General features: G+C 41.6%; 18 protein-coding genes and 1 long non-coding RNA gene across 27 annotated transcripts; 3 read left to right on the top strand and 16 right to left on the bottom strand.

The window, feature by feature from the left end:
• Positions 1–12,946: 12,946 nt before the first annotated feature.
• LOC114450999 (uncharacterized) lies at positions 12,947–14,081 on the top strand. 3 transcript variants are annotated; one of them, XM_028429498.1, is made up of 5 exons: positions 12,947–13,035; positions 13,144–13,479; positions 13,547–13,693; positions 13,772–13,806; positions 13,905–14,081. In XM_028429498.1, the coding sequence occupies exons 1-5, from the start codon at positions 12,990–12,992 to the stop codon at positions 14,046–14,048; spliced, it is 708 nt and encodes a 235-aa protein (XP_028285299.1). In that variant the 5' UTR covers positions 12,947–12,989; the 3' UTR covers positions 14,049–14,081. The 3 variants fall into 3 exon arrangements, with proteins under 3 accessions (XP_028285299.1, XP_028285298.1, XP_028285297.1); XM_028429497.1 differs by having other exon boundaries at positions 13,553–13,806; XM_028429496.1 differs by having other exon boundaries at positions 13,547–13,806.
• Positions 14,082–19,939: 5,858 nt separating this feature from the next.
• On the bottom strand, positions 19,940–20,342 carry LOC114451003 (uncharacterized). The gene is made up of 3 exons (XR_003672150.1): positions 20,329–20,342; positions 20,177–20,208; positions 19,940–19,988 (listed from the first exon to the last, which is right to left on the bottom strand). It is a non-coding gene; the product is annotated as an uncharacterized LOC114451003 (long non-coding RNA).
• A 4,270-nt stretch (positions 20,343–24,612) lies between these two features.
• On the bottom strand, positions 24,613–26,028 carry LOC114450995 (uncharacterized). Its single transcript, XM_028429492.1, has 6 exons — positions 25,979–26,028; positions 25,479–25,823; positions 25,312–25,353; positions 25,078–25,188; positions 24,960–24,994; positions 24,613–24,774 (listed from the first exon to the last, which is right to left on the bottom strand). Exons 1-6 carry the CDS (start codon positions 26,019–26,021, stop codon positions 24,652–24,654), a joined length of 699 nt encoding a protein of 232 aa, XP_028285293.1. The 5' UTR covers positions 26,022–26,028; the 3' UTR covers positions 24,613–24,651.
• A 1,375-nt stretch (positions 26,029–27,403) lies between these two features.
• On the bottom strand, positions 27,404–28,999 carry LOC114451173 (uncharacterized). The gene is made up of 6 exons (XM_028429748.1): positions 28,957–28,999; positions 28,457–28,801; positions 28,290–28,331; positions 28,056–28,166; positions 27,935–27,966; positions 27,404–27,520 (listed from the first exon to the last, which is right to left on the bottom strand). Exons 1-6 carry the CDS (start codon positions 28,997–28,999, stop codon positions 27,404–27,406), a joined length of 690 nt encoding a protein of 229 aa, XP_028285549.1.
• Positions 29,000–33,256: 4,257 nt separating this feature from the next.
• Positions 33,257–35,094, top strand: LOC114450695 (uncharacterized). Of its 2 annotated transcripts, XM_028428984.1 has the most exons (4): positions 33,257–33,316; positions 33,579–33,640; positions 33,740–34,093; positions 34,452–35,094. In XM_028428984.1, exons 1-4 carry the CDS (start codon positions 33,276–33,278, stop codon positions 34,898–34,900), a joined length of 906 nt encoding a protein of 301 aa, XP_028284785.1. In that variant the 5' UTR covers positions 33,257–33,275; the 3' UTR covers positions 34,901–35,094. The 2 variants fall into 2 exon arrangements, with proteins under 2 accessions (XP_028284785.1, XP_028284784.1); XM_028428983.1 differs by lacking the exon at positions 33,257–33,316 and having other exon boundaries at positions 33,333–33,640.
• Positions 35,095–36,503: 1,409 nt separating this feature from the next.
• Positions 36,504–38,212, bottom strand: LOC114451172 (uncharacterized). Its single transcript, XM_028429747.1, has 5 exons — positions 38,106–38,212; positions 37,339–38,037; positions 36,852–36,968; positions 36,715–36,758; positions 36,504–36,620 (listed from the first exon to the last, which is right to left on the bottom strand). Exons 1-5 carry the CDS (start codon positions 38,158–38,160, stop codon positions 36,504–36,506), a joined length of 1,032 nt encoding a protein of 343 aa, XP_028285548.1. The 5' UTR covers positions 38,161–38,212.
• Positions 38,213–43,356: 5,144 nt separating this feature from the next.
• LOC114450933 (uncharacterized) lies at positions 43,357–44,806 on the bottom strand. The gene is made up of 5 exons (XM_028429393.1): positions 44,742–44,806; positions 43,932–44,639; positions 43,745–43,852; positions 43,622–43,665; positions 43,357–43,545 (listed from the first exon to the last, which is right to left on the bottom strand). Exons 1-5 carry the CDS (start codon positions 44,797–44,799, stop codon positions 43,477–43,479), a joined length of 987 nt encoding a protein of 328 aa, XP_028285194.1. The 5' UTR covers positions 44,800–44,806; the 3' UTR covers positions 43,357–43,476.
• A 4,333-nt stretch (positions 44,807–49,139) lies between these two features.
• On the bottom strand, positions 49,140–53,503 carry LOC114451171 (uncharacterized). The gene is made up of 9 exons (XM_028429746.1): positions 53,444–53,503; positions 52,631–53,332; positions 52,410–52,538; positions 52,296–52,339; positions 50,296–50,440; positions 49,661–50,191; positions 49,468–49,590; positions 49,346–49,389; positions 49,140–49,259 (listed from the first exon to the last, which is right to left on the bottom strand). Exons 1-9 carry the CDS (start codon positions 53,496–53,498, stop codon positions 49,140–49,142), a joined length of 1,893 nt encoding a protein of 630 aa, XP_028285547.1. The 5' UTR covers positions 53,499–53,503.
• Positions 53,504–58,485: 4,982 nt separating this feature from the next.
• LOC114450881 (uncharacterized) lies at positions 58,486–60,111 on the bottom strand. Its single transcript, XM_028429304.1, has 5 exons — positions 60,060–60,111; positions 59,307–59,978; positions 59,110–59,229; positions 58,719–58,762; positions 58,486–58,605 (listed from the first exon to the last, which is right to left on the bottom strand). The coding sequence occupies exons 1-5, from the start codon at positions 60,061–60,063 to the stop codon at positions 58,486–58,488; spliced, it is 960 nt and encodes a 319-aa protein (XP_028285105.1). The 5' UTR covers positions 60,064–60,111.
• Positions 60,112–62,562: 2,451 nt separating this feature from the next.
• Positions 62,563–64,157, bottom strand: LOC114451169 (uncharacterized). Its single transcript, XM_028429745.1, has 5 exons — positions 64,110–64,157; positions 63,068–63,760; positions 62,862–62,990; positions 62,749–62,792; positions 62,563–62,673 (listed from the first exon to the last, which is right to left on the bottom strand). Exons 1-5 carry the CDS (start codon positions 64,150–64,152, stop codon positions 62,563–62,565), a joined length of 1,020 nt encoding a protein of 339 aa, XP_028285546.1. The 5' UTR covers positions 64,153–64,157.
• A 16,272-nt stretch (positions 64,158–80,429) lies between these two features.
• Positions 80,430–83,398, top strand: LOC114450646 (prostaglandin D2 receptor 2-like). Of its 3 annotated transcripts, XR_003672111.1 has the most exons (3): positions 80,430–80,488; positions 81,421–82,760; positions 83,387–83,398. XR_003672111.1 is itself a non-coding variant. In XM_028428879.1 (2 exons), the coding sequence occupies exon 2, from the start codon at positions 81,490–81,492 to the stop codon at positions 82,612–82,614; it is 1,125 nt and encodes a 374-aa protein (XP_028284680.1). In that variant the 5' UTR covers positions 80,430–80,488; positions 81,421–81,489; the 3' UTR covers positions 82,615–83,231. The 3 variants fall into 3 exon arrangements, 2 of the variants coding, with proteins under 2 accessions (XP_028284680.1, XP_028284681.1); XM_028428879.1 differs by lacking the exon at positions 83,387–83,398 and having other exon boundaries at positions 81,421–83,231; XM_028428880.1 differs by lacking the exon at positions 83,387–83,398 and having other exon boundaries at positions 80,431–80,492; positions 81,421–83,231.
• Positions 83,399–83,496: 98 nt separating this feature from the next.
• Positions 83,497–85,854, bottom strand: LOC114450647 (probable G-protein coupled receptor 132). 2 transcript variants are annotated; one of them, XM_028428883.1, is made up of 4 exons: positions 85,212–85,854; positions 84,306–85,114; positions 84,067–84,213; positions 83,497–83,932 (listed from the first exon to the last, which is right to left on the bottom strand). In XM_028428883.1, exons 2-4 carry the CDS (start codon positions 84,884–84,886, stop codon positions 83,851–83,853), a joined length of 810 nt encoding a protein of 269 aa, XP_028284684.1. In that variant the 5' UTR covers positions 84,887–85,114; positions 85,212–85,854; the 3' UTR covers positions 83,497–83,850. The 2 variants fall into 2 exon arrangements, with proteins under 2 accessions (XP_028284684.1, XP_028284683.1); XM_028428882.1 differs by having other exon boundaries at positions 83,497–84,213; positions 85,212–85,852.
• Positions 85,855–87,113: 1,259 nt separating this feature from the next.
• Positions 87,114–89,370, bottom strand: ugt5g1 (UDP glucuronosyltransferase 5 family, polypeptide G1). The gene is made up of 2 exons (XM_028428878.1): positions 89,234–89,370; positions 87,114–88,739 (listed from the first exon to the last, which is right to left on the bottom strand). The coding sequence occupies exons 1-2, from the start codon at positions 89,240–89,242 to the stop codon at positions 87,147–87,149; spliced, it is 1,602 nt and encodes a 533-aa protein (XP_028284679.1). The 5' UTR covers positions 89,243–89,370; the 3' UTR covers positions 87,114–87,146.
• A 1,505-nt stretch (positions 89,371–90,875) lies between these two features.
• Positions 90,876–93,482, bottom strand: LOC114450649 (cornifelin homolog A-like). The gene is made up of 4 exons (XM_028428885.1): positions 93,330–93,482; positions 92,994–93,113; positions 92,600–92,754; positions 90,876–91,771 (listed from the first exon to the last, which is right to left on the bottom strand). The coding sequence occupies exons 2-4, from the start codon at positions 93,097–93,099 to the stop codon at positions 91,658–91,660; spliced, it is 375 nt and encodes a 124-aa protein (XP_028284686.1). The 5' UTR covers positions 93,100–93,113; positions 93,330–93,482; the 3' UTR covers positions 90,876–91,657.
• Positions 93,483–94,004: 522 nt separating this feature from the next.
• Positions 94,005–99,451, bottom strand: LOC114450648 (placenta-specific gene 8 protein-like). Its single transcript, XM_028428884.1, has 4 exons — positions 99,374–99,451; positions 98,744–98,862; positions 98,502–98,656; positions 94,005–95,218 (listed from the first exon to the last, which is right to left on the bottom strand). Exons 2-4 carry the CDS (start codon positions 98,853–98,855, stop codon positions 95,051–95,053), a joined length of 435 nt encoding a protein of 144 aa, XP_028284685.1. The 5' UTR covers positions 98,856–98,862; positions 99,374–99,451; the 3' UTR covers positions 94,005–95,050.
• An 8,535-nt stretch (positions 99,452–107,986) lies between these two features.
• Positions 107,987–111,738, bottom strand: cldn7a (claudin 7a). Its single transcript, XM_028429369.1, has 4 exons — positions 111,229–111,738; positions 109,777–109,941; positions 108,999–109,083; positions 107,987–108,914 (listed from the first exon to the last, which is right to left on the bottom strand). The coding sequence occupies exons 1-4, from the start codon at positions 111,449–111,451 to the stop codon at positions 108,746–108,748; spliced, it is 642 nt and encodes a 213-aa protein (XP_028285170.1). The 5' UTR covers positions 111,452–111,738; the 3' UTR covers positions 107,987–108,745.
• A 2,749-nt stretch (positions 111,739–114,487) lies between these two features.
• Positions 114,488–121,037, bottom strand: chrnb1l (cholinergic receptor, nicotinic, beta 1 (muscle) like). Its single transcript, XM_028429442.1, has 10 exons — positions 120,341–121,037; positions 120,130–120,174; positions 119,775–119,884; positions 119,569–119,677; positions 119,332–119,479; positions 119,065–119,250; positions 118,328–118,551; positions 118,082–118,257; positions 114,845–114,983; positions 114,488–114,685 (listed from the first exon to the last, which is right to left on the bottom strand). Exons 1-10 carry the CDS (start codon positions 120,506–120,508, stop codon positions 114,545–114,547), a joined length of 1,446 nt encoding a protein of 481 aa, XP_028285243.1. The 5' UTR covers positions 120,509–121,037; the 3' UTR covers positions 114,488–114,544.
• Positions 121,038–122,050: 1,013 nt separating this feature from the next.
• On the bottom strand, positions 122,051–138,271 carry chrnb1 (cholinergic receptor, nicotinic, beta 1 (muscle)). 2 transcript variants are annotated; one of them, XM_028429441.1, is made up of 11 exons: positions 138,029–138,271; positions 135,419–135,552; positions 134,062–134,106; positions 133,829–133,938; positions 132,000–132,108; positions 131,776–131,920; positions 131,454–131,639; positions 130,891–131,114; positions 128,279–128,454; positions 125,133–125,280; positions 122,051–123,740 (listed from the first exon to the last, which is right to left on the bottom strand). In XM_028429441.1, exons 1-11 carry the CDS (start codon positions 138,087–138,089, stop codon positions 123,729–123,731), a joined length of 1,350 nt encoding a protein of 449 aa, XP_028285242.1. In that variant the 5' UTR covers positions 138,090–138,271; the 3' UTR covers positions 122,051–123,728. The 2 variants fall into 2 exon arrangements, with proteins under 2 accessions (XP_028285242.1, XP_028285241.1); XM_028429440.1 differs by lacking the exon at positions 122,051–123,740 and adding an exon at positions 124,264–125,003.
• An 8,249-nt stretch (positions 138,272–146,520) lies between these two features.
• fgf11a (fibroblast growth factor 11a) lies at positions 146,521–211,412 on the bottom strand. Of its 2 annotated transcripts, none has more exons than XM_028429225.1 (5): positions 211,220–211,412; positions 175,297–175,407; positions 165,723–165,826; positions 147,577–147,775; positions 146,521–147,041 (listed from the first exon to the last, which is right to left on the bottom strand). In XM_028429225.1, the coding sequence occupies exons 1-5, from the start codon at positions 211,410–211,412 to the stop codon at positions 146,899–146,901; spliced, it is 750 nt and encodes a 249-aa protein (XP_028285026.1). In that variant the 3' UTR covers positions 146,521–146,898. The 2 variants fall into 2 exon arrangements, with proteins under 2 accessions (XP_028285026.1, XP_028285027.1); XM_028429226.1 differs by lacking the exon at positions 211,220–211,412 and adding an exon at positions 180,594–180,617 and having other exon boundaries at positions 175,297–175,405.
• Between the last annotated feature and the right edge of the window lie 18,714 nt (positions 211,413–230,126).

The raw sequence follows: 230,126 nt of genomic DNA, 5'->3' as shown, positions 1-230,126 counted from the left end.
AACAGATGCCAGCTCTGTGGACAGGCTGTGGCAAGGCAAACAGCATGAAAGATATAGCGTCAAAGTGCATAAAGGCTCTCAATGCCACAAATGCGGTGGCATGCCTCATGCTAGACAGGAGTGCCCTGCTAATGATGCTAAATGCAGGTCCTGCGGGAACCGGGGTCAATACCAGCATGTGTGCCGCACAGCCAGAGCGGTACATGAAATACAGGAAGAGGGGGAAAGTTTCTTTCTTGGCTCAATGACTTCGGATGATAACACATGGACTGTCAAACTTGAGATAATGAACAAAGCTATCACTTTCAAACTGGACACTGGAGCAGATGTTACCGCTGTATCACAGTCAGACTTTGACAGCATTTTTTTGAACGCCAAGCAGCCTGTGCTCAAAAAGCCAAAAAAAACTCAAAGGAATCCGTCCTGAACCCAACAGAAAGTGTCAGGTTTCACAAGTCTTGTGCTAAAGAAAGGTGCCAAGCAAGCTATTGAAAATGTTTATGTGGTCAAAAATCTAAGCAAGCCCTTGCTCGGATTGCCAGCCATCATAGCCCTGCTGCACCGCGTTGATAGCATAGACATGGACACTCTGAAGTCAAGCTACCCCAGCCTATGCAGCGGCCTGGGAGTAGTCCAGAAGCCTTATGGCATTAAGCTCAAACAAGGGGCTGTGCCTGTTTCCTTGAAGACTCCCAGAAGGAGGATTTACTGCTGGTAGACAAGGTCAGAGAGGGGCTCCGACGTATGGAAGCTTTAGGTGTCATCAGCCGCATGGAGGAGCCTACCGACTGGTGTGCCGGTATTGTGGTTGTACCCAAGAAAGACAACAAGGTGAGGCTGTGTGGACTTAACTGGCCTGAATCAGTATATTTGTCATGAAAAATATATTCTGCCATTACTGGAGCAAAGCCTTGGAAACCTGGGTGGTGCCAAATTGGATGCAAATATGGGCTTCTGGCAGATTCCCCTCACACAAGAGTCAGGAAAGTACACCACGTTCATCACGCCCTTTGGTCATTTCCACTTTAACCGCCTGCCTTTTGGCATTGCCTCAGCCTCTGAGCATTTCCAGTGTAGGATGGCAGAGGTTCTCAAGTGTGATCTGCCACATTGATGATGTGTTAGTGTGGGGAAAGGATCAAGAGCAACATGACAACAGACTTCATACCCTGCTGAGAAGGCTGGAAAACACAGGCATTACACTTAATGTGGACAAGTGTGAGCTGTCCAAGCGCAAGGTGGTCTTTTTAGGCCATATTCTCACATCTGAGGGCATACACCCTGACCCAAGAAAGACTGAGGCCATCACAGACATGAAGGAGCCCACCAATGTGAGCGAGTTGAGAAGTTTTTTGGGAATAGTGAATCATTTAGGGAGATTCATTCCACAGTTAGCAGACAAGGATAAGCCACTGCATGACCTTCTGTCAAAGAAGAATTCCTGGGTCTGGGATGTGGAACAAGCAACTGCATTCAAAGTGTTGAAGGAGGCACTGTCTTCACCTCCTACACTGGCCATGTATGACCCAAACAAGGACACCAAAGTGTCAGCAGATGCATCATCATATGGCTTGGGAAGCATTCTTCTTCAGAGATGGGGGGAAGAATGGAGGCCTGTGGCATATGCATCACGGTCGCTCACCACTACAGAGCAGCGCTATGCACAGGTGGAGAAGGAGGCTTTAGGGCTCACCTGGGCCTGTGAAAGATTTATAATAATAATAATCAAAGTGTTTTTATTGGTTTTTTATCCTTGCACAACAAAACATCACTTTCACAAAGAAAGATAAACAGTACAATAACCACAACTGCAGAAATAATTTCAATCAAAAACAAAACAATAACGAGACATACAACACAAAGACATCACCCCCTGCCAGCCATGTATTCCAGACCATGTAATGATGCTAATTCCGACAATAATGGGTGGGGGTGGGGGGGGGTGCTGCTGCCAATATGTAGTTATGTTGGAGCAGATGACTCCTGTGCAAAATAATTGATAAAAGGCTGCCATACCTTACCAAATCCTTCAGTATTGCCCTGCAGAGTAAACCTAAGATGTTCCAATTTGAGGTGTGCCATTATTTCCTCCCTCCACCATTTGTGAGATGGTGGCGTAGCTTTTACCCAATTCAGTAAAATCAATCTTTTGGCTACCAGTGAAGAGAACGCTATCACTTTCCTCTGAGAGATTGTTAATCGTGTTTCATCTGGTGTCACACCAAAAAAGCACTGGGCTTTACGTCTATACTGTAAACGGATGATAGGGTCCTAAAAACTTTGGCCCAGAACTCTGTCAGCTGGGGGCAGTACCAAAACATGTGGCCTGTGGTAGCTGGCCCTTGTTTACATCTTGGGCATGATGGATCCACCCCATGATAAATTCTTGCCAGTTTATCTCTTGTTAAATGGAGTCTGTGTACCACTTTAAATTGTATTAACCCCTGCCTAATACATATAGAGGACGTGTGTATTAAATCTATTGCCCATCTCCAGTCAGCCTCTGATATGTCCAGCTCTAAATCCTCCTCCCATTTCCTTTTTATACTATCAAGAGACGGGGAAGCCACTTTCTGGATATTCCCATATAGCAAAGAAACTGTCCCTTTAAGAGATGGATCTATGTCCAGTAGCTCATCTAACCACCCACTCTGAGGCAGTCGGAGAGATGGGGAGAATGTTTTTTTTACAAAATCTCTCACCTGGAAATATCTAAAATAATTGAGCTTTGAGGAGATTCCATACTCCTTCTCCAGCTGAGCCGCAGACATGAATATCCCATCTTTAAAAAGATTTTTCACACATGCAACCCCAGCTCTAAACCAGTCCCTAAATGCTACTCCTCCAAGGGCTGGGGAAAACAGGTGATTTCCATAAACAGGAGCAGATAGGAGAGCGTCTCTCTTTCTAAAATGTGTTCTACATTGGACCCAGATTTTAATAGAGTGTTGCACAACAGGGTTGTTTGTATAGAGGTGTTTGCTTAAGGGTAGAGGGGCACAAACCAGAGAACGCAAGGACACTGGGCTCGACGCATATCTTTCCATATGCACCCATATAGGTGTTTCATCATCATCCATCTGTGAGATCCAATACAGCAATTTATGTATATTTGCAGCCCAATAATAGTGCAAAAAATTTGGTAAGGCCAAGCCTCCTTCCCCCTTCTGTCTCTCCAGGAATTCCCTTCTTATCCGGGGCACTGTTTTATTCCAGATAAAGGTGGATGTATATTTATTTAATTCTTTAAAAAATGATGTAGGAATAAAAATTGGTATTGCCTGAAACAAAAAGAGGAACTGTGGCATTATAGTCATTTTAACAGAATTTATCCTTCCAGCCAATGATAGGGGGAGAGAAGACCATCTTTCCATATCCAGTTTTGCCTTATCCAATGTTGCTTTGAAGTTATGAGTAAATAGGTCTTTATACCTACTTGTTACATTAACCCCCAAATAGGTACATTTATCTTTACATATTGTAAAAGGGTAAGCCTGGAATGATAATTTCCTTGCCTGCTTATTGATTGGAAAAAGAACACTCCAGGTTGATTTTATACCCAGACACTCTACCAAAATCATCAATAATATCAAGGGCCACCGGAATGCTCATGACAGGATTTGACACGAAGAGGAGGAGGTCATCGGCATATAAAGAAACTTATGGTTGTGTGCCCCTCTATGTATCCCCCTCAGTCCAGCAGCATTCCTCAGCATTATAGCAAGGGGCTCAATGGCGATATCAAAAAGCATTGGTGACAGAGGGCAACCTTGCCTTGTTCCTCGAAATAGAGGAAAAGCCTCAGATATTATATTGTTTGTCCTTACCATAGCCTGGGGGCACTCATAGATTATCTTAATCCACAAACAAAATTTGGGACCGAATCCAAATTTTTCAAGGGTAGTGAAGAGATAGAAATACTCTATTCTATCGAAAGCTTTGTGGGCATCCAGGGAAATCACAAGTTCAGGCTCATTATTCTCCTCAGCATTATACATGACGTTGAACAGACGACGAAGATTACCTGAAAGTTGTCTGCCAGTAACAAACCCTGTCTGATCAGGATGTATTATCTTAGTTAAAATAGGTTCAATCCTAGCAGCCAACACTCTGGTCAATATCTTATAATCACAGCCAAGTAAGCTCACTGGGCGGTATTCACACTTAAGCGGATCTTTGTTTTTCTTAAGAAGTACAGAGATCATAGCCTCCAACATTGTTTGAGGCAAAACTTTTTTATCAAAGACCTCCTCATATACTCTGCGGAGCAGGGGTACTAATTTGGGAGCAAATGTTTTATAAAACTCACTGGGGAACCCATCAGGGCCGGGTGCTTTACCTGATTTCATCTTCTGAATTGCATTCTCTATCTCTTTTATCATCACTGGTCCCTCTAATCTATTCCTATCTGTCCCCTCCAACAATGGCATTTCCAGATTTTTGAAAAATGTCTCAACTCGCTCCCTGTCGTGTATTTCTGAAGTATACAGGTTCTCATAAAAAGATTTAAATTGAGTATTAATGCCCTTCTGATCTATAATTTTGTTCCCCTCATTGTCCCCTATTTCTGTTATCATGCCTGCAACTGCCAACTGCTTCAGCTGATGGCTCATGAGCTTACCCGCACGTTCGCCATGTTCATAAAAATCCTGTTTCAGCCTAAGATAGAGCGCCTCCTCACGTCGACTCATCAAAACGTCATATTCCGTTTGGAGCAAAATCCGTTTTCTGTGCAACTCCTCAGAGGGAGTCATAGAGTGTGCCATATCCACTTCTTTCATTGCCTGTATTAATTCTGTGGTACGTTTCATTGTTCGTTTTCTTTCACCAGCATTATATGAGATTATTTGTCCTCGAATATACGCTTTTAAGGATTCCCACTACTAAAGATGCCACTACTAATCCCAGGAGTATCATTGAGCTCTAAAAAAAAGGCTATTTGAGAGTTTACAAAATGTATAAAATTACCATCCGCCAACAGCCTAGTATTTAAACGCCACATTCGCCGTGGTGCCAAATTTCCTGGAAAGTGTAGCTTCAATATAACTGGGCTGTGATGAGATATTACTATACCAGAGTATTCTATGTCAGTTACTGTAGGGATCAATTTTTTATCCAACAAAAAGTAGTCAATCCTAGTATATGACTGATGCGGCGGGGAGTAAAAAGAATACTGTCTGGAGGTCGGGTACATAAATCTCCATGGATCAAATCTACCATATGTTTTGCAAAAAGAATTTATGCACTGCGCTGATTTACTCAATACACCCGATACTGAGCTAGAGCGATCCAAAGCTGAATCCAGGACACAGTTAAAGTCTCCTCCTAGGATTAAATTATGTGTGTCTAGATTGGGTAGTAATAAAAATAGATCTTTAAAGAATTGAACATTGTCCCAATTGGATGCATATACATTTGCCAACACTACTGGCATATTAAACAGCTTTCCTATAACAATAATATACCGACCATGTTTATCTCTTAAATAAATTGCACATTCCTGTGTATAAGAATGGCCACCCCCCGACTCTTACTATTGAAATTGGAATGATAGATCTGATTAAATCCCCCTCTGCAGAGCCTGAGGTGGTCCTTGTTCATTAAATGTGTCTCTTGCAAATAGACTATCTCAGCTCCCAAATCTCTCAGATGTGAAAATACCTTACTCCATTTTGCTGGCTTATTGATCGCCCTTACGTTCCAGCACATGAATTTTGTATCCATTCTGTTCGCAGCCATGTTCCACGTCATGTCGGAGGTCGGCAGCCCGCTGTCACCCCTGTGCCCCTGTCTTTCCCACTACGTGGGCCATACCTTAAAGATGTGGCAGCAAAGAAAAACAAGTTAAAAGGAGGGAGTATAGAAAGACAAACACAAACACAGCCAACACATAACACATAATATATATGAACATTAACCCATATACAGTGCTCTTTAGCGAGCTCTCTCATGGCCAACCGGTCCACCACCGCCTACACACAAAGCCTACCGTGTGTGGCTCCGTGCATAACTCTCTCAAAAGTATAACACCACCCCTTTAAAGAGGAAACTTTTTTCAACAGTCCCTAATAAAATAAAATAAAAGACAGTATAACAGTGATAACTGTATCAGTGTACAGAGTACACCTTAAATATAACGAAAACATCAATATAAGTATAAGGAAGGGCTGCAGTAAGTCCTATAGAAATGGGGATTATAAAAACACATCCCCAGAGACTTTTCTTTCCGTTCCGACGTACGGTTTTCGCGTAAATCGCGAAAAACCAGTGGTCGAACGACATAGACGGTGAATGGGGAGAGAGAGAAAAAAAGCCAAAAATCCCAAAACCGGGGTCTCTTTGAGTCCATATAGCTCCGGCATACTGTCACCTACAGACATGATTTTCAGTTTAGAGGAATCAGCACAAGTAGACCTACATCTTTTCTATATACATGTGTGCTTGGATTTTGTTTAGTTTAGGAGCTGTGGCAGTTTACGTTTTGTCGCGGTTTTGGAACATTTTTCTCTCTCTCCGCTAGAGTGGGATGATGTCACGCACTCTAGATTTTCTAACTTTTCCAAAAACAGAAAAAAAGGCAAACTACTTCAATTTGTGGCCACAGTGGGTGCTCCACATACATAAATTTGCTATCAAAACGTAGGGATTTTTGTCCTGGTCAAGCTGGTGCACCTCTCTTTGCCATGTGACCCACGGTTTTTGGTCAGGTGACCCTCAAGCGAAGCGAGCGCCACTCCCTCCTCCCATCCGCTCCCATGTTAAACTTGGCCAAGATTTCAGATGAAAATCCTGATGGGCAAGGCATTTCTAACCTGCTGCCATGGACACATACGTTGATCAAAACACATGAATTTTTAAATGGCATTAGTAGACAAGTGTCTGGCGCTCACGGTGAAAGAATTTTTCCTCTCGGACTTTTCGTTGTCTAATGAGAAGCATTTGTTTGGGAGGCTGTTTCTAGCTACCTCTGAGTTTTCTGAGCTCTCTCCCTCTGCAACAGAAGGGAGGGGGCTGGAGGGGCCGACGGGGCCGTTTCCATGGTAACCTCCACAGGTGCTCTAACTGACTTGGAGGCTTCTCTGATGACATCATCTAACATGGCTGCTCCCATTGACAATGCATTGGGCTCATTCAAACCAATGTAACTAGACTGTGTTGATCCATACAGAGACAGATACACACACCTCTGCAACAAGGCTAGCGCGCATGTGTCGACGTTGATGCCACAAATCGCGCCAAGAGCGCCGGTTCGAATCCCGCTAGGTGCGTTAATATTTGCCACTAAAATTACGCGAAACATATCGGTCATTGTACGACATTTTACCGAGGTGACGTTATAATTAAAAACAAAGCGAAACGAGATTGATACACACTGTTTGCATGTTAGAAATTACACGTCATTTGCTGTAATTGTCTAATTGCACATACATGCATTGAATGGGATAAATGCAATCTGCTCGCTGTTTAGCTAATATGGAAAGAGCTTGAGAGGAACAGGATTGCATACAATAATTTTATCCTTAGTAACAAGCTGTAATGTGTTTATCTGCATTTTTCTTAAAATCATTTTTTGTATACTGACCTTGTCTGCAATATAAGGCTCATCAATGGCTCCAGACTCTTGATTAACCCCCACAAACCCAAATATATAAGAACGATGGAAAAAAACCTTTTAGATGTTATTACCATTTCAGTAACTTTTTGGGGGGAATATTGCTCACATTGAGCACATGTAAAGGACCAGTAGGAGTTTATTTGCAGTCTTTACTGCTCATAAAGCCTCTTAATATTAGTCTAAATTCGGATAAACATCATTTTTTATAAAAGTATTTTATGGAATTAAATGGTATTTACAAACACTGAAATCAGATTGTATTTACAAATCCTGTAAAAACCAACTTTTGTAATGTTTATAGCCTCATTTAATTGTGATAAAGGCAGATTCACAGTTTTAAGAATCCACACATTCCAGAGGTCAAACAATACTGTCTGGCAGACCTATTGTTCAATCTACTATCATTCTATGAAGCTGTACATGCCCAACTACCTGAACATTATTATTAACTGAATTACACAGAGGGGGAAACTGATACCAAAACAATGTGTTTATTTACACTATATACACACTGATATACACTGCAGAAAAGATGCTGCGCTGGTGGCAGGATGCTGCAGTGAAGCAGATGCCGGGCTGGCCTCAAGATTCAGAGAAGAGATGGGGGGTCTGTCTCCCCCAAACACCAGCTGCCTTTTAAACCTGGTCATGCTGCTGTATTGGCTGGCAGGGAAAAGCCGTGCAGGATGTCCCCTGCAGCCATGGTCAAGAGAGCTTCTCTCCGAGGTGTGGATGGCTGCTGCAATTGAAGCCTTTGGAGACTCAATGACTTGCTGAAGCACCTCGCTCTCCCGAGCCCAACTCTGCTTGTAAAAAACAGTAGTTTTACAGAAGCAATATATTCCACAAATACAGCTGACATGGTACACATACTTCATGATTTACTCACCGTCATGCCAGCATTGCTGTGTTCACCTCAGGCAGCTGGATGGTGGTCTCAGCCATCACACAGGCTTTGTTGACAACACACTGGTGTATGCTGATGAAGAGTCTCAGTCATCCAGGTCACAATCAGCAAGGCAAGGACTTGTAGAGTTTTCTTGTATGGAGTCGAACAGGTCTGGCTGCCCTTGGGACCCGATGAAACACCTGGAAAATTAAGGCAGTGTGAAATATAGCAATAAAAGATAAGTGTACATGCTAGTTTGAAAAATAATGACCAGATATTAGAGTAGCTGTCTTATAATTCACAATTATAAAGCCTGCAGTGAGTGGAGGTGCTGTGGCAGATGTACCAGTGAGTGGAGGAGCATCCAGCAAGGGGACAGTGACGTCCTCAAACTCCTCTGGCTCCAGCAAAGCGTAGCCCTCATCCTCAGCCACGCTGGTGTCTGTCTCCATGGCATCCAGTGTGCACTTGTAGTCTTCCAGTGCCCTGCCTGTCTGGTCATATAGATACTCCACCCCATAAGCTCTCCTGAAAATCATACACACAAACAAACACAACAAATCATATGTCATGTACTAATATATGCACTTAACCTAAATACAAATGATTTTTTCCAGACATTAGGAAACTGTACCAGTGTATTTCCTTGGTGGTGTGTAGTCCACCAGCTTCAGGATCCATGTCTGTCAGTAAATAGTCCTAAAAGAACAACAATAGAAGAACAAGGAGGAGAAGCATAATGTTTATCAGAACACTAAGAGCGAGTTCCTCACTTTAACACAAAACAATAATTTAATTATAACAACTACATGATCATAGGATATTGAAAACCAATACAGTGATGCTATGACACAGTAATACTACACTACACTGCAGTAATAAAAGTCCATTGAAAGTTACGCTAACTGACGACAAAGAGAGAGCTAACTAAAGCTAACAATAACAAGAGGCTTGTCTGTAGCTGATTAGCCGAGAACTTAGCCGCCGAAGCTAACGCTGTAAATGGAAATGTTTGCTAAAACACACTAAATGTAGCGTTCTCCCAGTCAAATGCTTTATAGGTGTAAACAACACAGAGGCCGGTCTATGATCACTCCGGCCGCCCGTGTGTCGAGCAAGCCACCTCCTCCTACAGCCAACCACGAGGCCGAGTGCTACCACGAATTTACCACGAATTGACCAATGACAGAGCTGCCCTCTACCACGATTCGCCAGCTCCCGCCCCTGGCAACGAGCCGGCCAATCACAGCTCGGACCACTGCTCGAGGCGGATGTGGCCCGGTCACGACGCTGTTGCTATGGCTTCGTCATTCCCTTTTACCGAGCTACGTCGCCGTGGACGGCTATCAGGATAATTTACCCCAGTAACCGTCTGCAAGATTAATTTCTACCGGAGATTCCGACGTGTCGGTGAGTGTCATTGTGTACATGCTGGTATGTGATTGTAAAGCGCTACGTTTGTGTAGCAATGTATGTATGAACGTACCTAGCCGGTGCTCTACTGGCTAGGATAAATTCAAAGTTACCGACGGCTCAGATGGAGTAATTGATCATAGACTGGCCTCTGGGGGGGGGGGGGGCTGAGGGAGCCGTTTCCATGGTAACCTTCACAGATGCTCTAACTGACTTGGAGGCTTCTCTGATGACATCAGCAAAGATGGCCGCTCCCATTAACAATGCATTGGGCTCATTCAAACCAATGTAACTACACTGTATTGATCCATACACAGGCAGACACATACATACATACACAACCATACAGGAACATACATAACTACACACACTGATTTTCAAAATAAAAGCCTCCAACTCCTTACAGACCTTACTAGGCCTGTTAAACTACATACAAGCCACCCAGAAATATGCAGACACACACTATACACACTTGCCAACACACAGACACACAAACAGGGATTTTCAAAATAAAAGACCCTGCACAATAACAGGATATGGCTGACGTGTAGATTTTCAAAATAAAACACTTAAACATGTTTTAACATGCATTAGGGAGTGTCCCCAACCCACCCCCGCACACACACACACTTACACAGACACACACTGATTTTCAAAATAAAAGCCTCTAATTCATTACACAACTAACTAGCGCTAGCCACCCCTACAAATTATACATCAAATCGACCGGCTCGGTCAGGACTACTACCCTCTGAGGTTGGTAGCGATCGGACAAACGGTATCCGAAAAAATCCCGAAAAACTGCGATCAACCCTCCCCACAGGCATCAAATCACTGTCAAAACTTTGAAGGCAGGCCGTTTGGGCATGCTTTCACACAGAACCTTCATACACAAAATGTAAAATGTAGATAAACATCAGACCTCTGACATATTGAGGCACCATGTCTGCACCACCTACCATATTTACAGGCAAGCCGCTTAAGCTGACCTAACCCTCCGCATAGGAAATAATGGGAAACTGGTGAGATCCCTGACAAAACCCAGCCAAATTTGGAAGCCTATCAGTCTGGCATGCCTCTACACAGAATATTCATTCAATATGTAAAATGTAGATAAACATTAGACCTCTGACATATTGAGTCCTCATGTTCATGTCTTTTACCCAACTTCATAAAATGCCAGCCAAAGTTTCATCCACATCTTTAGGATTCCTCCATTCAGAATGAATGGAGAAGCTTAGGGCCTATTACACCTTATATAAAACCAATCAGAAACACTGTAAAACCATGAAATGTCATCAGTGGCCTTACTGACATGTGGCAGTGATGGTGGTGTCTTCCAAAAGCATTTATAGGGGGCGAACCGGCAGCAGAGTGTGGGCGAGCACGCATTGGCCCACTCAAAATTTCTTGTGAAATTTTCTATTCCATTGTAGAAGTGTTTAATGGACTCACAAAGGTGATGACTGTGAGCCTGGCCGTCATGACAATTTTCCTTGTCATGGTCATCATTTGTCAGGCTGTTCACATCAAGAAGCTTCACAAAGGTATTTATTATTCAAAAGAAAGAAAAAAAAGGAAAAAAATCCATCAACAGCAATTATTTTATTTTATTTTATTTTTTTATTTTTATTATGTTGAAATGATCTGTTATCTGTGTCATTTGCAGCCGCTCACGTTGATGAGCAGAATCTACCAACTGTAAGGATGACATGGAGAAATGTGTATGTTGTATATTTAGATTCACACACACTCAGACATGTGTCTGCTTCTCCTCACAGAGGCAAGGCTCAGACGACTTAAACTATGCTGCAGTGTCTTTCCACCTGAACACCCAAAGAGACCGCAGGCCTGCCTCAGATGCAGAAGTGGACACAAATGTTATTTATTCATCTACCAGATAGACTCAGGAAGCCGCTGCTGCAGATCAAAGAGGAACTGATGCTGTGTTAGTGTGTTAGTGTTAGTATCTGTATGATGATGAAAACATGAAAAATAAAAAATCTTAGTCTTGCTGTCACTATTCAACACAATAAATCCGTCAGTCTCTGCACACAGTGTGAAAAGAAGCTGCATTACAACACTGTGCACTGCAAAACAATGCAAAGCCACAGCTCTGTGCTATATATATATATATATATTGTGTGATGAATGTAAACATCAAGATAGGCATCAAAACCATCATAGGTTTGTTGCAGTGTGCATAACGATGATATTCACTGTGATAACAGCTTTCCTTCTCAGGAGCCACTGTGAGTATCATCAGTAAATAACCCTACAGTATCTATTGCATTAATGTTAGCTTGATATATGTTGTTGTTTCAGGCTGCTGTCACTGTATGGAGATCCAGGCGGGTGAAGTTTCACACTAATCTGCTCTAACTTCTCCAACCAGATCTATTCTATCTGCCACATACTCAGTGCTTCTGAGCTCACTTCATCCTGCTGTTACAGTTACAGTTTACACTCCTATTTTTAAGCTTTCTTAACAAAGATTGCAGCTGATCTTTTCTGCTGATGAAAATGTGAGGCTGAGGTCAGACCCAGATGCAGGAGAAGGACTATGTAGGATAACAAAAAGCAATGTTTTTTTTAATTAAGACAAAAATATTAACACAGAAATGCAAAGAAGTAAAACGGAACCAAACACACACATAAGACTCAAAAACTGAACTGACACATACGTAGCACAGATGTGACAATGAAAGGAAGTGGAACAAACTGAGACAACCAAAATAAAACTCAACTGAGAAGCCAAGAAGCTTGATGGAAACTGTATTCTTACATTAAATATTGAAAGGGAAATTCAGCACAAATATAAAATATACAGCAGCTGCCCGGCTCCTAATCCTAAAGCACAAGCAGAATGCGTGTTACATGCAGTGGTGGTATTCTGTCATTCAGCCATGCAACTCCATGTAACTGGGCCTCCACTATACTGCAGTGTCAGTCAGAAATGAATTCCCCACTCAGACAATTCTTGTAAATGCCCTGTTTTTTATTTCGAAGACTTCCTGTTTGTAAGTAGAACAGCCAACGCTCCTGTGCAGAGGTGTCATTGCAGTGTCACACATGATGAGGACCTCCACCTTGATGACAGCTTTACTACTCAGCCTCAGTAAGTTCTGAAATTAAATTATAATACTATTTACACACGATTATTATATCTAAATATCAAAACGGCACTATCAGCTGATAAAAGCTTCTGATCCATGATGTGTTTCAGGCTGCATCTCTGTGTCAGGCTCTCAGACCGTGGCGGGCCAGCCTGGTGAAGATGTTACACTTGTGTGCTCTAACATCTCTAGAATCATAACACACACATTCTGGTCCAGACTAAGTAACACAAACAACATTAGCTGCATCTCTTCTATGTACGGCTCCAATGATGACGCTGCACTCTGTGACAGGGTTCAACATGGAAAGTTCCACATGAGCTCCAACGTCTCTTTTATCTTCCTTCAAATCAGACAAGTGGATGTTACTGACTCTGGGCTCTACCTCTGTGGATTTTACATGCACGGACACACAATGATGGATGTCATACATTTGAGTGTTGAAGGTAGGAGTGAGGTCTTTCTATAGGTAGTGTTCTGTCTTTTCCCATGTGAATTTAATCTTATTCAAAGCTACAGATGGGCCTCATGACGTTGGATGTACACTGGTGCATGACGGACAACCACGGCTGATGAGTGTGATCCTCGGTGGTGTAGCTGCTATCTTTCTAATCATCATCATCGTTGTTCTGGCTGGTAAAAATGTTAGACTTCACAAAGGTACTTCTCAAAGCAGCTGTGTCTGTCTTCATCATGTCAACTCTTCATGTTTTACAGTTATTTTATTTTCTCTTCCAGCCTTGTATGAAAAACAGCATCCACATAAACATAAGGTGAATCTATCTGTTAGCTTTTATACTCCAAAATTGTACCACACATTGACTGTTTACAGTCATACGTGTCATGTGTGAAAAGTGATTTTTATTTACAGAATCTGGATTCTGATGACCTAAAGGTCCCAGCAGTGAGTGGATACTCAGCAGTAAGAAGCAGGAGGCCTGCGTCAGACAGAGAGGTGGAGACTCATGTTGTGTATAACAGTAGAAGCTGCAGCTGGAGCTACAGCTCAGAGTGAAAGTGGACTTGTAATAAAGAGTGTGTACTCCTGTGTTGGCTGTCATTTTGTGTGAAAGATGTGACTGAGGTTTGATGGAGGAGGACGTCTGTGTGCAAACTGGCCTGCTTGTTGTTTGCTGATCACTCTTTCAGCTAATATTACAATCTAATAGAATCACTAATATTATCACAACTCTATCCCAGACTTTGTCACCTTATTATTAGTCGATATTTAACACCAGTGATCTGCTAAACCCTCTGATGGCATTCTTCCTTTACAATTGTGGCAACATTTTAGGAAAAGTAGGAGGTAAACAGCATCAAAATAAGGATGGATTCAGAATATACTCAAAAACAGAACTCCAGTGCAGACAAAGGGTCAAAAGGCCAGTGTATGATTTTGTGGCTAGATGTGGAGTGCATGTCAGTCACAAAGTAGCGACAAAAATGGTTTCCAGTGTAAAATAAACCTGAAACGTAAAATTGAAACTGAACAATACTGCCATCTGGTGACTAGACATGAAGTGTGCTGCTTTGGCTTGTGTGTGGTGGGCAGGTTTAAAGCACCTCAGTGCACCTCCTTCAACAAAAATCATTGTTAAAAAGTGAGCTTAAAAAATTCTCACTGTTATTCCTCAATAGACACTTTATAATTATTACAGAAAACATCTGTATTGTTCAGTGTGGATTACTCGGCGCCATGCAGGACACATCAACCATCTCAGCTTGCCGTCACATAAAACCATGCAAACCAAACAAAGCTGCTTATCTGAGAGTACATTTGGCAGATTGCACCGAGCTGTGGCTTTACTGTGATTAGCTCAGCGTGTGCAGATGCTTTTATAGGTTAACACTCAGAGGCTGACAGTTTCATTGCTTGAACGGCTTTTAACACTTCTAAGGCTATGTTTTCACTGAGATAAAAAAAAATAGGAGAAGTAATAAATAAGCAGGCAAGAACATTGTACATAGTTTGTATAATGGTAAAAGGAGATGGTAGGCTCTTTATACACAGGTCACTAACACAGCATCAGTTCCTCTTTGATCTGCAGCAGCGGCTTCCTGAGTCTATCGGGTAGATGAATAAATACCATTTGGGTCCACTTCTGCATCTGAGGCAGGCCTGCGGTCTGTTTGGGTGTTAAGAAGGAAAGACACTGCAGCAAGTCGCCTGAGCCCTGCCTCAATACAAACAGTTTTGTCTGCTCTGCATGACTAAAGCACAATGGAACTGTACCAAGAGCTAGCTGCCTGCTAGCAAGAGATGTGCTAACACTCCTCACAAAACTATGGATGAAAACCTAAAGATAAAATAATGTATTAAATTTGTGGGGCATAATGATGACTCGCTGCTGGTGTCACAGTGAGACAGATGCTGATGGAGCATGTGATAAAATGGAGATGTGAAGTCAAAGTGTGACTTGCAATGAGAAGTGGTGACAAGACTGTAAAAGCAACATGATGCACAGTCATTACATTTGTACATTTAGATGCAGGACAGAAAGAGAGAAACCAACAGACTCAAACAGAAACCCTGAGCTGCAGTGTCACTTACTGAGCTGTATATTCAATATGAGTGTCCGCTCCTCCCTCTGATGCAGGCTGGCTGCTCCTTTTTACTGCTGAGTACAACAACAAATGGTGACGGCACTAAATATAACAATTCAAAAATAAAGCATTTGCGCTCTGTAAAAAAAATTATAGCAAAACATTTCTGCACTCCTCAGCACAAGCAGGGAGCCATGATTGACTCACATTTCATTATTATTGTCACGACCTGGTGTTTTAGTTCTGGTTTTGTTTCCTTGTTTTGGGTTTTTAGTTTAATCTGTGTTTAGTTCTTGTCTAGTCTTGCCTTGTGTTTCCTGTTTTACTTTGATAGTCCTGTCCTCCCTGTGTATTGTCTTGTGTTTTACTTCCTGTGTTTTCCCTCCTTGTGTGATTACCTGCCCTGCCCTAATGTGTGCCACCTGTGCCTCGTTGTCTTCCCTGGTCCCTTTGTATATAGTCTGTGTCTTCCCCTCTGTCTTTGCTAGTTCGTCTCGTCCGGTGTGGGGTTTGTTTCTGATCTTGTCTTGTCCATGCCATGCCTTGATCCTCACCTACCATGACATGTACTTCTGCCTGACCTCGGGGTGCTCCAGGTTGTTGCTTTGTTCTTGTTAAGTTTTGTTCCTGCCTTTTTACGCCCTGTTCCTGTTTAGCTAGTTTTATCATGCTAAGTTTGATTTTTGGTTTTTGTATTGTTTTGCCCTCCTGGCTTTAAATAAATGACTGTTTTGAATTTTTAACCACTCTGACAAACCTTGACAATTATCACATTATAATAAAAAACTAAAAACCAAATAAAACCAAACCAAATAAATTCGTTTTTACATTTTTTTTTCTTTATTTTTTTGTTGAGTTTGCATATTCTCTATTTGCATAGATCTCTTTGGAAGCCTTAATTTCCTGAATCAGTTGGTTGTTGTCCTGATTCATGATGTCTATCTGAATCTTGTCACAGTTGTATTTGCAGTCCTCCTCATCAATCAGCCTTTTTAAGACTTCACTGTGTTGTTTGAGGTCCTGATGTTTTTCTATTACAGCTTTCTGTTCAGCTTGTAGTTTTTTTTATATCTGTCCCTCTGATCTGAAGCATTTTGTTCATGACCTGGAATTGTTCGGTCAGATTTCGTTTTCAACTCTCAAGCTCTCAATGTCTGTAGTGATGTCCTCACAGATGAGCTAGTAGTTTTTCTCTTTCTCTTTTTCTTTTTCAGACCCTTTAGCTCTTTCTGCAGGGCCCTATTATGGAGCATATTGGCATCTCTGGACACCTTCATGGTCTCGGCCATCTTCTGCAAACCTCGATTCTTTTGAAGGCTTTGGTGAATCTGCTGAATCTCCTGCCTCAGAGCTGCGTTCTCCTGGTCGATGGGGTCACTTTCTGGCTTTATGTCTTGGCCAGTCTCATGTTTATGCCTCTCCTTGAGGTGTTTTTTCAAGGTTTGGTTCTCCTGGCTATGTTTTTCAGAGGCATGTGACATCGACATGCAAGAAGTCTGCAAATCAGCTTTTGATTTGAGCTCTTCTTGCAGTCTTTGGAGTCCCTCTATTCAACTCTGTTATCTTTAATTACAGCCTCACTTTCAGCTCCCTACAACGGTCCCTACAATGGTCCCTACAGTTTTTAGTTGTTCCTTCATAAGACTGTTTCCACAACTAAGGACCTCCACCACCTCTAACGTCAACGTTTGGACCACCAGACCTCACGTTTCTGACCTTTTTGCTTAATTCATCAACAGGTTCCAGCATGGCCACTTTATCTAGGACGGAATCAAGCTGTTTATTGATGACGTTCTCTTTATTCACTGACAACAAGACAACACTTTAACCATCCTGTTGTTTGCATTTGCACAGTAAGATAAGCACCACCAGACCTCTCTTGGGACAATCATTGACAGCAGCTCCAGTAACTATTGCATACCAGCTGTGTAAAGCCTGTGTTCAAAGCACCGCAGCCATGTCCAGTTGTTAATCTTCACAGCCTTCTTGATGTTAGCCCCACTGTCCCTTGTGGTGGCCACATGCCTGTGCTCTGCAAGCCGCCAGGCATCAAGTGCTCCTCGCAAGCCTGCAGCAGTGTGCTAATCTGGGAAGTAGCTTGTTTGCAGCTAAGGTGGTGCAGCAAATTGCTTGTGTTACCACCTCCGGTGAAAACTTTAGCTCGACAGCATGTGTAGTAAATGGTTGTTTGGTCCAGGTCCAACCTTTTAAACCCCAAGTACCTTCAGACACTGCAAACGTTCTTCTGGGTCATCATCTTCTACTTCATCTGGTACAAATTCTAGTTCAAAACCTCCCCTGTCCATTTTCACCATGCTCAGCAACTCTACTAACACTGCTCTGTTCCATGCATGTGTAGTGGCACAGCAATGAAACAATTTGCCACTGTGCTTAGTTCTAGACATTTTAGGCTGTGTTGCTGGTATATGTATTTGTTGCTGCTCAGCAATTCAGCAATTGTGATTCTCTTATACTGTGATAGAGTAGGTAGTTTGAAAAAAGTGTGTCCCCTTTGTTTTATTTTGTCACACTTAAATGTTTTAGATCAAACAAATTTAAATACTAGAGAAAAATAAAAGTAAACACAAAATGTAGTTTTTAAATGAGGTGTTTATCATTAAGGCGTAAAAAAAAAATCCAAAAAAAAAGGGATTGTCCTTTAAAGGCTTGTCTTAGTTTTGCCAAAAAACATCTTGATGATCCCCTAGACTTTTGGGAAAATACTCCCAAAAGGGGGTTTAGCTGTTCCTCCAAAAGAACTGATAAAGCTGCTTCGTAGTGATGTGTCGGTCGCAAACATTTCGTTCAGTATGAACTCATCTTTTGTATGACTCTGGAGCAACGAGTCATGTCAGTGATTGTTCTCTCGCCACACGGCAGGCAGCGCATAAGCTCAGTCGGCAGGACAGGAAACCGAAATGATTAGTTCAGACTCATTCGTCCTCAGGTCCTCCTCCTTTTGTCACATGACAGCCAGGCCACTCAGGCTGTGTAAGAAGCAGTTCTTCTTCTCATTCTCATTCATTTGTCAGATGACAGACTGCTCTGGCTACACAAATTTGTTTGTTCTTGTTCATTTGTGGCGTGACAGGCTCCACAAGCTGCACAGATTTGTTCTTGTTCACAGCTCAGGCTGTGTGGGAGCAGTACACTCTCTCATTCATTTGTCACGTGACAGCTACCTAGTCGTTGCCGCGCTGTTAAACAACAGCAGGGAGGATGCAGGACAGAAGTCACTGTATAGTGGTGTGTATTTGCTCTATGTTTTCACGTGCTTTAAATTGCTTGTAGTAGTTGTGTATTATACTTTGTCATCTGAAGCAAACCATGTTGTCTTCAGTATTTTGTGTTTGAGAGCCGCTGGCTTTTTTACAACGCCGACAAGAGGGATACAGCGCCACCTGCTGTAAAAATCAAAATGAACGAAATGACTTAAAAAGATCCATTCAGTTTGGTGTTCGAGAGTAAAATGAGTCAGTAAAAAGAGTCGAACTTACCAACACTACTCCTGAAGGAGAAACAAAGTCAAGTTGCCTTGCTTCAACCCCTTTGAACAAAACCAACCTGGATGACTGAGAATCTTCATGAACACTTGTGTAGACTGACGAGACAAAAGTTGAACTTTTTGGAAGGTGTGTATCCCATTACATTTGGCATAAAAGTAACACAGCATCTTAGAGAAGGCACATCATAACTACAGTAAAATGTGGTGGTGGTAGATGGTCTGGGGCTGTTTTGCTGCCTCAGGACCTGGAAGACTTGCTGTGGTAAATGGGACCATGAATTCTGCTGTTTACCAAAACATCCTGAAGGAGAATGTCTGTTGCATCACCTTAAAAAAGTGGTTCATGATAGAAAACCCTCCAATGTGGCTGAATTACAACAATTCTGCAAAAATAATACGACCAAATTTCCTTCACAGTGCTGTAAGGACTCATTGCTATTATTGCAAATGCTTGATTGCAATATCATCATGAATACCATGTAGGTTTAGTGACAAACGTGACAAATGTACAAAAAAAGAGAAAGAAATCACAAAAAGGGGGAAAACACTTTTTTCACACCACTATACATGTGAATTTATTTATTCATTTTTTTTTACAGATGTAGACTTTTATTTTACTTGTGAAGGACAAAAACACTGTAAGACTACAACACAAGACAATCTGGATAAAACAAAGACTTTAAAAAAACAATAAGCAAATGCAGAGATTTAAAAAATTGTAATTGTTATTCATTCCACACCCTAGTTACACATAGTCTACAGATTGTACTAATACAGCTGTATACAACATAATACAGTCACGATCTATCTGTTAACAGCATAAATCACATGTGTTTCTGGTTCTCTTCTTTTACGTTGTGTTTGAAATGTCAACGCAGCTTTATTCAGATCATCAGAGCCATGATTCTGTGAAAACAGCATTTATAGTCACAACAGGGGCAGATAGTTATACACAATGTGATATGATAAAATATGATTGATATTTATGATATAATAAGAACAAATGTATAACACGACATGCATGCATTTAGAGAAAAGCTAATTTCAATCCTATAAATAAACACAATATATATGCATGTCATAGTTGGTTTTACCTGACTTGGCTCTGTATTCTGTTCTTTATCAGCTAAGTAACAGAAACGAGACATGTGGTCAGTTTAATGCAGTTTTGCATTATTGACACAACTATAAGAGAAATACTATGGAAAAGTACCTGTCTGAAGTTTTCTGTTTTGAACAACCAGACCTATGATGACGATTACAAGGAAAATGGTGACAGCCCCCAGGGTCAGCTTCACTGTGTTCTCTGCGTCTGCTACGAGATCATAAAATCGATAAAAGTGGCTGAAATGTTTAAGCTTTGAATATGTGATTATTTGGACAGTGAAAGAATTCTTACATTTATATTTGTTGTTCATGTCACTGTGAGGGTCCTCACTGCCTTTAAAGGAACATTTAATTCTTAATCATATTAAATACAGCATACATGATGTTTAAGACGGCGATATTAACTAACAGAAATCAGGCTCAAAGTAATGCCTGTTCAGTTATCTTACCTTCAACATTTAAATGTGTCACACTAACATGTAGAACTCCACTTGTGTAAAATCCACAGAAATACAGCCCTGAGTCTGATAAATCCACTTGTTTGATTGTGAGAAAGATGGTGGTCATGTTGGAGCTCATTTGAAAGCTGTCATTTTTAAATGCATCACAATATGAGGGATTGCTGCTAAATCCAGTCATAACAGAGACACAGCTGACCATGTTAATGTTGACCAGTCTGAGCCAGAATAGGATCACTGCATTGTTGGGAATGTTGGGGCAATGCAGTGTGACGTCTTTACCAGGCAGGACCTCCACAGTGTTAAACCCTGAACCTGAGACAGTGATCCCGACTGTAACACACATTAGACATGACAGGAAAGATACGTGTGTAAAACACCTTTGTAAACACACAATGGCTAAATTGTGCTAAAAATACCGTACATTTATACATAAGTGATGTGAAGAATAGATGAAAGCCTGTACTTACAAAGGATGCAGAAACGTAAAGCTGATTTTAAGGCAGAGTTCATCATTGTGTGTATGACTGAAAGTCTGCAGTGTCCGTAAATAATGTGTGACCCAGGAAGGAGGCTCTCAGTTTAAGAGGCGGAGTGTTTCTGCTGCCAAACCAGTTGTTAAACAGACTACATACAGTGTTAACTCACTGCACTGAATATTTAATATTCAGATGATATGATACAAATAAAATATATATAACACAGAGACATAATAATAAGAAAATCTTAATTTCATTTCTAATTTCATTTTTTCCACAAATAAAAGAATCGGCTTTATAAATAACCTGTCGTCTTCATGTTGTCTGCTGTCACATGTACATTATTATCTACTGTTGTAGTATCAGAATATACTCTGGCATCAAGTTATTAATACCCTGTATGCCTTAAGAGGTGACCTGTGAGGTCATCTGCATTTATGCCCCACCCAAAATCGAGACAACCTCTATGTATTTCATCACAATGCTGCCATCTGTAATCTGAAATATTTGATATTCTTTTTGATACATGTTCTGTAACCTGGAGGACTCGTGGTCCAAACAGTGTTAGTCTTGTTCTTACTGATAGCAATAGCAATACATATTGCTAAAAGTAGTGACCATCGGATGGACACTACATTTCAAGATGCATTGTGGGATACATTGAGGGCCCTATATGGGGTCTATAATTTCTCACTAAGATTTCGGACAGCACTACAAAATGGTGGAGGGACTATATAGGGCCCTATATAGTGATTGGGGAGTGATTTCGAACACAGCCGGTGTCAGAGGGGGCTGATGTGTAATTTCCTTCAGTAGCATCATTGATTTTAAAGTATGTAATCCCTGATGTGTGTGGTTATAGGTGAAACCCGGTCTTCCTGTGGTTTAGATTTCACTGTTGCTTTGTTGCTGGCTGGTGAGTTTCTACACTCCAAGACAATTATATATATATAGCCATTTATGCTATTTTCTAAACCCAACCTAAACTCAAAAATACAAACTACAATCAAGGAAGTTCCTAACTAGAAATCAACCAAACGAAGAACAAAAACCAGGGAGGATGGGTGACAAACAAGACAATCCAGCACAGACAAAGGGGACACAAGACTTAAATAGACAAGATAACAAGTGTCGTGACCTTCCCTGGTCACCCCGGATTGTCAGATTCCGTCTCCTGTATTCAGAACATTGAGTGAAAGAAAATACCCTGGGTTTTGTAGTTTCGCCTTTTGCAAAAGGGAGAACACAGTGAACACAGGCCTTTCAGTCTGCTTCACTCCCGTCCATAAGTGTTCTGCCCCTTCCCTGGACACAGGCTTGTTTTATTGAAAGTTGAGGTACATTTGCATAATAGATAAACAGTTCTTCAAGACCCTCGTTGGTATTCCCATATTGGGACATGTTGCCCTTTTATCTCCACCTACTAATTATCATAATTGGTCTAACATATTTATGACTATGAAACACTTCGTCCCTTCTATGTTGGTTGATTTATCTTAGGTCCGTGGCTCCTAGTGCTTCGGCCTTCACCGCATCAAAGAGTTCCTCCCTAACTCTCTGTAAGAGTTATAGATGTGTTTTTCTCTAAGTGTAAGCTTATATAATCAAGTACATATGTGGTCTATATCATGTCATTGCGTAAATAACCTTGTATACTTCACACAAGACACAGGTGAAACACATTAGGGCGGGGCAAACAATGACAGGTGAAAGGTGGGAACACAGGGGAAGTAAAAGCACAAGGGAGACAGGACTTTCAAAGTAAAACAGGAAACATGACCAAACCAAAGAAACATAAAGCAGGTCAACTCAGTCAGGGTTAGGGTTTTTTTGTAGAGGGAAGGGGGAGAAAGTGGGGCACAGCAGGGAGACAGTTCAGCTTCCTGACAGCCTGGTGGGTGAAGCTGTCCCTCAGTCTGCTGGTCCTGGCCAGGAGGCTTCGCAGTCTCTTTCCTGATGGCAGCAGACTGAAGAAGCAGTGTTAAGGGTGGGTGGGGTCTCCTGTGATGTGGGGGGCCTTTCGGGTGTTGTAGAGGTCTTGGAGGGAGGGGAGAGGGACGCCAACACAGGGACCTCAAACAAATCCAGAAAAACCCAAATGATACATAATATCAATGCAACCAGGGAATTAAATCAGAAAACAACGTAATACTCAAGAAACAAATATGACTCAAAATACCAAACCATGACACATCCATCCAAGAATCCAGGTACTTTGGTAGAAAAGTAATGCTGCTCTATCCAGGTCCCAGTCCAGATTCTGCAAATAAAAGCCAAGAGAGGTCTCAAAGGTCAGAGGTCATAAACCATAAAGTGATTGATTGAAGTTAAACAACAATAATTAAAACGTTCGGTTCATCAACAACAAAATCTTATCTGGTAATTGTCTCTGTAGTACATTGTGACTGAGTTTTGAAATGGCCACTTATTAAACTTATTGTTATGAAGTGCCAGGAAACAGAGCGGTAAAGCTGTTCTCATGAAGCTCACCATCACGTATCTGAACTGACTGAGCTCAGTGGTAAAGGTTTCAGCAAAGAGGACACATTTCTACCACTCACTTACCACACTGGCATACATATTATCTACATGTAGCAGCAGCATGACAGCATTGGCGGTACCTTGCCATGTGTTTGGAATAATGGGGGCAAATGTGTGAAGACAGCATAGATATGTTCTGTCCTATGAGGATTTCAGGCTGTGCAGCTATTGAAACCTGCATAAAAGTGAAAAGTGTTTGAAAAAGGGGGCTGCTGTGAGATGGTGTCAAAGGGCCACTGCTTTTGTTGCATGCATTTTTATTGCAGAGCTAAAGGCTAGTCTCTCTGTGGCTTTCGTTTTTGTTGTCAGCACAGTGGAAAATAACAAGGGGGAGTGGCTAAAGACTTGTTGCACCTGCATATGCATGCAGGCGCAAGATTAGCCCTTTGTTTTTTTATACGCATGTTCACTGGCAGTCTAGAGAAAACTAAGCAAGCAAAATGTCACTATATCTACTGAAACAAGAAACAATCTGATCATGGATACATAAGAGTGTAAGCAGCAGTTTTAATGTAGTGTTACACTTTGTACTGAAAACAACTTATGTGATGTTTGTAGTCAGCGCTAAAGTCTTCCTGTGGTTATTTCAGACTCATACAATGTTTATCACCTCTTGTAAGACTAGAATATTCCATGTTGTTCATTTATCTTGGTATCTAGTCAGATGTTAGTAGGTCAGTTGTCACTGCTTTTTTTTTTTTTTTACACTTTATCAAGCTCCAGTGACTGTAGAGACTGCCAGACCCACACTGCTCTCTCTTCCTGTGAGGTGATTTATCTCACACCTCCCTTCCCCCAACAGATCATTTGGCTCCCCACTATAACTACATGGCAGCTAAACTGGCAGTTACACTCAGCATACTTTGTGGCTCCTCCTCATCACAGTTGTTTTATGATGTGGATCAACGTCCGATAAATCAAGAAATGAAAGACGCACTTTAGAACTTTATTGAGGCAAATATTTATATATCATTTGCAGAGCTACTACAAAGCAAATCTATCTTCTGGGGCATAGATGACATGAGTTTGCACTTCTCTCTTCAGTGCACAGCTTCTGCCTTTTATTGTTTTCAGTGCTGCAGAGTTCAGGTCAAAAAGGTCCTCATCCTGCAAATGAAACCAGAAACCTTAGAATCTGCATTTAAACTTTTGACAAACTGATCATAGAATCGTGTACAGCAGCTGAGAGCTACTGATATCAGCATCATTAAAATCAACCTCCTCTGCCTGTAATCTTCTGATTTGTAAACTGACTCCACCCTCTCATTCTCCACACTATGCAAGACACTCACCTTGTGTCTTACAGGATTCAGTCCTTTATTTGCAGCTAAGTAACAAAATAAAAGATTAGTTAAATAACAGTAAACTCAACTTAAACTGTATATGTAACAAATTACATGTGAACTGTACCTTCATGAAGCTGCTTGTTTTTAACAGCCAAACCAATAACAGCCATCATGAAGAAAACAGTTAGACCGCCTAAGGTTACAGTCATCAGGTTTGTGTTTCCATCTGGTTTCTCTGCAGTGCACAATATTATTGTTCACTTTGTTCACAAATTTAGAAAGACTCTTATGTTTATTCAGGAAATCGACCTCTTTATCCATTTTTTGAAAAAAAAAAGGAAAAGAAATACTTTCTTACCTTGATTATTTTCCTTGGTTTCACAGTTGGAGCCACTGGTGCCTGTAATCAATGTGCATAATATAATTTTATGTATTCTGATCTCCTGTTTGCCTTTAATTGTGAGACGACACAGAAATGATAAGAACATTAAACTGGAAGTGTTATTGCCTCCACCACAATCTTACCTTGAATGTTTAACTCAATTACTTTTGCAATAACTGTATGTGCTGTTATGTAAAATCCACAGAAGTACAGCCCAGAGTCCGATAAATCTACCCGGTTGATGCTTAGAAAAACAGTGGAGTTGTTGGAACTCATTTCATATTTTCCAAGGTGAACTCCATCACAGAATGCAGCAGTGTCTTGATAGCCGTACATAGAAGAGATACAGCTGCCCTTGGTTCTGTTGACCATTCTGAACCACTCTGTCTGTGTTGGACCTTTGGAGATGTTGCGGCACCGCAGTGTGACATTTTCACCATGCAGGACCTCCACAGACTGAGACTCAGATCCTGAGACAGAGATCAAGCCTGAATTCAGGGGAGACCATAGTATTAGCCATGACTGCAGAATATGGCAACATCATCAGTAATTTCTTTGTCGTGTGCTTGCTGATTATCAAATTTTGAAGTCTTGCTTGTTTACATTACTCGATGCTGGGAATAAATTAGATGCCAGTACTTACCAAGGCTACCGAGGAACAAAGCGGTTATCAAGATGAAGCCCATGGTTCCTTTTTCATCTCACTGCCAGGATAGAAGGTGGCACTCAGCTCATATAAAGGGAGTTAGAGGGGCGGGGTGTGTTTTTCATGCTACAAGTTTTTAAGCTCTAACAAATATTTAACTACATGAATGTTACCTAAAGCTTAGTGCTTGTGATGGATGGTTCTTCTTGGCATGATGACCATGTCAGGTGCTTAGTTGATCACTTTGCTGAACCATGAGCATAGTCTTCAATGATTTAGTACAGCCAGCTTTCCATAGGTGATCACTGATTCTGAGTTGTCACAGCAACTGCTGACAGTAAGTTCTTATGACTCTGACCGTGGAGTTTCTGTCTGTTAATATACAAGTAGTAGACTGTGTACACTATTTTCTTACTTGTAAAGTGCGTCCACTTTGAAATGGTAGTGTTGGTTTTCTGTTGAACTGCAAATCCCTTGAGGTTTTGTGATACTATGCAGGGCTATAGACTAACTTTTAGCACTGGATATTTTTGTTTTGCTCCATTTAGAAATTAGGTCGCACACTAGAGCCCTGCCATGCTTTGCCGTTAAGGTAACCCAATAAACATATGTATGGATTACATATGAAAACATTGTAGTGGCTTGTTGATAAGACATTGTGAGGATGGATGAACTTCACAATTGTATTGTCTAGTGATTTTGTTTTTGAACTTGGTCCTTTCCTCCTCTCTGTGTAGTCGGCAGCAACCATGGAATTATAGGTAGAATGCCTTGATTTGCACATTTTTCCACATTTTTCGTTGATTATTTTAAATACACAGTCTGGGTCATTATACAACTACGTGTTGCTATTGTCAGCATAAAGCCACTTTCAGTATGTAGTCAAGAGTAAGTACTCCTGTAGACACATGGCATCAGGTATTTCAGTTCGTGTCTATACTCTCATAGAAATTACCTCAGGATGCCAGTATATTCAAGAATTGCTTTATTTATGAATGTCTAAACACATTAGCTTGTCTATACTGACAGGTGTGGTGCTTTATACTTTCCATCAGAGGTGTGACCGCAAGGCTTTTACTTCAGTTGTGCTCAGACCACACTCTGCTTTCTTCCTGTCTAACCAGTGATCTTTATCTTATTTTTCTCACAGCAAACTGTTTAACTCCACCCATAAGAAAGTTTGACAATCCTCCATGCTTGTTCAGACTCCTCCTCTATCACACTTCAAGCTTGTCCTATTTGCTCTTAGACAGTTAGCAGACCAGAGAAATAGACACTGTGACCACACTCAAAAAACAAAGATGATTAGAAGGACTGCAGAGTCTGAATGCAGAGGTGTTAGGCACATTTTATTTTCACTCCCACACCAAACAGATCAGCAGGTTGATATGATAAAGCTGCAGTTCCAGGTGCTTCCTGAATCTATCTGGTGGCAGCATACACAACGTTTGGCTCCAGCTCTCTTTTGGGCCTGTGGCTCCTTTTTGCTTTTGCCTGGAAACTCAGAGCTGCATAGTTCAGATCATCTGACCTCAAATTCTGTAAAATAGCAAATCAGGATGATTACTCACAAACTGTATCGCACAGCTTGTAGCTCAGTTTACCAAAAATAAATATAAAAAAAAAAAATTAATTCTAGTTTTGGTTCTCTGGTCCTGTTTAACAATACAAACCAGGAGGAACAAAGATGAGATTTAGTGACAAAAGAATGAGAGAATAAATGCTGATATTAACATAGCGGCACAGCAACACTTGAAACAATAACTAGTGCATGACCCAATGGATCGGTTCAGTGTCTTAAAATCATGACTACAAACTAATGTCTTTCTCACATTAAGTTGGTTAACAATATTGAACAGACTAACTTATTTAAAAAGGCTAACATCATTTTGATGACAATCAGTAAAGTTAAAAAAGTTGTTCATCATGACATACACTATATGAAATGCTCACCTTGCTTTGTTCTGGCTGCTGTTCATTTATGGCTAAAGGCAAATAGAAACACATAGTGAATTGTTACTTTAGTCTTTGCCCACTAACAGAGACTGTGTAACAGATCAAAAGCCTGCTGTACCTTTCTTAAGTTTCTGGAGTTTTACAGCCAAACCAATAACAGCCATCATGAAGAAAACAGTTAGACCGCCTAAGGTTACAGTCATCAGGTTTGTGTTTCCATCTGGTTTCTCTGCAGTGCACAAAATTATTGTTCATTTTGTTCACAAATTTAGAAAGACTCTTATGTTTATTCAGGAAATCGACCTCTTTATCCATTTTTTGAAAAAAAAAAGGAAAAGAAATACTTTCTTACCTTGATTATTTTCCTTGGTTTCACAGTTGGAGCCACTGGTGCCTGTAATCAATGTGCATAATATAATTTTATGTATTCTGATCTCCTGTTTGCCTTTAATTGTGAGATGACACAGAAATGATAAGAACATTAAACTGGAAGTGTTATTGCCTCCACCACAATCTTACCTTGAATGTTTAACTCAATTACTTTTGCAATAACTGTATGTGCTGTCATGTAAAATCCACAGAAGTACAGCCCAGAGTCCGATAAATCTACCCGGTTGATGCTTAGAAAAACAGTGGAGTTGTTGGAACTCATTTCATATTTTCCAAGGTGAAGTCCATCACAGAATGCAGCAGTGTCTTGATAGCCGTACATGGAAGAGATACAGCTGCCCTTGGTTCTGTTGATCATTCTGAACCACTCTGTCTGTGTTGGACCTTTGGAGATGTTGCGGCACCACAATGTGACATTTTCACCATGCAGGACCTCCACAGACTGAGACTCAGATCCTGAGACAGAGATCAAGCCTGAATTCAGGGGAGACCATAGTATTAGCCATGACTGCAGAATATGGCAACATCATCAGTCATTTCTTTGTCGTGTGCTTGCTGATTATCAAATTTTGAAGTCTTGCTTGTTTACATTACTCGATGCTGGGAATAAATTAGATGCCAGTACTTACCAAGGCTGCTGAGGAACAAAGTGGTTATCAAGATGAAGCCCATGGTTCCTTTTTCATCTCACTGCCAGGATAGAAGGTGGCACTCAGCTCATATAAAGGGAGTTAGAGGGGCGGGGTGTGTTTTTCATGCTACAAGTTTTTAAGCTCTAACAAATATTTAACTACATGAATGTTAACTAAAGCTTAGTGCTTTAAACTTGCTACTTCACAGTTGACACTTCATGTAGGGGGATGGATGGTTCTTCTTGGCATGATGACTATGTCAGGTGCTTAGTTGATCACTTTGCTGAACCATGAGCATAGTCTTCAATGATCTAGTACAGCCAGCTTTCCATAGGTGATCACTGATTCTGAGTTGTCACAGCAACTGCTGACAGTAAGTTCTTATGACTCTGATCGTGGAGTTTCTGTCTGTTAATATACAAGTAGTAGACTGTGTACACTATTTTCTTACTTGTAAAGAGCGTCCACTTTGAAATGGTAGTGTTGGTTTTCTGTTGAACTGCAAATCCCTTGAGGTTTTGTGCTACTATGCAGGGCTATAGACTAACTTTTAGCACTGGATATTTTTGTTTTGCTCCATTGAGAAATTAGGTCACACACTAGAGCCCTGCCATGCTTTGCCATTAAGGTAACCCAATAAACATATGTATGGATTACATATGAAAACATTGTAGTGGCTTGTTGATAAGACATTGTGAGGATGGATGAACTTCACAATTGTATTGTCTAGTGATTTTGTTTTTAAATTTGGTTGGTCCTTTCCTCCTCTCTGTGTAGTCAGCAGCAACCATGGAAGTATGGGTAGAATGCCTTGATTTGCACATTTTTTCACATTTTTCGTTGATTATTTTAAATATACAGTCTGGGTCATTATACAACTACGTGTTGCTATTGTCAGCAGAAAGCCACTTTCTGTCACGACCTGGTGTTTATTTATGGTTTTGTTTTCCTTGTTTTGGGTTTTTAGTTTTATCTGTGTTTAGTTATTGTTGTTTTCCTGTTGTTATAGTGTTTTGTTTAGTTGTGTCTTGTGCTTCCTGTTTTACTTTGGTAGTCCTGTCCCCCCTGTGCATTGTCTGGAGTTTTGCTTCCTGTTTTTTCCCTCCTTGTGTGATCACCTGCCCTGCCCTAATGTGTGCCACCTGTGCCTCGTTGTCTTCCCTGGTCCCTTTGTATATAGTCTGTGTCTTCCCCTTTGTCTTTGCTAGTTCATCTCGTTTGGTGTAGTGTTTGTTTTGTTTCATGTCTCGTCCATGCCATGCCATGCCATGCCATGCCTAGATCCTCGCCTACCTCATGTACTTCTGCCTGACCTCAGCGTGCTCCAGGTAGAGGCCTCGTTCATGCCTTGTCTTTTGCTCTTGCCTTTTGTGCCATGTGCCTGTTTTTCTGGATCTGGTTTTGCCATGCTAAGTGTAATTTTTTTAGTTAGTTGTTTTGTACTTTACTTTTTGACCACGACAAGTGTGATTTTTAGTTTTGTATTGTTTTGCCCTCCTGGCTTTAAATAAAAGACTGTTTTGGACTTATAACCGCACCTGTGTCCGCTCCTCATCCACAAACCCTGACGAACCTTGACACTTTCAGTATGTAATCAAGAGTAAGTACTCCTATAGACACATGGCATCAGGTATTTCAGTTCGTGTCTATACTCTCATGGAAATCCCCTCAGGATGCCAGTATATTCAAGAATTGCTTTATTTATGAATGTCTAAACACATTAGCTTGTCTAAACTGACAGTTGTGGTGCTTTATACTTTCCATCAGAGGTGTGACCGCAAGGCTTTTACTTCAGTTGTGCTCAGACCACACTCTGCTTTCTTCCTGTCTAACCAGTGATGTTTATCTTATTCTTCTCAATGCAGACTGTTTAACTCCACCCATCAGAAAGTTCGACAATCCTCAGTGCCTGTTCAGACTCTTCCTCTATCACACTTCAAGCTTGTCCTATTTACTCTTAGACAGTTAGCAGACCAGAAAAATAGACACTGTGACCACACTCAAAAAACACAGATGATTAGAAGGACTGCACAGAGTCTGAATGCAGAGCTGTTTTATTTTATAAAAGTTCACATTTTATTTTCACTCCCACACCATATAGATCACCAGGTTGATATGATAAAGCTGCAGTTCCAGGTGCTTCCTGAATCTATCTGGTGGCAGCATATACAACGTTTGGCTCCAGCTCTCTTTTGGGCCTGTGGCTCCTTTTTGCTTTTGCCTGGAAACTCAGAGCTGCATAGTTCAGATCATCTGACCTCAAATTCTGTAAAATAGCAAATCAGGATGATTACTCACAAACTGTATCGCACAGCTGGTAGCTCAGTTTACCAAAAATAAATATAAATGTGTGCCTACTCCCAAAAAGGATCATGAAAACTGGATTTAATTATAGGTTTGGTTCGCTCGTTCTGTTTAACAATACAAACCAGGAGGAACAAAGATGAGATTTAGTGACAAAAGCATGAGAGAATAAAAGTTGATATTAACATAGCGGCACAGCAACACTTGAAACAATAACTAGTGCATGACTCAATGGATCATGATCAGTGTCTTAAAATCATGACTACAAACTAATGTCTTTCTCACATTAAGTTGGTTAACAATATTGAACAGACTAAATCATTTAACAAGGCTAACATTATTTTGATGACAATCAGTAAAGTTAAAAAAAGTTGTTTATCATGACATACAGTACAGTATATGAAATGCTCACCTTGCTTCGTTCTGGCTGCTGTTCATTTATGGCTGTTTAAGGCAAATAGAAATGCATAGTTAGTGAATTGTTACTTTACTCTTTGCCCATCAACAGAGGCTGTGTAACAGATCAAAAGCCTGCTGTACCTTTCTTAAGTTTCTGGAGTTTTACAGCCAGAACAATGACTGTAGTAGTGAGCAACACACTCAAACCACCCAGAATCATGCTGATTAAAGTTGGGGTTGATATTCCTTCAGCTTGTTCTGTTGACCACTCTGAACCAGTCTGTCTGTGTTGGACCTTTGGAGATGTTGCGGCACCACAGTGTGACATTTTCACCATGCAGGACCTCCACAGACTGAGACCCAGATCCTGAGACAGAGATCAAGCCTGAAACAAACAGCAGAGATGTTATATTTACTTCTGAGCTGATAATATCATCAAAATGGATAAATAGTGTTTATAGCTGAGAATAAATCACTATTATGAAGCAATTTTCCTCTGGGATTAAAGTATTTCTGATTCTGATACACTCACCATGGCTGCAGAAGAGTAAAATAGTTATTGCCGTGAAGCTCCTCATCCTGCATATAGCCCTGTAACAGTACGGGCTCTTCTTATATTATGTAGGGGGTTTCATTAGAAAGGGGCGTGGTACTGAACAGTTCATGCTAGAAGGCTTAACCTTTCCACAAGCTAATATCTCTACAACATGCAGTGTGAGACAAAACCTGCTTCAAGCAATTTTAGTCACACATATTTATACAGCCATCATGAAAGTTGTTCTTGCCTAATTCAACAGCGAGTAAACTATAACTATAAAAGAAAACTACAACTGTGTTGACACACTGGAATCCAAGAACCACCATCTCCCCCAGGCTTCTTGATTGGACTTTTGTGAACCAATGAAGCTGTTACACATCCTGATGTCAGACTGGGTTGGTGTCTGTGTGTCTACAGCGAGAAACTGACCGCCATAACTGTAGTCAGTTTTTGCATTACTAATTAGTCTGAACCAATTTGTGAGCTTGATCTTGTCTAGTTTGAGATGTGATTTGCAAAGTGAAAAATGAAAGTGTAGTGAAGAGTGAAAAATGCTAGTGAGAATGGAGCACGATAAGCATGAACATTAACCAGCAACCAGTAACTGACTGTAAGTTTGTTTGGTAAAGTACACCTACTATTTTAAACATATAAACAGTTCTAGGAATAAGGATCAGGCTATTATTGATGTGTATCCAACAACACTGGGTTGTTACACAGACATAGAACTTGTTCTATCTAATCATTTGTATGGCCAGCCATAGTGTATCATAGGCAGCCCTGTAAGTGCCCACAGCCTGTGTAACCAGCCATTCAGCAGCACTGACTCCCTGTACTGTGAAGTTACCACATCCTATGATCAAAATGTCATCTACACCCATATATGACTCACCACATATTTCAAGTTGTCCCCTGCAGGAGACGCTCCAGATCTCTGTTTACCAAAAAAGTCCTCTTATAAAGAAGAGCAAAAACTAAAAATGTACCAGCTCAAAAAAACATACTGACTATTTATAACTGGCCAAGACACTTCTCAGTAAACTGCAGTGCTTTGAGAATTTTTTTCACCTCCTTTATGCTTGTGTTGTCTACTGTTGGTGGTTTTATTTCACGCTGGTAGGTGAATGATTCATAATGCAGGCATTTGATACAACATGCAGAAACACAAGCTTGCATATCTCACATCTAGCTCGTTTATTTTGGAGTGTCATCATCTGCCTGACATTTTTAAAGCATGTGGAAGCTAGAATATCCTTCTTTTAAATTTACTCTGTTGCTGCCCTTTTGTTTCATTTCCTACTTGACAGCCATGACGGATGTTTACTGTCACACAGTGTCTATGCAACCAATCAAATCTAACCCCGTTTTTGAAGCTTAGGTCTGCTTATTTGCTCAAGACCTCTGAGACGATGCTCCTGTGTACAATTCTCTGTGGAGTGTGTAAGTCTTTAAATATTAAATATCAGGTTTTAATTTAAATGTGAATATGAGATTAGTTCTCATTAACATTATGTTTGTTTTTTTTTTTTACTCTGTCAGCTATGGTTCTGTCAGGAACAGTTGAACAGGACACTGGAGTGAAATCTGCCGCTGTTGGACAAAATGTGACTTTACATTGCTTCTACAAAAGCCAAGTTGCGATGCACTTCTCCTGGTACCGACAAGCAATTGGTGGGAGGCCTGAGGTTTTGTCTTCTCTTTACAAACATGAGAAACCATCTGAAGTCTACCACTGGCTGGAGAAGAACCCCCGTTTTTCTGTAATGAGGATGGAAGGGTTGAATCATTTACATATCTCTGACGTCCAGGTCTCAGATTCAGCTACATATTATTGTGGAAGCTCACACTCCAACATGGTGGAATTTGGAGAAGGAGTCTTTCTGAGTGTTGAAGGTTTGTGCTTCTGTTTTTCCCTATTGTGATTGACCTGTGGTTGTCATCCCTTTGCTTGGATTGTAAGTTTATCAAAGAGGTTTTGGATGGATGTAGTAATGCTTTTTAGGTTTTTGTCTATTTATACAGGAAATTGAATACGTAGAAATTCCCAGATTAAAGGATTTTTATGTAACAATTTTAAACAGGCACAAGTATTAATCACTTTTTTATTGACTGTGTGAAAGGTCAGGGTCAGGAAACGGACAATCCCTGACCCAGCTTGGCTTGCATTCATGGTATTATCACTAAAAAAGTACAGTGAGTGGAAATTCTTTACATAATCAAAGTCATTTCACTAAGTGTCAATTCTCTTCAGGAACTGACCGCAAGGAAATTGTCCAGGAGCCAGTGTCTAAAACCATCCAGCCTGGTGGCTCTGCTACTGTCAACTGCACTGTACACACTGGCAGCTGTGCTGGAGAACATCGTGTCTACTGGTTCAGACATGGATCTGACCAAGGATTCCTTCACACACACACTGAGCAGTGTAACCCAGTCTCTGCACCCAAATCTTCCTCACAGAGCTGTGTCTACCATTTGCAGAAGAAAAACCTGAGCTCTTATGATGCTGGAACTTACTACTGTGCCGTAGCTTCCTGTGGGGAGATAGTGTTTGGACGCGGTAGCAAAGTGGTCGTCAGCAATGATGCTGACAACAAAGGGGCTAAGATAAGAATCTTAGTCTGGCTCTCCATTATTAGAGCTGGGATGCTGCTGGTTTTTGTGACAATTTGTCTCTTTGTGTTTGTGAGTAAGACCTGCTGATGTTCATGCTGCAGAAATGTGTGTTGTGTTTGCAATATAATAGATGCATTGATAATCTCTCCTTTACAGTACTGCTTAGTTTCGGGGTGTAAGAGGAAATTGTAATTAACCTAACGTCAAAGAAGAATCTAGTTGAGTCAGTAGAAGGCCTGAGATGTGTTTTGTCTGATGACTTAACACGAAGCGGGTAACTGTGTGCCATTGACTCAGAAATGACCTAAGGTGATACAGTATTCATAAAAAATAATTAAATTATAAAAATAAAGGTTTTAAGCTTGTATTATTGTGTCTTTTTCCCTAGCATGATTCTAGAATGTTAATACAACATATTAGTGTGCCATGGCAATGTACCTAAGAGTAGCAGTGAATCAAGCACTTAATCAGTTTGCTTACAGTACGCAGATCGACATTAGTTCGTCACATCAGAGGATCCAAACATTTGGACAGATACCAATTACCAACACCTAACAAACAGAACAAGTGGACACTCCAAACAGCACAGAAAAGAATGCACAATATGAATGAACACAGCAGATTAAGGGGTGAAAATCCTCTTCAACCATTGCATTTAAACTAAGGCTGTAAACGAGAGGCCATCTTTCGGGGCCAAGCTAAAGGAGACAATGGATTTACAAGAGTGAAGTTGTGTGCCTGTGAAGAGGAACCACCCATCTGCACTACATCCAGCTGCCCCTGAATCAGCCTCACAGCAACCTGGCAACAACGTCACTATTCCACTAAAAGCACATACAAAAACCATTGCTTTTGCTGATCCATGCAGATATTTCAATGTCAAAGATATTATTTAGACGTGTTAATAATTTCTGTAAAGAAAGATGAGGAGGTATGGGATTGCAGTAACGTAAGCTGCACATATGGCTTCCTGGTTGGGGCATTAGTTATCACCATGGTACCCAAAGAAACGGTGAAGATTAATTTGATCACAATATTTTTTTCTCATTAGATGGCTGCACATTTCACACTGCAGCACCCAATTCATCATCATCTCCATCAGCTGCTCTCCACCCACACTCTTGAAGCTTTCATAAGAGCTAGCTACAACTGTCTTTCTGTGCTTCAGCTTTTAGAAGTATACAGTATACATAGGATGTATTACATGCCTTACATACCATGATCTTGGCTTACATCATGGCATTAACCATACTCTCACAGAATAATACTTTATTCACATGACTGGTCGCACGTAGAACAGATCTCACCTTACTGAAAAACAACTAACATCCTGCTTTAAAACCACAGTGTCTCTGTACTCTTTACTGCAAATAGGTCATAAAAGACTCTGGCTGCTCTAGTTTGTGGCAAGCATCTACAGTAAACAGTCATTTATTATTGCAAACGTGTGTGATTACAGAATATAGACTGGGCCAACATAGGTACATATAAATGTCTGGAAGTTTTAATTCTGGCCACATGTCACTGAACCACTGGTTCTTGGTAGGTTTTGAGGGTTGCTGGCCAGTCCAGCTGTCCAACCTTTAATTTAGAGAGACAATCTTCTGTTTTCCCTACTGAAGGCAGTCTGTGACATCAAAAAAACACTGAAAGGGAAAGGTTTCAGTGTAAGACCTTTATTGCAAGAAGGCTACTGTCTCACACTGCTATACACACATTCAGTCTGTGATGTCGTCTTTCTTCTTGATCTGTTGGCCTTTAAGTCTAGTACAGTAGCATAATGAAGGTTCTCTCCATTCTGACACACCTGGTGAAAGATAACATACAGCACAAGTGACATGTGTGGAACATGACCGAATATTTCCTGCTATGACACTTGCCAGACTAAATGTTAGACTTACTACTGTATTGGGAGTGGATTCAGTTGGAAATGTTCCAGTGGAGTCTGAGTGTGAGACACAGAATTAAATTTCGTTATTCATATGTAACAGGCTCTTTGTACTCGACATCAGCTTCAAAGAGTAGCAGTTACCTGTACCTTGGCCAGATCGCTTGTTCAGTTTGAACACTAAGAAAGCCAGTACAACAATCAGGATGGTGGTGAATGCCAAAGCTCCACTCAAGAAGTACACCAAGACAAGAGATTTCACCCCATCTGCAGGAAACATGAAGATGTTACTGCGTTTTATTTTTTTCATTCATAGTTTTGCAACTTCATTGCCAACTAGTATGTTTAAATGGATACTGGTTGTTTTAATTGTTGGTCAATAGATATGAAGCATGACTGTAACGTTTGTGGAGTAAATGTGAGGTTTTAGTCAGTTGTAGAAAAAGCAGAAAATATTCTTCTGTAACTGCAGTCACTGGAAACACAGTATATTTCTCAACATTTGTTTCCATCACAAAAGACCAGTATTGAAAACAATTAGAATGAAACAGCACTCAGATCTTCATGTAAAGTACAACTATGCACAATATTGAATCTTTACAGTATGTAACTTTTAGACTTCTTCAAGATTACTTACCCCTCACTTCATCATCGTTGAGCTCTTTCTCTCCTCCAAACAGTATGTGTCCACATGAGGCTACAGCACAGTAGGCATCATAATTTGACAGGTTCACATTCTTCGGTGGCAGATTGTACAAACAGTTGTTTGTTTGTGTTTTTGGTTTCCTCTCACACTGGTCATTCCTGCCTCCATGGGTGTAAATGAGTCCTGGATGAGATGTTACCGAGTGTCTGAACCAGTAAACACTGTGTTCTCCATCACAGCTCCCAGAGTGTACTGTACAGTTCAGCGTCACAGAGTCTCCTGCCTGGAGGCTTTCAGATGCTGGCTGATGAACCAATTTAATGCTCCCTGAGCCCTTAACACTAATTGTAATGCCTTCACAAAATTTGAAGTCATATAAATTGCTGCTAATGCAGTAGTAGGTGGCAGAGTCTGACACTCTCAGATCTGCTATCCTCAGGTTTTCTTGATTTCCACTCTCCAGTGAAAAACGTGGATTTTTGAAGTCGTCCTGAAAGCTGCCGTTGTTATTATGCCTGTAGAACGTAGACAGCAACACTGGTCTTTTTCCCACCATTTGTTTGTACCAGAAAAACATCACTGCATCATTGTCACAGTAGCATGGCAAAGTTGTAGATTCTCCAATATCATGTGATTGAAAGCGTGACAGTTGTTTCATAGTTTTCATAGTTGTCCTCTGGGCTGTGGAGACTAAGAAAAAAAAACAAAGTAATGTAATGCTGTCAGAATGTACATGTGAAGTAAACAAAAACACTTACCCATATTTGCCTCAAAGAGACATGTGAGAAACAAGGCAAAGATCGTTGGTGTCATCGTGCTTCTGATGCTGTGATGACTGACTGAATGTCTGTATGTTCTACACTCTGCACAGAGAGGACTGTGTTTGATTGGCCAATCAGTCTGAATGTCCTATTTTAGAGGCAGTGAACACTTGTTCAGTACCACCTCCTTGACAATTGGTACTTTATCATCATCAACATGAGGGTGGGTGCTTTAGAACAAGTTTATATCCTCAAGATTGCTAAGCAACACTTATAAGAGTATTCATTTCAGTCAGACCAGTGTTTTTTGTGTTTTTTACCTTGACTCTACATGTTTCGACTGCTTCCTGCAGTCTTCCTCAGAAGTCTGACTTCTGAGGAAGACTGCAGGAAGCAGTCGAAACATGTAGCCATGCCACTCTCTGTCTCCCACTGCTCCTCAGATCATCTCCCTTTCTTCTTCACTGAATCTGTCAAGAATGCATTCAAAATAGTCAGTCAGAGCATCTTTGCTCTACAAACTGACTTCAGTGTGAACAGCTGAAAGAAGAACAGAGAGGGTGATAAGAGAGTTTCTGTGGAGTAGCAGTTCTTGGCAGAGCAGAAATGTCTTGACACTCACAGGAGAAATCAAAAAATGATGCCCATTCAAAATAAAGCATTTTTTCCAATAATAAATTATAAAATCGCATCCATAATTAAGCCTTAAAGGAAAACTAAGATTATTAAATGACATCCACTGCAATCCAAGATTAAGAATATTTTATTCATCCCCGTAGTGAAATTATATATCACCCTGCCAGCTTTCATCCTAGCTACAGCTCCTAAATTCAATTCCTAAAGAAAAAACATGGTTAATTTCAGTCAACAATTTGCTCCTTCACATCCAGCCCCTAAAGGTTTTTGGTTTACAGCCCCAATTCCAAAACAAGTTGAGACACTGTGTAAAAGGTAAACATAAACAGAATGTAATAAACATAAACCCATGCTGTATTCGCACACGAACATATCAGATGTTGAAACTGAGACATTTTACCATTTCCTGGAAAATATGAGCTCATTTTGAATTTGATGGCAGCAACACATCTCAGAAATGTTGGGACAGGCAAAGAAAGAGGCTGGAAATTAATAAGCACAAATCAAAAGCAGTAGGTGAGTAACATGATTGGATATAAAAGGAGTATTTCAGAGAGGAAGAGAATCTCAGATGTAAAGATGTGCAGAGGTCCAAAAATAACGTAAGTAAAAATGTTCCTCTGCATAAAATCGTTGGATTTTGAAGATTCCACCATCAACAATACATAATATCACCAAAAGATTCAGAGAATTAGAACCTTGACCTTGTCTGGGAACAAGGTCAAAGGTCAAAGGTCAGGCCCTGAGGCATCGCTGCATTAAAAACAGGCATGATTCTCTACTGGACATCACTGCATGGGCTCAGGAAGACTTCCAGAAATCACTGTCTGTGAACACAGTTCACCATGAAAAGAAGAAGCCATATGTGAACATGATAAAGAAACAGCAGCACAATCTCTGGACCAAAGCTCATCTAAAATGATTTGAGGTCAGTAGGACAATGCTAAACCACATACTGCAGCCATGTTTTTTTATCTTAATCTCCCAATATAATCCATTTTTTTAGCAGATTCCCTTGTCCATGGCCTCCTTTTGCTGATCAGGCCCATTCTTATTGTTGGGGTTCTTCCAGATTTACTGCTGAACATCCTGGAGTCCTTAATACTCTGAAAGCAGTCTTTTGACTTGTGTGGTGGTTATTCCTTGTTCTTTGTTTTGTCCTGTATGATAACCATTTCGATGGCAGAGCAGAAAGGTCTTGACGCTCACAGAAAAAAAAAATCCACAAAATAATGTCCGTTCTAAATAAAGAACTATTTATTTATTTCCAGTGATATATTATAAAAAAGCATCCACAGTAAATTCTTAAAGATAAACTGAGGATGACTAACAAAACAACAGGAGAGGCCTAGGTCAGCTGGTAGTTAGAGGAAGTGAGGTCAACAAACCACATCCTCTGCCCACTTGCTGGCTTCAATCCTATTTTACAAAGCATGCTTCTTAAAAAAGAACTCTTAGAGTTATTTCAGCAGTGTCTATATTTATAGTTCGAACCATCCTGTGCTGTTAGTTACTTGATTCTCGTTCTACAGGAGCTGATGTCAGTTGTGGGGTTTGGCAGCATCCACACATGTTCATGTGTTACTGTTGATGTGACAGCTGCCCCTGCCAGATTATATAAAATATCATATAAAATAAATACCTGGTACCACATTGTATGATTGATGATTGTATGATTTATTGCAGAATGAATATTGCTAACATGAATAATATTTAGATATATTTACAACAGACAAAAGGTTAGCCTGTGAGACTCTGGCCCTTTTCTTTCTAGTTATTGTCCCTGTCAAATAAACAGTAATGGTTAAAAACAATGGAAAAAGTCATACATTTAATGCTGCAATAATAACAAAAAACGTCTTGTAATGCCAAAAAAAACTCAGGTGGGCTGCTTCACACTGATGTACACACGTTCAGTCCATGCACTTTTTGCTCTCCTGAACTTGAATGGTTCATCTTTGATCCGTACTGATGACGACATACACAGATCCACATTATGCCATGACAGTATTACGAATGTTCACCTAAACATCAAACAAATACCTGTGCACTGGGTGTGGATGGCAGCTGTTTCTCTTACCAATCATGCTGAGTAAGAAATTATGCAGCTCTCAGACCTCTGGCAGCAGCTGTCTTCATATTCAGAGGAGTAGATCATTTCAGGAGCAGAGTGATGAGAGCTTTTCAGCCACATGTGCCATGTGTGTGTTTTAAAGGTTTTTACAGACAACACACAAACAATGGAAAAAATCTTTATTGATAAACTGATCAAACACAGGAGAAACCCTTCCAAAACAGTAACATAACTTTATAATCACACCACTATCACATCATCGTTTGTGGCACATGATCGCATTTTACAGTTAAGCTACTGACAGCTAAATTATGTGTAAAGATAAGGCTTTTAGTTCAAAATGGTGGATGGTTTAGAGTTGTATCCATTCAGAATAACGTTTTATTGTACTTTTTATTAAGTTTTTTGTCAAATATTCTGACTTGCTGATATTTCAATAAAGCCAGATCAATGAATATATTTATCTTTTTCTCTGTAGACAAACAGCCTCCCCCAACTCTGAACTCCAATTTTGGACAGAACATCACAGATCAATTTGCTATCACAAGCCCCACTTATGGAATCTCAGTTAGTAAGCAGCTCAAAGTAAGAATAGACAGAAGAGACCAGACATCATATGTACACAGTGTCACATATAAGGTGAAATGACAGAGGCAGACAGTACTCCTGTTATATTCTAATGCTTCACACTGGTAAAATACAGCTCCTCTTACTATGTAGAGGAGCAGAGACATGTTAGGTCTCCAGTTTCAGCAACTTTGGAACAACTTCTGACACAAAGAGCCAGACTGCATTGTTGAGGCTTCTGATTGGCTTGCATGGCTTTCTCCTTTTTTCTACACTGTCACCCACAGGCTTGGCATAGTCGTGATCGCTCTGGGGAGCGTATTTATGCGGGTAATGTAAAAGGAAACTTTTTCAAACGATGATGTGTGCACAATGTTATTTTGGAAAACGGAGGTAAGGAAATATTTGTTTTTCAAACTGTGTAAACGGGGTCTGAAAAGCAGGCGGCAGAAGGAGGAGCAATTGACAACAGGTGAGACCAATCAACCTCGGCTTCACCAACCCCACAGCACCTGGTGGAGATTGAAGGCGGGACAGGAAGGCAGAAAAACCCCTGAGGGCGATGATGTCTCTCACCGCACCACGATCTCACTATTTGGCATTATTGGAATGTCTACTTATTCACTACTGAGTGTGCTGCTCCTCTGTTTCTGAGCCGTTGGTTGTATTTGGTGGCTAAACTAACCTTCTGAGGCTTGTAGCATTGAATCAGCACCGTGGGGGCAGCTGGACTTCTTTGACATCTGTGAGGTCACAAGGTCACACATAGTCCATCTTATCAGGCCTCAAATGATGTGCAGTTATGCAGATCAATCGCTGCTAGTGAGAAACTACAACAGCTTATAATGGCAGCAGCAAGAAGCAGTCTGATTGGCTGAGTAGCAAATAATCTGTGTCATTCAGGTTCAGTTAAAACTCTGAGTAAGTTCCCTGATGCTGTTTAATGTCCTTTCATTTAGTCAATCAGGCATGTTTCAGCACAGATTGACTGAGTGAATAATACTGAAATGACATGTTCTTTGAAGGTAAGTTGGCTTGCAGGATTACATTTATGTGAAGGAGAATTTGGGGCTGCGGTTGATTTTATTTTATTTATTGTCATTTTATTTATAGCATTCAAAACAGTCACATAAACACACACCTCTCACATTGTATTTGGTCCCTTTTATTTCCAGCAAGAATAAAAGCAACATTTTTTTCTGTTATATAATGTTTCATTAATTGATACAAATCACCTGTAACCATACACACACCTACAGAGGAGATATATGTATATTTACTTTGTTGCCCCTTCTTAATGAAACAGGCCTCAGGTTAGCTATATCCTCCCCACACACACTTTCTCTCTTCTCCCTAACTCTTCTCCAGTAAACACACAACCATGTTACAGTCAGCCCCCCCCCCCCAAACTTCCATACCAGAGATTCTTGGTTGTTTCTATTTTACCTCAGCTATAAGCTGCATACACGTATTCCCCGTAACTATTGTTTACTGCTTACATTTGCACTTTGTTTATAGAATCTGTTTACATTGTCCATGGATGTTTTGGATAGTCATAACATTTATGGAATGGTAACCTGTACATACTTTATATTTTGTATCTGTTTTTTATTGTATATTAAACGTTAAGCTGCTCACTTGTGCCTTAAATTGCCCCTCGGGGACAAATAAAGTTTCTTGAATCTGAATCGGAATTAAAAACACAGTGGCTGATCTGTCGTACCTTAGATTGACCTTCCTGGAGTCACAGAGCCTTCTTACTGTGTCACTGTGTGTTGTTTTACTAAGTTCAGAGAATACATTGTTCTTTCTCTCTCTAAAACATGTGTGGTTTGTTGCTTCACACATGTACATGTTTAGAGTGTGCAGAAAACCACACACACACACAGATCAGCTATTGCCTGCACCCACATGGGCAACAAGTGTGAGGCACAGTTTATACTGAGATAGGTAAGCTACATACACAGAGTGGAAACATAGGACACCATGAGCTTGTTTAATATGTTCATTTGGAAGCAACCATTTACAGTCACTATGTTTATACACTCAAGAAAATAAAGTATGAGTTAAAGATAAGAAAAACATCCAGCTCTACCGCGTTAAACTAAAATACACACATTCGCTCCAGCTATCATCCATCTGTCTTTTTGATCTGTTGATCTGTGGGGAATAAATAAAGAGCAAATCAAACATGTATTCTGTTACAGAACGTATGTTAAATCCAAGCAGATATTACCTCCGTTTTTTTTGTGGAGGGCTCTGACAGTCTTGTGTGATGCTCTGGAAAGCAAAAGGAAATCCACTCCTCAATATAACACATTCAGTGCATGTGTAGTACACACAAGGCAACACTGATTACCTGTATGCAGATGGCTGTTCATCTTGTTGATCACACACACTAAGTAAACTGACAGCATGGTGCTGAAAGCAATAGCTCCAGACAAGATGTCCTCCCAGAAAGTATCAACTGTAGAGTCAGACAGCAGGAGACGTTGCAGTGTGTTAACTGTGAGCGCAAAATAAAACACACATATGTTGCTACTCACCCTGAATGTCCAGTTTGGTCCCGTTTCCAAACACTATGTGTCCACATGAGGCAACAGCACAGTAGAAGATCCCATTATGTAAAGGATTCAGATTCCTCAGTGGCAGGCTGTACACACAGGTGTGAGTTTGTGTGTCCACTTTCCTCTCACACTGATCAATCCTGCCTCCATGGGTGTAAATGAGTCCTGGACGAGACTCCTCAGAGTGTCTGAACCAGTAAACACTGTGTTCTCCATCACAGGTCCCAGAGTGTACTGTACAGTTCAGAGTCACAGAACCTCCTGGCTGGAAGCTCTCAGACACTGACTGACTGACTGAAGGTTTCAGGTTCAAACCTGAACCCTTTATGCTGACTGTAACACCCTCTCTGAATTCAAAGCTTACTGAAAAGCTACTTGCACAGTAATAAGAAGCTGAGTCTGAAAACTGCAAATCCGAAATCATCAAGTGATTTTTCCCATTTCCAGTGTCCAGTGAGAAGCGTGGATTGTTCTTGTATTCATCAAGAAAAGTAGCATTTTTATCATAAACGTAGAACTTAGAAATGATCTTCGGTTTCTGTCCCAAAGTTTGCTTATACCAGAAATATGTTGCTACCAGCTGAGTGTCATAGAAACATCGCAAAGTTACACTTTCACCAACATTAGCTGATATAAAACCACTCTTCTGAGTGAGATGAACAGATGTGGACTGACATGTCTTCTGAGCTGAAGAGAGAGAAGAGAAAGCAAAGACAGTCAGTTTAATCTGACACTACACAAAGTAAGTTTAAGAAACTGAAAACTATTATGTTGAAAAACACAGCTCACCTAGTTTCCCCAAGAACAGACACGTCACATAGAAAACAAACTTTGGAGAAGTCATCATGTTTAAATCGGTGACCTGACTGTAAAGAGTCCTGCTCTACATCTTCACTGTCTCTTAAAAGACAAGACTGTGTTTGATTGGCCAATGTCCTGTTACAGAAACATGATCACATGTTCACAGCCACCTCTGGGTTCGAGAGGCAGACACCGCCTCCACCTTTAACACCATACCTAAAACCTTTCTGGTTTGTAAAGCGTGTATTTAGCCTCAAACAGTGTGTAGGTCTGATAGGTAACTCTTGTCTTTAAATTTACTATTACTATTGCTACACTGCTATAGGCATACGCTGTCAGGGGGCACAACATGTTCCACCTCTTTTCCCCCACCTCCTCTCCTCTTCTACCTCTCCCCATTTTTTGTCACTGTGTCCAGTCTTCTTTGTTTGTCTCTCTCTCTCTCTGTGTCTTTTTGCACATCTCTCTCCATCCAGATCAGCATACTGAACAGCATCCAGCCATCTGACAAACCCAGTGTCTACAGTCAACACCTGCCTATGTCTTCTTTTTATGTAGTGCTAGTGTAATTAACTTGAATAACATCAGCTAAACATCAAATAAACATAATACATAGTTTACAGAATTTCTATTATAACAATCTAGACAATTTTCAAAATGAGAAAACGAACAATTAAAAGCGTTTGGTAACTTGGCATCTAATACAACTTTAATGGTGATATGTCGCCTGGCTTCATTTGCCTGCGTATTAACACAGGCCATTGACTTAAGTTCTTGCCAAGCTGCTCTGATATTACTCCCTCCTAATTGCATTTCAATTTTATTCTTATAGTGTGCTTTAGCATTCGCTATTTCCCTCCTTACTTCCCTGGAGAGGGCCTTCTTTCAAGGGGATTCCCTGTAAAGTAGGTCCTTTTCTTTTTGTTGATAGTGGCTTTAAGCTCCTTCGTTACTCATGGTTTGTTGTTTGAATAAACAACAACTTGTTGTGACATCCTCGATCAACTTCATCGCTGTTGTTGCTTTGGCACGCGGATGAATACAAACCAGCGTTAAAAATAGTTGTGGAAATTCATGGGGCAAATAGTGAGGGCGGAGTGAGACAGACAGCAGTTTGATGTCTGGAATACATAACTTCTCCCGAATCACAACGGTGTTACAGTACCTCTGATTGACTAAGAGACACACTCCTCCTCCTCGGTTTTTCCCTGTGATCTCTGGGGACCGGACTGGTCTAACCGAAGTGGGCTGCCGAACCCACTTATAACCAGGTTCTCATCTTGGTTCGCTTCACCGAGCCATGTCTTAGTGAATGCTAGCAGACATGTTTCCCAATCTTCAGGTTTAAATTTGACCCATGCTTCCAGCTCATCCACCTTGTTCCTGATGGACTGCACGTTTAAACTAAGGACTGTAGTCAGTGGAGGCAGCTGACGCCGGTTGTCCAGGCTGTGGCGTCTCCGACGTATCCCTCCTCTCCTTCCTCTTTTCCTCCTGGTAGTCCGGTGATCAGGCACGTCATACTTGAAACCCTAAAAATCCAGACTCTTCATCATAGACACCCACACAGAGAACTTATACAGCGGCCATCTGTGGTCTTCTCATCTATTCACTAACAGAATAGACGAGCTGCTGCCCCAACCCGAGCAAACACATAGCATAAAACATAGAGAAGCTCTAAAAAATGTAATGAATTTCACCAAGAACAATTGAAGCAGGTCCAGGTCTACTGTTTTGCACAGTAGTACACACTTTCACTCCAGGTCTGGTCCCTCTGCTTTCTTGATCTGTTGGTCAGGTTTAAACCTACAGCAGCATAACAGAGGTTTTCTGCAGGCCAGGCATCCATGTAAAATTTAAATTTATGGTTAGTGTCAAAAGTAAGGTTACCTGGAGTCTGGCAGCTGTTCCTCTTCTTCATCATACATACTGTGAAAGCCAGTAACACAATCGAGGAGAATGTGAACGCAAAGATGCCCCTCCAGACATAAGCTAGCATGTCGAAGTCATCTGCAGAGAGGCACACATCAGAAATGACTCTCATCAGGTTTGACCAGAAATTAGCTTTAATATCCCCCCTGCCCTCTTTCCAGGAACTGTACACCCAACATCATCAGAGGCCCCACTCATACTGGGCATGGACTGTTTGAACTGGTTCAGGTCAAGGTTCAGAACAACACTCACACAGACTAACAGGCACCGTAACAGCTTCTTTTCAAGTGCAGTAAGCATATAGTACATTAGCACTACTGTTATATTCCTTACCTTGATCACAGCGACTTTGCACTTCGATTATATACAGTAATTGCAGCTCCAGCCCAAACATTACATTCTTGTAAACCTTGTATTTGTTGTAACCTTGTTAACTGTCTGGAATACCAGAGTGTCAACAATTGCTGAGGGAAATTTTTTGTATGTGATGTAAGCTGATTCTGATTCTGATATCACTCACTCTCTATGTCCAGTTTGGTCCATTTGTAGAAACTGTCCACATGAGGCGGATCCACAGTAGTAGGTCCCAGTGTGTGCTGTACAGTTCAGAGTCACAGAGCCTCCTCCCTGAGCGCTCTCAGATGCTGATTGATGGACCAAAGCTTGGATGTGCCAACTTGACCCCTTTACACTGACAATGACACTCTCTAAAACTCTAAAGAAGAAAAAAGAAGCTGAATCTGAAATGTGTAGGTCAGTCATTGTGAGGTGAGCTTTGTTGTGTCCTCCGTCCAGAGTGAAACGTGAATTGTTTTTGAACTCATTGTAAAAGATGCCAGTTGCTCCAGATTTACTAAAGCTTGAGATAAGCCGTGGTTTCTGTCCCAGAGTTTGCTTGTACCAGGAAGTCCTCACAGAGGACTCACCCTCAAAGAAACACTGCAACTTCAACTTGTCGCCAACATCAGCTGACATAAATCTTATGTCTTACTGTGTAGAGGACGCTCTCAGATCAGTTGTCTGATCTGAAGTGGAATGAAAGACAGTTAAATTAATGAGTGTATAATAAGTGAGCATACATGAAGATTAGTCCACATCAGAATAAAGCAGCTTACCTGTTTTTCCCAAGAGCAGACATGACAGACACTGGAGATGCCATTGTGTTCAAACTGCTGCGTGACTGAAAGAATATTGATACTGTCTCCACTTCTTCAGGGATGGGACAGCATTTGATTGGCCAACCAGAGGTGACACATGATTACACGTGCAGTGCAGGCTACAGAGACATGTTTGGTATGTGACAAGAATACAGTGACAGGAGGAACTAGTGCCCATGCATATTATATATTAGACTGTTTATCCAGTAAGCTTTTTATTATTTTTTTTTCCAATACTTTAAGATTAGAAATTAACTCTTTTGAGACTGACAAGTGTTAGCTACATATATTAAATGTACACTTTTTAAGGTTTACTGCAGGAGTTCTTTGATTTACTGGTTATTTATATGAAAGTGCAGACACACTTCCTGCTGTAACCACCAAAACCACCACATTGACACAAAGGACACAAAAAGATCATGTGATCAGCAGTCACCCACCGATAAGCAGTTCCAGCCTTCATGTGTCTCTGCAGCAGTGACTGAAGCTCCTGTCGCTTTGCCCTATCAGTGAAGCTTTTTTCAAAGTGGTTTATACAGCACATGCCACACTGTTTTATATGTTATAGGTCATATGACAGGGGTTGTTAATGAGGTGGACACAAATGCAGACTAAAGTCGGTTAAGATGGCAAAAACAGAGTCCTTTAATACAATCCAGGCCTCAGTACACAGGTAGGCAGTCAGCATAGAAAAGGTACAAAAGGGTGAGGCAAAAAACAGTAGTCAACCACACGCTGGGTCATACACTATTACACAAACAACGAGAAGAGTGGAGGGAAGACACACATTATATACAGAGGGAAGGGAGAGACAATGAGACACAGGTGAGACACTCATTAGACCTAATGAGACACTCATGTAATCATCGGGAGGAGGAGGGAGCACACACTGCTGTAATAACCCCCCAGAATGTGATGGTGTGCATATCATAGAACCACGTTCTGGCTGCCAGCTTTGGGTGTGTGTGTGTGTGTGTGTGTGTGTGTCAGCACAACCCTGCACACTATCCTCCCATTAGTGTCTTCATCACTCCCCACTATGAGATTGACCATGTGTAGGAGGCAGCTTAAAGAACATGTATACACATAGCTTCATATTTGAATCATCTTTATTGATTTTTGACAGTATAAAACTTAAAATGATGAATGAAAAAAGATAGTCAGAAACAATTTTGATCTTCTCCATCATTTCCGGAAGTTACACAGACTTTTTTCACATGAGTAAAACACAGCATAAAACATAGCGAAGCTGATGTAATGAATTCCACCTCCAAGAACAATTGAAGCAGGTCCAGGTCTATTGTTTTGCACAGTAGTACACACTTTCACTCCAGGTCTGGTCCCTCTGCTTTCTCGATCTGTTGGTCAGGTTGACACCTACAGCAGCATAATAGAGCCGTTCTGCAGGCCAGGCATCCTTGTAAAAACATATTTATGATTATTATATGAGTATATGGGCCAATAAAACACAGATATTTGTAGGTAAAACAGACATTTCTTTACCTTGGTTTCTGCAGTGTGCAGGTTGGATGATCTTGTTTGAGGCTCTGCTAGTGCAGTTAGAAAAAGCTGTTATATTAAAAAAAAAAAACATAGTTGGTGCATACAAAGTGTCAAAAGGTTACCTGGAGTGTGGCAGCTGTTCCTCTTCTTCATCATACATACTGTGAAAGCCAGTAACACACTGAGACAAAAGAATGTGAATACAAAGGCGCCCCTCCAGACATAAGATACCATGTCGACCTCATCTGCAGGGAAGCACAAATCAGAAATGACTTTCATCAGGTTTGACCTGAAATTAGCTTTAATAGCACTCACCTATGTCCAGCTTGGTCTCATTCCCAAACTGTATGTGTCCACATGAGGTGACGGTACAGTAGTAGGTACCAGTGTGTACTGTACAGTTCAGAGTCACTGAACCTCCTGGCTGGATGCTCTCAGATATTGACTGATGGACTGAGACTTGGATGTTCACACTTGACTCTTCCACACTGACTGTAACACTCTCTGAGAACGTTAGTGAGTATAAGTAGGAGCTCACACAGTGGTAGGTCCCTGAATCTGAATGGCGCAAATCTGTGATCTTTAAATGGTTTCCCCCATTTTCATTTAACAGTGTAAAGCGTGGATTGTTTTTGAATTCACCATGAAAGGTGCCATTTGTTTCATATATGAAAAAAGTGGAGATGAGCCTTGGTTTCTGTCCAACTGACTGTTTGTACCAGTAAAGCCTGGGAGCAACATCACCGTCATAGTAACATTGTAAAGTCAAGCTCTCGGTTGTTTTAGCTGATACAAAAGCACCATCATGATGAACAGGTGAGGAGGCTTCCCGAGGAGCTGTCTGAACTGATGTGAAAACAGAGACAAGTTGGATTTTAAGTACCGTAAGACACATTTGTGATTGATACACTAGAAGTTGCAAGTTTGAGTGAAAAAAAGACACAACTTACCCATATTGAAGAAGAGCAGACATGTGAGATAAAAAATCAACATTTGAAGGCCCATCTTCGAGCAAACTTTTCCACTCTTAACAGACCAGACTGACCTGAAGTGATGCTGCACTGTGCTGCATGTCCTACTTACATAGATCACTTGCTCATGTTCACAGAAGGAGGTGGGTCAGTTGTGGAAGACCTCAGATTTTCGCTTGACACAAATTGAAAAGCACGTGAGCACAATTATTTCTTAACGGAAATAATGCAGTGAAAGCAGCACAATATGGTACCAGAGGACAGGAAGAACCTTCTGACACACAAAGTCTTCAAAGTCCATGTGTCATTTCCCAATGTAATAATAAATATCAGTTTCTAAATGTAAGGATTTAGGTAGATTATTATTATAGACTATTTGTATGTAAGATTCAAGATGAATGACTTCTTGGTAAGAATATAGATTAATACTAAGAAGAGGGACACATCCTGCTTAAAACCACAAAGACAACACCACAAAGAGAGCACAGAGCCTCATATTTGCACATTACCAAACATCTTTGCTAAGAGATTTTATCTTTTGACCACAAGAAAGCTGTTTTTCCATCTACATCTTCAAAGATATTCTGCTTTATACTTTCATTTGTGGTTTTGATCCTATCAAGTTAACACACAACACCTGATAGGTTTAATTCCTTGATTTTCCTACTTTATTTCATTGATGGTGTTTTAATAATTTACTTCCTCTTGTGGTTCCCTCCTTGTTGACTACCTGCCACACCCTGATTGTGTTCACCTGTGCCTTGTTACCTCTTGTCTCTTGTCTTGTGCTCATGTTGGTCTGTGTCAGTCTGTACTGCGTTGCTCCTGTGATGTCACCCTGTGTCAGGCCCCTGTGTGTCCTCCGAGGTTATTGCCTTCTGTTCAGTTGAACTTTTACTGTTTCTTGTGCTGTGTGATGTTTTTTGTTTTTTGTTGGCTTTATTTTTAAATAAAGCTGGCTTTTTGTTGGATTTTTACAGTGTGGTCTGCATTTGGGTCCTTAAATGAAAGCGAAGGTAAAGAAAGTTGCCATCATGACAAAACCAGCATAATGGAGTTTCTCTGTAAAAAAAAAGTGTTAGTTAAATACAACATGAAACAGGAAGTCAAAAGAGCAGCTAATTCAGTCACTCAGAAATAGCTCCACATAGGTGGGTCACAGCTAAAATCCAACCACTGAGTCTTAATTTCCTGAGATTCTGGAATCAGTCATGACTCTTGTTCACTCTTACAACCAACAATAAAACCTGGGTGTGCTTTCCAGTTGCAGTTTATAGTTAACAGACCTTGCTGTGATGAGTGAGTAACAATAATTTACTAATGGATTGGCAACTAGGCTATCAAATGCCATAAAAGTGTAATACACTTTTTATATCCTGCCATCAAGACTATAATGAACTAATAGAGATGTAACAGACATTTATAGATGGTATGCTAAAGACCCACACATGAGACATGAGTGTCAAAATGAACAGAAATCACAGAAGAATTAAACATATATGTTCATAGAAAAAAACATGTAATGTGTCAAAAGAACAGGTAGACATACAGATGTCGTGCTGGAGACATGCAGACACGAGACCACCCTTAGCGACCTGTAGCGTCTAGCTTTTGACTGCAAACCATAGTCGAAGCTATAAAATGATACACACACATAGTGCCACAGTATGACATATTAATAATGATTTATGAATTATGGTTTCTGCCATCAAATACAAAGCAGTGTGTTTCTATGCACACTCCACGACAAAAACTATTTTTCACTGGCACATATCAAACTCTACTGTCTGATACCAGAATACACACATTGATTTGAGGAGTCATCCCTTTGTCTTCCTGATCGATTGAGCTTTTGTATTCCTACAGCAGCATAATGGAGGCTGTCTGCATCTTGGTAACCCTGATAAAACAAAAATACAGCAGTAAATAACAAAATACATCAATATATTAACAATAATAATAATAACAATAACAATAACCTCTGTATTAGTTGTGGAGGTATCAGGGGATTTTGCTTGTGAGCCTGGTGTGAAACAGAAAACTTAATAAGACATCTTCAGTGAATACAAGTTTGACAAAGCAGTACTATTTACCTGTACACTGACAGGGGTTTCTCTCCTTTATCTTACACACTAGGACAGCCATCACAACACACAGGATGGTGGTGAATGCCCAAATTCCACTTAAAACATAGACAAGAAAGTCGAGAGACTTCACCCCATCTGCAAAGAAGCAGAGTTCAAATACATCTTTCAGCAGCTATTTTTGTCATTGTGCAAATTTTCATGGTCTAGTTGTACTGTTGTACTGTTACCTGCTAATGACAGCTCAGTTCCATCTGATCCATCCATCAACACAATGTGTCCACATGAGGCAATGGCACAGTAGTAGGTCTCATCATAAGACAGATTCAGACTCCTCAGTGGCAGGCTGTACATACAGGAGTGTGTCTGTGTGTGTGTCTCACACTGGTCATTCCTGCCTCCATGGGTGTAAATGAGTCCTGGCCGAGACTCCTCAGAGGGTCTGAACCAGTAAACACTGTGTTCTCCATCACAGGTCCCAGTGTGTATTGTACAGTTCAGAGTCACAGAGTCTCCTGGCTGGAAGCTCTCAGATTCTGACTGATGAACTCTGATATTTAGACCTGAACCCTTTACATTCACTGTAATACCATCTCCAAATTCAAACTTGTATGCATAACAGCCTATACAGTAGTATGTAGCTGAGTCTGAGATCTGTAAATGCGAGATTAACAAGTGGTTCTTGCCATTTTTGCTTTCTAGTGAGAACCTTGGATTGTCCTTGAATTCACCCTTAAAAGTGCTGTCTTTATGTTTGTAGAAAGTAGAGAGGAGCTTTGGTTTCTGTCCCGGAGTTTGTTTGAACCAGTAGAACATGGATGCAACGCTGTCTTTATAGAAACACCTCAAAGTCACATTGTCGCCAACATTAGCTGATATAACGCCGCTCTCTTGATGCACACGTAATGACAAGTTATTGTCAAGTGCCACTGCTGAAAAGAAAAGAGATTAAGAGGCTCTGATTATTGTAATAGTTGCACGAATGAAGTTACTGTCAACCATGGGTATGTATTAATAAGAATGTAAATGGATTCAGGTCTTACCCGCTCTCCTCCAGAACAGATAGATTAGATATAAGACAAAGCTCAGAGATGTCATTGTGGTCAAAGAGACGCAATGAATGATGAGACCCTCCATAGGTTCTCTTCTCTTAGAGAGAGGACTGTGTTTGATTGGCTAACAAGAAGTGACACTGACTGTCTTATTTTGGAAACACATGTAAAGTGCCGCCTCCATTTTAAGTCTTAGGTCTTGTAAAAAACATGTGGCCAGAGGTAGTTGAGCCATCATTTAGTGTTTTTTAGAGTTTGGAATACAAACACAATTACACAGAAACACGTGTGTTCTCAGGTCAGAGTAAAGATTGGAAGCAGAATCGGGTCTTATGTGTCTTGATGCTTCAAAGCTGCTATGTGCTGATTTGGACCCCCAAGTTTTATTTACCGGTAACCTCTGTTTGGCCACGTGCAGTATTTGATGTGCTGCTCGTCTGCTCTTAAAAAGCTGCCTGCTCTGTATGGAGAGACATTTTTCACTTTGTTCAACTGTCTTTGAAACATTTGCCACATTTCAGGTAATAAGTTGGTCTTCCTGTGTTAAAGCTTCCACTAATTTTAAACTAGCCCTGCTTCATGTCACCTACTCAACAGCAGATGATGCTGGAAAGTACCCACAACAAAAGAATGATTGCATCATGCTCCCTCGACTTTACGGCCTCATTTTCTGGGACATTGGGGGAAAAAATGCCAAAAAGCACTAAAAGCGCTTCACCAATATTTTTTGCTTTATGACCACCTGCAAGCTTCCCATTGTCTCTGTACTTCCTACTGTACACAGCAAAAGTGTGGACCAAGTGGCAAAAACATCATAGCAAAACATGTTTACAGTCTGGTATAAAAGATAATTTTAGTGTTTAGTAGTAAACTTTAATTACACAAAGTGATTTATAATTAAGTGCCTTTGAATGACAAGTGGGTGAGTGGCAGCAGCTTCTCCAGTGTTGTTACCACCAATTGGAGGATGGGTCTTATTCCCATTCATTGATGTAATCTGTTAAGAGCAGGGCATTAAAGTGTGTGGCTGCAGTGCATGAAAACACTGCAGACTTCCTGTTTAAAACCATAAAGAAGTTAGGGCCATAGAGAAACACATTAGAGCATCACTTTGCTGTCAACCACACAGGCTAAAAAAAGATTCCCACCTATCTGGTCCAAAGTGACTAGAGGTTGCATGTTAAGGCTGTACATCTGTCTGTCTTTCTTTTAAACTCTAAATCTCAAGAAAGCTTTAAGTCCAAACTTGGATATAATATATACCTGATGTACTTCCCATTTCTATTTGTCTACATGAGGCAATAACACTTTATCATTAACATTTAGGCTCTGCTTTGGCAGAGTGTGTTTATTCCTCCCACACTGATCATCACAGTGGGCTCCATCACAGTGGGCTCCTTATGTTACTGTAAAAACACCTAAGAGTCATCATCATGTTCCACACTTCTGGTGGTGTAGTGTTAGTATTAAGCAGAATTAACTTCTAACACGGCTTCCTCTTCTTACTTCTAACACTTACGTTATATAACACTAACTGCCATGTTTGTTGTCATTATGGTGGTTAGTATAAAGCATGTGTTTTTTACAACCTGATCTCACAGAAATACGTGACATACACACGGATTGTTAACACTGAATTACGTGGCACCGACACGAAAAGTAGTGAAATTACATGCAGGCACCACGGAAAACTGTCTCCATAGAAAGTCAATGTGGGGCATTTTCGTAGGGACACCACTACGTGTGGACACCACGGACATGAGCACCAATAGAAATGAATGAGCCGATTTGATTACAGTCATGTTGCTCTGACAATTCATGCATTTCTCTAAGCAATTTGGCCCTTAATAAACCTTTTTAGGAAACGATCACTATTATATTATTATTTAACAAAAACGAACCAGCCCAACACGACCATCTATGTCGACATACGCATTTATTTGATCGATAAAAGTTGTTTTCTAAACAGTGCTTGATATAATTGTGTGCGACAGCATTTCCTTATGAAATGATGGGAAATGGGGCGTATAGAAGTAACGTGGAGACATTTGTTAAGGTGAGCATGTGGTTATTTCATTTTTGAGAACGACTGGATTGAAAGACAATGTAAGCTAACGTCGGTTAGCAGTTGCTCTGGACGGAAGCGTCATCACGTTGCCATAATAATGCAACTTGCGGGCCCACTCGTGGTTACGTAAATTGCCTGCGACAGCGCATGCATTTCACTAAGCGATTTCACCTAAATAAACGTTTATTTTTTTCTTGGTTCCCTCGTTTAATGTATACTTCATCTCCAAAATCTTCCACATATTTATCCGTGTCAATCTTTTGCGTGGTGCACGTTTGTTCATATTGTTTTCTAAGTAGTTGTGTATTAATATTTAAATTGCACTTCATATTGGTAGTAATCATGACGGTAAACATATTAATATTATGAAGTATAATATTTAGATAATATTATAATACAATAGTATTTATATCTGCAAAGTTTGGAAGAAGACCACCGGTATAAACCATATGGTTTCCACGGCAACGGACGTCACGTGTCGCCTCATGAAGCTGTCATTCATTTGACGGCTACTTGCCAACTATTTGCTAGGCTATATGCTACATGCTAACGTTAACTGTCACATCAAGACAGCAGATTGACGTCACCGTCAGCTAAATGACGGCTGTTTGCATGGTGCTATCTCCACCACCAAAATCTGTTCAACTTGTAGTTACTGTCAGTGAGTTGTCAATAAAATGCAAATAGCTGCACACTAGGAGCACATTTCTGCTTTAACACATGAACTTTGAAGACAAAGTGTTCACTGCCCATGTTCACAGCTGTCACAGTGACTTTAATGTGTATGGCTAATCATTTACACCCCACCATGTTTGTTATAATCTTTTCACAGTGGAAAGACGAGGCCTCCGTCTCTGCAGCCAGCCTGATTTCAGTCCAAGGCATCTACTCTGCAACTTAAGATCTACAGCCACGTCAAAATACTTCAGATGATCTAAGAAAATACAACAGTTACACAAAGAAATCCAACCAGTGTCATGTGATTATAGTTGTTTCATCTAAGCATGGTATGTCATGTCAATTTATAGCCTTACTTTTAGTTTACATTGTTTACTTGACCTTATCTCATTTACCTTATTTTTATCTTAGTTATCTTATTTCATGTTAAATGTTTTATGTATGCACCAATCACTAAGGCAAATTCGTAGTAATGTGAATCCTCTTCACTTAAATGGCAATAAAACACGATTCTGATTCTGATGTTAAAAGCTCAAGCTACTGTGTGTGCTAGCAGCAGTTCAGACTAATCAGTTCCTTTTGAGGAACTACTGGCTACATGGGCCTTTTTAGGAGTCACTTATATAAGTAACCTATAACTTAAGTTACATGCAAATGGTTTTAGTGATTGGTGCATGCATAAAATTAGAAAACAACAATTAGAAAACAACTTTTATCGATCAAATAAACGTGCATGTCGATGTAGATGGTCGTGTTGGGCCGGTTCGTTTCTGTTAAATAATAATATAATAGTGATCGTGTCAGGGTTGTGTTTCAGTGCGGACACAGATGCAGAGAGCAGAGCAGGTAAAGCTAACAGTCTTTTATTTTACGCCCGCAGGGCAAAAACCAAAAACACCAACAAACAAATGATCACACGAAGCGAGGAAAAAACGAAGTTCTTAGCATAGATACACAATAGTAAAAATAACCAAAGAAAGGCTTAGTCACCAGGAGAGCTCTGAAGTCAAGGCTGGCGAGACGAACTAGCACCGAGTGCAGGGAGGACAGAGACTAAATACAAAGGAATCAGGGTGGACAATTGGACACAGGTGGGACACATGAGGGAGGAGCAGGTAATCACCAGGAGGAGCAGGGAGAACACAAGGAAGGGGAAGTCAAGACGCCTGAAACGAGAGGAAACAGGAAATGCCAAAATAAAACAGGAAATAACACAAGCAAAACACAAAACAAAAGCCCTGGCTCAAACCTGAAACCCTGACAGATCGTTTCCTAAAAAGGTTTATTAAGGGCCAAATCGCTTAGAGAAATGCGTGAATTGTCAGAACGACATGACTGTAATCAAATCGGCTCATTCATTTCTATTGGTGCTCATGTCCGTGGTGTCCACACGTAAAACCGCGGTGTCCCTACGAAAATGCCCCGCATTGACTTTCTGTGGAGATAGTTTTCCGTGGTGCCCGCACGTAATTTCACTACTTTTCATGTCGGTGCCAAGTAATTCAGTGTTAACAATCCGTGTGTATGTCACATTTCTGTGAGATCAGGTTGTTTTTTTTAATAAAAACTGCTTTTCAGGTAGAATTTTTCATTTTTTCTGACATGAACTAGCCCAGATTAACATGAGTTTACTGGCACTGTTTACTTCTGTGCTGTACTGCACAACACTGTGTTACCTAAATAAATTCAGCTCCACCCCAGGACAGGCAGAGCAGCCACCCACTGGCATTTTAACATAATGACAATTTGTATTTAACCTAGGAAATATACTCATTCAATTTTATAAACCAAATTAAGGAGAAATACACAAAATGATTGTCATTATGGTATCTACAGTAGCACTCTCAATGTATATGCACAACTCAGTGCATCATTTGATTATTGTTCAGATAATGTCTGTGCTTTTTACTCAGGTACTTAGAATATTGTGAGCATCGGTTGCACTGCTTTGCACTGTGGCTGCAATGCAGGGACTTCCTGTCTGAGACCACAGAGTGCAGAGGGTCTCAGAGAAGTACTTCCCTGAGTATATAGTTTCTGAAAGCTAGACGTTAGACTGTGAACAACACAGGGGTTAAAAAAAACACCTTAAGAAACTCTTAAGAAAATCTTGATGTATGTATGTATAATTTGTTCTATCTATGTGGTGTTTAACACTATAAATGGCAGCTATGACACCTCTGATAACTTCATTCACATCACACTAGCCAACTTTAACTGCAGCTGAATGTTTATTTTTAGCTTTACAGTCAATACATTGAAGAGAAATCAGGAACAAATGAGACAACTACTGTCGTACCCTAGAGTAAACACATTCAAGCTGAGTGTCATCTCTCTGCCTTCTTGATTTGGAGACCCTGATCACACTTAGAGCAGCATAATGAAGACTGTTTGCATCTTGGGAACCCTGGTTATAGAATACAAAATAATGAATCACCACATTAAGTTTAATTGCATTTATCTCTTTGAGAAAGTGTGTGTGCTGTGTCTGTATAAAACAAGTGACAGTGTAACACTTACCTCTGCATTTGGACCTGAGGCAGCTGAAGATCTGTGATGAGGATCTGGTTATGACAGAAGCAACAATACAATCAAATACCACATGCTGGAGGTGGCAGTGATCTTGTTGGATCTTTGTATCATCAGTCATTCTCATTTTTACATGGCTATGTGGATGGTTGAATGTTGAATGTGGATGGTTGATCAGCAGGTCATTATAAAGTTAGAATAGAATAGAATATACTTTATTAATCCCTTTGGGAAGGTCCCTCAGGGAAATTTAGGAGAAGTTAAACCCTTCTGGGTGATGACCGACATTGTGACAAACACAGAACTGTCTCTGCTGGCCTTAAGTATGACACAGAGTGGGACACAGACTGTCCCTGTAAAGAATGGGAGTTTAGCAGGTTACCTGTGCAGCTGTTTGGCGTGTACATTTTATATGATGTGTAACCCAGGATGATCACCAGTACGATGCTAAAAGCCAGAGCTCCACATAAGATGTACAGCAGGGCAACAGAGTGTGCCGCTTCTGCACAGAGCAAGAAGACATTATGTTAGACAGTGTCCACTAATTTAGGAAGCACTCTGTCCAACAGTGTTACTCACCTTCAAAGTGCAGTGTGGTCCCATTTCCAAACACTATATGTCCACAGGAGGCAACAGCACAGTAGTAGGTCCCAGCATGAGAAATTCTCAGGTCCTTCATTGGCAGGCTGTACACACACTTGTGTGTTGCTGTGTTTGTCTCACACTGGTCATTTCTGCCTCCATGGGTGTAAATGAATCCTGGACGAGACTCCTCAGAGCGTCTGAACCAGTAAACACTGTGTTCTCCATCACAGGTCCCAGTGTGTGCTGTACATTTCAGAGTCACAGAGCCTCCTGGCTGGATGCTCTCAGATGCTGACTGATGGACTAGGAGGTCCAAACCTGAACCCTTTATGTGTACAGTAATGCCCTCCAAAAATTCATACACATATGAAAAACCTGCTATGCAGAAATAAGTAGCAGAGTCTGAGATTTGCACATTTAAGATCTTCAGGTGATTTTTTCCAGCACCAGTTTCCAGTTCAAAGCGTCGATTGTTATTAAATCCGTCACTAAAAGTACCATTGCTGTCATGCTTATAGAACGTAGACACCTGCTGTGGCTTCTGGTCCAGTGTTTGCTTGTACCAGTAAAATATTACTGCTACAGTACCTTGATAGGAGCAGTTTAAAGTCACATTTTCACCAACATGTACTGACACAAGACTTAAATATGGTGATGATTTCAGAGCTGTTGGAACACAAGCAAATGCAGAATGACCTTTACAGCATGGCTGACATTTATATAAATCTATATAAAGACACAACTTACCCATTGTTCCAAGCAGCAGACATGTCACACAGAAAGTGACCGTTGTGGGAGTCATGTTGTTGAATTTGCTGTGGCTCATCTTAGCATTGTCTGTTTTTTATGAGACAAGGCTATGTTCCACCAGCCAATCAGGAGTGACTGATCACATGTTCCGTGTCCCTTGTAGTGTTGTCTATGAAAAGGCTGGCAAGAAAAAAAACAGCACAACTGAAGCAAGTAATGAGGAAGTGTAACCAAGACCTTCAAAGTTTGTTGTTTTTGTATGGAATGTGTTGTCAAGTAGAGGGATGAGGTAGCAGGTTACACATATAATATATTGACTGAGAGGTTTAACCCTGACCTCTGACTCCCAATAGTACTACATTTATAAGTCTTACAAATCAGGTTCAGTGTATGGATGGAACAGAGAATTTAGTGCCTTATTTGATCAGAGGAAAGTGCTTTTGGAAAAAGAAATGTAAAACCTTTGCTGAAAAGCAGTCTTTAGCCTCTATGTGAAGGCTCTGATTTAAGTTAGTTAAAGCCTCATTTCATACTAGTCTATTTATTTCAAGTGGCAACCTCAGGGGCTCAGACTTGAACCCAATGCAGGAGTCGTAAAATGTGCAGTTCATGCCGCAGCCAAGCAAAACGAGTCAATTCCCATAGACACCCATGCTAAAATGTCCAAGCAGAAACAAACATGTTTACAGCCTGGTTTAAAAATGATTCTGGTCTCATGAACTGTAGTGCTTACTGCTCGCCACACTGCCTGAGCGGCCTGGCTGTCACGTGACAAAAGAACGAGGACCAGAGCACAAACAAATCGTGAACTCCTTTCTGTTTTCTGTCCTGCCGTCTGAGCTTAAGCTGGATCCATACTCCACGAGAACAGAGAACTCGCTCCTCGCTCCTTGCTGCCGACCTTACACCCACAAAATGACATCATTTTTCTCTCGGAGTGCCTGTTCTGCAGCTCTCGTGGACACATGGCCCGGGCAGAACTTTTTTCTCTCAGTGCGAGAACAATTCTGTGATTGGTCGGAATTTAATGGGCGTGATGAATGTGGTGATGCGCAAGAGCTTCTTCAGGTGCGCAGAACACACAGAGACTTGGAAGGAGGAAGTACAATGACGATAGACAGTTTTGATGAGCATTATCAGCTCGTTAGGCCAGGTAACCACGACTGTGCACACAATTTGCAATACAATTGCATTGTCAGCCTTTTGTGTGTGACGTGTGCTGCGGGGGCGGGCCGTATGCACACACACTTCTCGCGGAGTATAATGCCTCCGTGCCAAGACAAACTTTTTTTTTTACTCTTACCACCCGGGGAGTGAGGAGCGAGTTCTCTGTTCTTGTGGAGTATGGAACAAGCTTTATGCAGCTGCCTGCATAAAGGGAAGGTACTGCATGAAAATGAATGAATCGCTCAAAGAGATGACTTATTACTTCCGAGTCATATAAAAGATTAGTTCATATTGAACAAATTCTTCATGAATGACACATCCCTATCACGTAGCAATCTCAGCTGCAGTCACAGCAGAGAGGAGACCCACACCACTCTGCGGCCAATCATGTGCAAAGCTGCCGCTGGTCCCGTCCTGCTTTGCACATGATTGGCCGATACAAACCGAACCGAACCATGATACAAACCGAACCAATTTTGTGAACCATTCCACCCCTAATAATTAAAGGCGGGGCCTCTCACGAGTCTCAAAACAGCACAGAAACAAATGAGTGATGTCACAGAAGCTTTGTCCATAGATTTATCCTGTCAATGGTTTATTTCTGTTAAGTTAGCATTCTTTGCCCAATAACTTTTTTCACTTTTGGAGCCAGTCACAAGTAGCCATTCAAGGAACTGGACCTTTTGGCATTTGTGCATTTGAACTAGAGGTTGCTTTGTCATTTCTTCATCCCCAAAACCCCTGCTAGATATGCATCTGTGTTATATGCAAATGTCCTATAAAACCGTGAGACAACAGACATTTCTAAAAAGCATAGCTTCCTGTCTTGTTTTGGGTGTATACGTTTTAGGGAACTGAAACTGAACAATCATGGATCTAACCAAGCAGACCGAAAGCAAAGAGGCAGAGGCTACAAATCTGATGAAGCAGAAGGTCTGTGGCTTTCCTATGCACTAATGACTGTTGTTCTGTTGCCTGCTTCTTCTTGTGTGACCCTTTAAGACCGGGCTTTCTTATGTGCAAACTGCTGTGGCCTGGAGGCTGCAGGCCACTCTTCCTGTGTTTTAAACCATGCTAGAACTGTTTCCATCAATGGAAACTTACATTCATTAGTTCACACCCTCTTCACCTCAAGAGTGAAATGTAAAAACAAAGAGCAAACTGTGGACTGAGAGGTGCAAACCTGCAAAGGTATTAATAGATCACAGGGGTTTTTCATGAGCCAGCTTAGCTTGTATCTGTTCACTATTACACAGATGCACTTTCAGACACCAACACTGCAAACAAAACACATTTATTTTCTTTCACAATTATCTTTACATTGCCATATGAATCACTGCTTTCTGCACTTTACAGTAGAGTAGACACAAACACCGTCAGTGTGTCGTTCACCGCTCCTTCTCAGGTCCAGAGCAGCATAATGAAGACTGTCTGCATCTGATCTCTGCTAAAGACATCATCATTAGAAATTATGTTAAAATATCTTTGGAAATATATTGGTGTTTATTTTGTTGCCTACCGGTGCACCTGAGGCTGCAGGACATTCCAGATGAGAAGCAGTTCCTGCAGATGAAACAATATGAATAAGCATGCAGTCAAACAGGAAGATGATATTGATTTTGGAAAGCTCACCTTTGCAGGCAGAGCACAGACTTTTCTTCAGCTTGTACAGGATGAAAGCCAGGACAAGGAGCACTATAGTAGAAACTGCCATTGCTACAGCCAAGCAGTACACCAGCAGGGGAGACATTTCACTAGAACCTGACATTACAAAAAACAGATTGGTTTTATATATTAATATTTGTCAGTAAGATCAAATATCTGCTGTCATCACCTACCAACAAGCTGCACCTCTGTTCCATCTCCAATTACGACCTCCCCACAGGAGGCCACAGCACAGTAGTAGGTCCCAGCATCAGAGGAGCGCACAGCATTTAATGTGAGGTTTAAGGAACAGTTTGTCCTCCCATTTGGGAGGCTTGTACACTGTCCCTCACTGGGATACAGGACTGCAGGCTGCGAGGCACCGTGTCTGATCCAGTACAGGCTGCGCTCACCCGCACATGGTTCAGCATACACGGTACAGCTCAGCTTCATAGAGTCTCCCTGCTGAAGTGGCTCCAGCACTGGCTGATGGACAACAGTGTGGATGTTAGACTGTGATGATTTGACATGAAGGAAGACTCCTTGTCCAAACTCAATGCCGTTGAAAACTGAAATCCCACAGTAATACATCGCTGAATCTGACAGGCTAATGCCTGTGATCATGAGATTGTTGACTCCATGCTCAGTTTGTACAACAACGTCAAACCTTTCTTTGTACTCGTCATAGATGTCAGCCTCCGTGTTGTGCTTCAACAGAGTTGATATGGTGTGAGGTTTGCTGTCCAGGCTTTGCTGGTACCAAGAAAAATAAGTTACATCATCGTCTAAACAGGAGCACTGTAAAGTCACAGTGTCCCCAACTGTGGCTGTCTTCACTCCAGTATCCTGAATGATCCCTGAGCTCTTATCAACAGCTAACACCGCACCTGCATAGAAAAATCATAGAATTATTTTAATCTCATTAAAAACCATGCACACAGATACGAGCACTTTAAAAAGTGTTTGAGTTCAGAATTCTGAATTCAAAGATCAATTCTGGCACAAATTTCTCCGCTTTGAGATCCAATATTTATCTCAGACTTCTAACTTCAAACTCAGAATTCTGACTTTCTTTAGGCTAAAGAAATGTTTTTCTCACAATTATTTTTTTTTGCCCAGAATTTATAATTCTGAAGAAAAAAGTCAGAATTCTGAAAAAAATACCCAAATGGAAATTTGGGTATTTTTTACAGCCAACCTAATGCACTTACATAGGAAGGAGCGTCAAATACTTACACGTTTTATTGATAAGTGCAAGTAAAAGGTAAAGTAGCATCATCTCTGCAGATCTGCAGTCTGCATCTTGTGTGTTGACGGATGCACCAATTCTTATAGGAAACGAAGACTCTTTGTGATTGGCTAAGCTGAGAGGGTTCTGACTGATGATTTGCCCTTGTGCATGACATCAGCCTGATCAAGTTACTGGAGGTGTAATTGTCATTTGGGTGACGTTGCTGTAGACTAGAGAGCAGTTCTTAAGGTGGGACAAATACACCATGAACAGGAAAGTTTCCATTTTTAAATGCTGCCATAGAATTTAGTGCATGTCTGTTCTAGAGAGTATGCAGTGTAGTCAGAAGTGTGTCTCTGAAAAAAGCATGTTGTATTTTGCAGGCATGACACAAGGATATTATGGTTTTTACCAAAAAATGTGCATGGATCAAGCAGAATCAAGTCCATGACATTAGCCACATGTTCTAAAGAGCAGTTTTAAGATGAGTCTGGGAGGCTCCAGCTGTCCCATGTTGGCTCTGCCAAAGTCTATCTAACTCAGTATGTCAAAATATGGGAAAAGCAGTAAAGTGAGACAGGAGCTGAGGTTTGCTGTGCAGTCCCATATGCAGGCAGCTTGTGATATAAGACAGCACTAACCTGTAAAACATGCTGCATTACTGCCAGCTACATAAATATTGAGCGCAAAATGGTACCAATGCTAATGTAGTTGTAGTGGCCATTGGTTGTGCACTACATTTGATGATGCATTGACCACAACACCAGGTTTAATGATTCTCACTACACATTCTCACAGCACTACAAAATGGCAAACACACAATGTTAGGGATATTTGTGGGACTGACTCACTGTTGAAGCTGCCCTCAAGTGGCCATTTGAGGAACTACACTTCCATGTTGTTTTTTTTTTATTTCAGAATCCCTTTATTTAATCCACAGGGGAAATTCTTTTTCATTACAGACAAGGATAAAAATCAAAGATGAAATATATAATAAATATCTAAATGCCTAGTTAGTTTAAATCCCTGAGTTGTATCTAAAAAAAGAACATATTTACTACTGTATAAAAACCTTTACATAGTAAAGAGCACAACATGAATATACCATTATGAATGTACAGTGTCTGAGTGACTGTTATACGTAGTTCTGAGTCTGTTTATGTCCCTCACCCTCAGACTGCTGTCCTCAGATCCAAGTCAATTTCTCAGATTACGCTCAGATATACTATATGGTAGAATCATATTTTGGGCTCATTGCATGACTGAACACATTAAGACTCCACTAGGTCACATCTTTGTTGAAGCCACAGTCTTGTTAGTGTTAGTCCTATGTCAGAAATGGTTGTCAGAATGTCGGCATGATCGATGTATCCCCAAGTGGAAGTATTGAATTTCCTTTTAGTAAATGACTTAGATGCTTTCATTTAATGTTGCTCTTTGTAGCATGTCCTTTTCAGCTTCACCCTTCACACATTTCTATTGCAGTTTTACCCTGCAGAAGCAGACTACCGCCTGTGACTCACTCTTTGATCTTTGTGATGTGAATGCACATACTTTAACCAAGCTGTGGTAAAACTCAGATGCTTGTTGACTGAGAGTGAGACGAGGCTTCACTGACCAACAGTCTTGTCACCTAAACCTCTACTTCCTGAGTCGAGCAGAGTGACAGTAGGCTGGTTTGATGTTGGCTGATTCTCAAAAGAGTCAGAGCTAGAATGGAAACTCGATCTTGCTGTTCTTCTTTTACATGAAGTGTCCGACCGAATGGCCAACAGTTTGTTTAAAGCCCTAACAACACACTGACAAAAGTACAACATATAACAAAAGATGATATTGTGAAAATTATTTTTCACATATTGTTTCATCCTTTGTGTGCTTTGTTTACTTCCTTATATTATAGTATTGTAGCCAGTGATGCCAACAGACTGAACAAAATGATCAGGATTTTAACCACATCCCCATCTACAAAACACTCCCTATATTCACTCAGTATGTGACCTGTCAGACCAGCCAGCAGAGGGGGTGATGGTAGTGGGGAACAGGTCAGTGAATTAAACCTGTTCTGGTACTGATACTGATACTGCGTTCCTGGTCGCTGCTGACTCTCCTGTCGGCTGTTTGAAAACTGCAATGCACTGCAGTGGACAGCTTTGTCACATGGTGTAAGCAGAACCATGTGCTGCTCAATGTGCCAAAGACAAAGGAGCTGGTTGTGGACCTGAGTAGGACCAAGACACATGTGGCTCCAGTTTCCACAGGTGGGCAGAGTGTGGACATTGTGGAGGATTACAAATACATGGGAGTGGATTTGGACAATAAACTTGACTGGACTAAGAACACTGAAGCCCTCTACAAGAAGGGCCAGAGCTGCCTATATTTTCTGAGGAGGCTCTGGTCCTTTAACATCTGTCAGACTATGCTGAGAATTTTTATGAGTCTGTGGTTGCCAGTGCCGTTTTGTTTGCTGTTGTGTGCTGGGGCACTCAATAAGCTCATCAGAAGGGCCGGTGATGTTGTGGGGGTGGAGCTGGACTCCTTGACAGCAGTGTCAGACAGAAGGAGCGCCACAGGAGGTCATTTTTTCCTGTGGCCATCAAACTGTACAACTCCTCCCTCAAGAGATCAGACAATCTTATCTAACACATTGATAAAATTGATCAAATTGATTATATCCATATTGGATGTTATTATATTACTGTTATGTTTTACTGCTTACAATATACCAGTTGTATTATATGACCACCATTTTTGACTTGTATTCTTATTTTCATCTGCATCAGTGCTGTTTTGTTCCTATGAGGGAAAAAGTGTGACTTTGGGTCTGTTGTGTCTTCAGCTTGTTAATAGACATTTAATTCTAAGAGCATATGTGGGAGTAAGAGGTGAAAGAGCAGTGGTGTTATTGTAGAGCGACTGGAACAAACAACCAAAAAAAAATACAACCACATAGACATCCTGTGTGGAGGGGGTGGGGGGGGTGCTGTGAGGTGACAAAACCACTGAGGTTGAATTCAGCTAGCTTGACCAGAGCTGGAAGTTTGTGTTTTTTGTTTTTGCACACTGCTGTCATGATGGTGCTATTTAGACACATTTATGTCAGCTGACCACATCAATACAGGTGAACGCCGCCCTCTGTGGGTGGGTAGCTGCGTTTCATGAACAAACAGCACTTTTCTTTAAAATGTTCAGATAAGCTGCTCGTCTCTGTGGTGTCTTGAAATAACATATCTCTGTGTGGTGGCAAAGGCCACATCTGAGTGTTGTGTAATCTGATTATTTTCAAAGTTTCATCATGTGATATCGACTGAAGGTGGGCTGCTGCTCCCTGCTGACCAGCAGCGTAACTGCATGAATGTTGTTGGTAAATTTAAAGGGCCACTTTACCAAGTTTACAAATAAAGTTCAGTTATTATTATTATTTGACAAAAATACAGCTACATGGATAATACAATGCACATAAATGATGCATTGCATTAAGGGCAATGTATGGTCAAATATCTTTGGAACATAATCCACTGAAATGTGCAACAGTTGTCACTGTGGCTCTCCCATCTCTTATGTTATGTTAGATCTGCTGCCACGTCTGTCAGCATGCACTGTGACTCTGACAAAATCTCTCCTCCACAGACAGACACTGATGAAATTAAATCACCTTTGATGAAAATATAGTTAAAAAAAAAAAAAAAAAAAAAAAAAAAAAAGCTGTTCAGTACATGTAAAATTAGGACAGGACTATTTTTTTCAGAATAACAAAAATTCAGTGCATTTAGTTCTATAAGAGTGGTGTTGCTTTTTAGGTGGAGGTAGACACAGCAAACATCACTGATAATAACTCACTGCATTATATGAAGAAATATCTGATCTGTAGTCTTTACTAGAAAAGGGTCATCACATTTGAATGCAGCATGTTTAGCATTAAAGATTATTGAAGGCCATTAACACAATTTTCATGATAAAATTACTTGTGCTTTGCCTCTTTTTGAAGTCCAGGGCTGCATACTGCACAGTGGTAACCTCCTCATTCTACAGGACAGAAGGGAGCCAATTGATGGCATTTGTATACATAGACACACGTTGAGAGTGCTTCATGTCACTTCATGCTTCCCGGAGCCTCCCACCGAGCTTCAAAACGGCTCTTCAGAAACAAATGGGTGTCGTCATTAGCGTTAGCATACAACAGAAATAACACGTTTGTGTTGAAATGATTGCGATTATAAGAATATAGCTTATGGATATTTAATGTAATTTTTAACATGATGATCATGGTACAGGAGAAATAACAGTCAGGGCTAAATGCTACAGATTAATGAAGAAAAGCCAGAAGCCCCGCACTTTGAGTGTAAGGTTATCCTGCAAGTTCCGTGCAGGCTGGTTGTTTGTGCATGTGACAAGTTCTTGTCTGTGAAATCAAGTTTTGTAAATAAAAGATCGCCTGCTCCCCTAAACTCCACTCGTGCTCCCCCTCTTTGTCCATATTTGGAGTTGCAAGTTCCATGCAGGCTTGTTAGCGTATATGTATTGACTAGGGATGCACCGAACACTTTTTTCAACAAAACAACTCGGCCGAAACAGGAAGTGATTGTGATGACGCTCCAGCATGTCTGCAGTGTCTTTTCTTGCTCCATTTGAGCAGCTAACCAGCTAACGCGTTTCACTAATTGGATTCTCTTGGAGACAGAGAAGCGCCCTCGCTGTCTGTGTTCAGTCAGATCCTGCAGAGTGCCTCAAAAAATCATAGACAGGCTATTCTGTTCTGATTTACTATATATGTGACATCAGATTTATTTTTCTGCTGACATTTTTTTAATTTTAAATAAGATGCACACATAATGTACACATGAGTGGGGTCAAGCTAAGTTATTTCATGTGCATTTTTTGAATGTGCTAAATAAATATTTTCAATTCCTTTATTCTTTGAAACATCAATATTAAGTTGTGCATTTGCAATGCCTCGATTTTAGTAAGGTTAGTACACACTTATAGCCTGTGCCGTCCTCGGTATATGTCCGCTATACTTTTGACAGGCCAGTTAAAATTGTTTCCTTTTTCCAAGACTCTTAAGACGACTTCTTGTCTAACAGGTTTATTGGAGTAGGAAAGTGTAAAACTGAAACAGATAAATACAACTGATTAACGCTATGATTTTTAACACTCAATATGCATTTTCTAAGACTGAATAAAATAATATTTAAACGTTGTTTGTCTAATAAACCTTAACCTATAATATTAACAGAATAATACATCACATCGCACACCCACACAGCCACATCTCATCTGTATCTACGCACAGTATAGAATTACTCGATCAAAATATAAACACAAGCACAAAACAACACATCACACACACACATCACAGTCACATACTCACGATGCTGCATCAGGCGTGAGACATAAACTATTAACACTGTAACTAACTCCGCGGCTCCAACTAAAGCCGAGAGCACAGCCATCCACACAACCGCTCTGTCTCCATAGCAACACGACACTCCAGCCAAACAGCTGGGACTCCCAAGCAACCACGTCACTGAACGCAGCATCTACTTGCAAATAAATCATACAAACAAATTCGCTTTTACATCAAAACATAGCCATAAGTGCAATGGTACTAATAATTGGCATAATACGGTTTGTTCCGGTGTTTCGGTTTTCGGCCTTTGATTCCTCATTTTCGGTTTTCGGTTTCGGCCAAGAATTTTCGTTTTGGTGCATCCTTAGTATTGACTCATGTAAAAATATATTAAATATATTATATATTGGATACATTGTAAACAAACTGATTAGTGTCAGTAAAGGAACTCTTTGAAGAAGTTTAAAACCTACTAAAACATGTGTTTTAAAATCATTAAACTGTATATATTTTAACATATATTTCTACTTTCAGCTTGTGCTGAAGGACTGCTGTCCTGTGGAGCTGCAGAACTACAAGTGTTCCTGCACATCAGGTGATGCTATGGCATGCAATACCATGTGCAACCATGTGGCAGCCCTTTTGTACCAGACTGCTCATTACTGTCAACAGAAGATCAGTACTGTTCTTCCAACACACAGCTGCACAGACACTGAGCAGAAATGGCACAAGCCAAGAACCATGGTAACTATTTACTATTATTTACCCTGTTCATCCCAGCCAAGACGTCATGTGGGCTTGTACTGCTTGTGTTCCACTATCTTTTGATTTTAGTTATGAATATTTGAATAGATTGGTTTGGTAAATTGGTAAATATTGCAGGGTGTTAAACCTGTGGGAGTGGGAGAGAGCATCAGGTTAGTATTGTTAGATAAAATAACGTCAGTAAGGGAATAAAACAATAATCTGCTAAATGAAAGGCTAAATGTTTTATCATCTTACATTGTATGCATTTTATCTGTCAATAGATCAAAAAAAATGTCCAAACTGGATTTATTTTTATTCACAGAAGCACAGAGACTTTGCATATGATTTATATATATATATATATTTATTTATATATATTTGCATATGATATGATATGGCCCTTTGTAAAGGTTGCCTCATAATCACCTTTTTACATGGCTGTTAGAAATGAGAGAAAAGAGATTATTATTTCTGATCATGTATGAATGTCATGTATGTATATTTGTCACCGGCCAATCTACGCTGATGAGATGCTCGCCTCTGGTGTGATCGAGCCATCCTCATCTGCTTGGGCATCTCCGGTGGTCTTAGTCCCAAAGAAGGATGGGTCGCTCCGCTTCTGTGTGGACTATAGGGGGCTTAATGCAAAGACGCACCATGGCGCTTACCCAATGCCACCTGTGCATGAAATTCTGGAGTCTATGCAGGGGGCCAAGTACTTCAGCACCTTGGATCTCCAGAGTGGCTATTGGCAGGTAGCTATGGGAGAAAACAGCAAAAAGAAGACAGCCATGATCACCCATCAAGGACTGTTCCAGTTTAAGGTGATGCCATTCGGTCTGCACAACGCTGGCGCCACCTTTCAGCGTCTGATGGAAAGGGTCTTGGGCAAACATCTGTTTTGTGTACATCGACGACATCATCGTTTTCTCTGAGACACAGCAGCAGCATCTGCAGGACCTCGACGCAGTGTTTCAGAAGCTCCACCAAGCCAGACTAACACTGAATGTAAAAAAATGCCATCTCTTCAGGCCTGAACTCACGTTCCTTGGGCACGTCGTGACTGCCAAGGGGTGGAGGTGGACCCAGCCAAGGTCAGTGCCATCACAGCCTATCCAGTTCCCACTGACATCAAAAGCCTGCAGAGATTCTTGGGGATGGTTGGCTGGTACCATAAGTTCCTGCTAGCAGACATAGCAGCTCCACTCAACAACCTCAAAAAGAAGGGCGTGTCATGGGCGTGGTCGGTGGAGTGTGAGGAGGCCTTCCAGTATCTAAAAACCTTGCTCCAATCATCGCCTGTGCTCGTTCAGCCAAAACTAAACCTGGGGTTTCAGGTCCACTGTGATGCCAGTGACATAGGCTTAGGAGCAGTCCTGAAACAGTCTGTGGATGGTGTGGATTGGGTCATAGCCTATGCATCAAGAGCCCTCCAGGGACCTGAACTCCGGTACTCAACATCAGAAAAGGAATGCCTCACAGTCGTCTGGGCTGTGGAAAAGTGGAGACATTACCTGGTCAAAGGTGACACCTTTGATGTCTTCACAGACCATAGTGCCCTGGCTTGGGCATTCAACTGTCCCAAAGCATCATCCCGGCTGACCAGATGGACGCTGCGGCTTCAGGCATTCTCCTTCCGAGTCCATTATAAAAAAGGCTACGCCAACATAGTGCCTGATGCCTTATCCCGTGCACCTATGCCTGTCGTATCGCCAGAAAGTGGAAGCGTGGCGGTAGCCGTGGCTAAAACACCTTGGTCCAATCTTCCTACTTCTTTGCAGGATATTGAAGTGGCCCAGACGAATGATGTCCTCTGTCAGGAGCTGGTCCAGTCTGTCTCTGACCCTACACTCACCACCCAAAAACTCACCACGGCTTATCACCCGCAGTGTAAAGGTTGCCTCATAATCACCTTTTTACATGGCTGTTAGAAATGAGAGAAAAGAGATTATTATTTCTGATCATGTATGAATGTCATGTATGTATATTTGTCACTGGCCAATCTATGCTGCGGAGGGGTGGGATCCCTGTGCGGAACATTTAAATGTGTCACGGAGGGGACACAGGGGACACACGGAAGACACAGGTGGACGAGAGGACCTTTTCCCTGGCAGGATTTACCGCGATCTAAGTGGAATCTACGGACATTGTGGATGTACTAAAGACAGTGGATTACCCCAGGACTAAAAAGGATTTTACCTGAACGACTGGAGTTTGGTGAGATCGCGTTTTATTCCTTTTTAATGGAGCGACGTCTCACCGAGGAACTGCTGCTCTAGTCCTCACGGAGGGACACGGGTTCATTTGGACCGTTCTCTGGCCCTCGTGGCCCTCTGCTGAGGGCTGTTAGGTCCCTGTATGGCCGGAGCAGGAGTTTGGTTCGCATTGCCGGCAGTAAGTCAGACCTGTTCCCAGTGCATGTTGGACTCCGGCAGGGCTGCCCTTTGTCACCGGTTCTGTTCATAATTTTTATGGACAGAATTTCTAGGCGCAGCGAGGGACCAGAGGGGATCTGGTTCGGGAACCATAGGATTTCATCTCTGCTTTTTGCAGATGATGTTGTCCTGTTGGCTTCATCGAGCCGGGACCTCCAGTGTGCACTGGGGCGGTTTGCAGCCGAGTGTGAAGCGGCTGGGAGCGGCTGGCCATGGTTCTCGACCGGAAAAAGGTAGTTTGTCCTCTCTGGGTGGGAGGAGAGCTCCTGCCCCAAGTGGAGGAGTTTGTGTATCTCGGGGTCTCGTTCACGAGTGAGGGAAAAATGGAACGGGAGATTGACAGCCGGATCGGTGCAGCTTCCGCAGTAATGCGGTCGCTGTACCGGTCTGTTGTGGTGAAGAAGGAGCTGAGCCGGAAGGCGAAGCTCTCGATTTACTGGTCAATCTGGCCTGGGAACGCCTCGGGATTCCCCCAGAGGAGCTGGAGGAAGTGTCTGGTGAGAGGGAAGTCTGGGTGTCCCTGCTTAGACTGCTGCCCCCGCGACCCGGCCCCGGATAAGCGGTGGAAGATGGATGGATGGATGGATATTTGGGAACTGATTGGGTTGCACTAAACTCTGGGGGTTACAGGGGAGAACCTTTGGGGAAAAAGACCTACCCTGGCGGTTTTTTATTAATAGATAAACCAGCAGCAGCAGAATAAGACCCGCCCGTGAGAATAGTGCGTTGTGGCGTTTTCCTGATTTTAAAAAATTGGTGAACTGTTACACCTTTGCTTAAGATGGAAGCCTGAAATCTGTGAGGCCGAGCTGGTGAGGAAAATCCTGGACCATTGCAATCCTCGGATCGCTGGGTGTCTTAGAGGCACAGTCACCACCGTAGATCAACTGGTGAAGGTGGCCACCCTGGTGAAGAAGGATTGTATGTCCACAAAAGAGTACTGGGGAAAAGTAGATCAGCAGAAGGCAAAAGAGAAGGGGATAAAGAGGCCTCAGGAGAGGAGTTCTGCTAAAAAAAACCTGCTGATGTGGTGACCATTGTCCAGCAGGAGAAAAAGCTGCCACTGTCCTTGCTACAGGTCCCCATCACAGTGAGAGGGAGACAGCACTGTGCTGTCATTGACACAGGAAGTACCTACTTCCTCGTGCGTCAATGGTCAAGTCAATGGCTGGAGGTAGCACGAGAGGGGGAACACCTTAAGGCCTGCCAGAACCAAAACTTTGCCCTGGCGGATGGAAAAACACATTGCGCTGTGCGAAGGGTCCAGCTGCTCTATGACTGGCATGGAATGATGTATTCAATTGAAATGTATGTTATGGCTGATGATAACCTGGCTTTCCCTATCATTCTTCAGGGCTCTAGAGTGCACATGCGACCTAATTTCTCAAAGGTGCAACCAAAAAATATCAGAGGTCGCACTGGTACGACCAGCTGTAAGAGGGAGATACGTTCTCCGCGACTCTCAAAAGTCTCCAGCAACAGACACACATCGGGCCCATATTGTGGTCTAAATCAGAGACGGTGAAGGGCGGGACCTCCGTGTGTGTGTCTTTGAAAACGTGTCTGCTGCGGTCAGCTGAGACCGAACATTCAGAGAAGAACGCGGACAAGAGCTGATGCTGTGTGATAAAGCTTGTTCCATACTCCACGAGAACAGAGAGATATGAACAAAGTTATTTTCGGCCCGGACTTTTTAAAACGTGTGTGCAGAACTCATACGACCTTCTCACTGCAGCGCGCACACACACAGACAGACAGGTATTAAAGACGTTTCGCTGCAGAAACTGCAGTTTAAGTGAACATACAGCGGAGGAGCAGGATTTGTTGCTACTATGCAGGTTTTGCTAATTTGCTGTTGACCTGAATGACGGATGATAACGAGCTGGTCATGTTCAGGGAAGGGGCGTGACGTGCTCGTAGCATTATAACAGAACAGCAGTGTTATCTGACCTGTGAGGTTCATCCATGAAGGCTGAGTCACTGACTGACAGCAGTCAACTGGTTTAAGGAGTTATAGTACATGGTTACATGATGAACGCCCATTTAAACAGTATTGTTATTATCCTGCTATAGTAGAGCATTGTCTGCCAGTATGATGTCTGCATACAGCTAAAACTGTAACAGAATGAAAAGTCTGTCAGCTGGAGCTCAGCTTTAGAAAGAGAGGAGACAGAGAGGAAGAGAGGAAGAGGTGAGGAAGATGAGAGAAGAGATACTGTAGCTGCATTAGAAATGTGTTGAAGAAAACAAAATATATATCTCAATCACAACTATTAAATAAATAAAGGTGTATATGATTTTAATCATTTTTAATTCCCATTGCCAAATAGATAAGTGAGGAGCAACAGCCAGAAAATACAGAGAGAAAGCAAACAGGGAACTGAAGAGTGCTGTAACTTTGAATCTTCATTATGGATTTCTGACAGGCAGACCTGTTGGCTGGTTTGTCCATAATTTGAATGAGTACTATCGGTACATGTATTTATTTGTATTTACCTGTGTTCATTAAACAAGGTCCAAAGTCAGTTTAGGATGATATGTTATTATTAAGCCCGTTCATATTTCCTAGAGATCAATTTTTGGACCTCAGTATTTCTAAAACTTTGGCTACAGCCCTGCGAGGCCGTCAGGTAAACAGTAGATGTAGCTGCAGATGATGAGAGAAGATGAAAAGAACTTCTGCGTTAGGATAGGTGTCAAGTTAAGGCCTGATCGATAAAATATATGGACAGCAATTAAAAAACAAACTGCTGTGTGATGTGTGATGCGGTGCACCTAACTTTTGTGCCGGTGCACCCAAGAAAAAAAGGTTAGGCGCACCGGTGCAACCAGTGCAAAAAGTTAGTCTAGAGCCCTGTTCTTGGTTTGAACTTTATGAGTAAAACCTCCACCATTCTCAACAAGACATATGGTGTGAAAGGGCCCAGGGGTTATACCTTCAATCCTTTTCTGTCTCAGCCTGGTGAGGTAATGATGACACCACCCTCACTACATCCACCAACCAGAGGTAGCTGGGCTGCTCCGTGCATGGCCTAGTGTCTGTTCAGGAAAACTGGGTAAGACCACAGTGGAAGAACATAGGATCTTTACCACCAGTCTGCTGTAAGACCTATAGAGTGTCCCCTCATAAAAGAAAAATCATAGCAGATCATGTGGCAAAAATATTAGAGGAATCATTGAACCCTTACAGTCTGCCTGGGGAGCGCTGGTCGTCCTGGTCACCAAGCCTGATGGGTCCATAAGGTTCTGTGTGAACTATCGCCGGCTAAATGCGAAAACCCATCCTGACGCATACCCCATGCCACTCATTCATGACCTACTAGAATCAATGCATGGAGCTGCTGTGTTTAGCACCCTTGATCTAAAGTCTGTGGATGAAGGCAGTAAGCCCAAAACTGCTGTCATCACCCCTGATGGCCTGTTTCAGTTCACCTTTATGCCCTTTGGGCTGAAAAACACTGGAGCGACTTTTCAGAGGCTCATTGAGAGGGGCCTGGGGGAGCTGAGAGGCAAAATCTGCTTTGTTTATATTGATGATTTTATTGTGTTCTCCCCAACACCTGAGCAGCACCAGAAGGACCTAAATGCAGTGCTACACAAGCTCCACCTGGCCAACCTGACCCTCAACCTGAAGAAATGTCACTTCTTCCAGGAACTGAAATTCCTGGGCCAAATTATCTCGGGAAAAGGAGTTAAGGTTGACCCAGAGAAGACGCTGGCAGTGACAGCCTATCCCCCACCTACCAACATCAAGTCCCTGCAGTGTTTCCTAGGGATGGTTGGGTGGTATCACAAATTCATTGATCATTTTGCAGATCTGGCAGCACCCCTGAACAGCCTGACGCGTAAAGGGATAGAATGGGCGTGGTCGAAAGAGTGCCAGGAAGGTTTCGAGCATCTGAAAGAATCACTGGTGAAGGCTCCTGTCCTCATGTAACCAGATTATTTATTGCCTTTTGAGGTCCACACTGACGCCAGCGATGTGGGACTGGGGGCTGTGCTGGTTCAGACTACTGGGGGTAGGGAGAAAGCGATTGCTTTTGCTTCTAGAGTTCTGAGAGCAGCAGAACATAATTATTCCACCTTTAAGAGAGTGTGAAGAAGAGTGCCTTGCAGTGGTTTGGGCTGTTGAAAAATGGAGGCATTATTTAGAAGGGGTTAAATTCACTATATTCACTGACCGTGACCTGGGCCTTTAATTGCCCAAAAACCTCCTCTAGGCTCACCCGGTGGATTCAGGAAAGGACTTCCTAACATAGTGCCTGACGCCCTGTCCAGATCAGCAGTTTTATCTCCCTCCTGCTTGGCCTGTGTTGCAGTGAGGACCAGCTGCAGCTCAGCAGACCTGCCGACCTCTCTCTCAGAAATAAGGGAGGCCCAGGAGAAAGAACCTGAGGTTGTCAGCAAAGGAGATGCATCCCTCAGTAGGCCTGACAGGGTGGGATTCGCTACTATACAAGGACTTATTTACTGGAGGTCACCTGTGAGAGATGGTGGTGATAAGTACCAACTGGTGGTGCCCAAGATCCTCATAAAATCCTTCTTGATGTATTTCCATGATCCTCCACTCAGTGAACAACTATGGAGGTTGAAGACCTTGCTCAGAGTCCTTGAGGTGGCCTGGTGGCCCAAAGGGAGGAGGGATGTCTGGGACTGTGTCAAGCACTGCTGTACCTGCCAGGCCTATAAGGCTGTGTTACGTCCACTGGGGTGTCCGTTTGTTTGCTTTGTTTCAGACCCAATCAACAGGGACCTTCTACTGATCAGCTGCACCTGGTCATCTGCTGATGGTATAAGGGAGCCCTTCCTCCACTCTCACTCTCTCCCAGCAGGAGCAGAGCCACACCACACCACCTTGTTCATTTTGTTAGTCCTGTTGTAAATTAATTTGTAACTAAATGTAAAACTTCTTTAAATCCACTTGCTATGCTACACTAACAAATTATTAGAACAAAATATGTTTACATCTGGTTACTTTTTAACCTCTGTGCCACCATGACTTTGACCCCAAAAACCACATTTCTGTTTCACCTTATCCCCAATGAGACCATCAGCTGGAATGTCAGATTTTAGAGACTTCACAGAACAGATCAGATTAAACAGATTAGAAACAGATTACTCAAAGCCTCCAAAAAAGTTGCAAAACAGGTAACTTAGTTTACCATGAATCTGTGCTGATCTGTCTGCTTGTGTTGATCAGCACACAAGCAGTTCAAATTAAGTGACTGAAACACAAAGGAAGGGATCAATATAGAAGGAAACTCGCTCCCTGTCTCTCACTCCTGGCTTGTCCTATATGCCATAATGTCTGCTGCATGGTGTGCTTGCAGCTAAATCTCAGCCCTCACCTGGCAACAAGAAGTTCTATTTTCTGATTGGCTGATAGGTCACTAATTGCTACAGCTGTGAGTGCGCAGTGCTGTCGGTTGTCTGGTTAACTAGCGGCTATAACTTGTTAGAGGTGTGTGCAGTCAGACGTCACACTGGATGCTCATGGCTCAGTTCACTTCGTCAGTCCTCCTGGAAAACTACACCTACATCATGGATCATGTGACCGACCAATTGATTGATTTTGTTATACAGTGCTCTTACGTTGGCGAGGAAGAGACTGGGAAGAGCCGGTTGGTGTGGGTTAGCATGTAACCTAGCGCGCATGCCACTCCTTTTACCTCTCTTCTGTTTACGTTGCCTCCTCCATCTCCTAGGCCATAGAGGGGGGATGGCGAGAGCTGTGGTGGTCTGTTGCATCCCTGGTGGTATAAAATGCAGCTCAGGAGTTACAAAAAGTTGGCAGTTTTTTCCAATGTCAACTCGAAGCATTAGTTCAGTACAGCAGGACTGAACTAATGCTTCGGGTGACTGTAACAACAACAAAAACACAAACAAAACATACAAAAGCCAAGAGCCCTGAGCCGCTGCACGCACACGCGCTGCCATCTTAGATAGTTTGATGATAATGGCATTGCTGTGCTGACAAAAAGTTATTAAGTAATTTAAGAGAATCTGACTCCATAATTATGTACAGCATTGTGTGTGACAAGTTAAGGGATAGATGTTACCTGGAGATGTGCTGGGTTTGGCTTGGTGAGCTACTCTGGGTTTGACTCTTGGACTTTCAGGCTTCCACCTCTGACTGGCGTGGACGAAAATGTGGCAAAAAAGAAAAAGTACCATCAAAAGTTGCTGCTACAGTTGTGTGTCTATCAATGTGTTTATACACTTTGATGAACAGGGTAAATAATAGTAAATAGTTACCAAGGTTCTTGGCTTGTGCCATTTCTGCTCAGTTTCTGTGCAGCTGTGTGTTGGAGGAACAGTCCTGATCTTCTGTTGACAGTAATGAGCAGTCTGGTACAAAAGGGCTGCCACATGGTTGCACAGGGCATTGCATGCCATAGCATCACCTGCTGTGCAGGAACACTTGTAGTTCTGCAGCTCCACCGAACAGCAGTCCTTCAGCACAAGCTGAAAATAGAAATATATTTTAAAATATATACAGTTTAATGATTTTAAAACCTAATTAATAAATCTAATTCTCTTCAGATGAGACTGAACATGCAGCTTTGGGGTATGTATAGTGCCCCCTGAGCCACCAGGGGGCACTATACATTTAAATAGTCTGCATACAGCAAGAAACGACTGAATATTAAAGTAAAGTCTAAGCTGGACTGTGAACTATTTCCTGCTGGGACTGTGGTATGTGTGTTCAAGGCTGAACTTAAGGTCAGCCATGCAAAGTTTGGAAACTGAAACTGATGATTCTTGACATTGCCTCATTTAGCCTACCCTTTATCATAAGGTTCAGCAGCTGAGACGTGTGAATGCAATGTGAGAAAATGACTTGCAGATTTCATGACTGTGTCATTTCTCTGTGTCTGTGTCAGTTTGAGTAGAATGCAGAAACACACAGCACAGCACACCCTCCACTCCTGCAGTGTTTACTCTCCACACCTAAACACAATAACACAAAAAAGCAGAAGTGCCCGTCTTGAATTTAAAAACACTGTGTGAACAAATTCACTGTAACATCTTTAGTATTAAGTCAAAATAAGGACAGCAAACACACTATAATAAGTACAATAGGCCGGCTTTAGAACAGCTTACACTGGCCAGCAGATGTCACTGTAATCCTTGAACACAACACAGTCACTACCTGAGGATGGTTTACACCCCAAGAAAGAAGCAGGCAGTATAGCAGTAGCTATCATTTCTTGGCACTTGTACCATAAGACTGATGGGAGTAAATCTTCTTAAGTGTGAACACGTGGCAGCCACACTTGTGCTCCTGTGTTGTAACTTCTGCTTTATTTGCTCAGCTGTGTTTTTGGATGAAGCAGTTTTAAGATGTTTTGCATATTCTACTTAAGGTGTCGAAATAGTTTAATGTTTTCTTCCGCTAAAATGCATCAGCAGATTAACAGTAATACATTGAGTCAAAAGTTCTTTTTACACACACACACACACGCACTATAATAACATACATAATAAATGTTTTTCTTTTATTGCTGTGTTTACCTTGATTCACATAGTAACCTCTGGCTGCCTGTAACAGAAACTCTACATATGGTGCTTATATTGCAGAGGCAAAAAACAAACAAATAAATAAATAAATATAATTTGTGTTAGTACAGTACATAAAACAATACATGACAACCTTCATTACCTCACTTGTTTTGGCAGAAAGTAGCAAACCATGCAGATTTTTACTATTGATTTTTTTCAGTCCCTTGTTTTGCAGAGAAGACTTTGGGTTCCTTTTGAGGTTTGATACTTCCTATTACTAGACACTCTTGAGACTAGTGTTGTGTGCTGGCACATGCACGTAACAGAGATCTCATCAGACCTACCAGAGAACGTAAGTAAGTCATTTTTATTGCACAGAAAACAGCTGCATGGCTGCATTGAGGGTGAATTAAGTTAGAGTTAAGTTTAACTGTCAGTCATGAGTTAGATGATACACAAATTTAAAATAATTGTTTTGATTAATAATTCTACCAACCTAAGGTACATTTATATATATGTATATGAGTTTGTATAAGCAACAAGAGTGAAATGCACTGTTTTATAAGTCTGATTATTATGTTTGTTTGAAGGGGTTTTTATCACTGTGTATTTAAATGTCACATCTATGATTGTTTTGTTACTTATGTGCAATTATGTGAGCACTTACTACACTCCTCACATGAGTTGTAGAGATAGGTAGATAGATAAGACAGCAGCACATTGTGCTACATTATCAGATCACATTGGTTAGTTGCAAAGTGACCCTGAAAAGAAGTGTGTAGAGGATGTGGCTAATATGACAGATAAGCGGCAGCATGACTGCAACAGTGATGAACACTTTCAGACAGAATGTAGCAATTCAGCTATGGAATCTCTATCTATATGCTGTCTGCTCAAATATGTGATTTGAAAGCTATTGGTCAGTTGCAGTTGTTTTCTAATATATATAGTTTTATGACCTCATTGTAGACTGTAGTAACAATAGACACACAATCTGTGACATCAACCTGCAGAGAGCTGTTTGTATGGTCAGGGTGGTGGCTCTTGTCTTGAGAAGTGGATAATTATACACTTGCATTTGTAAGGGTTTTTCCACCTTGTAATAGCTTATTTTATCACATGCATATTACTGATCTGTCCATAAACACTGCATAAACCATATTTTTTTTGACCCAGAGCTGACAAAAAGACACCCTTTGTATTTGCAGTTTAAGAGAAGCTTTTAAACTGCTTAAACTAATCTGCCTGTTTTGCATGTTTTTTTTTTTTTTATCTCTGTTTTAGATCGCTGTCTGAGGCAAAAGTCTAACTTCCCAGCCAGTCACTGCAACATCTCAGCCTTTTCCTTCCAAGATGTTGACCTGTCGATCTGATCAAGGAGGAAATTTCACCTCTAACACATCTAACTTTACAGCCAAGCTAAGTTCTTTGAATATTTTTACCATCACCCTCCATGGCATGGTCTCTACCATCGGCATTGTGGAGAACCTCCTCATCCTCGGGGTTGTGGGCTTCCATGTCCGTCGCTCTGTCATCAGCATCTGGATCCTCAACCTGGCAGCCTCTGACCTGCTGGCCACCGCCTCCTTGCCCTTCTTCACCCTCTACATGGCCCGCGGCGACACTTGGACTTTAGGCACAACCTTCTGTCGCATCCATTCCTCCATCTTCTTTCTCAACATGTTTGTCAGCGGCTTTCTGTTGGCTGCCATTTCTCTGGATCGCTGCATGGTGGTGCTGAAACCTGTCTGGGCCCAGAACTACAGGAACACCCAACTAGTTGGGAGGATATGTGGGGGGATTTGGGCTTTGGCTGTGATCTGCACTATACCCTTTTACATATTCCGTGACACCATCCCCTTCAAGGGCAGGATTCTATGTTACTACAATTACGCCCGATTCCTCCCAAGTGGGTGTGACCTGAAATCTTTATGTAAGCAGCGTAAGGAGGGTTTGGCACTCATGAAGCTCTTCCTAGCCTTCCTGATCCCTCTCCTAATCATCATCTTCAGCTATGTGTCCGTGAACTCCAGCCTGGCGCGCAGAGGCTGCCGACGGCCCTTCCGCTTTGTCCGGCTCGTAGTGGCCGTCATAGTGACCTTTGTGCTCTGCTGGGCTCCGTACCACTTGTTCATTGTCATAGAAATGATGGCTCCCAGTACACATTCAGTGCAGGCATTTACAACCAAAGCCCTCCCAATTTCTGCAACCATTGGCTTCCTGAACAGTGTCCTCAACCCCATTCTGTACGTGTTCAGCTGCCCTGACCTCTGCAGTAAGATCCGACATTCTCTCGGTGCTGTGATGGAGAGCGTTCTGGCTGAAGATCTGGTGGATTCGGCGCGGCGCCGCAGCACTGCTCGCAGCTCCATCAGCAACTCAGAGTTTTTGATGAAGCGGAAAAATTCTGCTATAACTTCGACTTTGAAACCAGAGGAGCAGGATGAAAGTTGTCCAACCGTGCTCGAGAACATGTAAGAAATCCTGTAATATTGACAATGTTAAAGTCCATTCACTGATATTTCAAAATTTCTCAATGTGATATACCGTTTGTAATCATGACAATAACCTTAGTCTGAGGTAAACAGGGTCAAAATAAAATTCTGCTTATTTATGCATAATCAGTCACTTAATTACAGTTCATAGACTGAAACTTCCTCCTTTCCAGAAGATGACAGTCAGATTTACTGGAAGTGTTCATTATGCCACATTCTGATCCATTCCTCATCAATATTTCTTACTCATTATCTTTATCATTGCTAGGCTTCAAGCGTTTGTGCCTTCAGAAAAGAATGTCCTCAAGGAAGTGCTTGTGTAGTGTATTTCACTGCTGTTACTGCTATGTTTTATACATTATATAATCATATAAGCTTTATGTGGGCTGTGCTAAACTAACAAAAATATTCTTGTATTGATTAAATAATTAAAGCATACACGTTCTTTTTAGTCGACTTGAGCTATAGCTTGCAGATGCAAGCGCTGCCATGCACAAGATGCTATCAGCAGGTGGAAGTGCTGACAGTGTAGATTTTTGCAGATACGTTCTTGCTCCTTTGGCACATTTTTTTGCTTGAATGAATGTTTTCAACATGCTTATATATATATATATATATATATATATATACATACATATATATGTATGTATATGTGTATATATATATATATATATATATATACATATATATATTTGTATTATCACATTTTAATAGTATACAATGACATTTTCCGAACAATAAAAAAGGATGAAAAGAAAGTAAAGCATTCCTACAGCATGACACGTTCTTTTGAAGTGTTAAACCACAGACATGCCCGTTTCCTTAATCATTCACACCAAGTCTATTTTTGAAATAACTGACGAGAAAAAATGTGATTGTGAACGCCTTTTAATTGTAAACAGAAAAAGATGACTTTCTAAGTGGAATTCTTATGTAAGCAGATGATAGGATCATTTTTTGTGTCTGTAAACGGATTTTCTGTGCAGCTGTGACAACAAACCCTACACATGTAGTGTAGGCTTTGTGTGAAGAACATTAAAAAAAAGGAATTTAAAGAGCTCTTTCAACACTCTGATGTCTGTGCAAACACCTACCACATTACTGTCCACTGGGTGTCACAATTTGACTAAATACTAAAAGTCAGATGTGCAACAAAAGTTATATTGGCAAAAGCTGATTATGTCTTATTTCACTCTCCCTTTCTGTGTCGTGGTGTCCTCTAATGCTGAGGGTCATGTTCTTGCGCGTGTTTTTCCCTCTTCCCAAACAGGGCAGAGACCTCTGCAGCTCCAGGCGAGCGTCTGGGCACAGGAAAATGTAGAAAAGGGGATCCAGTAAGGTGTTGAGACTGGTCAGGCCATAGCACAGGCGATAGACAAGGAAAATAGAACGCTCCAATCCACATGGCTCATTTGTCTGCAGCAGTGACACAAACCTGTATCCACCTACAAGGTGGTAGGGTCCAAAGACTGCAAAGAAGTTGACTGTGATAACGATGAGGATTCCTACGATTTTGTGCCGTTCGTGGTCAGAGAGGGAAGGGGAACGTCGGAGAGTCACACCGATGTGGGCTGAAGTGTAGCTGAGGAATAAAGACAAGAAATCAGCCTGTTAATACCCCTAAAGACAAGAAACACATACCTTAGAAATACTTGCAGAGGTCCTAGAGCTCACCCCAGAATGGCACATGGCAGCAGAAAGCCGAGAACCACTGTGGTGATCTTAAAGTGAGCATATCTTGGACTGACAGGATACTGCTCCAAACACAGCAGTCTGTCTGAGTCAAACACAGACGGCAGCAGCCCACTCAGGCAGAACAGGAAGGTAAGTGTCCACACTGCCACCCCTGACACTGCTGCCACCCGGACCGTCCTGACCCTTCGGCTGCCCAGTGGATACACAATGGCAAGGCAGCGGTCCATGGCTATCAGGCACAGGAACATGACGCTGGCGTAAACATTTACGTAGAACACGTAGCCAACAAGCTCACAGGTAAGCTGGCCATAGGGCCAGCGGTGTCCCCCTTGGAGGTAAAGAATCCACAGTGGAAGGGTGAGCAGCTGGAGAAGGTCAGACAGCAACAGATTGAGGATGTAGACCAGCTGGCAGCCTCCCCCGCCTGAGCGACCCAGGTGGTACAATCCCCAGAGAGACAGCAGGTTGCTGGGGAGACCCAGAGAGAAGATGACGCCATAGATACAGGTAAGGCCAAATGTGTCTTTGTCCAGGGGGAGGTTACAGCTGTCATTAGACATGTCTCTGTTGGTCAGGCACCTGACATGGGACACTAGAGTTGACCTTAATCAGACGCTGACTCACAAAACAATGAGTCACTCACTCTCAGTTTGATGCATCTAGTTGCCATTTGTCCACTATGTGATATTCATAAATCCACTCTGCTGAGGAAAAGGTCAGGCTCCGTTTTAACGCTTTCAGCTGTCCAGTTGTTAAAGCATCTGGGATCCATCAATGAAAACAAACACCTGCAAAACAGACAGCATGCACATGTGGTTCAGCAACAACAAGTGCACGAAGAACTAAACCATCATAATACCACCATAATACAAAGTGCTCTCTCACCCCCTCAAAGCCTCATGCTGCCTACTCTGCATCTGGCTGACCTGTGCTCAAGAAATGTTGGGAACACGTTGTCTCGACCAAGCCTCGTCCATTCTGTGATCGTTTCCTCCACAGGAAACCCACTTCTTCAGCTTTAAAGGCAACATCCTGAGGCAGGAGAACGCCTTTCTGCCACAGAACAAAAACATACACTCTCTCTTTTTCTGTGCCTCCCTCCTTCTTACTCCAGCAGTAGTCACAATGATTAAGGATGGACAGGGTCATGTGAGGGAAGGAACTGATATACAGCATCCACTAACGGCGGCTGGCAGCGATCCATTAAACACATTAAGGATTCTGCTATAAAGTTTTCAGCTGAATAGCATTTCAACTATAAATACTGCATTTAGTTATAAAGTCCCGCTGATGGGAAACCTCACAGACTCTGATGTTTAAGAAATGGTTTTAGGGTTAGAGTGAAATACATGTTTCAATTTGTGTGTGTGAGAGTTAGAGTGGCTTGTTGTTCCACATTGATTGAGATTAGATAATTAATTGTGGTGATTAAGGCCAGGGAAAGGAAGAAGCACGTCACATGTGGTGACGAATCAAGACATAAAACACTGTAGAACAAGACACAGTCCTTAATTAGGTCTGTGAAAGTGTTAACTTTAACTTTGGGGAACTTTTCTCAGGCACCACATGGTGAAAAAAAAACTCTTACACAATTGAAATTGTTTGCGTGAAGAATGGGTATATTGAGACAATAGGTGTTGGCCAATATTTTTACCACATGGTTTCAAAGGGAGGAGGGTCTAATTGCTCACAGAGCTTCCTTTGATATGTCAAATCGATGATTTATCAAATAATCCAAGAGTAATAAATAATAATAAACTGAAAGGTCTCCAGACACTATAATGCCTCCCGGGACTCTCCAGAGCTCTGCATAAAGGTCGCTGTGCCTCTGTGTAAACTTTTGCTAAGTGTGGTTAGAGGAGACATATCAGTTGTATTCTGCCTGGACAGCAAATCAGCTGAGGGTGGGGGGAGGGAGGGAATGTAGCTGGAGAAGGTCTCAGTACAGAGTCAACACGATAAGTTGTTCCTGCAATCCGCAGGAAGTTCACGGCTTCTGCCAGAATTGAATCTGATGATGTCTGAGAGTTATGTATATTGTGTTTCTCATAGAAAGATGATTTTGAAGCTGTGAGACATGAAACAAGCCTCGTCAGGCTGGGCATTAGCACAGAATTCTTCTGATCACACAGGAAGCTGAAACTGGTAGTCTCATCCTGCTTTGACTCACAAAGTCACCACACTTCTGAGCGAAACGCAAATTAGGTTGTTCCTATTAACCTGTCAGAGTGCTACAGGGACAGAAACTATATTTTAGCTATAATGCTACAGTATAATACACTTTGAGGAAATTGTGAAAGCAACAAACATGAAGTAACTGGTGCTACTGTTGCAGGACATTTTGCATCATCACATGGGGCCTCTGTGGAGGCTGTGTGTATTCATGCTTTATGTAGCCAAAATGTAGTTGTAGATAAACCCTCCATGATATCAGCCATACTTCTTCTTCTTTTTCTTCTTCTTCTTCTTATCTTTCCTATAAGCCAGGACCCTAAATGTGTCAGTCACTCGACACATGTTTAGATTGCGCCATAAACCAGTAAAAACATTTCTGAGAACTCCCACATGTGTTTGTGGTTTTCAGCAGCAAGGTGACAAAAGTCTCTGAGGACATTTTGTCTTCAGTCTGTGTGAACACACTAGTAGGGCCAAGCATGTATAGACTGTTTCTTCACAACAGAGTGCACAACAATTTCCATGATGATTAAGACCTTTATTTTACCAAAGGTGTGACATAAGGTAGATGTGAATCTATCTATCTATCTATCTATCTATCTATCTATCTATCTATCTATCTATCTATCTGATGCAAAGTTAATCTCAGTCTGCTTTTGTCTTTCTCTTGGACCTCCTGCAGCAGAGTTTCCTACAGACCCAAATTACCACCCCAACATAGATACCAATTAGAGCCACAATAAAAGCAGCCACATCCAGGCAGAAGTATGAATACCAAGGCAGCCTGAACCCTGCTGCCTGCAGGTGGGGAGCTCCTTTGTTCCTGATGACATACTCAATCCAAAAGATGGCAGTGTCCATTGGAGACATTTGTATGTCTCGGTGTAGCTTGGAGAGATGCTGTATGTTATTATGATAAGAAGGAGTCTCAAGGATGTCCTTTAAGGCCTCCAGAAAACCCTCTGTGGTCAGTGATACAGCTTCCACCACCCGAGCCGCACCGCGTGCCTTTAGCCGGAGTGCATTGTCAAACTGGTCAAAGAGGAGGGGTAGGCCAAGGACAGGGACGCCATGGTAAATGGCTTCATACATGCTGTTGGTGCCTCCATGGGCAACAAAAGCGCGAGTCTTGGGGTGTCCCAGGAGATCGTTCTGAGGCAGCCATTTCACCAGCATTGTATTGTTTCCCAGCGTTGAAGGCTTTTCACCCACAAATCGCCAAATCACCTTCTGAGGGAGCTGAGCGAAAGCTGCCGCAATGGCCTCTGTGGCCTCACGAGGAAGTGCAGACACAAACGTCCCCAGAGACATGACCACCACCCCATGCTCCCCAGAGCTCTGCATGAATGCTTCCAGCTCAGCAGTGAGGGGTTGGGCTTTCTTGCATTGGAAGCCCCCTATGTAGACAACGTTAGGCATGGTGGGCCGAGGGAACTCAAAGATAAAATCTGCTCTCAGTAGCCAGATATCAGCTGCATGCTCCAAAGACAGCAGGTCAGTTCCAGGAGGGAAGTGCCGCCGCAGCAGGTCTGAGTAAGCAGGGTTAATGATAAAGTGCTGTTCAACAACACTATGGAAGTAGTGTAACATATTCTTGATCCTTTCCATGAAATCCATCTGATCACTAAGTTCACTTCCAGACACAGGGACATAGGAGACAGGAGAGGGAGCTATGGTGAAATGGCCCTCACCGGTGTTAATCCAGCGCACATTGAAAACCATTGGCAGCTTCAGGTAACTACCCAGCAGAACTCCTAATGTCAGAGCAGGGTCTGTCAGCATCAAATCAAACTTTGCATCCTGTAACTTCTTCATAAAAACTGCATCATCCAACATTTGAGCAGCTGATCTGGCCAGGATCTCGTGGCCCCTTGCCAGCAAGGATGTGATTAAGTGCTGTTGGCAGAAGGTGCGTGTAAAGGAAAAAGACCTGCGGCACTCCATCACCTCTTGTAGCATTTTATTGTAGTAGTCCTTATCCGTATCATCCTCCAACATTTTCACATCAATGTATGTGTAGATGCTGGAGTTGCTGGGGATGTACCAGCTCTTTGCAGAGCGCAACACGGTCATCTCGTGGCCTCTGGAGTGCAGCTCTCGGAGGATCACCTCCATGTTGAGCCAGTGGCTGCCATCCACGGGTACCACCAGGATCCTGCTGCTGCTACTGTAAGTGGGCCCCAGGAGCAGCAATGAGAGCACAGTCAGAAAGATAGGCATGGAGAGGCTGGAAATTTCCTGGAAAGAAACAAGATAAGAGAAATATTATCTGTTTTTATGTATGCCTGGACAGAGGACAGAAAGGACAGAGGACAGAAATGCATGCTCACTTTTGACTGCTATGTAGAGAAAATGTTTACTAAAGACCTCTGTGACAACACAATCACCATAGTCATCATTAATGTGTTACAAAACAACAAAAACATGGCGGACGTCAAACCACCTTTGACCTGATGGAAAGAGTTCATTCTGATGCACTTTAACTTGTTCTTGGTCTTCTATCTGTTATTTCAATACAGTGCAGATTATAGCTTTTACTTGTACAGTAACTTCCTCTGATAATTAGCTGCTGTTTGCTGTGAACATATAACAATCAGAAGCCTTTGGTGAACTTATTTTAGAAATGTTTACATATTTTGTTTATTACACTTATATGGATCTATTATGACATAAAAGTTGCATTATCAATGGTTAGTCATTGTCATAGATAAATGTATTATCAAATGCCTCACCTGCTTCATGCTGTATTAAGATCCAGAAGCTTGGCACTAGGTCCTGGTCTTGACCAAGCGAGACCTGTTTCTGTCATGGAAAATATGCTCATGTAATGTTAGACCTGGCTCCCACATTTCCTCACAACTTTTACACACCACACTTTTGACCTGACCAGTCAAAGTCCACTATGTGGATTAGAGGTAATTCACTAAGGCCTGCACTTTGTGTTAAAGAGCAAAGGTTTCTTCCGGCTAGGTTTTGGTAGTAGTATTTGCCAAATATTCACATTTCTGTGTGTGTGTATTTTGTGTGTGCTTCATTTAAGTTACCTTCATCTTTGTATTTTTTTTATCATTTGGAAATTGTGAGACGGCAGTGGCACGGAACGAGAGAAGAAGGAAGCAGCAAGGTCACAGAGGGGAGGGAAAATAACGCGAGCATTGGTGATTACAATAACAGCACAAGTTACTGTTTAAGAGCCATATCAGTGAAACACAGCCTTCCCCTCCTCTCCTCTGTCTCTGTGGACTTACATAAACCTGAACTAGGGGTCAGGAGTCAGCTCGAGGTAACTCTAACAGCTCGCATGCAGCTGATGACGCTGCAAAGAACATTTAACCTGGGGGAAGAGTGAATGTTTGGTTAAAGTAAACACAAACACAAAGAATAAACACATTTATGTTATGGAAGCTTTAAACGAGCACATGTTTCTTAGGGCATCCTGCAACAGCTTTTCATATTTAAATAAGAGTGCTGTCATCTGGGGGCAGGACATACAGTAGGACCTATGTCTGAAGCTTTTTACACACTCCTAACAGAATCCAGTGCTTCCTTTGAGATAACACATCTTTAAATGCTGCTCTTTATATCTTTCAGACATGTTGATCCCTCTATTGGAATGAATGTGTGTGCATGTTGTGACCTCCTACCAGGTCAGAACATGCTCTGCAGATAGGATAACATTCCTGGATTAAAAAAAGTTGAATAAAAAAAATCTTTTGTATCCGACTCTAAAAGTAGACCCAAATATGCATTATATGTTTCAGACTGCAGGATGAGGCAGGACCGATTTGGAAGATGAGATCTTATATTCTGGTGAGAATGTGCGTTATCATGCTGTAGTTTCAATGATGTCATAGGCCTTAAAAATAAAATGCACATTCTTTATCTGAGGAGCAGCTAAAAACTCTGAAATCTGAAAGGTGACAGCTATAGGCTATACATAGCTGATGAGGGTATGTAGGAACAGTCAGCCTGAATGAAGACATGCAAAATCGAAACAGCCATGAAAAAAAATGGAGTGAGACCTCTGTCAGCACATCCAGCAGGGGGGAGAAGAAACACTCAGGTGTTTGCAGCCTGGAACAGAGTTCAGATGGGTTTGCACTGATAACAGGTCTTATCTCAGAAGGCAGCCACAGGTCATTTCTTGCACAATGGCTTGAAAACAACAGCCAGAATTTTCTAATAAAATTAAAAAAAATGCTATAATTTCCCACCTAATCTAACAAGATGTATTCATATATGATCCCTAATATGGAAATCAAACTCAGATGTCAGACAGAAGTTGTAATAAACATCCAAAGCAGCCACACATGTATGGCTCCATTCATTAGAATAGGCCGCAGTCCAAGAGGGAGACCAGGGCTGCTCGGCTGCCTTCTGACCACATACGTTGCTATGGCGATTACTCAAATAAGGAAGGGCCTGAAAATAAAAAACAACCAACACTATTTTTCTCCTGGGAGTCTTTCCACATTCATTGCACCTTTTCAAAGCTGACCTCCGAGCAAAACATGCGAACAAAGCTCCCGAGGAGCTTGCCGCCTCAGGACCCCTTTCCTTCCTCCCATTGTTCTGCGTCATGATACAGCTCATTTAAATCCTCATGACAGTGTTCTCAGCATTCAGTCAGACGCCTGGTGGGAACTGTCACTTGGTGACAACTGTTTGCTATGAATCAGAGCACATTTATGCAGGCATCGCACACAAGTGTGAAGTTAGTGTTGATAAAGTGTCTCGGATAGGGGCAGCTGTTGAAATTTCTTGTACACATGTTATAAAATAAAGCTGCTAACAGATTCCGTTTGCATGCTGTGATGTTTCCACTCACCTCAAACACAGTTTTATTGCATATAAATACAGTTATATTAGATTTAATGAATAATAATGCACTTATTTGGCCTTATAGGTAAAAAAGGAAATAACATGTAATGTCTTGAATGGCTTGTTCACTAGTTATTAATATGTGTAATGCTTATCTCTTGTTCCTGTCAGAAAGCGATGCTACAATGATTTTTAATCAGCTGTTCAGTGACATTCCTGGGCAGCAGACGTGCTTTAAATCAGTCAAAATAGCCCTTTATTATTCCACATAGCATGACAGCGCTGATGATGAGGGTGGCGTCTGAACATCCGGCGGCGGTGCCGCTTTGGTTGCGTCAACCAGCCACAAAGGTGATGGGACTGGTCCTGGTTTTGATCTCTCTTGCTATCTGACACCAGGTGCAGGGCCCGCAGAAGTAGGTGTACACACAGTCTTTGCAGATGCTTCCCTGTGGAAACACAGTCATTCAGTTTTATTTTGATATCAGCATGTGTATGTGGGCTAAACACACACAAAATGGTTACTGAATATTTTCCCAACTGCCAGCAGTTTTCCTATCTGTTTGTTTTTCGGCTGTTTAAACGAATGTACAGGACGTTGATTATGTTGCACCAGTCACTTTAACCTTGACCTTTCAATGCTTCATCATTCACAATGCAGAGTGACAGGTGGAAATGAAGACAAATATTCATCATCAAAACAAGAGTCACTCTTTGCAGGACTCATGTCCACATACGACCTGTTACACAGGAACCAGTGAAGAGGTCCTACGCTACTGACCCAGATTATTTGTCTTTCAAAGAATAAAGCAAGTGACATTCTCCACTGTGTATGTATGAATGCCTCCTCCAAGTGCACCTCTAGTGGATCCATGTTGTCGTTGGGTGTCCACATGTGAACTTATACATCCAGCAATTCAGCAACAGCCACACAAATGTATAATTTAAAGCTCTAGCCTCCATTAATAAGAGACACTTACAACAAATACAAAGCTATAACAGTTCCATAACATTGGCTATTAATCACTGTCAGAGTCTATCTAAACAATCTGGAACAAAGGCGTGCAGTGCTCTGTAACCCTCTTTAATGACGGGGCCACATGAATTGCTGGATGTTGTCTGGGAACAGTCTGTGACGAAAGCCTTGACAGGTTAGAGAACGATCAGAAATCAGATAACAGTAAAGGCAACAGAGACTTTTATGCAGGTTAACTAAGTACTGACGCAAATGGGAAGCATTTCATTTACACACACACACATTGGTTAAGCGTGTGTACCTCAATGCCATATCGCTGGCGGATTGACACCCTGAGGGCCAGGGTGATGGGGGGGATGCATCCGAAACTCTCCAGCAGAGGTAAACACAGACACTCCCCGGCCTTGCGTGCTGTCATACATGCGAAGCAGGGAAAGCACCAAAAGGCAAAGCAACCTGGGAAGAGACAATGAAAGTTCCAGCTGGGGTCAATGAAGTCATGTCAAATGTCATTTGTTGCTGAAAGGCATACCCACATAACTGTTGTGCATTGTAAACAAGTCAAACTTGATGTCTGAGGATTTCACACTACGCCCAAAACACATGGGCTGTCACACACACTGACCTGCAGCCTGCTGTGTGGTGGCATTCCTGAGCTCCGTTTTCTCATCCAAAGTCTGTTCACTTTTACTTACATTGTGGCAGGTCTTGGCAGCAATCGCAGATGCCTGAGCTCCATTCGTTAGATGTGGTGGTCATAATGAAGGGGCGCGGCGATTGGCTCACAACCTTTTCAGACATGGCTTCAGCTTCGGCTGACAAAATAAACAAGAGTTTCTGGTCACAGTTAAGACAGAACGAGAGCTATGACAGAGACAGGAGTGGATGGTGGAAGACTGATCGATTGAATGGAATAAACCTAAAACCTAAGGCAATCCTCAGATAACAAATTAGGCTAATAAAATAAAGATAAAGGTAAATCCTGATTCTTTTGGCCAGCTGCACAGCTGCTCTCAGAAATGTCAACTTACCTTGTTGTTACCTGTAGAGATCAGAGTTCGATCCGGCCTGACACCTGAGAGTCGGATGTTGGAGCTCAGCTCGGCCTCTTATACGCCTTCTACGAGAGTGGTAAACGTGACAGGGCAGCAGAGAAGGCATGCCAGCAACTGGTTCCTCCAGTCTGGATCTCGGAAGATCAGACATCGCTCTATCTGTCTTTCATGCGTCCCTTTCAGACGTCAATGTGCCTAAAAAGTGACCTCATTATTTCAATTGGCACTTGTCAGTTCTCAGAACAAAGGACTGACACGTGACTCTGAGCATCAGGTTCACTGAGATGTTGTTGGTTCTACCATTTCCTTCAATTCACATCAGCCTATTGTTTTCAGATTAGCAATATTTAATATTTTATTAGAGTTCAGCACATAATATTTGGACCACAACCCCACTCAAAATGCTCAAGCAGCTCAATAGATAGAAGAAGGAAGTGGAATAATAACACACAGTAAAATGGAGAAAACAGTATTTATCATTAGTAATCATGAAGTTTACAGAAGTAACTGATGAACATGTTGACACATTTTTTATTTCTTTTGATCCTAATGGAAAATTGCATTAACCCATTCTTTCAATTGGTGAATATCAGAGTTCAATCTGGTGTTGTAGTGACATTCTTTAATGTTCAGCTTGTGTGGATGATTGTTATCTGTAACCAGCAGTGACAGTTTTGCTGGATTATTGCTTTTGTGGTCATTTTTCAGTCTATTTTTGAACCTGGGACATTCCAGAGCCAGGAGTGCGCCCATGTTATGTCACTCAGATGAATAAAAACATGCTAAGACATAGGGCCAAAATCATATTGCTATGAAAAGGGGGCCAAAAAGGTTAGTGTATTTTGTGGCCATTCAATTTCAGTTTCCAAAGCAAAAACAGAAATTGACTCGTTACCCGGTTTTCATTTTAATACAGAAAAACAAGAAATGGCATATATGTTAACGGCGCCATTTTTCATTCCTGATCTTGCCGTAGGTCCTCTTTAAATGACTAGACTGCTTGGCAGGGGGCTAGACCGTAGAAGAAGAAGGAATCATAACTGAGACCACAGAAGAAGAAGGAATCATGACGTTACCCTTCCATGTAGAGCCATGGCAGACAGTTATATTTTATTCGAAGGTCCATAGAGGCTGGCAGTCAGAGCGGAAGGCAAGACTGTCACTAAAATAGAAAGAATTTTCCAAGTCCAAATTTTTGTCATATTAAAATGAAAACGGGAAATTAGTCAATTTCCGTTTTTCGTTTTTTTTTACTTCACAAATGGAAATAGAATGGCCACAAAATACACACACTTAGTTTAAAACCTCAGGTTGGATCATGCTTAGAAATTATAAAATAAATCTGAAGAAAAGATGAAACTAACTTCTGTAACACAATCTTTGCTCGTCATGAGGATATTTGATCCTCTGTTATTCAATGCAAATCATGGTATTCACTGAAATAATATAACTTTATAACCTAATAGGTTTCTAAAAAAGACCTTTGCTCTAATATTAAATTGTTTTTTTTTTATCACAGTTCTTTCACTTCATCTGGGGACAAAGTGAACTTTCCTCTGCAGGGGATTCATTGTGTCCCTGCTGAATTCTCTGAGGTAACAGGGAGCGGCTGCAGCCCAGAGGAAGTGTGATTAAATCAGCACATGTACCCTGGAGGACGGGACTGCAGAAAAGAAAGTCAAACATGGGTGGTGTGTCTAGATCAAGTGCGCCCCCTGCAGGCTGGTCAGAAAAGTGTATCTGGCCGAGGAGGAGGATGAGGATGAGGTGTGGGATGCTGCTCTTCTCTTCAGTTCTCTGGAGATCTGGAGCCAAGATAAAGGGTAGCAGCAGCATCCATACAGGCAGTCGCTCCACACACTCCCCTGTAAGACACACACACACACACACAGGCCTGAGAACAGGTAGGAGGCTAGAACAAGAGGTGAATATTTGCATTCAGGTAGACAAGGCATGGTTTAGACTCATACGTTTTGCATTATATCTGTCTATATTTAATATACCAATACAAAAAAATGAGTGAACTTCTACCTTCATATTGTCTTGATCATAATGCATTCGTGCACTTTACCTTGTGGATTTTCATAAAATATGAACTCACACCACCCTGCCGCAGTGTTAGTAGGAGGTGTCGTATCTCTCCACCCACAAACATCTTTGCAGTATTGAACGCATTTCTGATCGAGCTGTGTTTAAAGTGCATCACCATCATGAGTAAATATTTTACAGTCTGTACACCTGTCTGTCTTTATAGAGACAGACCTGGGATCTGTGCACTGCCTCATTCCAGGACTGCTGATCTGTATGTGACATGTTATTTTCTGCATGTAAGGTAAACAAAAACAGAAATAAAGATAAAATCATGGATTGATATGTAGAGATGAAGTAGGCATTGCAGCCTTTGAGCCTAGATTGAGGTGAAATCGGTGAACCATGTTGGTCTAGTATGTGATGACCGACATACTGTATAGTGAACACAACAAGTTGTAAGCTGTGCATGCTTTTTTTGTCCACCAACTCTCCACATATGAATCATCAGGACATTTCCCTTCATGCAATTCATGCACAGCTGGAGAAATGCACTCTGTATTCAAGAACTGAAATATCGACCTCATGTTTCGTTACCCTGGTGAGCATGTGTGACCCCAGAAGAACAGAGAAAACATCTTCAGATGCATGATTCACTGAGATATGTGAAATTTTAAAGGGAATATCAAGTGACTGATCTAGTCCAATATCCTAACATACATCCTGTAATAAACCCAAGCTGCCAATATTTGTTTGGAAACATGATGATCCAGAACTTTTAGCTTAGGACACAAAATGACTGTTATTCTCATGATACAGCCTGTTGCAGCTTTGTCTTCTTCCAACCGTGAGAGAATATTTGCCTCGTTTCACAAACAACCTACGCGTTGGGACTTGTTTTCATAAGATCTTCTGGCATCCTTCTTCCTTCGTGCTCTGTGGTACTGACAACGATCCTCTGCCCACTCCACCTCCAGAGAAGCCAACATTACCAACAACCTCCTCCTCTCCGATGGCAGAGCTCCAGCCTGTTCCCTGCCTGGCCTGCAGCCACTCCCCACCTCCTGCCTTATCTTTGCTTTCTCTTCACTGTCCCAGAAACGAGCGGCCGGGCTTATCCAACATCAGACTCACACCTTGGCCTTGATGTGTGCTGTTTGCATGTGAAATATCTGCTTTATATTAGCAGAGCACTGATTGGTGACAGAGGCCTTATTTCACAGGATCTGTGGTCACACATGCAGGTGGATGAGCACTCAGTGTGGACAAACAAGCATAGCAGTTGGTGGGCAGCCTGAGGACTTTGCTCTTTATTCATTAGGTTATTTAAAGCAGGCTCGCTTGTTTGCATTGCTAAAGTAATAACAGGTGTCTTTGGGAACACCTACTGATGATGCAGCTTCAGTGTCTTCCCCCTGAGTGTCGTTACTGTGTTTCATCGCTGACACGTCTCCAGCTTCTCAGCAGTCATCATAATTATTCGAAGCCCAGTGAAATTGAGCTGGGGACACAGCGCCGTGCAATAGAGAGTAATCAGTTGAATTGTTCGAGCCAATGTTTATCACAGCACCACAGCTGCAGGGGCCGCTCCACTTAACGGAATGAATTTAATCACCAGCGGTTAAACTCGCACAGATAACTTCACATAAAAATGGTTTCAGTCACTTAACTTCTTCTGATGACGCTGATTGAAGTGTCCCCTTCTTCGTGTCCAGCTATTGTAACCCACATAACATAGACAGCATCTCACTTCCTGTCAACACTTTATTGTGGTGGGGTGTGTTCCCTTTAAGTTCCGGGGCACAACCCCGCACTTTCTCTTGCTCCATGGCTGCTGCTGTTCCTGTAGTTGGCGTGCTCCGGTTAGCATTCTGTTGCTAACCTGTAGCTGTTAATACCGGTCTTTATTTTAATAGACCGTGCTATTTTTGTTACCTTTATGGCCGAATGTTAGGCATAGTGTTAAAGTATTGACTGAATACATTATTATTGGTTGTTTTGTTTGTTTTGTATTGTTTATATATATCATATGGTACTTCTGAATTGACCCATTGACATGCACAAACAAATTGTTTGTTTGCCTAAACATTTAAATGTTATTTGAAACTGTGATTAGCTTATTGCTAATTTAATTTGATTTATTATAAAGTGCACTATCATTAGTTTTACCTTTAACGTTACCCAAAGCTTGAAACTTGAATGATTGATTTATGTATATGTTAAATGTTATCATTAAGATAACCTGAGTGTTATATGCTGTATGACCAATAGCATTAATGGTATTATTTATTTATTATTATGTATTGTTATTTATGAATGTATATTTACTTTCTTAATAGAAAATCATTTAATTCATACTGAATTTTAATTTGTGTTTGACCTTGTTTAGGTTGAGTTCAAGATGGCGAGCTGCCCGATGACCGCTGCGACGCGGTAGGATTATAAAACCTTTTTTGTTGCCCTCCTACTACGAACCTATTTGAGTTTTCCCCATTTTTTTTTCTTGAACTCAAACCTTTTTTTTTGAACCATTGAATAAACTATTCTTTCCTGAATGAACTGAAATATGGACAGAACTGCAGAGTGACCTTCTGTCATCAAAGTTTTGATTGTTTATTGTGCATATTATTACTGAATACCTGTTTTTATATATATATATATATATATATATATATTACATAGTAATATATACATTTATTATAATTCATAACTTGCTATTACTGTCCTATTGCATATCTGCTTATTACATAATAATAATATATTTATTTGAGCTCTATTTTTTTGTTTGGTGTCTTATTCACACACTCAGGCTCCATAGCCGAACCTACTTTTGTTGCTTTATTACATCTATGGCCGCAGTCAGGCCCCTCGCTCCATAGTGCGTTACACTATGCAGTGATTTCTGATCAGAAAATGGTGGAGAAGCTTGTTGAAGAGCTTGTTTTGGTAGTTTTGTTACCTAAATTTAACCTGTCTGTTCAAGACTTAGGGCAAAGAGGGACATAAATAAACCAGCAGTCTTAAAATCTAAGCTTAAAATGGATATTTTAGTTGTGAATATGTCCACACATCGTCACCCCAAACTGTGGCTGTTAATGTATATTCCTAATGCTTCAGTACCTTTATGCCGTATCTCTCTCTGACGGACGCCCTCATGGCGAGAGAGGCTGGCGGCACACAACCAATGCAGTCCAGCAGAGGGAGGCATGGACATGCACCCACCGCACTGGTCACCTTACAGGTGAACACCGGCAGGCAGCACAGGGCAAAACAACCTGCACAGATATGCATGTAGATGTGTAGTCACAACAACAGCAACATTTTCCACTGACTGTCAGCAAATCATGTAGCATCACACTCACAGTCTCCTACGTCTTTGTAGCACTCACACAGGCCCGTGCTCCATTCGCTTTCCTCCTTAAAGCTGCTGCTTCTGCTGCTGCGAGGCTGAACCTGGACCACATGTCTGGACATAGCCGAGCTGTGAATACCACCACCAGAGAAGACAGGGTTGATTTAAATATGGGAAACAGAAATGTTATCTTATCTGACTGTGAGGCTGATTTCAAAATTCCTCTCTGGTCCTTTCCGTCTTATCTAACCTCCACCATAAGAGCCAGGGTTCTGATCAGGGACTGATTGTAAAAACAGGCTGTGTGATGACCTGAATTAGTGTGTGGAAACTGAACACACGGAGCATCTTCAAAATCAAAAAAGATGGATTTGCATTTCCCACCCTGAATAATGTTTCTATACATTTACAGCAGATATAGATAGAAGGAAGATTCACAGATGTGACCCATAGTTCTGTGGCTGGGTCACTGAGCCCTCCCTCAGAAAGGATTGAACACTGCTGTCCTCTGAACTGAGTTATTCTTTAGCTGTGTTTGTCTGAGGATGGAGGGATTCCACGGCTCAGAGCCTCCTGATCAATGATTTACATCGTTCTAATTAAAAATCTCTAACCAGCCAGGAGGGAATACAAGACTTACCCGTCTAAAAATTATCCAGACTCCAACTCCTGGGATCAGCCCTGTTGATCTGCTGGATTTGACTTTAACTCTCATTCTGTCTTCCTACCTTTACTTCAGTGTGTGTGTGTTGCCTGACCAGTGTTTTGGTGTAAATATGAAACTGTCAAACAGGATGGGTAAACAGCCACCATGACTAGCAGTATCTTCATTTGTTATCATTTGTTCATTATCCTATATTGATGTTTATAGATATAGACAACAACCTGACCCCCATGATCCATAGTGTTATAATTTGTTCACTTTTTATACTTGCATCATAAGTAAGTATTCCCAGAGGTCAATCCAACATAAACAGAGCCTCCTCTCCGTGATATCTGATCCTTCATTGTCCTGGTTAAAAGACAGCAGAGCGGGCTCATCTACAGAGGACCAGTTAAGTGAATCCTGTATCAGAGACAAGTCCTGTGTTTTCTATCAGGGCTGTAGCTGACACGGCCGATTGTGTAGGAGATAACCATGTTTGGCATTCATGCTGTGAAGACAAAACAGGCTGGTTTCACATTTACTAAAAAACTTTGGAATTGTTTATGCAGAGAGACGATGAGAGAGAGATATATACAAGCAGATAAGAAGGGAGAAAGAATGGAGGAGGAGAAGCGTTTTATCCCAAGATACAACATAAAAAACAGATTTTTGTGGTAAATGTTTCACTTTCATTTATTTTTTACTAGTTTAGTTGGAGCTAATACTTAATGTAACATATCTGTAGGACAGCCAAACTGCTTCCATTATTCATTATTTTAATCATACACTGCTATATATGTTGTTTGTAGAAGTGTGTGTAGGTGAACGGTGGGTTGTTACTATTATCAGTCATCCTATGTTTCTGGTCTTTGTGCTAAGCTAAGCTAACTTAGTGTGTTAAAGGGGTTTGTTGTGTATGACAGTATGCTGAAGTAATGTCAACAAACGCTACAAGTTTTACAAGGTCAACATCCCTACTAGACACATGAAACAGCAAAGACACACACACACAATTAAAAAAGTCTACTAAGTTCAATAACACAAAAAAGCTAATGAAATGACAAGCAATGGTATAGGCTTATAATAAGAAAATAGCTGATGTTAGTGGTGAACGGTTCTCATTCTCAAAAATGAAACCTTTACATCAAGAAATGCATGATTATATTTTGTAATGGCTATGATATTAACAAATGTAGTTATATAATGGGAGTTAATGGGACCTAATTGGGAAATACTATTTAAATCTGATGCTACACAAAAACTAATAATGCATCATGTCAAGGTAACAAACACACAACACTGGTCTGATTAAAAAGAATACTTTTAGGAAATAAATGCATTAAAGTCAGTATTTTGGCTAATCTTTGACATATCCAAGACTGATTAAAAAAAAACAAACATACAACATTTGTTTTATGGAAAATAACTCATTTTTCTTAAAAACTATTAGCATCATGCAATTAAACAGGTATTTAAAGGGTTAAAATCCTGATAATTATTCAATATTTGATTGTTTTTATCAGGACTGACTATCAAAAGATTTAACCTTAAAAAGCAGAAATATTAAATTAATATAAAAATATTAATGTGTACTGTTTTTATAGCAGTTTTTAGAAGCAGACATTTTTGTCCTTAATGCAGAAAGAGTGGTACATTTTAAAACTGTTACTACACAAAAACTAATGCACCAAGTCAATAGTTTGGATAATCTTTGACACGATCTATGACAGATTTAAAAACATAATGCCTCAGCCATCCAACGTTTTATGGGAAATTTTTGTTTCATAAAAACAACAACTATGATGTCGAGAGGGAGTCTTTGTTACCAAAAAAAGAAAAAGAAAAATTGTGCCATATACACCAACACAGACAAAATGGTGGCCAGGTAAAGAGGAAATAAATACCCAAATGGTACACACACACACACTTTCCTGTATGTAAAATGTTTTGTAATATTCGAAATAAACAGACACAAAACTCCATTTAATAAAAAAACATGTCTTTATATACAAAGTTGAATTCACATCAGTATTACAAAGAATAATATTATAAGATGGTGCATAATATTTCACATTCCTGCTATAGTATGTCATGCTGTGCCTTTAGGTGATACAGTATGTACAACATCCTTCACTCTGCAGCTCTCCTCGGGATCCTGTTTATCACAGGGGGATCGCTACAGGCAAGGTTGGTTGGCAGAACTCTGCAATGACGGGGGTGCACTCATTACCAATACAGAATCACTGTATCGCTTTCCAGCTACATTTAAATATATTTACTTACCACGTAGTTGTCTTTTGCAAAGGCAGTGGAACAGGTCCATTCTCTCTTTTTTAGTTTGGGTTTTCAGTGGGCGCAGACACCTCAGTCTACCGTTACGGGCTTCTGCTATGTGGACAGAGGTAAAGTGAAATCTCTGGAAGTACCCTGTTTACAATGGCAGGTCACTCAAAAAATTACTTAAACACTTAAACTGTCACTGATGCACTTTTTGTAACCTAAGGGTCACTCACGTTTGCATCTGCATTTGTGGATTTCCCTGGCCATTTTCCCATCATGTTTTTGGAGTATCGATTCTGCAATGTGGACAGACATGGTCACGTAAGCATACAATTAAAAAGGCTGTCCTGCAAAAGATGTATAAAAAGTTCAAACAGCATGTCTGAGTTTACCTGCGCTGGGCCAAAGGTTGTTGATCAGAATGATGAGCATGAGCGTCGCACCTACGATCTTGTTCATAATGGCGGCTTGTTCCTTCTGTTCGCTTGGAATTATTGTTTGGGAGAGGAGGAACTCATTTATATACCTGCTCAAAGAGTCTATGTGCACATGTGCGTGCACAGTTTGATCATCCAGATCGGTCCTGGCATGTCTAAGGAGGGGGGGTAGTTTTTCAACTGTGCATGAATTCATCCTTAAAATGAGATGAAGATGGAGATAGCTCCCTCTCGCACTCAGACATGCATATGAATGTGAAGATCTCAGCTGAACTTTTACCCAAGAAGCATGTTCTGATTTTTATTGCACTATTAATGAACCCACAGCCCTATCACATGTCCTCAGGCCACCCTTCAACACATGTCTTTAATAAGGAGACAGGAAAGCTGGCTTCTTATCAATACAAGGGAGAATTCAACTATTTATTATTAACAGGCATGGCATGTTACCAAATTAACAGAGCCGTTTTGAGGCTCTAGGACTCTCTGACCGCCACCAACGCAACCACCTGTCACTCAACAACGCCCATAATTATGCATAATTTTAAGTCTATAATATAATTAAAACAAGTGAGTTATAGAAGTATTCACCCCCTGTACAATTGACCTTTGTATTTGAGACCAGAATGGTTATTTGTACCAGGCTGTAAACATGTTTATTTCTGCTGTGAAGTTGGCTGTTTTAACATGGGAGTCTATGGGAAATGACTCGCTTCTGGAGCCAGCCCCTAGTGGTTGCAGCGTGAACTACAAGTTTTGACACTTCCACATGGGCTTCAAGTCTGAGCCCCGTGGTTGCCGTGTGGTTTAGACCCATTTTCGAATCTAGCTATTGCATACACGCTCAACGTGGCTCTATCCGACGTCTTTGCTGACATCTGTCGCATCATAAAATTCAGACCCCGTTCAGACTGGGGGTCACGTGGTTTCTTTCGTAGACTCTGTCTGGTCACGTAGACTTGGTATTGAGCTTTGCAGCTTCACCAGTGTTCAACTCGGATAATAACCTGATGGAGGCAATAATTTTCTTTAGCTGTATTCGGCAATATTTATTAGAGACTAAAAACGCCTCTCATCAATCATGGTGGGACAAAAACTCTCAGGTGCTTTCTTCTGCCACTCTGTCTGTGACAGATAAAATGGGCGTGATCCAAAACAAAATGCACTGAAACTATATCTAGTTTAAAGACTTGTACCTCACTGTGGTTGAAACAAAACACAGTGAACAGTAAAAACAACAGCACCATTACATCACAACTAAGTACACATAAACAAAAGTATGTCTCCTATCACTTGGCAACCAGACAGAGGTGAACAGGGTTCAGATCACAGGGCAGGACACAGCACAGACTTAAATACACAAGGGTAACGAGACACAGGTGAGTACAATTAGGGCAGGGCAGGTAAGCAAAGCACACAACAAACTTTCAAAATAAAACAGGAAATAACCAAAAACCAACCATGAAAATACACAAATGCCAAAATAACCAGGAAACAAGGAAAACAAGAATACAGGATGATGACACAGACACTGCTGATGGAGAAGGTTGCATCTTGGGGGAGTACTTTTAGTCGGGTCTGTGTCCCATCCTCTAACATGGAGGAGGCAGGGTTTATGACTTATCATAGTACAGCCAGCCACCAGGGGGAGATCAAGATGTTTTGTCCTCTGGGTTTTTAGGAGGTGTCATGTTGTCCATCTCTATTTACAGTCAATGCACACATAAATGTTATTATTCAGTCAGTGTTAGCTGATCTGGTTTCTATGAAATGTTATTTTTACTCCCATTATTATCACATCCTGTAGCCTCCCTTTTCCTCAGTGAAGCTCCATCATGTAACATGTCTTTGAAGTGATGTTTATCTGCGCAGCCACATTATAACTGATTAACAGAGCGGTTTAAAAAGTTAAGGATCTACAAAGAAATCAGTGGTGCAGTTGTTCCTCTCAGGACTGCACTGTGAGCCTGGGATATTATTGTCAATACCACCATGTCATGATGCTGCTCAGACATCAGAACTGGTACTGATGAAATCCTGCTATTGGGTAAGAAAGTCACAGGACAGTTCGGTTTGACGTTTGTTTAGGGGAAATGACGTAAGGTTTCTTCTTCTTTGTCATCTGTGTTCAGGTCTCCAGTAAATTGTGCTGACTGACATTTAAGCTTTACATGTGCTATGTAGGGGGGCGGGCGAGGGGGGGGGGGGGTTATTGACCGGGGACTGTCATTGGCTGGTGTCTGAGTCACTCGCTCATTACAGGAGGTGCGTAATTACGCACTGCGCTCTCTCAAAACTTTGGCACGCCTCCACTGTATAATCCGAAGTGTCAGCACTGTGGTTTATATCAACACGCCGCTATGGGTCAAGGCACAATACGAGGAAATCCCCACGGCCGAGAAAACTACGATAGGCCCCTTTAAATCGACGCTTCCTCGGTGTTGTGCCAAGAGAGAGAGAGAGAGAGAGAGAGAGAGAGAGAAAGAGAGAGAGAGAAAGAGAGAGAGAGCTCAGATAAACAACAACACGGTTCTCAGGAGGCGCTTTTACCGGATTCAGCTCTTCACTGCGGCCTCAGTAAAGGAAGAGGTGAGCTCACATTTACCGTGTATACACGTATTCGTAAAGGACTGTGTAAAGAGCGGCCAGTCAGTGTTGTGTTAGCGGACGGAAAAGCACTTTATAACCGTGAGTAACAGTTATAGTGACACGTTAATGTGCTGCTGGCTCACCAGACATTTGCTGCACCTGTTCAGAAGTAACAGGGCTGAAAACATTGCTTCTTTCCGTATAAACAACAAGAGAAGTGTCAGCGCGCACACGCCACAAGCCGTGCGCTCTATGACGCAGGAGAGCTATTTTTGACGAACGTGTTTACTTTCATTGACAGGAGGACCGAGCCGCTGTTGTTCGCAGCGTTTTGTCGTCTTGTTTTCCATACATTCATTGTTGAATACCATTGCGGAAGTGAGTAGCTGGTGGACACACGACACAAAGCTTGCTCTGTGCTGACATCTAGCGGCGAGCGGAGAAAAGACGCCTCTCAGCCATGTACGGAGCTTCAGGTATCCCAGAGCTCATCCCGCCCAGCGGGCCGCCCCGTCAGCCCGGCCCGGCCGGACAGTTCAACCCGGGACACCCGCAGGTCAACGGCCACGGCGGAGGACCCAACCCTCAGAGACTCGGACAGAGGGCGCCCAAGCTGGGACAGATCGGCAGGTCCAAGAAAGGTAAGGTACCTGATGTCACCACCCAATACAAACAGCAACTACACCTGCACCACCAACATCACAACACACTGTAACAGACCCACAATTATAATCACTGTTATTATATAAGAATCACAAAGACAAACAGCAGTTTGTGGTGCATTTAAATAAATGTTTCTAATCCATTCAAATCCTTTGAAGAACTCATCAGACAGCAATAACACCAAAGTGCTGACTCGCAGAAAGACCTCTGCTGGATGACAGTTTAAAAGCATGGCATTTCTGAATTAGGAAATATTTAAAGCAACATTTTTGGGTGTGCACTTTGTGTTTTTAGACCAGAGTTACATAAGGAAATCAACACCACTCTCATGTGTCTGATGCCAGCTGAGCAAAGATAGAAACAAGGAACAGTGAGCCTCTGCACTAAAGCATAGAGATCACTGATTTACACCTAATTCAGATCATTTGTGTCAAAAGCAGTGTGGAAAAGTGACACACTGTGGGTTTACTTAGGGTTGCATTGTGACTAGGTTACTACTTCCACAGTTAAAAATATAACATGTGATGTTATTATTTCCTAAATATAAACCATTAATTTAATATGCTGGTTCCTCCTTAAGTTAATGTGTGACGGAGACAGAGTGATCATAATAATAACACTGTTACATGTGCTGTTTCCAGTCATTATCCTACACTAAGCTAAGCAGCTGCTGGCTGTGTCTTCATATTAACACACAGAAACGAGTCAGTCTTGTACGTCCATGCCCCCTGACCTCTGCCCGTCTCTCCTCAGTGGACCTGGAGGACGAAGACTTGGACGACATCATGAACAACAACGGGCAGTGCCCTGTATCACTCGCTCCCATCTCCTAAAACTTCACCAAGATGTGCCAAAATAATTTTTAAAAAAGCGCCAAACCCTCCCTGTCTTCATCAGTGATCTTGGCCTCGGTCCGTTCAAGTGTCCTACTGAAGCTTCCGACGGCTCGTCGAGGCTCACGCTGAAGCCTGTAGGCCCAGATTGTACATAGTGTTTATTTAACTTCTGGTCAGACTGTGAATGAATGATACTGCATCGCTCTCTACTCTATACCTCGGTAGGTAGGTAGAATGTCAGGACTGGAGGTTTTGGAGGAATATTTTCGAGCTTCTTATAATAAGGGCTACATTTCTTAAAGTTGCACTGAGCAGACAGTTAGATGACGATTGGCCTCTCCTTTGCTCTCTCTCTCCCTCTCTCCCCCGGCCTCTGAGGGTCACTGATCGTCTGCATGAGGGGAAGCCTGTTAATGTGTATCACACGGGTGAAGCTTCAGTTGTGCAATCACTCTCACACTGATTCAAGCTGTGTACTGATATCCAGCAATGAAAGCTCGCTATCTACAGGAAGAAAATGACTACTGCTAATTATTTATTGAGAAACGTTGTCGTGTTGATCTTGCTTCTTCATGTTTTTTACTCATTTCTGAACGGATATTGCTTCAACTGAGATTTTCTTATGTTTCCAAATAACTGGTGCACTTTGTTGGGAATGCCCGTTATGTGCAGTGACATGTTGCAGAATTCTATGCATGAAATCTGTTAAAGCATCAAAACACGTAACTGGTAACCTGTTATTTAAGGGCTATGTAGTAGTTTTTTTTCTTCTTTTTCTTTTTTTAAAGCACCACACCGTTTGCTGTGTCGGTCATGGTTGGAGCTGATGTTTTTCCCTGAGCTCAGTGTTGGCTGGAGCTGCTGACTCACACAGATTTTATTGTTAATTATCACAGGTTGGCTGCATGACTGTGGGGAAATGTGCAGATCCAATAGATATGCCAAATGATGCTACATGAGATTGATAATTAAATTAGATTCTGATCGGCACACTGGTCTGTAATGATGTTCTTATATTTATTTCTAAAGCACTAATGTCTGACTACACCCAAAAATGACATCATCTTAAGGTTCACTTTGCAGACTTTGTAATCACAGACTGAGATGATGAAAACGGATTAGCTGAGACAATCTTACACTGTTTTTAGTGGCTATAATCGTCTATAAGGCTCGTGCTGATGTCATGTTACTTTGTTGGCTGTAACGGTGTCTGTTTTTTTTGTTTTGTTTTTGTTTTTTTGTTTCACAGACGCACAGCAGCTCATTCTCTGACTCAGATTGATGTTTGGGTTGTGGTGACCTTTTGCATGGAATTGATCGAGTTTTCATAATGCATATCAAGAAATAAAATATCAATCTTTGTGGACTTTCTGTGGTTCATGTGCATATTTTATCATCACCCAAGTGAGTCTATCTATATCCATCTATGTGTTGATTTCTTATATGATTTTTCATGTCATCTGTTGGCACATTTAAAGCTGTATCAGAAATACATCATAAAGTTACATTAAAAGTATTAAACATTCCCTTTAGTTTCAGTTTTTGATTTTTTAAGTTTAACTAAAAAAAAACTGGATAAGAAAGTTACCCAGTATCTGTGTTACATGGGCTTACACACTGCCCAGGCCTACAGAATATATAGAAAAAACTTTAATATGAGAGCAGAGTCTGACTGATTCTTTAACGACATATATTCACTAATCTTAATTTAGCCAGTACTAACTAGATGCATAATTCAACAATTATTATATAATACAAAGTCATGCTAAAACACTCCACTTTAGGCAGCCTTCTATGACCGTCTGGCAGTTAACAATGTTGCAGTATCTTTATTAAAACTGTGTTGGACATGTTAAAAAAAAGAAAAAAGTATTTCCCATTACTCCACTATATTCTGTGTATAAAATATCACATTAACAAAACAGGACACACTTATAAATCATCTTAATAAAAATATGACTTCTGAAAAAGCTACAAAACAAAGGGCTACTCATCATCATCAGCACATCTACACAGGAGGATTCCATATGTGAGCTGGTTTGTAACAGGCTGCTGTGAATAGCTGCTGCATTGTAGTAAAAAGCTTGTGTGACCTTACACGGTGAGCCCTGTGTGTGAAGTCACACCCTGCCTGTCTATTTTAGTTCATATAAGAACACTGTATTGTTGCCTGAGCTGCAGCAAACTAGAATTGATTACTTTCAATTACATGGCAAATGCTAATAAACGCTGGTTCTAACGTGTAGGTGCAAATATTGGCACTAATCCACCGTTCAGGCCACATGTCAACAGGTTACACCCTGAGGGCTTCTCTAAGTAGGCAGGGGATGCAATTATAATGTATTTGTGAAGACCACTTGTAAACAATTGTGGAATGTGTTGAAGGGGTGAGAGACATCCTTCATGAAACAATTGAGAGTGCTACATGATAATCAGGAGGTCATCAAAGGCCTGTCTGAACAAAAAAAAGTCCCATTTCAGTGATCCTTGCCTCTGCCTGTGATTCACAACTGCCCTTCAGTCTTAAGTTTTTACTCCTCACTCATCTTCCTGCTGAGGCCTCACACATACTCCTTAGTGCTGCTTTGAGGACCGGAGCGGGAACTGGCCGCTGATGGGTACTTGGATACCTGCTTCTTCCTTGGACAGGAAGCGGCCAGCATGGCTCCACCCAGGACATCGAGTAGGGAACCACCCCATGCGATAAAGATGGCCGCACCAAACTCAAACCTCAAAAGAGAGAACGAAGAAAACTTTACAATTTACAATTGTATCTCCAACCCCCCCCCAACAAGTCACTTCTAGGTATCTCACTTGGTGTTGACAGGAGTGTAGGGATTGTAGAATGCCCGGATGACATTGTGAGCGAACCAGGAACACGCTACAATGGCACACAGCCCTGAGAGGAGAGAGAGAGAGAGAGCGTCGACAACAAAGATCAGTCATCAAAACCCAAGAGGGAGCAGGCATGCTTTTATCTATTGACTCCAGCACAATTAGCTTCAGGGGCTGTTAAGAGTCAGCGCCAGGAGAAGTGGACTCATTCAGTGTGGTGACCTGTGGAGCAGCACTGGAGAGTGGGAGGAAAGCCTTTTGGGCTGAGGATCAAACCTCCTCCTACCCACTGTGTGATGTACAGGAGATCTAAGAAGTCACATGACATAACTCCACTGTATTATTTATCACCACAGAACCCCGCCTGTATAGTGAGGTTTCTGTTTTAGTCTGGTCATCCCCTCCTTGGTTTGGATGGATCTGATCATGGTTACTGACACCACAATACTGTTCTTTGTTGGTAGTGCTTGTAGTAAAAGAGTGGACAGTTGTTGTGAGTGTATAAGTGGGTTCACAGCATGCAGTTAACTATGAGCAGCCACATGTGTATTCATGATCCAAACACTTAACTCTCTGGACATTCACTCTCAAAGGTCAGAACCAACTGAAGGTGTACAAAGCCTTGACCGCAGGTAGCATTTAGCTCATTGTCATATTGGATTAGAAACGCCTCCCCTGATTGGACAAAACTTCCTTCTTTAGCACCTAAAAAGCTCTTTGGTATCTGTCTCAAATGCCACGACCTTTGCATCCTCACCTCCCACTAGCAGGATGATGCCTCCTGTCATGGCGATGCGGGACTTGCGTAGCTTGTCATTTCCTCCACAGGTGGTGCACTTCATCCCCATGCAGGCCACACCCAGACCTGCGACGGACACGATGATGCCAACTATCATCAAGGCGCGAGTGGCCTGGAGCGAACCTGAGACGGAAGGAACAATGATGAAGAGGATGATCAGTGTTTGTGGGAGGAGGTGAATAGATCACCATTCATCCTGCAGGAATGTGGGAGTACAGTTATTAAAGGTACAGCACACATAGTTAATCATGTGTGCAAAGTGCACAGCAGGAGATGATACAGAGAAGACAGGCTCCGACCTATCAGAGAGGCAGTGTGTGTGTGTGTGTGTGTGTGTGTGTGTGTGTCCAGAGGCTGTGAATTACATTCACATTAGCCTGTCAGGACACTTTAATGTGAGCTTTTCCTGGAAGGGAAACCATGGGAGACACACACAAACAGAAACACATTCACGCCCTTTCATTTTCACTGAATCCCTCCACTCTGTGGAAACAGGGTCTTCATCTGTCAACGCCCCCCTCTCCCTCCCTCCACCCTATAAATCTATCACAGGGTGACCCCCCTCTTTGTTTCTCCCCCACTGTCCACCTAGAACCAGTCTGTGCCAGTCTAGGCCATCCCTGCCCTGCCCAAACAAACAAAACACTCCATCAGGGAGGGAGGGAGGGATGGAGAGGATATAAAACTGAATATTAAACAGCGAGTAACAGGAAACAATAACAGTACAGTACAATACAGAACAGTATCCTGACTTAGATCACACTGTTCTCATTACTGCTAATGAGGACGTGCCAGACTCTTTAATGAGGGGCCTCTGGGGCCCCAGAGAGTCTGAAGATTCAGCCCTGCTAATTTTTTTAAGGCAACTTAAAGGGCGTTCATGTAGCTAGGTGCTCTTGGGAGTAAATTGTGACTGGTCACCATGGTAACCGAGTAATTGATGGCGAAGCTTGTTTCAGAATCAAACCAGATACTGAAAATGATATTCTGGTGGATTAAATTATTTTAATGTAGGAATCTGTGTCATAAATCAGCAGAAATATCAATAAGAGACCATTTCTTTACACTCAAGTCTACCTGGCTGTTTCTGAGAGTCTGGAGACCTCTAACAGGTGTTTTTCACAATGATCACATTTACTTTGACTCAGCACCTTGTATCAAGTGAAACACAACCACACTGCCCGTCAGCAGCACTTTCTGTTCACACTTCATTATGGAGTCATGTGTGGTTTAACAAGTCATGCAGTGAGTGCTGGCTGTGGATGGCAGCAGGGTGGGAAGGTCTAACTAGAATGTGATAATGTATGGCTGAGGATTGGTGACAGAGGACTGATGTGTGATGAGCAGGTGTGTGTGTGTGTGCATGCAGGTGTGTGTGAGTGTCATGAATGAAGTTGAGCAGTAACTTACTGTCCAGCTGCAGGATGGAGTCGTAGATCTTACACTGGAGCTGCCCGGTGCTCTGGAAGGCGCAGGACATCCACAGCCCCTGGTACATGGCCACAGCGGTGATGATGTTGTCCCCGATGTACGCGGACATCTTCCACTGTGGCAGGATGGTCCCGACGATCAGCCCCACGATGCCTATCAACGAGAGGAAGAACCCAAGCAGTTGGATCCCGGAGTTCGCCATCGCTATTTTTTTTTTTTTAATCCCGCAAATCTAAATTAAAATGATCCCGTGTCCAAACAGGCTGTTAAAGATCCCGCAGATCTGTAATAAAAGCCGCAGGTAGCGTCCGTGTCTCTGCAGAGCTGTGGACCGGGGGTCTGAAGTCGGGGATGGGCATCAAGGATGTGGGTGATGGTGTGAAGTGGGTGTGTAATTATCATGTCTGCTGATGCGTGGAGTCACAGTGCTCACACTTTTGCTGGGAAGTAAGAGGCAGCTCTTCCACAGAGCAACAGGTTGTCTCACTTTTTCCTCCAACCGAGTGGTCAGTTCTGCTTCACATTCTTATCAAGTTACTGCCAAAATAAAACAAAATAAAATAAAACTGCTTACATAGTATATATATATATATATATATATATATATATATATATATATATAGAGAGAGAGAGAGAGAGAGAGAGAGAGAGAGAGAGAGATTTGTGAACGTCTCCTTCACTACATTTTCTGACCTTGTTTGTCTGAATTCACACAGATTCATGAGGTCCCCCTGTATGGAGCTACTGTAAAGAGAAAGAAAAGCTGCAGTAAATCAGGCAGTAACCAGACCAGAGCCTAAAAAGGGCAACAAAAACCAACTTTAAATCTGATAAATCATAATTCCTTTGGATGTCTACACAAGTTACACTGAATAATAAGTGATGATGGACTATGCAAAGTAAGTATTAAGTGACAAGTGTGTTGTTTGTTTCTTGTGTCATTAATAAGAGGGACTAGAAATCCAGGGATTTGTTACATGAGATATGTGTTGTTCACAGAAAAAGTGAAAAAAAGAAAGAGGGAGTGAGACATGGGATAGAGCGTATGAGCAGTTTCTCAGTCTTCTAGAAGTCTTCACTGACTCACAAAGAACCTGTCACTGTGAACATATTTCATATCCTGAAAAGTGATAAATAATAATGACAGCCAGGAAGTGACAGGTAGAGACAGTGATGACACACTGATGACATCCTATTTTGATTTATCTCTTTATTATATTATCAAACATACCTGTGGTCACTTGCTTTATAATGTATTTATTCTAATAAAACACCAGCTGTAGCCACTTCCTGCTGTGAATGGGTAAAAACTTAGAGACAATTGCGAGCATTGTCCATGTCAGAGGTCAGGCATTGGCACTGCAGTGTGTATGACTTCACACTGAGGCTAAACAATAGTGCTGCAGCACAGGCAGAGGAAGTAATAAGCCATAAGCCTGGAGGAAGTTCCACCGACTCACTGCTGGGTCAATGGAAAGTGCTCACCTGCTGCTGGATTACTTATTTAAGATGTAATGAGGTTCTGCCAGATCACACTCACAGTCCTGTGAGCCACCTCTGCCTGGCTCTGAACTCTCATTCTCTCACGTCCTCACCCTTTTCACTTTTTAACCTCCTCTCCTCTCACCATTACTCCTGTCCTCTTTACTGTATTCAGAGGACAGGCCTCGTCTCTGAGGCCAACAAATGCTCTATTGTTGCTGAGAGGAGTGACCCTGCAGCTCGAGGAATCTGTCTTTGATATAGAGGTTGATGATGAGGAGGAGGAGGAGGAAGGTGGTTTGGAGTTGAAAAGTTGACCAGTAAAGTTGAGCGCAAAGCTGTGATGAAGAAGATGATGATGAGCAGGAAGAAGATCAGGGCCCAGTCTCAGGCCTGTGAGTGTGGTTGCTACCGGTAACCTGATTTATAGGATGTATTCTTGGCTACGTTTCCACCCAGCTCCTGAACACAAAAAGAACATTGCTTTCCCCTCCCCACTCTGCTTGCTCTCGTCTCTCCACTTTCTTTTTTTTTAAAGCGTAAACACACATTTGTCTTGCTGGTTTAACTGTTGCTCTACGCTCTATAGGAGGTGAAAAAGAAAAACAGCTAAATCAGCCCAAAGAAGGGCACCAACAACATTCTCTGAGGGGGACCACTCCCTCCCCTCTCTGCTCTCTGAGGCCTCCTCTGGGTCTGAAGTGAGCAAGTTGAGTGCAAATCCAGTGATTGAAGTCCTTTAAGTGCCCTTGGAAGTCACTGAGGCATTAGCAATAAAACACACTGGGCCAACGGCTTTTCCCTGAAAAGCTCCGAGTGCACAAATGAGGGGGATGGCGCCTGTCTCTCCATGTCCCCTGTCTTCTCCACCTTCAGTCTTCTTACACAACAAGCCTTGGCTTTTGTGCAGCAGCAGGACAGGACCAATAGATTGCATTCTTGGTCTTGTGTACTCATTCTTCTCAGTCTACCCTCTGAAGCATCGAGAGAGAGAGAGAGAGAGACTCTTGGCAAGTGCTGCTCCTGGGTTGAAACTAACTGGAAATCAGCTCGGGCAAAACATTTTTGTTGCTTTATGTCTCATTTTGCATTGGCTTTGTGGTCATACTGTGCTTTAAATTTATTGAGATACCAGAACTGCCTAATGTGAAGTAAACTGAACAAACCGAGGCATTGAGTGTGTCTTTGTCACCATGGTTATTCACTTTATATACAAGTGATTTTGGCTTAACAATTTACATTGAAAAAAAAAGTTTTAGTGGAACTATTCAGTGAGTGCCTGTTAAAAATAAATTGATGTATTGGCCATAAAATGTGACAGAAATTGGAAATTTGCATAAAAAAAGAGGTATAAAATGTTAAGGTTACATCTGTCTCACTTCTCTTAGCAGTGATCTTATTTTTGATTTAACATTACTGCCCTCTACTGGACACAATTTAATACTACAGTCACTAACTGACCACTGTTCAGCAGTCAGTGATGCAGCAGTTTCCTGCATGTTCTACTAAGCAAGACACATTTCACGAAAAACTGCCAATTTCAACAACATGTATTTCAAGTTTTTAGACTCACGCAAAGAAATGTGTTTGAAATATTTAACATTATTACACAAGGTGTTGCATTAATATACATGTAAGGTCTGTGCATGCTTCTACTCTGTATCCACAGACATTGCGCTGGCCGCGCTCATATGGAATAGTTATTCATGGAAAGTCAGATCTGGTGATCTTACAAAGCACCAAGAGGAAGTGTACAAGTACAGGGACAAACACACATTGTATGGAGCTCCAGCTGTGTGTATTGTATGTTGCTCTAGGGGAAGGGGTTGTCAGGTGTGTGATTGAAACTGGCATCCAAGAACATGGCAAGAGTTCCCAGGGTGGTGATGATGACAAACAACCACAGAAAGAGACGGTCCACCACCAAGGCGATGAACTGCCAGTCTCCTGTCATCTGGAGGGAACGAACACAGACACAGACACACACATTCTGTAAGCACTTAGTCAGCAGTGCACTGTATGTATGCAATGACACGTGAACATCGCCGGGGCATGTTTGGAACACTCTGTGCTCAGGAACAGGACTGAATAACAAGCTGCCTGACACACTCACCGTGTCGTCTGTGTCCTGCTTCTTCAGCTGCTCGGCCATGTATGTCACGGCGGCGATGGCTGACTTCAGGTTGGGAGGGAGGATCAGACAGTAGTTGTCAGTGTTGGGGAGCCGCTGGAGCTGCACTGTGCTCTCACACCTGAAAGACAAGAGGGAGGGTGCAGGCTTAAAAAAAAAAGTTCTGTCCGTTCTGTCGTCAACAGTCCAAGCAGCTTTACATCCTGTGTGCTACATGTCCTTTATATAACTTAGTGTGACTGTAGTAGCAGGCAGTGTAAACAAATGCTGGACATATACAATATGGATTTTAACACCATCCATGATGATTTCATTAATCTGACCATGTATGTTTGTAGCCTGTGAGCCAATGAGTGACATCCAGTAGAAATAGTAGAGGTTAAGTGTATTGGTTGGTTGGGAACGAGTGATAACAAAGTAGTGAATAGTATGACGACATCATATTAGAGTTTCCGTTTGGATTTAAGTGGCTGATGAAGAAGGAGATTATTTGTGTATTTGCACATTATTGTAGCAGCACGTATGCAGTTTGAGGAGTCCAGCTCCAAACCACACAGTATCACACTTACAGTGAGGAATGCTGTTTCCAAAGAAAACACATTCTAAACATCTTTGTGGTCAAGTCTGTCAGTGAGTCACATGTCCTCTCTGTTTCAAAAATTAAACAAATGCTCCACAAGCTGAGATTAATGTTGCTTATGCCATATGTCACTAGCGCAGCATTGTTCACCTCTACTGAAAACAAAGCAGTGGTGACATTATCTATCAGGTGTAGGACACACAGCGTGGTGTCAGTGTTGTCTCTTCATAACCTTCAGAATGTCCCTGACAAGCTTTCTGCAGCTTCACTGAGTGACAGCAGCACACTCCTGACAACACAGTGACATCGAGACTGAGCTGGGTCAATATTTAGGTGATGCAGTGACCTCTGACCTCCTTCATTCTTCTTCACACACAGCTGCTCCATAATGCAAAACACAGGGGCGGAGACAGACAGCATGCCTGCATGCTTTATGAGTGACTGTGGAACAAAATACCACATCATCATGTGCACATTATAAATACAATATTGGCAGATTAAACCAGATTAAACTGTAGAAACCACAGTGCTTCCAGGTTCTGTGATCACTTGAGACTACAGTGGTGATGACTGGCATCAGGGAGTCATTTTACCTTATTTGGAACCCTCATTAGAAGAAGAAGAAGCTTAGTGGTTGTCAGGGTGATAGTAATGACCATCTGTGCTGTGGACAACGTTCTAAAGGTCCAAGTAGCCAACCATGTGATGATAGTCTCAAGGAGAAATTGTTGACAGTATTGTCAGGTCTAATGTCATCAACACTGCTACACTGGTGCCAGTATATATAAATATAAATATATATATATATATATATATATATATATATATATATATGCATGCCAAGCATACACCCTTCATCTTAATGTCATAACTTTGAATATTTAACAGATTCATCTCTGCAGCCATGCTGACAGTTGCTTTACCCACCTTCTGGTGGAGCCTGGCTAGGCACTGCAGTGCACCTGTCACATTGACACCTTCACTACACCTCTACATACAGTCTGTGTGTGTAAATGTACAGTTGTGCAGAAAGTCTGGCACCAGGAAAAGGAAGGCGTCACAGAAGGAGCGAGGCAAGTTATCAGTGTCCCAGCGTGACAACAGATGGACTACTGGACAGTAAAAACAAGTCTCTCTGTGTATGTATGTGTGTGTGGTCACAGCTCAGTGCAGAGCTATGTGCTGCTCTACATGCTGCATACCACACATTCTGCAGCTTCTATTCATTACCACAGATAAATGGAGCCTTTCTCACTATGAAACACACACACACACGCTGTAAATATATACTTGTACATGATGACATTGAACATAGAATAGAACTGAATGCTCACATATACAAGCACAAGAGACAGTAAATAGCATATATTTATTGTGGTGGACACATCCACAACCTAAAAGCCTCCTGTGCCCCGATCACTTAGCACCAGCCTTCTCTTCTACTCTATTCCACACTATTCTCCACCCTCCCTCCTCCTCCTCTCTGTGAGATTACACCCTAATGCCCAACCTAAACAGAGGCTTAGAGGCTGGCGACTGTGGACCCGGGTGTGGGGTTTAGCTGGAGCTGAATCTGATGCCTTTGGAACGGGATAAGAGATGCCCAGCACCAGGCCTGGTTCAAGGGGGGACTGTGGAGCTGTTTATGAAGCCAGGGCTGGGTGGCAAGCTGGAGTGAAGCTGGCTAATGTACAGAACCAGGCTTTATACTTTTAGTCACATTTATCCTAACGTTGACAGCCATGAATATTGTTGTACTAAGTAGGTAATACAATGAAGGAAAACAAATGCACATTCTTTTGTTATGAACTGATTATTATTATTATTATATAAATATTTTATGTCAGTAGGTGCAAGTTGCAAACAAAGTGTAATTATGGAGCTGATGAAGAACTGTGCAAAAAGAAAAGTAAAGGAATCAATGAATAATGCTTTGGTGACCATAAATATTTGCCTAACTTGGCAGAATTTTGATAGCTTTTGCTTTTAAAATCCATTAGTAAAAACTACTTCTGATCATCTAAATGATCACATGTAAATTGTAATAAAAAATAGCTAATATCCTTGGACTAACTCTGAAACTCTGAAAAAGGAATTTAGGAAAACATAATAATAATCCATCAAGCTCACTGCATGGGCCTTCACTTTCACCAGAACCTGGACATTTCCATTTGGATCATTGAGCTGAATCTGAATCATTCATCTTAATCCATCTGAGTATCTTTCATATGCCTGTATTAAATTTGGTAGTCTGAAGGAAGTGCACAGACTGTTAGCGTCTTGACAGATTCTCTGAGCTGCTGAGATGATGGCTGTAATTCTGCCAGCTCCAGCACACTGTGTACTTTACTATAATAGCTGGTCTGGCATCAGATCCGACTTTCACACACTTCTTGGCACACAAAGAAGATTCATGCCCGTGCTGCCTTTTATTAACATTAATAGAAATAGCTTTACCAAAGGTGTACTGGCAGGATCAGCACATCTCAGCACACAGAGAGTCTGAAACAGGATGGATGGCCCTCGCTGTCATTACCTCAGCTCCGCGTGGGGTGAGAAGATGGGCACCATAACGTTTTGGATTTTTTATTAATAACTTAGTCCTCTGGTGGATTCCTTCTTAGTACTTGTGGCCTTACCTGCCTCTCCAGGGTATGACTAGATCAGGATTGATCTTGCGAAAGAAGTACTCTCCTCCTGGCTGCCTCCCGTTGTAGCTCCTGATGGGTGTGTCCTCAGACTTCTCCTCCGTCAGAGGCTCCTCCGGGGTCGGCCTCGCCATGCCAATGTATTTCGGCAGGAAATGAATAAACACCTTCAAAATGAGGACAAGTTAAATCAAGTTTAAAGGAAGTGTTAAATAAATGCAAGAGGACGGTCTGTACCTTTCGAACCCAGTTGGGCATGTTGTGTGTGCTGGGTGTCCGGTGGTGCAAGTTGAGGACGACCACGCTCAAGATGACAGAGAAGGTGACGAGAATCATGGTGAACATGACGTAGTTGACAATAATAGGGATGCCGAGGGAAGTCTCAGGGACCCTGTCAGCCAGCAGCAGCATAAAGACAGTGAGAGCAATGAGGACAGAAATGGAGAGAGTCATCTTCTCCCCTGCAAACAGAGAGGGAGGAAATTAATCATGACGGAGACGTTATTACTCTGCAGGCTTCTGTTTTATGATGACAAAGGGAGACTTTAAGATATGATTGCATTTGACTAGCTGTTGTGCACACACAAACATGTCTATATGCTCTACAAATACTGGATCCTGTAGTCAGTACATGCAGAAGGGAACATTAGGCACAATGGAACCACAGATGTGTGTGAATGGTGATTTTTACTGATTCAGCACAGTCCCACAGATAACCTACAGTGAAAAAATCCACCCCTCCCAGAATGTTTGCCATAAATTCTGCTGCTTTCTGTTGAATCTATTCTTTTTCTTTGCAGTGTCAGTAAAACATCTTCCCTAAATGTGTCCCCTCAATCTATAGCATGTCCTTCAAAGGTCTTATATATTGGACACCTGCTTCTTGCCATGACATCAGACAGTGTATCATTTCCTATAAACCGTCTCTGCAGTGATGTGTAGCTATAGTGTAGACACACGTCAGATCTGCTGACCTGCTCCAGGAGGCAGGTAGAAGACGAATATAGCCAAGACGCTTGTGAGGATGCAGGGCACAATGATGTTGATGATGTAGAAGAGAGGCTTCCTCTCTATGATCAAATAGAAGGTGATGTCCTCGTACAGGTCCTCTTTAATGTTTTTCCTCGATGGTTTGTGATGTATGGCCCACTCACCATTCTCTGTGGAGAGAAGATAATGAACATTAATATATATATATTTTTAATATATATAATTGTGATGAGCCCCTTCAAGGCACCAACCTGTGAAAGCATTCTCATCAATTACAATCTCAAGGATCTCTTTGCCGTCATCATCCAGGAAGTACTGCAAGTCCACCTCAGAAGCATCATAGGTATACGAGCGGAAAATCATGCTGCAGTTTTGCCAGTCAAACGGGAAGTATGCCACCTATATTTTGTTGTAGAGAAAACATTCTTTATGCATTAACAACACCGCTCACTGTCATTTACAGTGGAAGATGGAAGTCTCGTCAGTACCTCTATAGAGCAGGAACTTCTGTAGATGGCTGGTGGCAGCCAGTTGACTGTCCCATCACTGTAAACCAAGACGTTGACGTACAGAGCCACGTCAAACTGGCCGTCATTACTGTTGGTGGGAGGAAGGCAAACTTCAGCAGAGTTTTTAAGGAAGCACACACACAGTGAACACAGTTTTGATTGTGAATGCAAGATGGGACACGCACTTGTTTATGAGGTAGATGTCGGGCCTCCACACCTTATTGGGAGGAATTCTCAAAACATCAATGTTGTCGTATTCTGTTGGTTCCCATGACAACCTGTAGTCTGTCCACGCCTACAAGTGACAGAAATAAGAAAGAGAGTGTTTTTATATCTCACTGACACACACTCAAACACCACTCTGAAAAAACAAATTCTAATTGCCAAGGATCAAAAGTGAAAGAGACAGCCAGAGAATAAGAGAAGATAAAGCAACAAATTATTTGTAGTTATAAAAAGTGACACGTCGATTTAGGAGCAGAGCAACAGAGCAGAGGAGAGGAGGCTCAGTGATGAAGATGAATGCTTTCATGCTCATACCAGATTCATGAACACGTTGGTTGTCATCTCGCCATTCTTCTCGTTCTGTAGGAGAATAGACAGAGAGAGAGGGAGTGTAAGGAGCAACATTAGTGAAGGCACTGTATCTTGTTATGCGTGTGACAGTATCATTACTTTTACCACCACCAATTAGGTACTGATATATAAAGAGTGCAGAATCTCTCCTTGCATGTGCATGTGTTTGATTTACCAAGCTGACGAGCTGTGAGAGGGTCATCCCCACCCGCACCATCACCTTCTCCTGCCAGTAACGAGCTGGTCTGACTTTCATGTTGTAGTTCTGAAATAACTTCTGATGGAGCTTTCGCTCTGTTTCTGAGGCTCCTAGATGAAAAGATGGAGACACACAGACACACATGGTGATGAGGGGAAAACAATTCCTAGTGAACCAGAAGATGCTCAGACAACAGGACAAAGAAAACAAAGATGAAGGTAACAAAATAAGGACAGAAACAAAACAATAACTGATTTCAGAGTAAAGCCTGTATTGTAGACATGTACCTAAAGATCAAACTGTCACAAACTGCAGTTCCCCATATGTCCACTTGAAGTGAGTCAATCAATTATAGGTTGACAAGTATGCATATATGGGGTGTAACTGCTTGAATGACAGGTGGGGGATTCAGTTACCTTCAGGCAGACGCAGATGCAGGCAAGAGGGCGAAGGTTGAAGTCTTCAGATTGAGCTTTGAAACCACTTTTTTAAATTTCATATCTTTAATTTCTTAGACTTACTAGTTTGTCCATAGTCTGTCCCAGAATAAAGTTATTTACTTATTTTCTGTATGGTTTATTTTTCTAATAATAATAAACTATGCTGCTATGCAGAAATTCATAGGAATGAGGCATTCTGGGTAATACAAATATTACTGTTGTTAACGGATTTTGGAGAGTCTATGTTATGTGCTTGTATTTCACTACACCATAGTCACATGCTGACTGCTGACGGTCAGACCACAGCGTGTTAGTTCCCTGTAGATCAGTGAGTCAGACCTGCAGTGGTTTGGGGTTCAGTAATGCTATGCAAAAAATATCATTTTAGATTGTGCTGCTGTTTTGCTGTTTGAATATATATATATATATATATATATATATATATATATATTCTCACAGCTTGTGTATAAAGCATTGTTAGTATTCTTGAATCAGAAAATAAACAGAGGAGCGTTGTTGAGTTTACATCTTGCAGAAGGATCTCTTCAATCACTTCAGGGAAAGCTGTGAGATCAATTAGCAGAATTAATCACTGTGTACGATGGAGCATCTCCAAACAGCTGTGTGCACTGATGAGTCTTTTGTTTGAAATATGTGACAACAACATGCAGGAAAGTCGGAGAAGGACAGACAGGACATGCAGAGGAGCAGTCAGCAGGGCAGGTGCTGCTGGTGTACGATGGGTAGCAAAGGTGACTGAGCTAATGTAATTGATATGCAGCGAGGGAATGGGATCAAAGGGATAGCTGGGATACCAGCGCCATCAGAGACAAAAATAGATTCTGATTAACAAACAATGATGTGTTAATATGATTCATTATGTTCCAGAAGAGGAAAGGTAGTGTTTGATTTTATCTAAATGTAAACAATATAAAATAAGATCTTAATTTAAATTGGAATTCCCTCTTATCAGCGGGGAAAATACTGTTTAAATACTGTCAACCATTGCTTTATGTGTTCTACCCCCATTGTAGGGTCAGAAGGTCAAAGTCAAAGCCCTTCAGCTCAGCCCTGATAAGAACTAGTCACTAGCAAATCGATTCTAATTATGATTTTACCCTTTCCCAAAAAAGAGGGAATAAAATCAATAGTAATTAAAGTAACTTGACAGTTGGATGTGAGATGCTTGTCTGTTATCTGATCGTACTGTTAGCTTTCTGATTCACAAAAAAACACACCTCAATTCCTGCACCTGACAGCAGAGGAATAAAAGATTCTCTTCTGGGCAGCAAGTCAGGAAAAAAAGGTAGTAGAGTTAGAGCAGACAGAAGAATGGGAAGACTGCAAGCAACTGTTTGTTTTCCAATGGGGTTCAAAGGTCAAAGTTGTTTAACTAGAAGTAAGATGAAATATTCTTTTAATGAAGGTTAGAAATCTAAAATCTGTAAAATGATGTCATCATTGCCAAATAATGCATCCACAGTGTCCTTACCGCTGAAAGTGAGACAAAGACAGCCGCATATAAGGAGAAGTATGTTCATCTTCATTTTTTCAATGATGGCCACCATGACATCGTTTTACACTGTTCCAACGCCAAGCAAAGACTCCGCTCTCCAGATGCTCCTGTTTCACACCTTCACCTGGACCTCTGATAAAGCTCACTTCGGTAGCGAACAGAAAGCTACTCCAGCAGCGCACACTGTTCAGCTCTCACTCCTGTCCCTTCGTCTCTTTGTGACAGCGGCTCCATGGGTGAAACCACGGCCTGATTGGGCGCGCGTGCTGGGAGTGACGAGAGGGCGGAATGTGTGTGTACTGGGAAGCCTGTGGGGCAGGCACCTGTTGGTGCTCGCCAATCTGAGGTTAGCACTGTGGGGAGGAAGAGGAAGTGGAGGAGGGGGGATGGGATGGGGTAAAGGAATGGCAATGGGCTATGGGTTATGACAATGGAGATATTTTTGGGGGGGTAGAACAAGTGGGCAGGGTGGAGCGTGAAGTTGATTTGGTGGGTGGCATCTCTCTGGAGAGGCTAGAGGCTGAAGGGGTTAATCATGGCATTTATTGCATATCTGACTTTTAATACCTGCTTTATCACATAATTAATCTATACCCCTATTATTTTTCTTATCAGTTAACACCTAAACCTAATTTACAGGAATAAAATGTTATCAATTTCCATTGCTTTAGCCATTTATACAGCTGACGTGCAAACATCAAAGAAATAAATGCAATCAATTAAAATCACTTTGTGGAATTCTAATTTAACAAGTTACTGCTGCCTCCTAGTGGTAAAATCATTACAAATTACATAATGACAGACAATAATCTGTTGATGATTTCAATAAATAGGTAGAAAAAACAAGGTGTTATAAAGTCTGAGTAAAGGAGGTAATGTAGCAAAGCCATAGTATTTGTAGAAATTAGGATGGTATCTGTGTATACTGTTATATACTGATACTGTGGGAGTTAAAAAACCTGCCCAAATGACCAAACTTCTTGGCAGCAGTGGTGAGATGATGTCGGTAGTGATGGAGAGGTCTTACAGGATTTCATCAAAGAAACAGCGCTTCTGTCTTGCTGATACTTGAGTTCTGAGTTGAGCTTGAGGCAAGAAAACATGTCAAATAAAGTATAAAAATGGAGATGGATGTTGTTGCCGTAGAAATGGTGAGGGGAGCTTTGAGATGTGAAGACTACAAGTGTAAGTGGTCGATAAAGTGAAGGCCTTGGAGTGAACTCTGGATGCGCCTCAGATCCTTCATGTTGTTTTTTATGAAGCTGATGTCTGTATTTTGAAGGTCGTAAAGTTTTTTTTTTTTAATCTGTTACACAAGATAAGAAAATGCTCTCCTCTCCCTCCTCCATCACCTACTTCACATATTGCCTCACAGGTCATTCTATCCTCTCTCTCTCCCTCACGCTGGTCAGGGTTTCCACTGTAAAAAAACACAAACAGGCCATAAATCAGAGCCACATTGAGAGTTGAGACGGAAAATGTCTCCGACTTGCCCTCCTGCATGCCAGCACTCCCAGTATAAATACTACTGTCAGAGTGGCACCTGTGTGTCCATCAAACAGCTTGTCTGCTCTCTGCACTACAGTTTCATGCAAGGTCAAGTAGTCAGATAACAACCTGAAACGAGGGCGATTCAAACAGCAGCAGAGAGATAATGCAGCAAGGCAGGTCTATAATGCTGAAAGACAATCAGCACTGTCACCACAATGGGCTGTTGAGAATGACTACAGACTTTCAACCTTCAAATGCTTCAGCTAATGGAGCTCACAGTGCATGTATGCATGTGCGTATTTACACAAAGAAATATCAGGGAAGCCCATGCAGCAGTCTCCCGTCGCCAGGACCAATGTGTAGGTTATTTATAGGTCGCTGGGAGTGGGCAGGTGATGGAGAGCGCGCCTCAGCTCTCACGGCAGCATTCTGACAACAGATGGAGCCTTTGATATCCTTCCCTTAGATCTTTATTTAAAACACAGAACAAACTGAAAGCACAAGATTAAAATGGCAGGTGTGTGTGTGTGTCATGCGAGATGCAAAAAAATGACGTGTGATGTTTACGTCTACAAGGTATCGCTGAGGGGCACGGACCTGCTATACAGTGGGAATTCCACAGGCTGTTGGTGCAGCTGGTGAAGTGAGCTCCACACTCAGACTTTAGAATAGCACACATGCAAACACACACATACACACCAGTGTGCCTAAAATAAAAGAGGATTACTACGGCTGCAGAAATATCCACAAAGCATGTGCCACACTCCCCCACATTCTGACACAGGGAAATGAAAGGCATACAGTGTACTCATTATAGCATCTGGTTTGTCTTGGTGTTTATGTGTTAACATCACATATGAAGATCCAACTCTGGATCCACACTTCAGACCCCACTCTAGCTAATATGTTAAAAACCACACCAGCACTTTATAGTTTAGCATTTACACACATATAACGTTCCACGTAAGTATCTTTCTTCCATGTGTGCACCAAGAGTTTTCTCATTTCCTCAAAGTAGGCACCGAAAAAAAGTTCTAGTGCTTCAGGGGGATTTGGGGAAGGGGTCAGTGGGAGTGTGGTTGAAACTAGCGTCGGCAAAAATGGCCAAGGTCCCCACAGTGGTGAAGACAACAAATATCCAGAGGAACATGCGGTCCACCACCATGGCTACGTACTGCCAGTCCTCCTTCAGCTGGAATAGGGAGGATGGATGGAAGGAAAAAAAGAGGGGAGAAAATGAGGATGGAAGGGAAAGCAAAGATCAGAGAGATGCCTCTTAAAGGAGAAAAAGAAAAAGATGGAGGAGCAAACCCAGACTTACAGCTTCATAGTCCTTCTCAGCCTGCAGAGCCTCAGCGATGTATGTGATGGCCTCTATGGCTGATTTGAGCTCGTCAGGTAGCGTCAGGTAGCTGCTGGGGCCGTCAATGAACTTCCTCAGATCTGTACACATGCCCTCTGGCTGGAACCTGTGCAACAACACACACACACATGAAACACAAAAAGAAAGCTATCCACAATACAGGGAATATTGTAATTTTACAAACACAACAGGCGAAGCACAAAGTGGCTCCACTCAAAATGCACAGGAGCGTGCAGAATGTAGCAGTGTGTGAGCAGGTGTCAGCGCATGCTAATTAAAAGCTGTAAAATAGCTTATGAACCACGTCTCCTTCTGTCATTCAGAGAATAAAGAGAAGGTCAGAGGAGCTCCCCGGGCCTCCCTCTGCGAATGTGTGTGTCACTGCTCTGTATCTGCTGACTGGGCCATGTGTGTGTGTGTGTGTGTGCATGTTTCTGTGTTTACTTGTTGCCCTCAGTTACCAACTGTCAGCTGTATTTGGGTGCCAGGATTTGCCAGGGGAAGCTTGGAGAACATTACTGTGGGTACCTTCATTACACTCCTGTCACTCTTACATTTTAACATGGCAGGGCTAACACTGGGCCAACATGGCTTTCATTCAATTCAGTCTGTTACACTGCAAAAGTTTTAATCATTTCTACAGTACAGATATACCAATGCTGTTGATAGACAGGTACAATAGTCTATGCATAGACAGAAGATGGACAATGCTGTATGGCTACTAATTTCATGAGATACACTGTGAGATGCTCAGAGAAGCCATCTTGGATTTTACAGTTAGGGTTGAGGCTCTTTTAATTTAGTTGGTTTGTATGGCTTATCATTAACACTGTATGCCTACAAGCAGGTAGGCAGTAACAAGGTTGTATGATCTAAAACAGTTAATTGAAGCGCCTTTAATTTGCACTTTTTTTTAGTAGGGATAGTGCAAGATCTTCTGAAACTTCAATGTCTGCTAACTGCTTTAGCTTTGCTTTGACTGAGTGTAGCTTGTCCTTCATGGGAGATCTACGCAGAGATAACATTAAGTTAATGATTCTCTGCAGGACGCCATAGATAAGAAGCTTATTTGATTGAAATTAGACACTGTTTGCACAATTTGTCTCCCTGATGGTGGGGAGTAAGGTGAATTAAGCTTGACCTATAACTTTAATTGTTTGAATTGGTCCTATTAGAGTACTCACAGATTATATGGTCAAAATCTATTTTGAGCTGCCTTTCAGAAAGTTCTCCACAAAACTTCATCACCTTGTCTAAACAAATATATAAAGAGTCTAATAAAATTAAAATTATCCACTCTGAGAGCAGCTGCTTTTTTTATTAAACACCTCAAATATTAAACACCTCGTCCACTAACATTTTAGAACCTGCCTGACCTGATTTGTGGGTCAGGACGCTCTCCACCAGAGGGCAGTGTGGCTCTGTAGCTTCAGTGTGATACATTAGGATGGAGTGTAACACAGCAGGCAGGGGAGAGCAGGTATCTACTTGGTATTCTGTGTATGATTTTAGGGGGTTTACAATGCAGAGCTGCCATTGCTGCTGGTCCTGTGAGTGTGGCAGCGAGGAGGCTGTGACCTGAGAGAGGTGAACCCCCATCAGGTAGAGAGATAGAGAAAGAGAGGGAGAAAAAGCGTAAGTTTGGCCTCTTAACCCCTCGTCCCTTTTCCCCTCTTTATGGCTCAAAGCAGCACTTCATCAGCGAGAAGTAAATGACTATTCAGGAGACTAATTCAACTAAAACTGGCTGCACTTTGGTGCCAAGACATGCACTAAACCCAATTAAGAAGGAGCGTGCAAGAGTACATGTGGCCTCCAGAGAGATACTGCTGTCTCATCAAATTGCTCTAACACACCCCCCTCCTCTTTCACCTAGACACGCAGCATCCCGCTCTAATGTGTCAGTGTCAATTTGTGTGGGTCATTATTATTTTAGCAGCGATTCCCTCCCACCAGACATATTTTGTGTCTCATGGGAAGTTAAGAGACAGAGGGACAGCGACACACTGTGAGAAAGATCTAGGTGTGTGTTAATAAAGCAGTGGGGAGGCAGGCTAGTTAAGGATGTCACACAGCTGACTGCCAAGGAGTACAGTTCTCTACACTGACTAACCACCTGAGCAAGGTCATTGGTTTGCTATGAATAAACGGATAGAGACTAGGGTTAGACTGATAGAACAGTGTGTCACCAGTTTGTGTGCCAACATTGGCCTGGATCCAGTTCCTTACTCAACAGCTTCAGGGGCAGTGCTCTGGAAAACTTTTGATGAAAATCATCAATCTGGACTTCAGTGGAGGTGTTTGTGCTTTAAGGTCTGAGGCCTTTTATAGAGGCTGCACTGCCTAAAGAAAATTACCTTTGTTTTACACGATATTGCTTTGTTTCAGAACACAAAGAAACTATTAGCCCTTCCTTGGTTTCTTTACCTGTGATTAAACATCTCAGAGGTCAGAGAGTGAAGAACTTTTACTTTCAGAATAACTCCTACCCTAGATCAGTTCTTATCTTGCAGCTTTGAAAATGTAAGTACGGCAGAGAGCAAAAGCTTATTATACCTGACAGATATCTAGGCTTACTGTGGCGCATGTTTAAGAAAAAGCAACAAACCACCATCTTGATTTCTTACTATAGGTGAAAAACTGAGATACAGTAAAGGGAAGAAAAATCAAATTTAGTGGCCAACAAATTTGACCTTTTTTATTAGAAGTAAAAGCTATGTGTTCTGCATAGCTCTCAGGCAGAAGGAGAGTTGAAATTCATGGCACAAATGCAGACTGCGGAAAAGTGTTTCAAAGATAACCTGATAATGGAATCTGGGCACAGCATGCAGTAAGGAAACATAAATGATCTACATATAGATAACAGACTTTCATTATAGCACTACTGGTTGTCGCTGCTACTGCTGTTGTTGCTGAGGTATTGTGCTGTCAAATAATGCCATCCAGATTCAGAATGGGCCAGAGGCAGTTAACTACAACATTTTAGTTAACTTGATTTAAAAAAAATATTCAACAAAATTAACAATAAAAATGAAAAATAAATAAATAAATGTGTGAACCGAATCCCACCGTATTATCACACATGCACACAGGACTGTGCTCACCTGTTGGGCTTTGGGAACAAGATGGAGGAGTCAGGTTTGCGGATGAAGTACTCATCGGCGACTTTGCTGATGGTGACTATCCTTTTCTCGCGGCGGGGTATCGTCTCCAGGGAGAGGGGGGTCTCCACCTTTGGCCGAAGCATGCCCAGGTAAGGGGGCAGCATGTGGATGAAGATCTGAGAGGAGAGGGTTTAAGTTTGTCCATTTGTTGTTTGAATAAGCAGGTTGTAGTCACCAAAATACAAAAAGTCATTGTGTACTATATCTTTACATGAGGACACATGAACTGTACTTTCAGGCTTCTTCACCTCATAGACCCGTGAACCCTGTTGATATTAAAAATCCATTTGTTTGGATTCCTGCGATGATGATTTATGGGACAGCTGAAATGTACTCGCCCTGTATTTGCCTATTAAGGCTGAGAAATGAGTCTAAATGTTGAATTTAGCAGCGAGATAACCTTTGAGAACAGTTGCTGCTGAATGATGTGGGTGGAGAAACCAAACGGGTAATGCTTTCCAATTCCTCAAAGTCGACTCTCAAGGTGTCCTTGAAAAAAAGCACGTAACTGTGGATGCTCCAGTGGAGCGCTGCAGTTTAAGGACTGCAGTTCTAGTAGGCTCCTCTCATGTGTGTGTAATTAGAACAGAAATAAATGTTTAATACAACCTGATAAAACAGATCCTTTCATATGAACATCAGATGAGACTCCTTTGAGCTGGGAAATCAAGGGGCTCTGAGAAACAGCACTGGGTCAAATGTTAGTCTTGATCAATATAAAAAAATGCTGTAAATGGCTCCTTTATCTGCACTTTGAAGTGCTTTGATATCCTTTTCTTGAAATAACTCTCCAGTTGCCAGTATTGGATGTCAATAATAGCAAAGAACACTGGGAATTTCAGTGAAGCCTGTAACCTTCAAATTGTGAATTTAATGAGTTTGACATGTCCGTGTCCTTATATAACTCTCACTGGCCTTTTTTCTTTTGTCTGCTCTGAGTCAGCGCACAACTGAGTCACTAACAATACATGATGACAGCAACAAGTGAGAGGATGGTGGGCTGTCTGTTCACAAAGCACCAGCAAACAGCAGACAGGTACAGTTAGAAACAAGATGATGTGGAGCATGTTGGCCAGAAACAGAAAGCCTACTGGGACTGATGCATCAGTGTCACTTGTTCCTGGGAATGTAGGCATTTTAGTCTTGTACAAACTGTTTTGCTCAGTTGTCTAAAGGCAAAACATCTTCTTTGCAAAGAAGACGAGATGCTGGATTAGATTCACTAGGACTAGGACAGTGCTGTAGAAGCAGACCTCTACCTTCAATCTTGGTTTTAACATCCACTGAACTTCCATTCTTATTGATTTTATGTGACATCTGATAGATTTCTCACAGCCTGGCCCAGAATATAGAAAAGGAAACTACACTCCAGAGAGCACTCCGTCATCTACACAGACAGAATTCCTCAACAATGGCTGCTGTAATTCAGTTACTGTTCCGACACACACACATAAGTATCTAAAGCACCAACAGGGCTGAGCTGAACAGGCTATGGTTACAGAAAAGTCACCATCTGACACCTCCTGTGGAGTGCTGCATCCTTTGAGATGTCTACACACAAATCCACTGGCCACCTTGCCAACATTCCAACACTACACTAAAATGTTTCCACAGCTGATGTCCTGTGCACAGAGCGTCCCTCGATCCAACACTTCATGAACGACACTGATCGTTTTAAGAGTAGGTGTGAAAAGAAGCAGAACCTATATAAGTCCCTTTCTCCATCAATCCAGCACCGAGCAGCTCAGATACATTAAACCATGTCTGTGTATGAGCGCTTTTTTAAGGTGAATGTGACAAAGTGCGGAACAGCTCACTCTTGTAATTAGCTTCACATAATGTACAAAGAGGGCAGCAGCCACTGATGGGGGTTAATGGTATAACATGTCGCTTCTGAGTGTCCAAGATTGTGTGCTTAATTCAGTGGTCTGTCTCAACAAAAACTGCCTCCATTACCAAATTAACACAAAAATTAACATCAAATTAATCAATTAATTCAGGGACCACAATTTAGCACATGAAAGGAATAATGCAGAATTTATGTTGTGCCTTAGTTTAATTAAGTTTAGACTGACGTAAATATATATATATATATATATATCCTATTGTGCCATGAATTTGTAACTAAGGTAAGCTAAATAACTCACCTTGACAACATGAATTGTCAAGGTGAGTTATTTAGCGGTTGTACTCTTCTTTGTGTTCATGCCAGACAACTGTGTTTTTCTATTATTTTGCACTGCAATCTAATCTCCCTCATCCGCCCCCTTAAGCTTTCACTGAAGACACTGTAGCTGCCTAATGAGACCACACTGTCTCTCATGTTCAAACACGGGAAGACTAAGGCAGCAGTAAAGACCCGTCCGTGTACAAAACACAACATGCATTAGTAATAGTAGATAAGAGTATAAATAAGGCACTCTGTATGACATTTTCCAGTGTAATGCATAGCCTGATGCATCAGTTGATATGGGCTGGCGGCTCTCAGCTGTGATCGACTGAGCTTAACCCCTTATATATACATAGTATTTTGTACATAGGTGGCTCCTAACCTTGCGGACCCACATTGGCATCATGTGGGTGTTGGGGGAACGGTGGTGGAGGTTAAGGACGACCACGCTGAGGATGACAGAGAATGTGACCAGGATCATGGTGAACATGATGTAGTTGACGATGATGGGGACGCCCAGCGATGTCTCAGGGATCTTATCAGCCAGCAGCAGCAGGAACACAGTAAGGGTCAGCAGCACGTTAATCGACAGGCCCATCTTCTCACCTGGCAGAGGGAGGAAAAAAATGGATTTAGGAAAAGGTTTGTTCTTCCTTCAGCTGACTGTGTACGTTTACTGCACAAATGAGTACCAGGAACAGAGGCAGATTACCCGGGTTGTATTTCTACCACTGTCATTCTTGAGGTTATTGATTCAGCTGTGCTCTACAAAGCAAGTATCTTAAAATAAATCAGTTTGCAGCTGGATACATGTGTGATTACCCAATCCAGAGTGCACACACACAGAAAAAGATATGTGCAGTTTTATAGGCAGGGCAAACCTTAATAACATGAATATGGAAACTGTCTGAATATCTGTCCAGATTATCATAATGAATCGTGTACCTGCATCAGGAGGCAGGTAGAAGTTAAAGATAGCAATGATGGTGATAAGAATGCAGGGAAGGATGATGTTGAGGACGTAGTACAGAGGCTTCCTCTCGATGATCAGGTAAAAAGTCATGTCCTCGTACTGATCGTCATTCATGTTCTTCCTGCTTGGCTTGTGTCTGATGTGCCACTCGCCGCCCTCTGGAGATCAGCACAATTAGCATTGTTATCACACAAGCAACCAATTTGCATAACACAGGAGGATAAAACAAAAGCGTAGATACACGCAAACAAAAGGAGAAACTTAAAAACAGCATATCATGTCACCAGCACGCACCACTGAAAGACTCGTCTATTTGGATCTCCCGGATCTCGTTGCCCTTTGAGTCCAGTGCATACTGGAGGTCGATCTCTGTCGAGTCATAAGTGTAGGAGCGGAACTGCATGGTGCAGTTCTGCCAGTCGAAGGGGAAGTATGTTACCTTTATAAAGAAACAGACATGAAGTGCGTCACAGAGAAAGCTTGTGAGGAAATGAATGGTAGTTTTTGTGTGTATTCACCTTTACTCCACATGAGCTGCAGTAGAGCGCAGGGGGAGTCCAGGTTACCCTGCCGGTACTATAAACCTGAACGTGGACATGCAAGGCCACATCAAACACCCCATCATTACTGCAAACAGAGATTAAAATGAATCAAAACGTTACTTCCTTACATCATATTTTGTTTATATTCTACTCTGGACTATAAGTTTTGTCTTATTATGGAAGTCAAGCTGCTCCATTCATGCTCTCATCACAGAGCATTTCTTTACTGTAAGCACTAATGTACACAAAGCTGTTCTGGCAGTTCTAAACAATACATGACAAAGATGTCCATTCAATTAGGCACAGATTGCGCCTTCTGTCAGAGCACACTGCTCGGTTTTTATAGCTCTGGTAATTTAACAGGGAGAACTTTGTGTCCTTAAAGTGGGTCCTCCTAAATCCTTGTCCCTGTAAAGGTGATGCTGCTGCTGCTAAAATGACCAGCATTGATCATACACAGGTACACACATGTTGTATTAGCGTGTGCATGTGCAGTTTTAAGTGAATGCTCGGAGACCTGAAGTAGCAGAGGAGTGCTATCAGCCCAGTTATTAAGGGGCCATGCTGCTTAATTGCCTATAAAGTGTTGATGAATGGAGCGGTGGGGATATTTACAGTGGTGTAATGGGAGCATGTCTGTGTGCAGGGCTGGAGGAGAAAAAGAAAACTATGCTTGCTGTTAGTAACTAAATTCTTCAATGTAATGCAGTGACATACAAGGTTTCCAGTGCCTGTGTGTTGTATAATAATATACCTGCTCTTTAACCCTGTGTTCCCTGACTGTAGCTATGTGTTTGTGCCATTGCACCACAAATGATCTAAAGCCAGTGTATTAAAGACTTATCCACTATTACAAAATTATATTGTACCATTGTATCTTATGCTACACACTTTATACCTACATAGGTGAGTCTAATGTTTTGATGCATAAAATTGTAGCATGAAGAGATCTTGTGCCATTTTTCATCCAGATGAAAATCTGACTTAGGTTGTAGCTAAGAGAACCAGAAACCAGTACCACACAGTAGTGATTAACATTAAAACATATGCTTACATTTTGCTTAAATAAATACTAAGGCACTAAGGTTAATTACTAACTAACTAACTTGTTGTCTTTTTTCACTGTCTATGGTGGTGTCAGTGTAACTTTTTTAAAACACCACAGATGTCTCTAAAATCAAATAAGTTATATATTTATATAGTTCTTTTTTCCTACCTACTCAATGGTACCTCAAAGCACTTGTGAGCAACTTAAGGTTGTGCAAGTGTCTTGCCCAGGGACACCCCGGCATGCATCAAATGCACCTGATAATATATTGTCTCATGCCAGAGGGCCCAATATAATGTATCATCAGAACCGTAATAAAGGGGCAGTGTTTTGCTAGGTTTGATGTCTTAGGTAGATGTAGACACAACCTGTGGAAATTAGGGGTCACTGGAGACTTTATAGCTTTAATCAAGGATTGTAATTATAAGCAGCCTTCAACATCACTTTTTCTCACAACATGCGAGTACGTAAGGAGCAGGCTCCATGTTGATTATACAACTCAATGCCACTTATTAAAGCTAACAGACATGGTAAGTGAGCAGTGCAGTGAGCAAGGTCAATGGATATTGACTCTTACTATACACCTGGACTAATACGACTGTAACTTTGTGTCAAATGGGAGGGAAAAAAATACATTTTTGAATTAAATTGATTTTAACAATTTCCATAAAGGTGTTTGTGATATGGAATATCTCATTCTACATGTCCTTTTAACATACAAATCAAACAAGTGTGAGTTGCAGTGCTATTTGCTCACTTATTGATAAGGACGATGTCAGGGAGCCAAACCTTCGCAGCGGGGATACGCAACACCTCGATGCCATCATACTCCTTAGGTTTCCATGACAACCGATAATCTGTCCATTCCTGTTTCGAACATTGAAAAAGTGGTTATGGATGTCTGAATGTGGGGATTTACGTACTCATAAAAAGGGCATGAACGTTCATAAATCATAACACTTGAGAATGTCAACATGCAAACAGACTTACCAGATTCATGACAACAACTGTGCTCATTTCTTCATTTTTCATATTCTGAAGGAAAAACATGCGCACAGGTAACTGTACATTTTTACGAAAAGGACGTCATCCAAGAAGTGAATGATAGTTTCAACGGAACAGTTTAATGTATTTATTTACTAAATATGATTATTCACTTTATTATGTCCTTGTAAGTACTGAATTGGAAGATAAGCTTAGCTTAGCAGGGCTGCTGTAGCCATCTGATTAGCTTGATCTTGTTTGTTGTAATCCATTGCAATGTGTCTTCTTAACTCATTCAGTTTGTCTGATGCATTGGATGCCGGAGCCAGTAAGACCTGCGTGCCCCAGTGCAGATGTTGTTAGCTATTGTTAGCTGCACAGTGTGCACTACTGATTTTATTTAAATTTGCACAAATATGTGTAGCAACCATCTTGGAATTTTAAGTTGTTCTATTGCCCACCTAACTGCCCACCTTCCCAGCTGATATTACAATGCACCAAAAACCTCTAGTAAATTGATGTTTAAGTAGCTGTCATTTATTGCCTTTTCTAACTGTGACGCAATGCATTCTGGGGATTGTTACCAGCAATCACATGCTCATGACAGGAAGCAGGAAGGTTGAGCTTCAATAAGCCGGGCTTGCTATTTAAAACACAGCGAGGAATGTCAGGGAGACAGCTGGGCCTCAAACAGAGGCGGGAAGGGGGGTGGGGTCAAGTGACTCGAACTGTCTCCCCCCCTTACACAAAATACCTATCTCATTATGGATCTATCACTCACTTATACTTCCTGTGGCTGTTTCAATTCACCTCAGTGCGTCCCTCTGGGCCAATGTTGATAATAACTTCACAGTTACCCAGCTGACTAGTTCTTGGCCTGACGGGGGAATGAGTGTGTCCAAGTGGGTCAGTTTTCAAGATCGTTCCACTCCTGAACCTAACGGGTCCCATGCGACTTTCTCTCCAGAGTGTGACTGACCTTGAGTGGGAGTGTAAGGAGCGTGTTCACTGTAGTTGCACTGTGTGGCTGGTTTGGATGCCACAGAGAAGAGAGCCAAAGGGGAAGATAAGGAACACACAAAGTGACCTGACCTGTGCGTGTGTGTGTGTTTGAGTGTGTAGCCTTTTGTACAGCAGGGAAGTCAGTGAATGATGCCTCCTTGCCATCCCTCCTTGGGTGGTTTGTTTTGTTTTTTTAGTTAAATGATGTCATCAATGCAGCATGTGTACCCCCTTATCTCAGATTTATCCAAGGTCACACAAACATACCATAAGTCATTTGTTTCCTTACATTTAGACTATGGGATTATATCAGGTAATACGTGTCAGTGTACAAGGTTTTTGTTGTCGTTTTGCATCTCACCAGTCCAACAAAGGAGGAGAGGATCATCCCAACACGGACCACAATCCTCTCTTCAGGGGTGCGCGCTGGCCGGACTTTGACGTTGTAGTTGCTATAGAGATTCTTCAGGAGAGCCTGCTCCAACTCAGCAGCACCTGGGTGACAAAAAGCACTTATGAGCTGGAGGACATTCAAACCCACTGTTGATAAAGTGTTCATTTAAAAAATAAATAAATCTATGACCATACAGCCTCTATGTGTATCTCAAGGGAGGCTGTGCACCTACCAAAAACAAGGCTGCATTCTATTGCATTTTTATACACAACTCCTATTTTACTTGCACCAATTCCTTCTTCAGTGTTGGAAGGTTAGAAGCATTTATAATCAGCGGCTCCGGTGACGCAGCATTCATCACGTTTGGCATCGCCGTGGCCCCAGCAGGATCTGACCTGACAGGAATAAATGACGACGATCACCCAGCAAGGCACTCCCATTAGCTAGGCACAGGGAAGCATGGCTGCTGATGGGCGAGGGATGGGAAAAGGAAGGTGGTTGTTGAAGGCTAGAATTTAACATTTTTTCTTATCTCCCCAGGACGAGACGAGGTAAAACTACAAGACAGGCACCTGCAGGTCACTCTTGATGATACTTTGGAGTGAATATATTACAGCTCCTACCTGAAAACACACTAAATTGACTTTTTCTTATATAACTTATAGTGATGAACATGATTTAAAAATGGCACTGACAGCAGTCAAGTTCTACATAAACCACATCCTTACCCAGTAACCTGTGGTCAGTTATCAAATCAACTGTCTGATGACAAGAGACATGAATTACACAGAAGAAATAGATGTCACTCAGCTGACAATGATTTTTTATGGCTTTGTGTCTCAGATGATATGAATTTACGACTGCAGTAAGCCACCAGCACAGGCTCAATAACTCTGGCCTTTTTCTTTTTCTTTTGCTTCGTGTGTTTCTACAGAAAGCCTCTTCTTTATGATCATATTTCTGTACAAAAATCTATACACCTGCGTATGACGCACTTGCTTTTATTACGGTCTGTTGCCGGGGTGATTAATGACTGTCCTATGATACTTTGATGCACTCTCAGTTATAATTATTTGCACTCATTCTATATGATGACAGCCGTTTTATGACAGCTAATGGCATGGTTTTCATTTTTATTGTACCATTATGTGTATTTTATATGTTTCTTGTCAATGCAGACTGATATATCTATATTATATTTATTATAATAGATTGCCATAAACGTTGGCTTTGACAGTCGCAGTCCTTAACTCATTGTTTCCTCTAGTCTCACATATGGACTGCTTGAAGATTTGTAGTCATATCCAAGTTACCCAATGGATTCATTTACATTAATTGATGACAATATATACTATTATTCTAATTTAAAAAATATATATATAACCATAAAATTGCATAATAACACTGACAAAGTCTTGTAAATGTGCTCAAAGCACTCCAGGTACAGGCTCAAACTTTAGTCAGCTCGCATTATAACATGGTAAACAACATGCTAATCACAACATGTGTCATGCTACATAGCATGTTACAACGCTTGTACTAACATTCAGTTCAAAGAACTCTATATACAGCCCCAACGTTTAGCATACTAATTATAATTATATATTATTATGAATTATAATGGCGTAGATATTACCAGCTACTCTGCAGAGTCTGCATATGACAATGCAAATTGGAGTATTTAACATTAATGAAATGTGCTAATGTTAGCTTACACGCTAAACCAATTTTAGTAGGTAGGTACCTACCTACTAAATACTATAAGCATAGACTCCGGTCGTGACATATTACCATATGCTGTTGTCAAAATACTATGTTAGCTTTTAGGTCAAAGAACTCAAAGCACGGCCTAAAATCTTAGCTGACATTGTAAAGCAGGAATGCAAACATGGTAAATATTACCCGTTAATCGCAGCATATTATCCAGAAGATGCTAATGCTAACATTTAGTGTAGACCCAAAAATTATCTATACCATACATTTAACATTAAATTTGTATACTAAATTCTGCTTGACACAGAGTGTATAGTATGTTTTGATTTGCTGTATGGGAAGCTGCCATATGACAACAGCAATAATAGTATGTAACTACAAGGCAATGTTTATTATCATGTATTATCATATTATTATTACTCCATGGGATCATCATGTGATATTAGTTAAAGGTAGGGTAGGAGATTTTGAAAACTCAGTGAGAGCCAGCCAGATTTTGAAAGTAAACACACGCCCCTTTCCCTCGGAGCTTACTCCGAAGCCACGCCTCCCAACCAGTCTGTGACTTCGGCCATCATGCACGTACTTCTGTGGTGCGCGCAGAGCAGGAAGAGAGTGACAACCAGCCAATACTCCGCGCAGGGGCGCCTCGTAGGATTGGCTGATGTTTTTAGCGTTTTATAGCTTCCACAGATGATTATTATTCTTTGTTTTAAGGCAAAACTGCTGAACTAATTGGTTGCTATTGGATTGTAAAGAGAAGTTACGCTAATTTAACAAAAATTGCATCAGAAGGAAATCTCCTACCCTGCCTTTAAGTATCTATTACATGACTACTACAGCGCTGTTGTGTGCCATTCTTACCTCCTAATGTGTTCAGGCAGCACATGCAGCAAGCCAACAGGAACAGATCCGTGGAGTTCATGACGACCCCTGAACCAAACCCGATCTTCTCCTCCTGAAAACAGATCCTCACAGGGGGTTAATCCAACCTGTTGAACGTATTTTTTCTTTTCTTGTCCAGCTCACTCTTCAGCGCTTTGAGTTTTGGTTTGGTCAGTTTGGACTGTTGTTGTCTGTCAGTCAGGCCTGCCTGGCCAACTGCTGTCTCCTCCAATTACTTCCAGGGAGGGAGGGGGTGGGAGTTTTACATGTCACTGCTCACACTTACACTCACACACACACACACACACACACACTCACCATGCATTACAGTACCTACCAGGTTTATAATAAAGTGGTTCTAAAGCTGTGGTTTCCCCCATAGGAGTCCTTGTAAGGCACTGATGCAGGTCATTACGTAAAGTGATGTTAAAGTTTTACAGTGGAGTCTTCTGAGCTCTACTGAATTAAATCCTGATGAATGCTTTGATTTTATAGCATGCAAAAATAAAATGCCCTGTGTGTCATGTACAGCTGACTAGCCAGATGTATAGAGGTGATACAGCAGCCATTATTCTCACAGTATAACGCTAAGTTGATCAAGCCGTTTAACTGCCAGACGCCGCTGTATTTCCTGAAGGCCTCTGCAGTATAACATCTCCATCTTCCCCTCTTTATATCCCTCCACTCACTCCCTCACTTCATGCCATCCGCCGGCCATCCGTGCCACCGTTAATTTATGATCCACTGTCACTGCCATTTGGTCTGCCGCCAATTTAATTACCATAGAAGCTAACTATTAACAGCCTAGCAGCCAGTGTCAAGTCACACGTCATGGCGGTGGACAGTGTATAAAGCTGCTGTTGGCAGTGAGTCAAATTCAAAGCAGCATAAAATATCACCGCTTAATTCTCAAGTAAGTGTTTAACTTAAATTGGATTGATTGTATTTACCCATGATGACGAGATTGATTTTCAAGGGGAACAATTGATGAATTGTAGTAATCAGAGCGCACTGAAAGATGGTGTTGATGTTCCCATTCTGTGTTTTACTCTAATTAAAAATGCATCACTGTGATTTCTAATTATCCTACAGAGATAAAGCGACCGTGTTTTATCTGAATTTCAAATTAAATGGTGTGTTTCTAGTTTAAGCAATCAAAGTACAGAATTTAACCTAAAGGTTTGTTTAAAGAAAGAAAAACCCAGGCGACCAGGCGCACGCTGAACATTTCTGATGGTGGCACTTTTACTGAAGTAAATTCCTTTTTCTACTACACATGAGCCTGAAATTAATCATTCCCAGTAATCAGAAATGATGATATAGTGGAAGCTATCATGAATGGCTAAGTCATTTGGGTTGCAAGGTTGTGGAAAATATTCAAACATGATACACTTCTCATCTTATTGACTTATTATGGAGACTTTTCCTGATTAAAACATTATAATTCGACTAGATGTAGCTCTACATAAAAAGGAAACTGTTTTACCTGCTGCATTGACCCTTTCATTGCCACTCTGTGCTCCACAACTTGGGTTGATTGAGGAGGAATGCCCGTGAGAGGTGAAGAGTGCACAACATTTTACAGCGCTATACTTATGACACACAACTATCTATGTATGGATCTTTAGATAGTTAAAAGAAGAGCACAATATTCTCAGTAAAGACATCAAGACAGAGAGGAGGAGACCAAAAAGGATGTGATGAAGGACGCCAAGGAGAGAAAACACAAGCTGGAGTGCTAAGTGTTGGGCTAACTGTTACAAACCGGCATAGCATCTAGAGGGAGTGAGAAATACATTTGTATGTCCTTGATTCTTATGTACTGAGATAAATTTGAAACCCAAGTGAGACAGGCTACAATCTGTAATCATACCTGGGTTATGAGTCTCTGTACAAGACATTATGCTAACTTTTCAGCGTGCCTCTGCCGGTAACTCCTGCCACTCCGCTGCCTTCTCTGTGCTCACACACTCACACACTCTGTGTTCACTGCTGACTTCCAGGAGACTGAAATGAAAGACAGTAACAAGTAACAAGCAGCTAGCTGCCATGTTAAACATGGCTCAAACTACAATGGGATGATATCAGATTGACTGTTCACATTGAAAGTATAAAGGCACATATTAACCACACCGACATCACAAGACCACAAAGAAACTCACTGGAGACCAGCGTTACAATCATACAAATATATTAGTTTGTTTTATTCAATTATATCCAATAATATGTCTCCCTTTGACTTTGTGTAAGTTATTATAGAAATAAATACAGATCATATTGCAAATGCAAAGACAAGAATCTGGGATAGTAGGATTGTGGAGGAGGAAGGAAGGAAGGAAGGAAGGAAGGGAGGGAGGGAGGGAGGGAGGGGTTAAGGAGTTAAAGGGGTCAAAAGAGTAAATATTGGGGTTTCTTTGAAGGTGTCCAGTAAATGATTGGCGCATGCATGCTTGTAGTCCCCGCCCGTCTGTGATCCTTTTTACTTTAAAACCCAGGAGTTTCAATTTCCGATGCAAAGTCTCAGGGCTCCCTCGCACAGTCCCATCTTCCAAGGTGGATCCATGGGTTTGAATGGTAGTTGTGTTCTTCCACTTCACCTGCAACTAGGGGGAGTTACTGCACCCCAACCACATTTGCATGGATATATTTATATATATTTATATATAGATATATTTCTTGCTCCCCGTTTGAATACAAAAATAGTGTCATTGTGGCTTTGATAACTGGAAGACTGAAGCACTCTTTTTGCATTTGGAAGAAAGAAAGTAAAGATTACGGTGATTCCCTTAAAAATCTTTCTGGAAGACTCACAATATGTCGGATCGTCCATGCAGTACAAAAAGAAAACAAATAAATAAATCCTTCAAGGATTGAGTTACACACACATAGACGATGTGTTTGTGTGTGTTTGTGGGAGAGACAGACAGTGAATAAGCAGTCCACGTGCTGCCAGTGAGTGAGCCAATTAATATCCCCGTAAAGAGATCGAAGGTCGGAGGTCAAGTCAGTCACGTCAGGTGTTTGATTGACAGGTGGATTCTGGGGCGGGGTGAGGGGGATTAAAAGGGTTCAACTTCTCTTTTTTCCATCCCACAATATGAGAATAAGAGACACAGATATGCATTTAAACAACAAAATAATCACAACACACACACGTGAACGAGGAAATTACAATGGAAACCAGATCACCTCATATCATTTCAATACAATTCACAGTAACTCCAACTCCAAAAACACACAAAAAAGAGTAACACTAAAACATGGGTGCTGCATTAGCATGTAAGAGGTGAAGTCCCTCCATCATCTGCCTGTAAAGGTCACCCCATTTTAGCCACATCTGCACTGACTTGGTGCAGGGTGCTATGTGTGTGTGTGCAATGCAGATGTGCCTTTAAAAAATATACATGAGGCTAATCTGTTGGTTAATGCTGCACAGGATGTGACATTAAGCAACTGGATTCCAATATAAAAGCAGGCGCAAAAAAAAGAGAGGGGAAGGCGTTGCTCTTTTGTCAGAGCATTTGCGCCTCCCTCTCTCTTTTTTTGTGTTTTCTGCTGCATTGCAGATGTGGTGAAGGGACTCCACCTCAAAGAAGTAACACACACACACACACACACTTAAAACAGCTCACGAGCGAGCTCACAAAGAGGGCAAAGTGTTAGAAAAATAAAAGCTCTAAAAAAACACGCAGTTGCTTTCTATATCAATAGGAATCCTTATTCTCCACACACACACACAGATAATGTGGCTGCACCTTGTTAATGGAGTTTATTGCTTTCTGCCCAAGGACTCATGCTCATTGATTTGGCCTCTGATTTATCCTCTCTCTCTCTCTCTCTCTCTTCACACAGTTCCATACAAAGCTGATGAGCCGTATTTTCCAAACACACATTCAGGCTCACACATTCTGCCTCCAGGTTAAAGGGAAGTTGTGTTTGCAAAAAGGAAGTGAAACTTCAAAGGGAGGCTAGTGAGGGCACAAGTTAGCTACACTACAGTATGTGACACATGCTTCTCTCTCTCTCTCTCTGAGTCCTTCACAACCTCGGATGACCCTCTCTCTCTCTCTGCAGCTGTAATTCGCTCAGTAAGCAGGGAGGGCCCTGACTCGGGAGAAATGGGAGTGAAGGGAGTCCCCGGGGAGAGAGGTGTGTGTGCATGTGAAGCTGAATCAGATTTACATCATTTAACTCACCTTCAATATCCACACACACACACAAAACTCGTCCATTTGTTCTCATATAAAAAAAAAATAGCGATGCCAAAGTCTCCTAAGGGCCGATATTTAATATTTAGAGCTGAATACAGAGACATTCATCAGCAGGTGAACTCAGCCGAGGTGGGAGATGGAAGGTAGGGGAGGGGGGTTGCTAATCAAACATGTGCTCTCATAGTCGTATTCTGAAGCCTGGAGACACAGAGAGGGAGAGAGAGCTAAGCGGGGACACACAGCAAAAAAAACACACACTAACTGTGGCACACACTCATGCAATCATGCAAACTTCCGACTCCACATAAATGATTTGAGTAATTCTACCTTTCTGAGATCAATAACACTGCAAACACAGGGTGACGCATATTTTTCACACTTCCTCTTTAAATCCCAACTTTTTTTTTTTCCTAATGCAAAAAAAGATGAAAACACATCATACACACTTCTTGCGGATTAGCATGAGGATGAGAATTCAAATAACAGTCTGCAAACTGGAATAAAAAGCTAATTTATCTGCGTACGCTCTGCAACACTGAGATACTGATGACTGATGCAACTTTAAGTGGCTAGATAGATCATTTCTAATGGATGGCATCTAATCGCTGAATCCACACACACACAGGCAGCATGACTATCTGGTAAGTGAAGTGAGATATGAATCCATCACTCACTAGATGTCAGTGTTGACTGACTAGAAGTGGAAAGAGCTTGGTTGAAAAAGATCATGGCTCTTTAAAGTCGCTCTAACGCATAAAATGGTCATAGCCCTATATACACTGCAAACATTTTTTTTTTTTTTGCATCTGGATGAGAATATGAGTTAACAGAAACTAATGCTGCTTTTATGTTGAAGGTTAAAGCAGCCATACAGTGATTTTTGTGTCACAATTCCAATGAGTTGAGAGATTCAAAAGGGGCAGATTCAAATTGTGGCAGGAGACCTCAAGATAAATCCCAAATAGTGGGATCCTACATTTCCCACAATGCATCTTTAATCAGAGCCTCTCTGCCTCTTAATAGCTTGCTTATCTTACATCTCACACATCCAGTTTGAAGGGTATAATTAATTAAAAATCCTCCTGCCTACCCCAGGCCTTATGAATGTCATAGCATTTTTATGCTAGATAGAGGATGGCTGCTAGCTGACTGCAGACAGTTGGGCCACTCATCTTTACAGTTGTACAGGTGAAGTCATTTCAGTTTTTTTGCTGTAAATTATCAAGTGGCCATTTGAGGAACTGCACTATTTGGCACATCCTTGTAGCAAAATCATTGAATTGCCGCTGTTTACATGCACTTATATTAAATTCTACTCATATTCAACAGTAATTTCTTCAACTAAAACCTTAGCCCTTAGCTCTCCTTTTTTCTGATTGAATTCTGAAAACAACAGTTATGACACATACAATAATAAATAATAAAATATTGCAACATAGATTTCCCAGCCCTTTAAAAACTTGTTAGTACTGTAGGTGCCACAAAAGTTGTGTTTGCTGAATTCTTCCTCTCCTCCTGTCTAACAATGTCTAGTCCCAGACAGTCTTAATTGTATTCTAGCAGGCGGGAGCCTCATTTAATTAAACAGCCGTCTAATTACTTTGCAAATAATAGTCAAACACTGTGTTCTTGATTTAGTGATCCATAGGGGGTGGCTGGTCAAACACACCAACCTGAAGGTCTATTTAACAGTTTAATTAAGGTCTCCAGTGCAAATGTGATGATTTAACAGTAGCTTGTGTTAACTAAATTAAAAGAAGTCATTAAATATTAAGGTTAAATCATCTGCCTTATTTTTTTTTACCTAACTACTCTCCTCGTTTGCTTCATCTCTCAGGTAGCAGATTACTTTGCTCAGCGCCTCGCCTCTGTCCTGATCCGGTTATCAGCTATTATTATTTACAACCACAGGTTCACGGGAGCAGAGGATTATGCATAGAGGGAGAAGTGTGTGTGTGTTCAGGGAACATGGGGCACATTACCATAATTCCCTCTTAAATCTCTTTTTTTTGTTCTGCTCATCATCAGTAATTATCCTCCACAAAAATATCCCTGTTTCCCTCCTTTGGTTGTTCCCTCTCCCTCTCTCTCTTACCTCCTTCATCATCAATCTCGGCTCTCCTCTACCTCCTGTGGACACACACACACGCGACTCCCTCGCTTCCCACAATACATACACATTAGACGGAAACAATTACTCTGCCTGGCATTTTGTATCACCAAACGTTTGATATGAAAAATGATTGCTTTTCATGTTGAATGGAAACAACAAATGGAAATGCACAAAACAAGGTCTCCTGAATGAGCAATATTGAAATATTAAAGATGAACATTGTTAGTGACTTTCTCTCTCAGGAGCCTCTAAATGCTGACAAATAATGAAATCAAACTAAAAGCATACACTGTTTAGAATCATCTTTCTTCTCATGCTATGTACTAATAGCTATCAGCTAGCTGTATATGACTTTGGTGCTTATTTTCCCTCTGATAAACTATGAGCTTTCAATAACAACAATAGAAAAAGGTACAAATAAAGAAGGCTTAAATTCCTTTTTGCATCAGATCCAAAATCTCCCATATAAACAATACAAATTAGTGGTTTGTCTAACAATGTGTGGAAGCATAGTGTTGCACAAGAAAAAGAAAAACTTAAAGGACCCCCTCCAGTTATTTATGAGTAAAGTGTGGGGGCATGTATAGTTAAAACTGACCCAGCAGAGACTTCGTCACTTATTTTGGATCTACCACAAGAAAATACTGCTTCCTACATTTCCCATAATGCAATTTATTAGCGTCTTTAAAAACAAAAATGAATCAGAAAGAGTAGAGATCTCAGAAGATCTTCATTCCTGCTAGCATGCTTGAGGCTACTTTAGTTGCAACATACCACACACTCGAAAACAATTGCATCTTGGGTAATGTAGTCAGCAGGTTTTGAAAGAAGCCAAAAACACATGGACAGTATCTCTGCTGTGCCATGAGGATATTTTATTCATGTCATTTAATTATTTTAATTTTGCAGTAAATTTTTGTGTAGTTTAACACAAACACAAATTAAAATGTTTTGTTTATGGGACTGTTGACATTTTTTTTATTCACCATTATCAAAATTATACTCAGTATGTAGACTAAAAGTACTTTTAGCCTTCATGCTGAGTATAATTTATGGTAAATGTTATATAGACACCAAATACTAAATAATTGCTTAGGATTTTAAGCAGTATAAACTCGGGATGCAGCTTAAGTATAGCCAATGTGCTAAATTCACCCTCAGGAATGAATACAATTAGGTACTTGGGTTTATGATTTTGAGGTTAAGTTCTTTTCTTTAAAACACTGAATTCCAAATGAGAATATTTCTAGTTCAGAGAGAGGGGTGGGGTTGTAATCTGTTAAATGTATTTTATAAATAATATGTCTGTGTATATTTTTAGACTGGGTGTAGGAGAGTCTGCAGACTCTGTGTGGGCCTTGAGGGTTTGTGCAATGCATGGCCAGCCACAGTGAAAAAAGCTATTGCAGTGCAATCACAAGCTAACAGAGTCAGCCTCCATCACTACCCCTTCTCGCTGATGATGTGCTCATCATCTCCTAGAACCTGCACACACACACACTCACTTCTGTGTCTGCACACACTGCACGAGTGCATTGTGTTAAGTCGTGAGACAATTTGCTGCGGTCATCGCTCACGGACATCAAGGAGCTAAAAGTGTGTGTGCACACCTCAATGTGTGTGTGTGTAATGTGTGTGAAATGTCAGTGTGTAAATGAAGTGTATGTGGTTATGTGGTGCACCGAGGGAGCTCTTGGCCCCTCGTTTAAGGGTCGAAAGATTCTGATCAGCCCCAGACTCCATTAACAGAGTCAGAGAGGATGGGAGGGGTTTTCTTGTGCTGCAGAGTGGAAAATTGAGTCCATGTCACAAACTAATCAAATCGTGCCAAAGGTGAATGGAAGAAGAAGGGAACACACATACATACGCACACACACAAACGGGGATGACAAGTATTCAGGCCATCTTGCAAAGTTGCTGACACACACAGAAGATGTGGGCTGAGCAGATGGCTGCAGAACTAAAGTCTGCAAGGGTCTCTGTGACAGCCTCACATACGCGTGGCTCTGTGTGTCAGGCTTACATTAGCATGAAACCCTTTAGGGAAAGAGAAACACAATGTATGTGCTGCAGAGGGATGGACCTGCCCGACGCATCCATTGTGGTAAAACCAGGAAGACTTTGCTCGCATATTTGGTTGGCTGGATATTGGCTAGAAGGCATGTGGGATTTCCTTCCAGCTGGTTAAACACACTGTGTTGGCATGCTATACAATGCTAGGCCACTGTTCACCTCTTCATGGACTTATTGCTTTTATATCCCAGGCTCTGCTAATAACAGAGGTTATTAAATAAGAAGTAGGGGGGGGGGCTGGTGTGAATGAGGGGTCCGTGAAGGTAAAAGGGTCTTCCCATTGGCCGGCTCCACTCTGCCTGAACCTGCTCCTTGTCACCAATTTAACACCAGTGCATTTGCAGGGGTCAGTATTACAGGCAGCAGGTGGGGGGTAGCCCTAAAAACCTAGCTCAGGTGCCTGCTGGTGCCCCGTTATCATCCACCCCTCCTCTTCCTAGTGTCTCTGAGCGCTAGGAGGAGGTGGTTTTGGTTTTTGACTGAGGGTCTTTCTTGCCATTCTGGAGCACTGGTGAATCACTGGAGGTCTTGGGTGTTTTCCTGGGTGGACTCTGTTCAGCAACGTCATGTAGAGAAGGCTCCCTGTACATAGCCACTGAGGAGGGAGAAGAAAAAAGGAGTTGTGACAATACACCAAGCTCATTTTTTCCAATATTTCAAATAATTCCAAATATTCTGCCTAAAGATTTAGATATAGAATTGGGCACAAGATCCAAAGGGGTGCAGGCATGTGGTGCTTTAAGCTCTTCTTTTAGAGTGACTCCAAGTCTGTCAACCACAGCATCTTCTACCAGTGTCAGGAATTTAACCAGACATATTATGCAAAATTCACCATTTATTTTCACTTTTTTATTTGCTCTATTGACCAAGGTTTCTGGACTAGTCATTCATGTTTGCAGCCTAACTTCCTATAAGTCGTTCTGATGCCCCCAAGTGGCCACAAATCATTTAATGCCTGAAAACTGAAAATAAACATGCTAGCTTAAAGAACAGTTTGTAAATAACACTGTTTCTAGGTGTTTTCATAGTGATAACACAGCCAAAGCTGCCAAGATAATGTGTCCAAATACTTAAAGAAAATGTAGCACCATGGACTCTGTGGGTCTGGAGAAGTGTGTACATCAGCGTACCTTCAATAAGTTTGGGCAGGAAGTGAGCAGCTCCCTTGGTTTTCTTGACGCGGTTTCCCTTCATGACTTGCCCATCCCGGTTGATTCCGAGGTACCACGCTCGCCCCGACTGGGTCTGTCTGTACAGGATGGACGAGTAGGTGACGTAGTAGTTTTCGAACACACACTCCTTAAACTTACACTCGGGCGTGAAGTGTTCCTGAAAGACAAACACAGACACAAACATATGGATCAGGTCAAAGGAGAAGAGTAACACATTTGGAGTGCTTGCCATTTTTTGTTCATCTTCACTATTATTTATGTATTTATACTCCGATTCCACTGTTTCAGCTGGGAATGGGAGGAAATGGGCTCCACAATTCATTGTGACAGGGTTACAGGAACATCTGTGGCTGCATGGACACAGTGTGCACACACACACACTAGCAAACTCAGTCCACATGCCTGGTTACCATACGGAAGAAGTGGTTTGTGAGCCTGGGTGCCATAACTCAGCTGGTTCAGTTTACCTGTAACAAACAACAATCAACCGGATCCTTCACCTCCTCCACAGTTTAACGACCCTGCTGTCGGCCTTCAGCTCACACATGCACAGACTGCATTAGACAATACGTCAACAGCGGGACATCCCTCCTCCTCCCCCTCTCTCTTGTTACAGCTCTCACATATTCCTTCTCCATCTCATATTCCGCCTTTCGTTCTCCACTTCATTCTCTCCATCCCTCTGTCATTTGGTAACCTTGTCGAGGAACAAACCAATTTGCAGGATTGATTTGGAGCCTTGATGTGACGGGTGAGCAGAAAAAGCCTGAATAAGGAGTTTGCTCTCTCCCTCTCCCCCTTATTTCCTTTCACTCCTCCTCCTTCCCTCTGTCTTCTATCTCTTCTCTCTCTGCTTGTCTACCACTGCAGGCGCAGGGCCTTAACGCCTGCCCATATCCATTGTACTGCACATAAACAAGCTAATTACATTGACTGTATCGCCCATTCTTTAATTACACATCCATTCACTTAGGCAGCCATTCATTTCCTCGCCCACCCATTACCTTAGCTCTATTAGCACAGAGTGAAATCCAAAGGTCTGGAGCGCCTTGGAAGGTGTAATCAGATTGCTATCATTAACCGTGTTTACACCGCAGTGTGACGCGCCTCATCTTCTTTGCGCTGTGTGTGTATGTAGAGTGAACTTTAAAGAATTAAAGCCTGCTTTGTAAATCCTGAGCTTGCATTCTGCTCCAGACAGCCATGATCACGTTCATTAAATGATTAACTGTGGGAATTAAAGAGACAGTGAATATGTAAGTAATAAGTAGTGTGTGTAAATGGGTGTGTCATTACCAATCCATGACCAACCTTGCTGCAAAAGTGGTTTCATCCTGGCAGTCTTTGTGTTAGTGTATGTTATTGATGTATCACTCTGCCCAGGTAGCTTGAATAGCTTTTGTTGCTAACAGTAAAAGTTATGAGCACAGCTGTTTGTGTCATTTGTCATTAGTATTCTGGAGAATTTTTGGTTTTTAGTTATCCCTTAATGAAACTGTTATCTTTATACAAAGATTGTTCTAGATGATAACAAGAAATAGCTGTCATGGAGGAAAACAAAGAGTTATTTTTAGTGTTGTAAATTATTTTTTAAGTTCAGTAGGTTCAACTTATGATGTCTCAAACACCAGTTAGCACTGTGAAAATGAAAATATCATCATTTCTTCTCATGAAACTCCAGGTCACATGTGTCTGTAAACAGATACAGAATGGATCTTAATATATTCCATTTAAATGCACGCCTCTCCTTAACGACAATGCATGTCTCCTTAACAACACTTTGACCCCATCAAACTGTCAGATCCACTCAAACTTCTGATGGTTCAGACTGATGGTTAAGGGCAGGCTGTCATCTCCTCTGAGTGTCCATTATGCTGACAGAAAATAAACACACAAGTCTTTCAGCTCAAAATAGTTACGCGCAGAGAAGACAAGATCCTGACTTCTAATATCTTGACTTTAATTTGACTCAGCATGCTTCTGCAGCGACTCCCCCTGAAGGCAGACATATGTGCAGCTTGCAAATAGGAGCACACTGTTTCTGTAAGGCGTAAAGAAGGATCATTTGAGCTATGGGAGAGTGGTGTAAATATTTAAAAATGATTCATCATTATACATTTGTAGAAAAGCTACTTCTGTATAGAAACACTCAATAATATAACATGTTGTAATTATTGTAATTTAAAGACTTGGCCAGCAGCCAGCTTTGCACCCACACACTTAGGGTGCCATCAGTATGCGCGCTTTATAGGATAACAAACTATTAAGCAGTCATTTATAGAGACACATTATTCACACAGCAGACACACAGGGGACAGATGCACATCTGTCTGCACACAGTTCAGGCTGATTTCTTGACTGATCATTTCCTCTTTATCAAAGGCTGATGGCTTCCTCACACCTCTTCAGTTTGAGCTTCTGTCTAATAAAAACTTAAGCCTCCTCAACCCCCTCTATCATCTGATGCAGTTCCTCTTGTATTCAGCAGGGGTTGCTCCAAACACACAGCCAGTCATGGAGCTCCTGTCTCTGCTGCTCTTCATGCTCCAAAATAAACTGGTGTCTACTTGCCCATCCATAACACCCAGTTCTCCTGAAAGAACCTCTTTTTAGCACCATATTTTAGGGAGAATTTAGCTGAACAGTCCTATCGTTTTGTATTAAATGTCTCTAGAGGCAGAAATAGATCTGGTATTACTGTATGAGCAGCTTCAAGAACTGACTTTGACAAGAAATTTAAGTCCTTTAAACATTTTTTAACTTTTATGACACACATTTCCTTACCCTCACACATTCATTCACTTATCAGATCAAACCATGAATATGAATGAGAATCTTACACAGATAGCAGAGACCAGAGGAGAAGATTGTGTGTGTGTGTGAGGGTGTGTACGGGTGTGTACATCCACTCATGCGTGTCTGCTGTTGTGACAGAGAGACATGACAGATCCCTCTTAGATCAGTGGGAGGCCACCAGGCGCCAGATGACATGCATATAGACACACACACACATACACACTTGCAACATCAACAGTGACGGATGGAGCGGTTCCCTCCCTCATCACTCACTCCCACAGACAGAAGAGAGAGAGAGAGAAGTGAGGGATGGAGAGGACGCAAGGGGAAAAGGAGACAAGATGTAACAGGAAAGGAAGAAAAATGACATGAGAGATGAAGAAGAAACTGAAAGTACAGTCAGATTATTCTCCTGTAATGACACACGCAGCCTCATCTTATTTCCATCTGCTGACATCTAAAGACATAACTCAGCCCCTGTTCGTGGGCACACAGCTGCCATTAACCAATGAGCGTCCCATGCAGTCAGCTGGGCGACGGATTCCATGTAAGACCTCTGTAAAAAAGTCAATAGGCATCGAGGCAGAAAAAAACCTGGATTAGGCTTTGATTGGACTTGCGACACAGCGACGCAACCGAGTGTGAAGAACTTAAAGCGACTTACAAGCAGCAATCAGGCAACTACAGGTTAATCCAGGGGGCTTTAAGCCGTAGACACTTATCGACCACAGCCCCAAAGGACAAACGTATTTCACACCATCAATAGGACACATGTATGAACAGGCCTGTATATATATATCTGTGTGTGATCACTCATGTTTGCACTGCTCATTTTCACAGCTTTCAGTAAATGATGTTTGTGGTTTTACGTGTCAGCAATGACAACTGATCAATACAAGCTTTTCTGGTGTAACTGAAGCCAATGAGCCAACAGGAGGGTTTATTGCTGACTATTACAGACAGGATATTGAAGCACAAACAGGAAGCATTAAACTTGGCAAAAGTATAAGAAAGTCATGGTTTGTCAAGTCACAACAGAATCACAAATTATTATATATTATTTTCTCAGTTAAGCCAGGGTTTTATGCCTAAAACCGACCAAACGAGGACTAAAAGGTAACTAAAACACACTAAAAACAGCAGGACAAAGAGATCTAACCTAGTATAGCAAATAAATCTGAAACAGTGGTCAAAAGTGATCAACAACAGGATGACCAAGAGATCTTAAATAGCAACAAAATGACCTAAACCAAAGAACAAACAGATCTAAAACAGTGGGGCAAGAGCTGGAAAAAGTATTCTAGAACAGCAGAATCTCAAACAAAAAGCACACAAAAAAGTAATCCCAGCTGCAGAACAAAGTAGTTAAAGACATCGACAAAGGGACAAAGAATCCAAAGACACACAGTCTAGAAGAGTGAGCCAAAGCAATCTAGGGCAAAGCGAGCAAAAACACACTGGAAGTGTGAAATAAAGCCACCATAATGGAAGGACACATAAATCTATAATAGCTACAAACCAACACAAAATAGTGTCTCAAAGCAATCAAAAACTGATCAGCATGACAAAGTGTCTAAAACAGTCAGGAAAAAACTTCACCAAGCAATCAAACACTACAAGACAAAGTAACCTCAAACTGTGGGAGCAATCTATAAAAGCCAAACAGAATGATCTAGGACAGCAAACAAAGAGACCCTGGTCTCCTGAATGAGCCTTTAATCCTTTGGTCTGAAAATGCAAACAAAGTCTCATGTATAAAGAGCCTGGAGTAATGTCACATCCAGCATCATCCACCCATCATTCCTCAACCTACCATACAATGCTTGTTGGATTCTTTGGGAAATACAGCATTGATTCATGCAACTCTGAAGAGTAACCAAAACTTTTAACAAACTCAACTTTTGACATTTGACAGAATTTTGCATGAGCTGTTAAAGTTGTTCTTTGTTGCATTGGAATGAGCTCCATCATGTCAAATGGCCACGTTTGGCTTCCTGATGTCAACACTGTCAGCTCATATCTTGAGCCTCCATCTCTCTGTCCGGTCTCTCCTGTCTCTTCGCTTCACAATCCAATAAAACAGTAAGTGTCATTAAAAAAAAACAAAAAAATATCCTGCGGGGGATGAAAAATTCAAGGGGATGGCAGGGTCATAAAAGTATATTGGATTGATCATGAATTGGGAGCTGTTTTCTTTCATCTGGAAAGCACTTTCCTTCAGTGTTTCTGTATCTGTCTGTATCATGAAGGACTATAAGATTCTGGTTGAGGACAAACCCAGTGGAGGAATAAAATGTATAGTACATGATGAATACAGATGCAACTTTAGTAAGAAGGATAAAAATCAGCAGCACCAAAAGCACACAGAGCAAGGTTAGCCTAATAAAAGCTTGTTTACCAGCAAGGCTGATTATCATCTCAGCAAATGAGCAGAATAAACAACTTTAATTGCGAACAAACGGCTGAGGAAGCATCACAGGAGCTTGCAAAACAATTCTCTAAGGGCAGGTGTAATTATCATTTATTCATTTCTGCATGGACAACATGTTGCCCTGCTGATGTTCTCTTTTGTATTATCACCAGCACTGTTCTTTTGAATTGCGTATTAAACAATCACTCAGCATTGAGCATAATATCTACCTTAAAACCTTCACTTCCAATCCAGCCCTGTATAGCATTCTCTGTTGGAGCCAGCTCCAGTGTTAAAAAACATCTACCAGCATTAAGTGAAAAACAACCTCTGACATTCAAAGCAACTTTGTCAAACCCCTACAGAAGCAGCGGCAAACTGTGTTTGCTTGAGTTTTAAAAGCAAAATTTTTCTGGTTGACTTTTGTTACGAGTGCACACAGACAAAAAGATGCTTCACCATGAAAAAAACCTGTGTCATCTTCACTGTAGCTGTGTGTGTTATTGTGCTGTGTTGCTACAGGACAACATGACAAAAGACAACTCTCTCTTAAATTGTGTGCATTTTGTATGTAAATGTAGCTGTTAAGGGAGTCATTCAATAAATACTAAAAACACTATACATACTGGGAGAAGAAGAAAGTTCTCTGTGGATGCATTACAGTGTTTCAGATTACTTGCTGAATATTGATTATTCAGCAGGCAAATGAATTTGTGTGTGTGTTCTTTTTAAAGATTTAAGAGAGAGTTGTCTTTTGTCATGTTGTTCTGTAGCAACACACACAGCTACAGTGAAGATGACACATAGGTAGCTGTCAAATCCAGTAAATTAGTCAGATGTTTAATAAGCTCAAATCTGAATTCCTGACACCAATGTCCATTTTCCAACACAGTTCTGACATTAATATGAAAATAAATCTGAAAAAGCAATTCAAAAGAACTTGCATCTCTTCTACCTCTTCTAAGGCCAGAAACTGCAACATCTACATCAAGGAACAAATTTCTAAAAAAAAAAAGCTTGCAGCTGACACAATATCAACACTGCTGGGCCAAATGGTGACATGCATGCCAATGCTTAGGACAGGGGCTACCATATGAAACCTGCTCTTATTTGGTTAAACAAAAGAGAAAAAGAAGCAGCAGTGAAAAGATTCAGGGTGAATATTACTTTTGAACAAAAGTTCTGTTACATAAGCTTTTAAAAGTAAGACACCACAGTCCTCAAGGAACAGCCATTTCTGAACGATCTGTCCACACAACCAGCCCTAATAACAACCTAACTGCTGTCTCTAAAGGGCTTTTTCCTGTCTGCTTTTCCAACTTTTGCCTTCTTACTGGTCTTGTGAACCCTCATGAGTGTCTGCGAGTTGCTGACCGACGGAGAGGAGAAAGTTTTTAGCACTTCAGGCAGAGAGAGAGGGTGCTTGTCTGTGCCAACATTCTGGCATTTACAGGGACACCATGAGGAGCGCTGGAGCTCGACCAGGCCTGATGGGCTCATCCAGACAGCACGTACACACACAAATGGCATCTCTTTCTCACACACACACACAAGCAAAACATCATGCAGAAACACATATGTAAACACATGTAAGAGATGGAGGTCTGCACAGAAAGATAAATAAACAATGTTGTTGCATGAAATACAAACACATACAGACAAATGAGAGCATAAGAACACACACACACACACACACACACACACACACACACATAGTGTAATAAGAACAGCTGGAGAGGGTGCAGGAGGGTGCACAAGGGGGAAGAAGCAGAGAGGGAGGGAGGGATGTCCTCTGCTTCTCACCTTGACTGCCAGACCCTCGCTGAGCGTTTGGGGATTTTCCAAAGGGAACCAAAGATAACCTGCTTTACCTCTACCTCTACTCTGCCTTTTTACATCTCTTCTTCCCTATTACTCTTGTATTCCTCTCTCTACCCTTTTCTTTTTTGTTATCCTCTTTTATCTCAGCATCCTTTCCTTCATATTTCTCCCCATCTCCTTCCTCAAGGCGGCATGTGTTTGCACACTTTTGCTGCCACATCACAGGAAGGTGTATGAGCTCCGTGTGCGTGTATGATGATGGGGGGTGAGGTGAGGGGGTCGATCGGAGTGCAAAAGATGGAGGGAGAAAAGGAAGAAAGCAGAGGGAAGGAAAGAAGAGTGCTGACTCAAAGAAAAAGAGACAAGCGCTTTCTGATTCGATGGGCGGGTGAGGAAGGTCAGAGGAGAGGAGTTGGAGGCGTGAGTGTGTGGGCGGTGGTGTGTGTGTGTGTGTGTGTGTGTGTGTGTGTGTGTGTGCATGCAAGTAGCTCGGTCCTCTCAGGTCATACTGTAAGAAGACTTTTTTGAAGTAACTGACTAATTGCCAGTTTGCCACCTGTCAGGTACATCTGCCTGACTGTGAGAAGGCACACAAATGTGTGTTTGTATGAGTCAAGGAGGCAGTGAGTAGTATTACATACCACAGTTGCATATTTACATACATTCCTTTATACCTTGTTTTAATGCTTGATTGAATTTTCCATCACTATTTGACTTTTAGGTAGCAGCAGCACAATACAAATGATGATGTTATGTTTTTGTAGAACCTGGTTGGTAGGTGAATACATTGTGCTGCCAATAAGCCATGAATTCTCAGACTATGACACATCATCGAAGCACACAAAGATGCAAGAATATACACAGCTCCTAAAACATCAAGAACAGTAGCAGTAATGCACTTTAACATGCACTTCTATGTAAAGGAAACAAGCACTGTGGTGCTGTCCGTGGTGCTAATCCTGCTGCAAGAAGTAGATGGGGAGCTATCCTCGATGTTCAGTATGAGTGACCAATTCCAGCTACAAGTAACCAATACCAATAAGTGGAAAAAGCTTGTGTCTCTGTGATACATGAAAAAAACCTTTATAACTCCTCAATTTATTCACAACAAACCTGTACAGTTCTTTATCAATAAGCAAGAAAAATGACCGGTTTCTGTTCTCATGACTAAAAACATAAGAGCAACCCATTGTTGACATACTCTTCACAACAGCTCTGCAGGAAAACCAAGTGAACTAAATATCTTGAAGAGCCCATCCATCCACACACACACACACATCTTCTCAGCCAGTCTCTACAGAGAGTGGAACTACTCGCTGTTATAGAACACAGTGCAATGATGGATGTGCTAACTCTCTATATCACCGAAGACCATCCATCCCAATTAACTGGTTTTGTGAGACATGGCAGCAAAATGCCACAGTACGAAATTTATATAGAAGAGCCCACATATAGGAATTCATTTACAGTAAAAAGCTTGTGTACTTTTCTACTGAATTATGTTTGGTATCCTATTAATTATCATAGAAACAGTCTCTACACATACACCTGTTTGTGTTTGTGTGTAAGGGTTGTTTAAACAGATCATAATACAAAGCTCTGCTTATTATATAGACTGTAACACTTATCGAAATGTTGCAGAGTTATTGGATTGGATTTTTAGGTGGATATAAAATCCCGAAACTCCCTTCTGATGCCCTACACCCTCCCCTTTTTATTTTCTTCTACATGCCTCTTGTATTTCTCCTCCTTTCCTGGGTTGGTCACATGAGGAGAGGTGTTCCCTCTTTAGTGGCTGATACCTCCGTGCATCTCAAAAGAATTCCCCAGTGGAGAGCTTAGAGGAGGCCATGAAGAGTGCAGAGAACAGGAGGGGCAGAAACCAACAGGAAGGGACACACCGAACAACAAGAAAACAAGGTCTAATGAAATTCAGATTCTGTGATATATAAATACAGACGCAGTGGAAGAACTGTTAGCATTGATGCTAACAGTTCAATCAGTTTATTCATATTTAGGCATCTTAGGAAGTTATCGTGTCATCTGTGAATCTCTACACTCCTGACCACTCACATTGTGTCACCTTGTGTCAGGTGCATGCGCACCAGCTGTACTAAGCATTTCATAAAACTAGAAATGCAAGACAAGTCAAAATAACAACAAATCACATTGAGCTCCATTAATGTTAACACAGAATTTCTGTGTGTTTGAAGTCCTACATTCTCTCTTCCCAGCGATGTCAAAAACTACTGCAATACTGAAGTGACAAACACCTTGTAGGAGGAAGTAAGATGACGTTGCTATAGAGTCTAAACAGGGTTAATGAAGTCAGTATGGACAGGCTCCACGCTAACTTGAGGACTTTTGAGGGCACATGACCTGATGACCTTATGCCTTTTAAGTGCTGCTGTGACTTGTCCTTATCAGGATGAAGGTAAAATCATCATCTTGGAAGAGAACCAAACTGCAGGCAGAATGTGTCTTTCATCTAAAAAAAGGGATTCTAACCTCCCTGTGTGCAATAAATGGACAAAGTTTCACACCTGAAAGCGCATGTGAAAAACATTAGGATATGTGTTTTATTAATGGCTTTAATTTTCAGTATTGGCTCAGAAGTGGGGTTGTGTTCATCTATCCTCACACTGTAGATCCACAATGTCATTCGAGTAAAGTTTTACTTGGCCCAACTTTTCCCTGTTAACTGCAGAGTGTTTTGGCCAGAGCTGGTCCCGGGTATCGGAGTCCGGCCCAATTATGTCTGCCTGCCTCTGTCAGATTGTTTATACCTGGCTGCACATGGATGTTGAGGGTGGATAAATTGCACAAGGGAGCCTGTGCGTGTGTGTATATGTGTCGTTGACTACAACTCAAAAAACCAAAGCAAACCCACCCACATTCCCTCTTCCCTCCATACACACATCACTCCTCCCTCCCTCTCTGCTGCCATCTCTCCACCCGGGAGGCTTTTCCAGAGCATACAGCTATTAAAGTGGGCCAGGTCCGCGGCTGAGCACTATTTTTATCAGAAAGCAATTTTCAGGAGGTGCCCACAGGTAAGCGGGTCCCAGCCGCCTCAGACAATGGAGCTATGACAAGGAGTTTCCCCCCCGCCATTAACCTCGGCTGAGCTACTCCCACATTCCTCGGTTCTCCACGAGCACTGCTCATTGTACCTGCATTAATATTAATACCTTAAAACAAACATTTATTTTTCTCATTTGCTCCTAAGTGCTTTCACAACATGCATGATTTAAGGAGTAAAGAATGAGACAATATGGAAGGAGAGGTACTAGGTGGGGAACTAAAGAGACGTATGGTGACCAAATGACTAAAGGTACTACAGAGGTGCAGGCAACAAGAGAATAATGGAGGAAGAAGAGGTGTGTATTGGTGTGAAGGTGTAAAAGCAGATGGATACACACAGCCCATCTGGCCTCTTTTTTCATACAGCTGGACTATCAGGAGCCAGCAGGAGAAAGTTTGTGCTGTGCATACAATCAAGACAAAGTCAAATGTAAGCTTCTATACACAGTTCTGTACATATTATTGTACAGTTTTACTATACCTGACACATGCACTCGACTTTTGCACACAACATTAATGACATTTAACATTTTTGTAGATGTAGTAATGTAAAGGAGTACATTTTTCTCCCAATGTTTACATTCATGCACGAGTATATGATGAAACAGAAAATACTAAAATAGACAAAATAGGCAGGTATTTTAATATGAATGTGAGTATGAATATGTGGACTATTTCTATATGAATTTTACTTATTCTTTACTTTATTGAAATATTTTTTGTCCCTTGGAGACACCGCCACAATATGTAAGCATAATATTAACATATATTTACTGTATCATTTGCATGTGGCAATTATCTATTATTTATTTGAATTTTAGCTCTATTTTGGTCTCTACCTATTTTCTGATTCCTTTGTTGAGGCAGTATGTTTGGCAAAGTTTGGAATAGTTCATTGTGATGTCATCAGGACTAAGCAGGCTTAAAACAGCTTATTTTTTTTAAGCATTCACTGGTTGGTCAAATGGTGCTGGTGCCCAGCTCCGACTGGTGCTTTTCTGTAATATTTAGCAAGTATTTGCCAACCTAAAAATGCTTTTAGCCATTTTTTTTCTATAATGTAGTATACTGTGATTATTTTTGTTGCTAATCTCTCATCAGTATGTGTGTCATGTCTTTAAAATTGCCACCTGCCTGTGTCTTGAGCTCTCTGGATGATGTCCTTACAATTAACAATCACCTGGGACAGATGTCAGTGCATTGGCACCATGACAGTTTAGCTGAGCCAGCATTAACATGGGAGACATCAAGTAACATCACTTCATTGGTAAAAGGGAAGCAGATCCATTGTAATTAGGAAAAGCATAAAAATAATGTTCACATTATAAGAGAATAGCAACACACAGTGAGAGGGGGGAGTTTAGTCAATTGAAAGGAATGATTTTGGGATGAAGAGAGAGGGAGGACAAAGGGATAGAAGGGAAAGGAGAACACACAGTAGAGGACAGAGCTAGAACAGGGACTACAGATAAGGGACACATCAAGACAGGGATATATATTCTGTAAAAAAGAGGTTCACAAGAGGTGACAAAAAGCAAGACAGAAGGAAAGCAGTGATGGCAGGGGGAGGGGGGGTGAGACAGAAAAAGTCAAACCACAAGAGACGCCAACAGACACAAATGGCTGGACAGGGAGCAAGACAGACTGACAGGCGAGTAAAAGCTGTACAAGTGAGACAGAGGGGGGATAAAGACAGAAGGAGGAGGGGAGAGGGAAGAAAGATGAGCATGGTGGTGGTTGTTGCTCCCAGAGGAGACGTTATGTTCGTTCGGAGTCTGGACCTGTCGGGCCATCCTTCTCTGCCTCTCTCCAACCAGCATCTTCCTATCTTTCAGTCTCTCAAGACAGTGACAGCAGTCAGCCCTGTTTGATATTACTGCTGCTAAGATCCAGGCTGTTTAATCAAGTCTATCAAATCTCCTTGAATTCAGCTGTATGTTGCTTCACATCAATTTCAAAGCGTTTGTGTCACCTGGTTTTAAACAAATGTACTTCCTCCACATTTTCATGTATATGCAGAATAACTGAAGCTTTACAGTGACTCACTCCTCAGCGTTCCGTTGCACCTCTATTATCATCTCATATTATCCTTCTGAAACAAAAGGCTCATGTAAGGACAAAAGGACATTGGCTCCATCATTTAGCCTGTCACTCCCACACCTTGTTTATTCTGAGCACAACAACTCCCAAATCTGCAGTTTAAGGTGTTACACAAGGCTTTATTTCTTTACAGTATATTGCTTCATGGTAACATCTGCACAACATTTTTCATTTTGCACTCTTTCTCTGCTGACTACTAAAAGAACTGCTAAAAGAAGCATAAATGTGTCGTTTAGGCTGAAGTGGATTAGTTTTAGGATTTGTTGCTCAATTTGTGATTAATTATTCACAATGTGTGTTTGAAGGGGAAACACCAGAGTGGCCAAATAAAGTGAACCAAAGTCATGTACTATCTGGATGTGGATTCCGTTTCATTGCGAAAATGAAAGTTAGCTGCTTAAAATGCTAATTTCCTAGTGCCTGATTCCAAATATGCAATGTTTATTGCCGGTGCTATTTTTTTTTTTTAAACTAAGTACATTTTTTTTCCAGCCTCTGCATACCCAAAGTTGCATGTGTTCCTTAATAAATAGAATTCCAGGGACCCAAAGGGTCAAATGAGGTCAGGTGTTAGAAAGTCATTTAATTAGCAAGATCAGCAAAAGACTTACAAACTAGCCAAACATTGATATAAATCAGAACACAGAGATGCACAAAAGAAAAACAAGACAAAAGAAGCAAACAACCAACAAGACGTGCTTGCACAGGGTGTTCTCACTTCTACAGTAGCAAACAAGGTAGCAATTCAGAGCAAGTTTTTAAAGAGTACTCCCCTAGACTTAAGTAAGTCTTTTTGCAGCAGGGACGGGCCGCCAAGACCTAAACATTATGTTTTATTACAGAATTCTTTGCCAAAACTCAGAGAATGCAAGTTAATGCCCATTACCTTTTGCCTCCCGTACACCTCCTGTAGACCGACAACTTGTGACAACATTTAGCATTATATATGACCATCATGAAGCCAACTACGGTGAGATAGGTGTGACAATGTGTTGGTCAGCAATGGTGAAATAAAAGCTTAAGCAGTGGAGCCAAAACCTGCAGGTACTGGATGGACCATTGACACTGGCACTAGCAAAATAAACAATAAACATATATTTCAATAAAGATATAAACAATAAATGTCTACAGCCTGGTACAGTTAGCAGCCTCCACTTGAGCCCAACACCTTTCCCTAAATATCTGGAGTTTTTGACCAAAAACAAACATCATATAGACCATTTTTCATGGGCCCTAGATGAAAAAACTTTGCTGTGTCATTAAGGAGGAAACCAAATCTATAGTTGTGTAGCTGCCCCTGACCTTTGCTTTCCCTCAGGAGTAGACAGGGAAACGAGAATTTCTCTATGGGCATCACTGACCTTGACCAGTAATAGCTTATGGACTCGTCATCCTCTAATCGCCTGTTTTCTTTCCTTCCTTTCTTTCATGCGGTCACATTTATCGAACACTTTCTTAAACGTCATACACAACATGTAAGCATGTTTCTTCCATCTCATTAGTGTGCAAGATAAACTGAGGTCACCACAAATATTTAAAAGGTGTCATCGTAAATCAGATTAGCCGATGAAATTAAATTCCTCTGATCCTCGTGGGGAAAATGAATTGTGGCAGCAGAGAAGCACAGAATAAAAAATGAGAAAGACCAAAAACAAAACACAGAGGAAAATTACAACAAATGGGATTCAAATTAGAGTGATGCAATCGGTAAACAAAGATAAATGATGGGGCAAAGGACGGCCAAGCCAGAAAACTACTTTTGTCCTCTCTCTGAGTCATTACTGGCAAATGCACAGCTAGGAGGAGGTGCTTCATTTTTTAAATCCTTTAAATAAGTGTTGTAATTATCTGTTTGTGTGTGTGTGTGTGTGGTTGCGGAGGGCAACACGTCGTATGCTGAGTAGCCACTGAAACACTGCAGCAGCATGATGGGAGTGTTTGTTGCTTGTTCACAACAGTAAGACGGAACCACAGATATTTATACCTAGATCACACACTCTTGTGTGAATTATAATAATAATTGAATTATAATTAATATTAATCATATATTGAATTTGACACAGTTAAGGTGACTAAGACATCGGCTCCACTCATGCTCATTTTCTTTGCCTGTATTTGTATTAACCAGATGTTCAGTTGCACTTAGACACTGCCAAGATGGTGATGGTTGGACCCTTGACTCAAATTGAATCTTCAGAAACATATGGGTGACAGTTTGTTCACATTTTACAGACATTACAGACATTTCTGTATGTCTGTATATTAAGAATTAAATTGATAGCCCCAATGATTTGTTACACACTAACATCTGGGATAGTCGTCCTTGGACTCTGTTTGCAATGGCACTGTTCTTGCATCCACCATCTGTCTGTCACTGTCTAATAAAAGCTAACTATGCCCAGTCAGATCACTTGTACTGTCACACACCTAAGGCACAGCACAGTTTCTTACAGGGCGCTGATTGGACCAAAAGAAATATTTGGAGGTGTGCTTGTAGCACTAAACAACAATGAAAGTTCCATTTTAGTAAATACAACATAGGGATGCACCGAAATGAAAATTCTTGGCCAAAACCGAAAATGAGGAATTCAAGGCCGAAAACCGAAACACCGAAACAAAACCTATTATGCCAATTATTAGTACCATTGCATGTATGGCTATGTGTACTAACCTCACTAAAATCCAAGCATTGCAAATGCACAACTTAATATTAATGTTTAAAAGAATAAAGCAATTACAAAATTATGAACATATTTATTTAGCACATTCAAACAATGCACAATATAAAATAAAATAACTTAGCTTGACCCCACTCATGTGTACATTATGTGTAGGCTACATTTTATTTAAATAAAGGGCCAGTGCATAAATAAACATTTTGTCAAATTAAAAAAATGTCTAGCAGAAAAATAAATCTGATGGTCACATATATAGTAAATCAGAACAGAACAGTCTATGATTTTTTTTGGGCACTCTACTGCAGGATCTGACAGAACACATCAGACAGTGAGGGCGCGCTGTGCGCTTCCGTCTCCAAGTGGTTCTACCCATCCATGCGGCCTGAATCATTTCTCGTGCGCGCTGCTTTATTCCCACAAGTATGATCTTTATAACGCGGATCAATACCGTCGCGATCAAGTGCAGAGAATCTGAGCAGATCTCAGTGAAACGCGTGCTGAAGACTGCACTTTTCAATGTTTTCACTCCGCCTCAACCTTTTTGCTTAGACTTTAGTTTTGCGTTTAAAAGAATAACATCAGCTACAGATGCATCAGAGGAGCAGATCTCTTTAGTTAGCTGCTCAAATTGAGCAAGAAAAGACACCACAGACATGCTGGAGCAACCAGACAAGTCCGTGCCGGTCACGTCATCACCACTTCCTGTTTCGGCCAAGTTGTTTCGGTGAAAAAAGTGTTTTGGCCGAAAAGTCGGTGCATCCCTAATACAACAGCATTGCTAACACAATCAGTTGTTAATATGAGCATACATTAGAGTAACTTTATAAGAGTACAGCTTCACTTGTATAAGCTAACCTTCTTTCCTTTTCCTGAGTGTAGTCATTATCTCAAGCATGTCCACATTATGAATCATTAAAACAACATTAATTTTTTTTATACAACATACATTTTTTAAAGAACAACGGGGTGTTTCCCCTTCTCCTACATCCCACAGCACAGCTTTCACTGCAGAGGGCTAATTTGTACCCATGACCTAAAATGTATTTTGACACATTCATGTTAACATTTTACACTGAGGTTAAGTCTTTGACCACTTTCTAAAATTCTCCTCACCCTTCAGGGATGACGAAGGGGGCCTTGTTCCCTGCACATGCTAACGGTTGCATAACAGAATGTCAAAGCTCCGCACCGCCTCTCTATGGGCCCTGAGGGCAACAAGTGCAGAACATGCCTTCCTCCTCTATTTTTTGCTCTCTGTCTTCATCTCTTACTGCTCTCTGGTGCTCACATTTGCACAGAACAATAGCAGTGCAGGTAGTTTAAGGTGAGCAGGGTAAAAAAAAAATGCCTCCTCCTCTCCTTTGTCCTCCCTCTGTTCTCATCTCAGAGGGATTTTCTCCAACATTTCTTTTTTCCTCTCTCTCTCTTTCCCTGTGGTTATTTCCCTTAGTGAAAATGGGTCACCTTTCTTCTGTCAGGAGAATGCTTGGGTAAGTACAACCTCTGTATGTGTGTATGTGCGTATGTGCACACAAGGTTTTACTGTCTAGGGGGGGTTCCAAGCCCTGAAAAAGGCGAGCAAGGACCATTTTCTGGATCTAATTAGGGGGAAAGAATATGTAATTTTTTTGGTAGGGGTTATAGTGGTTTCAGAGTTTGGTTAAAATATGGATTGGGGCTATGTTGTAGTGACAGTTTGAACTACACTAACCAAGTCTTTGTGATAAACGTCACAGCAAAGTAGGGACTGTGATGATACTAGGTCTGTCAAATCGTGACTGGTTGGAGATTTGCCTTAAACACTCAAGACTCATTTATGGGAGTGTAAAAAGAAATATGATAGTTACATGTGCATCTGCAAAGGTATGCATGGCACCAACAGCAAGACGAGACAAAAACTGTGCTGTGCCTTTTAGCCTACATATCTTTGTTGCTATATGTATATTATTTTAATTATTTTATATTGTTGTTTTGGACACAGAAATAACAACTTGAGATGATTTGGTTTATTTTTTTAAACTTGCACTAAAATCCTGAAAAGACCCTAATTATGAGAAAGAGAGCCTGTTTAAATACACAGTTAAGGATTTTTCTTTGCTTGGAGTCTAGAAGCTTCTAGTTAGTGTAGTCAGTGTGACAAAAATCTTGTACAGTTACTGATTTACTTTCTTTTTAAGTGATTTCTAGACTGAGGTAAGCTTCACACTTTCAAGAAATCTTGAATGTCATTGCAACTGCAGTGGGAAGAGTAGCAAGTTTATCAAATTAAGGACAGACATTAGGCAATGTTTCCGTCTCAGTTGAACTGCATCTTGTTCACATACTGTTATGCAGCAGTACGAGGGAGGACGATGTATATGTGTGTTCCTCCCAGGCCTGTTTTTGCATTGTTGCACCTGACAGGAACACTCTATCTCCCCTCTTTGTCTCTGTCAGTATGCACGCAGGCAGCGTTGGATGGACTTTGAAGTGAGCGTACCCATGCACTTCAAATAAGATCTCACACTTTGTGTGTGTGCCAAGATGGAGGGGAAAAAAAGGCAGAAAAAAGTGCTTTTCTCTGCATCCTGTGATCATCTGCTCTTCCATACCTCTCAAATCTACTGCCTGTCTCTCTGTACATCAATGCAGAACACGGCTACCGTGGCAGCACCGTGTGAGCTGCTTCACACGCTGAGGTGTACAAGTGCTGCTGTGACCGAGAGTGGGAAGATGTTTGATGCACAGATGTACACACTACAGGGATCACACAGAGCCTGACACTGAGTGACTACACAGGAGCCAGGTTAGGGTGACAGCACTGTTAGGACACACTCAGCTTAATGTGTTTTAACCATGGTGTCTTTTACAACTTACTTACCTATTATTAAAATTTATAAATTAAGAACCAGTGTGGTCCACCAGCACAGGTTGGATATCATCTTCAGGCATTGCAAAATTACATGGACCTACAGTGTTTGGTATGTTACAGTAAAGACTTAGCTCTAATACAAGAATAAATGATACATGTAGAGACATGTTCACTCAGGTGAAACTCCATACATATACCTGCATCACCTCTGTGTATGAGCATAGAGCTGCTCTCATACACTGTTTAATTAGGTCGCAAGCCAGCAGTGTAAGGGGAGTTTCTCATCCAGGACCGTTATAATGAAATCACACATTAGGTTTTTAAAGGCTTATGACATCACTGTAAAGTTGTGTGTTGACCGTACCGAAGTGTAAAGGTAGCCCTCGCTGTTCATGGCAACGTAGAGCCCTGTCTTGGTGCTCTGGATGGCCACTATCCTGAGCCCCACAGGAATCAAGTTGAACTGCACTGCAAGAACACAGAGAGAGGGAGGAGGGGGGGTTAGAGCAATCATTCTTTCTCTTTAAACACTCTCAGTGGTATAAAAAGACAATTTCTTTCCAGCTGTCTCCTATTTCATCCTCCCTGTTGTATAGTTTATCTGTCAAAGGCTGGAATATGAAGTGTGAAAACAGAAAGGGAGAGGGAGGGAGAGATTAGAAGAAGGAGATTTAGGGAGGAATACAGTCTGGGTGCTGGTGCAGCACAGGTCACACAAACCTTGGAGTGACAGTAGGGAGAATACCCCTGCTGTAGAGAGAGAGCGAAGCTTAGCTTGGAGCTTTACGAATACAGTACATTAGAAAGTGACATCTTGTGAGCCTGCTTTGAATTCATTCCCTCCGTCCTGACACAGTAAACACCACTTTGTAATGCAGTTTGCAGAATCCCCTCCTGTGGAACCTTGGATTTCTTATGTGCATAGCTCTCCATACAAACTAACTTCAGCCTGGCCACAGCACTCACACAGTGTACTAATGCATGTGCACAGATACAGAAAATGTCAGTGTACTATTCTTTATAGATCTCGTAAGTATTAGCAAATAGTAAACGTGTCTAGAACTATTTGACCTGCAAAATGATGTCCATAAATCAACCACAAGCTTCCAGGTGATCTGAGGTCATGATGACCAAATACAACCTCTGACCATTTGTTGTACTATAGACACAAAGTACAAAAAGAGGCATGACAGTCATCACTAACTGTAAAATTGGCTGTACTTAGCACCCAGTTTACTCTCACCTACCCCAGATTTAACATAATAAAGCCCAACTTTTCTTTGGTCTACCTAAACAGCACACAAAATACCCCAAATGATCACCACCTGTCTAAATCAATTTGTCTTCACTCTGTTAAAGCCCATTTGGGCAGAAAGCTGTTCAATCTGGTAACACTGGCTGGAAGCCATGATTTCCTGGAGTCTCTCCTGGACATCTATCAAAATCATGATGGCATGACTCTAGAAAGTAACTGCACCTGGCCAAAACAGTCTGACATGTAACCTTGTAAAAATCATGGAAAAGCTAAAATAAGAAAAGGAACACATTCATTTACTATCCGAGGTAGATGCTAGGCTAAGCTAGCAACCAGCTGATAACATTAAATATTAGAATTGTTTTAATTGAATAACAAATGAATTTGTTATTCCTGGCTATTCAATGTCTGATATGTTATTTGTATCTTGTTTTTTCTTCTTTCAAAAAATTACTAATGTTTGTTATGAAGTCAGAGACTGCTTGTCAAAGTGCCAGATTCTTATACAAATGAAAAATGAAGTCTCAGATGTATGTTTGAGATTCATGGAGCCATTAGCTGCTATTAGACAAATCAATTTCAAATCAAAAGTTCTGCCAACATAATGGATGGAAGTTTAGTATAAGATGGTGTCAGAATGCTGGTCATGATTACAAAGAAAAAATGACAACTTGTCAGTACTGTTTCTGATGGATTAAGTTTCAAAGTGTAAGGAATTATTTTTTCCTAGAAAGGCAACAAATGGCTTATTTTTTCTTCTCATGGCAAGATTTAAAGTTTAATGGCTAAATCTATGTAAGCACAGCCTCACACTAAAGTACACAGGGAGGAGTCCGTGTTGAATATTGCACATGCATCTCCCCCTCTCTTCTCTCTATCTTCAGGGCCCTGCTCGTATTTGCTCGATCGATCCCTGCATTTTAAACAGTCGGTTTCGCAAATGAACAAGGTGTCACCAAAGAGCAGGGAGGGATGACAAATAGAGCGCGCACACACACATGCTTCTTGCCGTCCTACTCTCTTCCTACTCTTGCAGCTTGCTGCCTTACAAACATTAGCAGGCTCACTGTGGTGTCAATATCCCGGCATAACCTGCTGCACCTGCTGACATACACAGAGAGAAAACCGCCACCACACACGCACCATCTTCTGAAGTGGCCGTTAGATGTTTCTTTCACCTCCTCCACCCTCTTAGTAAGAAAAGTGAGTTGTATTTAATCAGCTGTCATTAGCATGCTGGGTGCTGCACTCAAGACGACTGCAAATGTTTCCAACTAAAATTAAAAAAAGCCCAATTCAAACTATTGACTGGTAGTGATAGTAGCATCTTAGCATCTGGTTTTGCGTCCAGTACAATGTCATGTATCCATATTTGAGACTGATTTACATGTTTCCTGTTTTAATGGTATCTACACTGAAGTACACAGTGTATGCACCAAGCGGCAACCTTCGGGGCTCAAAGTTGAAGCCCATGCGGAAGTGTCAAAACTTGTAATTCACGCCGCAACTGCTGGGGGCTGGCTCCAAAAGCGAGACTCCCATGTTAAAATGGCCGACTTCACAGCAGAAAAAAACATGTTTACAGCCTGGTACAAAAAACCACTCTGGTCTCAGATGATAGGTTCTCTTCTAGTGTCAATTGTAGGGGGGGGTGAATTTTTTTACAACTCACTCGTTTCAATGGTATTCTGACTTAAAATTACGCATAATTATGGGCGTTGCCACTTGAGTGACAGACAGTTGACGTATCACAACGTGAGTTTCCTGCTTCCACGATCGCCCGCCCCCCTAAATCCCGCTCGTGCTCGTGGCGCTGCCAACATGACGGCGGTCATCAACGTCCTGAAACCTCCCACCGAGCCTCAGAACGGCTCTTCAGAAACAAACGGGTGATGTCAGGGAAGCTCTGTCCATAGTTTTTACTGTCAATGGTATGCACTCATTGCATTACACTTGAAGTAGTGTGTTCATATGACTATGGGGTCATGTAACTGGACACATCAAGTATATGTATACAAGTATACATTCAATGCAAATGATAGCAACATGACCAGCTAATCTCACAAACTAACGTTAGCTTTACACCAGTGAATCATTAATGATAATGTGAACATACAATGTTTGTATAGCCTTCAGTTTTCTAAGCTGCAAAGCTGAAAACTGGTAACAACATGGCCAAGATGATGACCTCTAAGTGTGAGTAGTGTCCATTAATTCACACTGTTGGACACTACTGTAAGGAGTCCAATATGAGACTACTGGGGATGGAATTATGTAAGTAAATTATGTAAGTCAGCCTACAAAGTCAATGGTCTTTCATAAAAATAAGAAGCCTGCGGTTTTGGAACCACAACTTTTCAAAAAGGGTATGAATCACATCATGGTTAATGCTAGTTAGTTATGCTAGTTAATGCTAGTTATGCTGTAGCTAGTAGTTAATGCTGCTTCTCTCCCTTCATCCCTTTCACTCTCTCTCTCTCTCTCTCTCTCTCTGCATCCCTACATTTGAATCACTTTTTACCCAGCGGTGCAGAGGAGACTGCTAGATTAATCAAAAATCTTTTGAGGGAGGGAAAATGAGACGAGGGGGAGGGAAATGAAAGGGGAAGGTGTTGCCAAATCAATCCCACGAGTCAATCTGAGGCTCGAGATCATCTTCACAATAAACAAACAAGGAGAAAGTCGGGGTGGGACAGGTGGAGGGGAGGCTGAACAGAGGAAAGCAGTAGCAGGACACGATGTTAAGCTGTGCAGAGGGCATCTGGCAGGCCTGCACACTGCGCTGCTGCTCTGCAGTGTTGTTTTGAGCAGCACAGTTGGTCTCTACTGGAATGAGAAGAGGATTATAGTCATCTGTGATAAGTCACACTGAGTTTAACTCGTGGACAGACAATGGCTGTTTATTATACAGTTTCTGAAGCTGATTAGAAAATAGCATTGTGATGTGATAGTTTGCTTAAGGCATGTGAGTCGGACTCATGCAGAGATGATCTCCAAAATGTGTTGATGGTGATTGACTTAAAGAGAAACTGCTACATTTACTATGTTTTGTGTCAAAATCCAAACCTACACCAATAGTGCTAGAATTATGGACTACACTAAAGAGATCACAGGAAGGATGTTACAACAGTTGCACTCTTGACCTGTTTGTTAGGGAATTTATATTGGGACTGACGAGAAAACCTAAATTTAGTTAGCTGGTTCTGAATTAGGAGCTTATCGTGGGATCCTGATGCAAATATGTAAAAAAATATGAGCATGAGAATATCGACAAAAATACCACAAATACTATACCATAATGTTTTCCTATTTTGGAGTTAATAGAAAAACGAATTTAGATATCTGCTTCCACAATTATTGCTAAGCTACTCAGGAAAAAAACAAAACAAAATAATGACATGCATTTAAATCATGCTGAAAACAATACAGTCAAGAGAACATGGAATAATGTCTTCATCAGACAGCTCTCTGCACTGGGATCATTAAGCTGATGCTTGAACTAATAAAGATGGAGAAAACAAGGGGATTTGCATCAGCAGCAAATAAAACAGCCCTCCTCCATTCACATGTTGTCGTTTGTGTTGTAAAGAAATGAGCTTTAAAGGCTCAATAGCAGATTAAAGGACTTGTAGCTGTGTCACACCTGATTTCCCTGGTGGTGGATGACTCTGATGACAAGACAACTACCTTGGCTCTCCCTTTATTTAACTTCTACCACTTCCCACAGGCTTTCTGCTCCATAACTGATTTCTCTATGCCTGTATCAGTCTTTCTTTTGCTTCCATCTGTCTTTTTCTTTCTTCTCTTCCTCTTTCCCCAGTGTCTGCTCACCCCTCCTCACCATGAATTAACATCCTTTTTCTTATCTCTTATCTTTTTTTGTGTGTGTCTCACCATTTTTCTTCCTTATTTGTTCCCTTCTCAGTTCCCCTGTTGCCTGCTGTCATTCTCACCATCCTGTGAAACCAATACTTTACCATCCACACCCATTCATCTCCGTCCTATTTTACCCTGCAGCCTTCTCTCTGTCTCTTCATCACTCTCTCATCTTGTCTTTGCCTTGTATCCTCACTCCTCCTTGTTTGGTATTCTTCAAGCTCTCTTTCTCATCCTTGTGAGCCCGCTTTGCTACTCTTATACCTTTTGTCCTCAGACTTCTTTGCTTTCTATGTTCACATCTTTCCTCCTCACTCAGAGCTAAGTTTTCCCTCCTCTGCTTTTCAAGCGCTTCAGTGTTTCTTTCTTCTCTGCCCTCTGTGAATGAGCATTATCAAGCACTTGGGGAAAGTTAGACAGACTTGTTCCAGAGCACAGAGGAAGATAAGTAAAAATTTTCTTCCTACAGTATGAGATGATAATTACAGAGGATAAAATAAGGGAATCAAGTTCCTCATTATGGGTTTCTGATGTACACACAGAGCCAACAGCTTTCATCTAGTGACTTCTCTTTTCTTCTTTTTTTTTCCTCCTCCTCTCTTACACAGTCAGCCTCTGTGAATTTAGCCTCTCCTTTCCACACACTTGTTTTTTTTTTTTACATGTCTTGTTGTCACTGAGTATAATATTATTTGCCAGTGTCTGCACAAAGAGGAAGTTGGGGGAATGGTCTCATTAGTCAAATGTCTATGTAACAGCTTTCACCTATACCTAGTTCAGTGGCAAATTATTATTATTTTTTTAACCCTTAGTTTGGTTAGGTTTAGGGAAACAAAACTGTCATAGTTAAATTTGAAGCCAAGAATTCATGGCCCTCATTTCTGCTACAAAGATTTACTTTAACTAATGAATACATAATACATTAATAAATATTCAAAAAGAAAAACAATTCTGCATAATCTTTTATTAAGGCTATTTGAGTATTTATTTCTAATTATTATTATTGTGCAGTTATATTAGGACATTCTATGATGTCCTGACTTTGCCTTCTGCATGAAATGCAAATTGTACTTTGGTTATCTTTGACAAAGTTTGATTTTATTTACATTAAATTAACAGTGAAATAAATGAAACTCTGATGAAACAAACGTGAGCAGTATCTTAAAATACCAAGCCTTTGAAAGCTTTTCACCCAATACAGAAACATATGAACATTCCTGAAATGCATTTAAAAACCTAAAGCTGTGGTTACCAGTATATGATTCATAATAAATCATAATGAATTAAATCACTGTTAGGGTCCTTTAAAGCACCTTTCTTCCACACAAAATAGATGAATCTCAGCTCTGTATTCCTCTTTTCTCCCTTAGATCTTTTTCCAGTATTATTACATAACAGACTGGATGAGCCAGGAACAGGGAAGAAGAGGCGAGGAGGAGCAGGGGGAGAGAAAAGGGTGGCAGCTTCTCTGACCTCCCACCAGAGGGGGGAGACACAGTGATTGAGGAGCCATCACCTGCATGCCAGCTGCTCCTCCTGCTACCCATCTCTCTCTATCTCTCTTTCTCTGTCCCTAGTATCTTCCCATTTTCCCTATCCCTCTCTCTCCTTTCCTGTTAGCACGTCTTGTCGGCTCACTTTTTTCTCTACGGTGGCCTCCTTCCGTTTCTCCCCTCCTCTCTGATAGTCTTTCAGTTGTTTCAATCCCCTTCTCACATTTGGTTTATTATACAGTCATTTTCAGCTTTGTGACAACCTCCTCTGTCGCCCAGTTAGGGAAGCCCTAAGGGAACTTAACAAAAAAAAGTGATGTGAAAAGTATTGCAAGGCCATAAAAAGCCCTTCTCATCACTTTTTTTGTTCCAGTGAATCCTCCCATGGCTTCTTCCTTCCATTGACCTACCTTTTTGACACATTTGGTCTAGGACAACCAGAGGGGTTAAGGCATCTGTTACCCTGTGTTAGGCCAGGTTGATTCCTGCCCTTTGGAGGTCAGTAGTTCAGTGTCATTACAGTGGGTCATGGGTGTAATTTTTTTTTTGTGAAGATCAGTCGATCAGTTTGCTGTCGGAGCCCAGGATTCAGACTAATGGTCCATTAATTATTTAGTTGATGCTGATTGGGCCCTTTTTTGGTGCTCCTGGTGTGTACTGAATGCAAGTACTGCACTGAGGATCTTCCCATATAGACCAATTTATCTGAAATTGCTGAAAAATGCAAGTCGGAGCATTTTTACCTATTCTGTAATTGGCCCATTTCCAAAGTGTAAAGATTACTACACCGGTAATCAGTTTGTCTGCTAATGACAGCACAGAACTGGATGGGACCAAAGAAGAAAGCCCAAAGTTAACAACATAAGCCCCTAAGGCTCATGCATCTGGCTCCACATTAAGAGTAAAGTTGGGTGTCAAAGCACACTGGCTCAGGAATTAAGAGTCCACTGTGCAGTCAACATAGTTCTCAGAGAGAAACACTGTAAACTGTTGTATGGTGATAAAGTCACTTAGTTTCTGGTGTTTGCAGCTTGCTTGAAAAGCGCTCATCTAACAATTTCACACTTGACACTGTGCCTCCTCAGGTCCTTGAATTATCAGAGGCATTATTTGCCTCATGTTTGTCCATGACTTCTGTTGTATTAGCAAGCAAAAGACCAAAGGAAGAACCATCAAGCTAAGAAAAACGGTTGTAAACATGCTATCAACAGAAACCCAACAGAAGTCCCATTGAAAGTTATTTAAAAGAAGAAACATGTTCATGTAAGACATTATAAATTTAATGTCAAGGCACTCCTTTTGGTTCAATACGTGACACGTCAAAAGTTTGAAGTAGAAGATGAACTGTTTCTGATGGATCTAGAGTCATGATTGTGAGAGTGTGCATTGAGCTGATATATCCCTGACAATGTCCGATTCCTAAATCAAATTACCACACACATAAGGGAAGTCAGGGGTAATCGATACACTGAGTGGTCAGTAAAGTTTTAATACATATTTTAGCTCCAAAAAGCAAAAGAAATAAGAGATTTTACAGTAGAATTGTAACTGAGATTAGAATGAAGTGAAGCTGAAAGCTGCCTGTTTGCATTTTACAGTACCTACAGTACACAGTGTGTTACAGTACACGCTCACACAGCAATTTCTGCTCCTGTGCAGTCAGGCAGACAATTGTGCTTCTGATTGATACTCAGCTCCAGTGACGTCAATCACTCAATGATTTCTGCACGAATGAATAAATAATCTGACTCAGATAGAAAGTGCAATTTATACAGGGGTTTTACAGGACTTACCTGTCACATCTCTACACACATACACACACAGAATGTAAAACCGGGATAGCTTCGAACCAGATCCTGGGTTTGATGGAATTATAGTCGTTATAAAATGAACCGCAAGTCAGACCCACACAAACACTTTGCAGGGTGACCTCCACTGACTGATGTTTTAATACCGCGACACACCAGGAGCGACGTTATGCAACAGCAGTCTTTATAGCCGTCTGGAAATGAGCCCTGTTCGCCTTCGGATGTGCCCTACAGTATTATGTGATGAATATTTCAGATTGGACATGAGAATGTTTAAAGTTCAGTTCATGTTTGCCTCGGCGTAGGTGTGCTGTTACATAAGAGGAAGAGGTGAGAGCAGGTCTAATCAGTTACTGTGGAGGTGTTTTAACCAAACAGGGTCTGTGGCTGGAGGACTGCCACACCAGATGTCTCTCATGCAAGTTCCTCCAGCACTCTTGGGATGTCTTTTCTCAGAGGATTGTCTCTAAACAGAGTCCATAGTTTATAATATTTTGCTAATATATACCTTTCTGATCAGTGCACACAATCCTGCCAGTGTCTAAGTTATATAATTCTTCTTTTCAGGACAAATGCCAAGGGAGAACCTCACAATAAACTTCTCAAGGTTACATCCAGGTTATTCCAACCTGGTAACACTGCTGCTGCCACACATATTCTTATGATAAAAATGCTGAAGTCACAGAGGGAACCACAGCTGAGAGTCCAAGTGTGATTTCACACCTTTTCCCTGTAAATCCCAAATTGTGCTAACTTCATGTTTTCCTTCTAAACTGGTGTTTTGACAAAAAAAATACTGCTGTGTTGCCACATCAGGGATATCCTATAATATAATATTGATCACTTTAAGAAGGTTGGACGAAGTCCAGGGACTCGAGGGGATCATGGGATATGATGTTTTTTGGTCAGTAATCACCCAGGTGGTGACCCCTCACAGGGTCTGGGTACATCTGAAGACTCAGCAGTTGAAGTTGCAGCAGGTTTTTGTACTAATGGGCAGAGGATTCTGTGGTGCCGTTAGATTTCTGAGTACTCTGTAAGTTACTCACTGAGTACCTGAAATGGTGAGCACAAACATCTAGAGCAGTGTGTAGACATGCAGATGAGTTATTCATAGATACACAAAGCTTGTAACTTAAAGGTCAGAATGATTGTAAGCAAAACAATTAAATACATGTTTGAAATCCTAGATCTGTGCCAGGGATCTTCTGTGATATATTATGCAACGAGAACAAATCCCATTTAGCTGGCATTCACCCAGCGCACCTCGCCAAGCGTGCATACATTTTCAGCCTGATTGATCCTAGTGTGAATCAAACCAGAAAGCACGGCAGAGCTGTCGTGCCTTCACGCGCTCTCTGAGTGTTCAGATATACCATCCTGCCAAGAAGTCCCTTTTTAAATGTCCTTTGGCCTGGAATTCCCACTAGCTCAAATAAAGACTGAGCCATGAAATGGACACCTCTGACAACAACAATATCAGTGCATGTGTTCTCTTCCACTTACAGAAGGAGCTGCTTTCGTCCTTTGTGCCTTCCATGGTGCCATCCGGCAGCATCTGGAGGTAGAAGCCGTGTCTGCAGTAGAGCCGCGTGACGATGCCCTTCAGCTGGGGCTCTGCAGAGCAAACACACGTTAAACACACGTTAAACACACGTTAGCACCCGGGAACACACATACACACCTGTCAGGCGACATATATTAATGCACACACATACCTATGAGTGTGCACACTGACTAAACAAGAGGCAGGTCTTAATATTTACCCTGTGAAATAGTCAAACAGTGAAGTGTATGTGCGTGCTTGTATGTGTGACAGTGGCCTTCAGCAGGATTGATGGGACCTGGGTGTCTGCTAAAAAGAAGCATCTCTCACAGACAGGTTCAAGTGAGACAGGCAAGCTGTTTTATTTTTGTGTGTGTGTGCTTTTAACACAGTGCCAGTATGTGTGGCTGCTTGCAGCAGCTGCCTGTCACTCTGCGAGAAGGTGAGCACTTCAAACATGTAGAAGTGTGTGAGAAGTGAGGGGAGAAAAAGGAGTCAGCTGTTTGGGGAATATTCAATGAGAGCCAAGGGAGTAGCAGATTCTTTTTACACATTTTGACTGCCTGATTTAAGTTCACTGGCCTGAACATTAGCTTCCACTATAGGGATATTAGCTCATTAGCTGCTACTTACATATGTTAGCAGAATCAGCACTAGTTTCTTGGTGTTTGTGGCTGTATGTTTTAAAGTTCCAGTGAATTTGGGTATTGATGCTTACACAATACTCCTCAGTTTGGGTGCCCATTAGATAATCTCTGATGCCTTAGCCTGGACCAATGATGGTTTGAGTGTATGTATTACCTTGCTAACATCGCATTCCAGCTCTATGGACTCTCTGTACAGATGTGACTGCATAGCTTCTGAATGCAAATTCTTTTTTTTGGTGCTGCAATTCTGTCTGAAAACCTGTTTAGCCTGCTCCCCTAACTCTATTTGACCAAACGTCATTTACTCAGTGTTTGTTTCAGTGGGCCACCAGCCCTGTTTTTTAACCTGCATCACACTAGGTAAGTTGGCATGTCTTCATCTAACCTCTTGTGTTTCTTTCCTTTAAGGCTGCTCATGCATGACTGAGGGGACTCTTTCACTGCGAGGTGCTGAGGGAGACTAAATAGTGGATCAGAAGGAATGTCAGAATGCTGAAGTGTTTCCACAATCAAGTTTTAATGAGACACATCAAATATGGATGAGGACAGAGAAGTACGGGGGCAGCTGGCAGTTGGCCCTTCGTTGACAGCAGGGTGTGAGTGTGTGAGAGAGACTGATCGAGGCTCATTTAAACTGCCCCTAAAGTATATGAAAAATGATGATGTAACAGAAATACGTCTCTTTATTTTGTATTTTGTATGTTGTATTTAGTTCTATGTTTCACTCCTGAGCTGATTACATTTTAAACCTTCAAAAGAATTCGAGTGTGTAATCCTTGCTTTCATGTTGACCGTGTGACACAACATATTTGGAAGCTCTTTACTGCCGGCTCTGGCCTCAGTGAGACTGAATCGCTGTAACTACTAAAAGATAAAAGCTCATCCATCCATCGCTAGGCAGACTAGACACAGAAGGTCAAACGTGGAGTGTGGTAATCTGTAATATCCTGAGTGTTAATCCTAAATTAAGCCTCAGACCACACATCAGGCCATGTGCTGCTTAACACACAAGCAAAGAGTCGAGCAACAAATGCACACAGAGGAGGATGATGTTGACCTTTAGCGTGACTCCGTGCGGCCCTGTTTGGTAACAATGCTGTGATCCAAAACGTTCAGTGGAAATGCTGCTAGGACACAAGGACATACAAGACTACTGGTGCGTGTAGGGAGCAGAGATACAGTACTCACACACACACACGCATCTCTTCAGCTAAAAGCAGGGGAAACTGCCTCGAGTCACACCTGAAGGAGGATGTTAGGTAAAGCAAGGGTTTAGATGCATACAAACACACACTCACACACACAGAGTGACAATGCAGAAAAAAGATGGATAACAACAACAACAACATCAACGACGAGAAGGTACACAATGCAACAGTATAAATCTGCTGCAGGTCAGAGCACCCATTAATTACAGAGAATGTGTCATGGTTGATAGAGTTGAGTTATTTTACTTTTGCATTAGCTCTAGTATTATTGTGTCATTTTCGGTTTTATTTTGTATTCACTGTTTCCTCTCTTGTTGTAGGTGTCTTGACTTCCCTTCCCTCATGTGCTCCCTCCTCCTCCCGTTGATTACCTGCTCCGCCCTAATGTGCCTCACCTGTGTCCTATTGTCTTCCCGCCTTCTCTTGTATATAGTCTGTGTCTTTTCTCCTTCCTGTTGCCAGTTCGTCTTGTGAGTAATCTGAGTGTACCAGCCTTCCAAGCAGCCTGTTGGCCCTTGTGATCTTTCTTGTGACTTCTTTGTGTTTCTGGACCTTCCTGTGTTTAACCTCGCCTGTTTTTTGGATTACAAATTTTTGCCTCTGCCCTTTTGTGCTTCTGCCTTGCTGACTGACTACCCGTGTACCAAACCACTGCCTGTATTAAAGGAACTGATTTTGTCTTTTACCCCCGACTCCTCTGCGTTTGTGTCCGCCATTACTGAACCCCTGACAGAATGTACAATCATCTAAGTTTCCCTATTATATAACAAAACCATTTTTCAAAAGCAAATGTACCTTGTCTCTCTCTGTCTCTTTGTCTTTGATATTCTTAAAGCATTTCTGTGTTCATAGATGTTTGTACCGAGGATTCGTTCTATGAGGACCGTAAATCTCTAGTATTCTTTTTGGATGTGGTGTTGTTTACAAGTCAGAATAGCATTGGTCAAACAAATACTGGATTGTAACACAGACTCTGTTAACATTAACATTTGTAGCCTTCTTGCCCTGACAGTATTAGAAAGCTTCCTGCAGTGCCAAAGAACACAGCTATTTTTACAGGCTGAGCAGTCCTCCTCATGAGGGTAAGCTGACCTTGATGTGTATAATTAATATGGCGAACCTTTAAACAGCAACTCTGACTCAGTATTGTAAATATGTACAGTCCCTGACATGTTTTGGAGACCCTATGTAGCGGTTATTCCCTCGGGTTTTCTAACAGGTGCAGGAGGACAAAACGTTGGGCCCGTTCAAGCCTCGATCCAGTCTGAAGGAGGCTTTATGAAAGCTCATACTGACATTTTCAGGATTAAAGCTGTTGATTTTTACTATTTTTATGCCCTCCTTAGAGTTTTATTCTTGGCAGTGTGGAAAAGCCTCTTAAATGGCATTAAGACCATGCGACTAAAACAAATTTGCGCCTGTGCGGACAGCGATCACACTGTAGCATTCAAGTGTATCCTGGGAATATCTCGGCACCAGTCGCCAGATAATAGATTTTGTGAAACATATCATACAGCACAAGAGCATGTGGTGGTGTATGTGTACACATGCGGAGGATTTGTGCTCATAATCCCGCAGACATTCAACCCCAATTATGGAGTGACCTTAATAAAGAGTGAGACTTAATTTCACTTATTAAGAATTTCAACCATTAAAGTCACCCTGAACCCTCTGGCTGCCCGAGGCGTCAAGTCAGATGACAACTGGGTAGCAGCTAGTGTTATTTTCACCCCCATTACACACTGCAATTCTTAATGTGTGTGTATATTGGACACCTCCAACAGAATGGGTTTGGCTGAAGAAGCAGAGATGGTTTGCCAAACACTATGTCTGTCTGTCTTCACACACACACACACACACACAAAAACAAAAAGTGTCCTTTCACCATTTACAGGAATACCATCGACCATCAGTCAGCTGTAAGATTTATGTCTAGTGCCACATAAAGTCCCACCCCTTCCAGCGGGCCTTGCATGGTACATCCCACCTTACGTAGGATAAAAAACTGTTGTATTTGGTCTACTTAAGTGATTTATTGTTTGGTGGATTAACAAAGGGACAAAAGAGACAAAACTGCAGAAACAGAAGCAGCAGAACAAAACAAAATCTAACTAATCTTATGATGCGACCCTGAGAAAGCAAATTCGCTACACAAAGTAACAACAACACCCCAACGTCCAGTGCAACTGGTAACTCACAACACATGATAGTAGATAGTAAAATGCGTCAGTACAGCTAATGAACAAATCCCAAAGCCCATAGTAATCACTATCACATCACTACAGAGCCCACATAAAGACGATGAGCCACTATAGGCCAATAGCTAAAGACCATACAAAGACAGCGAGTAACCATGGTCCGGTCATTGTGATATTCTGGATAAAGAACACAGACCAAAGTTTTGGGCATTTGTCCAGGTTAGGAGGTTGCACATACTGCATGTAAAACATTGACTGCGTTCACATACACAGCAATATTACATTAACAGCATATTAATCTGAATAAGTGCGTACTCACAATAAGACATTGCATATGTATGGCTCATTACAACCGGTAAACACCCTAATCATACTACAGGTCATCTAAAGATGGCCTATATGTTTTATAAACAAAGAAAAGTTTTAAAAAATAAAACTTTGCAGTAAAGATAACTTTAAGTTTAAAGTTCAGTTTTTTCTGCTCTGTTATGTTCTCTCGGTTAACCCATTCGGCTCCTTATTTGAGTCCCCTACAATTCCCCCGTCTCATCCAAAAAAACTGCATACCTCAACTGCAGGGAAGTCCTTACTTTTGCTCTTCTTTAAATAGTGAATAACTGATGCAGGGAGAGGAGAGACTGCTGGCTGACAGACTGTCACTCAGAGGAAGAGCAGGAGAGGGGATGTTATAAGTAAAAAGGCAGACACAGTGAGGAAGAGTGGAAGATGAGAATAAATCTAGTCTAGTCTATGACTGTGCCACTATGCATTTCAATGTCTTTTCCACAGGTAGACAAGCTCACTTCAGCCACACTGGGGATACAATTGCTACTGATGTTTCATTTAGCGAGTGTGGTAATTCATTTTTTTCTGACACTGAAGTCTGTCAAAGCACTTGAAGCTGATGGCGCTGCAACGATAGCTGATTATTATACTTCCATCTGTTTGGTGCGATGTCTTCGTAAATGAGCTCTGCTCAGTAAAACTTCAAGGAGCACAGATGCAATGTCAATGATGGATTATGGGCATTGTAGTTCAGGACATGGCAGGAGTAAACTTAAGCATCAAATCAGTACACTGACTGTTGGCATATTCAACACACAAGAAATATTGTTCTTGTTTTAAATGCACTTTCTGTTATTTTTTACAACTAAATGACCAAATATGAACACATCTGAAACAGTTCGTGCAAAAATTCAAAGACTTCAAAGAAGGATTGTTTCATTAACTGCAGAGATAGGAAATGAGCCCCATACAGTCAGGACGCACTGTGTGTTTCTTCCTGTTGCTGTAAAGGTGATGTAACAAGAAGCCTGCAGATCATTCTGAGGGTTAATTTCCCTCTAGACTGACTGAAGAAGATTAGGGATTTTACTTCACTTTTCACATGTATAAACAAACCATACCGCTTCCCTATATTATCTTTAAAGACTAACCCACTGCTATAGATACTGCTGCTTTAACACATGCTTTAAAACCTTTGCATATGATGCTGGGCACCCAAGAGCAGCTAAAAACCTGCAGACTTCCTCATCTTCCATTTCATCAACAAATGCTATGAAAAAGTATGCTTGCTCCTTTCAATAAAAAAAAAACTTTTATGAGAAGTAACCTTTGAAAATCTGGTTCATTGACTTATTTGTCTGATTTACAAGTATATATTGTTTTGGTGCTTTTAATCTGCTTGCACAGATGACCTGAGAGTTCATATTTATCGGTGTTGCGAGTCTGCTTTCAATCAAATCAGATCCATGCAATGCATATACAAGCATTCACAATGATAAATATGGCAACATGCAGAGCAACAGAGTACGTGTCTGGATTGCATCTACATACAGCTCAAAAGGATGAGAGTAAACAATGGACACCGCCATTTGAATGTAGCTGCTGGAACAGTACACATTACACTCTTCAAAACAGTGCTTATTTTTGATAACCAAGTAACACTAAACTGTTGAGTAAAGCCACACATCACAATGTTTATGGTTAATTTAGCAGCAGCTAGCATTAGCTCGTTGGATTAGTCGTAGCTAATAATTTGTTTGTAAGTTTGACCCAGACCCACCCACTGAGGTCTGCAACCACATATAAACCATGTTTCCCCACCAAACAGTTAGAACTGATGAAGCTGCTTGGATGAGCAGCGAAACGTCTTCAAGAAAACCCTACAAGTCCAGACACCTTTCTTCAATCTTCTCTACGTAGTTAATAAGAAATCACACTTTCCTGTCAAAAACTGTACACTACCAAATGAATGCATATGTACACCATGTACACTGAAGTGTACTGTGTTGTGTATGTGTGTATTGTGTAACACCAAAACAACAAAAGTTAAGTTATCCTTTTTGGGCAGGAATGAATGAAACCAACCAAAATCCTGTGCCAAACTGACAAAAGACACTAGGTAGGACTGAATAACCGTATTGTACCTGGAACAACTACTGTAACTCAGTTAAAGGGCTGACAGATTGTTCTTTGTGCTGTGTGACAGGTGGAAACAAAGCACACTTGAATTTTTCAAGTAATTACTCCTCCAGGCTGGGCAACCGAGCAGCAGTAATTTACAGCTGCATGCTGTTCATGCAGTAAAACAGTGCAATCCTTCTGGTCTGTGGCTGCACTGCTGCTACTGTTTGCACGGTTTGGACATGCACGCATCTTCAATGTAGGGTAGGAGATTTCATTCTGATGCACTTTTTGTTAAATAGGTGTAACTTCTCTTTACAATCCGATAGCAACCGATTAGTTAGGCAGTTTCGCTTTAAAACAAAGAATATTTATCATCTGTGGAAGCTATAAAACGCTAAAAACATCAGCCAATCCTGCGGGGCGCCCCTGCGCGTATAGTTGGCTGGTTGTCACTCTCTTCCTGCTCTGCGCGCATCAGAGAGGTACGTGCATGATGGCCGAAGTCACAGACTGGTTGGGAGGCGTGGCTTTGGGGTGAGCAAATCGTGTGTTTACTTTCAAAATCTGGCTGACTCTCACTGAGTTTTCAAAATCTCCTACCCTACCTTTCATGCACAAACCAAGTAAGAGTAAGAGTGTTGGCCTTCTTTTGAATCTTGTTAACGCAAACCTTCCTGTTCAGCCCTTCTTAGCCATTGGGCAAAGGTCACTTCGGTACAATTCTCTTTTATAAAATGTAACACTCTGAGCACATTTCTGCCTGGTCTCTGCTACTTAACATGCCATGCTTCTGTGCGCTTGGTCCCAAAAACACTTCTCAGCTTTCTCCGCAGTTAATAAGCTTGTTACTCCCCACTGACTCTAATATTGTCTTTCCCACCACTAGCATGAGAGCCTGAAGCTATTAATCCACAGACATATGGATTTTACAACTGCTAGTATTTCATCTCCCAGCATTTATTGCAGCCAATGGTAAATGTTCGGCAGCAGTCACAAAAGCAATAACGCATCCTGTATTGAAATGAGAACAAGCGAAGTATTATATACAGATTTTTTTCAAATCACAATAAAAACCTTGATTTTTTCCCTCACTCCTTCCAAAAGCTCAAAAACATCTGGATTCTCGACGAGTTCTACTATTTTCATATTTCACTATTCACATTAGGTGCACTGCTAAATTGCATGAAATGAGGGGCTCACAGTGGCCCCAGCTGACAGTGAATAATGGGGATAAAGGCGGGGAGAGCCTATATGGTAATGACCATATTTACAAGGTCTATCAATCATCTCCAAACCGCCAGCAGCCTCATCCCTCATAGGATGGAACAAGGGAAAGGGGCGGGACACCTTCAAAACAAACTGCTTCTCCCTCTTTCCTGTTCGTTCTCTCTCTCACTCTCTCACTCTCACTGCATCCCAACTTCAGTTTTTAGGAAAATCAATACTGATAAAAGTGATGAAGTGCAACCCTCCTGAAAGTTTACCAGACACCCAGCTTAGACATGTTTTTGGTTAAGGACACAAAAAACACACACAGTGATAGATGGTGGCGGAGAAGTAACCAAAGAACAGCAACTTCAGCTAGAAAAACAAACGATGAGTGAGAGGAGATTAAGTTAACGCTTGTGAAAATCTGATTCTGATGTGTCAGACTCCAGAATTCCACAAAAGAGATCAATGTGTGGGGGCAGCAGGAGGCTGTAATACTGGGAGCTACACTCTTTACAGTCTGCTTTCCCATCACAATTAGGCTATTTTCTGTATTAAACCTTAATGCTTGTTCCATACTCCACGAGAACAGAGAACTCGCTCCTCGCTCCACGGGTGGTAAAAGTAAAAAAATAAGTTTGTTTCGGCAGGGAGGTACCATACTCCGCGAGAAGTGTGTGTGCATACGGCCCACCTACTGCAGCGCACATCACACACAAAAGGTTGACAATGCAATTGTATTGCAAATTGTCGTGGTTACCTGGCCTAACGGGCTGATGATGCTCAGGGAAGAGGGCGTATAGCATAACCAGATAGAGGATTAGTGTAGCTGACTGTAGAGCAGACCTCTAGTCCGTGTGAATTTAATTCTGTGAACGTGTGGATGACTGTCTGCAGTAATACATCCCGTCTCCCGGTGTTTAATGTGCGCGTCGAGCCACTGTATCTCCGTGATCAATACTGGGATTAATTTTTATCGCCACCTTTTGGACAAACACTCTCCTCTGTGCACTGTGTTTCTCCTTCCAGGAGCTGTTCGCCAGCTGCTCATCTAAACTGTCCATCGTCGCTGTACTTCCTCCTTCTGTCTGTGTGTTCTGCACCTGAAGAAGCTCTTGCGCATCTTCACATTCATCACACCCACAAAATTCAGACCAATCATAGAATTGTTCTTGCACACCACTGAGAGAAAAAGTTCTGCCCGGGCCATGTGTCCGAGAGAGCTGCAGAACAGGCTCTCCGAGAGAAAAATTGCATCATTTTGTGGGTGGAACGTCGGCAGCGAGGAGCAAGTTCTCTGTTCTTGTGGAGTATGGATTCAGCTTAAGTGTGGGTCATTTTGAAGCTATTTAAACAGGCAATGCATGAAATTTACTTAAACCACTTCATCAAGGCATCATCAGAATAAACACTTACTACTACCAAAACCAACCCATTGGCGATTGGTGATTGTTATGACAGAATGGAAACTCCCATCATTTATCATGTAGTGTTAATGAAGGACTCCTCTCATTAGCACTAACCATCTAATCTGTAGAAATCTGAAGAAAACAGCATGATTAGCTCCATGAAAGAACAGAGAAAAGGACATGAAATACAACACAGACTAAATACATATGTGTACTTGCATGAAAAGTCTTGTGCACACCTGTGGGGAGAACGTAACTGGCATTGTCTTTCCAGTTCTTCTGCAAAAATATTTCTTGAATATGCAGTCTGCAAACATTCATGCAGTCAATTTATGCCCACAAATCTGCAAAACATGCTCTACATGTAATAAAACAGCTGCATATTTTAATTGTTTTCCTGTAACCTTCCTTCTTCCATTGAAATATCACCTTAATATCAACTAGATAAATTGTTATTGTTGTTGGTTATATTTAGCCACACAAAGGACCTGTTTTATTGTTGTTGAAGATTAAGTTCTTTGTTACTTGCCGAACTGAATGTAGGTTTTTAAATGCTTAACTGAAACCACAGTCTTGTGTCTACACACTAACCCTAAATTATGGAAGAAATATATATGGAAACACAATTATTAGTATGCAAGCATAATTTTGTGGGAACACATTATACAGAAGACTGAGTGGAAATTGTGCCCTGCAGGATTGTCCAATATGAACATAATGTAGGACTGAACACTACAGTAATTACAAAAATGACTCACAAAAGTGGCAACCACACCTGAAGAGGTATGCACAAAAAAAAAACTGTTCACTGGGAACCACTTGAACAATAAGCCGTATAACACCCACACTTATAGGTCAGGGAAAGAGAGAGAGACCTCATGGATTAATTAGAAAAGCAACGGGTGAACTTTTTCAGTCTGTGCTCTAAAGCTTAATGATTTAAAGCTTAAATAAATGGCCTAATGATTAAGTCAGGGAGACAGAAACAAAAGTGGCCATTTCGGAAAAATGAGTGAGGCAGAGTATATGGAGAAGAAGATAAGAGAAGGGGATAAAGAATAAGATTGAAAATGGGATGAGAGCGACGAAGAGCGGGACAAAGACAGCGGGGCATAAATCAAGAAAAGAGCAACAGACAGAAGGAAGGGAAGCAGGCAGGGAGTGACACTAAGCAAAGCAAAAGGAAAGGCACCATTGGGAGTTTGTGGTGTTTGCACTATAACAGATTGAGATGTAAAGAACAAAAGAGAAGGAGAGCACTAACCTGGATCACAGAGAGAAAAAAAACACTATCAGAACTCACTGGTCTTGTTCCAGGAGTTAAACAAAAAATAAATTCTAATATTGTAACGCTGCCAACAGGTCCTCTAAAACCAAGGCTGGTAAAAGGAGGGGGTCCTCCTAACAGCATTATAGCACTCTGTCAGAAAGTCTAGACAAGTCTAAAACAAGTCATTATATAATCAATCACTGAGATAGGTTAAGTTAGTTAACATTTTTTTTATTCTAGATTACTGCTATATTGATAGAAATTGATGAGTTGTAGACTTTGCTGGAGAGACTAATCTCAAATTATAGTATATAAGGCTGCTAAGGCAGGTGGACTTAAGAGTCTCCATTTATACGTATCAACTGATTCACTAAAAAATATGGGCTTTAAAGGACTGAACCAGCTAAAGGAGCTGAAAGGTGGTTCCAGTTTTTATTGTCTGATCCTGACATCCTGTCTTTGAGGCACTAAAACTAGAGTGTAGAAATCTAGTTTTAGTGCCTGTACTGTTTCTGTTTTGTGCTAAACCACTGCACATTCACTTGCTTACTACACATTCACTTAATGAGAACCCCACAGCTTGGGCTTTAATTGGGTACTTGCAGGTCAGATTTTAATGATGTCTAGCTCTAATTTTTTTAAACTACAGTTCACACTAGTATTTACACTGAATTTCGGTCAAGAAACAGATTTTCGTGCACAGACACACAAAAAAGATTAAGTGTCACATCTTCCCATTAAAGGCTTTTGTTGTGTAAAACACTGCAGAGGCCTGATCGAAGGAGGAAGACAGAGCAGTGTGTCAGGTGATACAGGGGTTTTCAGTATCCCAGGATCCTTCTTTACAGATGTTAATTACAGTAACGATCAGCAGGGAGACTCTGCCCACCCAGGCCAGGACCCAATATTACCTGAGGGGGAGGAAGAAGAAAAAGGATAAAGAGACACAGAGTGGAGAGCTAATAGAATGAATGAGGATAACCTGAGAGGGAAGAAATGAAAAATGCAAGCCGGAAAGAAGGAAAAGCAACAATTGATGGGTGCAAATAGTATGGAGGAGGCAAGAAAAACATAAAAACATAAAAAAATAAAAAATAAAAGAGAAAAAAATGGAGTGAAAAAGAGAAAAAGGGGGAAGAGAAAATTAGCAAAAAAAGAGTGGAACCACAAATGAGACCCAGAGTGAAGGTTAAAAAAATGGGAGAAAAAGATTGAGATAAACTATGTGAACACATTTGCAGAGGGAGGGGATGAAGGCAAACGAGTGAATCAGCAAGAGACAAAGGAGCAGAGGGCGACCACAGAGGGAGAGAGAAGGGTGGGAGGCAAGTGGAGAGCTCAATCACCAATGGCCCTGGTGTTGTAACACTGGAAGGAGTCAATGGCCAGGAACCAAACTTTTCCACCCACACAACGTTTCTCTCTTCATCACCAACATCTCTCTCCTGCTCAGTTTACTCCTTTCTTCCTGCCGGTTCTCTTTTGCAACACCTTACATCTCTCAGCCTTTTAACACCATGCTATATTTCTGCTTCCTGGTAAGTGTTGACCTATACAGAGATAAATAGGAATATTCCCTTAAGAGCCATTAGAGGCAAATACCAGCCAATTTCCTGTCTATAGATGCTCTCCGGATGACACTTAAAGCATATTATGCCATAACTCACAGCAATGCACAAGAGGAGGAAATAAATATTGCACATGAATATGTGAAAGGAATACCCCAAAAGACACAGATTGGCCAGATTCTCTGTCTTCATAGCAGAAGTTGTGCTTTTGGGTCTGAGATTGAAAAAGGATTCACCCATACACCGTAGAGAGGATTGAAGCAAGGCGTCTGGACTTGTAGATCTACAAGTCCAGACGCCTTGCTTCAATCTTCTCTATGGTGTATGATGTATGTACGTATGATGACCTGGATGACTGAGAATCTTCATCGACACCCATAAAATGTTCCTCTTTTGTTTAAATTACATTGGAAATACTGTCAATAATTCAGTTTGTATGACCAGTCCATCCACCATGATCTCCTCCACATTGTCCCTCCATACCTCCCACTTTTGTTCCCATCACTGCTACAAGAGTGGTTTGTCACTGTAACACAGACTTGTTGATTGACCTTTTGGTCTCCAAATGCCAACCCTGTTTTCCAGAAATTACGTTCCTATAAAAAAAAAAAAGTACAACAGTAAATATGTTTTGAAGGAAACATAATTGCTTTCTATCAATGTAATGAGGAAACATGGTTATTAGCGGGTTTATGTACTCTATATTTATTTAATTATATGTTTTTTGTTTATTTTATCTGCCCGTGAAAGGGAAGCAAAGAGGTCAATGTGTCAAGGACATAACAGTCCACCGCGCTGGTACTGAGAACGAATAAGCATTAAGACGCACATAAGCTGAAAGGCAAGTTCACCTAATACAAGGACACCTTGAACTGAGCACAGAATTGACTTGTGTGCATTTGTGTGACAAAAATCCTCTGAAATTCAGCTCACATGTTCAGAATCTTCTGTCATGTTTTATGGATGATTATCTTGCACCTTACTTATGTGTGCAGCTTCAATAGTTTAGAAAAATACAGAACCAACAAAAAACCAAAAGGCCAAAAAACTGTCTGTCACAATTATTTTCTAAATTCCCATGAGAGCACAAACATAATGCATGTGTATGTGATTCCAGGTGCTTTGAGTATGCTCCATCTGTGTGTGTAATCATGGGCTGTGCATGCAAGTTTTGAGTGCACACCTGACATGTTTACGCATCCACCTGAGAATACCTAAACATGTGACTCTATGCATCTGTGCTAGTGTGTGTGTGTGTGCGCGCGCGCTTGGCTGAGAGTCTGACAGAGATTGATGAGGCATAGGCAGCCCTGCAAGGGACTGGTGTGCTTTTGCGTCAACGACCTATGACCCTGGCGAGGCCGGCAGCGGCAGACACGCTCTCCCATTGTGCATTAGTTAATGACTAGTTGCTGTCTTCCTGCAAACAAACGCACACACACAGGTGGGTTTTTCATCCTGAAGTAGTGCCGATGCGTGTGTGTGTGCGTGCGCAGGAGCAGATGGGTAATGGGCTGAAGGGAAGGGTGAATCGACAATGACTTGACGAATTTAAACAGCCCAGAAGAACTCTTTGCTCAATTCTTCCCTTGGATCTCATCCAGAGTCGCTGAGAGAAAGAGGACAAATCAATTTGCTTTCACATTATTATCACAGTCTTCACAACTATACAGTACGTGTGGAGCTTTTAAACAGGATATCATTAGCAAATGAATTGGGATTGCTTCATGTTTGGGTCAGACTTATGCAGAAAAGAGACAGCGGATTTGTGAATGGTAGGTAATGGTAGTAATGCTCTGATAGTCTAAAGTGAAACATTTTGATTTGGATGATGACTACAACCTTCACCATGTTTCTGTCATGACACTTTTTCAATGCCACTTTTTCTTTTATCTGACCTCAATAGACAGATTGACAGATGAACAGATGAAAAAAAGAGGAATAACAGCCTGTGATAGAAAACACTTCCTTCGATTTAATTGCTTTCTCTTCTTCTTCATCTCTACCTCAAACACCTCTCAGCTCCTTCCTCGTCCTCCTCCTCCTTTTCTCCTTCTTCCTTTGGCACAGTGCTGAGCCAGCACTTCATCTCCCTTCATTCTCCCTCTCTCAGAGTCGCAGCAGTTGAACATGGAGCACAATGCTAATCAGCCCCTCGTACATCTCCCTTGCTCACAGATGAGCTAGAAAACCCCGTCTAACGAGACACGGGACTCCAAAAAACTTCGCCTCACCCTTTAGTTGCCTCACATTCCTTCTCTCTCTCCGTCTCTTATCTCTCTTTATTCATTTTATGTCAGCGTTAGCTCCTAAATGAGACCCTCAAAAGCCATGTAACTATAACACTGGATTTATCCTCAGGTCATATCCCTAAAACCCATCTGTCATGGAGACTGTTATATTTCCATCTGCACGGAATAATAAATCAAGCTGGAAATTAGTGAAGACAGTACTTTTACTATTGTTAAAACTGAACCATACAAATATGACACATAAATATTGAGATATACTTTTTACTTGGGTAACAGCCCCTGTTAGAATTGATACTGTATATAGTAAGTAATTTGGCTATGCTTGACTTCAGGGCCAGCATTTAGAATACAGATTTTAGCCTCTTTGCCACTTTCTTAATTGCCTCACTTCTAGAATTCACTTATCTAAGTGCTGATTGCCTCTCCGTTTCCTGCTACTGTAGCTGACAACAGCATCTAATTGGCAATCAATCTAATATGAACTACTTTTGGGACGGAACTTGTGATTACATTACTTCACAATTAACAGCAATTTCCTCAACTTTGTTATACTATCTCCTATTACCAAATTTCCCAGCAGATCAAATGGGGAAGGGGGGTAGGCCTATATCAGGAAGTACAGTAGAAGCTTTACAGCCTAGCAGAGTGTTTGATGCACCAGTCCATGTGTTGTTAAGCCACAAAATTAGCACAAACATTCTTATGACAGCTAAAGAAAAGTTAGGCAAAGACTAGGTAATAATGGTATATGATAAATACCAAGAAAAGATTTTCCATTTCCAATTACACAAACAAGTCCTTGGAAAGTGTATACAACAGACATATACAGTGAGTTCATCTGAAAAATGAAAAACATCTTTCAGACAGTACTTGCATCATTGCTGTAGCATAATTAAATGTCCCACACCGTCAGTAGCTAAACAAATATTAATGGCAATGCATGACAGTCGCTAAGGAAGTAACCATACTCTACTCATGACGCATCATGCATTATCTCACCAGCATACCATTCTGGATATCTGGGAGTCAATGGAATTTGGGGCATAAATGAAAAGACTCATTTAGTGCAACTTGTACAGCCTGTAGATTACGGATTGACTTTTTAAAGGTAGGGTGGGAGATTTCATTCTGATGCACTTTTTGTTAAATTCGTGTAACTTCTCTTTACAATCCGATAGCAACCAATTAGTTCAGCAGTTTCGCTTTAAAATGAAGAATATTAATCATTTGTGGAAGCTATAAAACGCTAAAAACATCAGCTAATCCTACGAGGTGCACCTGCACGGAGTATTGGCTGGTTGTCACTCTCTTCCTGCTCTGCGCGCACCAGAGAGGTACGTGCATGATGGCCGAAGTCACAGACTGGTTGGGAGGCGTGGCTTCGGGGTAAGCTCCAAGAGAAAGGGGGGCGTGTGTTTACTTTCAAAATCTGGCTGGCTCTCACTGAGTTTTCAAAATCTTCTACCCTACCTTTAAGTGTTTAAATATGACATTGTTGATTTTATTGTGCGTCAAATTTAAAAGGCTCTTAGAAAACACTGTAGCTGAAACATGATTGACTCTAAATCACTCCAATATAAACTGGCCAAGCAGCAAATGCCTTTTATTTCATGACATTAAAAGAGTCGCCTAGGGTCTGAGAGTTTTCTTCCTCAGAGAGCATGCAAGGGTTTCAGTGTTCTCACGAACAAGGACACTGGACATACATGAGTGTGTGTGTATCCTGCAGCAGTTGTGTAAAATCTTGTCACCAGATTCTGTATGACACTACTAATTAGGCTCTCAGCGACAGACAGGCAGCACAGCCAGAGATGCTTCACCCACACACACACACACACACAGCCTGACTCAGAAGGTACCACTTCGTCAAGACAGGAAACACCCCTGGGTGCTGTGGCAACCTAAGGAGCACCGTGGGAGCGGCATGCTACAGGCAAAAACTACCACAGGAGTCTGCTGCTGTGTGTGTGTTTTCTCCCAAATCACTTTTTCACTCAGTCTTTAACTCTGTCCTTTTCTTCCTCTCTCTTTCTCTATCTCCAATCTGTGTCTTTCTTACTGTGTAATCATATCCTTTACACCATAGGCTCCCAATCTAATCTCATGCATCGGTACTCTTTAATTAAACTGATTTGCAGTGACTCTCTCCTCCAGTCTGTCCTCAATTCATTCATGCCCCCATACCAAATCACACATACACACACATATGCAGAACATCCTCATTCCCCTATGTTCTTGTTGGCAGCTCTGCAATCAACTCAAATGCCACGCGGTTCACAAAATGTTACTCCTAATTATTTCCTGATCTCATTGAAGCAGCTGTTCCCCATCCAGCACAATCGCTCTTTGATTGGTGACGCCAAACAGCAACGCCTTGACAATAAACAGCCTCCAGGAATGTCCTGAAATGACACCTCGGGTTGGGTGGGAGTGAATCTGTCGCCAGGCCATTGTTCACACAGAACATTTGTCAGCTGAAACTGAACCTGGCCTGATGGGGTTATCCTTACAGAGCAGTGGAGTTTCATTTTGAAAATGTTGCTGTAGCTAATCATAGCAAACAAAAAACACACAGTTTGTACAGTAGCTCCTGTACCTCTGAGTCTAATTTGCTTTGCACAAAGATAATAGAACGCTACAGCGCAAGCTGTTCCTCTCTTTAGAATTTCCCTCTTTGTTCACGTGCTTATCTCCCTCCTCTTTCTCTCCTGCCCTGGTTCTGAGAGATTCAATTTCACCTCCAGCCAGTAAACTGCACTGTAATTATACAAGCTGCTTTATTGAACTGGACGGGGATTATTCCCTTTATGCGTACAGAGACAGGCCTCCCCTTTAAAGCCCACCAGGGCAACCCCATCATCTCCTGCCAGCCAGGTGATCTCCTCCAACATCTATCCATCTGTTCTTCTGTCATTTTCCTTCTCCCAGTCGTCCTTTTAGTACCTCTCTTCTGCCTCTCTGTCAGCAGGTCAGCTTGTCTGGCTCGCTGCGAGTGATTCATTTAATGCCATCGTGTATCTCCATTACACTGCAGCAGAGCACGGCTGCCTGCGAGGGCAAAACCGCGTGATAAAATTTGTTGGGGTTAGGTGAGTCTTCAGCATTATCCAGCAGGATGTACGAAACTGAGTATGTTTACTGAAGAGCTAAAAGACTGGAGTGTGTTTGTGTGGGTGACTTAATGAGACTTTCAAGTGGAGAACAAGATTTAGCTAGGGTTCCAATTCGATTCTGTCCACACTCATATTGTGCTGGGGGAAAAAAACAGTCCTTCTTGTAATACAAATCAAATTAAATTTGTTTAAAAAGCACACCCTCACACACTCACACAAGTGAAAAAACAATAAAATCCACTTACACATGCTCACACTTCATTGCTTCTGTGATGAAGTCTGACAATCAACCAGACTCACCATCAACACTGCTCTACATAATGTCTGAGCTCACTGGCTGAGGCAGTTAGACACGGATCAATGCACACATTAGATAGGAATCAAAAACACATCAACATTATTCTAATTTTTACCCTACACAATATATGAAGAAGACTTTGACACACTGCAGACACTTTACTCACAATTCATTGTTATGTATTTTGGTGTTTTCTATGGCTTTCACTCAAAATATTTTGCTTAATACAAGCACTAATACAAGATTTAAATATTAATCTTGTCATCTCAACTCTTACTCAAAAGTTAGTAACTTTCTCTTTCTTTCTGTGAAATGAAGTCCAAAAACAACAAAAAGAGGGTCAACTACCATAGACCTCCAATTTTCCCCATTCATGACACATATACAAACATAAAGGTTTATAAAATTCACATTTAGAGAACACTATGGCTGCATAATTAAGTGCACACCCACACTGATTCACTTTTCAGAACATCACCGGCTGGTACCATAGGTTATGGTCACATTCAATTAAATTACACTTCTAACATTCTGAAGGACACTCCAGTAGAACAGATGCTTCCCTAGCAGGGTGGCTTAACTGGAGTTTACTTAAGATCATCTTCCAAAATCCTCAAGGGCCACAGATTCTATACTGGATGACTCAGTTTCAGCTTCTAGTGAAGATGTATGCAAAAAATCTGGCAAGCAGCTCGTGAACACCAACATGTAAAGCCATAATGACTATCGTCAGGCCGATCATTACTGTCATGCAACAGGGATGCAAAACAGGACTAATTGTTTCCTTCTTGGGTCCTGAGAGATTTACTGTGTAAATGATGGCTTCTGTGGGGGTAGAGAGCAGAGCAGTGAGGATAGGAGGAGGGGGGACAGAAAGGCAGGTTTTCAATACAGTGATCAGCTTCCCCACGTTGCTTTACTCCAACTCATTTTCTCTCCGTCTGTGGTTTAATTGGAGGGAAGGTGAGGGGGGAGCAGAAGGTGGTGGTGGAGGGAATCCTCAGCCATTTTGTCTATCTAATTGCTGCGGGTGTGGGAGTTGGATTTTTGTAATTACATTTAAGTCAAAACCCCTTTAGGCTGCCGGAGGATTGAGAGCAGAGAGGCTGAGAAGTGTGGATATGGGAAGGATATTAAACGCTTACTTTTGAGGGGGAATAAAAGCCATAATGTTCAAAATCACCAGGTAAAACACTGATGCTCCATGGTGGAGCATGCTGTGTGTGAAACGTATAGTTCATTCACTTTTTCATATAAGTATATAAGTCACTACTTTACAGTTGTAAACCAAGTCAATCAGGTGTCAACCCTACTATTTTGTTCCATGCTAGTATAGGCCAAGTTCTACTTAAGTAGCATGAGAGAGCAAAGACATACCCAACCATTTCACTAGAGGTAGTGGCTAAGTAATACATGTAGTATTACTTAGCCACTTCCTGCCAACAAAAATCAAATACAGGAACCTCTTACCAACCTCAAAATCAGTATCATACCATCTTGACTATCTGCCAAGCCATGCTGAAATTACAAGTGTGGTTACTTTTATTTCAGAATACATTAGCTAAATTAGCCTGTTCACGTTTGACTATTTCAGCACATTTTATGATGTTTGTCAGTATCTATTATCATAATTGATAGAACTGAACAGCTACAAACAGAACAGATGATATATCTGTATTGCTGTTTCAACACTATATCCTATCAATTATACAGAATGAAATAGTGCTCTGTCACTACATATTGACTATTGAATGCTAGAACTGAACTGTAGAGCGTGTGAGCAGCAATCTTTACTTGCTAGGCACAGCACAAAGCAACTGTCTCATTTTTTATACAGCTATTATTGTATCCCATAAAAAACAAATCTGACAAATGAATAGATGAATGTATATCGTATACATAAGGGGCTTTTAGGTAGATAGGTTGCCAAGACACATTTAGCATTATTCGTGTGTATTTATTCATTGGACTCAGCTGGGCACCGGACAGGAGGAGCCTGGCAGTGTTCAGCAGGCGATGAAAAGTACTTTTGGACCAATTACAATAACACAACAAAAAGCCTGTTTGGATGTATATATATATATATAAATAAAGACAAACATTGTGTGAGTCCACAGAGTCATTGTCAGTGGACAACTATAGGCTGTACATCATGCTGACATAACAGATTAAGGTGTGGGTGCTGTTGCTTCCTGCTTCAAGAAAATAGTTGCCCAAGTGTCCAAGGCTGTAAGTATAACCTGTGAGCAATCTTAAACTGAATGTCAAGTCATTTTAAAATGACATTTCATGGACAAAGGACAGACAATTTCCAAATCCAAACATCACGATTCAAGGCAGCTACAGTAAGAGCATTAGAGTAAACAGCAGCACGGGCTCCAGCACTTCAGCACACGTGCCACAAGCCAGTTACGCAGCCGGATCAATGGCTCTCCATGTAGGGAAAAATTCCCAGCAGCAAACTCTGCTCGTTACTTTTTTTAACCGCCCAGTCAGTGACTTTCCCAGGGTGACTTGCTGCACGCAACCTTGGTCACTGCACTTACTGAACTTCACACATGCTCAAATATAAACTCTGAACTGTGCGCATACACTTTTATGTCACATCCTTCTCTGACATTAGCACTCCTCAGCTCCGAGTGACATTAATCTAACATTTATACTTCATCTGAAAGCCCCACATAACACCACACAAGCCTCAGGGTGTGTGTGTGCGTGGTAGTTAATATTTGAAGCTGATTTGTCTTAGGCTTGAGTGTTCACTTTACCTTGACATGTAGGAGGAGGAGGCATCCTCCATTTCTGTAAACTACACCCAGCTTATGTTGCTGATTAATTGTATTGCTTATGTTAGATAACTATTGTAATTGTGACTGTATTGTAAGCTGTTAGATGCCCTGAAATTGTGTCACTGATTTTTTTTAAGTTTTTTTAAGTTTAACATAAATAAGTCTTTGTACATGTGTTATTTTTCTATTCCTGCATTTAGCGCAACTATCCTTGGAATCAAATCTTTTCATTGAAATGTGACTATACCCTTAGCAATTAATCCATAATCCTGTGAGATGTCTGTGTGTATGAAATGTGTATGTGTGTATGTATGTGTGTGTGTGCGCATTGACTAATGCAGAGATACTGTCATTGTGGGTACAAGGGCATCGCTAAAAGCCCTCTTTATGCAAATGGAGCAGAGATGACAGTGTGTATGTGTCACAGGCAGGACATATCTCATAATGATAACTTATCTCAGCCAGCAGATATGCCTGATATGGAATATGAGAGAGAGAGACACACACACACACAAAGCCTCCCTCTCTTCTTCACACACATGCAGACACACAATGACACATGATCTTGCTCTCTGTCTCTCTCTGTTACATGGAGTGCTCATTAACAAATTTATTAATGGCCTCTTAATTATGTCTGCTTATCTTCTCCCAGCGCTGCCCCTAGACTCCAATCTCAGCTTAGCTATGCACACACAGTGTGTACATATTTACATAAAACCTCTCACAGATTCTGTAACATACGTGTGTGTGTGTCTCCAGCATGGGGGTGAAATCTTCATTACATGCACACACACACTGAATTACTGGCATTTTTCAGAGTAAATTATCTGATGAAGGCTCCTGTCAGAGTCACGAATTGACTTCGGCCTTATTCTTTCCTTTGGCTTCCCCCCGTCCCTTCGTCTTTCCTAGGCCTGTTTTTATCTCTTCCCTCCTCTGTGGCTCCTCACCTTTTTCTCGGTCGTTTTTTTCCTCAATTACCCCCTCCATCTTTCTATCTCTTTCTCCCTTCTTCCTCTCCCTCCTTAGTCTTCCTCCTATCTCCTGCTCCATCTCCCCTGATCAGTCTTACCTACCTCCTTGCTTCCACCTACCTCTCTGTTTTATCCTTCCATCTCTCTATCATGCCATCTCTTCCTCACTATTTTAGAGCTGCTTTTAGTTCTTGCTTCCTCTTCCCTATCTGTCCATCTCACTCTCTGACTCTCCAAGGTATATCTGTGCACTGTTTCCTCGCCTCCTTACCTTCCTCTGTTTCTTCAGCTCCTATACAACCGTCAAAGCTTTCAGCCTGCTTTAGTTTAATTTGTATTACAAATACAATGTGATTGTACCACTTACTTTTTCAGTATAAAACTTGACAAAAGAAACATTTAAGACAGATTTGAGTAGACACAAGCCCAAACACAGATGTCCTCATATCACAGCTGTTTGAAGCTAATGCCCTCCAAAACTCTGTGGTTCAACAAGAGCTGACAAAAAGTCAATACTTCTCCAACAGGCTCCCACTTTGTAAGAGACACCTGCAACAATCCAGACATAGCAAGCTGCAACCAATAGACTCATCTGTCCCATTCATGTTCAACAAAACGATCCACTGAGAGAGAGAGAGAATCTCAAGTCTCATCACATTATAAACACAACTCTTTCCTTCTGACTTGTGCCGTCCCACGTCTATCTTTTTTTAATCTCTCCATCCTCCTCCTCATTCTCCTCCTCCTGATTTCTCTGGGTTACCTTTAGCTAGAGGTCAGACTTCAGTCTGTCCTTGTCTGTTCTAATCACACCATCTCCCAATTCACTTTTAGTCTCAGAGAGAGGAGGGAGCAGCAGATGCTTCACTTCACAACCCACATCTCCCTTTAAAAAAAGGTTCTCATGGATTATTTATATACACACTTGTTTTAATAAAATAAGGGGCTTAGTTTATCTCACTATTCATGCAAGTCATATTGTTTTTAAGGAGAGAAGCTGCTGTAAGCCACCCATTTCTAAGACAGAAGAACTACATTATTTGAGTTGCCCTGTTGTTTAAAGAAACATCATTAATGTAAATAATAACTAGCTATCTTACAGCATGAAGATGTGTGTTATGTACACACGATTCAGTGACATCACAAAGCCTTACATTGTACAATCAGGGATATGTCATCTCCATACAGATCCACACATGAATGCTGCTTAAACTCTGGAGGAAGGCAAATGCTGTATATTTCATTAGACTTTTGGTGGCTGCTTGTGTAACACCTATAGCTTAATAGGTTTGTTTATCTAATGAAAACAAAGGTATGATATCTTATGTAGAGGCAAAATGAAACAAAATCAAACTTGGATACGGACTAATGGATGCATCTACCTCTTGCTTGCTCTCTCTCTCTCTCTCTCTCTCTCTCTCTCTTTCTGTCTGTAATGTGCTCAGATGGCGTCCTGCCACAGACTCCATTTTTTTTTAGAGTAAGCAGCCAAAGCCCTGGCAAAGGGCAACTCACTGCCTGATGTGAGGGAGGCAGAGTTTGAACACGTTGCCGGAACTTGTGCTGGTCCAGCTCAGGGGGGTGGTGGTTGGAATCACAGGATTTACACACAAAAAGCTCAGCATATATGAACGTGTGACTAACCTGTCTAATTACAATTCTGCTCTCTGATTGTAGCTTGCACTCTGTCACATCCAATTTCTGCATTGAGTACGTTTCTGTCACTGCATCATTACACTTCTATCCCGGATGTGAAAAGATGTCACATACGTTTTTAAACTAATCCTTTCACGCTTTTATATAAGATGAGGGCTAATATGATTTACATACACCACATATGTGCACATTTAAAGCCTGCTGTGAGCAGTGTCTTAAGGTTAGAATTACTGTAAATCTCTGGCAATAAGACATGTTGAAATGACAAGCCTTGATTTAAGTGTGTGGCATGAATTTGTGATGAAAACGAAGTTGCATAAGTTATATCGTCTGGTTTCATTATAAGGATTTAATGCCTCTGCCCTCCATCCTTGTGTGCCTTTAAATGAATTACATGAAACATACAGAACATGAATACATAGCTTCATTTATCCCTTTATGCATGGAACATGAATTAAAGGATATGTATGTTCTGTAGATATGACTCATCATGGTAAGACAGCCTCACAGATTTGAATCAGTTTGTGACCTTTGTGAATGTCAGCGCCCGGCTGCCGCCTCATCCCGTCACTTACCACTTCAAAATGTCTAATAAAGCTGAAATAGTTTAAAAATAATGATGATAAATATCTGTGAATGGCTGTCCTTCATGGCCCAACAGCCATAAGGGGCTTACAACATTGCAAAGATTTCAAACAGTGCTCTTTTCACTCTGTGTCTGTCTCTCCTCTGCCTGATGCTGGTGTGATTCTCATATCCAGCATGAAACTGTGCTGAGCTCCATAATTTGACTTAAATGGATGAAAATTATTTTAAGTGACTCCCCATCATCCTACAGGACTTTCATCTTGAGGATAAGCAGAATTTAGTGAGACCGCCCACTTCCTGTCAACATCTGTCAACTGCTACACAACAAGACATCAGTAAATACCCACAAATATGAATTCATATAAATCTACAAGCCACAAATGCCCTTTGGTAATAAACTGTTAGCTCTTCATCATATAAAACCCTATATGGACACAGCAATTCAATATACTGCAGCTGCATCCAATACTTTTATTATTAATAAGGTAAAATTCAATTCAAATGCAGATGCCAGACAAGGCAATAATGGAAAACAATGAGAATAAACTTGCCATTATGTGGAATACAATAAACACATTTACATCATTCATTATTGTACTCATATACAACTTTCGTGCGAGTACATTATAAGACCACACAAGTTCACAGCTGTCATCACAGTTTGATATTTGTTACATTTTTGTAATTGTTTGTTAGTCCTCCCCTTGCTGCCAGTTGGGCGTAAGTTGTATTCCTTGTTTAATTATAAAATCTGTGCTCTCTTACACTGGCACAATTTGGCAAGAATTTTATAAAAAGATGCGTTCTCTGTGGTTTTATCATCTATCTGTACATTTTCATATAATTTTTATTTCATTAAACATTATTAATTAATGAAGCTTGGAGAGACAATAATCTGACTTCCATGATTTAGTCTGAGTCCAATTTATGATAAGGCCTTATCACTTTTAGGAAAAATGCATAATAGGTTCAACAGCAGTGAATGAGAGTGCTTTCTATCTGCTGTCTCCATCTCTACCTGCAGATTAGGATTCTAAATGTATGAAAAAATATGGAAAAGAAAATACCACATTTCAGAGTCTCACCTGCTCATAAAATGTCTTACATTTCGTAAGCGTACTGCACGTTCATGTTAGCTGTGTGTGTGGGTGGGGAGGTTGCACCTTTGGCTTGTCTCTGGCTTTCCAGATTGATGGCGCATTAAAGTGAAGGACGTGTCACGCACCTGTGCTTGGACACCACAGGAGAACAACACACAGGTAGACAGGGTGCTACAATCAGCAAGGTGCCACACACACACACACACACGGTAATTCACAGTTTATCTGATCTGTATATTTTTCAAAGGGAGCAAACACATGCTAAATCCTGTCATAAAAAATAGGTCCCTGTTGAACATCTACACCTGTGCTTTCTGTGCTTTTGAAAGTGTACACCGTGCCTGCAGTGGGAAGATTCAGCATAGATCACAGCTCTTTTCTGTGTACAAACTGTGTTTGTACACGTGTGTGTAAGTGTGAGCATCTGCAAATGTAAACTGCATGCCTCTCTATAAGATTTGCCAAAACAATACACATTGTCTGCATTTCCATACACATACTGTGTGCATGTCCATTATGTGAACACCTGAAACGTCATATCTGTTCATTATCTGTTCAGCACAAGAACACAATAAATTATGTCTATATATAAATATTATGTCTATATAGGGGACGCGGTGGCTTCTTCGGCTGTCTGTCTATAGATGCACACAAATTACATTATTCAGTGTTATTCATGCAATGACTGGGTAACGGCACTTGAAGTACAGTAAATGCAGTATGTACACTCAACAAAAATATAAACGCAACACTTTTGTTTTTGCTCCCATGTTTCATGAGATGGACTTGAAGATCTAAACTTCATTCCAGATACACAATATTACCATTCCTCTCAAACATTGTTCACAAATCTGTCTAAATGTGTGATAGTGAGCACTTCTGCTTTGCTGAGATAATCCATCCCACCTCACAGGTGTGCCACATCAAGATGCTGATCTGACATCATGATTAGTGCACAGGTGTACCTTAAACTGCCCACAATAAAAGGCCACCCTGAAATGTGCATTTTGTTTCTGCTTTATTGGCGGTCTGGGGACTCAGAACCAGTCAGTATCTGGTGTGACCACCATTTGCCTCATGCAGTGCAACACATCTTCTTCGCATAGAGTTTATCAGATTGTCTATTGTGGCCTGTGGAATGTTGGTCCACTCCTCTTCAATGGCTGTGCGAAGTTGCTGGATATTAGTGGGAACTGGTGCACGCTGTCGTATACGCCGGTCAAGCACATCCCAAACATGTTCAATGGGTGACATGTCCGGTGAGTATGCTGGCCATGCAAGAACTGGGACATTTTCAGCTTCCAAGAATTGTGTACAGATCCTTGCAACATGGGGCCGTGCATTATCTTGCTGAAACATGAGGTGATGTTCATGGATGTATGGCACAACAATGGGCCTCAGGATCTCATCACGGTATCTCTGTGCATTCAAACTGCCATCAATAAAATGCACCTGTGTTCTTCGTCCATAACAGATGCCTGCCCATACCATGACCCCACCACCACCATGGGCCACTCGATCCACAACATTGACATCAGCAAAGCGCTCACCCACACGATGCCACACACGCTGTCTGCCATCTGCCCTGAACAATGTAAACCGAGATTCATCCGTGAAGAGAACACCTCTCCAACGTGCTAGACGCCATCGAATGTGAGCATTTGCCCACTCAAGTCTGTTACAGCGACGATCTGGAGTCAGGTTAAGACCCCGATGAGGACGACGAGCATGCAGTTGAGCTTCCCTGAGACGGTTTCTGACAGTTTGTGCAGAAATTGTTTCAGCAGCTGTCTGAGTGGCTGGTCTCAGACGATCTCGGAGGTGAACCTGCTGGATGTGGAGGTCCTGGGCTGGTGTGGTTACTCGTGGTCTGCGGTTGTGAGGCCGGTTGGATGTACTGCCATATTCTCTGAAACGCCTTTGGAGACGGCTTATGGTGGAGAAATGAACATTCAATGCAAGAGCAACAGATCTGGTTGACATTCCTGCTGTCAGCATGCCAATTGCACGCTCCCTCAATGCTTGTGGCATCTGTGGCATTTTGCTGTGAGACAAAACTGCACATTTCAGGGTGGCCTTTTATTGTGGGCAGTTTGAGGTACACCTGTGCACTAATCATGATGTCAGATCAGCATCTTGATGTGGCACACCTGTGAGGTGGGATGGATTATCTCAGCAAAGCAGAAGTGCTCACTATCACACATTTAGACAGATTTGTGAACAATGTTTGAGAGGAATGGTAATATTGTGTATCTGGAATGAAGTTTAGATCTTCAAGTCCATCTCATGAAACATGGGAGCAAAAACAAAAGTGTTGCGTTTATATTTTTGTTGAGTGTATGTTTAAGTGTTTCATGTGTCGGTAAGAGGAAGGGGGGACAGGCACTAAAAACAGGTGGAAACCTGGGATTTTCACATGGTGAGCTTCTGTTTCTCTATGCGGAAAGGGCTACATGAGGTATATTTTCTCGTCATTAAGGCTAAACACACTAATATGAAGTCAGGTCTGTTCAGAATATAAAATGCAATATTGCATTTTACATATGTACGTATGTTATTTAACATACGTACTCAGCAGCAGTAGGCAGTAGCAGTGATGACTTGACTTTTATCTTGTATTCTACGATGCAGGTTTGGTGGACACCTCTGGGTTTCATACCCTTTTATGTAGAATTTCTATTATAATACCCTTCTTTAGTCAGCCACAGAGGGCATTTAAGTTCATTTTCATGCTGAACAGTAACCCCATCCTGATGATGGTTAATGTCAGCCCAGTTCAGATGTGCTAAAAAGCTTATTTTAATTTAAAGAAACTGTTTTTCTTGTTTTATATTTAAATCGATTACCATTACAATACAATTTACCAATGTCGCATCTGAATGGAGCACCTGTCCATAAATCCAACACCACCCTTGGGTGCCACCATCTCTGTGATCAAAGTAAATTAACATGTAATTGGATATAGATGCAAGCAGAAAAGCATGCACACGCAGACTTTTCCTGTAAGGCTGGTTTATTCTGGTGCAACAGAGAGACAGCAGGTTTGAGGTGATGTGAGTGAGAGTGAGGTACACACACACACACAAAAGAGGAGGGGGGGGGGGGATAAAAATGAAATATGATTTAATGAGTTGTCGTTTGGACAGTGTCACTTTGGTCAGGGACGCTGTGGTTGAGCTGAGAGAGAGAGATCAGAATCTTCCATGTGTGACCAGGCTACATGTGTTTGTACGTGTCTGTCGCTGTGCATTTCTCCCGTTGCGTGCCTCTATGTCTTGTTTGGGATCTTGCCAGGAGGCTTTCATGCCGTCTGTCTTTCCTCACAGTTGTGTCTGTTTGCGCGTGTGTGTCCTGTATTCCTAACCTGTCATCTCCATGTGACACAAGCCCTGCTTAGCTTTGCCTTCAAACCATGCAGCAAATTGATTGCATATAAAATGCAAATGCTGCTTTACTGTCCTCAGCATGTTAATATTCTGATTCAAACTGAAGGCATTGATTAAAGGGACAATGCAGTCTTTCTGTGAGGTTTTGTGACATTGAGGAAAAGCAAGGTTGGGGGGGTGGGTTGGTTGCAAGATGCTGACTCGACGCTCACCGGTCATTTGTTACTTGGACTCTCAAGATGGTGAATCCCAGCGGAGTGGAAAATGTCTGATGCAAAATAAGATGTTGAGTGCTAGAGCAGATGAATGCGAACATATTTGCATGCATGCAGACATGTGTCACTGCAGGTGTTTGTGTGTGTCACAATCCCAGCTGGAGGTCATTTGAAGAGCAAAGTCTCCAGAACCCATCGGCCTCATCGCCCCGCTCTAATTACACTTTGGCGTTCTCAGTGCCATGCTGTGCCCTTCCATGCCAAGAATGTGCCATACTGAGCTCGCCTCATTCCTACCAGGGCACTGTAGCCTTCAAAAACCAAGCATGTCCCCACCAACACTTATACACACAGTTCAAAACTGGAATATAACAAGAAACATACACACACACTGATGCAGCACACAGACACATCCACCAGAAATATTCTATTTTGTCTGATAATGATGATTGATGCAGATCCAAAAAAGCTCTGCAGCAGAACAAATGCAGGTTAGCTCTATAAATCAATGTTTTTGGGAGGGGTGGCATTGAAAGCCCACATTGATCATCACACAGGCCAAATGTTAGCATCGCCACATCATTTATTCTGGGCACCCTTTCATACACAACATCTGCCACACTGGCAGAGACAGAGAGCCGAAACGGTTACAAAACTATGGATGTCATCGACTGCTGCTTATGTACACTATAAAGCACAAGCTAGTACTTCATTTTAATGACAGGTGGTTGAAGGCTGGTTATCTGTGACTAAGATGCTGTAACATTTGGAATAGAAGAGCTAGTGCTTGATCTAAAGTGCAGTCTGCAGAATCATAAAGCCTGTTAAATGCACAAATTCAAAACTTTGTAAAAATTCTTTCATGTGCCTGATTTGCTTGATATATGAAGCACATTTACATGCTTACTGGTTTGTAGCAGGATAATTTAGTGTGTTATAAAGTACAGCTGCTCCTATCTACATCATCACTGCACTGTTTCAAAGAATGTAACTTTTGTCTCACTGTCTGTTACTTTCACTCCTGTTACCCATGCTGCCCCACAGAGGCAGAGAACAGGACCTGCAGAAACAGTCAAGTGAATATAACAAGGGGTTTATACTTGAAAAATAAAAGCTATGAAACCCATTTTACTTGATTTGTTCTCAAATTACTTTAATAAATATTGGTGTGATTTAATTATAAACAAATATTAATAAAAATGAATGTGTAACCAAAGTGCTAACAAAGTGTGGAGAACAAGGACAACAATAATTTTATGACATAACATTTTATAAACACGTCAGGTCGTAGCAGCAACCTCCTGAGCTAAAAAATGAAGCACATATGGAAGTGTCAAACAATTTCACCTACAACCTCTGGGGGCTTGCTCCAAAACAGAAATGAGCATGTTTATAGCATGTTCCCTATTATACATGATAAATAATAAACTGATGGTATATAGCGATACTGAATTACTTAATTGTATTGACAAGTTTCCCGCTTCTACAACTGCCCGCTCACCTCAGTGCTCCATCTCTTTGGTTTTGAAATAACTGACTGCCAACATGGTGACAGTCTTGAGCTTCCCACATGGATTCAGAACAGCTCCCCAGAGCTGAAAAACAGACAGTTTGTCCATAGCTATAAACAGTCTAGGGTCTGAGCAAATGTACAGCTTTGTAGAGCATTTCATGTCAGTAAGTTACTATTGCCTTTCCATGGCTAACCATGCACAATGTTAGATAAGGGTGGGTAATCAAAGCATACAAGTTTTTTCTCGTGCCAGATAGAAATGTGTTCATAGCTACATTAATGGAGATTGGGTTAAAAATGTATTTGCTGCTGCATATGAATGATTTATAGAAGCATTAGATGTGCATAATGATCATTTTCTGATCCATTCACAATGGAACCAGAGTTATGTAACATGACAGAACAATACCTACAGTATTTCTGCCATTGTAGCATCCAGTGACTAGCTGGCCCAAAGACAAGATGATTAGACACAGTGGGGAAATACAGCAAGTGAAGAAAGCCTAGAAGACACTGAGAGAAAGCCAGATGTCCTTGAGAAGATAAGTGTGTGTGATGTAGAGCGGAGAGGGGCGATCAAGGCTATGCGAGACTGAGAGAAAGAGAGGTTAGACAGAAAGAAAGAGACAGGAGAAAGCTGATGGATTGAGAGGAAGGGGGAGAGAGAGAGCGTGCTGATAAAGAGAGAGAGAGAGAGAGAGAGAGAGAGAAATATAGTCCTCTCTGGTGTGGCCTGTCCACAGTGTCCGGTCTATAAGGCAGTAAATCGCCCCAGTTCAATGTGTGCTCTTCAAACGCTGCCGCGCATTATTGATAAATCTGTGTGTGTTAATGAGAGGAGCTGATGTGGTCTGATGAATCATGACAACAATGAGCCTCTCTCACACACACACACAGTCTGTGCTGCCGACTACTGTCACCCTGTCATTTATCGTTTGTCTCTAACACAAACACACATATTTTCTCCTTGTCGCACACACACACACACACACACACACCAATCTGCAGTAACTGGATGAACACTTGGCCCCTGTGCTGCAGTAACAACTCCGAGTGTTATTCTATCCTGTTAACAGAAGAGAGGAGGGCTTCCACAGCAGCTCCAGCAGGCAGTCAGAGGACAACACAAGCTATTTTGGTTTTGCTTTGATATCCAATAGGCGGCTTAACATCCTCATTAGATCATATCGGCACCACACACACACACACATACACACAAAACCAGGATGAAATTATCTCTCTCCTACACGCTCCACCTAAATTATCATGAAATCTCATCATTTGTTTGAGTTTGTGCTGGTGTGTGTGCTGATTTATTAGTTTGTGTATAAGTGCGTGGGTGTGTTTTTCTATCTGTGATTCTTGATGTATGTGTGTATGTGGGCATTTGAAATTGTGGGTCTGCTTAGGCTGGTTTGTGTACGAGTGTGTGCGTAGGGCAAGATGACCTTGTTATAAGCTGAGTGGGCTGTAGTGCTGGGGCATCATTAGTATGGGTTAGGTGAGGGTTAGAGGGTGTGTGTGTTAGTGTGTGTTCAAAGGTGAGGGGGTGACGTAGTAGGGGGGAGATGGGGAATGACAGTATAAGAGAGAATGTAACAGGGACAGGTATTTGGGTCATGCCAGGACACACAAACGCACGTCACTCCCGGCATCCGTCACAGAGAAGCAGGTACGCACCAAATGTTTGAGGACACACACGCACGTTTTTAAGCGCACCTTCTCCTCTCCTACAGTAGCCTCAAATGGCCTTCAACAGTACAAAGGGAACCTGAACTACACAGTCACAATGTAGTGACGCACTAGCAGCAGTGTTAGATGTCCGATAACATCTATACACACACACAGAAACTGTGTATTTGAGGTGTCATTAGATTATCAGTGTAAAGCATCTGAACACAGCTGACTGTAAATAGAGTGACCAGATTTTTAAACTGGGACAGAGGACACATGTAGAGTCTCTAGGGTTTAATCCTTATTAAGAAGGGAACTTGAGCATTTACTATCAACGACATGTGAAGGAGCAATTTGTCAGTCTGCTACATCTCTATTTAAACAAAGATCTATTAACTCCTTGCACGTAATCTACTGGAATGCTATGCAATCTACTGTTCGAACACGTGCACTAGAGAGCAGATTGTGCAGGACTACTGGCCATTTATTTCAAATGTATTTTATTTTTAAACTAATAATAGAACATACTGCTTATTTATTTAAATCTAATCAGTGTCACTGTACACAAAGTTACATTTCCAATCAAGCTCGCAGGAGTCAGAAAAAAACAAATAGTAAAATAGTTACTTAGTTATTTAATGTTGGTTTAAACTGCACATTTTTAATTAATTAAAAACAAGAAAAGACTAAACCCCAAGAGAGGTAACATGACAATGGGTCTGACGTTACACCACTGACCCAGAAAACTGCCTGTGCACATTGGTTTCTGGTAAAACTTTCCAGTCCTGGTGTGACCTGTAACCTGAGTGTAATCCTGTTGTTTTGGTAATTTACAGACTTGCAACTACTAACTCACATGTCATTTAAGTTACATGAAAACATAAAAAGTATTTTTACTGGATGCATCTATAATTCCGACCACCAGTGAGGCGTTTATCGCTTCAACCTGTAAAAATGCTTATGTTGTAATACAACATGTTGTCACCAGGATTCTGTGTGAATATACGCGATATATCGCAGCTCGTCTCCTGTGGGATATAGAAAATGACTATATCGCCAATACTCGAGTATACAGTATATTTAATTATAATAGTCACGGGCATAGAATAACATGTTTTCCCTCACTCTCTCTGATCTCCCCTCACAGAGAGATAGAACAAGCGCACCAACTTATGTACATCAGGCGCTGTTGGCTTGCAACTGCACACACCTGACAGCATGTAGCAGCAGAGAGCTCAGGTAGCGGAAGCTGCAAAGCTACAACAACAAAATTGTGTTGTTTCCTAAAAACAACACATTTTGAAAATGATTCGCCCAATGTAGGCTGTTTTAGTGAGTGTCTCCCTCTCAAAGAGGAGGAAATCCCTGTTTTAACTGTGTGTTTTAGCTGATAAAACTAGCAGACAGCATGCACAGTTTTTATACTTTGGTTTAATGTTAATCAGCCCGTCATGGATGGACGGACTTACGTTAGCAGACAGCAGCTAGCTAGCTAGCTAACTAATGAGCCAGTGCACCGGCATCATGATTGAAGGACGTTATAAAAACACAGGAAGCTGCATCCAGTCTACACTCTCAGTCCAGCATCAAACTACAATCCTCTGTCTCTCAACACTCAGCTGTGTGTGCGGTTTGTTGTCATGGGCCAAAAACTTGCATGTTGTTTAAAGAACTTGTATTAACGGTAAGAGCTTTCACTCCATTGATTAGTCACGCTACTACTTACACACGCAGTTACGTGGGCGATCGGGAGACAGTGAGACATCTGTGTAATTAAATATCTTTGCAGCAGCATGAGGATAGATAGATAGAAAGTTTTAAAAGGCAGCTGGCTTCTGGCTCTGATGCCGCAAAACTGAACCACTTCCTTTTTTAGGGGTGAGCTCTTCTCTGCTGGCTGCCATGTTGTTGGATACAGGTGGAGGAGGGCTGAGCCCACTTTGAACTACAGGAGCACAGGGGGGTGTGTCTGCAGTGGAAGTTAAAATCAATTTTCATCCAAACTAGTTGATAGAGCAAATTCAAATGAATCCATAAAATTGATTTATCACGCAGCCCTAGAGTAAAATCAGCATATATTAATAAATGAAGTGTGAACAACAACGTTTACAGACATATAGATCATATACTGGCATGATTACATGCATCGAACTGTTAATTCAAGGCTAAGGCAAAATATTGAGATATATATCATGTATCGTGAGATGGCCTAAAAATATCGGGATATTAGTACAAGGCAATATCGCCCAGCCCTAGTTGCAATCTGGGTAAAATTTCATTTTATCAGTCTCAAGTGGTTCCTGAGGTCTTATCATCTCTATTTTTATTTTCAGGAAATACTGAAAATAATCAATGGGGGGAAGCACATTCAAGATGAGGAAACAATTGGAAACAACAATACACAGCATTACAGAATATAAAACACGGCATAATAGAAGCCAATAAAGCCAGGTAAAATAAAGGACAGCAGCTGGAAGCAAAGTAAAGGTAAGCTGTAAGCAGGCTGCTCTGAAGTCCTGCTAGGAGAAGGAAGAAGAGGAGGAGGTAGAGGCCACGGATCGAGAATATTCTCAGCATTTATTCCTGGCCAGGGATCAACTGTGGCCCCAGGATGGAGCTCAGGGGGAGGGAGAACCTCACCCATGAGCATGACACACATACAACAGCTATATCGCAAACGCTTAGGACCAGGGGTAAGAAGTGCCCTCCATATGCAGTGCACACACAAGCAGCGTCTCCTTAAAGGGAATGATGAAGAAGCACTCTGCCACACATGGTACTTAACACAGACCCCGGTAAATCACAACCTGGAATGGCAAAGCTGGTAATGTGCCTCTAACCACACCCTCCATACCTTGTCCTCACAATTACCATAATAAATCCATAAGAGAGTGTGAAGCAGTGAAGCCATTAGGAGGAAAATGGCTTCAAACAATGGGCATGGTCCTCACACGTGGCCTTTTCACAAAGAGCTGGCACTGCCACGACCTGTCTAACATATTTTACAACCATAATTACAATATAGAGAGCAGTCTCCTCTATGGCAGATGCTGCTTCCCACGTTAGAGGTTCCCCACGTAATTATCATGATGAACTTGGCACGCCGAGGTAATAAATATCACACAACACACACAAATGCACTAGTACGAGATGCTAAAGGACACACAGAGCTTGTACATAGTAGTGATGGCATGTAGAAAAGAGGATAGCAGACACACACAGACACACACTGGTGAGCTGAGGATAAGCATTTATAAAGGGACACACTGTAGGGCTAATGTTTTATTATAAGACTCTAGAAAAAGTCTGATGTACCAGGAAGACAAGGTTTTAAAAAAATGTTTTTCATTTCTAGGAATGAAAAAACAACTTTAAAATGTAAAAAGACAAACAGAAAGACAAAAGTCTTAAACTGAGTCAGAAACAAAATTATGTATAACTTACTATAGAAAAAAGGCTCTTAAAAAAACAATATTTACTGAAATGCACATATGCACCAAAGGGTTCGGGCCTCCCACAGTACATTTTGTTCGCAAACAACTGGCCAAGTTATCTGTGTGTATCTGTGTGTGTGTGTGAGACTGCTCAGTCCTGCCTCTCCTTATCTAAATTTAGATATGAAAGAAGACATTTTATGTATTTCTTAATAGATTTGAAAGGTTTTCATGAATTCATCAACAGAAACTCAGATGAAATTCAATTTTTGTCAGGCTACATTCACTTCGTCTTTGAAACCATATGCGAAACGGACACAGTCATCAAACAAATCAAGCGTCATTGTCTCATTTGGCTTCAATGAATTATTTTTAAATCACATTTAACATGCAAACACACAAGATAAATTAGGCCACACTGTGTTTCACTTGCCGAGTAGTAGGCAGAGTAATGGCCCCCAGAATCACAAATGAGGCGCCTCCTGACATTTTTATATCACAGTAAATCACCGTATGTATGAGGCAAGTACATTGTGGGCTTGCAGATTGCTGGTGTGCGTGCAAATGTTTTGCCATGCACCTTAACAAAGTCGTCACAAAACATGCTATGAGTGCATGTGGTCACTGTAACACAGCTGTGTGTATTAAGCTGGAATTTACTCTGCCCATTTCCTGCAGAAGCTCTGCTATAATAAATACAGGGCATGTTGTGGACAGCTACCAGGAAGATGGGCCAGGATGTTTTCCACATTCAGATTAAGTCCTGAACTCTGAAATTACAGGCTGCAGATGTTCTATATTGAGACTTTACAGCTAAGGATTAATCAGTGGGTCTGGCAAGTCAACCTTCAAAATCCAGTTATCCAGTACAGGCAGAGAATAGAGCAAAGAAGAGAGGAAGGATGAGGTGCATGAAGGAAGTGAGGAACCGGAAAAGGGGAGATTTGAATAAGGAAGGCCTTTGAGAACTCACCTGGTCTCTTGTCCATTTTTCTCCCTCGACTGCCACATAGTCGAACCTTCGATATTAATATGAGGATTTGCTTCTGGCAGAGTGACTTGTTGCTCTTTGGGCAAGGCTTTCGCTTGCTGGCGATCTGCCGGTTCGCCTGGGGGTCCTTGACCTCCCTGCGCTGGCGAATAAGGGAGCTGGCAAGAGCGGCCATCTTCCCAGTGCTGACCCTGCAGCCGCCTCACCAGCCTTTGGCGGCTCGGTGGCGCCCAGGTGTCGGGGGGTACCGAGGGCGACCCCCCTACCCACTCACCCAGGGCGACGGAGCACTGATGAGGGAGGGGTGCAGAGCTGAGGAGTGGGCTTCCAAGTATGGTCCGAAAGCAATGGGGGAGAAGGGCAGCAAAACAGGGAGAGGAGGGGAGATTAGGAAGAGAGGGGTGGATCTTTCAGAAGCCCACCCAAACCTCACAGCTGATGCCCACTGAGGTTTAAAAGTCCTTCAGTATTTTTTGGTTGAAAGTCGGATTTTAGTGAAGGTTTGGTACATCACTGTTTTTCTGCTACACGCCATGCAGCTATAAACCCCAAATTCTGTAAACTGTAGCCAGTGATGCCTCCGTCCCCATCCAGGAGTACTCCAAGCTCCAGAGAAGTTTGACTTAAATCCGTCCGATAGGAAACTGAACCATTCGCTGTATTGAGACTAAAACAAAAAAAATCACCGTTCGTCCTCTTAACCTGCTTAGTCCTCCAGATTAGAGGTGTCCAAATATCAACTCTCCAAAATAACAAGTGACAGTGTTGGGACGTGCAGCTGCAGCTCCCTTCCTTCCAGTCCCTCACCTGTAAAATTTCTCCATCCGAAGGAAAGTAGTAGAAGAAGTAGAGACTGTCCGACCTGAGGTATCAGCTCCGCAAGCTGATGAAGGGATGCAGACGCTGCTGGACCGAGTGCTGCTTGTTACCTCGCTGTCTTTCAAGCTCTCCTGGCATCACCCCTGTGTTCACTCACACCCTGAGAGAGAAAGGGGGAAAAGACAGAGGCTTGACAAATCCAGCATTTCCCAGAGATAGAGGTGACATTCATGAACGAGAGAGCATGCGGGGATAGAGAGACAGACAGCGACACAGAAAGAAAGAGGGGAGAGGGAGGGAGGGGAGCGCAGTGAGTCTATCTATCCCCCTATCGGATCAGGCTCTCCAACTCTTGCAGCGGAGCGCTACACCACAGCAGAGCGCAGCACTGTGTCCTTCAGCCACGCATGCCACCTCGCAGTAGGGGGAACAAGGGATGAATGAATGTGGAGAGAAGGAAGGAGGAAGGGTGGGAGAGAGGGGAGGGGGTGTGCTGGTAGGAAGCTGTGCCTTACGGTTGGTGCTGTATTGCCAGTGCTCATGCGAAAGTCTCCACTGGTGGGTGACAGTAGTCCGGTCTGGTTCTGTTGAGTCCAGCTGCACAGTGCGTGTCCGTGTGTGTGTGTGTAGAAAAAAGTATGTGTATCCTGAAAAAGGCACCTCGTGTGAAGGAGTGTGAGTGTGTGAGTTTGTGTAAAGGTGTGTGAGAGGCACCATGTATGTGTGTGCATGAATGTGTGAGTGAGTGTGTGTGTGTCTCACTCTCTTGCTTGTCCCTGTTCACAGTGCATTACTGAGCGAGTGCTGGCAGCGAGCTTCATGCCTCCCTCTCTCACTCACTTACACACACATATGCACGCACACACACCCTCATCTCACCGTCTCTGAAATCTGTTTCCATAAACCCTCCCCTTTGTTCTTCTTTCTCCTCCCCCTTTGTCACTCAGATCCCTCCTATGTCTGACACTCCTGGTCCCCTCCTCCCCCATCTTCCACCTATCACCTTTCTGTACCAAAGCAGGCTGTTTGGCCAGGAAGCCCTCACCTTCACTCCACCACCTCTGGAGTGATGTTGACTTAAAGAGACAAACTAAGCAAGGTTGTCAGTGCTGTGTTTTCAGTTATGACAAGGACATATAGATGCTGTGACACAGTCTGAGTCAGAACCTCGAGTTGCTGCTGTCACATCATCCAAGCATGACACACAAAACCCCTCGCATATACAATAAACAGTAATGCACCAGAAGTCACATCAGATGTGATGTGCTGGCACCCAGACACTGATACAGAGTGGCACAGTGGAGGCACCACTAAAGACAATTGATCTAAAAAGTTGCTCAGAGAATTATATTTTAAAATGACACCTGCACAAACATTTCATGACATCAGACATACGGTTCTGCACAAGGTTTTGAGTCTGTGTGTGGAAGCACCGACCTTTGCCATCTCGGTAGTGCTTGAATCTGCCTTTATTTTAAGTTCGCAACTACAACCTGTCAGTCAAAGCCATCAAACCAAAACTACAAAATTTTTTATTTTATTTTTATCTCCACAGTCCTTCCATTGGCTAGATTTTCTAAATCCTATTTCTATTGTGGCAAACAGTGATGCCGAAATAAAAATCAGCTTTTATTCAACGCACACCTTATTGTGCACCACAGCCTAGAACAAGATGAAGAAATCCAAATTGCTATCGTCAATTTGCAGGATAGATAGCCAACTAATTAGTTGCTCAGGTGAAGCAGCACGCAAATTTACTTGGAAATATTGCTTCAGTTCATTTAGAAGACACACTGAGTGCTCAGGTAAATACTGAAAAAGTTTGTTTGCTTTCATCTCTCCAGTCCACAAGCAGCACCGACATCCCTCTCAAATCAACTGAGCTATAAAGGAGCATTTGTTCTTTCTCCAAAACATGTCTATTCTTTCCACCAATAACCCACAATTATTTAAAAAAAAAAACATTAAAAACACACACTATTACTTTTTTTAAAGGCAAAACCTGCCTCCTCTTCTGCACATTTTCAGTTTTTAGACATTTTTTGTTTTCCAATCCAACTGTTCGCTTGACAGACATTTGGGCAGATAGCCATGGATGAAGTTATCACACATCCAATATCTCTGGACAGCTGACATCAGCCTTAAACTGTACTTACCATTTCTGCTAATTAAAAAAAAAAAACAATCCAACATGCTAAGACACACAAGCTGTCACACAAGCTAAGATGGCTCAACAAAACATCAGGTTAAAAAAATATAAATTAACATCAATGCCTGATTTTTAATGTGATCATAATCAGCAGTAAGAGATGAGGTTGTGTTGAGTTCCTTGTTACACCTTGTACTCAGTATTTTACTGGATGTCACCTGACTGTTGGCTCATGTAACATCTTGTAATTGTGCTGCTATTTCAGCTGGGACTCTCACACGCTGGCAAAAAAATACGGTTTCAATCTCAAGAGAGCAGCCTGGTTAAATTAAGGGAAAAATAAATAAATAAAAGTAAAAAACACTTCAGGAGTTTGAGCAAGCAATTGCAAGAGGCAATGCAAGCATCAAATTCTGTTTGCAATTTAATCTTTTGAGACTGCTGGAACAGCCTGTGATTTCAGCTGACATCCCTATACGTTCTATGTTGGCCTCTGTTCAAACTGGGCTCCATGAGGGAGGACTTATTCATGCTCGAGCTGATTGAAACTGGTGGGAAGCACCATATCACTCTATGGGCCAAAGATGTGGTGAACTTACAAATGACAAATTTGAACAAAGTAAGACTTTTTAAATTGTTTAACTTAATTAAAATGACCACCCTCATATATACATCAGAAAAATGGAGCCACTATATGCCGCTATGTTATGGTGGCTCAGAATGGACCAAAATGTTGACACTTAAGTAGCCGGACTGCATTTCTGATTTCTGGTAAGGGAGAGGACTGAAATAGATGGAGGGTTATTGAGCTGGTTGCATTTATTTGGATGCAATTTGCATCTATACCACTAGGTGCCACTAAAATCTACATACACTCAACAAAAATATAAACGCAACACTTTTGTTTTTGCTCCCATGTTTCATGAGATGGACTTGAAGATCTAAACTTCATTCCAGATACACAATATTACCATTCCTCTCAAACATTGTTCACAAATCTGTCTAAATGTGTGATAGTGAGCACTTCTGCTTTGCTGAGATAATCCATCCCACCTCACAGGTGTGCCACATCAAGATGCTGATCTGACATCATGATTAGTGCACAGGTGTACCTTAAACTGCCCACAATAAAAGGCCACCCTGAAATGTGCAGTTTTGTCTCACAGCAAAATGCCACAGATGCCACAAGCATTGAGGGAGCGTGCAATTGGCATGCTGACAGCAGGAATGTCAACCAGATCTGTTGCTCGTGCATTGAATGTTCATTTCTCCACCATAAGCCGTCTCCAAAGGCGTTTCAGAGAATATGGCAGTACATCCAACCGGCCTCACAACCGCAGACCACGAGTAACCACACCAGCCCAGGACCTCCACATCCAGCAGGTTCACCTCCGAGATCGTCTGAGACCAGCCACTCAGACAGCTGCTGAAACAATTGGTTTGCATAACCAAACAATTTCTGCACAAACTGTCAGAAACCGTCTCAGGGAAGCTCAACTGCATGCTCGTCGTCCTCATCGGGGTCTTAACCTGACTCCAGATCGTCGCCGTAACAGACTTGAGTGGGCAAATGCTCACATTCGATGGCGTCTAGCACGTTGGAGAGGTGTTCTCTTCACGGATGAATCTCGGTTTACATTGTTCAGGGCAGATGGCAGACAGCGTGTGTGGCGTCGTGTGGGTGAGCGCTTTGCTGATGTCAATGTTGTGGATCGAGTGGCCCATGGTGGTGGTGGGGTCATGGTATGGGCAGGCATCTGTTATGGACGAAGAACACAGGTGCATTTTATTGATGGCATTTTGAATGCACAGAGATACCGTGATGAGATCCTGAGGCCCATTGTTGTGCCATACATCCATGAACATCACCTCATGTTTCAGCAAGATAATGCACGGCCCCATGTTGCAAGGATCTGTACACAATTCTTGGAAGCTGAAAATGTCCCAGTTCTTGCATGGCCAGCATACTCACCGGACATGTCACCCATTGAACATGTTTGGGATGTGCTTGACCGTCGTATACGACAGCGTGCACCAGTTCCCACTAATATCCAGCAACTTCGCACAGCCATTGAAGAGGAGTGGACCAACATTCCACAGGCCACAATAGACAATCTGATAAACTCTATGCGAAGAAGATGTGTTGCACTGCATGAGGCAAATGGTGGTCACACCAGATACTGTTCTGAGCCCCCAGACCGCCAATAAAGCAGAAACAAAATGCACATTTCACATTTTATTGTGGGCAGTTTAAGGTACACCTGTGCACTAATCATGATGTCAGGTCAGCATCTTGATGTGGCACACCTGTGAGGTGGGATGGATTATCTCAGCAAAGCAGAAGTGCTCACTATCACACATTTAGACAGATTTGTGAACAATGTTTGAGAGGAATGGTAATATTGTGTATCTGGAATGAAGTTTAGATCTTCAAGTCCATCTCATGAAACATGGGAGCAAAAACAAAAGTGTTGCGTTTATATTTTTGTTGAGTGTACATGAACTTTCAATTAAAAGCATAGAATGTGGCTGCAATTAGTTAAAACAACTCACTGGCTGATACTATTCCTCTAGACAGCAGTTGGAGTGCAGGAGGAAAAGAAGTATTCAAAGTAGACACAATGTTTGTTTATCTACAGGGCGTGTTTAACTACTCCCAGCTACCCTCACCGTTTAATGATACTGACATCAATGGGACCAATGCATCACCACCGATTAGCTAAACCCAAATGTAAACAGATTGCGCAAAATAACAATTTCAGAAGTGAAAACCAAATGGTAATTCATTCTGATTATTAAGCTAGGTCAAAATATATAAAGTCAATTTTAGACTACAGGCCGATCCCCAGAATTCTATTAGCAACCCTAGGTGAAAAATTACAAAGGGGAGTTCCAGTGATAAACTGCCTGCACTGCTTGAAATAAAAAAGTGAGAATAATTGCCCTCCTTGTTTGTGATCCAAGGTTTGCATTAACTGTGATGAAAGCAAAGCAGGAGTGCCTCAGCCCCCAGAGCAGCCAGCATTCCCCTGAGAAGGCAAATGCAAAATGATAGTTGGATTCTGTGATTTGTAGGCAGACCTGCCACTGGACTCTCTCACTCGTTTCTGCTAGCCTAGTAGGGAAGAGAGAAGAGAACGCCCTGCAGGATTTCCCCACTACACACACAGAGTCACCTATTACCACAGTATTGCAATTTCCTGAGCTGTTTAAAAAACTTAATTATATCGCTCTCTCTCGATCCCCAACAGCACCGTGGCTGTCTTTCCCAAAACGTGCCACCTAAGGGCATCCCTCACTCCTTTCTACAAAACCCTCATCTCTTTTGGAAGATACCCTGCAGCCTTCAGCTCCAAACCTCACCTTTTAAATCACATATTGGGCCAGCTCTGAGACACGGAGGGGGAAGCCTGGCAGCTTACAGGACAAGTAAGGAGAGAACAGAAACTAGTTTAGAGGGAAGTTTTGCTTTATGAGGGCCTGGGGATGCTGATGACTTGGAATGAAGACATCATTCGGCACAGACAGGCCAAGACACGGTACAAAGAGTGCCAGGAGAGAAAACAAAACCGCCAAGGAGACAAACACAAACACTGGCCAAGACACAGACACACAAAGACAGACAGAGAGAGACAATGAAACAAAAAGGGACAAAGAGGGGAGGAGAAGGCCATATAAGCAGTGAGTCAGTTTGATCAACATGTGTATGCAAGCTAGCCTATGTGCATGTCGCAGTGTGTGTGTGTGTGTGTCCATCTCTGCCTATGCCAGTACAATCCATGGATGGCTGGACATGAATCTGTTTTCAGAGCGAGTCAGTTTCCATCGGTAAATGCCTCTGAGGGTGACACTATGATCTGCCCTCACCAGCCACAGGGCAGCCACAACATTGTTTTCCACCATGACCACCACTTTTCCATCCGTCTATCCTTTCCTCCACTCATCACTCTTCATTCAGCCAGATGGCCCAGTTCTGTCTGTGGGTCTCATGAGGTCAATTCAATTCATAAAGTTCTTTTGTGGGACAGCAGGAAGACCTTTAACGCTACAGAGATTATATAAAAAAAACACATGCAGGATGAGCAAATGAGTTATGTTGACAGCTACAACAGAAGCAGAAATAAACTTTTAACTAATGGTCAAGTCAACACAGCTGCTTTTAGAACATCATCCAGAGCTTGATAAAAATCAATCATCAAAAGCTTCTGAATCCATTTCAAACTTTGCAAATCCAAACTATCACCCACATCCACAAGAAACAATACATCTGCAGCCAACGGTATAAATACTTGTCAAGGGTTCACCAACTTGCAAATCAAGTTACTTCATATTAGCTTTCTACCTCTCATACAAAACATCACATGTGTTTAGGTGTAGCAAACCATGGCAAGTACATTATTCTGTGTCCACAAAAGAAAATAACTTTACTTACCATCATATTCCTGACTTGTTAGTGTGTTAACCATTGGCTTGCCAGGTGCTGAAGTTAGTGAAGCATGCAGTAATGGGCATCTGGATGCCAACAACAGTGACAACAGCGGCAGAAGCCATGCGGGTACCTGATATGGAAGGTTATCATTAGTTCATTAGTTGCAGTATAACATCACTCCTGAACTTGTGCACTGTGCAAAGTTTAGGTATCATGCGCGCAAATGTGTATTACCATGACAAAAACGAATAGGCTTAAGCTTGTTTATGTTATGTTTATGTTGAATACTTTGCACCAACCAATTATTAATTAAGCGCACCCTTTAACCAAACAGTTACAGTGCCTTTATACAATTATATAGATTATTTTGCATTAGGCAGCACAACGGGGCGGTGATTTTGTTCAACCGGAACACCGGAACAACCGTGTATCACACGTTGTTAGCGGCAATAACGTTTTAACTTTTTCCACCCAAACGGAGACAAAATTCCAACCCAAAGCAAACAAATGAGCACGTAGCAATAACACCTCAGCTACACCTGCGCCACAAAGCTAGCATTAGCGAACATGCTAGTTTACGCTAAGGTGCGGCTCTGTGTACTTGTAAGAAGTGCCGTCACTCCACTCCGACAACAACTGACCGAGCAGCAAAACAAACCTCACTTTATACAGGAAAAACCATAATGCATGTCCTACCCTGGCTGCTTGTGTTTCACAAATTGTAGTAAATCTTAAAGCTCCACTAGAGTTAATAAAACATTTTGTGTGTCTCCTTCAAATGACTCCTGAACGTTTGCGGCTACATTTAGTTCCGCAAGAGGTCGCGGCAGGCTTCTCCTTGCTCTAATGTTTCTGCCCGCTTCCGATTGGGTGATGGGAACTATTCCGTGATGCTGTAGGCTGTGATAGATTAATAAATCCTTAATCCAAGACGTAATGATTGTATTTAGGCACAGCAGAGCACCTTTTCTTTCTTTTAACTTTGTTTCCCTTTGTAAATCACATTTTTATACTATTATTGGCACATTATTTCAAAAATATAAATAAATGGGAAGAATATGGTATACATGGAACAGTACAGTATCAATAGTATTGTATAAATGGACGTACTGTATAATTGATGGGATTGTTCTGGTTTATTGCATTCTCAATAACTCTGCTGCTGTGTTCACCATTTCTTTTTATTGTTATTTGATTGATTTGATTGATGAAAGTGTATTTTTCAAAGTAAACCCCAAAGCAGTCATATTTAAATGGAATGAGCATCTGTAGTGGCATGCTTTATGAGCAGGATTCATGCATGTTTTTCTTTTACCCCCCACCCCTTCATTCGCCTCCCACCACCATTCCCCAAGTTAGATCTGAGGGAACGGGTGCAAAGAAGGAAATTATATGCTGTGTACTATGTATATATAGGAAGCCCAGGGCTAATTCACAGTGGCTGATGTTAGAGGAGACAGAAAAGGAAGAAATTTGGAGATGTAAAAGATGGCAATTGAAATTACAACAATGAAGGAGTCCATGCTCCTTATCACATTCAGGCATCCAGGGTTTTATAGAGAGGGAAAAGACAGCTATACAACATATAGCTCAGGATTTGTCATCTCGACATCAGCAATTGCATGGTAGGGAGCTGAGGGATCGAATGCATTATAATTCCATATTTCAACTAATGTCCCGCCAAGACTTTGTTGTCACAGATAAATATACCCAATAAAGAAGGAAAACACACACAGTGCATCTATAAAACCACAAATGGAGCCGCGTCAAAGCTGGTACGAGAGGCTGAAAAGTGCATGTTTATCATTTGTTTGTTTTATAAACTGTGTATGATTTTATGTCTGTCACTTTCTTTTGTGTGTGTGTGTGTTTGGAGTGTCGTTCACCTCTAAATCCCCAGATACAGCTGTGGATTAGACGCTGGTAAATTATGCCTCAGTGGCGCTGTGCTGTCTCAAATAATGCAATAACACAGCGTCCCTTTGTGTCAGTCAGTGCCTGTTAACTGGCACCAGGCAGAGACAAATGGGCCCCAAATTGGGATTGATATGGGGGATTTTTTCTTCAGGGGACTTTAATGAACACATAATGCAGGTATCCGACATTGTGGCCTCCCTTGTTGCTGCAAATAAAACTCTCTGTGATGGCAAGTGAGGCTGGAGCAGGATGCTAATGTGTGATTAGCTGGTGTTACCAGATGTGTACTACTTTCTGGAGTGATGAGATAATGTTTAAGTGATAGATGGGACACAAACCACAAAACTACACTGCATATCTGACTTATGGAGAAGACGAGGTGCACTATATTTGATCTACAATTACAGTGAAGAGATTTCATGTTGCTCGTTTATTCTCTTTCAACATTATCCGCAACAAAATACATTTTTGTGGTTGCTAAGGCAACCAGTCCTGTGCCCAAAAAAACAGCTTATGTTTTCTAAGCCTTTATTGTGTTTCGCCTGTTATACATTTTTACCTGAGATGAGCCTGTCAATTGTTATTTCAATCATGAGAGACTCAGCAAACTGAATGAGAAAAGATTTATTATAGTACAATCATTTTAGAAACGTGAATTGGCATCCTAGACCTCATCGTGAAGACCCCATCCGAAAGGGAGGAAGCACAAGAGGAGAGGCCGCTGGATCAGAAGACCCCCTAGACCTGGTGGTGGTGGAGAAGCTAGAGAGCATGAGACAAGGCCTTGGCATGAATCTTGTGGTGCTTGGGGTGGAGGAGGGTTGCCAGAGTCGATCAGAAGACAGCTGGAGAAGAGGCGAAAGACTTTTACATTTCTTGCTAAGCTTTGAGTAGGCAGGAGAGGGACAGATCGATAGCTGATTGGTGAGGGAGGTGCTCTCTATTAAACACCTGACTAAGTGGGAGGTAGAGAGAGGGAGAGCAGTGGAGTGAGGGATAGAAAGAGAGAGAGTGAGAGGATGGTGAAGAGGGAGAGATTAGGGAAGCTGATAGGGATAAGTGGTGAATGATGTGAAACAGAGACTTCCTGATAGAACTTATGCTAAGAGATACATTATTATTGTTTGCAGACACCTGAACAACACAAACGTGAGGATTAACAAGCAACTAAACATAATTAATGGCAATATAATGTAAAAAATTTTGTCTGTCAGTAGTTAGAAATGACTATTATAGTGATAATACAATTTTTACTTCCTCAGGTTGCTCCAAAGCTTCATCTTCAACAACCAGAAAGGCCTCACCCAGGCTGCATTCTGTTAGGTTGGAACCAAATAAGCATGCTTAAAATGAGATCAGTAAAATCTTAAATATACAGTTCTAAAAGGAATGAGCAGCCAGTGAGGGGAAGCCAGGGAGAAGACTAGTTGCTATCATGTCTGTCATAAATCCATTTAGTTGTCAGCCATTGATCCAAAAGGGAAACAGACAGTGATCCTACTTGCGGTCCAAAAACCCCAAAAGCTATAGCCAGCCACTGGCAGATGCAGCAGGACGGAGCAGATCGGTGCTGTAATACCCAGGACAAAGCCTGCCAGCGTCACATGGCCACCAGCACAATAACATCACATTACTCAGAGGAGCAGAGCAGAAATCGTTCAAGAAGAGGCTTCAGCGTTTCAATCTTTAATCCAGCCCTTCAGTTTTTTTTTTCTCTTTAATTGGGCAAGTAAAGGAAATCCCACTGTCTGCACTCAACACGAGTGAGGCGAAGCGACCCGCTCCTCTTCACGTCTCTGTCTGCACAACATAACCAAGCTGAAGGCCACAGAAAGACATTAATGAAAATCTGCTGTACACAGCTCCGACCCACCGACTGGAACCGAAGTGACAATTAAAGAGCGCACAGACACTGTTGGCTTCAGCTAAAGAGGTTGTATTTGTAATACTAGTTTGTGCACAGTGAATAAAATGACATTGAACTTGTTGCTTGTTGTGCCTGTTCTGTAAAAATGCATCGCAATTTAGCAAAGAAAATGTGCCATCTCTTGATAGTTAAATATGTAATAGGCTGTTTTTATTGTATATAGTTATATACAGTAAAATGTCTGTATTTTTGTATAAACATATCTGTTTTGCCCCCACTCACCATGTGTGCTTCTGAGATCTTCATTAGGTGTGAGGTTTGGCAGAACTTGTTTGTTATAAATATTTTACTTCCATCTGTCACCATTCATTTTAGCAAAGCGAGACCTTGGACTGTGCTTGTGACACTGTATATTTACTCAGAGACAAAGGCGTAATGACACACGGTCAAGGTTGTGTTTCCAGCTTGTGGCAAGTAGCTACCAAAGCTAGCCAATCAGGATGAAGAAGATGATTTAGGACTATTTTTCTGGCGTTGAATTTTTACCAATGTGATTTGGTCATTCAGACACTAATAAATGGGGAAGGACAGAGAGGACATAATAGAGGACGGGATGAAAGAGCAGTCTAATGACACAAGACCTTCCCAAACAGAAGGACGACACACTAAATTAACAGGAAATGAGTCAACATAAGTTGCACAATCAAATAGAGCGGCGGCAGCATCCTCCTAGAGTGGAGGAGAAACCTTCATGATTCATAAAATCCTGCTGTGACTAACATCAGAGAGGCTGGAAAGCATGGCAGCTAAGTCATCCTGATAAATTACTTTCAAGTGAGACTAAAACTACATATTTTAAAATGTCTTAGCCTTTTCTTAGTGTTTTCACAAATCACAGGAAATAGCAGTTATAATAAAATTTACCCACATCTCCTGACAGCTTGTTGGCCCTCCTTTGGATCCGATAAATACACTGACATCCTACAGTATTAAAAGTGCTCTTACTCATCCTGCCTCATTAAAGAAAAAGTTGTGAAATCCCTTAAAATGAGGGCAGTATTTTGATTTGACATTAAAATAATGCACTTAAAAGTGAGAGTCAAAAAGCAGAATTTACATAATGATCAAAAATAGATCGGACAGACTCAAGACAGACGCAACAGGAGCAGCATGTCATGATGACCAGGAAGTCTTTGTTCCACAGACCATTTAGCAACTATTTGTGCTATAGTCTTTAAGGTCAAAGGTCACAACTGACACTGTGTTCTTTTACAGCAATTATTACCAGGCATCCCATCTGCTCTCCCATCCCAGTCTGCTGGTTTTTTTTTTGGTTTTTTTTTTGCTATCATGACAACAACACCACTCATTCTGGAAGGTGCAATTCTACAATAACAACATTAAAATATAAGAATGTTGTCGCTTTTCTTGTAAGGCCGGTCTGGGATATCTGTCTGTATCGAGATAATTTACATGTTGATATTACAATCTATGTAAACATTATTTTCTTGTTTTGTTGAATTCAAAGGTAAAGCTGCCATACCAATGTCAGGAATCTGGGTCTGTGGCTGCCTTAGGACTCCAAATATGGCGGTCAGTGAACTTCAGGTCGCTCACCGGGTTCCTGCCACTGGGGGTTAGGCATGCCCCTTTTTCCCGGGATTCCCTGGGAACTGTGGACTATTTGGACTTCCGCATCATGGTGCTTCGTCGCCAGATCATCTTGTGGATTATCCCAGCGACAGTTCTCTAGTGTATGACTTACCTTGCCCTCAGATTCTTTGCTACACCCTTGCCGGTACCTTTGCCTTGGTGGAGAGTTTTTGGTTATACCTTTGGCTCGGACTCTGTGTTTTTGCCCACCCCTCATTGGACACCTCCGCTCATAGACTGCTCTTCTGGTTGCTGACTCGGCCAAGACTCCGTCTTTGCTCTGGTCAAGTGTTTTTGTACTGTTGCCTTCGTGGACTGCCTGTCTATACACCGAACCTGGACTGTTATTCTATACTTACCTGTGTCTCGCCCTGCATCCTGAGTCCTTTTCCTCATGGTCCTGACAACCAATACATAGAAAATTAGAATTTTTCATTGTTTTTCCTGTGTTTGTTCTTTCACTAATTTCTCTTGTGCAGCAGAAGCTTAACCTTTAAGGTTATATACATATACATACATATGGAAACTCCCCTTATGTTTCAGCAGTTACTACACTCGCAGATGATGCAGCACACATCGTTGCATCTGAGGGTCTGCTCTCTTGTAAAAACACACACTTAAGAACAAAGAAGTTGAGATACCTAAAGAATCAAGCCAATTAAGGCAGGAACCCAGCAGTTGCCGCTGCTACTACAAACCTCTCTTTCTCTGCAAAATGAAAGTGACTCAGTTCAGAAGGCTCTCTGGCAATCTCTGAAACAATACACGGATCAAGGAACAGCCTTTTCCTCTCATCTACAGTGCTGGAAGTGTGTGTGTGTGTGTGCTTCTGCTGCTGAGTATACTGTATGTCCAATAGTGTTGAGCTGAACAGCAGTTGCTCCATCTGTGAACCAGTCACTCTCTTCCACACACACACGCTGTCTCTTTGCATGTGTCTCCTCTGTAGACGCAAGCATGAATATTCATGTGTGTGCACAAACACAGACAGGAAGTCTAGACTCATAAGCAGAGGTTAAGAACAGGAAGGAAATTTTATTGAGGAGGCAAAGACAGGACAACAAAAAGGTAGACACAAGGAGACAAGAGGAGACGCTGACATTATGTCCTGGGACTGAAATATGCTGATGAGGGGGAGGAAGACATAAGAGGAAATGAAAGGAGGGGGATGAAAAAAATACACACAAAGAAGAAGCTGACAAGGGACGGAGCATTACACCCGCTCAAACTGACAGAGAAGAGGATAGGAGAGGAAGAGAGAGGCTAGCAGCTCTAAATACTTAAACAGCCACAGCAGACCGAGGAGAAGAACTGACCCGTTGTCTAGCAGAGATACAACACCCAGCCGAGCAAAGCGGACAATCTCTCGGCAGCACGGGACTCTGAGCTCTGAGAGGCCTCCGTCGGCTCAGCCTCAGCCTTCATTCTGTTCATTAGAAGTTTCTTTACGTCCTGGGAGAGCTGTGGAAAAAAATGTAAAACTTTCACACTGTGCAGTGCACTGCAAGCCTGCATAGATGAGCTTTATTTCTAAGTTTTTAATTAAAGTGTTTGACGACTGCTCCTGGGTGATAAGGAAGGTGATACACAGTGCAGTGATGCTGTCTTTTTCCAGAGTGATATATGTGGTGAGTTTGACAGATGGAGGACATTGGTGAGGGAGTACTGGATGATTTTTTTTAGTTTTGGTGGTAAGAATTGTTACTATAGAAACGTTACAATACAGTTTGAATGGTGTTGTTTTGTTTTCAGGCAGACCTGGACCCCCATATGGAGAGACTATGCTACAGTGTTTTACTGGAATCTAACCACACGTCACTAGAATGTCTCCATAAACTTTTAATCGGATGCTTTACTTCCAGTCTGTTTTGTTTTTCCTACATTAGGCAACTCCCAGAAGCACACTTGAAACACACAGTATATATCAGGAATATACGCTCCACCATCATCATCTTTCGGGCGCTCTTTCTTCTCCCCCAGGAGCCTGAGATTCTTTCATCATCTCACCATCATAAACTCACCTCCACCGCCTATGATGCAAGTGACTGGGCTTCTAAAGCAATACATTCATTCATCCTAATTATACTCTTCAACATAAAACAAACAGCTTCTTCTATTGAACCTGTACATGCGTCTGATCCCAGAGTCCAACCAGCTAGGCAATCAACTGCTGCTAAAAAACCTTTCCAAGCCACTCTCTGCGTCATACAGTATGACCGAGATGATCAGCTGTCAGTCATGCTGTATAGAGGATTGTCCCCTGGCTACTGCCATCAGATAATCCTCAGCGATAATAGCTAATCCAATTTAACAAATCCCTGCTGTCAGAAACTTAACGTACAGTATGGAACATATATATAGACAAACTCTCTAATACAATCAAAGGCCATTCTGCTGTGTCTCTTCATGTGCCAGGCAGGCTTGGATACACTACTCAGCCTCCTAGGACATGATGAAAGCAGAGAGTGAAGAAGAAGAAGAAGAAGAAGAAGAAGAAGATGAGGTTTCACAACAGGAGATGTCATAATTGTTGGGATTAGAAAATGAAGACGAGCTGAGCAGCGGGATGAACATTTTTCTAATGAGGGCTAGTTTACCCAGAGGGTTGACTGGGAGGCGTATCTGCCTCATCAAGGTAACACAGGAGTGAGAATACACAAACGCAGAGCCTGAGGCGAAAGCCCAGAAGAAGAAAAAGGATGGAACTTAAGAGAGGAAGAGTAATATTAGCAAAACTAGGTTGCAACCAAAGTCACATTGTGTGTGAAGAGAATGTAAAAAAGCAACAAAGATCTTTCTCTCCTTGTCTACTTCGGAGCAACGCCCCTCCAAAATTATAAAAGCTTCTACAGCTCTATATCTCCGGCTCCCTCTCCATCCCTCTTTTCTCCTGTGTGGATCATGGCAGGCTAATCTCAATCTGTTTCACTGCGATATCACAACATAACAGCTCTCTGGCTGCAGCAGTGCCAGCCTATTGGGCTCGCTCGGCACTGCTGCAGCCAGGGCTTGCAGCTCTGGCAGTGCACACACACACACTCCACGGCTTAGTGGGGTTTCCTGTGGCTGCGTCCAAACGCTGGGCTCTGCTGCCATTGTCCTGCTCATTACGAACTGTTTTCTCTACACTGGTTGTTTTCTTACCCTCACACTGAGAGGTCACTTCCTAACAACATTCAGAACAGTTAGAAGACAAGTGTGAGAATGTAATTTTTTGCAAGTAAATTTGTTTTTAATGAAGACACAGTTAGAAATTGATTTGGTTTGATGGATAACATTTAAACTTGCTTCATTTTAACAGCAGTTAATACATCAGCACTGAACCAGGTCTTGATGGGAGCTCCTCTGTGAACAATTGCTTGAACGTCTTTAATTAGCTGTTACAGTGTGTGTGTGTGTGTATGTGTATGTGTGTGTGTTGTCTCTTAGTGAAGCGGTGCCTCAGCTGGATTTCCCAGGTGTGTGCACACCTTCATTTCTCTCTGTGTAATTGCACCATTTTATTATTATTATATGTCTGCCACCGCAGGCTGTTCATTACACATTACAGCTTTTTAATGGCAGTTAGAATGACATCACATTATTATTATCAGGAGTTCATAGATCAAAACCAGGCTCACAACTTATTTTATGAAAACTATTATACAGTTATTACTGTTGCTCCCTGTTGATTTGGTGTATGATCCTAACTTGGCTCAGACCGCAAAGTGTTTTGTCATATCTTGCCATGGTAACTCCAACTTCACCAGATTATTATGTAGCTGCATAGTGTCCAGGTCTTGTGGTTGCAAAACAAAGCCAAATCATCATCCTTCCACCGCCCTGTTTGTCAGTGGGTATGAGGTGTTTCTGCTGAATGCCTTTTGGTTTTCACCAGTCATGGCAGACAGTAAGGACTTTGGTCTCACAGGACACTGAAGTGTTGTGGTTTGTTCAGATGTTTTGTGCTTCCATGTGCTTATTAGACAGAAGAGTCTTTCTCCTGGTAACCTTTCCAAACAAACTGTACTTATTCTAATTGTGCTGTCATAGAAATTTACATTGAGCGTGCTGAGTGAGGCCTGTAGGCTCTGACATGTAGCTTTTGGGGTGAGTTTGCTGGGACGTCCAGTCCTGTGAAGACTGACAGCGGTCTTGAATGCTTTCCACTTGTGAATAATCCTTCTCACTGTACTCTTGATCTCCAAATTGATTGGAAATAGTTTTATAGGCCTTTCTAGATCGCTGATCTGCTACATCAGGACATCAGGTCAGTGACTGGTCCTTTAGTGTGGGCCCCGATTCACACTGCAGTAATACCTATGTCGGTTTGTTTGGAGCCTATGTTGGTTTGTGAAGACATGCTAGGTGTTAGCAGATCCACTCTGGACCACATACCAAATAAACAACTTTATTAACAGCAAAATGATCATTGTATATGACATACTAAATGACAGTGTGCTGTCCTGGGTGGAGAGGGTAGTAAAAGGTAGGGAATGCAGGTGACCCCTCTCAATCTACTGCTTGTTAGAGATAAATGATTGCTGGGTGGGGGTCACTCTGTCACCTCTGTTGACTCCAGCAAACCATGAGTTATTACTGTGGTTTGTGCATGTGTGTATGTGTGTGTGAGATTAGGTCTATAGGAGTGTTTTTTTATTATCATGCAACAGGGTAAAGGTGTGTGTATATCATTGTGTGAAAAGCTGCGGCCTGAGGAGACAGAGGAGAGGATGACCAGAGTCTTAAATCATGCACCCATAGCCTGTCATGGAGGAATAAACTGCACTAATGTTTTTTTTTTCTCACACATCACCTTCATTTGCACAGTCAGCACTGTAACACCCAATCAGAAGCAGGTTCAACAGCACGAAAGGATGAGTCACCGCCATAAATCACACTTATCAAAGTCTATTAGAAGTCAACAGAGATAAACACAGAACTCAATGCTAACCCAATCAAGGGGACCCTGCACTGTTCTCTCTGCTAGTCAATAAATAATGAAGTAATCATTTTAGTAACAATTTCCCTATCATGGTGGAGCAGAAAGTTAACTTAACTACATTTGTGTTGTGTGTGCAGTGCAGCAGGAAATGTATCTTAACCTAAGCTTGATCTAGCCACAGATCATGCATAAGCACAATCGACACACTTCTGTCCAACTCCACCCTCCTATTGTGTTTCCAACTTCTTTGTCAGTCTCATTTAATGATGCTTCTGTTGTGGAGAGGCAGTAATGATTGCTGATTAAAGGAACTCTGACGACTCCGGATTCTGTTTTTGATCTTGTTCTCTTTGATGCGCCGGCATGGATCCCGATTGATGGGCCGTCCGTGAACACATGCTATGGTGTAAAAATGTTGTTTTGCAAAAAAAATAAAAAATAAAAATCAGAAGAATAAAGTACTTGCTTGCTCATTTGTTCACTTTTATTGTTTAGACTGAGTAGACTAACATTTGATTATAAGATTATGATATGCTGCGCATATTTTGTCTATAATTTAGGAAGATTGCAAGAGGAATCTATCTATGTTTTAAAGAACCACTGTGCAGGATTTAGTGTCACCTAGTGGTGAAGTTGCAAATTGCAAAATCAGAAAAAAACATAATTATGAATGATTTCAGTGCTGCTTGTATAGCTTTGCTATATGTCCTTTAAAGTTTTGAATAGCTGGTGTGGTGTGAGGACCCCTGATTTGTGTATCCTTCCAGCATGCCCAAACCAAGCTAGAACCAACAACTCATACTGTCATCATCATCATCATCATCATGAGATAAAACTATGTCCACAGATCTGCACGTGCTCACACCAGGCCAGGCTCTCCAAAAATAATCAATTTATAAAGAGCGCTCGGGGTGAGAAAAGCTGGAACGTGTGTGTCATGAGGGTTTAGCTCTCATCAAATATTGATTTTTTTTCATCTGGTGTTTCCCCTTCACACCATCACAGCAAGTACAGTACCGCATTAACACACACACACACACACACATACACACAAATTCCATGTTTTTGACAAAAATACACACACAAAGCGTATGGATGAATCTAACTGTGAATACACATAATTCAAAACAC

This window comes from Parambassis ranga, chromosome 18, assembly GCF_900634625.1.
Source record: "Parambassis ranga chromosome 18, fParRan2.1, whole genome shotgun sequence".
NCBI lineage: Eukaryota > Metazoa > Chordata > Actinopteri > Ambassidae > Parambassis > Parambassis ranga.
This window is presented reverse-complemented; position numbering and strand designations above follow the sequence as displayed.

Excerpts from the sequence above, each read along its gene's own strand:
- LOC114450999 (XM_028429496.1), top strand. The coding sequence starts at position 12,990 with ATGATGAGGACCTCCACCTTGATGACAGCTTTACTACTCAGCCTCA. Across the intron at positions 13,480-13,546 it reads CATACATTTGAGTGTTGAAG|CTACAGATGGGCCTCATGAC; the intron begins GTAGGAGTGAGG and ends TCTTATTCAAAG. Across the intron at positions 13,807-13,904 it reads AGCATCCACATAAACATAAG|AATCTGGATTCTGATGACCT; the intron begins GTGAATCTATCT and ends TTTTATTTACAG.
- LOC114450995 (XM_028429492.1), bottom strand. The coding sequence starts at position 26,021 with ATGGGCTTCATCTTGATAACCGCTTTGTTCCTCGGTAGCCTTG. Across the intron at positions 25,354-25,478 it reads AATTGAGTTAAACATTCAAG|GCACCAGTGGCTCCAACTGT; the intron begins GTAAGATTGTGG and ends CATTGATTACAG. Across the intron at positions 25,189-25,311 it reads AACCAAGGAAAATAATCAAG|AGAAACCAGATGGAAACACA; the intron begins GTAAGAAAGTAT and ends TGTGCACTGCAG.
- LOC114451173 (XM_028429748.1), bottom strand. The coding sequence starts at position 28,999 with ATGGGCTTCATCTTGATAACCACTTTGTTCCTCAGCAGCCTTG. Across the intron at positions 28,332-28,456 it reads AATTGAGTTAAACATTCAAG|GCACCAGTGGCTCCAACTGT; the intron begins GTAAGATTGTGG and ends CATTGATTACAG. Across the intron at positions 27,521-27,934 it reads AGCAGCCAGAACAAAGCAAG|AATTTGAGGTCAGATGATCT; the intron begins GTGAGCATTTCA and ends GCTATTTTACAG.
- LOC114450695 (XM_028428983.1), top strand. The coding sequence starts at position 33,517 with ATGTTTACTGTCACACAGTGTCTATGCAACCAATCAAATCTAACCCCG. Across the intron at positions 33,641-33,739 it reads TACAATTCTCTGTGGAGTGT|CTATGGTTCTGTCAGGAACA; the intron begins GTAAGTCTTTAA and ends TTACTCTGTCAG. Across the intron at positions 34,094-34,451 it reads AGTCTTTCTGAGTGTTGAAG|GAACTGACCGCAAGGAAATT; the intron begins GTTTGTGCTTCT and ends AATTCTCTTCAG.
- LOC114451172 (XM_028429747.1), bottom strand. The coding sequence starts at position 38,160 with ATGACACCAACGATCTTTGCCTTGTTTCTCACATGTCTCTTTGAGGCA. Across the intron at positions 38,038-38,105 it reads TCTCTTTGAGGCAAATATGG|TCTCCACAGCCCAGAGGACA; the intron begins GTAAGTGTTTTT and ends TTTTTTTCTTAG. Across the intron at positions 36,759-36,851 it reads GAACAAGCGATCTGGCCAAG|ACTCCACTGGAACATTTCCA; the intron begins GTACAGGTAACT and ends TCTCACACTCAG.
- LOC114450933 (XM_028429393.1), bottom strand. The coding sequence starts at position 44,799 with ATGATGACTTCTCCAAAGTTTGTTTTCTATGTGACGTGTCTGTTCTTG. Across the intron at positions 43,853-43,931 it reads GACCAAACTGGACATTCAGG|TTGATACTTTCTGGGAGGAC; the intron begins GTGAGTAGCAAC and ends CTGACTCTACAG. Across the intron at positions 43,546-43,621 it reads CCTCCACAAAAAAAACGGAG|ATCAACAGATCAAAAAGACA; the intron begins GTAATATCTGCT and ends TATTCCCCACAG.
- LOC114451171 (XM_028429746.1), bottom strand. The coding sequence starts at position 53,498 with ATGACATCTCTGAGCTTTGTCTTATATCTAATCTATCTGTTCTGGAGG. Across the intron at positions 53,333-53,443 it reads TCTGTTCTGGAGGAGAGCGG|CAGTGGCACTTGACAATAAC; the intron begins GTAAGACCTGAA and ends TTTTCTTTTCAG. Across the intron at positions 49,260-49,345 it reads TGCACACTGCAGAAACCAAG|GATGCCTGGCCTGCAGAACG; the intron begins GTAAAGAAATGT and ends TGTTTTTACAAG.
- LOC114450881 (XM_028429304.1), bottom strand. Across the intron at positions 59,230-59,306 it reads GACCACACTGCACTTTGAAG|AAGCGGCACACTCTGTTGCC; the intron begins GTGAGTAACACT and ends TGCTCTGTGCAG. Across the intron at positions 58,763-59,109 it reads CACGCCAAACAGCTGCACAG|ATCCTCATCACAGATCTTCA; the intron begins GTAACCTGCTAA and ends TGTCATAACCAG.
- LOC114451169 (XM_028429745.1), bottom strand. The coding sequence starts at position 64,152 with ATGATGCTACTTTACCTTTTACTTGCACTTATCAATAAAACGT. Across the intron at positions 63,761-64,109 it reads TGCACTTATCAATAAAACGT|GTGCGGTGTTAGCTGTTGAT; the intron begins GTAAGTATTTGA and ends TTTTCTATGCAG. Across the intron at positions 62,793-62,861 it reads TCTGTGCTCTGCCTGCAAAG|GAACTGCTTCTCATCTGGAA; the intron begins GTGAGCTTTCCA and ends TTTCATCTGCAG.
- LOC114450646 (XM_028428879.1), top strand. The coding sequence starts at position 81,490 with ATGTTGACCTGTCGATCTGATCAAGGAGGAAATTTCACCTCTAACACA.
- LOC114450647 (XM_028428882.1), bottom strand. The coding sequence starts at position 84,886 with ATGTCTAATGACAGCTGTAACCTCCCCCTGGACAAAGACACATTTGGC. Across the intron at positions 84,214-84,305 it reads CTGCCATGTGCCATTCTGGG|CTACACTTCAGCCCACATCG; the intron begins GTGAGCTCTAGG and ends TTTATTCCTCAG.
- LOC114450649 (XM_028428885.1), bottom strand. The coding sequence starts at position 93,099 with ATGTCTGAAAAGGTTGTGAGCCAATCGCCGCGCCCCTTCATTATGACC. Across the intron at positions 92,755-92,993 it reads CTGCCAAGACCTGCCACAAT|GTTGCTTTGCCTTTTGGTGC; the intron begins GTAAGTAAAAGT and ends GTCTCTTCCCAG. Across the intron at positions 91,772-92,599 it reads GCCAGCGATATGGCATTGAG|GGAAGCATCTGCAAAGACTG; the intron begins GTACACACGCTT and ends GTGTTTCCACAG.
- LOC114450648 (XM_028428884.1), bottom strand. The coding sequence starts at position 98,855 with ATGTCCAGACATGTGGTCCAGGTTCAGCCTCGCAGCAGCAGAAGCAGC. Across the intron at positions 98,657-98,743 it reads CTACAAAGACGTAGGAGACT|GTTGTTTTGCCCTGTGCTGC; the intron begins GTGAGTGTGATG and ends ATATCTGTGCAG. Across the intron at positions 95,219-98,501 it reads GAGAGAGATACGGCATAAAG|GGGAGTGTGTGGAGCGACTG; the intron begins GTACTGAAGCAT and ends TGTGTCTTACAG.
- cldn7a (XM_028429369.1), bottom strand. The coding sequence starts at position 111,451 with ATGGCGAACTCCGGGATCCAACTGCTTGGGTTCTTCCTCTCGTTGATA. Across the intron at positions 109,942-111,228 it reads CTCCATCCTGCAGCTGGACA|GTTCGCTCCAGGCCACTCGC; the intron begins GTAAGTTACTGC and ends CTTCCGTCTCAG. Across the intron at positions 108,915-108,998 it reads TACACTCCTGTCAACACCAA|GTTTGAGTTTGGTGCGGCCA; the intron begins GTGAGATACCTA and ends CTCTCTTTTGAG.
- chrnb1l (XM_028429442.1), bottom strand. The coding sequence starts at position 120,508 with ATGTGTGTCTGTGTGTCTCCATCTTTTCATCTAGGAGCCTCAGAAACA. Across the intron at positions 118,552-119,064 it reads CTACCTGCCTCCTGGAGCAG|GGGAGAAGATGACTCTCTCC; the intron begins GTCAGCAGATCT and ends CTCTGTTTGCAG. Across the intron at positions 114,686-114,844 it reads AGCAGGACACAGACGACACG|ATGACAGGAGACTGGCAGTT; the intron begins GTGAGTGTGTCA and ends CGTTCCCTCCAG.
- chrnb1 (XM_028429440.1), bottom strand. The coding sequence starts at position 138,089 with ATGAACTCCACGGATCTGTTCCTGTTGGCTTGCTGCATGTGCTGCCTG. Across the intron at positions 135,553-138,028 it reads CTGCCTGAACACATTAGGAG|GTGCTGCTGAGTTGGAGCAG; the intron begins GTAAGAATGGCA and ends TTTGTCACCCAG. Across the intron at positions 128,455-130,890 it reads TGCCAATGTGGGTCCGCAAG|ATCTTCATCCACATGCTGCC; the intron begins GTTAGGAGCCAC and ends CTCTCCTCTCAG.
- fgf11a (XM_028429225.1), bottom strand. The coding sequence starts at position 211,412 with ATGGCCGCTCTTGCCAGCTCCCTTATTCGCCAGCGCAGGGAGGTCAAG. Across the intron at positions 147,776-165,722 it reads AGGGCTACCTTTACACTTCG|GAACACTTCACGCCCGAGTG; the intron begins GTACGGTCAACA and ends TTTGTCTTTCAG. Across the intron at positions 147,042-147,576 it reads CCTGCCCAAACTTATTGAAG|TGGCTATGTACAGGGAGCCT; the intron begins GTACGCTGATGT and ends CTCCCTCCTCAG.